Source organism: Fusarium fujikuroi, chromosome FFUJ_chr01 (assembly GCF_900079805.1).
Source record: "Fusarium fujikuroi IMI 58289 draft genome, chromosome FFUJ_chr01".
Classification (NCBI taxonomy): Eukaryota; Fungi; Ascomycota; class Sordariomycetes; order Hypocreales; family Nectriaceae; genus Fusarium; species Fusarium fujikuroi.
The window spans coordinates 1,812,355-2,041,595 of record NC_036622.1 but is presented as its reverse complement, the minus strand read 5'-3'; the positions used below and the strand labels follow the sequence as shown (position 1 = coordinate 2,041,595).

Sequence of the window (229,241 nt, the reverse complement as noted above, 5' to 3'; positions counted from 1 at the left end):
GTTCTCTATCTGAGCGTCATCTTTTATTAGTGAGCCTTACTGATCTATTTACATCAAGATTAGCAAGAGGAGAATGCTTATTACACTTTCCGGAATCGGCAGTGGCATCGTGTAACGGACGACGCTCCATGTGTGAAGGACGGGAACAACACCGACACCCCAATGTCTTGATAATCAGATTGTACCTAGGCTCAGTGGGCCTTGGTGTGTCCCTCCCTGTTGGGGGAGCGGCAGAATAGGGAGAATTGCATTGGGCTACCTTAGGCGGCTCGCTGGTTTGGCAATCCAGGGACCGCCACCGCCGCCGAAGCCAGGTCGGACAGGACTCGGTGAAGGATCGATGCCCGGGGGTGCCGGAGAAGCTGACAAAGAAGTCGGATTGTTTAGTTGGGGAAGCAGCATGCTTCGTCATGCTCACGGCACATAACTGTGTAATGGACAAGTCTGGGTGTCCTATCAACGGTTGCCATTGTGTCGATGCGGGCCTGGTCATGAATCACAAAATGACATGAGAGGGGAGGAAAGAGCTGATAGTTAAGAATGTTGGTAACGTATTGCTGAGACAAATAAACCCAGAGAGGTTGCTGGGTTGAAGTGTGTGGAAACACCATACGTCAAGTCCGCGACAGATCCAGTCAGACATTGAGTTGCGTAGCATGGCCCCGAAAGCACGGAAACGATTCGACCGCTTGCGCCTGAAGCAATTGGCCCGGGCGAGAAGAATTGATGGATTCAGTGTTAGTTTAAAAAGGACTCCATAAGTGTAAATAGGTAGGCAAAATTTAGGCAAAATAGCAGTGAATTAGTAGTTTGTGACAAGTCCGGAGATAGAATTGCCGCTGGGTACATCTGTGCTATGCCACGCGAGAAGAAATACAGCTTATCTACCTGGGTGTCTGAGTGATGCCCTCGCAAGGACATCGCATAGCAGTACACATTCATAACTATAACTAATTCAAAGTCTGGACTGGTTTGATCACCGGATCCAGCCAAGACTTTGTTAGGTGAATACCTCCATGACAAGTAACTCAGTGGACGGACCTACACTCTCTTCTACCAATCCACCCACTCTTTTTTTTTTAGGGACTTTCACTTCTGGATTTTAGGGAACCGACTGCATCATAGCCCCATCGCTCACGCAGGGATCCCACCTATCGATGGAGGTGGATGGATTTGGATTGTTACCTTAGCTCCCCCCAGCTGCTGTGCTCAGGTCTGCGGCGGGCATTGGACGCTCCCGTCGTCATAAAACCTTCCTGGCCAGGCCCCAAAACCTCGTCACCTTGTCCGTTTCCATTTCCATCTTCCAGATCTCTCTCATACTTCCTCCACTCTCCCATTTGTCTTGTACAGCTTATTCTCATTCCCTTCTGTGTTGTATCTCGTTCCCCAGCCCATACTTGAACCTCAACAATGGATCCGTAGGTGCTCCCCTCAACCATCAACTTCCCAAACACCCCCACCATGACTTTGCGCTCTAGCTGCGAGCTATCATGCTCGCGCTGAGTGTTTTGCGATACGATCGCGGCTCCTCACGCCTCAATGTCTGAACACCACAAGTGAAAAGAAAAACCTCTTTACTGATACAGTTTTCCCTCTAGATGCATGGAGCTCAAGCAGAACACGACAATCGTCGTGCTCGGCGCTTCTGGTGATCTGGCGAAAAAGAAGACGGTGGGGAGCTCCCCCAACTGCCCCTCACATACTGATGTGCTTGAGCTAACATGTTCGATTTTGCTGCATGATAGTACCCTGCGCTTTTCGGTCTTGTAAGTGACTAGTCCATTGGACAGAGCTCTCTTCTCTCGACTAACATGCCCTCAGTATCGAAATCAGTTCCTGCCCAAGGATGTCAAAATTGTCGGATATGCCCGCACCAAGATGGACCACGATGAATACATTCGACGCATCAAGTCATACATAAAGACACCCACAAAGGAGACTGAGCAGCAACTCGAGGAGTTCGCCGGGCTTTGCACCTACGTCTCGGGCCAGTACGACAAGGATGAGTCCTTCCAGGGTTTGGAGCAGCACCTCCAGGAGGTTGAGCAAGGCCGCCCCGAGAACCACCGTCTTTTCTACATGGCGCTGCCTCCCAGTGTCTTCACCATTGTTTCACAGCACCTGAAGAAGATTTGCTACCCCAAGAACGGTGTCGCGCGTGTGATTGTGAGTGAAAACACCCTCATCATGGTAAAGGTTGGCTAACCATCCCCGCAGGTCGAGAAGCCCTTCGGCAAGGACCTTGCCAGTTCCCGAGAGCTTCAAAAGTCACTCGAGCCTGATTGGAACGAGCAGGAGCTGTTCCGAATTGACCACTACCTTGGTAAGGAGATGGTCAAGAACATTCTGATTCTTAGATTTGGCAACTCTTTCCTCGGCGCCACGTGGAACCGACACCACATCGACAACGTCCAGATCACCTTCAAGGAGCCCTTTGGTACCGAGGGTCGCGGTGGCTACTTTGACGAGTTCGGTATCGTTCGTGATGTCATGCAGAACCATCTCCTCCAGGTCCTTACTCTTTTGGCTATGGAGAGGCCCATCTCTTTCAACGCCGAAGATATCCGTGATGAGAAGGTTCGCGTTCTCCGTGCCATCCCAGCCATTGAGCCCAAGAACGTCATCATCGGTCAGTACGGCAAGTCTCTTGACGGAAGTAAGCCCGCCTACCGTGAGGACGACACCGTTCCCAAGGACTCGAGATGCCCCACTTTCTGTGCACTCGTTGCTTACATCAAGAACGAGCGCTGGGATGGCGTACCTTTCATCATGAAAGCCGGAAAGGCTCTCAATGAGCAGAAGACCGAGATTCGAATCCAGTTCAAGGACGTCACATCGGGTATCTTTAAGGACATTCCCCGAAACGAGCTTGTTATGCGCATTCAGCCCAATGAGAGTGTCTATATCAAGATGAACTCTAAGCTGCCTGGTCTCAGCATGCAAACTGTTGTTACCGAGCTGGATCTCACCTATCGACGACGATTCTCCGACCTCAAAATCCCCGAGGCATACGAGTCGCTTGTCCTTGACTGCTTGAAGGGTGACCAGTCCAACTTTGTCCGTGACGACGAGCTCGACGCCAGCTGGCGCATCTTCACCCCTCTCCTCCACTACCTTGACGACAACAAGGAGATTATTCCCATGGAGTACCCTTACGGTATGGTTTTGATACGAGACTTGCTGAGTTTTACTTACATTGTTAATAGGTTCTCGTGGCCCTGCTGTTCTGGATGACTTCACCTCCTCTTACGGTTACAAGTTCAGTGACGCAGCTGGTTACCAGTGGCCAACAACCAATGCTGCTGCTCCTAACAAGTTGTAAGTTTAATAACTTGCATCCTGTAGGCTAGTCTGGGTGCGACAAAACACAGAAGCGGTTTGCTAATTCTTGTAGCTAATATCGCCTCCCCTACAATGAGAGAGTCACGACCGATTTCGGACTATGATATCCAAGCCTGGCGAGGCAACAAAACACCAATCAATGATTTACTCTATATTAAAAAACGATGGAAACTATTGTCGTAACTTTTGCGACATAATGATGGGCATTTGCTTCTGGGAACTTTTTAGATGCGTTCACATTGGGGGATTGGCTCATTGTTTACGAAACGCTCAATCAAATGAAAATTTCTATTTCAACCTTGAATTTACAATTCCTAGTTTGGATGGGAATGACTGCGTAGCCATAATACCAAGGCTCTTTATGCCCTGCGAACCTGCCTAACCAATACTCCGATAGGCTGTGGTATTGGGCCATCGACGCCACAGATGTTCAGAGATCAAAGGGTTGAAAGACATGGTAGGCTTACATAAAGACATCATGGATATTACGGAGGCGCATCAATGGCGATGTATGCCTCATCATCAATAGTTTTTCAAGATACGAAAAGACATACTGTATGTGCCAAATAGATTAAGCACAAAATCTACCTTGCTACTGAAACGCTCTTTATTTTAATCGATGGTGGTGAATTTAATGAATCCGTGCATAACATGATATGCAACCTTCACTTTGCCCCCAAAGTCTTTTTGTGCTGACTTGTACCTGGCCTATCACATGACTAGGCGTGTCAAGCGCTCGGCCAAATGAAGCAACAATCAAGACTCCTCCAAAAGTGAACAAACGATTCACCCGACGAAACGACACCTCTTACACAGACGATCCTTCACGAAAAGAAAAAACAAAATTAGATTTTAGGGCGCCAAACTCTATAACCTTATGTATGATTCGTGCGCGCACTTCCTCACATGACCTGGCAGGTCTTCATTCGTTACCCCCAGCGCCTCTGAAGACTTCTCGCCCTGATATCAACAACTACGACCAACCACCTACTCCTCCAGGATGAGCGATCCTGCCAGCGAAATAGTCCACATCACTCAGGGCTACATACCACTATCCAAGGTTCTTACGCGACTCGCGCAATCGACTCACAATGCGCTCCAGGATCAGATTGCCGCACTGGCAAAGATGCCTTTGCCTGCTGCCGCCATGAATGGAAACTCGACGGTACCGAACAGCGACGTCGAAGACGGTTCTGGCGAAAACATTGCCAAGAAGACATCAATACTGAACTTTGCTATGAGGGAGCATCGGAAATGGGTTAAAGCGCTTGTGATTACAGAATGGAGTCGAAAGGCCGACATGGTTAGCAAGCTTATCGACCTGAGATTTCACCTCCAAGGGCAAGAGGTCTTGTTCTCCGGGGCCCTGGATGTTATGGGCCACGTCAAAAGGGATTTGACGTTTGCGAGAATGCCAAGTCCTGATCTGAAAACAGCCCTCCAAGTACTGTCAACTGGAGAGGCCGCTTGGATGCCTGATGTAGGTTTTGCGCATCGCGAGACAACGGCGACCAAGCTGACTTTGCTACTAGCTCTCCTACATCGAGCCACCCCCCCTAACACGACAGGAACAAGTTCAATGGATCAGCGATCTCGATACTCAACTATCATTGCGACTTAACCTAGAAGATTTCGACAAGATCCCATATCACTTCAGAAACTACGAAATCGATTCCGGCCGAGTAACATTCAAAGTTGCGGGAGAATTCGAGGTTGATCTCACAATCGCAGACGAAGATTTCGAGAAACAGTTTTGGTTCATCGACTTCCGGTTCGCTTTTGAACCAGCAGCATCCTCGATTCCCGACGGTCTAAAGAATTACCTAGAGGGGCAGGTAAATGATATCCTCAGCAAAGACGGACTGTTAGGCTGTTATCAATTCCTACACGAACTGGTCCTCACACATAAGCTCAACGAGCTCAAGAGACAAGCAAGTCAACTTAGCAGAGGTTCATGGACGGGAACCCTCAAGGTCGAGCCACTCAATCGAGCGTTGGCAATTCAATATTGGACTTCGCGCACACAGCTTGGTAGTCCGAAGAGTTGGATCTTAGTCGCCGTGAATAGCGGCCGGAAGCCCAATGGCCAACCTGATCCCAAGTCCTCAAGTCACTTGGTGGCGAAATGGTATCGAGACAATAAGGAGGTGAAGGACACGAACATCTCTTTCGACGCGGACAATTTATCAGCCGAGACCCTTCTGAAGACGGTTATTGGCCGGCATGTTGAATTCCTTTTGGGCAGCATACACAGCAGATTGCAAGCCTTCCCTCGTTTCCAAAATCGAGATGCTGCTATGATTTTGAACATCTCTCACGATGATCCCGCGACTTCATTCTTAAGTGTGCAGGTCGGTTACAAAGATAGCGCATCCCTGCTTGTGGAGCCAACAACTGGTGTTTTCGCTGTCAAGCCTCATTCGAAGTTCACCATCCAACATGAACATTTATTAAATAACGGAAAGAATCCGGCGGATGACGGCGCAGCTTGCTTGGAGAATGTGAGATGTGGAGTCATGGAAGATGAGCTTATTCGCCGCGGAAGTACGACAGGCTGGACTACCAAGAAGAGTCCTTTGAGCAAGGATGAGTTGAGATCTTTGACCAATACCCGCGAATGGACCAAAACGATTTGGCTTCAGAGAACTGGCTGGGACCCAAACTGGTTCGTCATGGTCATGCTGAGTCCGAGCGGGGATGCGTGGTGGCTTGTTGATGTGTAAGTTGGGATAAAGTACCAATAGTTGTGTTTGCAATGCACTAACATGTTTGACAGCAGCCGAAACGCAAATGGACAGTCGAATCGCTTGTCATCGAAGCTTCCTCTCAATAAGGGCTATCCTCATCTTGAAGATGAGTTCTGGAACAACCTAACCCTGTTCGCGACTGGCATGATTGCTCAGGCAGTGGACCAACACGAGCTTTATCGGCACAACATCAGGTTCCTATTGAAAGACACAAGAAATTGGTCTCTTCCCCAGCAGGTCCGACTCCCGACCCTCGAAATCTCTCTCTCAGACATCTTCCCATCCATGGTCCCCAACACGGCGGAGAAGAATAATGCAAAGGCTGCAAATGAGTCCAGCACTGGTCCAGAGACCTCTAGGCTTGGACCAGTTGCGCCAACTGCATCCACATCGGGCATTTCAACCAGGCAACCATGGGCCGACAATATCGTCTCAATCAGGTTTAAGGGTGTTGAGCCTGTCGACAAAGAAGCCTCTGGTGCAGGTGGCCCCATCTCAGATGTTGTTTTCATGTGTGTTTCCGATGCTATCATCAAGGTCAGCAAACCCGCCAAGTTCGCCATGCTCAAGGGCCACATGGTTGGTCGCGATGTCTCTTGGAAAGCACGTACGGGCGAATTTTGCTTACGAATGCGCTCAAATATCGGACGCTCTATCTTGGAGAACCTGAAGGCTCGGGTCAAAGCCGTGGATCGGTTTGTCAGCTTCTTTGAATCATTGGATAAGGCGAGGGGCTTTATAAAGGCCGAGTCAGTGAGTTTGAAGGAGGTGACTTTCTCCTATGGGCCTCCAGCATCGCAGGCGGTCGAGAACGCCGAAGCCTCGCGTCTCTGGAGAGTGGCACTGGATCTCTCCAACAATGATATTGACATCCAGGTGCAGGAGACTAATCCTCACCTTCCAGTCACTGATTTGATGCAAAAGCTTGTCAATGGTGCTAATGGTATTGGGGCTCTTATGGACTGGCTCCCTGTGTCCCTACCAACCATGGAAGCTTTCAAGAAGATCAGGGAGGCATGGTCCGACATCGAAGCCCATCGCCATGGACGGTTCAAGTTTGTAATGAACTCAACGGATGAGATGTCATTTGAGTACCTCCTTGCCGGCACTGGCCCTGGAAACCAACAGGTACAGCGCAGCATCACATTCCTCGGCCAGATCAAGCAGCGTCGAGGTGAGCCGTGGTGGCATATCGAGCGGAAGATTCCCTCTAGCGGCTTGCCTTCTTCCAACGATGAATTTTCCGCAGCACTCAAGCCTGTTTGGGATGGGAAGGGGGATGACTGGCGTGGTCTTGTCACTGGAGCAGCAGGCCGACCCGAGAATGGCATCATTGGCCTTCTTCTAGCCATCGACGAAGCTATCCGGCCACTGGCTGGCTCGACTTTCCAAAACAACCCAGAGGTGGTCATCTTGGAGTAAAACAATCACACTGCACATATTATGACGAGCTTAATTTCCATCAACCATGGTGTTGGGCGGGCTTCTTTTTTATTATCATCATTAGACGAGCGGCGAACTGGAGGGTTTAAAACAAAGCGGATGAGTGTTTTTGCGATAGCTTAATGATACCTCTATATGAACACCGAATACCATTATATTGACTACGGTTCAAGCCAACAAAACTGCTGTTTGGGTAGATGATATTGTAAATGATTTGACGTGCTATTGCATCTCGCTTAACCTATATCTTTCTATTGCCCATCAAGTAATAACACAGCTTTTTGTCCCAATATGCATTCACCTTTCCGTTCTAAAACACCTCTGGCCTTGGCCCATCACCAAAGTATATACATGCACTATTCCCCGCTACTTAAAATGGCGTACAGGGATATGTGAAGTCGCAACGACAGAAAATTGCTGAATGTCGTTAAGATACTCCAAGCCCGTGGCTTCAAGACCCTCCTTTGCCGCCGTGGCAGCATCATAGCCGGCGCGCAGGCTAGCAATAGCACCAATGCGAGTGAAGGAACCACCAGCGACAGCAAGACGCCCGCCAAAGTTATGTGTTAACTCGGTGTGCGCAGCCCTCAGGCGATCTTGGTGGCCAACGTAGTGCTGAGGGATGCACTCTCTGGCAAAATTGGCTGTGGCATAAGCTGGAGCATCGCGCGGGATGCCGAGATGACGCTCGAGCAGATTGCGAGCTTGGAGAATGGCCTCTTCCTCAGTTGGGGGGGTAACATCAGGACGATCGTAGTAGTGGCCGCCCATGAGGACGAAGAGCTTGGTACCAGCAGGCTCATCCTTTGAGCGAGTCTGAACGTCAGAATCAAAAAAGACACCGAGAGCGTGCTCAGGGTTAAGCTCAGGGGCCACGGAGTTGGGGATGAGATAGCCGAAACCGGGAGGCTTCAAATTTTCTCGTGGGAACCAGATGTTGACAGTCATGACAGAGACGGAATGTGCTGTTGAGAGCGAAGGGAGTTTGTCTCCTGTGAGACGAGCAATATCTTGTGCAGATAGCGTTGAGATGACCTTATCGTATACCTTGGAGTTGTGCTCGGACTTGTTCTTGGCGTTGGAACTGGTAACCTGACATGTGCTGTTAGGAACGTCGACCAGGCCACAAGGGGAAGATATCTTACATGAACTTGCTGGTTAGTTTTATTGTGAACGACATCTTGCACGGCCTCGCCGGTTTTTATGGTGACATTCGGTTGCTCCCGTAGGGCAGTAGATAGAGCTTGCGGCAGCGACTCCATGCCCTTGTCACCAAAGTCCACCAGCGCACTCCTTGGCTCCAGGGCCATCTTCTGAATCTGCTTGTCCTGGCCTAGAGTTTCGAGGAGAGTCTGCTCAGCCACAGGCATAGGGCGCGCCGACAGGCCGGGGTTTGGCAGGTACCAGCCCCAATACACACGATCCAGAACACTGCGAGCGCTCAGTTTGTCGATATCACCGCCATAGATACCATGCATCATGGCTGAAGCCAAGGTACCTACGCCCTTTCGACTGTTGCTCACGGCGTAGAGCCATTCAGATACCGAGTAGTCCTTGGAAGGGAGAGTTCTCTTGCGCAAAGAGTTGATGCCCAGTCCAAGACTGGCACCGATGCTCTCAAGGTAGAGCGGCTCACGGAAGATATCAAAGATACTAACATTGGGAGGCATGGGAACGAGATGGTCTGGGTAGTAGATATATCGTGGCTGTTGCCTCGGGGAGTTGACAACGAGTCCAAGATCGAGAGCCTAGAGTGTGGCATGTTAACGGAGTGCGCTTTTGGTGCTGCAGCAAATGTTCTTACCAGATCGTAGAGAACAAGGTCATCGAAGCGAAATGTGTTGCCAGCTAGAGAAGACAACGACCGAGCACCGCGCTCAAAAGATACGGTACCGCTCTTCCCCTCAACATCGACGGGTACTCTATCTGTCTTGATCCATCCTCCCAATCTGTCACTCGATTCGTATAATGTAATCTTGGCCGTCGAGGGGAGTTTCTTTGCGAGGTAGTATGCCGCCGTGAGACCCGTCAATCCACCTCCCAAGACTGCGATATTCGCGTCCTTCGCCTGCGACACAAATGTCCGTCCATTGTTGAAGAACTGCGTGTAATTGCGCGCGACAATGGGTCGTCGCCGAGTCAGTGCCGAGCTTGTGCTGAGGCTCCGGATGGCATCAAGACGTCGGAGGGGCAGTGGGAGGTGAGGTTTCGCTGGTGAGCCCAGGAGAGCTACAGCCGTAGATTCTGCTCGACGGCGACTCATTGCTAGAGATCAATTGATCATGGCCGAGGTGCTGAGTATGTATGAGTGTATGTTACGAGAAAGAGGAAGATCGAAAGATGGTGGAGTGTTGAACCAAGGGTTCCGCGCCATAAGCCGGCATTCTTCCGTGTGCGTCATCATCAGGGCACCGCGGAGAAAGGACTACCTTACCTACCAATATCATAGGTACCTACATACTACAAGGCAGGTTGAGGTTAAGGTAATTCTAGATGTTTGAATCCATTTGCAAAATTCTTCTTTGGCGAAGCACGGGATTACAATATCACAAGTGGTTGGGAACAGTCATCGTAGTAGCCATGAAACCCGTCGTTTTCATTCTCCCCATCGCGCATACCGCTTTGAAGCATCATGATGCGCAATCTACTGGCCTCTTTTTGCTTCTTGGCCTCTATGTATAAGATAGTAAACAAGATGGCTTGGGCTGCTTCAAAATACAACCAAGTAATACCAAACCCCCAAACGCCCTTCCATGCTCTGCCACATCGGCCACAGACATTACAAAGTAACCGTAAAAGTACATGTCCTTCGTTCACAGCTTTTCTGTTCATCAAGGCCGCATATTTCCCGTCCCTGGGCTTCTAGGGACTTTGACCATGGGTATCGTGATCTCTTTTCGACCAATCTATCTCCCTTTTCCTCCTCTCATTCTCATTTAACCAATGACATCAGTCTCCTGCTTAACATCGGTTTCCTCCCCCTTGATGAGCTCTTCAGGAGCTTGGTCATCCACAAACTTTCTCTCACTGGGGTGCTCTGTGCTTTCACCAGCGGTCCAGACCTTGTCCTTAAAGCCACCTTGCTGACCTTCCTCGTGCGCAAAAGCGCAGCTCGGGTTGAGGCAAGGGTTGAACCTGCACTTGGTCTTGACGTGAGTGAATTTGCAGTCGGCATTTGTGCAGCCAGCGCCGTTTCGACAAAGAGGCATTGATGGGTGCTTGAAAGGGCACTGAGGATTTTGGCAGTTGGGGAAGAACTTGCAGTCTAGTTCGCTCTGGTGGGCTAGACGGGCCGCTGGTGAAGGATGCCGCGCGACGCATTTTCGGTTCTTGCACGCAGCTCCGAAACTACAGTTATCGTTTACATCGACCGATGTTCCCTGAGGGGCGGCGGGTGACTGGTGGGCAAACTTGCAGTCCTTGTTGGTACATCTCAAGTTGTACTTGCAAACCGTCTCGTCCGGGTTCAGTTGCTCACGTTTCTCACCGGACATGTCGACATCCTCGCCCTCGCCCTCGAAACCAGCATTATTGCCGCTCTGTCGGTCGTTGAAACCCTTGCGGTAGTTACCTCTGCCGGGGTGTTGCGTTCGGTCAAATAGAGACTTTCCTCCACGGCGTTGATGTCCATATGGACCCTGAAATCCACCACCACTCATGATCTGTTGCATTTGAAGCATCATCTGGCTCTGTTGTTCCAGAATAGCGGCGAACTCGGCCGAGTTAGGCTGGCCACCTTGCATCATCCACTGCGCCTGAGGACCGCCAGCAGCCATGTTAGCGAGACCAGCCTGAAGGTTAGCAGTGCGGTTATTGTGTCGCCCAATTCCACCCCGGCCTGTTCTGGGCCCATTTGGCGGTGTACGGCCATGAGTGTTGATACGTTCGCTTCCTGTTTGGCCTCTAACACGGTGAAGTGCAGAATCGCCAGCTCGGTCCATGGCTTTGTTCATCTGTCCGAACATGCGCTTATCACGTCCCCCGCGCTGGTTACCGTTTCGCATTGAGCGTGGGCCGGTAGGTCTAGTAGAAGTCAGTGATTTGGTGATACGAGGTAATATGATGGGGTTGGCATACGCATTCAATTCTGACACATCACCAGCATTCATGTCTGTATCCACATCGCCTTCTGTTGTCGCGTCTTGACTTGTACCAGGTGCTGCATTGCCCCCGCCGTTGAACTGAGCATTTAGAGCATCGATCTGTTCAAAGAGCCACTGAGAGAAGTTGCGAGTGCTGGGGTCGTCCGAGCCAAGGCCAAGTAGATCTCCCGAGAGTTCAGCGGCGATTTCGTCCTGAGACTTCCCGTTCACAAGCATGAGTATAATATACTCTGCTAGGGCGGAGTCATCGGCACCGCCAGTTCCCCATCCAACCTCGACGAGTTTGGGCTGGATGGCGGCATTGAGAGCCTCGGCCAGGGGCGTGTTGAGGCTGACTTCGACGGGCATGATGAATGAGTGCGCAGTCGTAGTCGGGGTGGGGTGAGTAGTTTAGGTGGTGAGGTTGAGGTGAGTTTTGGTGGCGGAAGAATTCGCCGTGAAGTTGGATCGGAGGCGAAGCTTTGAGTCAGGGACGCGTCTTTTGGAATAGGTAGAGTAAAATAAATCGCGTCGCGTGAGCTAGTTCCTGGTCGCAATGCAGTAAAGAGCGCAGACGTCGAGTCGCTAGATGAGGGGTGATCTGGTGATGTTGCGACGTCGTACGAATCAGCAATGGAGCGAGGTTTTGGTTGATTCAAGATAGAGATGAAGTTGGCAAAGGTCTGCTCAAGGGACGCAGAAGTCGTCAAGAATGGGTCCGGGCCAGTGGAGTCACGTGATGGGGCCGATCAGTCATTGTTCCGTGGTTCATGCAAGTGTGACTTTGTTCTCTTTGTAATAAATTTAGCACAACTGACAGCCTTCCAGTTGTCCATTCACTGATGAGCTGTCGCAGTGAACAGTGCTACTGTTTGGACTGTTGTCTATTGCTAAGCAAGCAAAGAGGCTCTTTCATTCACGAACAGGAAAAAAAAAAGATGATACGCTCACTATCTATCACGAACCAGAAGCTTCGGTGGCCAACGAATAAGAAGTACATGCGATTAGTCATGCCTTTGTGGCATTTGCAATAAAACTCTCTTTATTGTATTTTATAAACATCAACTGTTGGCTTTTACACGGAAATGTTGGTTGTTGTTCGGACGCTAGGATATACTTCTTTCTTCCCTCCTCCATGAAGACGAAGCTATTTATGGAATCATTATGAACATATCTCTTTGCTCAGTCATCTGAGAGTATCTAAAGATGACGTTTTGTTTCATTGTACTAGGTACCTAGGTACCTAGGTACTCAAGCTTGTTTCCTCGTAGACTGAGAACATGCCCTGGTATCCAATTCCTTGGATAGGTAACTAGGTAACTAGCGAGGTTTTGGGGCTAAAGAACGGTGCTGGCTAGCAGTTTAGATGTCGATGTCAACGTCAACGTCCATTACCACCCAAGGTTACATTTCTCCTCTTTCCAAGTTCATCAATTGCTTTGTTACATGTAGTTTTTGGATGTCTTGATTGATGTCAGGTGGTAGCTTTTGGAGCTTTCCCTGGGCGAGTCTACCAGTCTAGGAACTAACACAGCCTGCCAACCCCAAGGTTAGTAGGTAGTATGGAGGTAAATTGGAGGGGTTGGAGATGGCTGAGACATGGGACATGTCGCCACCCATATGTACCTACGACTCAAGGAAAGTATTTGAAGCCCGCCTACGGAGTACATACATAGTCGGTATACGGAGTACACGTAGTCAAGATATCGTCTGGTGTTATCAAGTATTGTTTCTAGCAATTTTTCTTACATAGTAATAGTAGCTTAGCAGCTTGCTACGTGAACGAGAATATACGACAGCAACAAGCTTACTGCATCGAGAGCCCCATCTAACCAGGAAGATGCAGAGCATCAATCATGCTAACTATGGGTCGTCAAAACCTGAGATTCCAGACCACAATCATCTCTCTGCAGACGCAGTGTGAGGAGCTGATGTAACATGAAGCTTGAGCTGCAGCAAAGAACCAGCCTCGTCCCCTCTCTACGAATCAAGCTGCCATAGTTCCCCTGGTGCTGAGGGGCTGTACCACTGCCGCTACTTGCTGACTGGTTCTCATCTATCTCACTACGTATCCTCATCCTGATCCTTTTCATTGTCGGGCTCAGCCCTGCTACTGTCGCAAATATAGCAACTGGCTGGCCATCGAGTCAATCATATGCGGGCATTATTGTCTCACCACTGCAAGCCCCTCAAGTGCCGTGTCCTAAGGCCCTAAGGTAGATAGTCGACTACCTTACGGCAGCTACTCTACTGACCGGAACTCGGCTGGGGGTTGCAACGCGTGTTGAAGATCCCACTTACCCAACCTTGCCTTTGACGTATTGAATCGAATCCTTGAAACCAATCCATCCATTCCTGTCTCCGACCGTTGGATACACCATCAGTTAACTTACTGGCTTCTTTTTTCTCTCTGGTGCAGCCAGCACAAAAGGCCACAGCCAAACCATCTGCAAACAGCAACCGCTGGAAATCTCGGGTGGTAGTGTAACGTAACGTTGCGCGCACTTCAAGGTTGTCTGTCATACCCTTCCTCACCTCTCCTCCCTGCAGCTCCAGCTCCAGCTACTGTACTGTAGGCCCTGGACGGATAGCAACATCGAGCTATCGGATTGGATTGGATTGGATTAGCAGTGCAGTTACCTGCAGCCGCATGTATATCGAAAACAAGCTCGACGCCATCCCATCGAATCAGCCTTTGTCGGGAGATAAATAATTCAACCCCGCCCAGCCAACCCAGCTCCAGCCAGGCTAGGGATCACCACTCACTACCTTTATACCAGACGAGGCGGAGCTGGGGGATCATCGCCAGTCTTATTAAACGGGGCCTGGCGCTTAAAATCCTCCGTACTATTCATATCCACCCAAAATCATACATCCCTTTCTTTATACGGTACATAAGCACTTGTCCTCTCACCCAATTCACATCTTTACTCTGTACCTCTCATTTCTCATCGTACAATTAAAAAAAAAAACATCGGCGATATGTGGTCCAAGGCCAAGGCTCTCCTGGCCATCGCCGCCTTCGCCCTCACTCCCGTCGACGCTATATGGCCAGTGCCCAAGAAGATCTCAACGGGAGACAAGGTGCTCTTCATCGATCAAAGCATCGATATCACCTACAATGGAGACTTTGTATGCTGGACACCCCCTGGTTCTGTTTTTGATTCCTGTAACCACTCCGCGCAACTTGATACTGAGACCTTGCTTGAAAAACAGATGCCCTACACTTACAACTACCAGCCTGATGCCGGTTCCAAGTTCAGCAGCAAGCAGATCGTTCAGGCCGGTGTGTCACGTGCTCTTCAGGCCATCTTCAACGACAACTTTGTGCCATGGAAGCTTCGTGAGCGCAACTCGGATTTTGAGCCGGATCTGCAGAAGAAGCAGTGGGTGAAGTCACTCAAGATTGTCCAAACCGAGGAGGATGACAAGAGCACTTTCAAACCTCTCGCTGGCGAGGTTGATGAGTCGTATTCGCTCACACTTTCTGAAAAGGGTGAGGCTTCTATCAAGGCCAAGTCGTCCACGGGTATTCTGCACGGACTCGAGACATTCTTGCAGCTCTTCTTCAAGCACAGCTCCGGCACTTCATGGTACACGCCGCACGCGCCTGTCACCATCCAGGATTCGCCCGAGTATCCCTATCGCGGTATTCTGCTTGACGTTGCCCGTAGTTTCTTCGAGGTTGAACACATTAAGCGCACCATCGATGCCATGTCCTGGAGCAAGCTGAATCGCCTTCACCTTCACATAACTGACTCGCAGTCTTGGCCTCTTGAAATTCCCGCTCTGCCCAAGCTGGCAGAGAAGGGAGCATACCGTAAAGGTCTCACCTACTCTCCCGAGGACTTGGCCGGAATTTACGAGTATGGTATCCACCGTGGAGTCGAGGTGATCATGGAGATTGACATGCCTGGCCACATTGGCGTGGTTGAGCTTGCGTACAAGGATCTCATTGTTGCATATAACGAGAAGCCATACCAGTGGTGGTGTAAGGAACCGCCCTGTGGTGCGTTCCGGATGAACAGTACTGACGTATATGACTTCCTCGACACCTTGTTTGAGGATCTCTTCCCTCGCATCTCACCATACAGCGCATATTTCCATGCTGGCGGCGATGAGCTCAACCACAACGACTCCATGCTCGACCCGGGTGTGCGCTCCAACAAGACTGAAGTTCTGGCACCTCTCTTGCAGAAGTTTGTCGATTACACTCACGGCAAGATTCGTGACGCTGGTTTGACTCCGTTTGTTTGGGAGGAGATGATTACTGAGTGGAATATGACACTCGGCAAGGATGTTGTGATTCAGTCGTGGCTCGGCAACGGCGCTGTCAAGGCCATGGCTGAGGCTGGTCACAAGGTCATTGACAGCGATTATAACTTCTGGGTGAGCGATAATTCAGTATCCTTGAAAACGTGACTTTTGCTGACTGATAACCGAAGTATCTTGATTGTGGTCGTGGACAATGGCTCAACTTTGATAATGGCGAAGCTTTCAAGACCTACTACCCGTTCAACGACTGGTGCGGCCCCACCAAGAGCTGGCGGCTCATCTACTCACACGACCCTCGTGCCGGTCTGTCTGAGGAGGCTGCCAAGCTTGTCCTTGGCGGTGAGGCGGCGGTATGGACAGAAACCATCGACAGCGTCAACCTTGACACTATTGTCTGGCCCCGCGCCGCTGTTATGGGCGAGGTTCTCTGGTCAGGCCGAACCGACGCCTCAGGTCAGAACAGATCGCAGTACGACGCTGCACCTCGACTGGCTGAGCTGCGCGAGCGCATGGTAGCTCGTGGTGTAAGTGCCTCGCCAATCCAGATGCCGTTCTGCACACAGGGCAATGCTACCGAGTGCGCACAGTTTGAAGGATAAGGAAGCGGGCGATGTCATTCATGACTTTCCTTGTATATAGTTTGACGAAACAACAATTAACAGAATCTTGCCGTACCCTCTTGCACTGAATCCTGAAACGGAGCCGGAAGGAATGCGGGGCCGAAGTATCGGCACGGTGGGCGGAGCATGCCGGCTGCGAAAGAAGGCTTTGTGGGGCATGAAACTGAAGATGAAGTCGAAGCGGAAGTCGAAGCGGACGCGATTGTTACTCCGCATGATCCGCTCTTGTTTTATCGGTTCACCGCGGGCGCCGTATGGGTTGCGTACTGACATCTCGAGGCATCTACGCTAAGTCTTGATCGTCACTAGAGCCGTAAAACCTCGGTATGTGAAGGAATCCGGGGATGAGTAGGGCAATAGATGATTGGCCGAGGAAAGACAACCAATGGTCTGGAGTGTACGGATACTCCGTACTGTATGATGGGTTAGCAATCGCATTCGTGAGCGTTCATTCGTTGGACCATTTCTCTTTGGCGGATGTGGATATGGGCTTGTGCTCTGTAGATCAGGTTGCCGAATCGGGTATCCTGATCGTTGAGTTCATCCCCGCCGGTGTTAGAACCGAGAACGGGTTTCCACTCCGACCTCGCGTTTTATTTAGCTTTTTAAGAACGAAAGTAAATCTTGAGATGAGATGAGAGCGGAGTTTGCGAAATCTGGGGAAGCTGCTATAAGTCATTATGCTTCTGGCCAACCTTGAATCTCATCGGTTTGGCTTGCGAGACCATTCACAGCCAAGACAAGGCTAATGGGTCAAGGAACAACAACACCAACGGATTGAAAAGCAACAACTAGGGGAATCCAGTACCGGTATTATCCCATCGCTGATTTGAAACATCAATTACCCCGCCATATCATGCAAAGCGAAAAACCCTCCTCCCCACCATACAGAGGTCATGCATATGAAAATCCCCTTTCCATCACTGACATCGCCTCGGTAGGAAGCCAGGTGTTTCGTTAATACCATACCGCTTCAAGAAAGAGATTGTAAAAGTGACGTCTTGTCTTGCATTTTGCCCATCATAAGTCCTCGGGCACGGAGACTCGGTTATCATGGCACTTCCGTTCCTCCAACAGTTGCTGTGCTACGAGACTAGCCTATCTAAGATGTAGAGCATGGGCAGGGAGTTATATTTATAAGCTTCTAGATCCGTAACTAACGGCGGTTGAGGCCAGTGGGTTCTGCATCATCTATCTAGTCTTCGTCCGTGCTCTTGATGCTCGGATAGATCCAACCACACATGACTAGAAGCGCTACCCACACTCTATAATTGCTTGAACCCCAGGATACTATTTCTGCCAGGCAAACTTTAGCTTGTTGAGTTTGACTTTCTACTACTTATAAACTGGTAGATCTCTTCAATCTTTCAGCATGGGTGTCGTAGAAGCTCTTCTGGAGCAAATCTCCGTCAAGACCACATTCATCGTCCTCTTCATCGCCTACGGAGTCTATTCTATCATCTGTCGCATTGACGAACACCGAAGAATCAGACGCCTCGGTCGCTATGGACCTCAACTGAAAACATATGCTCCTTGGAGTAAGTCGAATCCCACCCTTGCATGTTGAGTCCATTCACATTTACCCCTTCCAGGCCTTGATCTCGTCGTGAGATTCGTCAGATCTACAGTCAAGCACAACAACCTGGCATCCTGGAGAGATGGTATCTTTGGGCCCTTGAACTCATGGACGGCTGAGGCTCGCCTTCTTGGTGTTCGAACAATTTTCACCGCCGACCCAGCGAACCTCAAAGCCATATTGGCAACCCAGTTCGTCGACTACGGCAAAGGACAGCCATTCCACGCAGAATGGAAGGACTTTCTCGGTGATAGTATCTTCACTACTGATGGCCCTTCCTGGCATGCTAGTCGGCAGCTCATCAGGCCTCAATTTACAAGGGACCGTGTGAGTGACTTGCACTGCTTCGAGGCCCATATGCAGACTCTTTTCAAGGCCATTGCGAACCGAGGACCACTTCAAGGCGAGGGCCAACTTGTCGATATGAACAATACAGATGGAAAGGTCTTGGACATCAGTGATTTATTCTTCCGCTATACTCTCGACGTGGCTACTGAGTTTCTTCTCGGGTGGGATGTCAAGTCTCTCACGTGAGTAACCAACCAACAAGTAATATGATATGATATGGATCATTCACTGACATATACAACCCAGTACGCCAAAGCAAGAATTTGCAGAAGCCTTCAATGAAGTCCAGCACATTCAAAACATCATCGCTCGTGTCGGAAAACTTCGCCATATTATCCCCAAGTATCGTTTCTGGCGCGGTCTCAACACGGTCAACCACTTCATCAACTTCTACATTGAACGTGCACTCCGTCTAAGCCCCGAAGAGTTGGCTTCCAAGACGAAGGACGATCACAGCTATACGTTTCTGCATGCACTCGCTGGCTTTACACGGGACCGAACAGTCCTCCGTGATCAGATAATCGCTGTTCTGCTTGCGGGGCGAGATACCACTGCTGCGACGCTATCGTGGACTCTCTATGAACTTGGTAGATATCCTAATGCTGTGAGAAAGTTGCGCGCTGAGATCATTTCCACACTTGGAACTGAGCGCACGCCAACATACGAGGATCTCAAGAGTATGAGTTATCTCAAGGCTGTTCTCAACGAAACTCTTCGTCTATACCCGGCTGTTCCTTTCAACGTTCGTCTTGCTCTCAAGGACACGACCCTTCCTCGAGGCGGCGGTCCAGATGGTTCTGAGCCGCTCCCCGTTCTGAAGGACTCGCCAGTTGCATATTCCACCCTCGTCATGCAGAGACGTTCGGATCTGTATCCTCCTATCAGCGATACATTTGCTGATCCTCAGATCTTCAGCCCCGAGAGATGGGCCCACTGGCATCCCAAGCCCCATGATTACATCCCTTTCAACGCTGGTCCCAGAATCTGCATCGGTCAGCAGTTTGCTTTGACGGAGATGAGCTATGTTCTGGTTCGCCTGTTCCAGAAATTTGATCGTGTGGAGAGTCAGATGAAGGACGTTGATGGAGGCGAGCCGCTCCTCAAAGCAGACATTGTCTTGTCACCAGGCCAGGGAGTCAAGGTTGCATTCTGGGAAGCCCAGGATTAGTCTTTTGGTGCTATGTGAATAATGATGATTGCGTGGATGATGCACAAATTTGATATGCACGATATCGAGATGTTCGTACTTATAACTCTTTTCCCCCAAAACAGACTGGCTTATGTGTTCTTAACTGTCTTAATCTTCAAACTTGTCCCTGCTTCCAGCAACTGATTGCCAAGACAAAGTCTACTTCCTACCAAAGCTATCCCTCACAGCCTTCCCGAATCTTTCAATGGCCTTGTTCATATTCTCAGGCGTTGCAGATGCATACGTCGCTCTGAAGAAGAGTCCCGGTGGTGCCTTGTCCTTCTCAGTCAAGAACCACGAGCCCCGGGCGATAAGAACACCATTCTCGATACAGGAGTTGAAAATCTCTTCTTCGATATCGACGATGCTTCGCTTTCCTGCTTCAGGATGCTTTTTATGATCAATATTAATCCACATCTTGCAGAGTTAGTCGACGGTTTCCATATGGATCGGTGCGGTGCACTTACAAACATGCCAGCGACAGGGGGGGTCCAACTAGCAAGATCACTAGGTAGGTGATCTTCGCAAGCGGCCAGAAGAGCATTGCGCTTCTTTGTATACTCCAGTCGCAAATTCATCAGCCATCGTAAGTAACCCTCGTGTCCCCATGTCTCATCAAGCAACTTATACAGAATGACCTGGGAGAAGCCACTGGGGCCCTGGCTTGCGACTTCAGCGTGTCGGATATACCTCTCAACAATTTGTTCCGACGCTGTTATCCAGCCAAGACGGGAGCCTGGCACGAGAACCTTTGAGAAGGAGTCCATACGCATAACTCGTCCGTCAATATCGATGCTTAGAAGTGACGGAATGAGAGACGATACAAACTCCTCCACCGTCTCTGGTGGTGGCACTTCTGGCTGGTCGCGACCTGTGTAGGGTTGCATCTGGAGGAAGTAGTATGGTTCATCTTCGATGATGTATAGATCGTGCTTTTGTGCGACGGCATAGACGGCCTTTCGTCTCTCGGCTCCTTGTGTTGCGCCTGTGGGATTCTGTCCTGAAGGGACAGTATACAACACATGGGGCTTCCTCGAACCTCGTTCCTTAGCATCCCAGTTTGACAAGAGCTCATCCATAGCCTCGGGGACGAGGCCCTCTTCGTCGATCGCCACGCCAAATGCCTTCACACCAAGAGGACCAACTGTTTCCAGGGCGGTCGAGAAGCTGAAATCCTCAGTGAGTATTGAGTCGCCACGATCCTTGTCACAGAACATCCGTAGCGCCTCTTCTAATGCTCCAGTGCTGCCGATTGTCTGGCAAACTTTCCAGTCTGCATAGGGAGGGTTATACACAATCTCAGTGTGTTCAGTCAAGTATCTCATCATCTGCGGGGATCCCGTGGCTTGGCCGTAGTTGCAAGCGATGGACAAGTCATAAGTGCCTCCGCGATCTCTCACGTCATATTTTCCAATTGTTACAGTCTGACCCGATTCTTCAGTCTCTTTCTCGGAGAACTTTGGTGCGACGGGAACCTTGAAACCGAGTTCAGCGATAGGGAAAACTTCACTGGACGGCAGGCCACCGCCCAGTGAGATAAGGCCAGGTTTCTTCATGTAGCGAGCTGCTTGCTTGAGAGTGCATGGTTCTCGCACCCTACTCTCGTGGCTCAAATGGTCTGTAGACATATGTAAGCTATAATTATGAAATCCGAGGTGTTCTCTTAGCACTTACTATCCCATCGCTTGGACTTGGGTAGTCCAGTAGTCTATTATTGCAGTGAGTTTCAGAACAATTGTCACCCCAACTCCCAAACTCACCGGTCCCTTGAACATGTCACTATCTGAAGCAGCAGCAACTCCAGCCACGAGTTTTCCCGCTTTCAGCCGTCTCTCCTTCACGGCATCGATAGCGGAGAGCTGCTGAGAGGTATCATAATGCGCTGGACGGGCAGCCGGGGCAGCCTCGGCGCTTGACAGGCATCGCGATGTGGTATGAAGTGACCGACCATGTCGAACCAATGGCCCAAAACGCGATCCTCTCACAGCTGGGAGCATCATGGAGGTGTGTGAAGGTATGAGATGTTGTGCACCGTGTAAGTGGAGCAGACTGAGGGGTTCGTGGAGGGGCCAAGGAGGAAGGGGGGGTTTAAAGATTTAGCAAGATGTTGAAGATAGAAACTCGTTACTCGGAATTCATAAAGAACAGAGACAGGAGGTTGTCAAAATACAAAAGGGTGTCTTATTAATCACCTTCGGAGCCGGGAGATGCACCAAACGTCGCCGGTGCCGGGCTTCTCAGTCTCCGCCCGATCTTAGCCGGCTGTATCCCAGATACCCTACACCGGAGCTCCGGGCAAGGGAGCGGGGTTGTGTCATTGACGCCTCACGAGGTCAGAACTCTTTATTCAATTAGTTATCTATTACGTACGCTTGGTCTGTGTATTCCGCTGTGCTACGTTGCGCGTGACCATGGTCAAGGAGCGGTGGCCACTTGTTGCTTGAGCCGTCATACCAAATAATCGCTACGATATCGGCACTTGACCACGCCCTTTGAATTGTCACCTACGCCCAGTTGCCTAGTGTCATTCCTAGCGGGCTTATCTCACGCCTTCAATCATAACGAGATAGACTACCCCGGAATGATAAGAGAATGTATCCTCTTTGGGCCTATGGCCAAACAAACCCCCCCACGAACGATGCCGCAGCTCTGTCATTGCATAGAAAACGATAACGAAATCTTACATACCTAGGAAGAGTGGAAGAGTAGACCATCATCCAACAAAATTGCAGGAAACTCCAAAAGATTCAACCAAGGCTCAGAAATAGGTAGGTGTATCATATATCTAGTTCACCATTGTCGCAGGCTCTTATCTTTGTCTGGGCAACATAATCCCTAGTGGGCTTTACACAACCATAATGCAAAGGTTAACCCGAATGTTTAAGACTCCTCTCTGGGCAGTTAACATACCCTTTTCCATCACAATCTCAGACTCAGACTCAACTTATTCATTCAGTCGTGGCTGAATATGCAGGCATATAGCGCTTGCAACCATAGCCAAACATGTCGCCCAAGATACATGAACCAGCATGATATAGTCGAAGCCTGCACCAGTACATTTTCCTACCAGCATGCCGAATGATACGCAGGCTGCAAAGATGGGGGACATGTTAGGATCCCGAAGGCGTCGCCGATGAAGAAATGAAGCAACCGAACAACCGTAGATGATACAGGCTGTGAGCACTTGCCACTGAGAAAGCCTGATCAGCGATTCGGAGCGCGCTGTCTGCGGCCAGGTCTTACACCAACCAAGACGTCAGTTTCTATCTCCCGAAAGCAACATGTGCAGCAGATTCAAACTCCCCCATGAGATTGCCAAAGCAATAGCGTACTCAGTCAAACTCACCGTGTCTGGTAAATGAGCAGTTGAGCGCATTTGGTGCATGAACTCTGACATGACCCAAGCGCTTCCACCTGCTGGTAGAAGCTCAACCACATCGGCCACGAATGGGATAAGCGGCACATGGCGGACAGAGCCTTTTTCAGACGGTTGAGACTTTCCATTCGAATAAATAGTCATGAGAAGCGAAGAAGTCCCGCACGGAGGGAAGTGTGTTGCGAAGGTAGTCAATCAGTCTCGAGCCAAACAACTTTGCTCTCTTCTCCTGACGTTAAATCATTGGGTCCATGTAGTCTTATAAGTAGTCCTTCCCGGACCAAAGAGGATGCTGGGCATCATTACCTGGACAGCAACCCAATGAGCGGGCCTCAATCAACCTGGGTATAGTCGATATACCGATCTGCCATCCGGCAACGCGGAGAGGATTTCCATGCGTCGTTATGGCACAGCATGGGATGGACCAACATCACTCTTGACACAGCCATGATTCCCAAGACTTTCCTTGGTTTGATGCTTCCATGCCTAATGATCGTGCTGATGTTGGGTTGAAATGGTTGTAAGGCATACTCAGCTCAGAAGACGTGAAGACAACGTCAGCCAATCGTTTGAGCCTCATATGGTTCGCCCGCCCAACACTCAACCACAAACCGACTACTTTGCCTCGTACGTGGGCCAACTCAATAGGCTCGGATTACTTTATATGCGAGTAAAGCATAGAAGCGGCCAATTTGGGACAATTACAAATGAATGCCTCACATCTGAGACTTGATGCCGAGCCTATCATCCCAGGATGCAGCTTTCTTGAGGCGAACAGACGAACATGATTTGGCTGACTGCTGCATTAACCACTGGCATCCATTTTTTCGTACCGGTGGCGAGGATCCAACACTGGCTAGCTTCGGGCTTTGCGTTGGGCGTCCATGAATATAAGAACTTTGATACGGCCAGTCAAACCAACGGTATTGTTCCTTGGACTGATTTCATTGTCTGTCTCGAGTAAACGTTATCACTCCAATTTCAAAAGCAGTTTTGGGCTGCTCCCTCCCTCTCCTTTCAGCCCAATCCACCCATTGCCATGGACAACATGCCTAACATAGCAGGGAGTTTCATATGGCGAATTGTACGCCATGTCGCAATCATCTTACCCGCGGGGACTCTCCTTGGTGCTGGCGTTGCCTTGGGGTTACCTCCGCACTCTCACTTGGATGCTGCGTAAGTCCGAATGCGCTCGCCAAAGCTTTTATGCTGATGATGTCTAGAATCTTCTCATTGCTAGTCGTGTCTGCTGTGGTTTCCTTTCTCTTGCACGGACCGGCCTTTCAGCAGTAGGCGCCTTGGACTGGGGATTGGAAGAGAAGCTGACAACTGCGTCACAGAGCCCGTCTCGGCACTATCGCTGGTCTCGTTGCACTTAGCTGCATCATTTCTCAGTCACACTGCTTCACGCAACCCCCGAAGTCAAGAATCGAGATCATGGTCGGGCTTCGAGATTATATCCTGAAAATGGCCGTAGTCACATCCGTGATAGCCATGAGATTGACGGCGATGCCCAGAAACAGACAAGAAACTGCAGAGATAACGTTAATTGAGGAGGGAGGGCACATCTCACCCAAGGGTATTGAGCGACACAAATCTCTGCGCAATCTAAGCACAAAGCTGTCCCGGGACTTGGCTTCTACCGCAAGCCACGCAGGTCTACTGTCCAACATAGGCTCATTGGATTTCAAATTTATGTCTGGACCCAAATCCCATGATTCGGACTGCTCATCTGGTAAAGACTCGGACATTACACTGTCATCTGATATGCAAGGCGAGCCGACCCGGAACATGGATATCATTGAATGGACCACTGCCATAGGCTCTGGCACACTCGAAGCCAAAGGAGGCCCCTTCTCAACGCGGACAGTGCTGCAGAAGGATACGGCGTAACGAGTTGAGGCAGGAGAAGTTCATGTCAGCGGAACTCTGCCTGTTTTGACATTGCGAAGAAAACCGGAATTATAATACTTCAAGGACCATGGATATTGCCTCTCCCAGGACAGGACCTAGCCTGGAACAAGAACCACGAGGGCCCTCGCAAATAAAGGACCATTGACTTTTGAGCGTTGTGTTTGCTGGACCGATGTTTCACCACTTCAAAAGCGAGCGTCAATCTTTGTTTTCTTGATTCAACTTATTAAACCCCCTTCTGACCGTGGCTGGCTCAAGGATTTGTGCTTAGGTTAACCAAGGACTGCTTGGCACAGGATCGCTCGCCCAGGCGCTGAATGTACCCATGGACCATGGCCGTAAACTTTTCTTAAAGACGAGCCAGGTTTTCGGGACGATAGAGTCAGATACGATGCGTGTATTTTGTTCATTTGTGTCGTTGGCTCGATGAGTACTATAGATGTATACATATCCTTAGTAGATGATAGGACCTGTAGTAAGACAGTATGGGGAAAGGGAAGAAACGTTGCTATATTTGTTGCGGATTGGGCACCAGACGTTCGGTAATGAAGAGGATCTGATATTATTTTAATTATGCGCAGTGAGAGAAATGTTGTGATAGTGAACAGGTATATAAGTAGCAAGGCTTCATATCGTTCAGGGTGCCACCTTGACAGGAACGGTAGGACGGAAAGAGCAAGACACGGGCTTATATAAGCCGGAAACCACCAATCAAACTCCTTCATGACAACATCGCCAGGAGCTCATCCGCGACGACAGTGACAACCCACTATCATCTTCAATACGATCATACCTGAACAATATCACAAGTCAATGGCACGAGGGGCCATTCCTAGAGCCAGATAGCGCGCAGGGTCATGTTTGAGTCTCTGCTGCAGCGAACCCCTTCCAATCGAAGCGCTGGTCTCCCAAAAGCACCGCGCATCTGCAGCTGTTGGACCCTTAGCTGAGGAGCTAAGCTGCCGCCATGTATTGGCCCATTGGAACACCACGCATCCATGCTACCAGCAGCAGTCGAGCTCCGGCCTTTAAGCTTGTCGTTTCTCATGATGGTCTTACGAGTCCCTCCGATTCCAGTCTAACGCCATCGCCTGGTCCTTCAACTTCTCAACCTCAAGGCCATACCATTGATGACCTCGACTCTCAACCACCACCGACCCCAATAACACCAGGAATCCGACCTGTCGAGCACGATGACTATACATCAAGTAGGCCTCCGCAATCTTCTGAAAGTACCGAAACAGGAGGAATCCCTGTTAAAGACCCCATACTGGCGTTGCGAGTTTCACGTTCCGGCAATTTATTCGCTGTTATCACAACAACTTCCATTACAGTCTGGCAGACCAAAGTAAGACCTGCAAGACATTTTTGGCCCATTCGCCCTTCATGCTGACCGAAATAGCCTGCTGTTATTCTAGCTGTGGTTATTCGATCAGATTATTCCCTGGAAACGTACGGCAGAAATGTCGACCTGTTACTGAGACCTGACGCCGCTATCCTCGTTATACATACAGACCAGGGCTATCTCATCACTTACTCCTTGGCTACTGATTCCGACTCGCGCGTATACAAACCCCATTTTGCGAATTACAGCAATGTTCAGCGAAGGAGGCAGAGCCTTATCGGAAGCCTCACCGGCCTGCCACCAGAGCAAATATTATGGGGCGCTGGCGAAGGCCCAGGGGTTCGCGACCTCAGTGTTCGCTTTAGAATGGTGATTAAGGTCGATGCCGGAATTGAGAGCGCACTCGCTCTTGACGACGAGCTGATAGTTGCAACAAGGAAGCCTGCGGCTGTGCAATGTATCCGCTGGACACCGGACAGTACGGGCTCACAGACGAGAACCGAGATAATTAGTCGAATGGGATGGGTTGAGAAGAAGGCAACCATCGTTGAGATGACACATGATCGTCCAATGAATCTCATGACATGGATCACGAGCAGCGGACGAGCGTATGCGGTTCAGCGCTACAATCATCGAGCAGAGAGCAGCCAGGTCGATGACGGGGATGCTAAGCGACTTTTTAAAGGCCACTGTTTCCATGTTCCCCAAGGCGAACACGATCGCGCCACTGCGGCGGTTATAAATGCAAGGTTTTCTCTCATCGCCGTTGGTTGCTGCGATGGGACAGTACAGGTATACTCCGTCCGTGATTATGCAGGCAACATCCCTCATTCACATACTCATCAAGTCCCTGTATCAACGGCATCTTCGGGAGCATTCACTAGTCTGAGTTACTCACCCGATGGTTACTGCCTTTTTGCGGGTTTTCAGAAAGGCTGGTCTACCTGGAGTATGTTTGGCAAGATTGGAAGTCATAGTTTTGGATCTGAAGAGACAACCTCCCGCGCCAATGGCGAAGAATGGTTATCTGGAATTTCCGGGGCTACTTGGGTAGGGGGTGGCTCCGAGATCCTGATGACAGGACGCAAGCATGAAGCTATATGGTCCCTGGAGATGGCCAAGAATGCCGTTACTGGGTGTTACAACGAGGCAAATGTCTTCCGGACTGTGCTGCAGACTCCTTCCAGTGTGATGATCTACAGAGGTTATGATGTTCCAGATCTTACCAGCATTTCGGCAGAGCCATTCCTATGGCATACGGCGAAGGTCCCTCCCACATACCTCTTGAACCAATGGCCGATACGGCAGACTGTCATCTCTCCCGATGGTCGCTATGTAGCTGTGGCCGGCCGACGAGGACTTGCCCATTACAGCGTGAATAGCGGCCGCTGGAAGACTTTCGCCAACGAGGCTATGGAGAATGAGTTCCAGGTCAGAGGCGGCATGTGCTGGCATCAACACATTCTTGTTGCTGCAGTAGAAGCCAACAGAAGATTCGAGCTACGACTGTTTTCGCGCGAGACAGCACTCGATTCGGCCCAGATACTACATACTCAGACAATCCCAGCCCCTGTGGTCCTTGTGACCACTTCTGGCGAGGACTCGCTCCTTGTCTACACATACGAAAACTTACTGTACCATTTTATCTTTACCCCACATGGCGGCTCTATACGACTCATACAAGTAGGCCAGATTGCGTTTCACGGCATTGTCAGATCTCCAGCTCGAGTGAGGGGACTGAGCTGGATATTGCCCGACACGCAGTTAACAGATGGCGACCCATCTCAGGATGTTGCCGTTGCCTCGGTAATCTTTCTTGTCGACGGAAAGCTTGTACTACTCCGGCCATCCTTAAACGACGAGGGCCAGCTGAAATACGACATGCGTGTCATCGCACAAAATGTGGAGTACCACGCCAGTGTCCGGGATCAGCCATTGCGAAACGTGAACCGGCAGCTCGAAGACAACCCCTTACGGAACGGACCGCCAGCACTCAAAGACTCTCTCTGGGTATTTGACGGAATGGAGCTCAAGGCCTGGCCAGACATCAGTCAAGTTCTAGATGCGGCTGGAGACAATGGCAAGGAACCGCCGTCTCCAGTCTCTATTCCCGTTGACTTCTACCCCCTATCAGTCCTTTTGGAAAAGGGCATCGTATTGGGGGTAGAATCGGATCTTGTCCAGCGTCGCGATGTAAACTTCTCGTATTTTCATTTCGCTATCAGGGTATGTTTTCAAGCGTCTTATTGTAAGATGCCAGCTGACAATGACCAGACACATCTCATACTTCCAGACTTACTGCGGTTCTATCTAAGGCAAAGCAGATCAATTGAAGCCTCAAACCTGGCCCACCAGTACAAAGAGCTCGAGTATTTTGCGCATGGGCTTGAGATATTGTTACATCGTGTGTTAGATGAGGAAGTTGACACATCTCCGAAGCCCGTTGATGCCGTGCTACCTCGCGTTCTATCCCTGTTGTCCTCATTCAAGGAGTATCTTGATATTGTGCTGCAGTGCACACGCAAGACCGAAGTTCGGCAGTGGAAGACATTGTTTGCATACCTTCCGCAGGCACAAGAACTCTTTGAAGAGTCTTTACAAAGAGGTTCATTGAAGACAGCAGGTGGCTACTTAATTATATTACACACGTTGGACGAACTGGGGTCCTCGACCGAACAGTCGGTGCGACTTCTATCTCGCGCCATGAGGGAAGGCGATTGGGAATTATGTAAAGAACTTGCGCGGTTCTTGGCAGCTATGGATGAGACTGGTGAAACGTTGCAAGAAGCCATGAGGATGGTGGAGGTGTCACTTAAGCAAGAGTCGGGACAGGACAGTATCGGAAGTCGACTCCAGATTCCGTCTTCACGCGCAACAAATGGAGGAGGGAGTGGTTTGAACAGCGGCGATGAGGACGGGACCTCGGAATCAGATAGACGGTCTGGCAGCGATGGAGGTAGTGTCGCCTCGACGATCAGTGCCGTATAGAGAGTTCAAAAAGGGCCTGGATCGACTGTTCATGTTGGGATTATCTTTTGATAGCCATTGGAGTTTAAGGTTGGGAATGGTGGGCATACGGTCATAGGAGTACCATTGCTTTATTATCTTGGAAGAGTTCATAATCATTACGGCTAATTGACTGAAGTGAGTGATGCTGTAGTCGAACTATTTTTGTTCATGATGCGTGCCAATGTCATTTTAATTGCCAAGTGACTGATGATTTAAAACCAACTGGGCTTATTTCGACGCATCATCAAGTCGTGATGTTTCTATGGTGTCTATTAGATGAGGCTCAAATTCGGGACATGTACCCCGCCAGGTCACGTTACCCTATCGTCTGGTGGCCCATCCCCGTTCCAGCTCGACCGTAGACGGGGACGCAACACAGAGACAGGATGCAGAGACGGCTTTTGCAACCCCACCATCGAGAGGCCCGAACCAGAGCAAACCAGATCAAACCATAGACTACCAACGACCAGGCCAGGGATTAACGAAACACGATATTTACGATACCATAACGATAAGATCTCGACGATAATAAATCCTCCAACGCACCCTGATATTCACACTGCGCACCTGTCAACAGCCAAGCCAGCGACTTCACAAAGCAGGGGCATGGTCGCTCGTTGTTGAGCTACCTTGGTCAATAGCTTCTCTATATTTCTTTTGCGCCCAGCATGATGGATGACTACGTGAGCGAGTCGGATAGCGACTATACAAGTTATTGGCGAGACTGGGTGAGTGCCCCCGGCAATTGTCGAAACGTGGAGGCAACGCGCTCTTGTTATCGCTGGCGGCCATCGCTATGTTGTTGTTGAACGGATAGCGGCCAAACAGAGGCGTGGGGCCACGGGGTTATCTGGTTATCATCTTGGAGTTTCATAGGCTAATCACGGATCTTTGCAGTTCATCTCATCGAGGGGTAACGAGTACTTTTGCGAAATCGACGAGGACTACCTTACGGATAGGTTCAACTTGACAGGCCTTAACACTGAAGTCCAGTACTATCAGTATGCGCTGGATCTCGTCACTGATGTCTTCGATCTCGAGTGCGACGATGAGATGCGCGAGGCTATCGAGAAGTCTGCGAGGCACCTTTATGGTCTTGTGCACGCCCGTTACATCGTTACAACAAGAGGCCTAACAAAAATGGTGCGTGCATCTTGGCTAGATATCAGGTACCACTCTGCTGACATACAAGAAAAGCTTGACAAGTATAAGAAGGCTGAGTTTGGGAAATGCCCTCGTGTCATGTGCCATTCTCACCCCCTTCTCCCAATGGGTCTCTCTGATGTGCCCAACATGAAACCTGTTAAGCTCTACTGCGCTCGCTGCGAGGATATCTACAACCCCAAGTCCTCACGGCACGCTGCTATCGACGGCGCCTACTTCGGCACATCTTTCCACAACATCCTTTTCCAGGTGTATCCCGCCCTCATCCCAACCAAGAGCGTGGAACGCTACGTCCCTCGTGTGTACGGATTCAAAGTGCATGCTTCGGCTGCTTTGATTCGCTGGCAGAGCGCCAAGCGCGACGAAATGCGCCGGCGGCTTCGCAAGCTTGAGATCGACACTGGCTTCCGTGACGAAATGGAGGACGAAGAAGACGACGACGAGGAGCTTGAATTCGAAGGTATAGATGGTCGTATGGCTGTTGTAGAAGGCCTTTAGGGGCCTCTTGTCTCATTCCCTGAGAGCGCTAGGATAGGTACTGGTGATAGAATCAGAGTCATACCGACTGGCACCGAAGACGATCCACACGAATTTGCTCAAATGGACATGAACGATGGACATGAACGAAACGCCCCTGAAAATATTTATCGTATTCTAGCACTTATTTGGGGTTGTTGAGTGGACACGAATCTGCTTCTGCAAAGGCATTTGCCGTCTCTCGGAGGCAACAAGAGCAGTTCTATTGTTTCTGAGGCTGTTGGTCGGGTTCTGGATTGGCGTTTGGCGGCAAGTCATATGGACTGGGTTGGGCTGGTATAAACAACGAAGGTGTGTGAAAGGTTTTATTATTATTCTTGAATTATAGCTGTTCAACAAGAAGCGTCTTCTTTCCCCTTGTTAATGCATTTGGTCGTGAATCTTACTGATCGCCCGCTGGTCATAAACCCTTGCTCTGAAATGGCAAGCAATTATCTTGATGTCTCACTGAAAGTCACGTTGGCTGAGCTTGATATCAATCGATCGTTTCGTTGTTCGTGTCATGTCGTGTCAAAGAATCAAGTGGTCTATCTGCCCGCAAGCTGTTCGCTTTCCATTCATTACAAAGAAGAATCCAATCCTGACCAATATTCATAGGTGACTATACCATCCATCTGAATTACATACATATACACATGCCATCACCGCATGTCTTGCTATGAATCATAACCTTCCTTGAATTGTGACGTTCCGCCGTTCTAGACACGATTCTCAGCATGATGGGCGTCACCGTACCGATTTTCAGTGAACCGCTCATCAGGGAACCTGTTTTCTAATCGATCAGAATCATCCATCCTCTGTAGCTCCACGTCTTGGAAGTTTTGGCTGGGCCTAGGCTCTTGGTCTGTATTCTGGCGAACATTCCGTTGAGCGAGGGCAGATGTCATAGGTGGGTATGATGTATCTCCAGAATGGCCCACGTCGCGACGAGAAGAATATACGCCGAGCTCCTCGTCTGTACCAGCATAGCCTTGTCGTCCAACACCTGCCCAGAACGCACGTTCATCACTTCGGGGACCCCATGCCCAGCCTGCGCCAGCACGAATGGGCAAGTGATAATATCGAAACGCAAAAATTGCGGCAACCAGACCCATCAAGTATCCGAAGAGAATATCAAAACCGTGGTGGCGGCGGTCGTGCCAGCGCGAACCAGCAATGAAAATTGAGACACCAAAGGGGAGAAGGCCAAGAGCAAGGAGGTAAATCGGGGGCGCAGCAGCTTGGCGACGTAGAGATTGGACCTTGGCATTGTCTTGTCCTGCGCGTTCCTTTGTGGGAACAGAAGAAAATGATCCATCTGGGCCGCGGGCGCGCGAGGGCTCGTAGGGATCGACGACAGACCCGGTGTGGATTCGAGAAGGGAACGCCGCATGGCTGGCTGCTCCTGCTATGGCAGCAGCGGAGGGCATCACGAAGGGGATAGTGACTGCGAACTTGCTGGCCATGAAGAGCGAGGCGTAGATGAGGCCACCGGCGGCAGACGACGAGTGGCCGCTAGGGTATGAGCGGAAACCGTCGTCAATCTTGTACTTGTCCGTTTGTTGGCAGATATCGGCCGAGACAAGCTGTCCTGTCATGCTCTGCCACTTGAAACCACCAACGACATACTTGTCGATGTTTTTCCAATCGGGATCGCAGCGGGCAAGGAGATCCGGTCGAGGCTTGCCGAACAAATTCTTCATAGAGCTCGTGAAGAACCATGACAGTGTGAGAGATAGTACGAGGCCGAGGACACCAACATGAAGCTCCCAGAGCTTGCGCTGCCAGATAAGAGTCTTTGGGGTACCCTTAGGTACAGTCGGGCCAGGAACGAATATTAGGGAAACGACGGCGACAATGACGAAAGGAACGCCAATGGCGAGGATGAACAAGAGGTAAGCGGGGACGAGTTCATGTTCGGCAAATGGATATCTTTGAACGACGTTAGCATATTAGCCAATTATCGAGAAATGAAAACATCCTACGTACGAGATATTAGGGTCAACAAGTGAGAATGGTCGTTTTGCAGGCGCAACTCTATCGAGCCAACCTCCGATACCAACAAAGACAAAGCAGATAATCCAGTCGAAGAGGTAGGACAAGATCAGTCGGATGGGAAAGCGACGGCCTCGCAAACCACCAGATAATGTTCCTAAACCCGAGTCGCCCATCTTGTAATAGGAATGCATGTTCTACCAGGAGAGGGGAGAAGAAGATCGAGGGCCGAATCGGGGGGGGAGGGAAGGTATTTGAGGTTTGGGGCTTGTCGTCACACACTCAATTGAGCCCCCGTTTCCCGCTTCTGCGTGCACTTGAGAGCCAGACAGTTTACGCCTCCGTCTGCGTTGGGGTCTGGGGAGGGCGTGTGGGCTTGTAGAGAGAGGTGTGTGTATGAGAGAGAACGAAAAGAATGGTCAAGCGGCTAGTCCAAAGGAGGTGGGCTTAGGAGGAGCAGCAGCGGTTTTGGCATGCGACAATAAGTCTGGGGTTCCTCAATGACTTGGGCAAGAAATGAAGGGATAATGGTTATGGTTATGGGTGTGAAGCACCGGGGGATATTTCCAGTCGTCAAAGCAATCTCACTCGCCAGTCGCTTTTGTATCTTCGTTAATCGTTAATCTTGTGCTTAATATCGATGTCAGATGGAATTCTTCAGTTTGTTTGTGGCAGCGTTGGACTGATCTGCGGACGATTTTACCAGAAAATGGTCCTTCGGAAACTGATGTAAGAAATGGATGGGGCTGACGGCTTCGGTAATTGGAGGTTACGTGTACTGCGGCACTCCTAGCCTTAGGCCCTACTAATGTACCAGCTGGAGTCTGGGTAGGGGGCCCGGGATCTTCTTTGGGAATCATGTACCGCTTAGAGGCAAATGCTGCAAGGCTTATTTTCTACAGAGCCTTCCGATACTAGCTTAAATCATGAAAGTTCTTCACTTTGAGACTTTTTCGATGGTGTTTGAGCATGCGCGCGCCTGTTTTTTCTAAAGTACAGCTGCCGCTAGAACGAGGCTATGACGAACCCCCTGTAGCACCAGTGGCGCCTGGGAGCCTCATTGGGGAAATGCTCGCGTGGTCCCGCTTATGATCCATTTCTCTCCGGGGGTCTGTACGCGCATCGATGGCTATTTTTCAACTGACATCGGGGCACGAGGAGCCCGAGGATGGGATACATAAGTTTTGTTTAATTTTAGTTCTCAGTGTTTCGGCACCTGTCTGTATCCTTGTCAGATTTGGCATTCAGTGAACGCCGAATACCATCATGTGGTTCAAGTGGAATCTTCAAGCCGGCCTTTGTCTCCCTTCATTCAGGTAGATTGATGATATGGATTCTCGAGTGAGAACAGAGCAAGGAATCAGGCACTTCGGCAGGTGCTAATAGCTTCCACTGTGCTCGGTGTCTCATTTAGTTAACCATGCCTTCGTTACGGTTACGGCACTCCAGTAGACTAGTACTTAATACCATCGGACAATCGTCACCCCCTTAGCTCCATCGGGCATTTTGGAATGCATGTATGTACTTGGGTACTCCGTACGTGCTAGCCAATCCCTAGCACACAAAATATCCTAGTCAACCATCCCGTCCTTCTCTTTTTGCGGTCTTGTTTCCCTGAAAGTCATAACTCCATGACCTGGCTACCTAGCCTGGCTTCCCAGGCCTTGCCATGATCTGCGTTTTTCTCTTCCCGAACCTTCCTATCCAATCAAGTTTCGCGAATGAGAAATAACCTTAATTCTGTTACCCGCCTGCGACGTCAACGATATTTGTCCCAGTTTTATTAGTGAAGCGAACACAAAAAGGTCGATTAACAATTGTTGACTCTACAAGCTGCTGCTCAATTTCAAGCCTCCTTTCGGCTTGGTAAGTAGGTATCCAGTTCAATATAATTTAGTACTGCTGAACCTGTCAACAAGCCTTAGCTCTTGGCAGCAAAAGACTCGGATTACGGTTCGTGGCTTTGTGAGGCTGTGCAAAGTACCTAGGTACCTAGGTAGCCGTCTGCCCAGGCTTGCACGGACAGCTCCGTCCAAAAAATGGCATTTTAATCACTTCTCCGCATAGGCACAAGACGAACTCATTGGCTCTTCCGTAAACAAAACGGCTATTCGGAATCTTGTGTGTACAAGCTGAAGACTACTAGGTAAATACCTAGAGCAGATGATATACACTATACAGTATCACGGAACCAAGCAATTGCGTTCGGCTCAGTACATACTAGCTATCTCCACTCACTCAGCCTGTAACCCTTTTTTTTTTTTTTTCGGTTGTAGCCAAAGGACCCTTGCGCCTTGAAAGTTGAGACTGCTGTGAGTCGGTGAAACACTATACCCTTGTTGAAACTTGAATGGCCTTTTGTCTGGTCAGAGATTACAATAGCACACTCATTTTTCGATAGGTCCGGCTATATCGGCTGCTTTGAATAGGATCAGATCGTTTACCAGGATAGGATGTTTGACGGTCCATCACCAGGTTCTTGCATCAACCTGTCACCTATGCTTCACCACCGCCAGCGTTTACGGTCCGGTCCTAGGGATATCTATGATACAGGGCTGTGCTGGAGTATGCATGAAACCAGCTTGTAACAGTTCCACGTGCAATGTCAAATTGCCAAACATCCAATGATGGATTATATATGTTCCTACGTGGTTCTTTGATTAAGACGCCAATTGGGCCCTTATCTATAATGTCACATATGATACAATGCAGCGTCATAATATACAATGCACTGACTACCGACTTCTTTCTCAGCCTGGTATGTGCTTTTCATCCAACGCATCGACTCATCACTCCTTTCTCTTAATTGGCCTTGTCTCGGCGCTTTCCGTTGTTTCGAGGTCGAGGTACCACAACCCACTTGTTCCTGTTGTGCTTGCGTCGGGTCTTGTAACCACTCTTGGTCTGAAGATGGTGTTAGCATTGCTTCATATGCTTCGAGGCTCTTAGGTAGTCTTACAGGAACACCCCAAGGAGAGACAGGGTGACGATTACCCTTCGATTTACCTCTACCACCACCGTGAGGATGGTCGACTATGTAAACCATGTCAGCAGCAGTCCGGCTAAGATGCACCTATGTTCCTCACCTTTGTTCATGGCAACACCACGGACTGTAGGTCGAATGTTGAGCCACCGGCTTCGTCCAGCCTTGCCCAGCTGGCGGTAGTGGTGGTGAATGTTGCTAGCCACGCCAATGGTCGCACAAGCGTCCTTGCTAACTCGTCGAACTTCACCGCTCTGAAGTCTAACCTCAACGTACTTGCCAGTCATGACCCTAGTACCGTCGTCTTTCGTCTCCTCGTTCTTGTTGACAACCACAGCTGAGGTGCCAGCACTACGACAAAATACGGCGCCACGTCTAGCTGCGGATCCCACAGCAAAGACTGTGGTACCGACAGGAATCATGTGCATAGGTAGACAATTACCACGGAAGGCAGTCTTTGCAGCTAGAATACCGGGATCAATAATACCACCCATGCTGTCAAGTAGATCTTGAGGAATACCGGCACGGTAGCTGTGCACAATATCCCCAGACCTCAACCCGTCAGCGGCAAGAATGTAAGTGTGACGTCCGGTAGCCTTCTCAGTGACGAGAGCAATGTGCGCACTCCGTCCTGGGTCGTATTCAATGCGTTCCACCAGGTGAGGTCCTGGTCGGTTGCGGAGGAAGTCAACCGTTCTTATTCTTCTCTTCGCACCGCCACCTCGGTGTCGCACGGTGATCCTACCAGACACATTTCGGCCACCCTTTGCTTGGCCCTTCTTAGGGAATGTTAAGGGAAGGAAAGGTCGTCCTTTCCAGAGATGATCGTTGATAGGTCGCTTGAGATGTCTCACGCCAGGCGTTCGGGGTTTATAGACTCGCAAGATAGCAGATTGACTCTCGGGATTCTCAGCGAGTTCTTTCGGGCTGGCGGTGGTCTCGTTAGAACGTCTGATAGTTGCATATGTTCGTGGAAGCGATCGGCTCAGAGCCATGCGCAAAGCGCTCTGCCGCGCAGCAGCAAATTGGAGGCCGGACTGAAGCATTGTCGGTCTCGGGTGTTTCAAGTGTTGGAATTTTAGCAGTTGGTCTTCATCGGAGTCGGTTTGTGTGGTTGTATGGTTTGATATTAACTCAGAGGGGAAGGCAACGACTTTCCCCAGCGAGTCGCTAGAGGGCAGACCAGACGTGCTATCAATATTAAATGCTTCCTAGCAGCTCAAATAATCTCTAGCTAGTAGCAAGAGACGAATTGGCGAATCCAGGACCGTCAGAAACGAAGCCGACTATCGCATTACCGTGGTGTCGTTCGAGATGTTCAAATTTCATCGGATAATGAACAACTTTGTGCCGGAGGGACAATCTGAGCCACAGAAATCGCACCGCCACATGTAACCGCCACAAACGCCCTCACGTAGGTAGCTCCCACATGGCTCGTGCTTCGTGAACAACCTCAACCCGCGACGAGGTTGGGCCAATGAGGTTGAACTCGAAGGCGGTTGGCCGGCGGTTGCTAGGGCGGCAGTCCCATAAAAACACAGTCTTGAGCCGGAAGTAGTACGTAGCTTTTCCAAGGTTCCAGATTGACAGCAGCTTTCGCGACTTGACCTGGATGCAGGCGCGTTTTGTACTGATCTCATCCATCCCGCCCCTCCATACTAAATGTCAAGACCCGTCCACCGTCGCCCGATTAACTTGACCTGGCTCTCTCTCTTCTTTCGATATTCAACTTCGTAAATGCGCCTCTCGTCTCTACCGTCTCTTTTACCTTCATCCTTGTTCGACCATCGGGATATTGCCATTTATTCAGGGTTTTCGTTCATCCTACCATTGTCATTATCCTCCGCCGTCTGATATCGAGTATCTCTGGTGAACTGTCCAGCCCTACTCGACATTTTTCGCACCCGCTGCCTGCACCTCACGCCGCAGTATTCAATTCTTCGCGTGTTTTCCATACGTCCTGGGAAAATAGCCAAGCTATCGCATCACCCCTGCTCCTAACGAGCTCCAATCCTTTTCTTTCGAGTGGGACATCACGCTTGGGAGCCTGACGTACCTAGAGCAACGGAGAGCAACGCGACTTGGCTAGCCGCGTACGGGTACGTACCCACTTTGGTGGATCTCCACAACTCATCTTCCTTACCCGCTCGTCAAAACACTTCTATCGTCCTCACAACCACAACCGTTCTTGAACATAAACATCGTCTCCGCCCAACCTTGCCCATTGCTCCTGTCCTTTTACCTCTTGTTTACTTCCTCCGCCAACAACTTTCTATTCCGGGCTGGGTCACCCTCGACTAACATACAGCATCAGTCATCGCTCCATCTATCACGACTCACAACATTCCTTTCACGGTGTTTTCACCAGGCTTGACCCAAAGGTTGGTAGCTGAATTCCTATTCTGATTCGACTGTCTCGGCAACTCGAATGCTGTTTGTCTATATCCTTTCGTGATCTCAGCCATCTTTTCCTTTCATGTTTCTCATTCGACGCGTTGACTAACTGGACTGTTCCAGCACTACCCCCCTTGTCAATATTACACCGGTCAACAACTAGATAGCCAAGATGCCTCCAGTAAGTGCTCAGACGCGACCGAGAAGCTTGAGTTCCTCCTCCGATCAGCCATTCTAACTTGAGTAGCAGGCTCGGGCCACTCGTACGCGCCTCGCCGGCAACGAGAACGACGAGAACAGCGGCACGACGCGTCTTACAAGAGCCCAAGCTGCCGCTCTGAAGGTTGATGAGCTATCAATGCCTGCTAAGGCTGCCCTGCAAACAAAAAAGTCCACAGTCAACGGTACCGCCGCCAGTAACACGCGGAAACGCGCTGCATTGGGCGATGTCAGTAATGTAGGAAAGGTCGATGGTGTTGCTGGAAAGAAGGCCAAGGGATTGGTCTCTAAGGCTGCTCAGCCCACCGGTATTGAGAAAAAGACTGCGCGTCCTACCACAAGAACTGCTCTCGGCTCGAAGCCTACCAACTCCAAGACTCAGTCCGGTTCCGGCACCATAAACAAACGAAAGGTTGTAACAGATGCCGCCAACACCAAGATAAAAGCTCCCGTCAACGAAAATGAGCATCCTTCCAAAAAGCAGCATCTTATTCCTGAGGAGCGTGAACGATCAGAGACACCCGTCGAGGTAGAAGTCGAGAAGCCTGAGGTCTCTCTAGACAAGGCGGAGGTACAAGATGCACCTTTCGAGTACCCTCCTGGAGTCAAGGACTTGGACAGCGAGGATCTAGAAGATCCACTTATGGTTGCCGAGTATGCCAATGAGATCTTCGAGTACTTGCGCGATCTTGAGTGCAAGTCGATTCCCAATCCTCAATATATGTCTCATCAGGACGAGCTCGAATGGAAGACGCGCGGTATCTTGGTCGACTGGCTCGTTGAGGTCCATACCCGTTTCCATCTACTTCCCGAAACCCTCTTCCTCGCCGTCAATCTCATTGATCGCTTCCTATCAGAAAAAGTGGTTCAGCTTGACCGCCTCCAACTTGTGGGAATCACTGCCATGTTTATCGCTTCCAAGTACGAAGAGGTCCTCTCCCCTCACGTCGAGAACTTCAAGCGCATTGCCGACGATGGTTTTACCGAGGCCGAGATTCTCAGTGCCGAGCGATTTATTCTGAGCACTCTCAACTATGATCTCAGCTACCCCAACCCTATGAACTTCCTCCGTCGTGTCTCCAAGGCAGACAATTACGATATCCAATCTCGAACTATTGGAAAGTACCTGATGGAGATTGGCCTGCTGGACCATCGATTCATGGCCTACCGACCTAGTCACATTGCTGCCGGTGCCATGTATTTAGCGCGACTGATGCTTGACCGTGGCGAATGGGTACGTAAAATTCACATTTTTAACGTGTCAACTGCTAATGGATATGCAGGACGAGACTCTTTCTTACTACGCTGGTTACACTGAGGACGAGATCGAGCCTGTCGTTCATCTTATGGTCGACTACCTCGCTCGCCCTGTCACTCATGAAGCATTTTTCAAGAAGTATGCTAGCAAGAAGTTCTTGAAGGGTATGTAGCTCTCCTAGCGCGCAAAGAACAGTCAGCTGACAAATTACAAAGCTTCAATTCTTGCCCGCCAATGGGCAAAGAAGAATGCTGTTCTATTTGGCATCACCGATGTTCATCTGAGTCTTGATGAGCTATCATAGGCACTTTCAAGTCACAACTCTTTATGGCACATCTTATTCGATATTCTGAAGAACAGGATACTCGGCTAGCGGTTGGATTCAGCTACACCGCCGCCTTACGACGATAATAGATCACCGACACCCTTTGGTAAGCCTTCTGGGCCATCATGATACCACACATTCCACTGTCGATACCTGAGCGAGTATGCTTTCTTTGAAAAGCACTTGCCGTATTGGTCTGGGTTCATATTCTCACTGTCTGATGTTACGGACAGCATCTGCACTTTTTTGTTTGCGATTGTCTGGTTTTTGCACATTTCCCGAAGCATGCTTTTCGTCTTCATACATGGCGCATGGAGTCACTGGCGAAGGAAGTTAAGGGCTTGGTTCGGCTGGTCGGAGTTGGCTGTGCAGACGGCCTATTCATGGGGCACAGGACGGGGAGTAATGGAGGCTGTACGACATGGGCCACGGGGTGGCGGATGCAAGCTGAGCTTGACGTCTGGCGGTCTGGCGATGTTTCTCAATGACTGGAGTAGGAGAACTCGGTACGGCTCTTGCGCATCTCGGCTACCGTCGTGAAAAGGGCTTGTGATAGAAAATTGTACATATACCATGACCCGATTACGGAAAGAGCCCAGGAATGGCAGGAATGAAGTTTTACATTTCACGAATACATGGACCACAGTGGGTAAATGCGCGCCCGTGCTAGTTATTGGCCGCGTGCCTAGATTCAGACGGATAGACCTGGATGTTTACGCAGAACATGATTAATGTCTAAACGGTTGCCGTTGGTGACGGCTTCTATAAACACGGTTTTTAATGCACTAGCCTGGACTCGACTTTGACTGTTGGGTCGCGTCACGTCAGGCCCCCCAGAGGGGCAGAAACACGCTCTTTTGGGCCTGTGGCTTGTGTGATCCGCACTAACCTTGACGGGATGTTAGAACACCAATCACCATTAAACCTCATCCAGCACCAATCTTGAAAGACACTCCTACCTCCACTAACTGTAAATACAAGCCATTTAATCCACTTACCTAATCCAGGTGCTCAAGCTGTCGCATATATTGAACGGCAACAAAGCTACTGCCAATCGAGTGAGCATTGGACCTTACACAGCCAATAAGTTCGCACCTATCGATCGAATAGCATGGCGCCGGTCCTTCGAGCAAGACAGAGCTTATCAAAGGATAAGTTCTCTGGCTACTTTGGCAACCTCAGAAGTCAGCCCTACAACGACCCCAATAACTCGCGGGGCTCGAATCCCCATAGGTATGTGTTATCTGACCATGGGGCCTATCCTCTTATCCCTCTTGCTGATTTTGATGGTGAAGCTTGCGATGCATCGCTTGGAACCCCCTCGGAACTCTGGTAGCAACAGGGTCGTCAGAGAAAACCCTCAGAGTGTGTAAGTCAACCAAGCATGCGGGCCTGTAAGGCCATCGGAGCGAGGCTGAACGAGATAGGGAACCCTGAAAAACCTCACGTGAAGTTTTCAACGGAGCTCAAGGGCCACTCAGCATCTGTTGAGAAGGTCGCATTCAACCCAACAAAGGATGCAGAGCTTTGCAGTGTGAGCAGTGACGGCGTGGTCAAGTTCTGGGACGTGAGGACAAAAGCATGCTTTAACGAGGTCAAAGGACTTGGGGACGCTTTTACTCTTGTCTGGGCGCCCGATGGAGCCACGCTTCTCGTTGGGAACAAGGCAGATACCATCTTCGTTCTGTCGCCATCTCAGTCGACGCCTCTCAGCACGCATCAACAGTCCGTGCAGACCAACCAGATCGCATTCTGCTGGAGCGGTGAGAAGATCTTCGTCACGACAGCAGAAGGACGTATCCGAGTCTTGTCGTACCCTGGATTTCAACCCGTACTGCAGAGCAAACATGGAGAAGAGACGGACGAGTTTGAGCTCAATGGACATACTTCTTCGTGTCTGACTGCTGATCTACAGCCTACGGGGCGGTATCTGGCGACGGGAGGCTCAGATTCAATTATTGCATTGTGGGATACAACAGACTGGATTTGCCAGCGAACAATCACGAGGATGGTCGGGCCAGTGAAGAGCCTCAGTGCGTTCCTTTGCTATCGATTTATAGTGAATTAGCTAACTTTTTTGACTTCAGGCTTTACGTTTGATGGTAGTTTTGTTGTTGGTGGAAGCGATGAAGGTAAAAATTCCTCCCCTATGCTTTGAGATGCTTTGCTAATTTGTTTTTGTTTTGTTTTTTGGTAGGATCTGGCCTGGAAGTATCGCATGTCGAGACGGGAGAACATGTCCACACATTCAAGACAGCCGGTGCTTGTCCAGTAGTTGCTTGGGCTCCAACAAGGTATTGCCTTGCATATAGTGATTTGGGCATTTTGCGGATCGTGGGTGTCGATGTTGATAGGAAGTAAGATATATAATCCCCTAGCCACATTAAATATACAATGCGAGCGTTTATACCGGCCCTTGAAAGCCCTCACTTCTACAAGCGCAATTGGTATTCTATAGAGCATTTCGTCGTCAGCATGCAAGCCGGCATAGGCCAGCCCTACTTTTTATTATAAGCTCTTGATAGGTTTAGGTCGTGTGTAAGACGGGCTAAATAAGGACCGGCACATCCACGTATGGCTTCGCTTTGCGGAAAAGCTGGATGAGTCAAGGCAGATCTGGTCGATATAGACGAAGGGCATTTGAGATCATCGTGGTATAGAGATAGTATGATGGAGGCCTGGTCCTGCTGACGTGCTGCTCATGGGGGGCAGGCATTTACAATGGAAAATATCATTACTCAAAACGCTATGCAATAGCTCCAGTTTAAATAGCTTCCAGGTTGTACACCTAACTCAGTATGTTTACTGTGTGATACTTAGTAGGGGGTATCGCAAACAAAAAAATGTGCTGTACTTTACAATAAGGAAATATGCATGCCCGTGGGAGATAATAGACTTTGTGTATCATGGCTTCTGGTACTACAGTCAAGGCTTGATTCTTCAATCAAGGGAATAATTGGGAATTGATCATGGCTATTAGATGTTTAGGGTAATTGAAGTTCCCCGTAATGTTTGTAATGATTACTAGGTAGGTTTGAGTTAAATCTAAACATGAGTGGCTAAGTTGTCATAAACGGGTTGACCGAGATGCTGAGGAAATATTGTCGTTGCTGAATTGATCGTGCAATCAAGTGACTCTACTTTATGTTTTGCGATCTTATACAAGCACGAGTGTTGTTCTGGCTTTCTTATTGATAGGAAATATTGATATCATTCTTCTCAAGGTTGACGATGATATTTATTCAAGTCGGCCGCCCACCGACATAAATGGCTGCCACTAGAAGAGCGGAAACAAGCGAAGCGTGTGGCTGTGTTAACCTAGAGGACATACGATATCTGCAAGTAGTCGTGGATGTTGACGATATCAGTTCAAGAGATGTGGTAATATCTTATTGAGGACGAATGCAGTCATATCCAGTAATGCACTCGGGAGATTCCGTCGAAAACCCCCAGAATAATACTTAATGCTGATTTCCTTCACAATTAAGCTGTAGGAACAAACTGGGTGATAAGCTACCAAGGTAATTGCGGATTGCTACTGTACTACCTATGTAAGTCTGGATGCCATTATTAATTCTCATGCACGGGCAATGACCCCCAACCTTGCAAGGCCAGATTGACGGTATCTACAGTATAAAACGTGCTACAACTGTGCAGTACCTTTGAAAGCCAGCGACATCTTACAGCGCGCCAGGCAGCCAATGTGTATCGCGGCAAGCACCCCTCAAACATCAGCTCCCTGATAACCGTGGAGCCGTTGGCTGCCAACCATTAGAGAGTATAAGACTCTAGTAAGGTAGTAGGCTCTACTCGTTCCCCACCATCCATCCGAGTCCGACGACTCCCTCAAGGGTTCCCACCTGCCTCCATCTTTTAACTCCGTAACCTTATCTTACTCACGGTGGTGAGCTCGAATCCCATCGCTCCATGCTCCGTATCGCCGTTTCTTTGGTACAACACCAACACATTATCTTCCGGACTTTTATCAGCCTCGGTCTTCCCTCCTGATTCCCACTTCTGTTATTGCTTTCTTAAATATCCGGATCTCTCACCGGGAGGTGCGGACACCTACGACTGTGTCATTCCGCCCGTCCAGCATTTATTATCCCCGCCGCCGTCTTATCAATCGGTTTGCGACTTCAACCCTCCGATATCAACAAACACAGCCTCCCAGATAGTCCCTCATGCCGGACTCAAATGAGAAGGGAGCTGGCACCGCCGGCAACAAACGTCCACGAAGCGACGATGCCGATGGGGACGAAACAGCGCCTCAGCAGGAAATACCCGATAATGCGAGCGTTCCCAAGCCAAAACGGCTGGCATGTATGATATGTCGGAAGCGCAAGCTCAAATGCGATGGAGTCAGACCTAGCTGCAGTACCTGCTCCCGTCTTGGTCATACTTGCGCCTACGACGAACAGCGGAGGAAGAGTGGTCCTAAGCGTGGTTACGTCAAGGCTCTGGAGGAGCGACTGAGTGAGCCTCTTCCCGACATACTATCGACAATTGGATTTACTGACATGCTGCGCTTTTACAGAACAAGTCGAAACCTTGCTGAAAACCCAGGAGCCTCCGCAGAATATTCCAAAGAACATCAATGTCGCAATGTCCGGACCACCTCAAACAGCATCCCCTGCGAATCTTAATATCTCAAATGCGCCTATAAACCTTACCGGGGATCATAGTATGGACCAGCACTGGAACTTCACCGACAAATCGCCGCAGCAAGGTGCCATGGACGACTTCAATTTCAATGCCAGTCTAGATATGGGCATGAACAATGTTGGTGGTACTTTCACATGGGAAATGATTGGTCTGGGTCTCGAGGAGCCTCTACCTCCCCAAGAAACCATTGACGAACTTCACCAGATTTATTTCGAGAAGGTTCATCCGTCTATTCCCATGATTCACAAATACCGTTACCTCGCTGCCATGAATCTGTAGGTTGTTTCCTCACACTACTGGAAAAGTAAAATGTCTGACCAGTTATCAAAGCGCTCCGAACCAAAGACCACCAGTTTGTTTGCGATATGCCATGTGGACTCTCGCATGCACCATAACAGATAAATATGCAGATCTGAAAGACCTCTTCTACCGCAGAGCGCGAAAGTATGTCGAAGCGGATTACGTCAAGGGTTATGGAGAACACATGATCTCTATTGCTCACTGCCAGACACATACTCTGCTGGCCTCTTATGAAATGAAGATGATGTATTTTCCCCGGGCCTGGATCAACACTGGCTCTGCTATCCGCCTGGCTCAAATGTATGCACTCCCTGGGTGACGCTCGTTTCTCTACTGACCATTGTAGGACTGGCCTCCATAGACTAGATGGAACGGGCCTCGACGTCAAGCAATGCCTTGCACCACCGAAGGATTGGACAGAACGAGAGGAACGACGACGAACATTCTGGATGGCTTTCTGTCAAGACCGGTATGCTAGTATTGGCACGGGCTGGCCCATGACCATTGACGAACGCGACATCATGACCAATATCCCTGCTTCAGAAGATGCCTTCATCATGAGCAAACCTGAGCAGACACAGTCACTATCAGAATGCACCAGCCCCATGGGTGCAGGTAAGCTGTCGCCTTTTGGAGGTATCGTGCTTATGGCCTGCCTGTTTGGCAGAAATCTGGTACATTTGCACCGTCCTGATGCCGATGACCTTGACAACGATCTGAACGGTCCGTTCTGGAAACGTCACCGCCAGATGGACAATATCCTCCTTAACACATCCCTTTGTCTCCCTCCCCAACTCAAGCTTCCCACTGGCTTGTCAAATCCTAACATTGTCTTTACAAACATGAGTATCCATACCTCGACAATCTGTCTGCACCAAGCCGCCATCTTCAAAGCGGAGAAGAACAACTTGCCCGCGTCGGTCAGTGCCGAAAGCAAAGTTAGGTGCATCACAGCCGCCAACGAGATTGCCAGCATCATGCGCATGATTTCCCATATGGATCTCTCGACAGTAAGTGTTGCCGGCTATCATCCATTAGCGGAGATCCTAATATGCTATCAGGTAAACCCATTCATCTCCTTTTGCTTATACGTATCGGCGCGAGTATTTGTACAGTACCTTAAGAGTCGACCAGACGACAGCCAAACGGCAGACTCACTTCGCTTTTTGCTCTCTGCAATGAACGCGCTGAAACGCAGGAATCCATTGACTGAGTCGTTCCTCGTCCAGCTCGATGTCGACCTCGAAGCACTTGCACTGAGAATCCCCAAGCTGAAGACAGCTTTCCCACGCAACAACGATGGTGTATGTTGTCCCCGTGCCGTTTTCCTCGAATAGCACTAACGCCACAAAGCCTACCAATCCAGGAGCGCCCAGAGGTGCTAGGTGTGATAACCCAGAAGGAATGCAGGGCATAGCAGCATATCGTAATGAATGCAACTATATGCAACCCTCGAGAGGTGACGGAAACCAGCCGGATATTGTTGAGCCTAATCATAGCGTACCAGAGATCACGACTGCTGAAGAGAGCTTCGCTACGCAGGCTTGGATGTCGTCTGACCAACAATTACCCATTCTTACACCGAGCTCAGGGGCGACATTCGAAAAGACTGGATCTGGCAGTCGGACAATGTCTGGTTTTGGCGATGTTACAGGCGATAGCCAAGATGCTTCAGGATCGCCTGATGGGTTGACATCAAATCGACCTACACCAAATTCGAGCTCAGGATCTGACCAACGGAACCATCTGGCTCCTGGGCAGCTGAACGGATCCGGACACAACTCTTTCAACGCGAGCCCAATGTCGCCGAACCAGACTTTGATGAACCCGAGTGTTCTCGACGGGAGCACACAAGGATTCTTTTCAGACACAGCTGGATTTACGATGCCGACCAGCCTTGACCAAAGTGGGGGGTTTTCAATGCCTGATGGTTGGGGAGACATTCAAGGACAATCAGGGATACCACAAGTTGGCGAGGGTGTCTTACGGGCCTTGATGAATATGGGACCAATGGACGCCATGGATTTGGGAACATGGGAAACAAAGGATACCTGAACTCGGTGAACATGGAATTATTGCCGGCGGGATTGTTAGGCAAGCAACAACGCATCGAGAGCCTAGCCAGGATCCAACAATGATCATAAAACGAAAGAGGAGGAGGTGGACACCCCACGGAAGAATTGGCACCAAGGGCGTTTATACGGGACAAACATATCGGCGATCTTGTACACTATGGGTTGGGAGTCTCATGGATGACTTACCATGTATGTTTTGAGTAATTCTGAAGGATACCCGGGTTCTAATGACAATGAAACACCACTATCACGGCCATAATAGGTGCAGGGAAAGAGAAGAGCTGCGTTATTGGATACCGGCGTTGCGATGTTGACCATGGTCTCAAGGTGATCCTGCTGCGCGTAGTATCAACCAATTCAAGAGCCACGCCCGGTTAGCTCAATCGGTAGAGCGTGAGACTCTTACGAGTACGCGATCTCAAGGTTGCGGGTTCGACCCCCGCATCGGGCTGTTCCTATAATACGATTGCGAGCGATTTGCGAGGCTTTCATTTTTTTGTCGGGATTTTCAAAGGTTCTCTCTATCTTTTTTACGGCTTTCTTTTGTTTGTGGTATGGTCCGTGCAGTATTGGTAGGGCGTTTCCCTTGTTGCTTCTTTTGGCATGCAGCTGCAGCTCAATAACACCCTGCCCCTCTTTCAGACAATGACCTAGGCAACGTCTTAAAGCAGCAACAGAAACCGTCAGAAAGTGTCATCTAGAGAAATTGATCATTCCAACCGAGGGACGAATCTTACTGTGGAGTTTGTTTTTAGCATCGCCGTGGCTGTACCAGGACGGAGATCCACTCCCATGACAGCTCTGAACACCCCGCCTCCGGGCTCCGGCTCCGGCTCCGGGCCGGGGCTATCCGCAACGTTCTCAACTCCGGGTCTTCCACCGGATTATCGCGATGCGCTTGAGCTTGGTCTACAAGGATATGTGGCACCCGGTATCGAAGAGGCTTACCATATCCATGCTATACACAATAGCGCTACTATCGCGACACCAGCAGCCCTTGGTCAATTTGGTATACTTGCACCGATAGCAGTGTCGGTGCCTGTTGTGGAAACACCAGCCGATAGGATATTCAGTGTGCAGAACAATGCTCACACACAGGAGATTAGAAGATCAGGTGGCCACTTGAGCAGTAAGATTATTGTTGATCCCCCAGATCTGGAGATGTGGCGGAATAAGCTATTCAACGTGGACGAGACGATTGTTCTTACACATGAAGAGTGAAGAAGCCCTCCTTAACCTGTGATCGGAATTTGCAGTCCTTAACGGCTTTAGGTTCGAGACATATTTTCCTCATGTAGACAATGTCTACTCCCATCGTTCGACCCAGCGTTATAAGCGCAAGCCTTTCATCTCACACTACTGGGACTGTCGTATGAAAGGCCGCCCTCCGGGAACCCCCAAATCTGATGACCCTAACAAGAAGAAACGGAAGAGAAATGTTCGCCAGCGCGATTTATGTGATGTCAAGATAAAAATTACAGAGTACTTCCCGGGGGCTCGACTGGACCTTGATAACAGCAGTGGTCTTGACGCATGTCTGGCAGGGCAGCGATTGTGGACGATACAGAGAGTCAATGGCAATGGAGGTAATGGAAAGGGAGACGGTGTAGCTGGGCCACATAGGCATACGCTTGAGAGGAGTGACGAGATAAAGAAGAATAGTGTGCAGAGGTATTTGGCAAACAAAGGGGGCGCGAAATGGGACAAGGAGAAGGCCCAGGTAAGCCATATCCATGATGCCAATTCTGAAGAAAAGGAGTTTATAATACGGAGAATTCTTAAAAAGGCCCTTCTGAAAGCCACAGGAGCTGCACTACTCACAGCTAGAAAACACGCGAAGGAGAGCGAATTCAAGCTCTACGCAGTATGTTTCTGGTATGTCGAACTCATACTCAAATACACTCACATTCCCATACATACTAACCGCAAAAGCCCATTCTCTCAACGTATTTGGATCGCTCTGGAAGCAAAAGGCATGCCCTACCAGTACTGCGAAACAGATGCCTTCCGTCACCCAACCCAGCCCCTCCTGGCTAACCTTCATGGCGATGTGCCCGCCATAGTACATAGCGGCTGGTCATGTTCGAATAGTGCTGTCATACTAGAATATGTGAGTCTCGTCTCAAAGCTGCTGGTTTGTGATATTGATGAGATGCGCAGCTTGAAGATCTCGGTCAAGGAACACCGATGCTTCCGGTAGATTCAAGATTAAAAGCCAATTGCCGTTTCTGGATTGACCATGTAAGATACATCCCACTATCACCAGAATCAGAGGCAATACTGACGATATGGAGATCAACCGTCATATCGTCCCAAACTTCTTCAAACTCCTCCAACATCAAGACCCAGCTCTTGGAGATGAAGCAGGGATTAGTTTACAGGGCAGTATAGATACTCTTGTCAAAGCTGCAGACAAAAAGGTAGTTGATCCTGAGCTCTGGGTACATCGCCTGTGACCGACATACTGACTCTAATCTATCATAGGGTCCGTTTTTTCTCGGACGAAGCATGTCTCTGGTCGATATACATCTAGCACCTTTTGCTCTTCGATTCTCTAGAACCCTGGCCCCAGCGAGTATACCGTCTTCCCCACCTGGATCGCGCTGGGCGCGATGGCTGGATGCCATCGAGGGAGATAAGAGCGTGCGAGCCACAACAAGCAACCACATGCTATACAGTGAGACATTAGATGCCTTGATGGAACAATATGGGCGCCATCAAGTTGAAGCCCCTAACAATGCCTGAAGTTCTCGGTACGTTGGAAAGATTGGTACGAAATATCGACTGGAGCAGTAGACTGTACGTTTTCCGGACGTGGTCCGGTTGTGGTTAAGGGGTATCTATTTCATTATAAATATTCACATGGGAAAGCATAGCGCCCGGCGAGGGCGCTTAGACAGCAAAGGTGTGATAATTGCAGTTCGAAATGCCACGAGGCCTCTATATAGTACCATCTGGCACAGAAGGGTCGCTTCTCATGGATCCTCTCTTCCTCCTCTTGATAGCATCCCACTTCTCTTCTATCGTCACCAGCTCGCCCCCAAGTCGTGCTTTGACTCTTCCTTCACCAAGCTCCTCGAGCGTTTTGGACTCGAGATAACTCTTACCATCGTACTCGACGCGACGTTGGGAATCGGGTAGGTATGCCCAGGAGAAGAGGGCACCCACAGCAGCCACAGACCCAAATAGGAGAAAGATGAGTCCTTGTCTGTTCTCTGCTTGATATGACTGGTTTATTCCGTATACCACTAGAACAGCAACGAGACTGCCTAGCTTCCCTGCAGCAGCAGAGATTCCGTGGCACAGACAACGATAACAGGTGGGGAAGATTTCGGCTGGTATGATAAATGTTAATGTATTGGCACCTGGTAATCCATGGTTAGTTCTGAATATGCGGAACAGAGAGCGCGTCAACTTACCAAAGTTGAACATGAAGTGGCAGATGGCTACAAACACCACTGTGGCCGGAGCACCTTTTTGCTGATGGACGCCGTAGTAGACGCATCCAGTGATGACGAAGAACCCAGCGAGAACGAGGAAGGATGCTGTGAGCCACTGACGTCGTGGGATGCGGTTGGCAAATAAGACGAAACAAGCGCTGCCCGCAATGGATGCAAGCGAGACGGTCAAGAGATACTGCTTTGTCTGCTCGATAAGCACGTCGTAGATGGTGTTGCAGGGGTGCGTCGCGTCGGTCGACCAAACTGGAAGTCCATCGGTGGCCCAATCCGGTACTGTCGAATTCCCCCCGCGAAGCGATGATGTCCAACACTCGAGGGAGTCGTCAATCTTGGTCGGCGTGGTAGTCGCCCACATCGTCGACAGAGTGCCTCTATTATCGAGGCTCATGCCATAGAACGAGACGTCCAAGAAAAACCACGTTGCCGCCGTGCCCAGTAGATATGCCCAGTTCCCGTCGCGGATGAAGTAGTTGTGGAGGTCCTCCCTCGAAAACTGCACCGGCATCGGCTGCTGCGAGCTACTCGCAAGATGCATCCCATCTGCAAGGCCATTTGTGCGATACGAAGGTGCGACATGGTGGTTCCCATCGGGGGAGGTAGTCTGATATGTTGCTGGTGCTTGACCTCGAACAAATTGGTTCATCGGGAACGAGTTTTGTCCGCCAACACCGCCATTCATGGAGCGCCCGTTGACACCTCCGCTGGGGAATGCTTCTAGCCCAGCACCTTGCGGGGCACCGTAGATTCTTTGGGTATTCGCTAGAGCCATCCTCGGTTTGTTCCTGACCTCAAGGCTGTAAATACCACAGTCGAACAGGAAGAAGCGGAAGATGATGGCGAGCAGTGCAGGGACGGCACCTGACCCGATCACAATGCGCCAGACGCCGTCCAATGCCTTTTTGCATTCCTCTTCATGCAGTCTGTCGAGCCCGCAGCGCATTCCCTGGAGGTTATGGCTTCGCTCGAAGCCGAGGAGGACAAACAGACCGACCAACTGGGCCAGCGCTTGGCCGATGGGCTGCATCATGAAAACGGACGAGAGCATAGTAGCGCGAGATTGTGTACTGGACCATTCCGATGTGATGACGGCGCTGAGCGGATATTCAGCCCCTATTCCTATGGTGTTTGTTAGCATCCAAGTTGTGCCGTCTGTTGTGGTTGGAAGCCAGAAGAGGTTGCTCAGGAGGATTCACGCACCAATGCCCATGACAAAACGCCACCAAATGAACAGACCGAGGAAGGAAAGATCATTGTAGCCATGACTGCTAGTGGCGACTCCAATCGTGGAAACAATGACCAGGACGAGCTCAACGCCGTAGAGGCGAGTTCGGCCATAGCGATCCGCAAGGTAGCCAAAGAGGATCTGACCAACAACGGAGCCCAAGAGTGTAAAGAAGTTGATGAGTAGACCCGACCATTCCGGGCCATTGGGCCAGTATACAAATGCGATAGAAGCGAGGATCACATTTGTCGAGAAGAGATTATAGCTAGGTAGGCATTCACGAGTTAGGACGTCGTCGTAGAGAAGTGGCGAGGAGAAAGCTCACGAATCTGTTAAAAAGCCAGAGGCACAAACACCCCAGATGCGAAAGTTCCATGAGTTCAGGTCAAGCTCGTAGCGCAATTGTTGACGATCCTGTCATGTCAGAACCGTTGTCAGTCAACAACATCAAATCAAGATCATAGAGGTACAGGAGATAGAGAGAGAGAGGGAGGGAGGCTTAGTTATGTATGTGGCACATTGATGGCCACGCACTGACTTACCTGCGCATCCTGCGATGGCAGAGCAGAACTGTCCGAGCCCAAGAACCCGCGGTTTTGGCGCAAAGAATATCTCGAGAGAATAGACATGATTCGCGACGGGGATGAGCATCAGTTGCAAAAGTTCCAGTTCAGATCAGAGGGGGTGGGCTGAGGACCCGATGGGCGACGGGCAAATTACAAGACAATTACTGGGATTGCGGACAAGCAATGTCCAAAGAGGAAGAGGAGAGGATTGCAATTCTCATGGCCGTGCTTCCGTAGCATAGAATAGAATAGAGAAACAGAGTATAGTCAGAACCAGAGCAGGCCGCGAGCTATGAATGAATTGAATGAACGAACGAATGGGTGTGGGATGCCATCGAAAAACTGTGTGGCAGGCAGTCTAAACAAGGACTGTGTGCTGTGCCAAGCGCGCGCCGCAACGATGTATTAATTGCTTTGAGCTGACGGACCGGACCCTTAGGTTGGCCAAGGCACGCTTGGCTTCACTTGGCAGAGCCCTCTGAAGATTAACTTATTTATCCTTGTTAGAAGCGTGACCGGAGCCTGAGTACCGGCGTACCAACGCTCCAAGTGTTTCAGTACCTACTTACCTAGTAGTTATTGAGCTGAACAAAAACGTCTCCGAGGGACCAGTTTCGATAGGCCAGCGGTGCCAAGAAGACAATACCATGTACTATGTAAGCTAATTGTCTGGAGAAGGGCGTCGATCTTTGCTGAGCAGCAGAAACACAAATGACTTGCTTCATCAGCGACTGGTTTAGGGGTCCCTTGTCAGCCAGACTTGGTAGCCCGTGTGGGTATCCGAACAGAATTATCCGACTTGTGAAGAGCAGGCAATCAATCAGTCAATCAATGCCTTGATGAAGGACAGTTAACCCAATGGGGGGCAGCATCTCTCCCTGCCCGAGTCTGGAACCAATGTGGCTTGTAGACTTGCATTGAGTTGACCGTTCAAGACAACGGAACAAGGCATTGGCATCTGTGAAAGAGGCACGTGGTGTTGAAGCTTGGTCGGCAGGACGTGGGGGGGGGGGGGGGGCAATTTGATGTCGCGAAGAAGTTGTTCACATAATCATGTTTAATTGAATGTCAAGAAGAAGCAGTTCGGTACCGTCAGTCACTGTTGCTGTTGCTGATGCTGATGACAGATGCACTTCAAGGGAGACGGCGCTGTGTTCTAACTACCTACTATCTATACATTACCTTGCTTGACTTTACATACGGAGTACTCATGCTGTACCTTGACTAGTTAGTGCCTCGCTGAAATCAACCCGGGTCCGAGTGCTGCAACCCAATTCCATGGTTCAGGGAATGCAGGAGATCGACGTTGCGACCCTCAGCACAGAAGATCTAAGCCGTTATTGCACGAATCCATAGTCTTAACTGTCTTGATATGATTTATCTCAACTCAAAGAGTAAGTGAGGATATCTTTATATCGTGGGGAGCTGGCCATTTTCGGAACATAACAGGGCAAATGGTGATTCCCAAGTCGTTTGACTTGATGAGCATATCGGAAACTCGTATGCCAGCCGTTTTTTATTTCTAAACTTGCACCACGAAACGACTTTCGAAACCGACTGCAATTGAAGGATCACTGAGCGTGCCGAATGACACTTGGCTCTTCCACTCTTTACCAGGCCATCATCGAAGCATGTATCTCTATTACTGTGCAAAAAACCCCCAAGCGATGCCATCACGCCCAGAGTAACTACCTAAGAATATCCATCCATTGGATGGCTTCAACGCCAGTCGGGGTGATGGGGTATACAGTAGTAGCACGCGGCTCTGCCCGGCCAAGATGCGTCCGTATTCGTGATACCAACGAGACTCATAACTTTTTTCAATTGGCAAGTCATAAACATGCGACCAATTCCACATTCTGGTGACATCCATCCATCCATATCAAACAACACTGACGGGCCCAGACAATCGGAATTGCTAGCCGGAGCTTGGCCTAGCTCCAATGCCCACGACATGGACCCTAGCTTTCTTGGCCGTGTTAGCTAGCCCATAAGAATGTCCCATGGACCCCCGTGCGCCGTGCTCCCGCTGTTAGTGGACCACCAATGGAAGACAAGCTTCTGCCCATGTGGCGTCGACCCTTGGCTGTCGATTGCACAACGCAACGACATTCATTTTGCTCGGGCTTGGAGTTTCTGGGGACGGCTTCTGTCGACGCAGCTCCTCTATTGTTGCGTACCTAAGTGGCCAACAACTGACGGCCTTGCGACAGGCAGCGTGCAGCGTGCCTGTCTGTGTGTGGCTAGCCTTACCTGCCTAGGCACTAATGTACAGGTATCCGTCCTCCTGGCGAATTTGATGCGGGCCCAAACATTGTAGGCCCCTCATTGAGTCGACTATCCGTGGAAATTCACCGCACTCGTCTATCTACATTTTCTTCTTCTCACTCCCAGCACGATTTGCGATGGATGATGCTGGCCTGCAGCTGGTTCATGGGACGAACAACCAAAAAAAAAAAAACAAGACACACTTGCTTAGCTCTAAATCTTCTAGGAAGTCGCCTTGAACTTTGATTTCTCTCCTGTCCTATCTTGGGCTGGTCTCGTCTGGTCTGAGTCTGTCCTGCTTTGCCCTCTACATACATACTGCTGTTGCAACAGCTTTGGTGCGAGATCTCCATGTACGTGAGCTCCAACTTTACCTCATCCAAGGTTGGGATCTTCGGCTCCTGGCGCTCATCAAGCACACCATTCACTGTACACGTACGTACGGATAAAGATACAGATACATTACTGGAACTCGCAAGGTCTAGTTTCCTGCTGTCGTATCAGAGGGGCAGACGAATGCACCAGCGGCTTCCGGAGCTACCCTTGCCAATCTAGTGCTTGAAGTCTATCCCGACTGAGTGTACATACCTTGCTCGGTGCCTCCACGTTGTATCGCTGCCCTATTGTTGAGATTCTGCCTTTGCGCCGGCCCAGGCATTGGCGATATCAGGGCCTCGACAGCCAAGAGCCTGCCGAGCCGCCATTCCTCTGTCAACATAAGCTTCCACGCAGCAGAGCTGACCGTTCGTTGCCCAAGTTCAAGCCAGAGCGTGTCAACGGCGGCTTTAGGGCTGGTCACTGGGATCTTCGAGAAAGCGCCAGCAGAGACCACTCGCACCTCCTGCGCCGTTGTGACCGTGTCATGACATGTCCCCACCGCTCGGTCAGCCAGATCGCCCTCGACTGCTACCAGCGACAGCATGTCGTCCTCGGGCTCGTCCTTTACTTCCTCGTCGCTCGGTCGCCCGCCAACATACGGACGAACATACGTCAGTCCGGTTGATTCAACCTGGACTCCCACCTCCGGCATATCAACCATTTCTGCTCCGACCACCGAGGGGTCGGGAACTGGGACCTCGGTACTCGATTTGGGACCCCCGGGTTTCCAGGCAACAATGTGCGATTCTCCCGGCCTGTGGTTGATATGAGTAGCGTTTCATCTGGCTGACACTGGGATACATCTAGAATCCTTTTTCAAGATACTCCTGACGAACGAGTCGTTTACTTGGGGCCTTGGGAAGTGGTGGGTTCTGAGCAGCGCCGTGTTCTGTGGCAGGGTAGCTACCAGAGCGAATTGCTCGAACACTTCTGTATGTAGACTTGGGCTGCTGCTTTCCACATCCAACGTCAGCTAACTCAATTCACTCTCAGTGCCCTCCGACACACCCTGCGATATATATCCTCATACCCTCCACTCGCGCCATCGCCCGTACTATGACCCTTCGGACATGGAAAGATATCTCACGTTTCAGGAACCTCACCGGATTCGGTACACAACGGACGAGGGTGTTTGTATACATGACCAGTACGTCACGATCAGATACGAATTCACGACAGTCGAGAGCTCTATTCAATTTCAGGGAGATTTGCGCAGAAAGGACCTGGTTGATTTCTATGACGTCGACGTCGTTTGGACAAACGTCCATGGTCGCACAGATGGCTTCGGCAAGGTTAAGGGGATCGGTGCGATTCAGAGACTCAAGCTGTGGAGGGATCGATATACGACTTTCCACTCCCTCAGCGTGTGTGCGAATAAGACGGATGGCCAATACCGAGAGTATGATATTCACTCGTTCGACGGGGAACTGCGCGGGAGGGACGACCGCGCGAAACAGCTTCGACTCAATGCGTCTGGCAGGCGGCATACTTCGGGCGACGACCAGCACTCACACCGACGCTTTTCACTGCCGCATCGTATGCGATCTCGAACCAGAACGAATGATTCCTCCGAGCCAAGATCATTGCAGCAGCCGACTCTCGACATACGATATCTGGCCATCCAGTTCACTGAGCGTCAAGGTCAGGGAAAAAAAAAAGCCCAAAAAGAGGGCTCCCCTCGTAGGAGCAACGGCTGCCCTGGCCGGATCTCCAAATCTGTCTCCAGACATGTCAGCTAACAGTCAGACCAGCATACCGACGATTTATCGAGACCTGGCTTTATTGCCACAGTTCGGACCGTGAATTCAACGGCATCCCATTTCCACCAAACCATTTCGAATTGCCCTCGCCGCAGATTTTGCCGGGACATTCTCCCGATTTACCGGTGTCAGGATGGCCGAACCACATGCTCGAATCGGTGCCAGAACCCTCGGATGCGGCCGAAGCTACGCCTTGAAAAGGGCAATTCCGAGTCAGATGGCATATCAGTATCCTCGACCAGTTGCACCACTGAGACGAGCCACATGCTCGAGCTGCAGTGCGTGTCCAAGTGGGGTGACAGTAGTTGCAAGGTCTGACGTTGACAGCCCACACCCTTTCACCTGTCAGAAATGAAAGCGCTCATCAAACGCCGCCCAAAAAGGCGATAATCAGCAGCCGCCCGTAGGGGATTGGCCGGGACGTCAAACAGAGGTTATCAGGCTGTATACCTTATGTCGCTATCCGTGGGCAGACAACGGGGAAATGCTCAGGCCCCCCCCCCCCCACACCGTCTCTGAAGACCCCCCGCGGTGCCTGGATCGTACCATGGAGCTGTGTCGTCATTGAGATGCACAACCCGTCATGAATGGAAAGTTGATAAACTCAACTCAAGCTCCCTTCTCCCCTAGCATCCATCGCTCACTACTGCTGCCACTGCTCCCCCGTTCCTGATACACACTCAACACCAAAACATTGACCCCCTCAGCGTCGCGCCATCGGTCATGAAGGTCATTCTCGCCATCAATGCCGGCTCTAGCTCGGTCAAGATCTCAGTCTATATTGCAGATAAGAACGCAGAACCTCATCAAATCGCAGAGGCCTCAATCGGTGGATTGACTGCTCCGCCAGCAACGCTTGCTTATACGCGTCGCGGTGAGAAGGTGGTCAAGGCGAGAGAGGTTGCCGAAAGTGTCAAGAATCAAGAGGATGCTTTCGACCTTCTCCTCAAGACATTCATTGATGACGCTGAACTCAAGGAGATCTCTTCAAAGGAGGATATTGCCATCGCCAGCCATCGCATTGTTCATGGAGGGGACTATGATCGGTCGCAAGTCATTACCCAAGATGCCTATCACCACCTTGAAGAGCTCAGCGACCTAGCACCACTTCACAATGGTGTCGCCTTGAGCATCGTCGACACTTGCATCAGCGCGCTACCCAAGACCATCAACGTCGCCTGTTTCGACTCACAGTTCCATACAACTATCCCTCCACACATCTACACCTACCCCATCGACCCAAAGATCGCGAAAAGCAATCGCCTACGCAAGTACGGATTTCACGGAATCAGCTATGCATTCATCACAAGAGCCGTGGCACAGTATCTTGAAAAAGACGTCGACAGCTTAAACATGATCGCTTTGCACCTCGGTAGCGGTGCCAGCGCCTGCGCCATCAAGGGCGGCAAGAGTTGGGATACGAGTATGGGGCTTACACCTTTGGCGGGCCTTCCTGGAGCGACTCGAAGCGGCAGTGTTGATCCTAGGTAAGGCGCTCAATCCCTCAAAAACACCCTTAGCCCGGGGCCTAGGGCCCAGAACCCAGAACCATGCCCCACCGGATGCAGCGGAATGCTACTCTCATCAGATCATACATGAGATCCGGAACCGAGGGGTGGGATCAGGGTCTTCCTTTCTAAATTAAGGTTCTTGCATGCTGACCCTTGCCAACCTTTGCAGTCTTGTCTTCCACTATGCCTCCGATGTGGGGAAACTCTCCCCTGCATCCACCAAACATCTTCACATTTCAAGGGCTGAGGAGATCCTCAATAAGGAGAGCGGCTGGAAGTCCATGACGGGCACGACCAACTTTGGCGTAGTTGCCGAGTCAGACGAGCCCACCCACCGCCTGGCCTTCGAAATCTTTGTCGATCGCATTGCCGGCTTTGTCGGCTCTTACTTCGTAACCCTCGAGGGCCGTGTCGATGCTTTGGTTTTCGCTGGCGGCATTGGAGAGCACAGCGCTAAGCTTCGATCTGCCGTCGTCGAGAGGGTTGCCTGCTTAGGCTTTGCCCTCGATGATGCTAGTAATCAGGAACCTATCAAGGATGTGGTCCAGGAACTCGGCAAACGCGATGCCAGGCAGCGGGTGCTCGTCTGTCAGACAGACGAGCAGCTGGAGATGGCCAGATTATGTGCAGAAAAGGAGGATATATGGGAATAGGGAATCGCACGTGGTACGAGAACTATGATGCATGATGACAATTAGTTGCGTAACGACATCGAATGATTTGATGATCAAAGCATACACACATATATAAAAGAAATTAGATTTTTACTTGTCATGTGTAACGTGGTTATGTGTGTTTTGGAAATGTCTCAGGGTTGTCAGAAGAGTCCCATGTGACAAAACTCAGAAGCGCGTAAAATCAATCGAGTTACCTGCCGACCATCAGGTCATTGGTTACCAAGAGTATACCATAAACAAGTGTTACAAAGTGGATATCTGTTTGTCCCTTGGCAAAGCAGAGTCTCATGGGGTATTTATCTATATTAGCTTGAATAGGTACTGAGGCGACAAGCTCACAAGGTATGGCATTAATGAGCCCATAGATTTGATGTCGAATGGAAACAGCAAGTCATGGTTAATTATGCCGATGATAGGAAGAATTTGTGTTACACCATTGTAAATAGATGTATTCTATCCCTTCACGTTGGCTGATATCACAAAAATTCTTGGGGAGAAGAAGAGTATGAAATTTTGAAAATGGTATCAATTGTATACAGTTCGTGTGTTGAATCCAAAATGGAAAAGCACTACACATAAAACTGCCTCACTGCCGTCTAAATACAGCCGCAAGCGGCAGCGACCAAGTGTGTACTATGCCGCTGTCTCGTCTTCTTCCACCACCCATGCCCCTAGAGATGCCAGATACGGCCCTCGAATGGGCCTACCCCAGAAGTTCTTATAGTTGAACAAAAGTTGGAAACATCAAATCGTGAAAACCCCGCTAACGCCATGCGTTTTTTCGCCCTCGGGTTTGAAACTCCAAGAGGGCAACTCCTGTCGTCGTTTATCTAAACCGCGTGCCCTTTATGGGGAGAACCATCCGTGTAGCCAATCATATACTCGCGACACCGTCCAATCCCAGACACCTTTTGAATAAATGATAAATAAATAAAAAGTAAGAAAATAAAACAAACCCATCCAAACGGATAACGCCTTTGAATCCGGGTTACTCCTCGTGTGTTCATACAACGCCGTGATAGAGACAATCCATTGAACAGAATAAAAATGCACCAAAATGTCTGTGTGTGGGTCGGGGGAGTCATGAGGGGAGTAGGTTGTGCCCCAAAGATCAAGTCGCCAGGTGGAGTGATTTGTGTGTAGAGATAGGACTTGTCAGAGGATTAAGATTATCAATAAAGTAATGCCCGAGAAAAAAAAAATCTTTTTTAGAAGGAAGAGAATGCCAGGGGTGAGAGATCCAGCATTATTCACTTCAGACACCGGAACCCTCCTGGCATGCCACGGCCATAGCGAGAGCATCCAGACCGCTAGGTGTCCTGCCAGCAACAGGGCGGTTGAGAATGGGCAAGTTGCGGCCGCCCAAATCCCAAGATCCACTGTTGACACTGGGTGAGGCCAGTGGGGGCGTGGGAAGGGGATAAGGATCAGCGTCGCGTCGGCTCCTGGACGAGGATGTGCGGCTTGCGGAAGGGCGCCCGGATGTAGAGTTACGACGAGCGTCAGCTAGGGATGTCCTGTGACTGCGCTGGCTGGTAGAAGAGCGACTCTTATCCTTGAAGTGGGTTTCGAGATGTTGCTTCATATTGTCGGCGCGAGTGAACTTCTTCTGGCATCCTGCAAAGGTACATTGAACAGCCTTCTCTGCAGTGTGAATCTTTGAATGGCGCGAGGCATGACCTGAGGTGGTGAAGGTCTTTTCGCAACCATGAGTGTCGCGGTACCTGCAGGGATACCTCTTTCCGGGGCGCTCGGGCATAGGCGAGGATCGGGGCTGGCTGACCATCTCAGCGTCGTAGGAAGCTGAACGGGTGCTGTCGGCGTATTGGGCATGCTTCGCCTCCATGTTGTAGTCCTGAGAAATTGTGTACATGACCTGTTGTCGAGGGTAGTAGTCGACGTTGGGAGTCAGAGGAGAAAGAGGATCGTTGCTCATTTGAGAGTCATAAGAGTCGGAACGAAGAAGTTCGGGAGTGTTTGGCGAAGAAGAAGTACTGCCCGGGGTGGGGTATGATTGAGTGAAGGCATAGCTGGAGTGAGAGTGGAAGCTGAGAGGTGGTCGTTGCGTGGGCTGCTGTTGTTGTTGTTGGGAAGCAGATTCGTCGTTAAGGAGTGAAACTCGTCGACCAGCGGCGTTGATTGCGTGCATTGTCATTGCGACAGGAATTGGGAACAGCTCTTGGTAATGTTGACAGTGGCAGTGATATCAGTAGAACACAGCTACTGATCAGATCAGACTGGGCGACTTGATGCGCCTGGATATGGTTGCAGCTCCGAAGGGAAGCGAGGCGGACCCAAATAGCGGGATGGCTAGTCGCGGAGCTTGTCTGGACTCGAGGGGACCGAACGAAGGGATTGATGGCTCAAAATCGCCTCCGCTTTGTGAACACGAGACTGATGGGTTTCTCGTGGTCTGTTGCGTGCGTGTTCCTGAAAAATTACAGGGGTCCGGTAGTGGTAGCGAAGGGAACAAGGAGCTGATTGATTATGGCGGTGTCAGTTCTGCAGTCTTGGTAGTAAGGAAGCAGAGTAGTTGGACGTTTGGTATCAAGTTCATGTATGGCACAGAAGAATAAGAAAAGATCTGGCACAAGTGGTGATTGTTGTTGTTTAGATAATGGGGGTTGCCGAGGAATCCAGTATACAAGCCAGAGCCAGAGCCAAGGGGCAACGATAAAGCAGACGGAAAGGGTAACTGAACACACAACACAAGAACGGATGTTATATCCGTCAATGATCAGCCCAAGATTGGAAACGACTTTGTGAGAGGAGAGAGTCTCGTAGTAAGTAAATAAAAGTATGAGGAGTGAATAATACTAAACGAAGCAAGGCTGGAAATGATGGATGGCTGGAGCTTAAGTTTATAAGTAACCCGTTGGATTCACAAGGAGGAAAACAAGGGGAGTGGGAGAGAGTACGTACAGAACGGAGGGAAACAGAGCACACGCCTCTTGGTTGGGGGGGTACTACGGGCAGTATGAGCAAAGAAGGGAAAAGAAGGGAGAGAATTGGGGTGGGAATCAAGCATGGGATTTTTTGCGCAACCCCATCGATCGATGAGATCGAGAAAAATGTCGAGTCTGAATTGAGAGTTACGATGAATGGACGTAACTTGGATAGGTTGGCCTGGATGAGCCACACACACCCTAGAGCATGGGGTCCACCAGCAACAGACAGTGGTGTGCCGTTAACTCCTTTTTGTTTCTTCTCCCCTTCTCTCCTCTTCTGTTCAAAGTGTTCAACTTGATGGAGAAGAGAAGAGAGAGGGGAGGGGGAGGGGTGTGAGGAGCATTGTGGCACTGGCCTCTGAAAACGAGCCCTGGGCTGGCATGGGAAACTCTCCAAAGAGGCACCTGCCCTGAGAGTCATCAGTAAGCTCCCGCTCCCCCTCACCATTTGTCCTAAGGTAGGCCAGCCAGGGCTCGGCGGCCAGGCTGGTGCAACCGCTGAGACGGTTTTGGCCGGAGCTTACTGAGGGAAAAGTGGAGGTGGTGGTGATAGTGGTAGCATCCACTAGCCACCTCGGAGTGATGAAAAAATAAATGCACCTCACATGGACCGGATTGAGAATATAGTGGGTTATGCCTTGATTTTCCCCAGCTACCTACGCAGCCGACTTGACATTTCAAAGGATGTAAAGACAGAGGGAATTGCACTAGGTACTCGCAGGTTCGTCTCTCTCTCTGTTCGCTTGTAGGTTCTTTGTCAAAGAAGAAAATTCCATTCTCTTGATTTCTTCTCTTTGCTACGGCGCGATTTCGCGCTCTTGTTTTTGTCTTTTCCTTGGTACTTAAGTGGGAACACAGGCTGGTGTGGGGTGGCTTGCCAGGGACGAAGGGGCCTTTAATGGCCCTCCAGCTGCAACCACCGAGCTCTTGCCAGGGTCGATGAAGGATAACCGCCAAGGAACAGCAGGTGTGAGGAGACCAAGGGCTTGCTTTTGACCTTCTTTTAGCGCAAGCCATCTCTAGAGTCCCTTTTTACTGGGAACACTATCCCCCCAAATAGCTTTCGCTCAGAGAAGCAATTGTATGTACAACAGTAGTCCTTCACCTCGCCTCCAGCTTCCATGTAATGTCGATCATTCGCGACCATGGATACCGAACATTGTTGAATCTCACCTTGCTTTGCTTTGCTTTCTTGTCAGTCTTTTGCTGCAGGCGGTGACTTCCTTGCATGGCTTTCCACCCTCCTATCCCATTGCTACCACATAATACGCCCTGCCTTAATTGATACTGGACTCACCGGCGCCCACTCGGTCGGATGCTGCGTCAGGAAACATTTTCTATAGTAATCACAATGCACAGCGCAATACCTCTAAACTCAAAGATGTTGTTCTTTGATTCTGCACTCAGTCGAAACCCCGTCACTCGGCCGCATTGAGCTGGCCGCGGCGCGACACGCTGATATCACAATACGTACGTTAGTACCTAATGTTGACCACGGTACCATACCTAGGTATCTGCGCACCAAGTGCGGCCCTGCTGATGAGTTGACGACTACTACACCTATCCTACGGAACGGCACTCCGGGACTTGGACCCTGATTTCCAAACTGTAATCTCGATCCCTAGGCTTGGGGCGTCACCATGACGGATAGCCGGATCAGACGAGCTAGTGAGAGAGTGAGTACCTGGGACCCCGAGACACCGTACATCTTCTAATCGCACCATGGTGACGTCAACTTCACAACAGCAAGCCATTAGCTACAGGCCCAGACTTTCAGAGGGACGCTACAGTAATCGCTGAATCTCTGGGCAACTGAGCGACTCCAGCTCCAGGTAGCGGTAACCCTTGCTCATTCATTATCAGAGCTATTTCACGGTTACACAAAAGCAAAACGGACCCAAGCACAGTACATACTGTATGACGGACACTTTCCTATACAGCTCATGCAGGGCTCAATCCTGTCGCTTTCAGGAAACTGTCTGTACTCTAGAGGTCGGACCCTGCAAATCCCCAGCCAACCCAGGGGCTTGCATACCCAAGTTTTGCGCAAAACTATACGTTAAAAAGAAAACCGAGACACAGGCGTCGTGTATTGTGAGCTTGCACTTGAAAAGCCAGTCAGCTCGAGGTAAACTAAACAACCTGCTTACCTACCTACACAATGGAGCATACAGTACGGTGCTTCATGGACGGGAGCGATGGGGTTTCGGTCAACCTTTCCCCGCTCTTCAACCATGGTTATCCCTCTTCAACACCAACATGCTTATCTACGACAATTAGAAGGAGGGGGCAAGGGGAGGCAAGAAAACTTAGAACATTTATCCTACATGATAAAAACAACTGACCTATAGGCCTCCCAAGTTCACCCTAAGTTTCTTGAATATTTCCTCACCTTCCATAGCTTTCTTACGCCCTGAGGGGCTTATGCAAGGCATTAAGCAAAGTGAGGCGTCATGGTGACAGCGTCCGGTTGATGACATTAAAAACAGGCCCCAGAGGCCCTCTACAGAGTAGCAACTGGAAAGAAAAATAAAACTGTGGCGCTGACCCACTAATAAGACATCTGCTCCATTTGCTGCCCGCAACCAGCAGCGGGCTTTGGGGTGAGACGAGGGCGGGCCAGAGTGGATCATGCCGGGGCACGTTCCCCAGAGCTAGAGTGGCTAGCAATGGAGGGCTAGTAAGGCACAAACACCCCTAGATGCTACGCTGCGCTGCGCTGCCTGAGTTGCTTTCAGCACCTCAGCGTGTCTGGCTGTGGTCAGCTTCACAAGCAGGTAGAAAGTGGAGGCGGCGGGGGGCGGACGACAATCCCCTTGACGCTAACACCTCCAGGGTCGTCCAAGGGTCCCCCATCAGGACTGGGGATAGAAACTCCATCGACCAATAATCGGAAAAGATCGAGAAAATGGCGATCAAGGGAGTTTTACTGTGGCTCTAGGGTGGGGACCGACCCAATGCCAACATTTTCACTGTTTACCTACGCAGAGCAGCAACTTCTGGAGAGGTTCGGCCAATTAACCCATGACAAGTACCAGAGGGAACGAAAACTTCCCGACAGTCCTACAGCAATGGAAGCAAACTGAACCCGTTCTTCGTTGCCAAGGTTTTGCAGGTTTATAGGTGATTGAACCAAGCATGTAGCTTTGGTCTTAGAAGCCACATGGCAAACAACAGCATCATTTAAGATGCTATGTTCTGTAACTTGGCCATCAGGATGGCGTGCCGAGGAGTGAATTCTCTCGTCGAACCTCACCTCGTCTTGTTGTTTCTTGGCCAATCAACCTTGTGCGGATGCCCTCCGGTAGTCACCGTAGGAACTCTATCTTGTCGTTTCTCTTCCACAACAGTGCCAGAGTGAGTGCCTGCGATTTCGTTTGTTTGGGCGCGGACCCAACCCCGGGCGCCGAAGGGTGTCGCAATGGGGTTGACGAACCCTGTTGAAGACTCAAGACTTGACTTCCACTCAGCTCAGGTGGTTTCCCCATCTCGGCAAGATGGGGGTTTGTTGAAAGAGGAGCCATTGCAGCCAATGACACCCGACGACACTTGCTGATAACCTGATGAATGAGGAGGTTTCCCATATGATCCGTTGAAGCTGACTGGCTCAGTCCTGGCTGATTGGATTGACCCTGGCTTCTGACTCCTTACACTCCCTCTCTCTGAAATCGCCAGATTGACTTCCACTTTGCAGCTGTGTACTGCTGTCTGTCTGCCAGGGTGTCTTGACGCAAACGACGAACTTTATGTTCCGTGGTCCAATACGAGTAGGGTATATCTCCATTTCATCAGTACATACAACCTCGAGATCTCAAAACCAATCTCTGCCCCTCCGGTCGTTTTGCTCCGGATTGCCAATCACGCACATCGGGCGTGCTTCTTGAACCCTAATGAAGCCAGCATTCAGGGTCCCTCAACCACTAGCATCATAGGTTGACAGACGGATGCGTTTACAAGCAGACAATAACTTCCATCGCGCGCCCCATTGACGTCACAAATCCTAGCCGAGCTACCTTGGCCAAATGAATCCAGTGTCTCTCGGTCTCTCTCTACAAGTTGAAATAACTCTTATAAGGCTCAGCAAAGTCGATGAAAATGATGACAATATTCGATCCGATATTGTGGTTGATTGTACCTTTCGCTACAGCGACGTTCATCTTTCACGCTGTGGATGGACGGATGACATGGACACCAAGCCTTGACAGGGGCTTTTAGGGATCTGTCTAGGATAATGAGCTATCGCTTGTAAATGACAGGCCCCATTTGTGCATGCCATTTCTTCTCTCCAATTCTAATGACGCAACTGATCGGACCAGGCCGAGAGATCTTGGTCTGAGCAACCTACGAGCACGATCCTGATGAACTGCTGGCGGAACATTTGCAACGGGAGCACCTTCAACATCCAAAACGGGCCATGGGATGGAGACAGACCTCGCTTTAGGGTCGAACACTCACCTATCAAAAACCTCCGGGGAGTAGATACTAGGTAGGTAGCTGGGCCAAAGCCAGGCTCCGTTAAGCATCCAAGATTGCCGTTTCATAACGACCGGGGAATAATCTTGATTTCGGATTGCAAGGCCACAACAGAGTTTCAAAGCCGGCCTAATGAAGCAGTCGGAGATCGAAGTGCTTCCAGAATAATGACTAGACTGGCTCGAATCGGTTATGCACCGGCTGTGCTCGATCACAAAGACTAGGAAGGCATAAAAAGTACGCAGATGACCGCAGGGTTGACTGTGTCAGGCAAGTTCCTTGTAAAATAAAAACAGCAACAAGGGTCCTGTCTATCTGATCGGCGGGGCGAAAACGAATGGCGGCAGCATTGAGGCGCATCGGCTTCCACTGAGTGCGATCGAGCATCGAAGGGGATCGGGTCAACGACGCTCAATTGAGATCTGAAGTCAGGAGGGGGATCGGTCCCTTTTGAATTCTTATGCGGTGCCCTGCGGGGAGTGTGCATGGTCGGATGCCCTGGCAGGCCAGCCTCATCGGTCCCGTCCGCGTGGCTCTCGAGGGTCCCGCCGCCTCAGCGACCAAGGGGCTTGAGACCAAATATCAAGGGTTTTCAGGGAGTTAGGGAGGCGAGGGGAGGGGCGTGAAGACGTGGCGCCGGAGAAGAGGGCCCGTACTGTAGAGTACATACGAGGGGGATCAATCTAAACCCAGCGATCATCCATCATCTTCTACATACGTGTGGAATTGCCCAATGACAAGGTCTATCTTGCCTGCCTTGGGCAAGGCACGTCTCCCGGGCTTTAGATAGAGGTCTAGGTGAGGAGTGAAGCACACATGGCGAGCGGAGCACGCATCATCAGCAAACAATACTTAGTCTACCTGGTTAGTGTTGTGCTAAGATGACCTGGTGGTTTAGGGGACCTCGTCTGTGACACGCCGCTGAGCCATGATGCGATTCCGATACTTCTGCTCGGGACGCCTAGGACCACATTGACCAATGATGTAACCAGGTCGACGACACCCTCGTTCCTTTGGGGTAGATTGTCAGGCACAAGCGACAACCAGCCGTACGCCAAACCAGTCAGCCGGAGCCAAGCAGCTGTCCCAGACTCTCACCAGCCAGTGGGAGCGAGTCCGGCCACGACGGGGATTTGCTTGGTCGTTAGCGATCCTCGTCGTCTACCAACCTAAAGCAGGCTAATGAGGTAAAGTAAGGTAAAAAAAAAAGGCAAGACCTTCAAAGGCATTGCCGAAATCTCTCGGGTATCATTTTATTCTTCAATCTTCTCTGGGTCATGTCATGCAAGTGCGTGCCAGGCTATCACCGCCTTTCCTTTTGTATGGCATCAACTTCGATATGTTTCCACCACTTACATGCCAATCCACACAATGTTACATTCTCCTTAATGGGGCCTTTTACTATGTTGTAAAAAATTTTTTTTTTTTTAATCTTAGCAACTCGGTGGTGGTGCAGGTGGTTCTTATCCTCTGTCGGTGCGAAGGATTTATAGCTACCTATGTACTCTGTAAACTCGTTCACGATAGGTAGTAGAGTTTACTGACTGATCCTTGTATTTTCTCCACTCCGTGTTGCTTTTGATGTTGACATGGTGAAATGATGATGTATGTTTTCCATAATGTCTACAGATAGATAGATACATGAGATACTCAGGAAGCGACAGGATAATATGTCGCCATGCAATCATAATGTCTTCTCGCACGAAACGTCAATATCAACCGCGCAATGCAACTGTTTCTGTTCGTTGAGCATCTTCTCGGCTAACGTAAACCCACAACATGGCATGCGTTTACTCTCCTTTACAAGATAGTCTACCACTCTGACTTAACCCCCGCGCCTTTCTTCCTGATGTGCATGGTAGCGTCGCCTTTTCATATTGATAAAGCCCAGGCTGTTGTATATACACATCAACCTTCCTTGCGTCACCATGCCACATCGATGGTCGCTTGGAAACAAGGAAAGGAACACTCGATCAACCAAGCCGACGTTGAGGGTGCGCCATGCCAACTTTGCTCGTCTGTTCCAATGTATGGCATTGTAGCAGCTGGGGGAGCAATGGGTCGTAAGGAGAGCACTGAGACAAATTCCTCATATCTCGATACCCTGAAACAGATGTTTCTGGCGGTGTGCCGGTATCGTATCCTTGTCGAAACAAGAACAACCAAGATACAGTACTCCGTACTACGCATAAACTGCACTGTTACCCTGTAACTGTGGCTGTGGCAGCGACTTGGTAGGCAACCTGGAACTTGTTTTAAACCTCAGCCTGAACAGCGAAAAGACGGCCGCGCCATGTCAACGTACGTACGTACGCCCGGAATCTAGGAACATGACCCTAGTGTAACTACGAAAGAGAGCACAAAAGGCCTCTCGTGATGCGACGTGGAATCCTTTCAGTCAGAGAAAGGACCAATATGCTACGACCATGTTTCCCGTTTGACAGGTCACGTTGATGGTAACTTGGCTGATCACTGTCGATCGATCGAGATTTGTGATTCATATTTTTCCTTGGTCAGCCCGTTTTTGGACTAAACACCCTGGTGCCCGTGTCAGCTACCTAGACCAAGTACTGGCCTGTAGGGAGTATTGTACGGCAAACTTGAGTCTAACGACTTTACCTTAGTTTCGAGCTTTTATCCATGCTGGTTTCTCAACATTACGGTCTCGTGTTTAATCACATTCCGGATCAAGGACAGCATGTCGTAACCAGTCAGACCCATTCGATACCACCAGAGGTAGAGAGAGCTAATTACATATTTTGCCATGCTACTCCGCTCGTGGCATTCATAGATCCTCTCCCTGAAACGCCGTTTTCGCTAAAAACCTGCCCGAATGAAATGCCCGTCCGTTTCCTACCATACACTCCTCAACTTATTCCTCGCTGACCGTCGTAGTTGGTAGCACCATAGCAATTTCTGCGCGCGGGGTCGCTACAGGACCGGTTCCCCGAACCGCAAGCTGTTGTAATACATGATCATCATGATCACCATCGGCGATGATCACTATGATGCAAATGCTCGCTTTCCCATGACAACACTGAACTTTCCCATGACAACCCAGCCACACAGTGACCCCTAAAGTACCAAGTTGACGTGGTGTAGGAATGATGTTGAGGCCATAATTATTTTGATGCTGATGCACCCGTTTTGGTTGACCCTGTATCGACGCGTTTGGCTGCTGGGAGCGCCGGCACCTTGAAAACGCTTCCACTCGACGACCCTCCGACCTGTGTGAAGCTGCCGCCCTTGAACCAGCGGTCCTCCTCGGCCTTGCGCTTCTTGCTGAGCTCTGCCTGCATCTTGGGGTCAACAAGCTCCAGACCTTGGACGGGCGTGAATGACAAAGACGATGCTGTGCCGGTTGCTGAACCGATGGTGCTGCCAACTCCCGAGGCTCGTAAGCCGCGCCCTCGTAGATCAATGTTCGATGCTTGGCCAAAACCACCGATAGACGACGCAGCACCACCCACGGTGCTGTTTCCGCCCCAGCCCTTGCTTTTGGCACTGAGCTTTGCGCGTGTGCGCTGGTCGATCTGCGTACTGCGAATGCGGCCGTCGTTCGACTGACCAATCATTCCCATACCAACAGTCGACTCGCCAGTGCCGTATCCAACCTCCCTCTCCTCTTTGCCAAATGCCATACGGTTTTGCTGCTTGCGAAGATCAGTCATAGCGAGAGCCTCCTTAGCCTTGCGAGCGCGTCGTCCACCTCGCTTGCGGGATGGCTTATCGTCTGGCACAGGGAGCGCACGCTGTCCTTTGTTGGGAGGTGGCTCTGTCAGTTTCTCAAGACGCTCAAGACATGCTGACTTGAGCTCCTCTCCTGTGGATCCATCAGGACTGGAGTGTGTACGATCAACCCGGGCAGCCAGAACTAGCTTGGCCGACACGATTCTCAAGGCTTGTTTTTTCAAGTCGGTGGGAATGCCTCGGATCATCTCCGAGTTGTAAAGGTAGCCCTGCTGCCGAACACCTATGTTCGTAGCAAGCCCCGAGTGCTTCTTCTTGGATCCCCAAGAGGCGATGTTGCAAGCAGGCGTCTTGGAGAGACCTGTCAGGCCCCCTGCCGCGTTGAGGAGTTGGGCGGCCGTAAGAGAACCAACAAGGGCTGTCAGGTTTGGCGCAAAAATGTTCATGCGCGACTGCACGTACTCGGCGAGAGTCTGCTTGGCCTTGTTGAGGGCAATAACCATATCGCATGCCTTGTAAACGCGCTCAAGCTCTTCGGGTGTCATCTCGTGGCCCTTTGATGTGGTGGCCTCCACCGTCACTATCATGAGTGACGGCCCATCAAGGACGGACTTGAGTGTTATTCCAAGCGGGTTGTCAGTCGAAGTCTGCAGGGCCTTGATACTCTCCGAATCCAACGGACCATTTCCGATGATGGCAACGACCTTGGCATATTCGATTGGCGTCGTGACAAGTCGCTCGAGCTCGGGAAACCTCGTCGAGTAGTGGTCGCGAATGAACTTATGAACGAGGACAACCTCGCCATCGATCTGGGTCGAAAGGCTGTTGGACTGCGTCAGAAGATGATACTCGGGATGATCTTCGATGTTTCCGACGTTGGTATTCTGCGTCGCGGCTTGCGATCGGTAATGTGCGATTCTCTGTAGCGTCCGAGGCAATACGTCAGGGCTATCCGTCAAAAGAACAGATGTAAACGAATCGTCCATCAAGATGCGACCGTTGATGCGGCTCGGTTTGAAGGGGGCAGTACTAACCTCGAGAACTGGTTCAAGCGTTTGCATGAGGTTGGCAACGCTTCTAACATCCTTTACTCCTCCAAGCTGCATCTTCTCGACCTTTACTTTTGTTGCTTCGGAGTCTTCTCTGTCGTTCATTCCCTCATCCGAATCTTCATCGTCCCTCGTCTCCGCGTCGCCATCTAACTGCATGGCGTCACGGTTGCTGGTTGCCTCTTCATCCTTGATGAGGCCATCGTTGAGTTCTTCTTCGGCCTCATCGCCTGAGCTCCCAAAATCGTTGAGGAGATCGTCTGCGACAGTCGACATGGTGGCGTCGTGTGTAGGAAGGATGCTATGAATGAGCAAAGGTGATTGTCGCGAAATACGTAGGTTAGGTTGTGGAGTAGGTAATTTGTCTTGACTAGGTATAAATACTTTTACTTCTAGGCTGCGAGGCTACTGAGCGCCACACAAATAAAATGGGGCTCTCGATCAAATCGAATCATAATTGGCTGGCTTCCCACACACTTTTGCGCCTTGCTCTGTCGCGTCGCTGTTGACTTTCAACTGTATTTCAACACCTTAACTCTCCTTTTCATCTAAATCTTGTCACAGCAAAAATAATCACCATCATCAACTTGAGCCCTCAAAACTTGGTGATTGTACGATGGAGTCGTCCAGAGGGCCACCGAGGGTGAAGAACAAGGCCGCCGCGCCTGTTCAAATCAGCGCCGAACAGCTTTTAAGAGAAGCTGTTGACCGTCAAGAAGTCGGAGTGCAGGCCCCCACTCAACGATTTGCTGATTTGGAAGAGCTTCACGAGTTTCAAGGACGGAAGAGAAAAGAGTTCGAGGACTATGTGCGACGCAATCGACTCAACCTCAACAACTGGTTGCGATATGCTCAGTGGGAGTTGGAGCAGAAGGAATTTGCCCGCGCCCGGTCCGTCTTTGAGCGCGCACTCGACGCACACCCCAACAATGTTCAGCTATGGATTCGGTACATCGAGTCGGAGATGAAGGCGAGGAACATCAACCATGCGCGAAACCTCCTGGATCGTGCCGTCGCTCGCTTGCCGCGCGTTGACAAGCTCTGGTACAAATATGTCTACATGGAGGAGATGCTGGGCAACATTCCCGGAACGCGGCAAGTGTTTGATCGATGGATGCAATGGCAGCCAGATGAGGCGGCATGGAGCTCGTATATAAAGCTTGAGAAGCGGTACGGCGAATTCGAGCGAGCAAGAGAAATCTTTCGGACCTTTACTATGATTCACCCTGAGCCCCGGAATTGGATCAAGTGGGCCAAGTTTGAGGAGGAGTTCGGTACTAGCGACCAAGTGCGGGAAGTCTTTGGGGAGGCCGTGGAGGCATTGGGAGATGACTTTGTCGATGAGAAGTTGTTTATCGCCTATGCTCGTTTCGAAGCCAAGCTAAAAGAGTATGAGCGCGCTCGTGCGATATACAAGTATGCCCTGGACCGACTACCAAGATCGAGGTCAATGATTTTGCACAAGGCATACACAACATTCGAGAAACAATTTGGCGACAAGGACGGGGTGGAAGATGTTGTGCTATCCAAGAGGAGAGTATATTACGAGGAGCTTATCAAAGAGAACCCAAAGAACTACGACGCCTGGTTCGACTACGCAAAGCTCGAAGAGACTTCACAGGACTCTGACAGAATTCGAGATATATACGAGAGAGCTGTTGCTCAGGTTCCACCAACGATGGAGAAGCGGCACTGGAGGCGATACATCTATCTCTGGATCTTCTACGCTATATGGGAAGAGATGCAGGGACAGGATGTTGAACGGACACGGCAGATTTACAATACGTGCTTGGGTCTGATCCCACATAAGAGGTTCACGTTTGCTAAAATTTGGCTCATGGCGGCGCATTTCGAAATCAGACAGGGTGAACTTACCGCAGCGCGAAAGCTTCTTGGACGTGCGATTGGCATGTGCCCAAAGGACAAGATCTTCAACGGCTACGTTGACCTTGAACGCAAACTATTTGAGTTCGTGCGGTGTCGCACTCTGTATGAGAAGCACATCGAATATAACCCAGCAAATTGTCAGACATGGATCAAGTTTGCTGAACTTGAGCGTGGTCTGGATGATCTGGACCGTACACGCGCCATCTTCGAGCTTGCTGTCCAGCAGCAACAGCTTGACATGCCTGAGCTTCTATGGAAGGCGTACATCGATTTCGAGGAGGAAGAAGGTGAATACGAGCGGACGCGAGATCTCTACGAGCGCCTACTTGAAAAGACGGACCACGTCAAGGTCTGGATTAGTTACGCGCACTTTGAGATCAACATTCCAGAAGATGAGGAGGAGGAGGGTGATGAGGAACAGCCAGTCAGCGAAGAGGCCAAGGAGCGAGCACGCAAGGTATTCAAGCGAGCACACAGGAGTATGCGAGACCGAGATCTCAAGGAAGAGTGTGTTTCGCTACTCAACGCCTGGTTATCATTCGAGCGCACACACGGCTCAGTGGAGGACGTGGAGGCTGTGCAGAAACAAATGCCACGCAAGACGAAGCGCCGAAGAAAGCTCGACGACGACTCGTGGGAGGAATACATCGACTATGTCTTCCCTGCCGATGACAGGCAGGCTGCCGACGTGTCCAATCTCCTGGCCATGGCACAGAGCTGGAAACAACAGGCGGGTGGAGGTCTTGGTGCATGAGATTGAGCCTGAGTATGAGCATTTGGCCACCAAAGCTGGTCTATAGTGCTGTGTCCTATAGAGAGCAATGAGCATTTATCACGATATCAACTGTGGCGTCAGTTCTTGTATCCAATCGCAAGAATATGCACCACCACACAACAAAAGACTGCATGATGTTAGGGGCCAGAAGCCTCTTGTCCTTGCGTAAAAGCGATTAACTTGTCTCCTCTACTTCCATTTGGCTTCGGCTGCATACCTTGAAACTACATCGTGATCAAACGACGTCAGCTGTTTGGCCGAGCTGTCAGTGAAGTGGACACTTGATAAGTGACGTCATGGCTTGATGACGTTACAGAGCTGAGCCTCAGATCCGTTAGAAACAAGAATCTGCGTGGATAGAATCTGCACACTACTAAGGTAATTCGGCCAGGGTGTTCTGTAAGCATGGTGGGGTTTATTGGAGTATGCCCAGGATATCAAACGATGAGCGACAGGTACAGAGCAGTGATTTGGAAGACTGTAGTGAGATCAAGGGAGAACAACCCGTTTTCTACTTTTGTCCACGCCTAATTGTTGAAGCCGCTGTCATTCACATCACCTAGGTAGTCACAGCCGAACATCGTTTCATCAACACCAAAGACGTAACAGATTTTATTGTAAGCCAGAGTTGTTCATTATAGGTCATGATTCGTCAAGGTATTCTGGGGGCCGGTAAATCGACCCCCAAGAACCTCCCTCACCTGCTGTCCAGCATAACAAGCTATTCATCCAAATATCCAACATGGCAAAAGGAGAAGAAAATAAAATAAACACATCGTGCCATCCACATACATCTTTTCGTATGCCCATATCCCGTTGACTTTAGAGGCGTCTTGCCATCTTCACCCAAGCCCATTCCTGATTTCTTGTCGCACTTGGTCCAATCGCCGAGTCTTGATCTGCAAGACCCCCCGTCTTTCCAAAAAGCCGTTCTTCCCGAGACCGCCTACCCGTGTTCCCACCACTTCATCATCGTGCATGTAGTGATTTGTTAACACCACATTTGCTTCTCGATCCTTTCTTACCGCCCCTCTCTCTTCCCATCTCGTTGGGTCAACTCGTGCCACTCTCGCTTGCTTCCCCGTTTTCAGTCCTCTACTAGACCCTACCCCATTCATCAACTTTACCAGAAGAGAGCAGCTCATTGTTGGACAGATATGCACGTATGTGCCGTTGTGCCGAGATATAGTTTCGTTTTTGCTTCTGTGCCTGCAGGGATCGGGCCACTGGCTTAGTATCGGCGATGGTCTATTTTAATCACCGTCGTTAGTCTTCGTCTTGAACACACATGTGAAACAAACGTGGGGAGAGGTTGCGGGGAGAAAGCAAATCTGCTTCATCTATCTGATGCAGAGGAATTTCAGTAAAACGAACGCCAGCCACACCCACGCAGCGCAACAAGCCATATTCACACCGTTTCCTTCTCTTTCCAGTCTTTCCATTCCTTTCTTGGGGTTCTTCATTGCCATGTGTCCAAACGAAAAACCCTGTTTGATTGGCTCAAGTTTCTCATGAGCCAAATAAGTCGTCTCGTCATAAGTCATGATTTAAGATGTTTGGGGGGATAGGTGAGTAAGCGTGGATGCCGCCCAACACCCCGAGGGGCTCTTAGAAAGGAGATGGCAGACCGTTGGGGTTCCTCCTGTAAGTGTTTGTACCATACGGCTCTGCTGGGAAGGTGTTGCCTCTGTAAGGTTTGCCTCCGTAGTCTTGAGGGTCAAAGTATTCATACTCGATATCCGAGTCATACCCATCCCCTCGAGACGAAGGAGCCCAACTGTCTGCTCTTCTTCTACCGTCACCCATTGACTGTTGTCGCAAGCGCCTTTGCACTCGCTTCTCATGACGGTGAGCCTTCTCTTGTTGGAAAGTTTTGCACTCGTGTGTCAATTCTTTGGCTTCCTTCATCTCGGAAATGGCTCCCTTGATGCCCATAGCAGCAATACCGACTGATGCGGCGTCTTGCATGATGGCTTTGGTCTTGAGCTTTTTGGCTTCCATCTCACTCAACCGTCCTTCCTTGACTGCTTTATGCCGTGCGTTTCTCTTTTCCATGCTAGAATACACCTCGTGCGCTGCGTGTATAGTGGCCACTGCTGCTAAACCTGTGGTGATAAGTTGCTTACCTCTCATTTTCTTCGCCCGCTTCTCATCCTCATCAGAATCCCCTAGGTCTGATGACGAAGAGGAATAATCGGAACGCCCTCCTCGTCTTCTCTCTCGGGGCTTACTCTTGTATGATCTATCATCATCGTAATAATCTCGATTGCTGCCATATCGACGGTCATCGTACATATCGTCCGAGTATCGGCGGGAACGGCTGCCACCGCGGTCGCTAAAGTCATCTTGGTCGCGCCGGTGGTAGTCATCAGCGGCGGCAGCGCCAGCACCAGCACCAGCTCCAAGGCCTAGTTTGGCCAAGCCGTTGCGAGCTTTGTCAACAACACTACGGCTGCGGCTTCGCTGACGGCGCCTGTCTGGGGATGGACTGCACGAGGCACTTCGTCCCCTACGGCTCCTGGATCGCGATCGAGATCGATCAAGAACCTTCTTTGCACCCAGGGCACCCAGGCCAGCGGTCGCAAGAGCGGCAAGACCGCTTGCGCCTCCACTGCCACCACCCTGAGACTTGGAGCGGGCTCGCGAGCGAGAGCGGCTGCGGCCAGTCTTGCGATCCTCCTCAATATCATTTCTCGAACCACGAATTAGGCGGTTACCGACTAAGCCACCAATCACGGACTCGGCCAAGCCCAACTTTCCTCCCTTGTCATCAGTTGCGGTGTCGACAGCAGCAGCACCTGCAGCGGCGGTGAGAATGCGCTTCGTCTTTTCGCCCTTCCAGCCGCCAGGCTCCTTGGCAACACGAAAGGCCTCTGTGGCACCGGCAAGGAGGGAAGCCATAGCTGCCTTTTGAATCTTGTTGGCGCCGCTGCCACCACCAGCGTGAGAACGAGATCTTTCGCTGGAGGGACTACCTCCCCGGCGACTCCTGGTATCGTCTCCGCCGCCGCCAGTGAGACTCTTGACAGCAGCGCCGAGACCTGTGGCTGCGATAGCGCTCTCGAGGAAGTTCTTGTGTCCCTTCTTCTCCCTTGGACTTTCGTCCTCATCAGAGTAGTAATCACTATAATAACCGTCGCGGCCGCGTTGAAGAATCATGTTGGCCTTTTGATCCTTCTTGGCCTGCTGCTTGTTGTAGAATTGTGCACCCTGGTAGGCAGCCAAGGCACCGACTCCAGCAAGAGCTGCAGTTGACAGAGGATTGCGTTGGACTTCAGTGCGCTCCTCCTTGGCTTCGCGTCGATCGTACAGTTCCTTACCACCCGCCAAAAGGGCGGCACCGGCGACGGCAGCAATGATCTTCTCATTCTTGGACATTCCCTTCGGTTTGTGCTTGCGCTCGCGGTCGCGCTCCTCATCTTCGTAGTAAGGGCTGGAGTGACCTCGGTGGGAACGACGGTCATAGTCGCGATCGCGAGGGTCGTAGCCTCGGCGATACTCATATTCTTCCTCGTAGTAGTTTGGGCCGGCGGATCGGGCCCTGCGAATATCACGGGTACCAGGAGGGGGAAATTCCCGTCTGACCTCTTCTATCGATAGATCGCTGTCCTCGCGTCCGCGAGGAACGATCTCCCGATGAGTCTTTGAGTTAAAGGAATCTCGAGGGTCGAGATAGCGGGGGTCTTCTCGACGCTCCTCTCGCACATAGCGGCGAGAGTAATCCCGATCGTACGGGTCGTAGTTTGACATGAGGATTTTGTGCGGTTTATGTCGCTACTACGTTATGCAGTCGTGTATTGGTTGACGTTGTTTGTGGTTGAAAGTGGCTTTATAGTGATGATAAGCGATGATGTTAAAATACCGAGTTAACGGGTTCTGTCGATGTAAAGAGGAAAAGGACGAGGATGTGGCGGGAGGGATAAGTGAAAGGAAAGCGGCAAGAGGAACCTAGCCACAACCCAGCCAAGCAAAAACAGGGTCCTTTGATGCTGCAACAAGGGGGAGTAACGTGCTAGGTAGGTAAGGTAGGTAGTTGCGCGGTTAGTAGGTACCTACCTAAGATTAATGAAGTGGGTTACCGTGAGTCTTGTCGACAAGTATACATAGAGTGTTAATAGTGGGCAGCACTGAACCTGTTTGACGTTGGTTGGGTGGATGGGACTGTACGGGTTGGGATGGGCATCAATCAATACCTAGGACACGGAAGGCAGCAACAGAAACCATGCGTTCCCTGCTGACTTGTGATAGACCGTTGACGAGATTCATCAGAGACAGTTATGGTTAGACTACCTAATCTTAGGCTGTTCAGAAGCTTAGGCTTCATGTTAAGTTTTACTATAATGAGAAGACTGTTCTGCTTAACAACCAAGACTCTCCTCATAGCTTTCAACCGTACAAGCGGGGCGAAACAAACGACGTAATGAGGAGGGGTATACCTCAACTTGGACGCACAACGCTGACGCTATTCGACAGGGGTCGCGGCCTTGTAAGGCCCACTAGTGGCTCTTGGGCGCGCTGGGCACCGGCTGGGCGTCCACAGCACAGCCTGGCTTCGTTCTTCGGTTCGCCTTGCGCCACAGTTATCATGCAATTATTTCCACTTTGCAACATCTCAGCGCCCGGCAACACCGAGGACGAGACAATGTATATTCGGTTGAAAGAACAGCTCCGGAGGTAAAATCAAAGCCGGCTCTGCTCCGCTCCTTTGGGGAAGTCAATATTGATCTTTGACCAGGTCGGCGGGCGCGCCCCGTGTCTCCATCCGTGGGTCAAGCTTGTCGATTCGACGTAGGCATTGTTCAGAGTGAGGCTCTCTGCCAAACACTCCGACCTTGGTAATTGGCTCCTAAAACTAGGATATACCTTCCCCAGATCTCACTTCAAGCAGCGAAGATCGTCTCAATCTTTGTAAAGTGAGGCTCAGAAGTCGCTCCTCGAAGGGATACCCTAGGTTCGTGCTACCTCGGAAACCTGCATATTCGATGCGGTGCTTGTCCTCGAACCCATTTCGCCACTCTGGTGAGTTGTTCTTTTCTAGAAACTCTTGTCACCTTGTGAAACCTGAACTAACTAAACTCAACGGCTGAGCGTAGGACAAGCCGGGCGGGAGTTTAGGCCAACCAATCGCCGCTTTTCTTTCAGCCCATCCCGTGTCTCTGTCTCTGTTTAACTTTGACTTTTGACTTGACATGACACTTGAGACACAACATGTGACGCAACAGACGATACGAGGATGCCTGCTGATGAGAGTTCATGACCAGCTTAGCTGTGTCCTTGTTGCATCAGCCACAACACATCAACTGCCAATGGTGGCTTATCAAAGTTCATCACCAGATCCAGATTTCGCTGGTTGCCATGCCCACTGTTGAGGGCCTGTCTGTTACGAACGGCGTCCTTGTTACTGTATAAAAACCGTATTGGGCCCTGTAAACTCGACCTGATAGGCTGGGCCGCTTGAACACCACGCCTTTTGCATTTCAGATGACTCGCCATTTCGTACATAATATCAGATTAACCTGCCTGTGTTTCATATGCCTGTTTACCTATGTTACTACTGACGTAGTGACAGCTCACATTAGAAGTCAACAGGCGAGCTTCTTTCCTGTCATTTTGGAGATGCTGGATCACATTCGGATTCAGTGATCAAAGTAAAATATACCTACTATGTAGGAAACTGATGTGAAAGCGCTAGATCTTAAGTAAACCATATAACAGATTCCGTAGTAATGTCCTCGACGATAAACAGAGTTGAGTCTAAAATAACCTTATATGGATCAGAACCAAACCATTACATCCTTTTGTAATGGACCCAAAACTCCAGATGGCTGGAAGAAAACCCAGACATATACCACTTTTGGTCTCTCCATTACATATTATTGATAATATACAAGTTCCGCAGGTCCAAATCCCCTAGATTTTGTCATTTTCACGCATCCTCGGGACGCTTGGTCTGTGCTGGTTCATCCATATCACCTGTGTGCTGAGTCTCTTCAGCTTGAACACCATAGTCAGTAGGATCGGCTTCCTCGTCCATCTTCTCCATTTGACCAGGCTCGACAAGCGCATATTTGCTCTTTCTCCGGATACGAGCCCCGTACCAGAAAAAAACAAATGGGATCAGTGCCAGAAGAGTCGCAACTCCGCCGATGAGAGAACCTCCACCACCTACACCAAGAGCAGTGAACATCTGGGCCGTGAATAGAGGAGCGGCAGCACTGCCAGCCGATCGAGCAACTGTGTTGGCAGCTATGACGGAGGCAGCGTATTGGGCGTATGTGTCGGTCAGATAGTTGATTATGGCAACGTAGACGAGCATTAGAGCGGCAGAGAGGAAAGTGCCCGCAAGAGTCGGAACGATCCAAGGAACAGCGCTGTTATGTGTGAGTTACTTTTACTTGTGTAGAGAGATGGAAAGCTGAAGACTCACTTGTAGTTGGCCGACCATGCGAGCCAGAACATGGTGATAGGGAACGCAACACCTCCAAACATAGCCATGAGAAGCCGATCCTCGGGCAGCAGCGTCTTGCCAGCCGCATCCTTGCTTCGCCTCCGCTCACTGTCAACGAAGATGACGATGGCTCCCAAAACAGCCCCAACGACCTGGCCGAGGAGAGGGAGTTGCGAAACGCCAGCGTTCCAGCCCCTCATATCTCTGAATACAATAGGGTAGATGCTGAAGAGCATGAATTGAAGAGTGAATACGATACAAGTGTAGATAGAGCAGAGGAGAGAGATCAAGTCAAACATGAGGACCCAAGGTCGCGTGAGGGCCAGCTTGTAGACGTGGGCGAGTGAAGGCTTATCTTCTTCCCCCTCCATTATGACCTTTTCATAGCCAGCAATTCCAGATTTCCGGGCACGCTTTGCCTTTTTCGCCAGAATGGTCGGCGCGTGCGTCTCGGGGATTAAGAACATGAGAAGAACCGTCAAAGCTCCGAGCCATAAGACGGAGTACATACCCCATCGCCAGTTCTTCTTAAGCTGAACGAAACCGGACACCACCGGCCCGAGTGATGGGCCAACCCAGGAAGCCAAGCTGAAGATTCCCGTGGCGTTTCCTCGCTCAATAGGGTCCCAGAGGTCGACCAAAACGCCCGGGGTGGTGCTCAGCGGCGCAGAGATAAAGACACCAGCCAAGAATCGACCAACGAGTAGTGATCCAAAGTTTGTAGGGAAAGCGCAGAGAAAGTTGAAGGCCATGTAGGCAAGAAAAGTGATGTAAAAGATCCACCGACGACCATAGAACTCAGAAAGTGGCGCAAAGACAAAGGGCCCGGCGCAGAAGCCGAGCAAAAACATTGTAGTTGTCAAGCTCGCAGCAACCTCTGATATCCCAAACTCTTCCATGACAGAGTCGATGCTGCCAGAAAATATGCTTGAGGCAAAGTTTCCGTTCATTGCGAGAAATACTGCGACACAGGTAATGGCCCATCTTCTCTTGAGGGACCAGTTTCGCGGGTTCTCGAGATCGTCAGGCGAGAAGTCGACATAGCCTTCTTCATTGAGATAAGGAGCTTCATGTTTTATGGTGACAGTGTGAGGCTTGAATGTCATGTAGGAAAGGGCTCTGCCCACTTGAGCGGTCATCTTGTAGCTTTGACGCTCTCGTGAGTAGTTGGAAAGTGATGAGATTGGAGAATGTAGGTAGCCAAAGCGATATATGTCTGGGCCGGTAACCATGGGGAGCTTGGGCACATGCCGTATTTATAAGCTCTCGATCCCTACGCCTTCTTCAAGCATCATGATGAAATGTTTTGTTTTCCAACATACAATTTTCACCCTCAAGGAGAAGAATCTCCACCAAGGTGGCCTTGGTTGAGTTAAGTTGACGTCAAGTTCTCCAAGTGAAGGTATACCGACCACAAGCACCAAGCCTTCTTCCCCAGATCAACCGGAGGTCAGCTCCGAATCTGAATTTCAGACTCCAGGTCGCGGCTGGTTTTCCCATCTCTATCCCCCCCCCGGACCGATAATTGTATCAGAGCTGAGTGTCGCCCCCCTCAGCCTTTTAGTTTCCCCCAGACCCACAAGCAGTATATATCAGGCTCCTGAAATGACTGTAACTCGACGAGTTTTGCAGTTGAGGGGACGCGGAAAGTTTATGAACCACTCATAATGGCCATGCCATGACCATGCAGCAGTCCAAAGATGATTTCCCTGGCTATGATAACGTGGGGAGGCCGAACATTTCCAACATGGCATAGCGGTCCGAGAAAGCATTGAAATTCAACCTTGTACATATGTAGATCCCTTGTGTACCTAAGTCAATATCCTGGGCCGGCCCCACGTGGAACATGTCACAGCATTCGGGGTCAATGACGAATCAGGCGGCTTGTATCGAGATTTAGAGCTGAAATTGGAAGATTCTCTCTGTCTCTGCATGGGGACGAGGACGTATTTTGGTGGCTACAGGGTGAAGATTCTTCAGCCATCACTTCCCACGAACAAACAAGGGGGAAGAGTCTGTCTCATCATTGATTGGTACATAGGTTTCTCACTGTCAATGCGTTGGATGGCAATTTGTTTTCATTTTCCCCTCTCTTCCCGATCAGCTGTGGTCGGAGATTTTATTCCGCGCATGGCAAAGTCTCTATCGACGTCTTATTTGTTGCTTGACATTTAATCCAATGTCTTTGCCTTACCTCAGTGTCCAAAGCAAGGCACTCACTTACCAACTTAGACAATTTCCGCTTTCGAGGTGCTGTATCCCCATAAACTCATCGCGCAACAAGCTATAGGTACCTACTAAACTTGCTATTGCTGTCCCATTCGCTGCTCATGAAGCTGTCATGTTTTAAATTTTGCGACGCTTCCTTGATGTAATGGATGTAATGCTGCTATGGAGGCAATCTGCAGGTCTTGTTCAGCCATTTCCACTTTAGGTGTTTTCTAGGGACCCATGCTCCCGACCGGGTTTGGCATTTCTGCAAGGCACCGCTGCCGTGTTGTTGATGCCCGGTTGATCCATAGGCCGGTGTGTCCGGACGATAGCTTCATTCCCTTCTCTAGGTAGGTAGTCACGATATATTCCGTCTCCCTCAGCACGCCTTGGCCCTGACTCACCCCAATCTCGGTCACCGGGGCCGGGGTTCCATAATTGCGGCTCATCCTTGAAAATGTCCGTTTGTGACATCTTCCCCGAACTTCACGATGGCCTCACCTCGCCGACAACGAATGGTAATTTTGCTTCATTTCGATATCTTCCGTGTAGTGCTTTAGGATATACAGAAAGGAGATCAGCGCACAATGACTCGCCGGACCAGAATCTCCTTGTGGGCAACGACAGGGACTCTCCATCCCTAGTAACAAGGCTCTTCTCCACCTTGTAGAATCATCATGCCAAGTCGATCATGCCCTGGACAACATATTTTTCGTGACATACATCAGTCAACTGTATAGATCCGTCATGTGTCCTTTGTACGCCTGGCTTTATGTCCAAACAAAGGCAAGCGTGGATGAACAGGACACCGTCATTTCCAGGCCCGGCAGGACGTCATTTGGGTATGTACCTCTGAATAGTATCACTACCTACTTAGGTAGCTACCATATTATGCAGTGCCAGTCTGTATGGCTGGTAGCTGCCAGCAATTCATGTCGCTTTATTTCCTTCTTTCTTAACGATCGCTGGCTATTTGTTCAGTCTGGAGTTGTAGATGAAAATACATACCCTCGCTCTACTGCTATCATCACATCAGCTTGACAAGGCTGCCAATGGTGGAGTGTTAGACCAGCCGTTATCTGCAACGCTTTTCGATATATCTTCTCATGATCCAATAGTCCTCAATCGGGGCGCCCAGACCTCATACTCCATCACATTCAAGTCATAAGACACGATGCAGTTAATGGGGTTTGATGATTTTTTGTGGCTGGAGCTAGATTGAAATGTAATTACGGATCTTTGATATCAGATCCTCCCTCATGACAAAAGTGCCGCCCACCGAGGTGTGAGCCGTGCAATTTAGCTACCCTAAAGCTGATAGATAACCCCTCAACCCCGCCAACATGATGAACTGTCTTGTCATGACAGCCAATATGATCCTTATAAATGAATGAATGAAAGGACAAGGGCAGAGAAAACATCCATGCTAATGCAATCAGAACTCGCACACATTGCAATAAGCCATTGCGCTTCCTACAGGATGTAGTATTCCCATGGAAGCTCGCCTATGACCTACCATGCATTAGTAATTGGCAGAAATCGTGATAACCATCCACTTATGATGGGCAGCAGCAACACAACAGCATACAGTAGATTTTCAAGACTAGCAGGAGCCTGTTGTTTCTCGACATGATTTTTTCTTTCTTTTATAATGAAACTATTGTACAGCTTTTGAAACTGGAATAAAAAACTCCATATTTTTAGCAAAGCTTGGAGAGTCCCCTCTAACATCAGAATCCATGAGTAAAAACAGAACCAAGTCCAAATTGAAACCATCCTTGAACCCCTTTCATATGCAGTCGAGAAAAAAAAAGATGCTGCAGTTCAGCTAAATGTCACCGTACGCCCATATGCTTTTCCATCCATGCCTTTTCTTTCATCCGGTATGACGATGATAACCCTTTTAAATATGCCGTCGTAATCGACCACCCCCGTGAACATCCAGTGTGGCGGGTATAGCAATCATCCAGCAACACTTGCCGCTCACCTCTGTGACCTATCACTACAACTACCCAGCACCAGTCGCACCCCCTCGCATGTACTGTTGAGGTTCTGGCGCACTCCTTTCCAACCTGTAGTGTGCCTTCGCATTTCACAAAACCATCCTTGGAATACGCCCCAACAGAAACCAATACATCAGGCTATTAAACAACCTTCATTCCGAATTTTCCTCTCCAATGGTTACCGGCTTTTCATTATAGCCTCGTGCACCAGGGTGTCGTATCTCTGTGACTCATGTACGTCGTTCTCTTCCTTCAACCAGTTCTGATAGGAGAAGACCTTAGGCATAGACCTCTTGTCGCCCCGTGGTGCACTTATAGCAATATAACGTACAACGCAAGCTACTATCAAGCACTCGCCAACCGCCCGTTTGCTGTCTGGCCCAGAACAGTGGAGTGCTATATATGAACCCTTGGGTCATCCATACAGCTTGCTTCACTCAAGGCCTATGGACTAACGAGATTGCAATCTCAACACGTTTTGGCATGGTGAATATGAAGCTAGCTCCGGGCCACAGCATGAAAATCATAAACACTTATAAATCCGGGACGCGTCATTCGTATCGACCCAGACCGGGGAAGGGATAAAAAAGAAGAAGAAACAACTCTCCCATATACGCCACTTTGCAAGCATGATAATGATAGAGATCTCTGCCACAGCCGGTACTCCATATCACCGGGGAGGCTACGATTGCGTCGTGTAAGCCTCCCCACTATGCACACCGTTGGTAAGCGGCGCAGTTTGTTCAGCATGACCATTGGTCAAAGCTTCAACGCTGGTGACTTGGACTTCACCCCGAGGGCCAACAAGGGGAATTGTCCCGGAAGGTGAGAAGTCGGGAACAGCCGCAGAAAGCTGGGTGTTGCCATTTGGAACAACCCCGTTTGCGTCATGTGGTGCGAATTGTTGGAGAGCATGGCCATGAGGATAAGCATGTGCGCCATACGGCATAGCAGCGATGTCGTCAAATTGGCCACCAGGGAAATGGTAGTGTCTGTTCTTGAAAGTGACGCTTGAAGGGCCAGCATTGCGGGCCAGCTCATCTCGATTTTCCATTGAATAAACGAAATGCTCCCAATTGTGTCGCCGACGTAGTCGCTCACACTCATCGTCGCCAACCACGTAGTCGACTTCAGTCGAATCCTCACAAGCAGCACGAATGATGTTCATGTCCACAGTCAGCTGCTTGATGCGCGAGAACGCGCTAATGAAGTGGAGGGGGACGAATCCCTGGGAATCCATGCGCTGTCGAAGGTACTCGTCTTTGCAGAGGTTCTCGATGGAGAAATAATATTCAATTTGAGTCTTGATCGTGAGGACGAGCAAGTTGTCAAACGGAAGGGAGTGGAAAGGGACTGCACCCATGGGCGCTGCCATAGAGTAATCGTAGGGCGAATATTGAGCTTGCACAACAGGCATACGAGATCCGCCGTTCGGCACTGATACACGATGGAAGTTGTTAGCGCCATTGCGACCACGGCCTCGCTGAGAAGGAGGCGTAAACATGCCACCATGACCACCCTGTCGCAATGGGGGGCTATAACCTTGGGATCTGGCAGCGTTGGCGCCTTGGCCATGGAATCCGGATGCAGAAATAGCATGCTGAGACTGTGAATGGCCGTGATGAGCACCTCGTCCTCGGTAATTGCCTCGACCTCTCTCACTGCGGCCATCATGCCTATCTCGACTTTGGGAGATCTCCTATTCCAAAAGCAATCAGTATAAGTCTCATACAATAAATACACTTGCGCAATCTCAAGATAGCTGTGCTCCACAGGGGCATCATCGTATTACTCACCGAAGACTGGGCCGTCGTATCTTTGGCCTTCTCGGAGCCAGTGCTGGCAGGGGCCTTTTTCTGACTGTTAACACCATCCACTGCTCCGCGTTTGACGGCTGCCATTTGTGATGCGGCATTGTTGGTGTTGTCTTTAGGCTTGGTGTCGTTGGTCTTGTTGGCGGGCGCGGTAGAAGCGGTTTTATCCGCTACACCGTTGGCCATGCTTCGAGGAGCGGCATCTCGATTACCACGAGCACCACCCCGTGGCTTAGAGCTACGCATTTGAGGAAGCTGGGTTTCGAAGCTGACTGTGGGGACATAGTCCATAGCCACCCATTTCTGTCGGGGCTTTGACGCGCTGCCATCTTCTTGACTGTCCTTATCAGAGCGGTCTGATTTCTCGGGTGTCTTGTCTGCGCTCTTCTTCTTGCTGTCCTCCTTAATAGCCGTGATTGCAGTTTCAGGAGTTGGCCATGCTGTAGAATCCTCGACGGATGGGGGAGCCTCATTCTTACCATCCTTCTCATGTATCCGTGACCCCCGGGGGCCATTGCGTTCAGGCCGCGCAGTGCTGGCCGGCTTTTGCTGAGTCTTGATGCCATTTGTATATGGTGTTGTAGCAGATTCCTCAGTCTTCTTCTCATCCCGAGATGAAGTGCCATTCACTGTAGCTTCCGCAGGTGTGGGAGCAGGTTTGACAGACTTGGCCTGCTGGGCCTCCTTTCGCTTATGCCAGATGTTGACGATGGGGATAGGTGCTTCTGAGAGCTCGACCTTGGGGGCCTCAGTGACTGCCTCCTGCTCCTTTTCTGTCGTCTGATCACTGGGTTGCTTCTCAGAAGTCTTGCCCTTCTTATTTCGCCTAGCCTTTCGGGAGTCCTGCTCGTCTACACACCGGGCAGTAGTGTTTGATGACCCCGGTGTCTTCTCGTTTCGTCGCCACGGGCGCTCTAGCCTTCCAGAATCATCTTCGCGTCTCGAGTCTGTTCGTCTGCTTTGTGTCGACTCGGAGCGGGCATCGCTCTCGGATCCAGGTATACTCTCGAGGCCTTGCTTGTCAGAGAAGGCAGCGCGGTGCTCCGTGGTCTCAGGAGCTTCAGAGCTGGCGTGCTCAGTAGCAGCAATCGACTTCACGTCGGTTGCGGGAGCCGGAACATCATCATCGGCAATGGATGCCTGCGCGTCCTGGGGTGGAGCAGCAGTATCGGCGACAGCTGTAGGATTCGAAGCAGGGGCAGTGCCCTGACCCTTTGCAGCTTGTGCGTAGGAAAATGTCGACTGAGTGGCCATTTCGTTGGACTCAACGATGGCGGATGGACTCATTTTAGGTTGAGCCTCGTAGGACAGGCTTGCCGTCTTAAACTGGTAGGAAAGTTCCGAGCTGAAGGTGCCGAAATCACCTTGGTCGCAATAGAAGAAAAAATCAACGTATTGCTCAGGGACCGAAAACCCCAGGATGTCTCTCAACCCCTTCCACGCAAGGAGAGAGGCAAAGCACCTATGTGCGATACAGTGACTATCTGTGGACCTCTAAATAATGAGGGCGCAGGGATATGAGATTCTTGGACAACGAGTCGAAATTTGGGGATGCGTATCGAGTACGAGGGTGTAAAACCGAGTCAGGTGTCCGTTGAGCCGAGGTCTTCAGGCCAAAATGGACGACCAGTCAATCGGTTGGATTGTGGGCGAAAGCCGTGGCAGATGTTTCTGATGGAAAGAGGGAAGGATTTTACGATGTCGCAGAGGCGTTTATTGAATCGAAAAATGGTAGCCTAGCGACTAAGTTTCGACGAAGGGAGGCAACAGAGGGGGGAAAAAGTAAGATTGGTGCGAACAGTAGGTAATTTTGAGGCAGTAAACCCAAAAATGTTTATGCTACTGTCCTGCTTTGCCTGCTCTCGTAAATAGGAAACAAGAGCGTGTCGGACAAGAACGACGTGTCGATTGAGTGAACTCGTAGCCTAGAGTCAGATACCAGAAACAAATCAGATCCGAGGCCGGTGTATTCGCTTGTTACGTTGCTTCGTCGCGAGGGTATCGAGAGAAAACGCAGAAGGCCAGGCGGCGGGGTGGTTTTGGTTATGATTGATGGGTTTAGAAATGATTCTAGAGGATAGGTAGGGGACGAAGGACGAGGGAGGAGGGGGGGAAGGATGAGGTAAAGAGACGTAGTATTCGTAAACCAATACAAACTGATCTTCAACGGCAACTCTTTTCTAGGTAAATTGAGTAGGCGAGAAGTTGTGGTTTACAGAAAGAGGGCACACGGATACCAGGGAATGAGAAAAAGAAGGCCGGAGGTTATTTTTTGCGTTGTGTGAATAATAAATTTTTTTCCTGCACTTCTTCCCCTCTCTCTGATCCGCAGGCGAGCGGTACCACAGAAATATACCGCGACTAAGTGATTTAGAAGGTACCGCTGCGCCGAGCGGGAATCCTTGGACCTTGGGAGATACCTAGACTTGGGAACGGGTCGGGTTGGAAGGATGGAGGGACATTCTTTTCCGCTCTAGGAATTTAAATTATTTTTTCTTCCCATGCGAGACGCCCATGAACCTATAGAGCGACACTTATATTCGTTGTCATTTTTCCTCTCTTGTTTGATTTTGGCTCATTTATTTCTACGATACTGCATGTCCTCTACACTAATAGCAGTTTGATTGTCAAACATCGAATATGGCGCTGTAACATCCAATCGTATTCTTCTTCCATGACTCGCATGTTTGTCATTGACTGATGGAGACGCATAGTAGGACTTACATCACTGATGTGCCTAACTATAATCAGTGAATGCATTGTTTAAGTACCTACCCCAAGTCAGCGATGGAGTTCTGCCCATCCACCGAGTAACAATACCTTGAGGGCCGCTGTATCGCTGACTCGAGCCTTATTGATAAGAGCCCTGCAGCCGACGGCACTGAACACCATTGGATACCAAGCTGCTGCCTCGGGTTCATCTTTCAGTGGGATGCAGGGCAAGGCTTCTTTTTCTCGTTTGCGCTCCACTTTGGGTGCACCTCACTGCCAGAAGCCGCCGTCATCCATGGATAGACGTTATAGCACCCGAGACCCCGAAGAGGCCTGCAAACAAGGGCATGATAGATGCTACCTCTTCAGCCGGAGCCGGATGACCATGATAGGTGGAGTTGCGCGAATATAAATCGGCTTTTCTGAAGTACCTTTGTTTTACTGTACCCATGAGATCATTTACCTTTCGCTCTACGATGTTTGCTCTGTCGAGCGTGTTTTTGTTATCTTGTACCAGCTGCGTACACAGTGAGCTGGCCGTGCTATGGTTTCATTGAGTAGAACTTTGCAATTACCACAAGCACACCAGACATATCCATGTCTCTGCACGTCTCTTTGTCCGGGAAAGCCTGATCTGCGTGGGTAATCTGGAGGTCAGTTATTACATACATACACTCTCGGAGCTAGTAGGAGTCTTTGGGGGGTTTTTTTTTCTTTTTTTCTTTACAAAGGACAGTTGGCCGGGTCGAGTGTATGACATTTAATGAATCCCCCGGGGCTCGTGTAAGAAGAAGCCAGACTTTGTTTTAGATAAAAATATACAAAGTTGTAAATCAAGACGCTGAGTCTCGGTAACGGGCTAGAAATTACGCAACTTCTGGCTACACATCAGGTCACGTTCGATCCACGAGCACGCCAAGAAGCAAATCAGCAGGTTGTAAACTTGCAGAGCAACTATATGAGAATCTGCATACGTCTCGAAAGACCACATATGCAGATGTCTAGACAAAGGGCAGCAAGGCATCTAGTGGTCATGAATCTCAACGGTTTCGAAAAATCAGTACGCAGTTCAATACTAAATCGAGAGATACGAATTATAAATAGGTAGTTCGTGCACCGATTGTCTTTTCAACTTATACACACTTTACCTAGCTAGCCAGGTACCTAGGTAGTCTGGTGAATTCCCCCCCCCCCCGTTATAATTTTACTTTTAAATGTAAAAGCTTATTAAAGCATACGTCATTGCATTTGGAAAGCTGCCTACCTGATTAAGGTTGATTTCCTGTTGATTAAGAAGAACTTTTCTTCAGATCCAACACAGTTATATTCTAAACAACCATTCAGTTATGATTAGGTACTTACGTACCTAAGTACCTAGTACTTTTCCAACTCTGAGGTTTCCTTCAAACATCCAAGTGGCTGCAAAATCTTCCCAGATTTCATTACAAACCAATGCCACACATGTATATGGGTTTGCTCATTGGATACGGCACCTGATAACTTGCCCTTTTGGGCAACGATTACCTAATCATCAATCACAACATGGAAACTGCCTTACCTTACCGGTGTGAAATGCTCAGGTTGGTAGTCTGGGACTTGATTACATGGGAAAATAGAGATTAAGACCGTGTGAGGACACGAAGGGGCCTACTACGCCAAATGATGACCGTAGTACTTTGACTGAATGTATACCGTAGCAAGACTCGGACTGTATAATGACAATTTATACATATGTATTTGCTTTTATCCTAAATCGCCAGCTCTTCTCGTAAGACCATCCCACTGTTGCCTGAACCCATGGCGTTATGGTCAATTTGCTGCTAATATTACACAAGACAGACAGTTGTTGTACAGGAGGACTTGAAAACTTGGAGCCTGGGAACATCGTGAAACGTGTTGAGTACAAGAGTCCCGTATTGCATGTAGTCAACGGAATTTTCTAGCCAGTCATCCATGCTGTTGCTTGCCTTGCACCAAACGATGTGGCAAAGCGCAGTCCAGTAGATCCCATAGGGAAATAACTAATCAAATACCAGAGCAGACAGGCAAGCTGAACGAGAGCGGAGAATAAGGTAAGAATTGTGCTGTGAAGCTTTCGGTATGTTAGTAAAATCTTCAGCCCATCGCAAGCTAGACCTCACCTTTAAGGCAAACACTAGGGTTAACGTGATAGAGCCGAAATAAGCCGCAGTAAACGGCAGTCGAGGAGTCGAAAGAAGGTGATAAACGTAGTTCATGGGGCCCATTACCGCAGCGAAGGAGGCCAGGAACATTAGTGATCCAACCGACCATCTGCATAGCCCCACATTAGTTTCCAAAGGGGATTTTGAAATTCACCATGTCGAATCTACGACATCATATCATGGGGAAAACTAGTCACAATCAAGGCGGTCTCACAGTAGTGAGCCCGCGTGACATTGATTGACAAGTGATATAGGACGAAGAGGGCAGACTGAAAGGGCTGTGCATGGATTTCCGACTTACAATATGACAAACTTGCGTGGTCTCAGAGAGAGTACGGGGAATAGAGTGAAGCAGATGACGAAACATGCCACAGCAGCGAGGTTACAAGCACCAAAGATCAACAAGCGATCCCATCGGCTAACTGCCACTTGGGTTAGTGTCTTTTAACCACGAGGCATGTCATCCGCATCACATGCATAGTTCAAGGCATGGCTCAGATGCAATGCACATGTCCCGCTGCAGGGGTGCTGGGCGACGATAGGTAAAGAACATCCAGGGCTGACTCACGAACAAACCAGCCTTCCTCTTCTTCACGTCGACTGGGCGCAGGGAGAGGTGCACCGGAGCTCTCGGTGGTAGGTAGACGGACATAACCGCTGCCTCCTTGGAAGGGATTCAAACTCTGAAGTGAGGAGATTAACCCGCTCTGCTGAGAAGTATTTACTGGTTCATCACGGCGACTCCAGCCAAGGGAGTTTATCGAGTCTCTGAAGGAGGAAGAGGCCATAGCAACAGGGGACCAGAGGGGCGGAAACGTAAGGGACAGGTTCAGCGATCGCGGGACAGGGACGGAACGGCTAGGTCGATCTTGCGGCGCAGGTTCAGGTTCAGGATAAGATCCAGATTCGGGCTGGAGGTCGAGCTCGTACGTGTGATGGAGGGTGGGACGGAATTAACGGAAGACGGCGACAAAGGCGGTCTCGTATAAAACTAATAATATAACTTGGAACAGCAATATCCACTTCCTTGGAAAATCTGGCATCGGGGTTGATGTGGTCAGTCGACGAGTACCCATGATATAGAGGCAGAGCCTTGCTTAACAAGGCGGACAAAGCTGGCTGCCTACCGCGATCTGTCTCCTATAGAGCTAAGACCTGTCGTTGACGATGTTGCTTTACGCAAGGTGACAGTACCCTCGATAGACACGAAGGACTACGAGTCCTCTGGGGCTGAGGCTGGAGTGTTGGGGCCAAGGGGGGTTGCAGGCGACCGCGCGTACCGCTCGAAAATGGCGAAGGTGGTAGCGATAAGAGCAAAGGTAGATGCGTAACAAAAATCGGCCGGAGTATGTTGCGCGCCAAAGAAGAGAATGGGGACTGTGGTCTATCGGGGCGTTTGGGGAGGTGTGAAGTTGGTCGTTGATAGTGGAGGGCGGCACTAAGGTGGGAAGTTGATGGGTTGGGGTTGGGCGTGTGATTCTTTCCTTGGATTGGATCCCATCGATTCCTGTAATGCCGTCCTCTCAGAAGTATTTGCTGAGGTTAGGCAGCGCAGGAGATTATATGATTGGCTGTGTGAGAGTGGAAACGAGCTTGGGGGGTCTGGTGCCACCTGTGGCTCCCCCATCTTCCTTGCACGGGCCGCCTTTGATTGATGGAAGCCTCAAGCGGACACTTTTGGCGGGGACGGGAGGGATCATGCATGACACAGAAGCATATGGCCAGGGATGGGAAGGCTTCAGAGTCAGAGCTCAGAGCTTCTGTCTGGCTCTGCCGGAGCTGAGCTGAGCTTGGGTCCTTGCAGGACAGAGCTTGAGACGCACCTGGAGGTTTCAGATATCTTGAGGCTGATCATAGTTTTTGCCCATGCTAAAAAAGAGCCAACCGCATATCACACATCCACTGCTTCACAAACACAGCCAAGTTCTCTTTCAGTGCATGGCCTCAGAAGTTGAAACAAATCTACGTACGGGGAAAGGGTCCAGGCGGGAGAGGAGCGGGTGGACGGAGCGCTCCAGGTTTACTGCTACCACTTACCACTTGAGGAGCGGACCGTAGAGGGCCGGACACGATCCGTAAGGAAACTAATAAGACGAGATTTTGTAAGAGGAGCCTGACTGATACCATACCCTCCATAACAAATGAGCCCGTACCAAGTTTCTGCCGTACATGTAACAGCATTGAACGTGAGTGGAAAATACTGCTAGAAACCTATGGACTCTCATCTCGGTATACGAATGTCACCAGGCCGACAAGAGTCAAGTCTCCCCGAAACACTCCGCTCACTGATTCTCACGACAACCAGCCGCTTGAGATATTCTGCGACAATGATGGTGGGCTTCAAGCTGGGGCGCGTGGCCAGGGAGAGCGAAGAAGGATGGGAAAGTATCCAGCGCATGACCGAGCACAGAAGAAGAGGTTCGAGGGAGGGGAGTCGATTGCATGTAGCAATTCCCGATGAGTCCTTAAAGTCCCAGACAGTAGGTTGGGCTTGGTGTCTTAAATCCCGAGTCACGTTCAGCCTGGCGCCCACACACACAGAGTCGCATCCACACCCTCCCCTGTCTTTTCTATATTGCATCAACTCTCAGATAGAGACCGGACATAGCAGAAAATAGTGGCCACCATTACCGCCAACTTTCTGGATCTATAGCCAAGTCCAATTCCAGCTTCTATACAACTACATGGGGACCAGTGACCACGGCCTCCAGGTTTGGTCCGAAATACATCATGTCAGGTGGGCGAGAGAGGATAAGAGTTGTACATCTGACTTGACGGCTATGGCTAGTATTTTTTAACCTATTCCTGTGAGTATAAATTAGGGGACCATGGTGCCTTAGCCTCCGGTCAAGGATTGTTGATCTCATCTTGCAGCCGTGTTAGAAGGGACCTTACTCTTTAAACTGGCCTTTCCAGTTATCAACAAAATCTGGGACTTGATCGTACGGAGACGGACTTTGAAGGAGTAAGCACAGCCAGCCATAGGGGACGAAGAGAAGGACGAGCGAGAGTCCATGTCAAGAGCAAGGCTAAGAACAGAACAAGAAGAGAAATCCACTTGATCATTCGAAACGCAGCTATCCGTTGAGTCTATCTGATCGGCATCCATACCTACCACGTTCGTGAAAGTTACCACCACGAGAGACGGGAGACCCTTACATTGGTGCTTGGGCTTGTTCGTATCGGATCTTTATCGACTACTAACTCACTTACACCGACCAACTACAGAGTTACCCCCCCTTTGGATCATCAGCCACGACTAAGTGTCGTCTTGCACTGGACCCTTGACCGACTTTATTGTCATTTTGTACTTACACTTACGCCACCCTCTCTTCTAAGCCATCACCTGTCCTTCAGCTCTAGGACCCTCCGGCCTATATTGGAGGCGCCATAAATACAACAAGACGTCAGACCGCTTGCTCTTGAACGTCACCGTCAATCGAGAACGCTCATCTCGGCCCAAACTGGTCTTTTATGCACGGTATCCGATCCTGCCGCCGTGTTTGCGCCATCCGCCAACTTTAGCATCTCACACTTCACATATCTCGAAGCCTCGCTAACCTTGTCTGTGCGTTTGAATAAATTGGAACGCATCCCAAGACAAGCAGCAAAGCCTTTTTTCAAACCTTCAGTACTTCAATCGCGAGAGTTGCGACTGCGAGTCTTGCTCCTTGTCCTCAAACTTGAGCTTCAGCACGGCCTCACATCATCCCGAGGGCGGGTTTTAACATCTATCACATCACCGTACATTACGGACCTGAACCCTGCATTTCGACGCCCCGCTGCTACTCACATCCACATCTTTCCATTTCCCGATTTGGACAACCTCCTCGACCACAGCTCAAGCAACACCAGCAACACATCGAATACAATTCGGGTACTTTATCCTGCTTCGTCCGCTCGACTCGACTTACCATAGCATTACCTCTCAAGATATTATTGTATCGCCTACTCCAAGCCGCATTATCCGCCTCGGCTATCGTACCGCATCGCATCCATATAAATCGACTGTGCAAGCTCAATAACACGGCTACTTCCATGCCTTCTGCGCATTTGTGTGCCTCAACTATACTTGGTGAGTAGAATAATTCATTCTTCTTTTCAGTCCGGTTGCCTGGCATGCTGTACGTATGCTCTGGTCCCGTTGTTCTGCCCAGACAAACCCCTACCAACCACTTGGGCTTTCGTGGAAGGACGACGCATCATATCTACATCCTACCTACCAACCTACTAAGGTAGCCCCCCTCCCCGACAATCTTTGTCTCTTTGTTATACAAGCCGTTTGCTCAGCTTTTCAACTTGACAAGTTCCTCTTATTTGCCGTTTCCATAGCTATTACTATGTACCCACGATCTTGCCCGTTTCTTTCATTTACCTGCTGAATATCTTGTTTCCCTCCCTATATCCCGTCTCGACTGACGTGCGCCGATCGGCTACGAGGTACAAGTGACATACCGAAGCCGTGCCCCCGCCCCCTTCTTCTGATTCGGGTGCCACACACACATTACATTTCGCGCTCTCATCGCCCAAAACCAAGACCTCCATCATCCTTCTTCCTCTAGCTGCGACTCAGACAACCGTATTCCAGAACTACATTGCTGACTGGTTATCTCACCATTCCAAGAACAGCCACTCAAACCTTGAATCTGAATAAACACTCTTCACCGCCTAGCCCAACTAGGTTTATTCTTATCCCTTCCAAGTCTGCAGCTTCATTTACGACTCAGACTCAGACAAAGAACCCCTCAACTGCTTCCCCGACCGCCGTGTCCCCCGCGCCGACCATCCCACAGGAAAGCGTCTCCAGACTACTACTGCTAATAACGCTGGACTGGGGCTAGCACGGTACGTGCCAGACGATAGACTGGACCTTTTCGCCCGTGTGCTACAAAGTACTCCAGCCAAAGCGACCAAGCCCACTCTCTGCCCTTTTGGCTTGCGGAGTACCTGCGCCCCCAGGGAGCGCCCCCAGCGCTTTAACCCCTTGTAGGTACCTGGCCCTTACCATAGTGAACGGACGCCTGGAGGTCCTACACTCAGTGCCCACCATTTCAACCCTCCAACCCCGATCGTCTCCCTCCGACGCTCCGACTCACGACATTCATCTTTCCCACAATACCTTATCTGGCTTCAACTCCATCCGGGATACTCTTCGTTGCGGCGCTTGAATCATCACTTACCTGAGACTCGCTCTTCATTTATGGGCTGCAGATAGCGTGCACTCTGTACTCCCCAAATTCCAAATCCAGCTACAACACTCTCTGTCTGGTGAGTCAAAGGAATCCAAACCTCAACCCCCGGCCATCCGCCCGCCACTTCCCTCCTTGCTGTAACCTCCGCGGCGGTGGGCACCCCATATATGGATGCCCGCTTCCCATCGCCGAGCCGGTCTTCTTGACTTGACATTTCCCCCGCTTTGCATTCAGCTCCGTCCTGACTTTGCTGACTCGAGCCCTTAACAGGTCAGTTCAAGCTTGATCTTCGTAACTCAAACGTACCATCAGCCTTAGCCGAACTGGTGAACGCCCACAATATTCCGCCCACATCCCCCCTCTTGCTGGGGCAACAACATCCGACTCTTCAACCACGATACAATAACCTAACCTCTATCACCCCCGTCACAATGGCTCAACACGGCTTCAACCAATTTGGCAACGGCCACAGCGGTGCAAGTATCGACCCCAACGATCTTGCTATGTCAGGTGGTTATTCTCCTTCATTCAACAACTTCAACTCGAACTCTGGAAACGGTACAAACGGATTCACGAATAGCTCCGCTATGTTCGATGATGATGAGCTTTTGGATGGTCTGAATGCACCTCCTGTTACCCAGTCCGGAATCTCGGGTCAAGGCCAGGACTTTTCAGGACTGAGTATGGGTGGCTTCTCTCAGAATACATTCCCTCATCGTAACTCGGGTCTGCAAATCGACCAGTCACATATGAACGGGTACTCGAGTACCCCCGATGGAGATCCCATTCAAAGTCCATTCAATACTGGTTTCAACACCCAGTACCGACAAATGCAAGGCCACTCACTCGGAACGTCCTTGCATTCCCCATTATCCTACAACGAATCTCCATTGGCCGGCGCCATGAACGCCGATAGCAACGACCCAAATTTCCTCAACGCTAAAGCGAGAGCCAGAATGTCCCAGCAGATGCAGCGGAAGACATCCAATAGTCGTAGCCCTATGTCACCCATGACTCCCAAAACCGCTACACTTCATGGAATGACAATTGGATCGCAGGAGTCTCCCGGTTTCGGCGGTCAAGCCATGAAGTCAGCCAATGGGCAGTGGCTCAACACCCCTGCTGGAAGCATACCTGCATCTTACAACTCTGGGTACTCCTCTCCCATGCAGCCTGGCATGAATCAAATCAGTGAGGTTATGATGAAGGGTGGTACTTCGATGCCCGCGAAGCTTGGTGTCGCTTCAAACGCCGTTTCCTCTCAGGAAATGAAGAGGAAACGGCGCCGAGAGTCTCACAACCTTGTTGAACGTCGTCGACGAGATAACATCAACGAAAGGATCCAGGATCTCAGTCGACTCGTCCCCACTCACCGTCTGGAGGATGAGAAGATCCGAAAGCTTATCCAGAACGGGACACCTCTCTCTCCATCGTTGACTGGAATCGCCAGCCCTCAAGCAACGTCTGGCCTCGCCGGACCAGGAGCTCGAAGAGCCACTGGAAACACCGCAGGTAATATTACGACAGGCCTACCTATCGAGGACAAGGACAAGGGTCCCAATAAGGGCGATATCCTCAACGGCGCCGTCAGTTGGACGCGAGATCTCATGTGGATGCTCCACCTTAAACTTCAACAGCAGGAGGAGATGATGAACACTATCGCTGAACTGGGTGGGCACTTCCCCTTCGAGATGACAGAAGATGAGCGTCGGATGCAGACCGAGCTCATGGACGCCATAACAAAGAGTGAGAACGGTACTTTCTCCTACTCGCGAACAGCTGGATCTGGTCTGCGAGTGCCTCACCATACCGATTATCGGGGCGACTCTTTGTCAGGCGGAGGAGGCAGCCTCGATCCTGTTGCCATCAGCCCGGATGACAACCTCGACTTGAATGACACCAACCAATTTTGGCACGACCCGGATGACAATAACAGTGGCCACGCTTCAGTCAACTTCAAAGAAGAGGATGAATATGACATGGATCTTACGCAGTAACGTGAGCATTTATCTAGTCCACCTTATCCGGTCTTTTGGAGCATGTCTCCTCGAGCGCAGACCATAACTACAGTCGCTGGGTGTCCTCTATTGCTTCCTTCAGGTTTTGGCGTTTCCGGAATGTGGTACTGGCATCATTCTCATCATTGCATGTCACTATCCTCCTTGACCAAGCATTACTATGCAGGGCAGTTCAAGGGGCGTGATCTCTCGGTGTTTTGGCATTCTCTAGGTGTTGTCTTTTTTCGTTTCGTTTTGGGGTGCAGAAGGCTTGTGACTTGCCGCATTACATGGGGTAACAGGGGCATGTCCGAAATACTCCCTTGTGCTGAAGGTGTTGACACTTACTGGGTTTGCTTCTTATTTTTCTGCTTCGAAGGTAGGCTGGTTGTTGGTGTTGATTCTCTTCTTTTTTTTTCTTATTCATGTTACGATACCTTGGGTCACTTTATGCATTAAGTCTAGGGCAGTCAATGAATGGATGCAAGGTCAAATCTCGAATGTATCTGGTTTAGATATCTTCATTTCTCTCCACTCCTCCTTTCCTCCCTGCAGCCTAATACGCACGGTGCTTTTCGGTCCAAATTTTGGTAACGAGGCGAATGGAAGTAGATCCTTTAATGGGCTGGAGGAGTGCTCTGACTTATTGTACATGCTGCAGTTTTGCAGCTGTTTCGTTGCTTTTTATTGCCTAGATACCACAAGCGAGACACTTATCATTATAAATGCTTTTATCCATGACCACATCTCAACATCTGGACACGAAAACCAGGTAGCTTGCCGCAGGAATTTTAGCCAGCTGGGTCACCAATGACGGGTACAGAGCAAATACTCGCTCATAGCTGTCAGTGTATTCCATACCAGCTTCCGCTTCATGTCCTCTTGTAAAGCGATGCGTTCCAAGGCGCACCGGCCATCAAAATACTTGCACATAACCTGCCAACTGTTTGCTAGTTTTTCGTCGTTGAAACGGCGGGCGATAGCCGACAGGTAGCGTGATTCCTTGCCGGTGGCCTTCTTGGCATCGAGGATGATGTGAGGTGTCAAGCCTTGGAGATGCGGGTGGTCGTTTACAGAGGGATGTGCCGTTGCGACTGGAACAGGCTTACGAGCATGCGTTGTCGCCTTTTCAGCCGCGTCGCGCTGGGCTTTGGAGGCAATCCGCTCGAGACGGGCTTTCTCTGCGGCCTGCTCGGCAACGGTCGGGACGTGAGAGCCGTCAGTGCCGGAGTGACCTTCGGAAGACTCGGAGGTGCGTGGGGCCGAGGTAGACGTAGAGGCATCGTCTTTGGCCTCCTTTTCTTTGCTCTTATTCGCATCTGCATCCGCGGCGGCACGTAACTCTTCAGCTTCCATCTCGTACTCGACCTCGTACATGATTTCAGGCCAGACGACGACGTAGGCAAATGTACAGAGTTGGGTCACCCAACCGCGGCGCATAAGCCAGGAAAGCATAAGAAGATAGGTCGGGCGGTGGGCTTTGCTAGGCGAAAACTGCTTGTATGGACGAGGTGCTTGAGAGAGCTCGGCGAGAAAGTTTGGGAGTGGTGGAGCTAGAGGGAATGCTCTTTGCCATTCAAAGGTATCGAGCGGAAGGCGGGATAAGTCACTATTGGGGGATAATATATATTGATCCTTGGCGTGCAGAGGAGGGATAGCAATGGCACGACGCCAGAATATAAAATGCTGAGCATATTTTCGCACTTGACCTAGAGTCAAGATGTTGCTTTGACCAACTTGGTAGAATCTGTGGACATGTTGAGCTACGTGAAGGGCCGGGGTCAGAGGTAGTGAGTCACATACGATTGTGTTGGCTTTGACAGCCGTACAAATTCAACCATTGAGGCTGTAGTTGGGTCTGGATCAGCCTGGAGCTCGGCGATGATTTCTTTTCGTCATCAGTGAGTAGTAAAGCAAAGTTGCGATCAAGAAAGCCAGGCTCCTCGAGGGCATCTTGACTGATGAAGGTATTCGCGGTCGTGAGCCAAAGGCCGCGTTGGGTCCCCTCTTCGCCCTGAGGGAGGTCATCGATGTAGAAAGGAATAGGAATCTGAACCGAAGGGGTCAGAGAGCCAGCTGCAGTATCGAGATGCAGAGCGGCGATCTTGTTTTGAGACACTGCCTCATATATATCGTGCATGGCAGCGGCCAGTGATGAGCTCTGGAGTATTTCTTTCCAAAGAACACTCATTCGTTTCCCTGATCAATGTTTAATGGTAAGTAATTTGATAAGGTTTTGTGCAGAACATACGCTCCTCTCGCGCCTTATCTTTGGCGACAAGTATTCGTTTTGACTCTTTCCACACGAATTCGCTATGTTGCTGGCTGTATTTGAAGGCCTTGCTAACCTTCTTTATAATGTGGTCGTATATAGATTCAACAACATCCTTAACTTCGTTACTGCTAGGGTTAAGGATGAAGACGAGGTTAAACATGGTCATGGAACTACGTTTCTCGTCGTCCTTGTCCTTACCGTCTTCCTTCTTGCCGTCCTTTTCCTCTGCGTGTTGCTCAGGCGGCTTTCCTGCAGACGGTGGATCGACCTCATGAGGCGCTGGTTGTTCTTCATTGTAAGCAGAACGCTTATCGGCGCGGGATGCCTTCTTCGGCTTCTTCCATCTGCCATTTTCGGGGACATGGATAGGGTAAGATACACAATATAGCGGATCTAATGATAGTTGAAAAAGTTTCTTGTGATAGGGGCGGGCGGGAGTTAGAATGCCCGCAAGATCTCGAGCAGGGAAGCCTGCAACGCGTTCCCATGGAACAATCTGAGATCCAGATTCAGTAAAAGAGTGCTCGTCTGCATTGCGTCCCTGCTTAGGGAGAGGCACGTCGTCAGCAACATCCGAGAAGCTCTGCTGCGACAGCCGTTCAAGAAGAATATCCTCAAGCTCGGCACCTGTAGAAGAACTTGACTTGGAATGAGGTTCAATGTTTGCCGGGTAGTGGAACACAAATGCTGGGCCGTCGCGAGAGCGATTGACTACAAGAGCAACGGCGAGGAAATTGTCGCTAGTAACACTCGGCACAGCCATAGTGACGGGTTTCACATGATAAGACCGAGCTCAGGTAAAGAAGCTAATAGTTGTCACATGAAGTGGTAACGGTGTTGACCTGATGTAAGTCTTGAACGAGTAGTGCAGGCACTTATTTCAGATGTGGTTTGTCGCGATGGAGTTTGTCCGGTGAACTAACTACGCCTCAGGTGTTTGGGAGAGATGAGCCTCGTGAGCGCCACACTTTCGCAAACCTAGGTGCTACCTAGGTATAGAGGGGAGGGTCACGCACGGGCATCAGGGGACGAGCAGGCGAGGTACGAGGTGGGGGTTTCAAATGAGGCTCATGATAACCTAACCATAGGAGGACCTACCACCTTCCTTACCCTAAGGTGCCCTAGCCTGAGGTACGGGCAATTCATGTGGCGTCTGGCTTCTTTGTAGAAAGGCGGAAGTGAATGAACACTGGCATATATCCTTCGTTAATGATCGAGCTGTTTCTTTGTCACAGGCGTTACCCTGCGTAAAGTGATGACCAATGAGGCAGGCTCTTTTGGCTGGCACCGTAAGGGATCAAGCAACGTAAAAAATATCCACGATGTTTATTAGCGTATAATAATAGCCTGTCAATTTTGACGAGTCGGTGTGCAAAATAGGCAATTGACAATAAAGCAGGGGCCAAGAGAAAACTCGACGTTCTGGTTCCTCTCGACCGCCGTAGAGAGCAGTATCAATTTATCCAGACTCATAAAACGACAGTTGGACTGATTTGGATTGTGTAGTATTTCAATGAAGGAGGCAGTGTTATTTGCATATCAGTGGCGAGAAATCATTCTGGTTCCCGCACAAGACGGGGAAAAGAAGGAGCCAACTGCATTCTCAACACAATTTACTGCTCATTTCCCTTTCTATCTATCGGCCGGCTACATTATTGTTGGCCCTTTTCTTTCAAGCTGAAGCGCTATTTTGGTGGATAGTTGAATCGACTTCAGTACCACAGGGCACGGAGGACAACATAACCACCTGAACATGTGATCCCAGGCCAAAGTCTAATGCAGACGAATAATTTTTCTTTCCATCATACCTTATACTGCAATAGCGGTCGAGGCTCGTTTCTTGGACAGTCGTATTTTCTTGCAGCTTCCTTCAGCTAAAGGATTCAAGACCGTGTCCCGACATTTATCACGCACTACCTAGGTATCTACTAAGGTACCTATTCATACCATTTATAAATCCACACTGAATCCTTATATTCCTTCCATTGCATCCATGCATCTAGGCTTCACATTCACATCCACATCCACATCCACGTTACGAGTGACACGCGACAAATCCTTCCGTCGTATCTAAAAAAGTCCCAGGCTGCAGCGGAAAACGGCACTCCCTTCTCGTCCATAAGGTCTAGGCCATCTCTCTGACTGGCCCACGCCCACAAAAGCAACAGCCAGCACCAACACCGCTCCGTCCCGTCTGCCTTAGCTTTATTACTATTTCTACACGAGGTCCCTAACTTTTGCCGGCTTCCGTTCGACTGGAAGGGTAACAGGTCGTGTGCTTTCCCTCCCATTTTATTATTTACCCATATCGCCCTCTGCTTGCACCACCACCGTGCCCTACTCCTTTTCCCTCCGTCATCACCACTATCTCATATTCCGTCCTCGCCGACCCCTCCGCTCCCCGGCCGTCCCCCTCCTTGAGCCTCCGGTACCCCTTTCTCCACCGTCTTACGGTACGACCTGCCCACTGCCACCGTCGCCGGCGCCGCTTTATCCTGGACCGCCCCCGGATTTACGCCACTGAACCCCTAAAACAAATCTATCTGGCTTTGGGATTTCCCCCCCTTCAACCCTCAACCTGATCTTTTCAGCCTTGATATTCGGACTCGCTTGTTCGCAAACAACTCCGGCAACTCTCCCACTCACGTCTTGACATACCTCTCCTAATTTTTCTGGCCAGCCTATTTTTTGGACCTCGCCATCTCAATCTCCCCTCTCTCTCAACAGTCCTCCCCCTCAGCGCATACCCTCACCTCCTTATTTTTCACTCATCGCTGCACTCGCGTGACAATGACAACATCACCACCCAATCTCGATTTTGGCCATGTGCCCTTCTTGGACTTGGCCTACGACAACAATGAATCACAGGACTCTGCTCGAAAGCTCATTCTGACGCTCATGCCAGACTGGGCGAGCCAAGACTCAAACGTTGAATTTGTGCGTTTCACTGATGGCATCACCAATACTCTGCTAAAAGCCATCAACCACCGTCCTGGCATGTCCAAGCTTGATGTTGACAGGGATGCTATCCTACTCAGAGCCTACGGTCATGGAACTGCCGTTCTCATTGACCGTGAACGTGAGGCTGAGAACCATGAGCTGCTCATGAGATATGGTCTTGCTACTCAGTTGCTTGCCCGTTTCAAGAATGGCATGATGTACCGTTATATCCTGGGTAAACCTGCACGTGCCCAGGATCTTCGTGAACCTCTAATACTATCTGCCATCGCTCGTCGTCTTGCACACTGGCACGCAACTGTACCTTGCTTGCCAGACCCCAACCATAGTCGGGACGATAGGCATGTAAATGGCGAGACCAAACTCAATGGGCTTGCCAACGGTAACACCGGCACCAATGGTGATAGCCAGACCAAGGGGAATACCAACGGTATTCTGGACGAAAACAACAAGTCTCGCCAAGAACAAATTGATAATACAGCCCCTGGAAAAGCTCCGCCTAATATGTGGACTACCATGCAGAAATGGATCCTCGCCTTGCCCACAGATACGGACGCTCAGCGGCAGAGGCAAGCACTGCTGCAGGCAGAGTTGAAAGAGATGGTCCAAAAACTGAGCCAGCGGCCTGGCTTGGGCAAGAATGGGGTACGTTCATAACCACACAGTTACCTGATGGAAAATGTTAACCTATGTGCGTAGCTTGTATTTGCGCACTGCGACCTTCTGTGTGCCAACGTTATCATTCACGAAGACGATGAGGCGGCCCCTACCGTCGACTTCATCGATTACGAGTATGCTACACCATCGCCTGCGGCTTTTGACGTGGCCAACCACTTCGCAGAGTGGGCAGGGTATGACTGTGACTATTCGGCTGTACCCAGACAGGATCAACGACTTGCATTTGTGAGGGAGTACATCAAATCTTATTTTTCTTTAACCGGCGAGGAGGTCGATGAAGAGGACGAGGTTCGGAAACTCATGACCGAGGTTGATGCGTACCGAGGAGTGCCAGGATTTTATTGGGGTATCTGGTCCCAAATCCAGGCTGTCATTTCTAAGATTGACTTTGACTATGCTCAATATGCTGAACTGCGATTGAGTGAATACTGGGCATACAAGGGAGAGGAGGATGGCAGCCGAAAAGCTTCAGGCGACGAAATGCCGTTGAGGGAAAAGACTTGGTGGCGCACCGAGTAGCTGAATCCACAGACATTCACCTGAGCATGGCATGGCATGGCAATCGAAGCAGGGACTGGAGCAAGTGACATTATACTCTGTATTGATTGCAATCAGTAAGCGAGAGCGAGATTTCCTCTCTGGCTACTGTGGGCGGGGAAACGATTAAAAACGCGTCGGAAATGGGAACGGACACAACGAGCAACAGCTACAAGGAAGCCTTTTTTGCCCTTGTTTCTTTTTGGGATCCAGGTCTGGCTTCCCAGAACCGACGGCTCTGTCGTTTCCGTTCTTGGCTTTTCCTAGACCCCCTCTTCCCACGTTCCCTGGACACTCTACTACGTCCATGACGAACAGCCAACCACCCTCGTCCATTCCTAAGGCTGGGCGCGATGCCATTCTATTGATTTGAATTTCTTCGTCTTCTTTTCCTGTTTTATGTCATTGTTGCGTGTTCTTGCAATGTTATGACCATATAAAGAAAGCTCAACAGCGGATAGGATGGCATCAAGGGATAAAGCCATTCAACATGAGCGATAGCTACTACAACCAGAGGAGTAGACAGGTCATAAATGAGTTGTCTCTTCCGCATGCTTAGCTATTATAATTGAGCCTGCAGTAGATGGGTCCTTTTAATATAAATATGGACATTCTCACATACAATACCTCAGGGAGGACATGACCACATATCTATGTGAGAGAAAAACCAAGGTCCGTCAATGTGATGCCTTATACATACTCAGCATCAACATATGATTTCATCGTGCTCTTCCTCATTACCGAGACATTTCGGACTGGTCAATTTACTTGAATGTTATTCACTTGCGCCGACAAGAAAAGGCGGGCATTGTCCAACCACATGCAGCTACACTCCCATAGGCCAGAACCCGAGGGACAGGTGCATCACCAGAAGCAGCATCTTGCGTTCATCACACCCGCTTAGCCAACCGGGGAGATATCCCAAGATGGTTAGAAGAGGATGGCAGGCGGCTGTCTACAGTAGCTAAGTAGGTACATGTCTTGGTAGATTCAAGTAACAGCAGCAAGGTATGACTGGATGGTGTGGCGTATGGGACAAGCAGACCAGCAGACGCGGCTGGCATTGGAGATGAGAGATAAAGACGTGAACCATGAGACGCTTTGGAGCAAGGTAGGGTCCGACGACGTTGTGTCACATTAAGCCTGGGGCATTTGGATGTTTGCCGCTGAGCTGGGAACATGGTCTTGTAATACCTACCAGGCTACCTAGGGAGTGCAATAAAACTTAGGACCTCGATCAAAATGATAAAAATGCTCGGGCAAGTTAACGCTACGCTTAGGAGGATCTTTGATGAGTTTATTTTGGCATTCTTTGTTCAACTCCGAGGTTTTCTGAAACCCCCTGCGCGAGGCCAGGGTATCGTTTAGTGACTTTTGCAAACTTGCCTGGTGGGGGGACGTTTTCTGATTACTTTACCTACTAACCATATGGAGTACCCAGGTACATAGTTAGCATACGACATGTCTGGTTGCAGGTTTTCCTCGAAATTGAGGTCATCGAGATGAAGAACGAAATTAAATGTACACACTTGCTCCGTCGAGCGCCAGGACTGGGCTGGCTTCAAGAGCTTGATCATAATCCATGTTTGGCTAAGGTAGGCACAGCTGGGGGGGGAACAAGGCAAGGTGCGGTAATAAGATAAGGTGCTGCAGGTCTTTCTCCAGAAGCCCAGCTCGCAATTTAGGAATTAATTACCTCGATGGCCATGCCTCATGCTAAGGTAAATGTCGCATAAATTCAGACATGGGCTGTCTTTTTAGCCTCGAACACCAACGAGATGAAGGGTCGACCAGGGTTATTTCCAAAACTCGTGGCTTTGCAACGGATGGTTGAAGAAGCGGGGACGGTTGGGCGTTGCCCTGTGGCTTCTTTCCCTTTGCCCACCTTCCATTCTTTCCTTCATACAGGTAGGTAGGTAGGTACTTACCTTGGTCGGATAAAAACCAGGAAACTTAAGCAGAGAATTACAGGTAAGAGTGTCCCAGTTTTTGTCTAACTTAGGTAAGTGCCTACTGCCCCCCCTCAATTATTTCTCTTGTAAATAAATATTCATCCTTAAAACAAGGGGGGAAATAGAGAAGTACCTACCTATTCTAAACAGTTCAGCTTTTGCAATAGCCTCTAAAAGCTTGCATCAGGCATAACTTAGGTATCCAGCAACCTACTCAGTACCCAAACTTCTATTCCCTGATTTTCTTTTTCTTCCGCTCTGTCTAGCCCATGCCTTCTACTCACGTTCGATTGAATGTGCACTTGTGCTGCATGCGTGGCCGCTAAACACTAACATCCTTGCATCTGCCTAAGAACCGTTGATGTGGGCGGTCCAGGGTTCCAGAAGCCGCTTCTCCTATTGGTTCCTTCTCTGGTTTCAAAACTTTGAGTTCCAGTCGGGAAGGAGCATGGTCCATTTTGTCGCCATCCAGCATCCACATCTACATGGACTTTGACATCCACAATTTTCTTCCACACCCACAATCCCGTCCCGTCTTCCGTTGTCGGGTTGCCAGTGACACTGCACGCTCTTAGCTCATGTTCACAAGCTTACCGACTTTTATTATCAACCTAGGCACCTAGGTCAGTATTCTTCAACTTGGAGAAGAGTGCGGATAGCAACCAAAAATGCCCGAAGAGAAATGCCTACCTGCCCGCCAACCTATCACCAACTCAGGCACACAAGAGGAATGGATGACCAGGCCCCTCCAGTTCTGACTTCTGACAGTCTCCAAAAGAGCTTGGGCCAGGCCCAGGGTACCTGAGCTACCCAGCTTTTACCAGGCGACTACACATCACTATCTCCATCTCACTTGCCTCCTAGCTTCCTTCATTGCCATGGGATTGGGTAAATTGTCCCGGCTATACTAAACTTTACTACCCAGGATATGGTATTAGCATGACGCCTCAGCCATAGTCTCCAGACTCTCAGCTTCATAATGTCATCTCGGCAAAGACAGATAAAAACGCTTGATCAATGCTTCCCAAGGCCGCTCAAATTTCCGCTGATCTCGCAAGGTCGTAGTCGATCACTGATATGCAGGGAAGACCGTGTCTTTGGAGACAGATAAAGACGGACACGCTACCAATTTTCAGTACAGCAGCATAGTCCCATACAAACAGGTGCCTCCAACACAACACCTCCATTTGCAGTAGCGTCGACAACAGGGACGAATATGGGGTGATCTCCTCAGGTGCTGCTGGCCTTGCTTGTCAACATTCTTCCGTGCTTTCTCACTGCTTTCCCACTCTGGTTCTTCGGTCATCTCATTTCTGACTCTGAACCAGATTAGACTAGACAACCCCGAGGGTTTTGGTCGGAACTTTTAGGCGCATTCGCCACATCATCCTAGCAATCTCTCTTCCTCGGACAACCTCAAACTCAGCCAAGCCCGGCCGAGAGCAAAGCAGTGAGAGCTACCTTGGGTCCTGTGAATTGCTTAAGTAGCCTCACAACACATTCTCTTGTTCTTACAGTACCGCCAGGAAAATCACCAGCCCCACTGAATCTTCTCAGCCAAAAGAGTGAAACGTAATGGAGGGTCAAGCGCGTACTGAAGCTGTCCACGTTGCGGCGAGACATGGCGCTGCGATTCGAATGTGAAAAGAAACAATATCAAACAAAGACAGTGCCAACGCTAAGGATCGGCCAACATGCACATGCACCACCCACGATGACAAGCGTGGGCGCAAAGCCACAGCAACGGCTTAAGCTACGCCCACGTTGTCTCAGTGCCTGCAGCCTCTCTACTCTATCCTTAATAAACAATGGCTCTCGAGAAATGTAACAGTCGACACCAAAGCCAGCTGGCCAGATAGACATACTATGCTCAGCTCTTGACATTCTCGTCGATTGACGCTCCTCCCGCTCGATAACCGTTATACCTGGGAGGCTTGGCCACCTTCCATGACAGGGTTACGACCGAGAAGGGGCTACTACCCCGACAAGGCTACCATGGCAAGGTCACCGTGATGGAGCATGCGGACGAGGGGGCGAGCTGGGCCAGCAGGGCGAACGGGACGAACAGCTCGCGCAGGCAGGGTTGTGGTGCTGGAATCGCTCTCATGCCTGGACTCGTGGCTATTGCTAGGACCCGGTTGGTGGGTGGTTCCCCGCTGTCTGTCATTGGGATCATGGCCCTGGGATACCTCCAATGATACTGGCATGCCAATATTCGCACTGAGTTGTCCAGCACTTTAAAACTGGTCATATACTGTGCCAGCATGGGCTGAGAAGCACGGCCCTTTCTCACTCTGCCGCCCAGTCTTCAATTGAGAAGCTCTCCTGTAATCAACTGAGTTCGACAGCGAATACAAAGCGTTGTACCCTGCGGCGCCCTTGCAACCCGCGCTTTATACCTGGCTAACTGCGGGCTCCAGACGGATCCAGGCCCAGAGACCGCACCGCATCGTTGTCGGCACTATCTCCAAATCTGCCGTGACGGGGGAGCTATGCCCCACCTTGCTCACTCTTTGCCCTCACTCCCTCGCTGTGCCTCACACATGGCCGGGGCCTTGGGGTGTGAGGGCCCAGCACAATGCAATGTCGTGCGCTCGTGCCCTCTGATAAATCTTGGCTCGTTCATTCGTCTTGATTTCTAACATCTCCACGAGAGCCTCCGGATCGATTTTTGATATTGCCCGTCCGGGGGGGCTCATGCTCTCGTCTTGTTAATTTATTCCTTCTAATCCTCTCATTCTTTTGCTTCGGGCGACGGCTACCCACCTTCTGTTGTGTACCAACGACAAATGGCCACTGGCAGATGCGAACAGTAACCAGCCAGCCAACTTCCCAGAAAGGCGACCAGTCATGCTCAGCAGCTCAAGCCCATTCAACAGGAACTCATTGAAAAGTCGACTCTGGACGAGATGAGATGATCTGGTCCAGAGATGAGCCGGGATGACTACACTCCACGGGGCCTATCCGACCCGGAGTCCCATCTTGATCTTGCCGGCCAACGTCAGCGACCTCAGGTTGATACAGGCACTGGGTCGGAGGCAGTTGCACCGTCACCAAATCATCAAGGTCGACATGTTACTCTCAATGCCATTGTCGAGGTCGATATGCTGCGGCACAAACTTCGTGCCCTCGAAAATCTTGTCGAACGTTACGGTACGCTCTGTTCCGCTTTTGATCACTTTGGAGCGCTGTCACCAAGATTTTTGTCTTCCACAGTCTGTGGCGAATATACCGAGTCATATCTAATTCTCCCTTGTGTAGGCATCTCATCACACATACCCTCTCTTTCTGAAGCTGAAGAGGCCCGGGCTCTCCAGTACCGTTGTGAATGCCTCGAAGCTGCATGTATGCAACAGAGTAAGTGAAGAACCTCGTTGTGCACGGTCTATCTTGCAACCTCCTGTAGAGTATCTGATATGGGTAGAACTAACAGTATAGACATGGACGTTGCTCGCGCTTTAAAAGGCTCATCTCCATTTCCATCACCTCTAGAATATACATCATGGCTCGATCATCATCTTGCGCATCATGATCGAGTAACACACTCTTTCCCCTCAGCGGCTTCTTCTTCTATTACGAACTTCTCGAGGGCACCCTTTAAGTGTTGGGACGAGCAATGCATCTACTATGTCTATGGATTCTCGACGCATCTGGAACGGGACAACCACCTTCGACTGCACTTGACGAAGAATGCAGGTGAATCTGGATCATTTGTGCCAGCCCAGAGCTCTTCCAATGTTTCCGAAATACCAGAGACAGGCAGCGGTGCTCTGCCTCGGGACCGGTTGCCGCCTATTCAACCTCCAACCGCACTCGTAACGACTAATCTCCCTCCTCTACCATTCCCGACACCCTCAACCGCCTCAACTGCGACAACAAGAAGGGACCACAGTTCAAGCTTCTCTTTCTCGGACCCCAAAACTGCGCTGTCAAGAAGCGGCGAGGAAACCACATCTGACCCACAGCTGCCTCCTCTCAAAAGAGCTCGTGTCGGACATGATCGTCTGAAGTCAATAGGGGAGCTGAAGCTACTCCACAACAATGACCCGTGTCTTCGATGTCGAGCTTCGAACAGACCTGTAGGTCACACCATTATCCGCTGAGTGACCTTAAGTGCTTACCATTCTAGTGTGATGCAAACAACCCCTGTTCCCGATGTTCGGGGATGCCGTCATCCGAGTCCGAGGCACATTGGAGTATCTTGGGATGTTATCGTGGGTCAGTGACCTCTCTTGTTGATGTTTTACTTCAAGGTACCAGCCATTCTTTTTCCAGCTTTCCGCTTTAGCTAACCCTTGATAGGATCGTTCGCCTGGTCACAACCTCAAACACCACTAACACCCTCTTATCCTCGGCGAGGGAGCATCAACGATCAAATACTCGCCCAGAACCCCACTTTGTCGGCCGTAAAAAGGCCTGCCTGGAGGCTTGATTTTCAGGATACTTTTTGGTGGCAGGATGGAGAGCCTGGCCTTGACGAGCGCATTAACCAGCCTCTAGGTCCTGGGTACCACGATCAAGGGACAGCGCCACCTGTCCTGCAGCTCATTGCTTCTAGCCCAAGTTTCCGGGGTGCTGCCTTTGATCTTCTGGAGCTGTTGAGTGCCAGCGGCCAACTTTCGACGTCCCGGGAAGAGGAACAAACGACACATCCTTCTCTTTTTCGCGTGAAGCAACTCTTGCGCGAGATCATATTTTACGATACTTCTCAGCCGAGCCAGTTACTACGGAGCGAGGGCACCTATCTTCCGCGCACACCTGTCGATCGTCGCCCGTCTACCGAGCGCAATGTTTCCTTGAGGGAGTGCACACGACGTTACTTGATCTCTCTGGATTTCGCAGCTTCTATTTTACCTACTATGGGCCTGAGGCAATGGCTAGGGGTATTCATTTCAATCTGCATCTTTAGTGCTGTTAACACCATATTGGTTGACATTGCCTTGTCGTTTCAAGGAAGCGATCCATCACAGGCCAGCACAACACCCACAGAACGACCTGACCAAGTCATCCGAAGTGTCTACCAAGCTTTGGTCTCCATGTTCGCCGCTTCAAACGATCCTTTGTCAAATGTGTCTGAGCTCGAAGACCCCATCGCCCGTAACATTGCAAGAATCATCCGTCGAGATCAGTGGCCACCACGGCATTTATTCTCTAGCTTTGATTTTCTTATGAATCTCGGTATGGGGGAAATCCCTAATGCTGGTTTCAACGGCTTTGTTTTGCCCAGAAGGCAATCATTAGATTCAAGGGGCTCGAGGGGTTTCCCCACCGCACAACTAGAGAATACGGCAAGACAGCTTTATCTGAAGTCCACGCCATCCCTTACTCCAGCAGGTCCATCGTCACAATACATACCTTCTGGCTCGCGGTCGGATTTTCCTTTGCCCGGTCAGTTCTCATTGCCAGGTGATGTTGGAGGACGCACCCGCAGACATACGATAGGTGACGATGTGTCACCACGCCTAGAATCCAGGCGACTTTCGGGTGAACCAATCTCTCCATCCAGGCTAAAGCCACCTTCTCGTCGAACTTCTTTACGCCGCGTGTACTGCGACAAGTGTAATGAGCATCCAGATGGCTTCCGGGGTGACCACGAGTTACGCCGCCATATTGATGCCAAACATTCGGCGACGGTTAAGCGATGGGTTTGTAAAGAACCCAAGAACCAAATGCCTTCTGCCCCCCAACCAGTGATTCCACTGTCAAGATGCAAGGCATGCTTGGCACAAAAGCGCTATGGCGCATATTATAACGCTGCTGCACACCTCCGCCGCGCACACTTCCGACCTCATCGAGTGGGTAAAGCTAGTGGTGACTGGCCATCCATGAGTATTTTGAAGGACTGGATGCGAGAAGTGCGCCAATCGGTCGATCTTCCAGAAGAGCATATCTCCAGCGGTGAAGACGACATGGATGAGTATCCAACACCCGCTGACTACAGAGATCCGATACCACAACAAGTGCCCGCGATTCCTGATGCATTACCAGCAATTTCTGCCTTGGGTCCATTACTTTCGTCGAGTTCTATCGAACCATCAATACCAATCGAACGAGCAAGTCCGTCTCGAAGGCCTACCGAAAATCGTACCAGGTGCCCTCATCCGGATTGTGGTCGTGAGTTTCGTGACCTGGCTTCTCACATGCTTACACACCAAGAAGAGCGGCCTGAAAAATGCCCCATTGTAACATGCGAGTACCACACGAAAGGATTCGCGCGCAAGTACGATAAGAACCGCCACGCTCTTACTCATTATCGTGGAACGATGGTATGCCCATTCTGTCCAGGTGTTGGCAGCCCCTTCGAAAAAGTCTTCACTCGTGCCGACGTCTTCAAACGGCACCTTACTGCTGCCCATCAAGTTGACCAGACAGGCCACAGCAGCGGCCACCGGCTACCAGGGGGCGATGATCCTGTAGGCACAAAGGCAAGGTGCTCCATATGCAAGAACGGGTTTGGTACTGCGCAAGACTTCTATGAACATCTAGATGACTGTGTGCTTGGCGTAATTGTGCCAACTACAAATACATCAAGTCAGCCAACCCGGCTGCAAGGATCTCCCCCATGACACTTGACCGCAAAATGGGCTGTATAATTGACAGGACTACTACGATGTCCGATGAAAACTGAACGAACGAGACGGCTGGGATTATATTGAACGATAGGGGCAGTGAAGCGATTCTTTATTCTTCATCTACTACTACTTCTTCTTCTTTTTCCGCTCTTCCTTCTTCCCTTTTGTTATTTTTAGCATCATTAAGAGTATGTGCCTGGTGCACCGCAGGAATAAGTTTCGATTCTAGATACCACCAAGAGTTACGGCGGCACTGGTCGCATTTTTGTTTTACTATCAGCATATCCTTTGATCAGGCATTATATGTTTATATTTATATTTTAGTCTAGTGCACAACTTGGACTTGTAACTGGCCCACTATCGGTACATGTCTTATATGTCACAAAACCTCTTTGATCATTGGCCAGACAAGATATGCGATGCGTATCGTGAAAGCCCAAGTCCGGGCTGATATATAATTCATCTGACCCCTCTCCCTTTTCAACATGCATCATAATAATATCTCCCACGTGTATCAAAGTAACGCGAACTTTTAAATTTCGAGACCAGGAATGACAAACTAATGATATATTAAATAAACCTAGACGCCAAGATCATGCTATAAACCGCTGATTGCTACAGGATGAAATGTGTATGACGCAGTGATTCGCTACGAATACGACCATGCTTGGACATGATCACTTTGAATTAGAATCATCGGACGGCACAGCCGTCTTCTCATTAATTGGGTCAACCATGAGAGACTCGTCGCGACGACCAATGTGCTTGGGGCTAGAGCGCTTGAAGAATTCATGAATCTCTGGCGAGAACTCGCCGTCATCGGGCATGGCACCTTCAGTGTCCTTGGGACCGCGGCTGGCTTGGACAAGCTCCCATTCGGTACGCATATCCTGGACCTTGGCCCGCCAGTCAGCCTCGGGGTCGTAACTCTTGCCGAGGCCTCGGAATCGCTCCCACAGGGACAAATGAGTAGGGTTGACAGCAACACCGTGGTACTCACTCTCCTTGCCATCCCGAATATAGTACCAGCGGCGCTCCTGCTCCTTAAGATCAAGACCAGTAGTGTCAGGAAGGAATATCCATGTCAAAAGCATGCCAGCGAGACCGAACCATGGGACGACGTAGAATTTAGTCTGGTCATCAATGTAGTTGTAAAGGACGGAAGCGAGAAGAGCGCCGGATTTGCCAATGCAGGCGGAGAAGCCGTGGGCAGTAGCACGGATGGGCGTGGGGAATACCTCACCAGCCACGAGGAAGGTGACCGAGTTGGGACCGAACTGGTTAAAGAAGGACGAGATGAAGTACATGGCTTGGAAAGAATGAATCCCCGCAGGACTGGTGTAGTAGTCGAACTTGAAGGCGGGGATAATGAACATCAAGAAGCACATGAAGAAGCCCACTTGCTGCATCATCTTCCGACCGTACATCTTGTTGTCGATGAGAAGGGACGCGAGATAGTAGCCGGCCAGGGAGACGGTGATATTGACTAGGTTCCAGGTCCAAGTAGTGAAGATGGACTTGCTATCAGGAGAGATGACCTTGATGAATTGACCCTGGAAAAGCTTGTTGCCGTAGAAGAAGACATCGTTGCAGAACCAAGTACCAGCAGTAGCAAAGAGACGTCCACCGAAGTTGGTAAAGCAGTGGCGAAGAGCGTTCACGTCATAGCCAGTGACGTTGGAGCGCTTCTTTGCCTCAGCGAGCTGCTTACCAGCGCTGCGCATTCGGTAAGTACGATAGTAGAGTAGCCAGAGCGTACCGATGGCAGGGAATGCAAAGGACAGTCGGAAAGTATACTGGGCAGCTGACTTGCTGTAGGGAGGCGAACTCTTTCCGTTGTTGAAGATGGCGAGCAGAACAATGAGGATGACTTGGTTCACGAACTGGCCCCAGCCCTGCATGAGAAAAGCCGTGGTGACACGGCGACCACGGTGCAGACGATCTTCACGAGTCGAGATCCTTCCGCCGGAAGAAACACCTTCAAGAGAAGAAGTTGCTGTAATAGGGTACTCGCCACCGACGCCGAAACCGTAAAAGAAGAGAGACCAGGCATAACAGATAACCCAGCCTTGAAGGGTAAGACCCCACGAGGCAGTGAGCATGAGCAGACCGATAAACATGATGGCAGCATCCTGAATAAGGCCCCATCGGCGACCGACCCAATCTCCCATAACCTACGATCAGTCAGTATAATGAAATCTACTATATGCAATAATAAATAACAGAAGGAGCAGGGAGAACTTACACCAACAACAGCCTGGCCAACCATGATACCGATAATTTCAAGGTATGTTACAGAGGCAATCCAATTGTGAGAGCAGGTAGTGGGTTCTTTGCCCCAGCAATCAGGCCAAACGGCTTTGAAGAGAGGCTCAAGGTTACCAATAGAGAAAAGGACGTAACCCTCAAGACCAAGACCGGCGCCAGGAATGACAGCATGGCGGAAATACCACGAGAAAGGTGATAGAGGGTCCTCCTTGAACATAGACCAAGCAGTCTTGGCCTCCTCCTTGGCAGCCTCGTTGTCGACCTTTGAAACGAAGCGATAACGCTGAGCCAGTGGCAGATCAGCCCAGTAAACACCGTCCTCAGTGTAGGAGTCGTCTGGACGGGTTACATGGCTGAAGATGCGACGCTCATCAGCGGTAGCATATGCGATAGGCTCATCTGAGACATGCTCAGAATCGCTGTCTGGAGGACCGTGCGGGACAGGGATCTCGCCTGGGATTGTAGACTCATGATGATGGTGCCTGTGAACCATTTTGAGAGAAGGCGGTTGGAGCCTCGGGTTGAGATCCAAGTGTGATGGTGAAGGTGCTTAATTCAAGGGGATCCGGCAATTGTGTACGTGGGTTTGTTGTTATGGGGAGGCAGGAATAACTAGGTGGAAGAAGATGAATGTTCCATGCGCAAAGCGAAAATGCTAACCACCAACGGGAGAGAAAAGTTTATTGTTAGAGGCAAAGAAGAATTGCCGAGGGCCGCGTTAGATTGGGTAGGGGACAATTGAGGAATTCAGGACTTGGAATTGCCTTGCCTAGGTTGTCTTGGCTCTGGAAAGAAACGGGAATCCAACGGCTTCCAAGGCGCGAGGAAGGGCAGTATTTGAACTACATCACGACCGAGACAGTAGCAACAAGAGCTCGGATATTCAAGAAGAGTGTGACGAGCATCTTGAAGAAGCAGCAGCCAGTAAGAAGATGTAAATTAACCTCGTGGGAGAACGTGTGGAAGAAAGTCGATCTCTGGGGTCAAATTAGGAGGGTGTGTAGCATAGGATAGCTCCCGTGTCCCGTTCCTTGACCGAAAGCAACTGTCGCCGCCTCGTCCTCGCCTCAGGGACCAGAGCTTGAGCTTTGCGGCAATGTGCCGTACCGACGTATGCGTGGGAGCTGTCGAAACAGAGAGGAAAAGCGGGCTATAGGTTTAGCTCTAGAACTACTAATGTGAGAAACACCAGGGGGGTGGGTGACATGGCATTGGGTGGGCAATGCATGATGAGATCCGCCGACGGTTGGGTCATGTCCTTATCCATCAGAAGCCGAGAGATCCAGGCCAGATCCTGAGCCACCGACAGCCGATTGTTATAGATATGCGCATCCAATCCAATGTCATTGGCGTCTGAGAGCGCACAATGAGGCACGACAGCAGGGGATTGGGCATTGTCTATTCCAAAGTGAACATTGATGACGATGCTAGAAGCAATGACGTCGTTATTTACATAGACTAATGTGCCGTACCGATCAATGGATGAGGCTCACACAATGGAATCGAATCGACGGGAGGCTTGGAGAGAAGCACGTTTTCAACACCGAATCGTAACAGGCTGGAGGTTGCAACAGGGAACAAGAGGATTCGGACAAGGAAAAACCTGGGGTTCGCTCATCATCTCGAGAGGGCAGCCACGCACGCGAGCAAAAGCGCGCAAGAGACAGGCAGAGACCGCAAAACACCAGGAGCGACCCGGATAAAACGGCATCTACGAGACCCGCCTGACTTGTTTCGGCCGACGCCGTTGGCAGGGAACGAGGCCGATCGCTGCTGAAAAACTCGCATCATGGCATTCAAGAGTTGAGAGTCAGGGTCTTGACCCTCTAAAATCGAAAATTTAAATGGATCCTCTTGACCTTCCTCGGCCACTGAGCTTCTGTTGTTTCGATGCGCTCTGAATGTTCGCGTTCCGCACCACTCATTTCACGGCCCGTTTTCTTACTTCTGTGCCTTTTGGTTCAGTTGCCTCCCACCTTTGTATTTTATTTTTAATACATAGTTCTTTTTCCTTTCGGTGTCCTATTCCAAACACCGGGAGATAGTTTAATTCATGCCCATCAGTACATATCACGGATATTCGGCTCCCTGGTACCCTGGCTTGTTTTCCGCGTTGTCCCTTTGTCGTTTGTTTCCCTTTGATACATGTCGACCGATGCCAAGCCCTTTCTTTTCTGCTATTTCCATTTCCCGCCTCGGCGCTGTCGGGAGCCGCAGCTGCGCGTCTCGGCATTGGTGCTCTAAGCCTAATAGGGTAGATTCAGGAAAATTTCGCTGCATGAAAAACTGGAGAGAAGGTACAAAAGTACATCTGGTGGGTCCTCGTTTGACGACATCCACCTAATGCGGAAAGAGGTCGTGTGAGGAGGTCGTCGTGGTGGGATCGACTGGTCTCTCTGGCCTGCCCATGGCCTCGGTCAGTGCAGCCTTCCCACACACTCACGACTCAGCCCAGCTCAATTCACATGCTGAATCATGCCCTGACCGTGTTTAATCTTGTTGCTTTAAGGTAAAAGCTTAACAAAAGCTTAATTTTCTGCGTTGAAACCAAATTACGTCCCAACCCAACTTAGGTAACTACCTGACATAAACCTGTGTGGTTCCGTGCCAGGGCTACAATGTGTCTGCTCATGGTCTAGAATAGCCGGCAAAAAGACAAATGCCTCCATCGCTGCTAGCCAGACCCCGCTTCCACTCCGCAAGGTAGCCTGTTATCTTTTACGTACTGCATCTGTCGAGTCACTCCCTCAGCTCATCTTGACAACCTTTGTATGAATAAGTAACAGCCTAAGGTAGACAGGCAACCCGCCACGAGATGCACTAATACAAAGTCTGACACCAACTAGTCCACAATCTTATACCGAGAGCTTCTTGTCTGCATCTAGAAACTTGTCGCGTGTGTGACATTTCTCTTTCTCTACCTAGTTCATTTCTTGTATCGGTATTATGTTGCCGTCACCACTGGCCATTGAGCGATGACTTATTACAAGCATAGGCCGTCTATCCGTTACTGACGATGTAGCACTTACAACAACTACTAACCTACCGAAGATTTGTGACAGACAAGTGTCCCAGATGCTTGTCTACCTGGGTACCTTGTGCAAGCAACCACCCTCCTGCTGTGTAGGTACCCCTCTCAACTTCCCCATCCCTCCCCATTCTGTAATAACCATAACGAATATGCATACTGAGTTGGTGGATAGCACTTCCACAACCCCCTGCACAATTAAACCATTTACTTGATTGTCATTTGATGTCGAAGCTGCCTCAACAGATTATTCACTCATGACTACCGGCGCCGGGCTATAGTTCTGTTCCAGCTACTTTAGTCTTGCGGCCATGTTACGTTTTTTTTAGGAATTGCAACCCAATAAACCACGCCAATGGGTACAAGTCAGCATTGCGTGTGCAGTGTACTAATCTGAAATACTCGCTGTGGTATGTTGGGCTGGGAACAGTGCGTGTGCGTTTAATCAAATCAAATCAAATCATGCTAACAAGTGAATGGAGAAACAATTGGGCACCTAGTTATGATCAAATCCACAGTCAAGGCCTTTATATCTGCTATATTGCTTCAACACCACTCCAAAACCTTCACAGGCCCCACCTCTTTTATATTCGTAGCCGCGGCCGAAGTGTCCATGCGTCAGTAGCGGCATCCTGATTTTTTGTTGTTGTTTTTATCCCCTTCAGTCTTTTGTGGCCCACTTCTCATTCTCTGCATAGCTGCTATCCCCAAGAAAAACATGAGAACTATGGCGAAGTCGAGGGAAGCTCCAGTTGCTATATTGCGGGAACCCCTGGAGCATCTCACACAGATCAGTCAGTTCGCCTGTAAACCCTTCCTCCTAGATGCCGGGCTATCCACATGCATACGAAGCCTTCATCCGCAGTCCAAGTCGACTCACTTGTCATCGCTCAACGCCACGCTGCATTTCATAGATACAAAGGAAATTCCAACTTGAAGATACCGGGCGAAACATGCACAACATCTTCGTGGACCATGTCTACCCAGTAGTTCATTTCATGTCATGTACCGAGCCTGTATGGGAATTCTTATTTCCCAATTGGCCGTGGTGTCGCTTCCTCATCATCACCGCCATCGCCATCTCCTTTGGCAACTGTCAAAGGCCGAGGTGTTGCGTCTATACTGTCTGTTCCATCCTTGTCCTTATTGGGCGTGACACCTTCAGCCTTCAGTCCTGCGTCAGGAGGAGTACGTGCAGTAGCTTCCACAACCACTTCACCATCCAGAACTCCAGTCTCCATCTCCTTTGAAGGCGTGGTCACGACTTGCGTCACAGCTTCAGGCGTGCTTTCTGAGCCGACCGTCAAGCTATCGTGACTGTTGGCCCGCATCATTTCAATGCCGAGCTTCGAGCTGGGCAGACCGGCTTTGCTCAGTATCTGCTGGCTATTGCGGCCGTGGTGCTTTTCTCGACCACTTCCCAGTTCCTCGTCTTCGTCATCAGCTGATTCAGTGCCCTCCAAGGTTCTATGTTCAGGGCCTTCTCGTCGCCCTCTCAGCTTATCGTTGCTTCGTGGGCGGTGTTCCATCTGAGCCGGCGCGGATTGCTGAGCAATGAGAGAAGGAACTCCCTTTCTTGGGGGTTCAGAGGCATCGTTGTTGTCTGTGATGTTCAAGCCACCTTCGTCCCACTCGTTTGTTGGCTTGCGACTAACAACAACCGGCAACTCATCAGTCGTCACAGATTCCGAATCACCAAATAGTGATGATGTAATCGAGTCCTCACGGCTTGACATCATTGCATTTCCCAGTCGACTCGCAAAGATGGACGAGCCTGATGTCGGACTGTCTTCAAGTCGCGAGTTGGCTTTGCGGATTCCCATTGGGATCGGGCGTGGCATGCTTGATGATTGACCTGGTGACTCGGGCCGCCACTGACACAATCCGCGCAGAACTTCAGTAAGTTTTGACGAACTGATGGGCTTCTCGATTAATGAATCAAAGTAATGTGGTGCTTGAAGCTCCTTGAGGTAGGCTGTAATGGCCACAATCGGTGTGTGAGAATTGGCGTTCTTGGTCTCCCGAATCATTCGTGCCACATCAGCTCCATTGATTTGAGGAAGCTGATACTCGAGAAAAATGACGTCAAACTTGATTTCACTCATCGAATATCGAACAGCTTCAGACCCATTTGGTACGGATATAGTACGACATCTCAGCTTTTCAAGCAATTTCTCCATGACCATGCGAGATACCGGGTGATCTTCGCAAATCAGCACATCAAGAGGACGGAAAGTAGGGCCTCCGTCAAAGGCAATCTGCGAGAGCCGCCTTGAGCTCTGTCTGCGCCTCTGTACTCGGAGAAGGGCGTTATGCTTCTCGCCTTCGTTATCTGATGAGGATGGTGACATGTCAAAGACCTGGCTTCTCCGATTTCGATGATGGTGCATTATGTCGGAAGCAACGGGACTGCCGTCCTGAGATTGAGAGCCAACAGTAAGTGATCTCGAACGTCCGGCAGATGAATTGCTCGACTGCCGTGGGGTTGATATGGTCTTTTGGGGAGACAGTGACAGAGGAGGTGGCGCCGCACTGCGACTCTGGACTGGAGACGAGGCCGCGACCGTTGTGGCGGCCTTTTGCAGGCTTGGGGGTACTTTGGGTATCTCGAATGCCGAGCCTGGCTGCAGAGATGCGGCAGTTGATTGGTGAGATAGGCTGGAAGAGTTACTTGACGCCTTTCGTCGTCCATCGGCACCTTGGCCAGCGACAAATGAAACCAACAACGGTGATGATGGTTGGGAGGCTCGGTTGGGTGACGCACTTGTATGACCAAATCCAGATGGCGATTGTGCTCGATTTGTCACCTTGGCATTGGAGATAGTTCTGGAAACAGGGTTTGATAGGACAGGGCTGCCTTCGAGCGACGGCCCTGGTGATATGACATTGCTGGATGCCCCGGGGCTAACGGATGTTCCTTTACTTTGCGTGGCTAGCGCCTCGGCTCGCAACTTTTGGATCACGTCCTTGTTGGCCTTCTCCAACACAGGTAGGTTCTTGAATGAGAATGAACCGAAGTCGTCCATCGCCACCGGCTCGCTCAGACGTCTCGATTTCAGATCTCGGACATGTGGGGGAATATGCAGTGGCATCAATTTTCGGTTTATAGAGTTGACCTGAGACCGGACCCGCGAAAGAGCATCATGGGGCCGTTCAGCGTACTCAGAGCCAGCTGCGGAGGACTGAGGAGACGCCTGATCTTCCATCTCTTCCGCAAAAGACTGCAACACTGCCCCTCTGGCGTCGAAGTATTCTGTGTCCTCGGGATTCTCAGGCTGTGGGACAAATTGAGCTTCGTCCTCCAAAAGCGTTTCCCAATTGACATCCTGAAACCAAGGGTGATGGCGAATCTCTTCACCACCAGAGGCGAACTTGTCATCGCGGTTAGAGCCTAGACGCTGGTGAGGCTCCATGCACAGGAGCTTATTGATCAAATCTTTTGCCTCTTCGGAAATGGGCTCACATTCATTCTCGTCAGGCCACTGAATCTTCCTTGCCAAGATATTCTCGAAAACCTCTTCGGCCTCACCGGCATGAAACGGTGGGATACCATAAAGGAATTCAAACAAAATACAACCGACCGACCACCAATCGCTGGTTTCATCTTGTTTGTCACCCTTTATAGTTTCTGGGGCGAGGTAGTCAGGTGTTCCCACGAAACGTCTATTTGTATCCTGTGGGTTGAAAAGCGCCATTGGAGGTGGCATCATGTTGGATAGCGGTAGGGAGTTCCTGGCGTGGCTATCCATGCTCATTCTGGAACCAACACTCATGGGTAGATCGGGCGAACCTTGCGCAACTGCCTCCTCATCTAGGGGTGACCTGACGCTGTTGGATTGGGATGCTATCTCTGCATCATGCAAGGAAAAGTTGGTGACCATACGGGCAAGTGTCTCACTACCACCACTATCACTTCGGTGTGTGCCTGATACTCGACGGGTCTCTTGGCCAAGACTGAAATAAGAAGGTTGTGCCAAGCTTCCGACTTCGGGTGTCATCTGAGGCGTCTGACCAGGGGAATGGGTATGTCCGTGGAGATCAAGCGACGCTGATCTCGACGAAGCAATAGAGGCAGATCGTGCAAAGGGTCCTTGTTTGAGCAGGTCTGGCGTTCCATCAGAGTTTTCACTATTCAATGCTCGCTTTTGCCGGCCAACCAATCCCAAGCGAGACAAGCCAAAATCTGTGAGTTTAAGATGGCCTTTCTGATCAATGAGGAGGTTGTCTGGCTTTAAATCACGATGAATAATGCCTCGGCTGTGAAGATGCTCAACTCCAAGGACAACCTCACCAAGATACTTCTTCACCCATTCTTCGGGGAGACCACCAAGAACTTTGATTAGCGAAGCGCAATCCCCACCATTCAAATACTCCATCACCAGGTATAGGTAGTCCTTGCTCGAAAAGGTCCAGTAAAGCTTGGCAACAAAGTCGCTTTCCCCCTGCCACATCATAATAGCTCGTTCCGCTTTGACGTTGCCGACTTGGTTCTTGGCGACCATATCGGCTTTCTTGAGTACTTTGATTGCGAAGTACTCTCCTGTAGACTTCTTCTTTGATAAGTATACACTACCAAAGGCACCTTTACTGATAGGTTTGATAATCTCAAAATCTTTGATGGATGGCTGGGTTGGGCGAGGTTGTGGGGGTGCTTGATTTGCACCTAGGCGAGGCGATGGCGGAGGCTTCATGACGAAATCAGAAATGGCTGCTGAAGATTGCCTCCGGTGATGTCTGTGACTGTGTGTGGCAGGTGAACTAAAGTCACTGCCGGGAAGCATAGGCGACGCCTCTGGAGATACAACACCTTCTTGGGACATCGGAAATCCCCTTGCTTTAATGCGTAAAGGCGAAGACGGCTGTCCCGGTCTCGAGGGTGATTCCTGCCGGTGAGGGGAAGAAGTACCAGGTAAAATAAGACTCCTTCGGTGTCGCCTTCTCGTGCTCGCGGCGCGACGGAGGTCTCCAAATTCAGATATGGGGGATTCGGTCCTTGGTGCATTGCGAGACGCCACTGATGACGATCGAAAGCTGCCCTCGCTATCAAGGAATTCACCTTCTAGGTAGACCGAGTCTCTACGAGTATCTCGTGCCTGAACCCCAAGGCTACTCTGCCCGCCAAAATGAGATCTGGGCGTAGGACACTCTTTAGGACTGCTGGATCTGGTAGAGGCCACAAACGACATTGGTCTTGATCGATCTTTGTTTTCAGAAAGATTCATCTGGCGTAGGGCCGTGGCTAGCACAGATGGGCTGTTCAGGGGCTCCGTGAAGCTTTCGCTGCCACGCTGCAGAAGATGCTGAGGTTCAGAGACAAGAGGTTCTGGAGGTATATCGTCGTCCTCTCCAGTACCTTCATCACATGTGTCAAATTGTTCGTACTCGGAGTTGAGCCGTTCTTCTTCTGTCGAGTCGGTCAATTCGCCGTTCGCTATGCGAGCCGCCTTCCTCAGGGCCTCGTCGATACAGTCTTGGACAAGGCAAGCAAGTTCGATACGAATACGTTCAGCATACTCGATGATTTTCCTGTGACGAAAAACAGCGTCGACCTTGTTTCTGGCAACCTTCTCCGTGTCAGCGCACAACAGAGCCAATCCTTGTTCCTGCTCCAGAGTATTGGTGCTTGGTGATTGCCATTGCAGAACCTGTGATATTCGTGACTCAGATTGTGGGGATTGCGTTCTAAAATCGCCGCTTTGTTGGGTTGAGGACTCTTTTATCGCAGGTGTACTAATCTCAATAGCGGTATCGCAAAGATCCATGAGCAGTTCGACAATTCGAGCCTGAGGTCGTCGAATAGCGAACGAGCGTGCCCTAGTATGCCCAAGTCCTCCAGAACGTTCCCTCGATCGCGGTAATGAACTTCCAGGTGACGACTGAGTTGATGGCGGCGGCCCAATTGGCAAACCTTTATATTCGGCGACTGGGACAGGCGTCTGATCACCAGCAAGTGACCGGCTCTTGCGGGCCTCTAATGCGTCGAGCACCTTGACAATCGAATGTCGATGCTCAGTCAGGCTTTCCTGTGCCATTTGAACATCCATCTCAGCCCGATGTTCTTGCAAACACAAATCGGTGTGTTTCTCAAACCACCATCGAGGGATCTGGCGTTCGCAAATGCGGCAGAGGACCGGTGGCGGAGGCTCTTGTTGTTCGGGGTCATCAAGTCCGCTCTCAGCAAGTTGAGTCAGATAGCTCGCCAGAACTTCAGCACCTGAGCCTAACGAGTCCACGATTACGTTGGGAAGGTCGATCTTGATTTCTCGTGGAGCTATCCAGGGACGAATCATCCACATTGTCTAGACGAGATCAGTATCGCACAGAAAGCTAACATCGACGAATCTTACATGGCTCTCTCCACCCGAGACACTGTCGTATACCATAATGCCTTGGGCTTCAAGGTCTACAGCATGTGACTGCTCGTTCTCGGGGTCATTTTCGAGGTCGATAGGTAAAAGCTTCGAGAGGGGTCCAAGATTGACAGCGAATCGGACACGGTGGCTCCGAGAATCGTCTTTCTTCATGGATTCGACAACTTCAGTGAACACATGCTTGTTGTCGCTAACTATCAGGTCGGAGATAGGCAGTCCATTGACTGTCTCGAACTGGGTGCCTACAACATCAGTCCATGAGGGACTGACCCATTTAATTGTGCCATCGAGATTGAGGTCCACGATGGTATTGAGAGTCTGTTCAGCAGCTTCTCGAAGCTCCTCGCGCTCTTCCCGGATGTCCTGGCTCAAAGACCTCTCCATAGCAGTTGTTTGTTGTGCCCTTAGCGAGGCAACGGCCGGGGGTGCCAGGGTGGCGCCGGACGGGGATTCCATCTTATCTCAAAAGCGACTGATGTGCAAACCAGGAATAGATAGTGCAATGGATGTTTCGCAGATTTCATCGACCGTGGGATTTTGGGCCAGGGCCCAACGTCAGGATAGCTGGCAACTCCAGCAGAAGCACAAGTGGGGAGACTCGGGGTCTGGCAAGGGCGCCAGAACTACAGACCCGCGAGACTCGGAGACATGACTGAGAGTCGACAGCGAGGGTTCTCGGGCTGACGCAGTACAACTTCTAAGCATGAACCGGACAATGAGGTCGAGATCGAGTTGTAACCCTAACGCCTGGAAGTCAAAGGGGTGACTTTTTATAAGCGTGCGAGCGCCTTCAGGTGTAGCCGAGAACGGGGCCAACCGTGATCGTACCGTACCGTGATCGTGACCGTGGGTATCTGCTCAGACGATGCGAGGTGAGGTAAAAGGGAGTCGACTCGAATTGACAGCACAATCGATAGATCTGTTTTTGAAGTTGCCTAGTCTGTTCAGTCCTCGGGAGCTTGCTTGATACTGCAGCACGGGGTTTAAGAATCGCCTTAAGCCTCGAAGGGGAAGAAAGACAAAGTTTGGGCTCAGGTGAGCCATGGCTCCTTGGGCCATCGTGAAAGCGCGTTCCTTTCATGATACAATAAGCGGGGGAATGCGCTGCTGGACCAATCACCCCCCACCATCTCCCGGGAATCAAGCTCCTAGCCCTGTAAAGCTACAACATCTTGCGGGTATGGATTTTTTTAACAGCGCTTTACGGATACTGAGAGGGTCCTGATGCAAGCTATGGCCTCCACCCATAATATTCCACTGTGAATGTGCAGTGGGTGCCCGCTTTCCTTTCAATGGCTTTGCAATCCACTGCTTCTTGAAACCTTGTTGATAACAACTAAATGCCCCCTAATTCCATAGATTTCTCATTCGCTATGCTCGCCAAATCGGAAGCATGCAATACTAGGTAACTAGTTAAGGTAGTTACTCTAGTGATTTCCAATGACATTGACACCTACCTATGTATTGAAGTATTTCTGTCCATCAGAAGGATGACACGGTCCTGTGGGGTGGGTGTTTGATTTGTTTGGCGGGCGTTCTACACACTATCACCAGCCTTTGTTAGGTCGTCGGGCATTGTTTCATGCAATCCTAAGCCCGACCCTGGAAGTCCCCCCCTCCAGTTTCTTCCAGCAACGAAGGCTTTTGTCGCATTGATAAATGGGTGCAGTTGATGGGATGGACAGGCTACCTAAGACAGACTGAAAGGGGGGAGCATTGAGGTTCCTTCTTCCAGGCATCACACGTAAGGCAAGGCATTAGTCTGCTTGTGTCGATCAAGATTCCGTCCCCAAACTATCCTTCCATAAGTCCATTTGAGAGCCGAAGAGGGACTTCGTGTGCCATCAAATGGATAAAATATGGAAAAGTCTCTTTCATCAGGTGCCTCTTTGGGGCTGCAGCACGAACACCGCAGAGCGTAGGACTGATGATCTCCGCCTTCTGTGGCAGCATCACAAATCTTGTCCACCAATCGACAGCCCAATGGCGTCCAGTTGGTGCTGTCTTACCCGGGGGCGCAGACGCGACCGTCGGTGCAGATGCAGGCGTTGACGGAGGTAGATCTAAAGTAAGCATCCTGCCCAGGTGACGGGTTGCAAAGGGTTATCATTAAACAGGCCACTGGCCAACAACGGGCGTCGCGGAAACGGACCGGACATTTTGAAGCAGAAGCAAGTCCAGAGGCAGGCAACATTTTATCAAGACGCAATTCCTACGTCCCCCTCACGAGTCTGTCACATCTCCTTGCGGTCGTTCTGGCGCTGTGTTAGAAATTATTAGCTAATTAGTGTACCGCTATTTGCCATATGGATAGCTTCGCTTCTAGGGTTGCAGTATCGAGCCTGTGAATTCATAGCGGCATGGCAACCCATAATCTAAGATTGATGATGTTTTCTCCTCATACAACGTGCGATTGTTTGTTGTCTTGGTTAATTCTATAGTAGCTTTCCCTGTCTGCGCTCGAGGAACTGCATGCTCGTTTCCTCGATTAGTGTTGCAATGAGTTGGGAGGGTTGCAAGTGTAAGTTAGCTGCGCAGATACAGCAGCTTTGTCACAATTACATCGACCTGGGCTATGAATACGGGCATAGTGACGGAGAGTGCATGGTCAATATGATGATGCACCTACCTAGTGACTACTCATGCTGCTGTTGTGTGATGTTCGCATGTTTTCTGTATATTCCATGGGCCATCTTATTACTGCTCACCGCTGCCTCTTCTTTTCACACGGGCTGACCTCATCTCTTCTGCGCGAATGATCAACTCCACGTTCAACTGGGGCAATCAAGACTTACTTGGACGAGTATTTCTGGTTCACAATAGAAATGAGCTGATGCTGGTGCTGTTTCCCCTCCCACCCCAAGATTTTAGCTGCAATACCAGTCACCATCATCTTATGTCATGTTACCCATGTGGTGCCCCCGAGGGTTTACACAAGCCTCCAGCTTCACCTCCTGACCAAAATAGATGCGTAACCATGACCAATAACACCACTTATTTAATGCTTGAGCATCCAAGATTCAACGGTTGCAAATCACATTTCATACACCCACTTCAACTGCCGTATTTTTGCCAGCGATTCGTCTTTCAAGAATCTTCTGAGAGCATCGAGCTAGAATTCGAGAATAGAGGAATATGAAGCCACATATAACAGTCACCTTCAAGGTACATTAAGTAACTGTTTTTTTGAAGTCAGTGAACTGGAACTTTATTACATCCAGTTATTTAAGTATATAGGCAGTGACTTTATCGTGTGTGTCCAGTAGATAATGTCTATCTCACAAGGATGACGAGGGACGGATGAAAAATCGGCAGAGAACTACAGGATTTCAAAGCTGGTGAAACAGTGCAAAGCCAAAGTGCCCAGCGTCCGTTCTCTCTGCCATCTGGCTGTTGGAAGTCAAGCGAGACCTCGTTGTCTTATTCCTCGGAAAGGCCACCCTTTCCCCAAGACTCCTAGGTCTCTCAACTCTGATGAAAACCCTCAGAAACTAAGGGCTTGTACGCTGCATGGCAATTCCCTACCGTCTCTCAGCATGTTCCCTGATCTGGCCACTGCTCCAACTGAGGTCGGTGAAGTTTGTAAACTTCCAATCATTTATTAGCGTAATCATCGAGATTATATTGAAAAGTCAAAATGCCCCGGTAGCAATACGCGAGGTATAGCCAATTGGGGTCTCAGATAAGAAGATAACACGATAAGATGCTTATTTTCAACACAACACAATTAAGGCATCATATCGAGATTATATGTTAGATCCAGGCTAGATAGTTTATTGACAGGGTTTACGCAGATCCAATTGCCCATAAGCAAGCAACTCTCGAATGGTCCTAGATTATAACCTATAACTACTAGGTACCTACTTGTTGAAGTTATTGTAGTGAATACCTACCTACTAGTAATTTAGGGCTCTTTAAAATGATCAATGGTAGTGGGTACATCATTGGGTAATTGCAAATCAATGGAAGTTAAACTGACAACGGATACAAAAGCCATTCCGTTCACGGCTATGGGGTACCGAGTGCGGGGCAACGTCAATTCACAAGATGGAATGGGACGGAAATTTATGCTTCCACTGTCAATCAGACTCTCGACCTCTTAAATCGGACGCTTCAATGCCGCTTCAGAAGCCTGATCTAGTCCCAAAACTCCTAGTGACGCCACCCCTCTCTTTTTATTAGTTTGTTGACGATATGAAGAATCAATTAACATTCCTCGGTGTTAGGCCTTTATTAACCCAAGGTAACGGACCTATCCATCCCATTGTCGAAAGAACCTGCCTTTAAAGTGTAGTCGTCAATGCTGACACCTCGCAGTTTGAGGTATGTGCTTCATTGATCAGCTTACAGTGGGTACCCACCTTACCTGTACAAAGACGTTTTTGACTGGCCGTAACCTTCCAACTCAGTCGGCGAAGGAGCACCGTAAAAGGTACATTGAGTTTGTACCCAGGTAGAAATCATGGGTTGCTGCACATCTGCCCGCTTGGGCCCAATGCAGTGATTCAGTGGCGCCGACTCACACGGGACCCTGACTAATACGTTAACGACTTGTCAGGTTCTAGAATTCCCACGATCATCAATCTGACCAAGCAATAAACCTCTTTGCTCAAGTATCTCAAATCATTGCAGCGAGCTACCTACTAATTACGGGGCACTAATGTGGTGTGTCAATCGCCTCTCATTGATCAAATTCCTGTAAATTACAAAAAGGCATACCTACTAAGTCAGGTCGGCATTATACACAACTGGGGCGCCTCCGATCCCCAACTGTTCATGATACAGGAGCAAAACCACGACAATCCTTTCTACAAACAACAGTTTTATCCTGACGATTGCGTGTCCAACCCCATATGCTTCATGGTTCTTGGGGTGCAGGTGACTAGATAACGCCCGACTCCTACCTCTCATAGGCGACCAGTATGGCTGCCTTCAATGCCAATCTTGCTAGCGCGACAGAGCGTTCCTTTTCTTCGTCACTCTCGCCGGACCGAGTTGTCGCCAGCTCAGAAGATGACAATGCTGCGGCCTCCACCCTCGATCCCGATTTTTACAAGAGTCTCACCGATAAGAGGACGACGCGCGGTAAGCATTTCAGACGTGACTCCCCTGCCGTGTTGCTGCTCACGGGACTGATTGATGCTTTAGATGGAAACCCCCCCAAGAAGCGAGGGCCCAAGCCCAACAGCAAGCCTGCCTTGACCAGGCGGCAAGAGCTGAATCGTCAGGCACAGAGGTAATGTTGCGCAAGCTTGACGAATGCCTGTATCTAACATGTGTCCTTTGTCAGAACACATCGCGAAAGAAAGGAGCTCTACATCAAGGCACTGGAAGATGAAGTTCTTCGCCTTAAAGAGGTCTTCAGCAATGTTTCATTGGATAGGGAGAGATTGGCCGATGAGAACAATCGGCTGCGAGACACTTTGGCGCAGGCTGGGCTTCAATATAGCAGCCCGCATGTAGCAGGCAGCGCGACGAGCCGTGGTCCCGACTCGGCCAATACAAGTTCTCCGCCCTTGACCTCGCGATCGACAGCGCCATCGGTTGGCTCTCCATTGAACCTACCTGTGGCCGTCGATCAAGGCTCCACGACAGGCCAACCGCATGGAATGCCTCAGCCCTTTTATCGTGGAAATTCTGAGCTGGAACAGGCGGGCATTGACTTCGTTTTAACGTACGATAACTCCTACTCGAACAATCCCCAGTGATCCCTCTATGTGATATGACGCGAGTTGCATTGCGCCATGGGTGAGCTTTGGCAGGACATGTTGATGGTTAGATCAGCTAACAGATCGCGGGTACATATAGTCTCGAGAGGCCGTGCATGACGCATATTCAGTTCATGGTTGAGAGAGCATCTGAGCCTGAAGGCGAACCCTGTGGGCATGCACTTATGGCATCGTGCCCACCAGGCCCGGCTCCAGAAACAAGACCAGGTTTGCCCTTCGGGAAAACCCATATTCCATTGGATGGCGATACGAACCAGAAGACATGGGAAGTTCCAAAGGCAGACCTTGCCACTTTATTGGATTTAAGTAAGAGTATCGACCTCGATGGTGAGGTAACTCCTGTCATGTCATGGGGTATGCTCATGTCACACCCAAGGGCAAATGAGTTGGAGGTGGTTGACTTCCGAAAGCTGAGTGAAGAACTCATTCGAAAAGTGAGATGCTATGGGTAAGTTTTCTGCAACGTCACGCCAGCATATACTGACTTGGTTAAGCTTTGGTGCTGTAATGGAGGAATTTGAGGTGCGAGATGCTATCGACAACGTGTTCGGCGGTAAGGACACGATGATGTGTGAATAGGAGTTTGCTTTGTATTTTTCGAGTCAGGGGAGACGACAGCTGTTGTTTGTATGTTTCTATTTGCTGTTTTGACATCTTAATTTTTATGAGCATATCTCCAGCAACTGTCCCCACCTATTCTGGCTGTTATAAGTTACGAAATCTGTTGGAATCACATGTGTCTCGGTCTCTCCTGTCCCTCTTATTTGTCAATAATAAGAGGAGCATATTACTGTACAGGGCGCGCAACATCATGCATAAGTCAATTTTGACCTACAACCGTTCAAAATGATCTGCTCTACCTATTGAGTGAAGTTTATGTTTACCCTATGCCTGTTAAACGTGGCTGAGTGCCGTGGCTGAGGCACACAATCAGCACCGCGGGGCTTGAGTGTTTTTTTCAAGCCCCACTCCACCCCACCACAAATTCGTCGTGGATGTCCAAATTCTAGCATCGCTTGTGAACCGAAAGATTGATTGACGCATCCCCCGCTTCCGAAGCCAACACCAAGCTTCTTTGATTGATTTCGCCTATCGCGCATCCGAAAGCGCAAAGAAATCATCGATATTGTTCTTTCCAAAATGGCGGACTCTCTCGACTACGTCAAGATCTGCGAAAGCTGCCCCGCCGGTGACGGTTGGGGTCCTGCAGTCACCACTGAGACTACCCTCAACGGCGTTCCATATGCGCCTTTCTCCAAGGGCGATAAGCTGGGACGCATGGCCGACTGGACTGCCGAGGGCAAGGATAGAGAGCGAGGTGGACGAGCACAGTACAACAGGAATTTCCGAGGTAGGTCATATCGTGTTGTCGTGTTGTTCTATTCTCTGTCGAGATCATACTCGTCTTAAATAAGCTCTTGGCTGACCGCAATAATTCCTGCAGACCAACAAGTCTATGGCTCTAGCCACGCCATCACCTTTAATGCCCCTCCTGCCGAGGACGAATCAACATTCTCAGTCGTTAGTAACGTCCGAGACTCGACAAAGTCAAGATACGGCCGCGGGGCCGTCTTCACTCGTGGCCGTGGCCAACGTGGAGGCCAGGCCGGTGCCCGGGGCGGACGAACCCAGCTTCAGAGAGGCGGCGCCGGTGCCGCTGGTCGACAGGGCTACGACCGAGGTGGTCGATCCAATCCTGGTCGTGGCGGTCGCCGCTTTGGCTGGAAGGATTATGACAAGCCTGCTCGTAACCGAGACGCCAGTATCAATGTCAAGGCTGAGTGGAAGCTTCTTGAGGAGATCGACTTCAACCGCTTGGCTAAACTGAATCTCGACACCGACGAGGGCGAGGATATCGATGACTACGGTTTCCTCTACCACTATGACCGCTCTTATGACAAGCAGCCTGTCAAGGGTGCCGAGAAGAAGCTCACACCAATCGACCGTGCTGCCTACAACGTTACCACCTCATCCGATCCCGTAATCCAAGAGCTTGCCGAGAAGGACGAGGCAACTATCTTTGCCACGGATAGTATTTTGTCCATGCTCATGTGCTCTCCTCGATCCGTTTACCCCTGGGACATTGTCATTTCTCGACAGGGTAACAAGATCTTTTTGGACAAGCGCGATAATGCCGCTCTTGATATGGTGACGGTCAATGAGAATGCTGCCGATGCTCCTCTCGATGCTGCTGATGGTAGTAAGGACACCATCAACCAACCCAATGCCCTTGCCGAGGAGGCCACCTACATCAACCACAACTTCACTAACCAGGTCGTCATCGAGAGCGAGTCGTCGAAGGTCACTATGGCTCACGGCAATCCCTTCTACAACTCGTCTGAGGATACCGACCCTCCTGCCAGCAAGGCCTACAAGTACCGACGGTTCGACCTTTCCCTCAACGAGGAGGAGCCTGTCCACCTTGTCGTCCGAACAGAGGTCGACGCTGTTCAAAGGAACGCCATCAGCGGCGAGGACCAGCACGTCAGCATCCATGCTCTCAATGAGTTTGACAGCAAGGCTCAAGGCAGCGGCGGTGCACTTGACTGGCGAAGCAAGCTTGTTACACAGCGTGGTGCTGTTGTTGCTACCGAGATGAAGAACAATAGTTGCAAGCTCGCCCGCTGGACAGTGCAGAGCATCCTTGCCAGCGCAGACGTGATGAAGCTTGGGTGAGTTTGCTAGTTTAGTGATACTTGAATGTTTTGCTAATCGATCTGCAGTTTTGTTTCCCGTCTTACCCCCCGTTCCAATGACAAGCACGTCGTATTGGGCGTTATCGGCTGGAAGCCCCGCGATTTCGCTAACCAGATGAACCTCTCTCTCTCCAATGGTTGGGGTATTGTTCGCACTATCGCCGACATGTGTCTCAGCAGCGAGAGCCAAGATGCCAAGTTTGTCCTCGTCAAGGACCCGAACAAGTCTATCCTCCGTCTGTACGAGGTGCCTGCTGGCAGCTTCGACGACGATGATGATGAGGATTTTGAGGAGCCCCAGGGCGAGGAGGAGCAGTAGATCAAAGAGAACTAGACATGGCCATGTCACGTTGTGCATATTCGGTAGTTTCATGACGGTGGACAGGGCCACGGGATAAAAGGCATGAGATTTGCAGGAAGTCCCATGCTCTAATGATTTGAAGCAGTGGATGCAATCTCTATCAGGCTCTGGAAGGCCATTTTTGTATTTGACTGTGGTTGCAGTCTGGAACGAAAAGAACACGTGATTTTACTCGACATTTTGTTGTATCTTTCTGGGGTTTGTGACCTTGAATGAGATTTGTTCCTTGGTGTGAAGAACTCACAATCGATCGACTTATATATTAACAGTGTACCCAATATAAATACTGCAACGACAATTACTAGGTATGTTGCAGTATTTCAAAATTTCCTTTCCTTCCTGGGCCTCGTTTTACAGCCACATTTTGAAATTGTTGCTAATTGATTGCCAGGGTAGGACAAATGTATCTGCGAGAAATGTTAACCAAGATGCAAGCATTACCAGGTATGCCGGGACTTCTGTTGATTCATCAAACAGAGACCACTGGTAATTGGAAGTGGCTCAGAGGTCCAAGCGAATAAAAGTACAGCTGTCGGCACAGAACGTCGGTGGCCCGTCCTCGGTAAGGACGGCACGGGTAACCCGAGACCAGTGTTAAGCTGTGGTATACTTTCCACACCTCAGGAGGCAAAGGCTTCGTCATGATGGTAGCCATCTACGGAGTACAATTGATGAGAGACTGGCTGGTTTACCTACTAAGGTTACCGGGGGATGGCGGGTTGTGGCTGAAGAAGAAGTTTATGACACACATTTGTTCTTGGCTGAAAATGACATCAGTTGATCAATCTGAATCCTGAGATGCTCGGGCTCCAGTCTAGACTCAAGGCATGGAACCTAAGGGGGGGGGCAAGAAACCTCGGGACAGCCAGCCTAAGTAGGCGACAAAAGGATTCAGGTAACTTCAACTTAGGATACGTGTAGATTCAGAGAAACATAGACTGAGTATTTTTGGCACCTCGCCTCAAGATCAGAAGTTTTCTTACTCCGTACTCGCCAAGAGCAACGTCTCGTTCATGCCGCACTACCGATCAGACGGACCTCAGGTCCCCACAGCAGGCATTACGAGCCTCTAATTGGCTGATCAAGCTCTCTCATTGTTCCAGTCTCAAATGTTCTACATGATAGATGGCTGTTGCCGATGGCCAATTGAAGATCCGCTGCCCGTGACCTCGATACTTCTTACATGGCGGGCGCAATGGTTTAGTACTTCTCCTCCTCCACCCTCTCATCTCCATCATTTCTTTCCAAGCCGGCACCTCACCTGCGCTTCTTCTTCACACATCACCTATAGGCGGTCTATCGTACGCACCTCAATCGCAGCAACAACAGCTTCGTTTATCTGTACCATGTCTGCTCAAGATTACTACGGCGGCGGCGGTGGCGGCGGTTACCCTCAGCATCCCCAGCCTGTTCGTTACCCAAGCGATCAAAGAAAAGAAAAAAATATAAAAAACCTCGATCGCGATTGCTAATTATCTCGTTTCGTAGTCTTACGGTCCCCCCCAAGGTCAATACGGCCCTCCCCAAGGCCAGTATGGCCCTCCTCAGGGACAGTATGGTCCCCCTCAAGGGCAATATTACGGTCCACCCCAAGGCCAACCCCCCATGCAATATCAACAAGCGCCTCCTCAACAAAGTGGCGGCAAGCGCGGCGGTGGCGGCTGCTTGACAGCTTGTCTGGCGGCCATGTGCTGTTGCTGTGTTGCTGAAGAGGGATGCGAGTGCTGGTAAGTCAACTCTCGTGTAGTCATCGGCATTATCAACCATTGGAAGCTCTTGACTAGCACCAATTGAGCCCCGCGCGAGCACAAAACCAGACCGAAGTGAATACCTACTAATGTGTGTCACTTGATAGCATCGATTGTTGTGACTGCCTCTTTTAAGCGGCCTGCCTCAGCAAAACAAAGTACCGAGATACGATCCCCACGATACATATAACCAGCCCGCGCATGGCCCTATGAAAACTCCAAGAATCATGAGACCTCTTCACATAATTTGTAAAAGAAGTTACAAATACCCTGTCTCATGATTAACTAATATATTACGTTCTCTCACAGAGACGGTGGACGTGGCATTATCAGGACAAGTAAATCCCGTAACCGGACTGAACAGCCGACTGCGGTTCAATGTTCGAGCATACTGAATGATTGATGGGCGTAGCTCGTCGTTTCCACGTACACGGCAATAGCTATTGTATCATATACTCTTGATATAACCAATTGATATGCATATAGGATATTGAATCGTTTGTTTTGGAACTGTACGCGAGCTGACAGCGTTCTTTCATCTACGGTCAAGTTTTTCCCCACCCCATAGGCTTAATGCATTCCTTTCGCCTCATCATTGATAACAGAGCACGCCCAAAGATCACTGGTTGAGTTGCACGTAATTGGCAGGGAATAGACCGGCTTGTCCAGCATAGTGACCGAACCACCAATCTTCGTCAGGGAACTCCAAATTAGTAATTGTGGCATCTTCAGGGAAGCTCAATTCTGCAAATTGGATTTAGTGACTGCTTCTTAAGCGTTGTGTGTATCTTACCATTATCTTCTGCCGCCTCGTAATCGTAGAGGGCAACGGCCGTGTGGCCGGCCTCAGCAGCAGCAGCAGCCTGAGCTTGAGTCTCGGGCTCAGCAACAGGTGGTGGTGTAGGAGGTGCCGCCGCCGCAGTTGGTTGCTCTGAATCATCATCCCCCACCAGTTCAACGTAGTTACTGGGGAATAAGCCGCTCTCACCTCGTGAGTTAGTGCCCATCCACCAATCTTCATCCACCATGTCAATGTTAGTAACGATGTCGCCCTCGACCAGGTCGATTTCGTTGTCTTCAGCCTTCTCGTAGTCGTATTGGATCACGGCACGATAACCAACCTGAGACTCTTGAGCTGGCTGAGCTGCGGGTTCAGGAGCGTGCTGAGGCTCTGGCTCCGGACTGGGCTCACGCTCGAGGGCGCCGGCAGCAGCAGCAGCTCCGACCCCAACAGCAGCGCCTACGGCAATACCTGCAGGCGCACCGCCAGCAAAACGGGCGGTAGATGAAACCTCCTTATCGTCTGCGAGATCAGACTCTTTGGGTACATCAATCTGGTTAGGAGTAATAGGAGGTGGAGCTCGCTGCTCAGGCGGGGTGCCGACTTCTGGCACAGGTCCACGGCTGACTGGAACAGCAACGCGAGGGGGTGAGGGGGATCTCTCGCGCTCTGTAGCTGTTTGGTAAGCGGAGGGGTCTTCCCGTTCGTCATCCTGCTCATCTGCAGGTGCTGGCCGGCTGGGGAGTCCGGGAAGGGCAAAGCCTCCCGAAGGTCGACCGCTAGGAACAGGCGGCGGTGTAGTGTCGTCCTCTGCAGGGCGAGCAGCGGGAGGGGCAGGGGCCCCCGCGCTGATAGGGGCAGTGTCCTTGAACCGGTCTCGCAGAGCTGACACACCTGAAGGCGATGCTGGTGTATCCTCAGGTTGCTCGCCTGTGTTTTCCTGGCTAATCTGTCCAGGCACGCCGCGACCATAATCGCCAGTCTGCACTGGAGCCCAGCTCTTACCAGAGTAGCCACTCTTCCACTCGCTTCCGCTCTTCTGTGGTTGAACAGGGGAAGTGCTACCGACAGGAGCAGGGGCGGGAGTACTAGAGGTGTCCTCCCCCCTCTCCCTGGCCTTTCGCTCGGCCCATAGTTGGGCAGGAGTCTTTCCGCCTTGATCAGCAAATGTACGGCTTGCAGCACCAACAGGGGCAGACTTTGCAGGAGCGGGAGCTCCAAAGCCTAAGCCACCGGGTGTGGGAGCCTTTGTGCCCGAAAAGCCTCCTGCACCACCAAACTTGTTGGCGACCTTGGGTTTAGGAAGGGATGTTAGACGTTCTGACTGAGCTGGCTGAGAGAAAGCAGACATGCGTTCCGATACAGGTCGGGTCTCGTCCTCCTGAGGTTTCTCCGAGGCAACAGGCTTAGCCTGTGCCCGGATTGCAGCAATGTCAACCTTTCCAACGGGTTCGTAGGATCCCTTCACAGGAGTTGGCCTGTCATCCTGGTCCTTTTGAGCCTGAGCACGAATAGCTGCAATATCGACCTTGCCAATGGGTTGATAGCCTCCCTTCACTACGTCGCCTGGTGTGTCGTCGCGCTTGACGGGGGCGCTTCCGCTGGTAGTCGCTGTGGGTTGCTTGCTGAGATCAGCAATGTTGACCTTTGTAGGCTTGTAAGCAGATTCGACCTTTTCAATCTGAGTCCTTGTGACAGGAGGAGCATCAGCGCCCCACCCATCCTCGTCGACATTTTCCTCTCTTTTGGATCGAGCAGCGACGAGTGGGTTGGCACGGCTGGAGGCTGTCGGGGTGAAGACAGGTTTGGTCTTGACGGGAGGAGGTGCAGCAGAACGAGGACTGTCTGAGCTTCCCGCTGAGTACTTGGCGCCGGAAGCATCGGCCACCTTTTGCATGATGGCATCAATTTCGAGGTCGCTCTCGGAGCGAGCGGTAATCTGAACATGGTATCCGTGGAGGATCTTGGAAACCGCAGCAAGATGGCTGGTGAAGTAGCCCTTGGTTCGCTCAGGAACACCTCCTCCACACCATGCGATCAATATGTTTTTAGGAAGGCCACTGTTGGGATCCTTGACCTTGGCAAATGCGAATTGAATGCGCCCTTCACTAAAGTCCTCAATCAGATCGGCGAGGTCGCTTTCTGTATAAATATTAGCGGGCTGACGGGATGATAGACATCCCCTTGTGTGTAACATACCGCCTGTTCCTTGGACCTTGAGAATACTCTCCTTGGCTCCGCTGTCTTGGAAGGCATTCAAAAGAGGGGCCTGGACCGAGAAAAGGGCCCAGTGAGCATGAGTGGGAGACTCGGAAGATGGCGGGGCACCGTTAACAACACTGCTGTAACTACTCTTGATGGACGGGCCATTTATCGAGGTATTGAGAGATGCCATCTTGGGGATTCTTGAGATGTTAAAACGGAGTGAGGCAGACTTGAAGCTGAAGCGGAAGCTGACGAGCTAGGATGACGGAGGTTGGGGGTGACGTTGACACCGTTGCTGCGGCGGCGGCAGCTCCACACGGAGAGAGAAGATCAAAGTTGCGGAGGCGTAGTCAGGGGAAGGATTACCGTGATCAATTCTCCAGTACGTCTGGTATCGCACAGCGTCGAGATATTGCTGTGCGAGCTGTCTTTGGGAGAAGTTGAGGATGGAAACTGAACGTAGATCGGGGGACGGTGGAAACCTACCTTAGGAAACCATACAGTAAAAGGTCCCAGAAGTGGGTTTCTTGAAGTGTGGCTGATGATGTAGCTTCTTGCGTCGTCTGCATCAGTGAACTGAGGTAATGCTGGTAGCTTAAAGAATGCCCAACCTTGGGGCGGTCTAGCTGGTCTACAGTGGGCTGAGCGGGGTCAAGCTGCGCTGTTCATGCCTCTATGCGCTGTGTGCTCCGTTGTGCTGCTTTGATGAGCTGTTAACTGGTTATAGCGATGGGAGCTGTCAATGTCAGCATTACATATCAGAATGCATCTACCAAGGCTATATGCAAGTACACAGCTCCGGCAGCGGAGGGCTGATATTACCTAGGTAGGTACCTACTTACCTATCCACCAGACATGAAGTACAAGCCAAAGGAAATGACGCAAGGACAATTTTCTATTTGCACAATCTGTTGCCCCTCCTCTCTCCATACCACTGCCTCTCTGGGTTTGTGAAAACTGATAGACCCTGATTTTCTTTGATGATAGATAAGATGTGCAAGTAATTTATATACAAGCACGAATTTATGTGCTCTAAGCTTGAATGGAGTTATTAGTCGACGTAGAGTCGTATTCACAAACCCCAAGTACCGTGCTCTTACACAGAGAATTGTCTTTCCCTCTTTTTCTTTCGCCTTGCCTGTCATTGGATACCAGTATTTGTTCCCCGCCAAAGTCAACCTTTGCCCCCCAAATTCCGTGGAGATTAAATGAGTTGTGACTGACCGGCCTTGCCTTGAACCAATTTGACTCCGACTGCTCTTTCTCTCCCGTCTCTTATCAGATTGAAACCCTGACGCATCCATCTCACTACCACCAAAATGTCTACCATCACGGAAATTAACAGTATCCCCGAGTGGGAGCAGCTGCTCAGTTCTGTCCCTTCCACTACCCTCGTCGTCGCATCGTTTCATGCGCCGTGGGCCGCACCATGCGCGCAAATGGCCACCGTCTTGTCGACCCTCGCTTCCGAATATCCAGTCACCGAACCTCCTACCACAAAGTGGGTTTCCATCAACGCAGAGGACCTGAGTGACCTCAGCGAGACGTACGATGTCACTGCAGTCCCTTTCCTTGTTCTTTTGAGGAACGGCCAAGTTGTCGAGACTGTGAGTGGCAGTAGTGCCGTAAAGGTGCGCACGGCGATCGAGACACAGGCAAAGCAATCTGGTCAGAATTCAGAGGAAAGCGCACAGAACGGTATCGATACCAACGGTGCCGATGCCGAGGAGCAAGATCCCGAGAAAAAGAAGGAGGAACTTTTCAAGCGTCTTGGGGACCTCGTGAAGGCTGCACCCGTCATGCTCTTTATGAAAGGTACACCTAGCTCTCCTCAATGCGGCTTCTCCAGACAATTGGTTGGGCTACTGCGCGACAACTCGGTCAAGTATGGTTTCTTCAACATCCTCGCCGACGACGAAGTTAGACAGGGGCTCAAGGAATTTGCGGACTGGCCAACATACCCGCAGCTCTGGATTGATGGCGAGCTCGTTGGTGGACTGGATATTGTAAGCTGCATTCACATTTTCGCTTTGACTAAGGCTGACAAATCCATAGGTCAAGGAGGAAATGGCCAACGACGCCGAGTTCCTTACCAAGTACAGCGTCAGCGCTCCCACAGCTGTTTGATGCGAGAATACATACTCTACGAAACTCATGACGCATTTATGTTAAGAAGGCGTGACAATAGCCCGTCGCGTACTGCTGAATGTTGCACTGCCTGGCTGGCCCTGGTAAAACCCAACCGTTTGAGTGATAGTATCTGGCAATGCAATATCAAGCGTTCTGGCTAGTGGTTTATCGAGTGGCAAATTGAGGAGAGGAAACGAGGCCAAGAAGTCCTGAAGTCCCAGGGGGTTGAAAGCTAAGGCGCAGGGCCTTTATCCAAGAATATTGTGGCCATATAAAACAGCGCTGCTGAGCTCTTCTCAAACGTATCATGCAACTAACTAATGGCTCACCGAATGGTCAGGCTACATCATGTGTTGGGCTCCCGGATACTTCTAATTGGTCATATCAGCTTCTTCTGGGAGCTGGACAGGAATTGGTTCACAATATCTACAGGAGTAGTCGAGCATGGAGAGATATGTAAACATCACCATTTCTAGGCGATCATAGCTGCAGCTACATTGTAATTTGCCAAAGACGATGGAGTTACCGCTGGTTTCCAATGTTCGTTTTGTAACGTACTACAATGATCGGATCGACATAGTGTCTGTCCATAATAGTAGTGTAAGTCAGGGAACTGGCAATAGAAGGCCTTAGATACAGAGCGAAGAGTGTGGTGTGATGGAGTTTAATGACAAATATCGGTGATAAACATGGGCCGGCCCCGAAATCCGAGTATCCATACAGCAGATGTCGAATCCGATGAACGAGAATGACTCACAGGCTAGGCAAGTAAGATTTGCGACTTTGGCTCTTTTTAGCAGATTGTGGTTCGTTGGATTGAGATAGTTGCCGTAACGCCCGTCAAGTGATGTTACTGCACCTGGCTGACTTCAGCCATCATGTTGTAGAAGCTAATAATAAAAAAGAGGCCCAGGTAAACTATGCCAGTTGCAGAGAGCACTGGGATGGATGCCTCCTAACTAAGCACAGGAAAGACACGTGCAAGACAGCAGAGGTATCACAAAGGCTCTTTTAAAGCGAAGAACGAAGACAAGAATTAAATAAGGTACCCTTGTCTCTGTGAATGTAAAACAACCCCACCATCTTGCTGCATCTCGCATCGATGCTGGGACGCACACGCGTTCCTTGACCTGACTGCGGTGCCTAACTAGTTCGTTTGTTCCTCATTCCCAGGCTGCCGGGCGGTTTAATAAGGCTGATGCTGACGGGACATTCTGGAGACCAAAAATTGGATTCAGATCTAGCCCTTTTCCTTTCCACCCTTTTCAGAGATCTTCTCGTTTCTCTCCTTATTTGAAGCAAGGCACCGGAGGTACCGACACCTCCATGACCAGCCTCTATCACCTCATTGATCCTCTGTTTGGATATCCTGCGTCATCTGCCCTCACAGCCTCTGTTCCTCTGCTGACTGAGCTTACTGAGTAATTATCGACTCGACAAAAAAACAACCCGCCATTCTCCATCCATTTCTTTCTGTCTGGACTTGGAATCCATCTGTGACGTTCTATAGGTAGCTTGAGCTCAGGCGTCTTCTTTGGGCCGTCTCCTCGCTATCTTCGCCTCCCGTTGCCGTCTTCTTCCTCCCTGACGGGTTCGCGACCTCGCTATCGCTACGATCTCGGTCATCAACTATAGCGAGTGTCCTGCAAAGTCCTATTGCCTAGAATTGAGTCCCCCATCACACATTCCCAGCAGACCGCAACTTTGGGTGCCCCCGGCCCCCGATATCTCCACGGATTATCACCATCCGCCCTTTCACCTTCGCTGTATCACACTGTGCGGTGCCTCAAGTGGGAGGCTGTGCTGTACCGTGTCAATTCGCTGTTGCTGCAGGCCTAAGGGCGTACGGACGTGTCGGACTTGATCAACGCCACCTCTGGGTTCCTGGAGATCGTTTGGGGCGAAACGGTTCCATTGTCCTGCGCAACTGTGTTACGACATCGACATTGGCTTACCAGGCGGGTTGACTCGTAGAGCCGCATTTCCCGGTTGGTCAGACAAGTCTTCTGTTGACTAGGTTGCCGTAGCTGCGGCAGTATTCTGGAAGGGCGTTGTATTATTCATACCGAGCTCTTTTGGGTTCCGCCAACAGCTCAAGACTCAATATATTGATGGGGTTTCCACTGGCGCTGACCAACTCTTGTCTCATCATTCTCTACCAATATTAGAGTCGGATCCCTCATCTTATCTATTGAAACGCCCTGGTCGTTTCGTTCCCCTTGTCACAATGACCCCAACTCCTCCTTCGACAAACTCATCTCAGGGAGCCCGGTCTCCCGAGGAACAGTTCCGTGTTGTGAGGAAGAGGAATCGCGTGCCTCTAAGCTGCTATCCTTGTAGGACGCGCAAGTAGGTTACCCCTAGAGTAGTGCATCAATATTTACTAACATCGTCCGTAGGCTGTGAGTTCAAATGACACCTCTCAACTCCTCATCCTTACTAATATCCATCAGAAAATGTGACAGAAGTCATCCTTGCAGCAATTGTACGAAGCGCGAGGGTATGGGGACCACCTCATGCTCTTATGCCACGCCGGTTACACGCAAGAAGAATCAAAGTCAAGGAGACTCGAGTCCTGATGACATGCAGAATCGTATTGACCGTTTAGAAGGCTTAGTTTTATCCCTTATGCACGGAGGTGCTAATGTAGATGCTGCATCCGCCGCAGCCGCTGGAGCAGCGACAACACAATCCACCACGGACAGCGGATCTTCCGCCAAGGCTGGAAAAGGAGACGACAATGCAATGGCATATGATGAGGAGGAAAACAGTGACGAAGAGGAGGGACTGGCCACGTCTTTGGGTTTTCTTAAAGTGGACACAGACAAAGGCAAGTCGCTGTATGTTGGCCAGGAACATTGGCATACCCTCCTTGCCGATATATCTGAGGTGAAAAACTACTTCACGTCTCACAAAAAGGAGTTAGAAACAAGTTATGAGCGAGTCAAATCTTCAAAACCCATGGCTGCAAGAGAGGGGCCGACACTCCTGCTAGGAGCACTCCCAGCTTCCGAGATTGAAATAAGAGCAGAGCTTCCCCCCAAATCTGCTGTTCTGACGCTCTGCAGTCGATATTTCAACTCCATGGATAATGCTGTCAACATCATTCATGGACCAACATTTCAACAGCAGCTGAAAGACCACTGGCAAGATCCCAACAAGACACCCATTATGTGGCTTGGTATGCTCTACTCGGTTCTCTGCCTAGCAATGCTGAGTTACCATAAAGTGGGCGACGAACCTCCTGAGTGGAGAGGACGAACCCTTGAGCTTGCAAACGAATACCGTTTACGCACGGTGCAATGCCTGATCAAATCAGACTATACAAAACCTAACGAATATACGGTTGAGACTATGATACTCTATGTATTTGGAGAATATTCGTCTCGATGGGATGCTGACCTAGGATTGTGGTTAATCGTGTCTTTAATTGTTCGAATCGCGTATCGAATGGGTTACCACCGAGACGCTAAATGGTTTCCGTCAATTACACCATTTCAAGCGGTAAGCTGCACGCTGGTCTGCTGCTAATACGGGTTTGCTGATCATTGTTAGGAAATGAGACGGCGGACGTGGGCTCTCGTACGAATGTCGGACGTTATCTTCTCCCATCAGGTTTCTCTGCCCAGCATGATCTACGAAAATGATTGCGACACCCAATTGCCCAATAACATATTTGACGATGAGTTCAATCCCAGCGTCAAGGAGCTGCCCCCTTCTCGACCATCCACTGTCGCTACTCCCATCGCCTACATGATTGCCAAGTCAAGATTATGCTTTGAGTTGGGAAACATCCTCCAGGCTACAGGGCAAGTTGGCAAGCATGTGCCTTACGACGAGATTATTCGATTCGATGCCAAACTACGACAGATCATGCAAGAATTACCGCCGCATTTGAAGTTGACGACATTAGAAGGGTCCCATGATCCAGTGACTCTGATCATTGCCAGGTTCAATGTCGATATCTTATACCAGAAGATTCTATGCTTGCTTCACCGAAAATACCTTCCCAGGGCGAGGCAGAGCGCAAGATATGCACACTCTCGGAGGGCTGCAATTGAAGCATCATTGACCGCGCTCGATCATCTGGCAGTATTGTACCGAGAATCACAATCCAACGGGAGGCTGCGCTCAGTCAGTTGGTTTGTGAAGTCGATCGCTACCAAAGACTTTACGTTGCCTGCAATGCTGGTCATTCTTGATCTCCATTTTGACAACATTGCCGCGCAGTCTTCAGTTCCCCAAGACGATGAGGGTGCTTCAACTTGGAACGATGACCAACGATCCAAAATGATTGGCAGCTTAGAAACAGCGAGAGAAATTTGGAACACACTTGCAGATACCTCGATGGAAGCATTCAAGGCGGCCAAGGTCATCGATATCATGCTAGATAAGATCAAGGACCCTGCCTCGATCGGTCCAGAAATGCCGGGCGCTCCATCGCCAATGCCAGGCCTGACGCAAGGTGTTGGGACTGATGTTTCGCCGGCTATGGCGCCGGGTTTTGTCTCACCAAACAGCTTGCCCGATTTCAATGCGACGGCCAACCCCTTTTCGACGCCTAACCCGGCCGCCTTTATGGGCATGGACTTTGGCATGCCTGGGTCTGAAGGACTTGACTTTCAAACCGATGGATTCGCTGGGGCTGGTCCAGCTTCCCCTTTCTCCTCCATGTTCAGTAACCTGGGAGCCAACACTAATGCTGGGATGGATATGGGTGCGAACTTTGACTGGGTAAGAAGCGTTTCCGTCAAGAGATCACTTGTACCCGTTTCTAACTTGGAATAGAATGCCTTTGAAAACTATACGCAGATGGCCAACTGGGGAGCAGACCAGAGTTTTCAGATATACGGCGCTGGAGGAGACCAGTCATCCCCGGGACAGACCTCTTCGTTGGGTGGTCGTAGTGGAAGTACGTCACAAGCGCCAGGACAAGGAGGTGGCAGAGATGCGAATATGCAATGATGCTGCAGCAATATCAGAGAAAATAGTTGTTGATCTTGTGCTGTGATGTTATGATGGGCAACAAATGAAATGTAAAATCAAGCAACTCTACTTATTCAAATGCCCCAGTGATGGGGCCCCAAATTGGATTCTTTGAAGTCTCACAAAGGGTTAGGTTAGTACCTATTGGATGCTATTGATCACCAACTATTCCCATGCTTAATAATAAAAATTGGGCTCCCCTGGCCGACACTGTTATCGATAAGTTCAGATCTTTTGTCCTTGCTCTGAGATATTGCTTCCCAAATCAAGACAACTCTGAATTTACTTCACGCCGCATTACGAGCAACGTTTGGTTTGTACAGAAACGCAGGCGACTTTTGAGCGCCCGACCCATATTGCTTACACTTGAATTGCAACGCGATATCTTTCCCCATTGCTCCTTACCATTCACGCAGACAAGTGTTGACCATCCCTTTCACTCTACATGCTTGATGATCCGTCAAGCAAGTTGTTTCTTTTTGTGTCTCCCGTTCTTACTCATCACTGCTATTCAGTAGCGCGTCAGATGAGGGATGGTTATCCCGGAGAGTCAAAGGGCCGGCACCTCTGGTTTAGCCGTCACGGGAGCATCGACAACCAGTGGTAGAAGCGAGGCCGATGTGCACATGGCTGATGATCTGGGTTATGAACCCTCAGAAGCCTCTAGCCATGACCCTGCAGCGGCTCTGCTCGATGCCATCTCCCAGCCCTCGAAAAAAAGGCGACAGTCAATAGATTGCAAGGCTGTCCAGCAAACTAAGAAAGTTAAGCTTGATAAAGCCCATCTTCCAGGGTTGGCGGCTCAAAGTCTTGCGAAGGATCGAGCCAAGCAGCTTCCGGAACAGATATGGCAACATATCTTTACTCTAGTACCACCCAGAGACCTGGGTCGTTTGTTGACTGTCAACAAACTATTTCATGCCTTTCTTAGCCCCTTCTCCACTCATTCCCCAGTATGTTATAATGATATACCGTCAACCTTTCCTATACTGAAGCCAGATGCAATCTGGCAAGCTTCAAGAAGGCTGTTTTGGCCACGTATGCCTGCACCCCTAAAAGGGAAATTGGAGATTCAGATGTGGCGTCTCGTTTGTTCCGTGTCTTGCCAGCTTTGTGGTTTCCAGAGCCAGCAAAAGCTACCATCTTCGAACAACGAAGCTTGGTGTCGTGGTCCAGGTCCAAGTGACGTCTGTCCCATTTTCCCCTTTTGTGTCTTCGCTTGCGGAAATTGCCTGAAGAAAAAGGGCATCAAGGTAGGCGTTTCAGGATTCTCCCCGGATGCAATTCTAACGTCAGCAATAGGAACTAGATCTTCTCTTGTCTTCTTCATTTCCATCTGTTCTGCTCCCAGCTCTTCCTCTAGTGCTTGTGGATGCCGATATGCATGTTATACATCCCCGTGCCATACAAGCCGGGACTGTGCAGCCACACATCCAGGTTACCAAGCTCTTCTGGTCGGAGCATGTTGAACAAATCAAGCTGGAATTCCAAAAAGTCAAGGCACTTGGGTCTGCTGCTGCCGAAGAGTGGATAAAAGGTCTAGAGATCCGAGGAAAGCAGGCTCTAGCTGATGCCTCTCGTTGGGAAAAATGGGCTAGTACAGGTGGGATGGCTCAGTTTCAAGCACTAAAGACTGCTACCAAAGCAGAAGCTCCATCCTCATCTACGCCTCTGGCTCTTTCAGCTCCCCTTGGTAAGACCTCGCCAGATCCCGCTCAATCGATCGGCGAGCACCATCGCCAAGCACCTGTTGCAGATGACGGCCGTGGATCAAGAGTGCCATTGGAGGCTAATCCCCACCCCTTACGCACTCCAGTTCAGCAAAAACGAACGAAGGAGGAGGCAGCTCACCTTAAGGCTCAAAGACGGACCGACATTGAGAATCGAGCCTTGCTACTTGATCCTCCGTTGACTGCAAATGTTCTGGCTCATATTCCATCCTTTCAGGCAGCACTTCAACTCATCACGCCGCTTGATGATCACGCATGGGAACTCTTGAAGCCCCGTCTTCTCGCCCAGAGGGTAGAAGCGGAGCTGCGAGAGAAGCAAAGTTATAGCAACCCCCAAACACTTGAAGACAAGCTTCCGACAATGGAGGCTGATAAAAAGCCCTCTCGGGAACCAAGAGAAGTTACAGACCAGGAATGGGATGATATCCAGGGGCCTGTTCGAGCGCGCATATCGGAATATGCAGACGAAATCATCGAAGGATGGAACAACGGTGCCAAGGTTAAGAGAAAGAATTGTCCGCAATATGCCGCAGATGTGCTGCTTTACGTTCGTAAAAGGTTCTATGCCGAAGTTGCAAAGGACACTGCTGCCACAATCGCGGCAGGGAAGAAGCCGATTGTCGAGCCCCCAGAGGGGCCTTGGACTCAACGGTTGACACTGGAGAACATGAAGTGGGTCTTTGATGTCAAAATCAAACCCCGTACCGAACCCATGCGCAAGGAGTTGTTTCTTTGTAACAGCTGCCTCGGTGTGAATGGAGTCTTGAAGTTCTTTGGATTCGAGGGTGTACTTCAACACTATGCAGCCAAGCACACGGTGGCTCTCAGTCTGGGGAATGTTGTCGTGCATTGGAGAGCGGAGTGGCCAGAAGTGCCTCCTTTTAGTCCTGACCCTCTCGCCAAAGAGAAAGCCTATCATGACAACGAGCCACGCAACGCGCTCGCGTCAAACGCTCCAATTCAACCAAACCATTCTGTCTTCCAACCTGGTACACCAGCAGGATATCATCTGCCTGCTTACGGCGCAGAAGCACCGCCATTCTCGTTCTACAGTCCCAGGCCTCCAATTCCTCCTATATCTGCATATGGGCAAAATTCAGCCCCTACCTATGGCCCATCTTACTCGACAGCAACATATTACGACCCTGCAACATATTCTTCATACCCAGGACTGTTTTCCTCGGGAATGACACATAGCTCTCAAAGACAATTGAGCAGCTACACAAGACCTCCGGTTCCAGTTCCTAACCCTCCCGAGGGTGGATCATATCCGAACTACTACGACGGCAATAGCATCGCCTCAGTCAACAGCACACATCAACATCAACATGAAAATTTCGTCAGGAACACTCAGTCTGTCTGGTCAAGGGTTGGGCATCATAAGAAGATCCCACCTGCAGTTAGGGCTTACGTCGCCATTTACCATGCTAACAAATTGTTCGAGGAGTCGGAGGGCGAGACCCTACCATTGTCGCTGTTCATTGAAGCCACATCGAAAAATAAGAAATTACGCAGTCTGAGGGCTCTCAATGGAGTTTCTTGCAAGGTGTGCAACGACGACAACATCTTTCACGTACCTCAACTCGCCAGACATTTTGAGTCAGAGCATGTCGAAAAGCCCCGGAGTCAAGGACGAGCACATATGGATTGGCGAACAGAAATGATAAAAATGCCTGAAAACGAGCGAATGGCTGGACTGGGAATGAAGGCTCGGGGAGACTCTGTCTTGTACACTCTTGTTAAGGAGGCTCTTCCCTGGGCATTCGAACAAGCCTTCATTGACAAATATGCTTCGAAGCCTATGCAAACAAACCCCAATAATACCTTACCTCCGCAAGTGTCAGTGCAGACGCCAGCTCAGATCTTCACTGCTGTGCCAAACAATCGGTCAAGGGAGGAACACCAGCAAAGTGATATCAGGCATGTGGGAGAGCAAACGCAGCAGCTAGATCATGCGGATCTGGGAAGTCAGTCCTTGGCATCAAGTCGACTAGATCTGTGCTTTTCGTCACATATCGAGTCTGAGCCAGACATACCACATCTTCGTCCAGCAAGCGAGGTTTATGGTCGAAAGATGGTCGGGGCTAGGACACAGGGGAAACCTGCATCTCAAGTCGCTGATAGTGCTTCATCATTTGACAACTACTCGCCACCGTACTTGGAAAAGTTTCACGATCCACATAGCCGAAGGAAAAAGGTTGACGTCGGAGTCGAGACTGAGCAGGAAGTCGCCACCTATCAGGTTTCATATCCCACAGAGCCTCAGAACAAGGCTCATTGGCGCGAGGAGAAATCGTCTGATTACCGTGACGTCCGAGAACAGCGTTATTCGGGTCCAAAACCAGCTAGTTCACGTAACAGAAGCGCATCTGTTGGGGATCGGCCTCGAGACCAGCATCCGTTAGTGGCCACCTCGGCCGCTGCAGCACCTGGCTACGCGGAGGTCGAAACAAGAGGGCGTGAAGAACCTCATGTGGCCCATAATCACCACATGGTAGAAGAGGAAGAGGTCATCTACGTTGATGAATCCGGACGGGAGATTGGAAGAGGTCTCAGAGCCCGAAATACCCTACCACAGGAATCCAGATATGGCCCGGTCATTGCTGAAAGGTTTGGCGAGTATGCCCGACCTTCATCCTCGTGGTTCAACAACCACAGCCAATTCTATTCTAGAGAACCTAGCCCTCGGTCTCAGTATGCACCACAAGAACGCCGCTTCGATTCTCCAGCTGGTTCCGATCATTTCTATTATAATCGTCACAGTACTCGTCCTCCACTAGAGCGTTCAGATGCATACGAAGTCGTTGAGACTCATCATCCGGACGGCGACTACTTCATCAGGCGCCCTGTACGACAGGCTGGTAGGCCATACCATGCCTACGAGACCAGACAACCACGACCAGAACAGAGCACATATCCTCAACGAGGAATAGCTCAAGGCCCTTCGGGTTACAACTCGAGTCATGAAGCAGATCCTCATGTTCCAAGTCGACCTACTCTTATGACTAATTATAACGACATCCCACGACATCCTTCTTGTGCAGCAAGGGTGACGCCAGCGGACCATGGGAACCAGCGATGATTTACTCAAAGTACTTCTTTGTCGTAGCGGAGGAAACATGACACAAACTAATTAGTGCCGATTCGTGTATACATATCTATATAAGCAAACTGTAACATCGTGTGTAATGCCATTCTTCATTTGAAGACGGTCCTCTCCTAAAGCAGTTCAGAGAACGTATTCATCATTTGACAGATATCATAAAGTAGTACATTGTGTGTATTCTGCTAGGACGACGAGCCGAGTTTGGTTTGCTTTTTTTACATACATACATCCATACATACAAGCCCTCCTATTGTATTCCGATCCCGTCTTCTCGTTGAGCCATTATCAGAAACTAAAGCTGAGTCTGGCTGCAATTCCAATGCCAGTTGGTGATGTACAAGATAAGAGGGAAAACGATGATAACGAAAAGAACAAAATTACAACACTCTTTTCTTCTCTCGTTTCTCTCCTTTATTCTGCTTCTCCTGCTCTGCTCCATTGAGGAGCAGAGCAGTCAAGATTGGTTCAAGAGCCCGAGCCCTTGACCAAAAGCGATCGACGTTGTTTGGTGTTTCCAAGTTATGTCCCGCCTTTCTCCTTCGAGTCTATCCTTCCAACCGTATATGGCTGTTACTGGTCTTTCTTTTCTTAATTATTCTCAGGTTGAGCGGGACGCTGTCGCATGGTGACCATTTGCCAGAAACCCATAGACCAAGATCAGTGTTGAATCTACAACACCTCACCAATGATCTTAGCAGCCTCACGGTAGGTTTGAAGCAGGCGCTCGCACTTCTCACGCTCCTTCTTGACGCCATCATCCTCATAAAGGAGCTCCTCGAAGAGAGATTCCTTGTAGAGCTCGCTAACGAGGCGGTTCTGAACGACGTCCTTACAGTGATTAACGAGGAGGTGCATGACAGCTTTAGGGACCTGGTCGGCGATGGACTCGCGAACAATGTTGAAGTAGGAAGAGATAAGGGCTCGGATAAGCTCCGTCTCCATGGCCTCGCGATCTGTCATAGCTGGCTCCGCGGATTCACCCTGGTGGTGGGGGTTAGTTTCGTGTGAGAAGAGGAGACCGGGCACCTGTAGATCCTCGGAACTTACCATCTGGGATGCCAAGCCGTAGTTCTTCCCTGTTCTATCGTACAAGTCATCCTCGGGGGCCATTGTTGTCGCTGTAGATGGCCGGGCAAACTCCCTCTCCCGACGCACAATAGGGAAGCTAGTCTCCGAGTTTTGGCTGATATGTCGTCCGTTGGGCATATTGGGCATGGCGCCAGGGCTTGGAAGGGGACCGCCGATAGTCTGGCCATCCTTGCCAAAAAAGTAGTTCAAGAAGGAATCTCGGGCACCTCCGAGTCCCTGTTGGTTAAGTCGAGCAGGTGAAGCTGAACGAAGAGTGCCGTTTAAATGCGTCGCGTTCATGGTGGCAGCAAGGCTGGAGGTTCCGTTCTCGCGGACTGAAAGAGAAGGCGATATGCTTCGAGGAGGCTTCGTAGCCTTGGTTCTTCCTGACTTAGTCTTTTCAGGCTTATCAAGAGGGCCACTGACACCGTCCTCATTTTCAGGGCCATCACCGTCAGCCTCAAGCTCCTGCAGACGTCGCTTTTCCCGGCGCTCGCGCTCCTCCTGGATCAGCCTTTTCCTTTCTCGCTCCTGCTTTGCACTGACTACGTTACTCATGGCGGCGGCTGCGCCAAGAAAGTTAGGGTGATTAGTATTGATATAGGCGCGCTGGATAGAGATGAGTGATTCGACATATGACGAAGCAGGACCAAGACGCTCACGGAGCAAGTCTGAGACCGTCTCGATGAGCTTGGCCTGAAGTCGGGGGTATCGTGAAAGCTCAGTGGAGCCACAAGTGTGGCAAATCTTGATCAGCTCTTCATACACAAGTTCAACACAACGTTGACTAGGAATTTCCAGGAGCTTGATCTGAGGCTTGACCAGAAGATCGAAAGCCATTTCCGGCACAAAAAGACTGGGTCGGGGTCCAGTGGAGTTTCGAATAGCGGTCCGGATATCGAGGGCGGAGAGGTTGGATGTAGGGTCGATAGTGTCAAGTGCGCTGCCGAAGACAGAATTGAAAATGTAGTAAATACGAGCGCCGCCACATAACTCCTTGGTGGAAATCTCGGTCGAGGTACCGTCAATGGAAGAGATGAAAGAGTTGGCGAAGCGCGTCATTTGCTGAAGGATGAGAGAACCACGGTGCTCCTTTCCACTGAAATGCATGTCGCCATAACTGGCCAACTCCTGTTGCGTCTGCCCCATAAGAGTGTTGAGTCGAGCTTTGATGTCGGGCAAACGCTCCCGGATATGACCCATCAAAGTAGTGTTGAGGGTCTTGGCCAGGTAGTGAGTGCCACATCGAATGGAGATATTACGATAGGCAGGATGGTGCTTGAAAAAGTCAGCCTCGGCCTGGAGAGCATCCTCCATAGGCTTGTTTCCTTGAATATCCTGCTGCGATCGATTGACAACGCCGATGAAGCCAAGCTTCAGAGGATAGACGCGGCCTGAAAGAATATCTAGAGCGTTTGTGCCATGATCCATGAGGTCGACCTTTGTCAAGACACCAATAGTCCTTCGGCCAAGGGGGTCAACATGGCGGGCGAGTTTGAGGGCTTCCGAATTAACGATGTCGACGTTGGCGGGAGACACGGCGAGGATAATACTGTTAGGCTTGGCAATATATTCGGAAATGAGATTTCGAGTCTGCTTCTCAATATCGGTAGGCTGGTCGCCAATGGGGACCTATAGATTGACTATGGTCAGTAATATCCAGGGGTAAAATGAAGCTGAGGATCATGGAGATGGAAAGAACAGGAAACTCACCTTGGTTAGTCCCGGCAGATCCACCAGAGTCAAGTTAAGAACATGAGGAGAGTAGATCTTGAGGTTGATAGGTTGTCGGTTGATGCCCTTGTTGTTGCCGGCAACTCGGGATGTCTCGTTCTCAATCTCGCGCTTGACATCGCCAAAATCGTTGAACCTGCGGTTGGGTATGTGGTGGAACTCTGCCCACTCGGAACGACGAGCAGCGCCAGGGGATCGATAAGGATCGCTTGCAGGGTCGGGAGCGTTTTCATCTTCGGTAACGTTGATGAGTTGAAGGATCAGGGGACGACGAGTGCAGATGCCGGCCCCGCGCGGTAAAAAATCTCGGCCGACGATATTCTCAAGGACAGAAGATTTGCCTGCAGATTGGGAACCGACAACAACCTAAGCAACGGTCAGTCAGTGCTAGAGTAGCCAATTCAGGCAGCAAAAACCGCATACGATCTGAGGGAGATCCAAAGAGTCACTGCCAATGGTATTGAAAACCAAGTCTTGCAGCTTATTGACCGTGGTGAGCAGATCCTCGCCAAGAGCAGCCATGATGATAAGAGTCCGATTTTGTGACGAGCGAGTTTGAGATATACCGATGACGGAAACAACAGGACAGGACTGAACCGGACTGAACAGTAGAGTCAAGCGAAGCGTCCGTCACGAAACCCAAGAGAAACACAAGGACACGGAGGATTTTTCGAATAATGCGCGCGTTGTCGCTAAATTCAAAATCCGTCGTCAGTTCCGGGAGTTCATGCGGTTCGGTCTGGGAGGCTCAGGCTCAGGCTGAGGATGGCTTTGCTTTGCTTTGCTTTGCTTCGCTTTGCGCAGTGGAGTCGAGAGCACTTTTGGGGTGATTCACGTGTATTTGCATAACGTCCAGCCAACCCCAGGCCAAGGTAATGTGTGTATGGATACCTAGCACCTCTTTTTTAGGCCTTGTAATACCTGGCTCTAGGCCGCTTTACTGGCTCCACCGAAGGTTTCTCGGCTGTGAGGTGCCTCCCCTATACCTACCAAGGTACCTTACTGACCGCTTTCACACCCACCTGGTTTACTCAGGAGTTGCGTTGCAGAGACCTTGCCACGTCACCAGCCACATCTGACAGGATGTTCTTATCCACCACTAGGTGCTTTAACGAGGTTCGCCACAAGGCCTGACTTTTCTACTGTGCTAAAGGAAACATGAAGATAGCAATAGATGCACTAGAAATCAGCCAGAAGACCAGTACAGACACGGAATCATGAGTACTTTCGGTAGCCCCGGTCCTTTGCCAACTACCAAGCCAACACCGTGAGTTTGGCATCGTCTACTGAAGAACAATTCGCTAAACAGTTGTGTCCTTCTGAGCAGACCACAGCGTGGAAGCTTCCCTCTAGATCATGATGGTGAGTGGGCTACAAGCCAACACATTCAATGGAACAATTTTGACCAAAGCAACTGTAGGCGAGTGCAAGACTTACATGGCAAAGTACCTTTCATGTATGAAAAAGGTGCGAGGTCTAAATGACGAAGAATGCCGCGACCTTGCAAAGGCGTATCTATCGTGCAGAATGGACAGGTGAGCCTATAATGCTTTGACTTATGACGCATACACGTAGTCAAATATCTCGGAACAAAGCGGGCTAATAGCAACGGGTATTTTAGAAACTTGATGGCCAGGGACGAATTCAAGAACCTTGGTTTCACAGAATCTCCACCTCCTTCTGCTGTAAAAGCGACGCTAGAGGGCGATAAGGGAGCCAAGGGTTAAAAGAAGAGACTGCCTGCTACTGGTGCTTGATACGTTTTCTCCCAAATACCTACCTAGGTATGTAAGTATGGGAATCGACAATTCGAGGAGTTGAGTCTCGTACACGCTGCCTTATAGTTGCCTAGGTACCTATGTTGAGGTTAATACGGGCTCTAATTCCTTACTAAGATAGGTAGCATTCGAGCAAATGAGAGCAATACACATCTAACCTCCAGTCCCCGCTTCAACTACTGTATCATAAGAACCTAGCAGATGGCGGTGGACGATTATCCACCATAGAAATTTATAGGAACTGCCATATACTGACTCCCTGCACGTTGCAATCCTTCCAACAACAAATATCAACGAGGTCATAAGTTTTCGTATATCTGCCTCATACTTGGACAGAGGCTTTTGTTGCTGGTGGTGATGCTCTGACGCAACCAAACCAGCCGTTTAACACCACGTTGCCTGGTCAACCCCAGCCAGCTCGATTTGCGACCACCATTAAAACTATCGACTACCTACTAACTACTTCATACCTACCTACCTATCTACCTACTACCTATCCTTCATCACTCTCTATACCTTGCCAAGAACCCTCCGTATTCGCCGTCCTGGTCACCTCCTTAACCCTTTCTCTACCGGACACAATACTTCCTCCATACCGCAGAAATTATCTTTCCCTCATCGTCTGGCAAAGATGCCAGGCACAGCAAGGACGATGGAGCCGAAGCGCAAGGTGACTCCTCCGTCACCTTCTTACATGACAGACGAGCAGTTCGGTATGACACACGGAATTGAGTATGGCCATGAAAGTCCTTGACTAATATCTCCCTCTACTGAATAGCCTCCTACCTCGCAGGTCTTCGGTCAAACAGAGTCGCCAGGCCTGGAGGTGCAAGACCTCAACCAGCCGGTGCCCGTCCAGTTCCTAGCCGCTCAAGTTTGCACCGCCATAGTACGGGCCGATTCACGCCTGATCTTGCTTCTCCTGCCGAGAGCGCACCGCCTACTCTCGACCGTAAGGACTCGAAAAGTCCTAGCGTTACTGGCGGCAGTCTTGCCTCTAGATACTCTACCATCAGCAGAAAAAGCCCAGATTACTATCCAACTTCAGCTGCAAACCCTTTGAGGCCATCGGATGTTGTTCCCTCAGCCACATACATGGAACGAGGTCAAAGATGGATGGAGAAAGAAGAGGCAAGCTCATTACGCGATGCCATGGAGGAGATGGACATAAGGAAGAGTACAAAATCGCCTGTTCAGGAGACTCCTGAGGATGATACTCGTCTATACAATGCTGCTCTCGATGAAGCTGCCGAGCTTGTCTGGCAACATCAACATGGCACGCCGTCTCCCCGTCCCGACGGACCCTACCGCTATAAGCCACATCTCAGAAAGAATAGCTACGCCCATGCTCGTACTGCTAGTGTCGGCGGTACGCGATCATGCTCAGGCAGTTCTTCGGATGGTGAAGGCGTCGAACGTGAAAGCAGACCCGACTTGGAGCAGAGGCAGCCAAGCATACAGCCAGATCACAAAAACAAGACATATGGCACTATTGGTCGTTCAGGCAAGGCTCCAGAGCAGAGACGCCAGGGAAGTCTGAAAAGAAACATTAGCGGGGAAGTAGGTCGTCCCTTTTCTGGAGATCAGATTTGGGAAGAGCCTGAAGTCTCAACTTCTAATAGCATGAGCTTTTCTGGTCGTGCATCACCCGAGAAGCTTGGCAACCGAGATCAGGCAGCTACAAACCGAGTGCGCTTCGAACCTCCACGGGAAGAAGAAAAGACCAAGCCCCTTGAGCGAGTTGAAATACACCGCAATCCTCCCACACGCTCTCGCAATCCTCTCTATACAAGAAACCGCTCCAACGACAGCTCCGTCTCTATTGATGACAAGGTAGAGAGAAAGAACGGCATGGAAGTTCGGAGTCAGGACATTCGCGCGGCCACGAGCATGCGCTTGAAAGATCGCAGCCCAAACCTCCCGGAACCCACAGCCGTCAGTGACAGTCCGGGACGGCCCATTGTAAGCTTCGACGCCAACTGGAAAGCCCCGGACGAGTCCACTGATACCACCCCAGACCGGTCGCTTCCGGCAACCCCCAGCAGATCCTCCTCCTCCTTCGCCCAGCCGGAGAAACCCATGGCGGTACCTGGTATCGTTGTGGCGGAGGAAAGTTCGCCGATGCCCAGGGCGCCAACGGGAACGAAAATCCCGTTGATCTGCATAGACGAGACATCCCATAACCCTAGAGGCTCCGTACCTTCGATCAACGTCCCCGATATTGCTATCAATGAGGCTCCGGGTAAGGGAGGCAGCATTCCTGCAATCATAGCTCCTGACGACAAAACGAATTCAACCTCCCGTCCGCTTCCTGATCCCATTGCCAGGGGAGCACCCCGTTCTGCACAAAAGCCTCGTGGCCATTGGTCCCCAGCCCCTGGCAGCAATAGGCGAGCTGTCACGATTTGCCATGAATGTGGCATGCCCATCGAAGGGCGTTTTGTGGCCCTAGCGGGAAGCAATGAACGGTTCCATCCGCAGTGTTTCAGCTGCTATACTTGTGGTACTAACCTACAGGCGATGGAAATTAGCCATGAGCCTGATCATCTTCGTCAGGAGCGGCTTGATCGCATCAGACGTCGCGCTGCTGGTGAGATACTCGAAGAGGAGCAGGGCAAAACGATGGCCGAAGACGGAGATGAGCGTCTACGATTCTTTTGTCACCTCGATTGGCATGAGCTGTTTGCGCCGCGTTGCAAGCACTGCCAGACCCCTATTCTCGGGGAACACATAGTAGCTCTTGGAGCTCATTGGCACTATGGTCACTTCTTCTGTGCCGAATGTGGTGACCCATTCGAACATGGCATGACACACATTGAGAAGGATGGTTATGCGTGGTGCATCAACTGCCAGACGAAACGCACCGAACGACGAGCTCCGAAGTGCAGGAAATGCCGTACAGCTGTCATCGGACAGTATATCCAAGCGCTAGGCGGAGAGTGGCATGAGCATTGCTTCCGATGCGCCGAGTGCCAGGGCGGTTTCGACGATGGCCAAATCTTCACTAAACATGTGCCTGAAGGCACTATCGTGCTCTGCACTGGATGCCGAGCTATGGAACTCAAAGCGTAATGATGATGATGTGTGTGATTTCGGCGTGCGTGTTTTGATTTCTGCATGCGTTTCTTTCCTGGTTGGTCTGTTTCCCTTCAGGTTTGCCGGTCAGCATATGATTTGTTTTGTGCTTTTGATTTGGTCTTCTTGAGTGTTTCCAGGGGAGCGGCGCTCGAAGCGCTCAACTTGGTCATGTAGATTGTCTCATTGGAACATCTTGGCCATAAGGCAACATAGACACGGCGCGAACTGTGAGTCTGTGATTTCAACTCTAAAAGGCCAACACAAACTTCGGTTCCGTCTACTTCATACATATCAAGTTGTTCCCCCCACATCTGTGTGATCCTGACTCATTGTTATTCTGTAAACGTCACCTTAAGAGCAAGATTAGGCAGGCCTATTCTCTATGGGGCCAACACACAGGTCTTTCGTACCACTGCTGCGGAAGATAAAAGAAAACCATACAGTTTACCACACGGGTCACAGCGGGAATCGAGGGGCATTGGGTTGATTGGGTAGTGTTTTGTCTGTCGTAAATCATTCGTCGACTTGTTGTTTCAGTCTTCCTCTCGTCTGATGTACGCAAAGCCAAAAGTACAACCAGGTTCAATCGAAATCCAGTTCAAGAATATCATTCTTGTGTGTTCATCTCTTTTGGGATCTTCCTCCTGGTAATTATTCCTCGGAATTCTCCCTCTCTATTACTGTGCATATCCGCCAACCTGCTCCTGGTGGACCTCGAGGGTATCGCCATCCTGCATCTCGAGCTGTGTGATGTAACTTGTCAGCATGTGTAATCTCCCCGGGGAGTTTTCAGTAGCGTGCAATTTAAACATAGATATCAAACATCCGTGCCTACAATAGGGAAGCGAAAACGTACCGCATCGGGTGTATCAGTGGGTTGGACTCGCGTGCCGTCGAAAAGAAATCGCACGGAGCTGGTCGCCTTTCCCTGGCGCTCGCAAAAGGCTCCCATAAGCTTCTCAAGCTTTGTAGTGCGCTTGATCTTGAAGAAGACCTCGTTGTTGTTGTCGGTAACCTTGATGTTGAGGTGCTCGGAGTTGGCGGGTGCCTGCTCGCCAGGAGTCCCGTTTTCGTTCTCGTTGGACATTTTGAATTGGTCTGGATGGAATCTATGCACTTAATACGAAACAACGTCAGCGCGTGGCTCGAGGTGAAGTGCAGGAGTGAAAGTGTGGCGAGATATCGCAATAATCATAGTGTTACCTTAGCACGATGGTCGTTAATGGCAAGTTTGGCAAGTGGGGGTGATGATCGAGTTATGCGCGTTTGGCTGACGAGAGGTAGAGCGGCGAGCTACGAGCGTGTTAAAGAAGAGGTGAAGATCGGGCGGCCAGAGTGTGGGTGCGAGGAGAAAATTATTGAACAGATCAGTTGTTGGCGGGAGGTATAAAAGACTATGGTGGGTGATGAACCTACTAAGATAGACAAAATAGAAGGCAATCAGCCTTAGACTTAGCTGCTGAGGTCAGTTGCCTCTCGCTCGGGCTTCGTTCAGCACTCATTTGAACATCAAGCGGGCGAAAAGCCCCCGCCAACTTCAAGCGTGTAGGTGGGGCCAAGAGACAAACGACTGTCTTTAATTGGCTATCTACAGCTTTGATCAAACCCTCTGTGCTCGGCCTACCCTATACCAAAGATATTAAATCAATCAGTTGCCAGAAGCTGCTTAGTATATTTATACTTATTTAACTATTAAATATTTATATATATTTTCTTACTTACTTTATAAAAAGCATTAAGTTAGGTATTTATAAAAGCACTTATATTTATTATATAGGAATATATTTCTCTTCTATAAGTAGGCTAGGTAAGGTAGGCTAAGTTAACTAGCAACATGACATCAGTCTTGTCTATTTGATCTATATATATCTCTTATCTTCTTTTATTACAGACTAATGTTTATTTATCATTATTACACAAGAGGCAAGATATCTACATACACATCTATGTCATTACAGTCTGCATTCCTGTTTGATATTGACTGGGTGATATATTGATCCGCAAATCTACCACGCTGCAAATCATTATATTCAACACGACTATGGTTCGTTTCGCGATAAACGACAGAGTGAAACGCTCAGGAAAAGCTAATGGACAACCATAGGCTCCGAAAGATGATGTTGAGGCGAAGCCTGCCTGTCACCCACGTGCAGTAAGTTCCAAAGTCAATGATATTAAGTGACCGTTGTGATCTGACACACATGCAGTGTGCAATTCAAAGTATGCACTCCAGACACGAGAATACAAGATGGAGAGAAAATACTGACCCAAATACAACAAGACTGTCTTACCAGCAATGGCTACAACGAGGCCAAGTGCCAAACTGCAATCAAGCGACTTTACGAATGCTGTGAAGCATTTTACGAACGCTACGGCGAAGAAGCGTCTACTGTGAGCTGTCCGAAGCCCAATCTTCTCAAGCTCAAGATAAAGCAACTCCGGGAGGAAGCTAAATGATATGTAACGCTCGTCTTTGATGTGTCCGCCGGTTTGGGAAACGCTGGCAACTTGAATGATGAGCGCCGAATCTCTTCTAGGCGATCGTTGAGCACGCAAGAGGCCTCATAGACCTGAACAAGCATTGAAGGCCTGTTCCGAGACTCTAATACGAATGCCGATGACATTATGATAGAGAAGGAAAAAAAAAAAACGAATTTGCTGTTTGGTGGAGACGTACTTGAATCAGAACAGTGTTAAGTGCGAATACCCCCATTTATAAACTGTACGATACGCGCGCGTGCAATCGCGGCTGTTTTCCTTTCAGCGCAAAAGTCTGAGCTTGCTTAAAAGGTAGGTAGTGCCTTGGTAGGTACCTAACAAAATAACAGTACGTACCTCTTAGGTAGCTCCAACCTTCCAGCGCGCCAGTGCTACTGCAACCAAAACAATTCTTTGATTCTTCTGCCTGAGTATCAAACCTACATAAGCATCGTCGGCAAACTTCACGAGCATAATCCTTCCTTGACGCTCACAAAAGCGATACACGCGACAAAATACCTACCTCCATACTGGGCATGCTTACGGCATTGATAGATCTTTACGTTTGACCTGTCGGCCGAAACCTGCCGAAAAGGGTTGTTTGCTCTCGTGCTGTGTACTAAACCATACACTCGACTTGACAATCCCCAAGACAGGCCAACCTGAGTCACTGAAATGGCACCTGTCGAGGCTGAGAAATTTCTATCTTACGAAGCCGGGCCCGAGGTCGAAGAGTTCGCCAACGCGCTCGATGACTGTCTCTCCCCTCCCCTCTCAAACGAAGAACGACGAGAACGAATTATAGACCTACCAAGAAAATACTATGAGAATGCCCTTCGACGCCTAGCACAGGTCCGACCGCGCATGACGCGCAATGGACAAGACGATGTCGATATGGATGCAGACGACGATGGTACTAATAGCAACCCTGCCTCTGCAGAGCTTGTCAAACGTCTCGAGAGGGAAGCGCAGACATGGGATCTATTGCGCAGGCTCCTTCCACTAAGATATGCTAGTTCTGATGACGGGCAGAGCGCTTCCAAAACCGAACAGAGCTCCGTGGATTCAGGAGACCTGTTTAAGAGTTTCCTTGCTAGTGATTCATCGGCGCGAGAACGTCAAGCAGTCATACAATGGCTCCAGAGCAATGCTTCTTCGGGACCGGATGTCAACGAGCTTGCGCATGAACTCCAGCAAAATGCCGACCGTGGAGATATCATCGCTCACGGCTGGCTTCATACTCGCTCCTCAATCAAGCTTCGGAAGGGCGTAACAGCTTGGCCCCATCTACTGGATCGCCAGTCACCAGCTATTGCAACCTCATTTCATACCTCAGATGGCTCACCTCTGGTGACACAACTGGACCCAGACGCTGCGACTCGCCAGGGACGAAAGCTTGAACCGCAAGATGAGTATTTCGAGCGTGCCATTTGGTTGGGTTGCTGGGAACACCTCCGCCGAGGATCAAGTTTGGAGTCTATTCGTGAATGGTGCCAAGAACGAACCGAAATGTGGCGGGCTATTTCGACCTCTGCGATACTTCTTTCGGCCGACGACAGCCAGGGAGTGACCGACACTAAACCAGCATCACTTGCTCTGTGGCGACGAATGTGCTTCAGCTTGTCTCGATCTGGTGGTTGTGATGACTACGAGCGTGCGGTATATGGTGTTCTGTCAGGAGACATCCCGAGCGTCGAGAAAGTTGCCCTGAACTGGGATGATTTTCTTTTCGCGAACTACAATGCATTGCTACGCACACAGCTTGACAACTACATACTTGGACAATGCCCAGCCGACGTTGCTTCAAACCTCACACAATCCTTTCCTTCATTTGACGCCATTCAATTTCACGGTGAGCCAAGTACAGTTGACATGCGCCTAATCCGAGCTCTGGAAGCCAACCCTCAGATCAAAGACGAAGCGAACGAACCCAATAAGGCGTTGCAGGCATCACTAATTTCCAAGGAAATTGGCCAACATCTTTATCAGCAGGGCTTCATCATTTCTTCTGGCGCAAATCACAACGAGTCAGCACTCTACAGATCAGAGCCTAGTAAGCTTGAGGTAAACAAGGAGAGGTTCTTTCAGTCTACGCAGCACTACGGCCTGCGGATCGTCGCACATATCTATCTCCTCATCAACCTCTTGGATAAGCTGAACTCGAAGGACGATTCTCTCGCCCCTGCCTATTCCCCCCCTGAAATGAGACGTTCCCAACAGAACCTCATTGCCGGGTACGCGAATTATCTTCGCCTTGCCGAGTTTCATGAGTTAATACCTCTTTACTGTTCGATTTTGGAACCCCCTCGGTCATATGAGGTGCTTAGCTACAACCTCATTCCCGAAAATGAGGCGAGCCGACGTTTACTACAACTGAGACTTATTAGGAAAGCCGGCATCGACGTGCTGGAGTTTGTCAAGACTCAGGCATGGCTTCTGTTCGATGATCTGGGTCCGGCGCAGCATGGATGTCCTGCCAAGGAAGGGTTTAGCATCATTGAGCCTGGCCCACCTACTTCACGCAGCGGTCGTCCTGTGAGGCCCGATTTCTTTGGTGATGATGAAAGATTCGTTGATCAGGCACATGAGAACCTCATCCGATCACTAGAGTGGCTGGTACTGGTGCAAGAAACATGGCCCAACGTGTTGTCTATGGGAACCAAGATCTACAAATTCTTTTTGCGTGAGTTATTTTGCTGTAAGTAATCGGTCGAAAACTGACAACGCCGTAGGCAACATGCACCTCAGCGCTGCTCGTCAGCTGATGAAGCGAGTTCCATTTTCAGAGGTCCTTCATGCAGCTACGGAAGAAAACGGTGATGAGATAGAGTTATACGAAGACATTCCCGAGTTTTGGGCCAGGCAACTTGATCGGAGAGGTATTCGGGACGTGACACCGCAACAAGCACTTTCAGATGCCCGAAATTTCCGCGAGCTGGAGAATCTAGTGCGAGCCCTGGATAGCTTGGAGACAGTCGCGTCGCTAGCCGAGCTTACAAATGAGTACGCCAAAATAGAAAACCCTGGAGCAGGCACGGCCAACATATTAACGACAGACAGGGACCAAAAGAAAAACCGAGAGTTCTGGAATGCTATTGGTGATGAAGTCAAGAACACAAAAGAAAACATGCAGCCTCTTCTCAAGAACTGGCTCCTGGTGGGCATCGAGGGTAAGTGAGCCCCCATCACCAGGCCATCTCAGTGCTGACACACAAATTAGAAGGTGATCAAGAACTACAAGATCTCCGTCAAGCCTATCTACCCGAAACAGTTCTAGCATACGTTGGCACGCTGCACTTTGCTGGCACTGGCTTGTCTCGAGACAACCTCCTGGAATGTATGGAGCTTGCTTCCATCGTTGCAGAGCGCGATTCGGATCTGTCGGTTGCATTCTTAGAAGCTGGAAGAATGAAGGAGCTGGTGGAAGTATTTGCTGCTAGCAGTAAGGCATTAGCCATCAGCACTGGCGAAAAGAGAACCGCGAGCACTGGCAGCAAGAAGCTGCGAGAGATGGGTTGGTCCCGGGATCTGTGGTCTGTCAGGCCATGAAAGATTTCAAGTACGCATGGATCTATCATTCTCAGTTGGTGAAGACGGGCATGAATTGTAAAACAATAGGGGTGTTGGTCGGAATCAGTACATGAGAGGAATCGAGTCAATGAAGAAACATGCTAGATCTCAATAAGTTAATCGAGGCAATGAGAATAGAAAGCCCAGATGATAAGACGACGTATTTGGCTTGTAATATTCCACTTTCTTTACTCTGTAATGTTCTGATTATTCTGAGATTGATAAATACCTGAAACGTAGGGACTAGACCTATGACATAATCTGTCAGAAGCTCCCCACTTTAGACCTGCGTCCTCCAACTCCAATTCAACGGGAATGGAAGTTTACCTACCTATCTTACCTACCTAAGGTAACTAACTCCTTATCGCATTTACTCCTAACCAAGGTACTTCCCAATTGCAAAGAGCACAGCGGAGTGATACCTGCAATGGCAAGCTTCGCAGCTGAAATGCAGGGCGCAACTCCTCCTGTTCTTCCCCCCAAGCCTGGCAGCCATGAGACGAGTCGCATTGCGACACCGACCTCATCAGGCGTGCCTCCACCATCCGAAGGCCGCATCCCTTCCAACACTATAAACCACGCACCAGCATCAATTCCCGACCCAGGCGAGCAATGGCTTCCTCAGATTCTACAGGACAAGTCGTATGTGATAACCCAATCGCAAGAGTGCACTACTAAATTCTGTGGCAAGAAAACAAGACCTGGCTGAACTGCTTGGTAACCCAACTCTCCTCAACGCATTAACGCACTCTCCTGAATCCATTCACCCTTCCCTGCTTGTGTCGCATCAAGCTCTATCCGCCGCCCTCAACGAAAACATCGACCTAGCTGGCCAACTCACGGACATGGAAGCTCGGCTATCCCATCAGCGCGCATCGACACAGGCACAACTTCTCTCAACACACACACTCGAGCGACAATGGCGCCAGAAGCAGTCTGACATGGATCACGCACTGGCGCCTTTCTCACCAGCAGCGTTATACCAGCAGCTGGGACAGGGCGTCCAGGAGCAGGCATCGGTGTGCGAGGCTATGGAGGAGAGTTTCCTCGACGGAGAGGGAGAAGGGGTATCGGCGACGGAGAGGGAGGTTACTGACTGGGTGCGTAAATACAGAGAGGCTAAAGTCCAGTACTATTTGAGACAAGAGCGGAAAGAGAGATGGGACGAGGGACGTGTCGGTGGATGGAGATGAAGAGTTGACATTGTATTTTTGAACTTTCAGGTATTCGATCTTACCTGGTATAGATCACCAGCGCTTACGAATCAAGACACAGAATCATACGCTGAACATTTTCTTCAGCCCTGTAGACGATTACCCCAGATCCGTCTCCTTTGAGCTTATACATCGATTTATAGCACGGCAAACTGTTACATGCGATATAGCTGGGACGGATATGCTGTTGAATGCTTCCCACTATAACCAACGCTCGCTTATCCAACACGGGTATCTATGTTACTGACTTTGAAAGCCGTACAAACTTGCTGATCCTCTTCAATGGCGCTATGAGTATCAAAAGAAGAAAAAAGACAAAAAAAAAAGTTCGCATCTCACGGTCATAGCGCGCTGAAAAGACTCTTCTTCATATCTGGGCTGCGTGGACTCATGGGCAGAGCAAACAGCTCATCGTCGTCATCTCGCCGTAGAGGTCTGGCAGGGGCTGAGGCAGCTGTAGTAATGTCGCCATGTAATGCAGCATTGAGCGATATGGGCCCTGTAGATGCGTTGCTGGCCATGGCCTCATGGGACGACACAGCGATATCACGCCCTCTGGGTTGAAACGGATGAGATTGGCTAATGGGGCTCATAAAGGTGTTTGCTTTTGAGAGAAGTCAGCTTGTGCACAAGGACTGGAGCGATGAATCTCAAATACCTGTCGTGCTCGGTGTTAAATCAGCAGGTGATGTGGCCAGCTTGAGACCTTTGAGCTTGTCCCCCAAGCGGCCTGTAGGTGAACGAGTGGCTACAGGACGAGGCATGGAATCACTGGGAAGTTGCGGCGCGTTGATAAATGTGTCGAGAATCCATTGCCTCTCAGCGAGGGCCATCTCAACACCCACTCCCTCAGAATTATTGCGAAGCTCGTCGGCTACTTCCCGATCTATGGCTGCCAGGCGCTGGCGAGCCCATAGCGTGTGCAGAACTCCCCGATTGCCGGGATCAGCGGCAAGGCCTGGTGGGAAGATGGCCGGAAGCGGTTTGAGGGTCAAACTGGGTGAGCCAGGAGGCGTGATAGTGATCGTCGAGGGGACCGTAGCATCAGCGGGGAGCAGGAAGAATACACGGCGACGACGTTGACGAGATGAAGACGCAGGAGCAGTGCCTGCACCGGAGTCTGGCTCAAGATCAGCAGCAGGGAGGTTAGTAGACTTCCCCGGCCACGACACCTGCCAACATGTTCTGTTGATGCTGTCCACCGGAGCAGAAGCCGGAGCCGGCTCCGTTGCGGAGATGCGATCGGCAGCCGGAGCGGATTGTTCACCGGGGGTGTCGGCAGGACAATTGGCAGATGCAGCGGGGCCCGGAACGGCATCGGGATACCACTCCACCATCAGAACCTTTGTGCCAGCATCGCTGAACTCGAAGCGGGCTAGGTGCTGAGCCTCCACAGAAGGGACGATAGGGGCTTCACCGACAACGGCAGATGCAGATGGGGTTCTAGGCCGAGAAGAGCCCGAAAACGGGCCAGTCGTCATGGCTTAGGGCTACTTGCTCGTTATAGGGAAAGCGAGAAGGTAACAGAGAAGAATTGATATTAAGTTCCAGGATGAACGCTGCTGAACAGCGGCTCTGAATTCGAGCGGAAGAGTATGGAGATGGAGACGGAGACGTGGATTGGGATGGGGGTTGAGAAGGCGGAGACGGGGTCGAAATCTGGGCACTTTCGATACTAGCCCGATAGCTTTGTTTCGACTTCGTTCTAGGTAGGCTCGCTATGTGCGCTGTTTCTCTCTCAGCAACTGTTACTGGCTTCGGCTGGGTAACTGCTGTCTTCTCGGCGACTTGGGCCTTTGCGTTTTTCAGGGTCCCGCTCCTTCTCGGACCGAGCGAGACGAGGCTATTTCGGTGAATAAGGTATCAGAGAATTTAGCCAGGTAAGGTACTGGGTATATTGGTTTAGTGAGGTATGGGAAGGAGGCACCGGACACATTCCGCAATGCAGCCGGAACTGTGTCGGGTGCTATGTCAAAATGAGTTGACTCTGAACGTCTCTGATGAGGGTAGGCGACGAGTCAGAGGGGAGGAGAAGGCGGTGGCGGTAGGTAGTGGCGGGGGAGTTTCCAGTTTCAGGACATTGACAGAAGACGGAACATTAGGTAGGTTGGGTTGAACACGAGATGAGATGGAACATGACATGACATGGTTGTCAGCTTCTAGTTTTTGAGCGTTTATTACATTACCTATTAGAGAGGAGAAGTTTGAGGGGGGAAAGAAGTGGACTGAACGCGGGATGGGACGGAATGGATTGGGGAAATGCTATGGACGCGTCTACCTTCCTCCCTTTAACATTTAGGTAGGCAGTAAGGTAATGTAAGGTAGGTACTAAGTGATAGCCATACATAAGGTAGGTAGGTAGTATTATCTACAGCACTGTAATAGCGGCCGATTGCACGGAAAGGGAAGCTGTAGCAGAGACGATCCAATCATTCCGATGAAGTACTTGATAAGAACATGTTTATTGGAAATGGAAGCAAGAAAGAACACGCAGAGAAGCGCCATCTATAGGTATCTACCTTGGGTACCTTCCAAGGTACCTAAGATAGGTACCGCACCTTCCAGCTTATGGAACTCCTCAACAACCTTACCTTAGGGTGCTAGCCAAGGTAGTAGAGTTTTCCTTTATCACCTTGACCCTGGGAGTGATTCGCAGCGTCTAAGAGCTGGGGGAGTAGAAAAAAAAAACATGGAGATTGGCTTTTACCCAGCCTCAAACTAAAGTCAGTCTCGCATTTTCGACTCCCAACTCAAGATACCGTCTACAACAGGCTATCGAGTATTCTAGTAGGTTGGTACATTAATGTGTACTGACTGAGGCAGTGCTGACTGCCTGGGCCTGTTCCCTTGTCTAGGTAGGCTCCCCTGGTTGTGCTTTGACTTAGTCCCTTAGGTACTTGCTAGGCTGGGCTGGACTCTATCGGTATATCGGGACGAAAGCCATTCTTATCGGCCGATTGCGTGACAGAAATTGAGACCAGAGTGATGTAGAGTCATAAACATATCTATGTCGTCAATAATCACAGCATCTACTGTACAGCCTGAGAATCAAGCTTTATTAGCATGTGCTGCTGATCTCCATTAGAGACTCTGAGTAGGTGCCTTTGTAAATATGAGATAGGCGATCTTAAGCTAGTATCCCTTGACTCTAAAGTATTTTGTGCACATTACGTACCTTATATTTAAATCCTTTTTTATTCTAATTTTTCTTTCAAACAAAATCTCGAGTTAACGTAAAGTTATATTGGAAGAGAAGTGTCCTGGGATGCCGGTCGAGTAGAGGAAACGTTACAGGATCTCATGCCAATGCGGCGTCGCCCCAAAAACAAGGCTCTTCTACCATATTGACGTCTCTGTCTATTCCACGAACTGCCGTAGGCTCTAGCTATATAACTCTACTCCGAGTCATTTTACTAGCAGCATAGGTATTGATCCCCTACAATGTCTTGCTTTTCTTTGAAGTCACCAGCCAACCAGAACCCAGCTGATTCTCAAGATCGGCGTCAACGAGACACTGGATGTCGAGCTTGTAACGGATGGGGCCAGTCCTTCTGCCCAGAACCACCGCAGTAAGGCCGCGACTAATAGGAACACCCCCCCTCAAATAGGTTGTGTGTCTCGGGTCCGTTCAGCTGGTCCTCGCATCCACAACCATATTCAGACAACCCCAATTATCTAACTCTCCATTACTCGTGAGATTACTGAGATTCAAATCTAGGATTTGGACGTCGTGTAAGTGATTAAACCGTGTCGATAACCTCACTGATAAGATATATGACAATAAATGCCGTTCGTATGATCTTCATTGGCACGTAAAAGCTCACTCATGACAATAGCTCAATGGCTTTCAACTGACTTGACCGGAAGTCTCCACGTGGAGAAATGAATCACACATTCACTGACTCCATCATCATCAATAGCCATATATGTCTTTTGCATCTATCAAGCGAACCCTTCAGGCCACGCGATTCGCACGGGAAAAGCACTCGCCCGTTCGGTCTCGAGTTCTTCCATAAAACTCATATCACTGGGCCCTTTATTAACTAGGTACCGTACATATGCAGCTCTCGGTCGGAGAGAGGGTCCTCGGCTTGACTCTGTTACAGACGAATCCACGCAATTCCGGGGGCAGATATAGTTTTATGGTCCAAGATTTTCGGTGCCATTGCTCTCGTTCTGGGGATCAAATGAGGTGAGGTGAGGTAACTGTAGTCCCCTGGGGTGGTGTTCTCCATGAAATCGTAAAACCATTCTAGGTCTCGTGAGTCGATATCTCCTCACCTAGTGCATCTCACACAAAAGTTGTTAATGACAAGCCAGCAGAAGGAGTTTGCATAAGCTTTGAAGATAGCTCAAACAGCACACTACGGAAAACCTAAGACAAGGGCTTCGATCTCAGATTTGAGATGTAAATACATTAGCTAGGACGATCCATCATTACCGTCACCACTGTGTAACTTCAGGATAGTTATTTGGTATCTTATCCAGCTCATTGGAGGTTTCGACCGTCCATCTGAAAGTTTCAGTTACTGGACCCCCTCCTCCTTAGCTGGCACTTTGATAAGTAGGTTCTGGATGCCATCCAATTCGCTCCGACCCGGGCAGTCTCATTGCTTGATTATTTGACGGAATGTTAATAAAGATAACGCTATGTACATATGTAACAGAAGACCAGGAAGGATAAAAAACAAGATGGTAAACGCAGTCCGAAAAAGTCTCCTGAAGCCTGCAAGTCCCAGTCGATTTGGCCGGCTAAATGCAATCCCTGAAGAATAGACCGAGATATCAACGGGTGGCGGATCCGGTGAAGACCCGGAGAAAAGCCAGTTTTAAGGAACCTACCTACTAACCTAGGTTGTTAGTAGAAGGGCCAAGACAAACCTAGGCACCAAATGAGAGCGCTCAAACCCAAGCCTCAAAAAGAAAAAAAAGAAAAAGAAAAAGAAAAAGAAAAAGAGAGAGGGAGTTCCATGGGAGGAGAACAATCTTACCAGGGGTAATTTTGTAAGCTGCCATCTCTGTTTCTCAACGGATCTTTTAGGCCAAGCAATAAGGTATTTCCCGTGCTGCTGGCCAGTTGATGGGATTGCGAGTAGCTTTTAGCTAAAACTCAAAAACAGCCAAAACAGGGCGCTGTAACGTTGTTTTGATAGACCTTCGGGAACAATCAACGGGAAAGCCATAACTATACGCAACACATCTGAACCGCAATGAACCACACAGGAGGCACATGTCCCAGACGCTGCATGGCATGGAACGGATGGGAAGATAGAGTAGGGCCGGCCAATTGGGCCGAGTCGGGAATTTCATTGACGATCATAGGGGATCAGGCAAGTAACCTCACACTGTGCGTCACTCGCAAAAGTAAGGATAAGCACTCGTAGAAGCACCTCCCGCATACCGTGCACCAACTGTCCACTGCTGTGCACCGGCGTTTTTCTGGAGCGTTGGGGTGGAGGGCAGATGCATCAACAACGTCAGCTGGTCGCTAAAAGTACCTGAGGACCACAGGCAATCCAGGGCCAGAGGAATGCTAATGCTAATGGAAACTGCTGTTGTTTAGGTTGTGGGGAGATTTGCGCAAGGCAGTGGAGAGCTTTCCACGGGCTCCATCGTCATTCTGGGTCTGGGGCTTTTCTTCTCTGCTGCCCAGATTTCCTCTCCAGGAAGTCTAAAGCACCGGGGAGATTCGCTCACGCGGTTTCTCCAGACTGGAGTACACCCACGCGCTATGGTAAAAAAGGGGCCCCAATGTGCCCCCACAGCTGCCATGGAGTGTCCTCTCCACAGTTTGGCCGGCCAAACGCCGCTTGAGGCGAACCAAACGCTTGCTTTTTTGGCACCTTGGGCGGCCATGAGGTGCGCTAGATGTCACAATTGTCACTGTGATGTGCTGTATTGACCTAAACTGATGAGCCGTCAATCAAAAGAACACCCCACCATATTAAACGGTCGGTCCGTTCCCCCTCACCAGTCAATTACATTTTCAATGGGATGGTCTCGTGCTGGCCAAATTCTTCATTTCGTTCTATGGTGTCTTTGGGGGTGATACTCTTTCTTTTCATATCAGTCCAGCCGATCGGTACACTCTTGGTGATGGGATGTACCTTATCAGTCAATCATCTAAACCTTCCCAAACCAATCTAGGAGAACCCACGTAATTCCCAGAACTGGAAGTATCCAGATATTTGGGACATTCACACCAAACCCAGCTTTTCTTTTTGAATAGTCGCCTGGACATGAGAAAACATAGTGCAGTTCTTAACACGAACCACTAGGTCTTTGGCTTGAAAGCTTCGTTTTCATCTAGTAAACATCTATCATATGCAGTGGTCACTCTTGCCATTCATCCCAATTCAAGATCGCACCTGTCTCTACAGTGAGAATCATTATCGTCCCGTCTGTGGAGTCACGGCCCATTTAAATTCACACCTCTTGCTGCGAAAGGGAAAAATAAAACGCTCCACCTCACACCCCCTCCACGTCGTTCCATTCTCCCCCGGATTTGTACCGTATGTACCCAAGTATCCTCGTACCTGGAAGTCCCCTTCCTTCTACAGCCCAGCTAGTAGTCATCACTACGCTCTCTCGCTCTTTCCTTGTACCATTTACCCTTCCCACTTTCCCGTTTATCCCGCGCAGTTCATTCTGTCCAAACCAACACGAAACACCACAAACTCGCCTTTCACGATATCGATCGACTGCTTGCCCTTCGTTTTTCTTATTATCAGACTTTTCTTTTGACGTCTGGCCATCGAACTCGATTTACCTGTGCCCCCGGATCTCCGGTCCGTAGTTTTCGGCGTTCCCGATCCCTCCGTCTCGCCAAATCGCTCTTACTCTCGCCATGTCGAGTATATTCTCATTCAGTGCGCAATAGAGACGGACGTCTGTAGCCATTTAGGCCTGCTCAGCAAAGGCGGAACCGTCCTTTCTAAACACGTCGCGGCCCTCGCGGCCTCTCGTCGATAGCGTAGAACGTCGAACGTCGAACGTCACTCGTTTTCTCTTCGACGCCCATCACAATGGCTCATCATCAAGCGCGGACGGTGGCTATGGATCCGCCACATATCACTGAATTTGCTTCCGAGCGTTACTTCGAAAAGTTAAGCCAGCTCAATGCACACCAACATCAGCACCAACATCCTCCGACTCGAGACAATCTTGATGCCTCCACGTCGCCCTCGAGATTTATTCTTCCTCTACGAGAAACGAAAACCGCCGATGTTGAACCTTTAAGGCCTCTTGACCAGAAGCGTGATAAGTCAAGGTTTTTCGGCCTTCGCTCAAAGGTTTCGATCCTCCACTCTAAATCGAACGTATCGTCTGGCCATGCGCCTCGAGTTTCTGTTGAGACGCCGCAAAAAAGGTAATGCTCTTTTGGCATAGTATTCATTCTTTCACTTTGCTGACCAGTGAGATTAGTGCTAGCTTTGATCAGCTCTTCTTAGGACTTCCCAACGAATTACAGATTCAAATCATTTCTGCCCTCCCACTAACCGACGTCTTGAACCTCCGACTTGCCTCCAGATCGTGGCATACTCTCGTCACTTTCAACGAAAACACTATCGCTCGATATCATCTTGAACATCATATTCCCGTTTACGCCTCCCGCCTCTACCCCATCACAGACCCGAGCGAGATCAACTTCCAACATCTATGCGGGATATGGCATCGATTACACGTCGCTGCCAAGCTAGCCTTTCTAATGTGTGAATGGATCACAAAAGATATCTTTCTTCGCCAAACTGAAGCTCAACGACTTGCATTTGCACCTCAGAACGAGCGCATGCGACGACGCCTAATACCTCTTCTATTTACCATATTTCACTTCTTCGAGACGTACCGGAAATTGTACCTAAAGCGTATGGCTGAGAACGGAGGAAAAGGATTGAGACGGGAACCTTATACTTTGAACCCCATTGAAGCCGAAATCATGAGCATGTACGACGACCAAACCTTATTAAGGGTTCACGAAGTCTTTCCCCTTGTAATATCATCCTTCTGTCGGAGACTCCGACCACCGACATATGTTGGTAGAGTCGAGCGATCACTTCGTGGCTATATTCGAGAGAAACCGTCCGACGATATGCATGTTGCCATTTTGTGCATTGGTGGACTCCGACAAGTCGAAAGGTTATGGGAAATCAAGGGCTACAACAGCAGGCGTGGTGCTGTCGACACATGGTTTAATGCTCTCACGAAAGAGGCGCCACCTACTGAACAGTCAACTTCGAAACCGAAACGAGGTCTTTTTGGACGCAAAAAATCCACCAGTGAAGCTCGATCGTCTGCTACTGGATTGAATAAGGTCCGGAGTTCTGGCTCAATAGATGGGAATATGGATTGGGAGACCAATCTTGTCTTCAATACGAGTTTATCTGCTGGGGCTCCCATGTCACCTCTGACCTTGCAACAGGCTCAGGCATTACTCAGCGACCTTCCCGTACTGCAACAAATATGGCTCACAACAGCCGAAGCCTTGATTCTTCAGCGTCGGGTTGTCGAGCGTCCACAGGATATCAAACGCAACCAACAAGTCATGCTGGATTTGATCAGTGAAGATGGACTGGTAGAAGAGGACGAATGGTGGTACGGCCGCAGCATTCCCGATTCTGTGCGGCCTCCCGTTGGTGTCACTGATGACGATACGGATTAAACGGCATCGGTTTCACTATATCTTAAGCATTCTTCGTTTGTTATGTTGCTGTTGGCGAGCGTGTTGAGAAGTTATACTATTACTTCTGCTTGTCGTTTTACCTAGGTACATGCATGTGTCAAAGGAACGGGGTTTTGAGCATTTAAACGGCGTTTTTTTATTGGTTGCGGAGAAAAGGGCTACTGCGTTGCCGAAGGTGGTACTGGATGGGAGCACTGGCTATACATATTGATACCGATTGTCTATACGACATTATATTTTCTTTTATACTTCACTACTTTCTTCTCAACCTGAGACCGGAGCCATGTGTCTCGAAGCCTCAAATGGCTCTCGTTTCTCAACATAATGAAATGGACTTCCCCATCCCACTGTGCACTGGCCTCAGAGCGTCAAGTTGGCGCGGCTTTTTATTCATTTAGATAGCAGTGTATTTATCATCCAAGAAGCCTCTACTTTGATAGGAGGCGGGAAGGTTATTACTGAACATGCCAGAAAGAGAAACGATACGATGATCTAAGCATCAGATAAACCACCAACCTGTTTAGCTCGGTTTTGCTTTCCGTGTGATCTTGCCTATAAGTGGTATACAATCCACGAACACAAACACAAATATAACGACTTAGCCAAACCGGAAACACAACCTTTCCTCCAATGATGCCTCCGGTATTTCAAGATTTAGTTTTCTTTGCTTAATATCCACACAAGTGATACTCACCTTACGCTCGCCCTCCTGTGCAAACATTTCGATGGCCGTGTCATGATGTGTAGGACGTGTATACTTGAGCCGTCCTGCCACCCAAGAGTAGAAGAGGTCCAACCACATGGAACCAGTCGACTTGCGCCCTCTGCTCCTTGATATCTTTTGATATTCTCACACTCTCTTCATAGTGTAAAATACTTGGCTACGTATGTAAATTTCGACGAGTGTATTGCCAAAGCATGGATCGCTTCTGAGTTGATTCGCTGTGCCAGAGTTGCTGTGATGGTACGTTTGGACGTAGCTCTACCTCTCAAAGCTGGGAACTCAAGACATGTCTGCTACAGGTGCTGATGCAGTTTTAGGAGGCTTAGAGGGTGTTTCGTCCATACTTGCAATTTGTGCTGGCTTTTCCACGCGGTGATGCGACTCAAAATGGTCCATGGTTGCCAAGGGTGTTGTCCCAGTTGAACCACGGAGGCCTTGTTGCCTGTGTCGAGAAACTAGGGGTCGGCTGTCAAGCCTTTGACCTTGCTGATGAGAGCTTGAGCTTGCTGTCTGGGGAAAGCCTGCAGCGGAATGGCCTAATTGATCCGACAACTGTCGTTGCTGTCGTTGGTACAGATCCACTACGGTTACTTTTGGGAGAACATCCTCCGGAGCCACGAGGTCACAGCTACGTGACTGAGTATGCGTTGGAGAAGATAGACTCGTTGGTCGGATCGACTGTTCGGATCTCAAATCCTGTGGCGAATGATGCTTGCGTTGAACGTGGACGCCTTGATCTGCTTGGGTCTGATAAAACTCATCAAATTGTTTGAGCCCTTGATCTTGCTGGGACAAATGAGATAGGCTGTGTGACACTTGCTGGCTCAAACTATCCTCGATTTCGATTGCCTGTACCCCTGAGGCGAATGTGCCCGATATAGAAGATGAATGTCCGGTAGTGGCACTTGAACGAAAGCCTAAAGCCTCTGGATCGGCTGATTGCGAATATCTTTCGCTAGTGCCGAGGTGTCCTGGATTTGTCTCCTGAGACACACGAAGACGCTTGACTTGTTTCTCGTGAGGTGGATTGGTAACTAATTTCGCGGTCCCGGGGGATATTTGGGGGGTGTAGATCACTTGAGTGTTGGTACAAGGACCCTGTTGTGAATTCTTTCTCTTTTTTGAAGAAACTAGGTCAGCGTCCTGGCGGTGTCTGGGTGGCCCCTGAGGTCCCTGTATGATAACAGAACTGCCAGCGGCTGTTCGTGTTCTGTTCTCTTCCGTGCAACCAGGCGAGTCAGTTGCGCCACCTTGCATTGGTTTGGCCGTTTCTTCAGCAGGATCGGGCAACTCTGGGAGAGAAAAGGTGTTTCGAAGAGCACTGGCTGTCTCAGTTATATAGCTTGAACAGGGCGTGGATATTAGGGAGTTATACATGTTTTTCCTCGTGGTTGGCTCATGAGATTGAGGCCTTGACTCCCCAAGATGAGAGTCTGGCGAGTTGAATGAGGAAGAAGCAGGCTTGGCAGGCAGTAGCCTAGGCTTGTTCCTTGATCCTTTAGGCCGACCACGAGGCCTGCCTGTACTCTTCGTGCGTCTTGACGCTGTAACCGAAGAATTTGGCACGACAAGTGTAGATTCGCTAGTTGATTCGGCGGATGTCATCGATGGGCCTGAGATGCTTCTTTGGTCTTCCCCTGAAACATTTATCAATCTCGGGGTAATTGAGGGAGCGGCTGCTATAGAAATCTGGCCCTTCTTAACACGGGGAAGTAGCTTACTCGAGCTTTGGTTTTTAGAAGCGTATGGTAGAGGCATATCTAAGCGTGGATTATTTGCAACAGACTCTGGTGGTGCATTCGAGCATTCGACAAGTGTCGAACGCTGCGTACCATCCGTTTCATTGGGCCTCATAGCCAGGGGAACGAAGGCAGTACGCTTAAGATGTAAATCTGCGTCTACTATCCTTTTCGTACTCCCCTTTGGCCTACCTCGTGGTCTCCCTGTTGAGGGTTTCGATGGCCTTTTGGTAGCGCTGTTTTCAGCAAAGTTTGGAGGGAAGATTTCCGAAATCCACGCAATGAGGAGATCGCCAGAGCTTTTCTTCGAGCCACTCTCAGAGGACTCCCCGTCAGGAGATGGGAGCCGTCGAGTGACACCGCCCAAGCGAGTAAGGGCACTGCAAAGCGTTTCTACGACTGTGCTTGGGTGCAGCTTTCGTAAGAGTTCAAGAAGTCGATATTGCTCTGCTCTGACCTCTTCCGGTTGAAGAGTTGTTGTCAACAGCTTCGTAATGGTAGGCTGTTCTCTGTTAGCCTCCTGTGTGGGATCTACTGGCGTGGCAATTTCGTTCGATGGGTTCATGCTGACGTCCCGTGCCGAGTTCGCATCTACAAATGGAGCGTTCTCTTGTTCATGGTTGAACCCGGGTGCGACGTCTCCCTTAGTTGATTCTGCTAGAATTTCTGTTTCAAAGTTTTCCATACTACCTGCTTCCGTCAATGGATTCTCTACAAGTCTTGTGCTGGCTTGTGCAAGTCCCCTCTCTGCTCGCCGCTCTTCATATGGCATAACAGTTCCGAGGGGTGGAGACTGAGCAACTGGCCCGTGAATGCCTGCAGTTACTGAAGGGTGATTTGAGAGAGTGTGTGGAGGATTCCGAGCAGCCGCTGTATGTGGTGGCCGCGGCCTCCTTGGATAGCGATAACCTTGAGCACTTGCAAGTTTGGCAGCAGCAGCAGTTCGTTCACTTGTAAGCTTGGCCGCAAGGTCGCGCTCCGTTATTTGCGGCTTCTGTATGTGCATATGCATAACACTGAAATTACCTTGCTTCATGTTCGTCCTGCCCTTAAGCTTGCTTGGCACCGCGGTCCTGATACGACCATCGCGATAAGGGTTGAGGCTAGCAGCCAGCACTTTATCCTCTTGCGGTGGACCAGGGCTAGATGAAACAGTTGTTCCATGATCTGGAGCATGGAATGGCTTCATCTGGAGATCAAATAAGGCATTGCCTACTTGCCAATCTGACCTGGTGGCTCTTCGTCCAGGTGTCACGGCGTCTGTCGACGCTGTACTGGACGAGGCACCTGGGCTTGGACCTAAGGCATGAGCAGTGTCGGGAGTGAGAGTAGTCGAATCGAGCACAATGGCTTGTCGAGGCGCTGTGCATTGCCTGTGAGCCTATGCATTCACTACATCCGACGAATTGTTTCAAACAACACGTACGTCCTTCTGAGACCATGACGTCTGGATGAGGCTGGGTCATAATAAGCTATTGACCTCAGTAGCGATCTTACAGTGAACTTTTCGGGCAAAAGTCATCTGTGCAGGGCTCATGCGACTTCGATGATGCGCAAGTCGATGGTTCTTATATCGAGGTTTGTGGTGCTGTCGCAGCTCGAATTCCGTGTTAGTGCCTGGATTCACTTGCCCTGGTTTGCGTTGTGCTTGTAGGTAGTCTACAGCCCCGTGATCAAAGGTCGTCCAGTAGGTAGTGGGGTCCTCCATGGATAGCAGATGCGGCGGCAGTTACACTCAATAATTCGCGACCACATTGTCGTCGTCTTAAGCTAGACCCAGGTACTCTTTAGTGCGATATACGCTGGTTGCTGTTGATAGCGACCTTCGGGTCTTATACATAAGTGATGCAATGTATTAACTACGTACCTAGGTAATGATCGTGAAGGTAGGCATTACCTAGTATCAAGTTAGTACTATGTACCTTAGTACCTAGTAGTAGTGTATCAGAGACATACTTCCAATTCGATGGGGGTATGAGAATATCGAGGCGGGCAGCCACAGGCAGTCGTCATACCTAACCTCACCAGCCACAGATCCACAACTGACTCCCAAAGGGCAACTGCTACGGAGTAAGATATTCATGGAAGCTCACACTGCCTTGTATTAGGTAGTGTAGTGCTAGCAACTCCAGCAACACTCTCGCCCTATAAACGCAACGTAACGCGATACGATCCAACCTCGCCCTCGACCTTCGCCCTTGTTCTATCCGATTTAACAGCAAGCCTTCAACGGAGAGCCATTTATCGATCGATGAACCCGTGAGCTTGACTTGCGATTAAAGCCATAGCTTTCGCCCTGTGGAGCTGCCCGCGTTCTTTGCTGGTGTCACACTCATCAAACCGACAGCCTACCTTGCAGATATTCTCGACATAATTCATACATCGAACATCTTGTAGCTCGAGCTTGCTATAATGTCGACGAAATACGCATTCCTATCTTTGCCCCAGGGCGTTTTTGACTCGAGCGATCGCGATGATGCCATATCATCATTGCGCGGGACCATCTCTTCCGACAATGGGTCCGTTCTGCCTTTCAACATCCCCGATTTCAAGATCGGCACTCTGGATGCCCTGGTGCAACAGGCGGATGAGCTTACCAAGCTCGAGGCGTCATGCCAGGCTGTTGTGTCCAAGGTCGCCGATTCTCTGAAGAATGTGCTTGAGGGTGACGAAGATCGTATCGCCCAGTATAAGATGGTCAACGACAGTCAGTCGCGTACACTTGTTTTGAGACCGGATAGTCGCTAATCACTCACACCAGAACCCACTGATCAATACGTGAGCACTTTCAGCTGGAACAAAATCCGATATCGAGCCGACAAGTCCCTTGCAGAGCTTATTAGCACTTTGCAAAAGGCGCGTTCATCCACCAACCGCAGTCCTAAGCTCCAACTAACATGCCATCAGGAATTAGCTAACGTTGACACCGACGTTAAGACAAAGTTCAATCAGTATAACTCTGTCAAGACAAATCTTGCGGCTCTGCAGCGCCGCCAAACGTGAGTATTTCCCGCTGATCAAAATACCATCCTCAGATCATTGACCGTCTCAATCAGCGGCAACCTTTCTACCAAGTCCTTGACCCCCATTGTCGACCCGAAACTTCTTGTGCAGGATTCTGAGTACATTGAGACACACCTCATTGTTGTTCCTGGCAATGCAAAGAAGGATTTCATTAAGGAGTATGAGACAATATCACCCATGGTTGTGCCTCGCTCGGCTATCGAGGTGGCCAAGGACGACGAGTTTGTTCTCTTTGCTGTGGCGACATTTAAGAAGCATAGCGCCGAATTCCTCGCCAAGTGCCGAGAACAGAAGTGGACGCCCCGTCAGTACAAGTACGTTGAAGGCGGTCGACAAGAAGAGCAAAGGGAGCTCGATCGAGTCACCAATGAAGAGCGCAAGGTTTGCGGCGAGGCTCTGCGTATGGGACGCACGGGATGGAGTGAAAGTGTCATGATCTGGATACATGTTATGACATTAAGGGTCTTTGTTGAGGCAGTTCTTCGTTATGGCCTGCCTCTAGATTACGTATCGGTCCTAGTCAAGGTGAGCCTATCGCATGCGTCCAAATTCACATCACTGATCACATTCACAGACTACATCCAAGCTGGCGCCCAAGGTCAAGGCTGCTCTGGACTCAAACTACTCGTTCCTTGGCGGCAATGCCTTTGGACGGGACAAGCGAGGCAAGATTACCAAGGACGACGCTGCGCTGAGCTCGGAGATGGCAGCCGCTGGTTTCCAGACTGGCGAGGGACATGAATACACGGCATACGTATATTACGAGATCGAGTTTCCTTAGCGATTGTTGCTGCTGAAAGGTTGGCGAATGGAAGACAAGCCGAGAAAGAAGAACGATAGAACAAGTCGCCTGCATGCAAGAAACGCCTATATTCTACTCTATCATTATGCCTCTGAGTGACGACGGCCGGTGTCACATGGCAGTAATATCCGATCTATCTCTTTTAAGTGCGAAACACAATCTTGAATTTTGAGCCTATTTCTTGTTGAGATAGCCCTTCTCATTGAGCCACTGAACAATCTGAGCAACACACTCCTCAACTGAGTTCTCGTGAGTCTTGATAGTGATCTCGGCGTTCTCAGGCTCCTCGTACGGAGCGGAAATGCCGGTGAAATCCTTGATCTCACCAGCGCGAGCCTTCTTGTAAAGACCCTTGGGATCACGCTGCTCGGCAACTTCGAGGGGCACATCAACGTAGACTTCGACGAAGGGGATTGGCTCTTCGCCACCCTGTGTGGCCTGCTCGTGTAGATCACGGGCGACCTTGCGATCTGCTCGGTAGGGAGAGATAAAAGAGGTAATGGCGATGGTCGACGAGTCAGCGAAGAGCTTGGCGACTTCGGAGATACGGCGGATGTTCTCGTTTCGGTCAGCCTCGGAGAAGCCAAGGTCCTTGTTCAGACCGAAGCGGACATTGTCGCCGTCGAGGCGATAGGCAGCGACGCCGAGGTGAAGGAGATGCTGCTCAAGCGCAGTGGCGACAGTGGACTTGCCAGAAGCAGAGAGACCGGTCAGCCAGATGGTGAGACCGCGCTGGCCACGCGTCTCGTTACGCTCCTTGCGCGATAAGGAAGGGTGCCAGGTGATGTTGCTGTGAAGCGCGTCATTAGTTAGCGATACGATACCTGTGGTGTTGAGGTGGGATGGAGGTGTAGCGAAGTATGGATGGCGGGGTAATGGATTTGGAGACTGGGAGAGAAGATTCAGAAGCCATGTAGGCACAGTGAGGGCAAGCAGTATACGAGATGAGCGGTTTGTTTTTGACTTACGTAGCCATTGTGCAAGCAAGATATGTTGAGATGGGTACTAGACAGTGAAGAAAGGAAGGGGGAAAAAAGAGCATTCAATGGGTGGAGGGTGAGAATGACAGGCAAGTAATGTACATATTAGGTAGAGTACCAATCGACTTGAACCTAAGTACTAACCTAATAATAGTGATTTCTGACGCCAATTGCGACCTCACGACCTAGATGATAAAAATTTTATACCATCTTTCTAGCTATACGCCTACATGATTCGCTATAGGAGCTTCCCTCAGTGATGTAGTGATTGCCCGCAACTTGCCCTCACGATGTCGTGATCGGGCCATCGGGCGGCAGAAGCCACTGCTACAGACTCCCCGGAGATCCACCTTTATAAAACTACAATCAGCCTATGAGAACTCATATTGAGGATGGCGACATCAGAGGCCTTTTCCCGTCCCATACAAGCCCTTTCGTTAAGTGGCCGGCGCGGACCCAGCGACTCCACGGCGTCTGTCCGATGCGCCGGAAGTCGGCCCCGCAAGAAGGGGAAAAGAGAAAGAAAAAAGAACCCAAACTTTCAACGGAAGATGTTATGTTACTTCTATGTATAATACATGGCAGAGAAGTCGATAGGCCGCGTTCTATCGAGTTTCCTAAAGGAAACGCTCTATGTGTAATTAGAATGTGCTCTTGTTAAATGCTCTGCCGTCCATCATTTCACCTGCTGACTGTGAAGTTCCTCATTCGTCTACCACAACACAACCCGTATAAAATGCACCTGTCACTCCCGTCGCTTGCTCAAAGAAAAGTTGTCATAACACGTGTCATCTAGTCGTTTAACCGATTTTGGGCATCATCTATAAGGCGCATTAGAACGTCACCAGAATATTTGTATCGCACGATGTATGACTTACCGCAGCATACTTGGGCGAGATGAATAGTGCTTGCGCTTCGGCCACTATTGTCGGCTTCTCGCCAGGCTCGGCCAGTAATTCAATATGGCCCCTAACCCAGGCCTTGCGGCCTTCCACCTTGTATGTCTCAGCTCGAAGAACCAGAAAGCTTCCCGCCGGTGTGGGTTTGCGATAGTCTACATTGAGGTTTGCTGTAACTGCAATGTTATGGGGCAGCGCACCGAAGGAGCAACGTCCAAGACCCTCATCCAGCATAGTCGCCAGAAAACCACCATGTACAATGCCAGGGTGGCCGCACAGGTCGTCACCGACATATGCTATAGACACAAGCTGTTTGCCCTTGGGCGCCATCCAGGCGTATGGTGGTACTGGCATTTTCCCCTCGCCGATGAGCGCTCCTCCTGTCAGGCTCCGACTTCGGTACGAGCCGGGCATTTTCATGTGCGGCCGCGATTCGGTGAGTTCGGGGTTGGCGCGGAGCTCTGCAACGAGCGGGTGCTTGTTGATCGTCTCTTCCACCATCTTCGCCTCCTCGTGGTTTGCGACGAATCGCCGCAGGCTCTCTTCGTCCGAGTGAAAGCCCATGCCGTTCGAATGCATCGTGTACCATGTTCCAAAACCGCCGGCGGTACTTGCGCCTACGCCAGCGAGCAACATACCTGCTGCTCTCTTGAAAGCACCACCAGCGGCTGCTGTGGCCGCTATAAGTTAGATTTGTCAGTATATCTTGCGGGTATAAGTGCTTTGAGGGGCGCAGACACACCTCCAGTCGCATGACTGCGGGACTGCGTAGGACGAGCAAACTGTTTGCAAGCTTGCGCTGCAAGACGTCCATTGTGACCGACTTGTTTAGAAAACATAGCGGATTTGTTGTTTTAGAGAGTGAACTCTGTTAACGAAACAAAGGCGAAATTAAAGACAAAAAACCCATCAAGAAAGAAAAAAATAGAGCTTGGGAAATGCGCCGCCTCGGCTTTTGATTTAGATTTAAGGTTGTCTTCATTATCGGCGTTTCCGCTTTGCCTCGGATAGGAGGGTTGGCCTCGGCGTTTATGCACTTAAACGGTAGCTAACGTTGTTTCCGGGTACCCACCTAACGTGGAACAGTGGAACAGTGGAAAGCTGTTGTGAGATAGCTGTTAACATCCCCCTGTCAGATTAGGAGAATGAAATGTATCAGATTGGGAGAATAAAATGATCGCTTATATTTAGGTAAAACCTCAGCAAGATGCCAGAAGTTAAGGGATTTAGATATAGAATTTCCCCTCTTCTAAAAGAAAGAAGATATATAAGCTTTTAAATAATTAAGAGTTTTATTTATAAGAAAAACTACTATAAGTATAATTAAGAAAGAAAGCCTAATACTTACTAAAAATATTTAAAATAATAATTAATTAAATAATTAGGCTTAAATTTAGTAATAAATAGATTAACTAGTATAAGGCCCTAAAGGTTAAATTAAAGAATAAAGATCTATAGGCCTATATTAACCTAATAGTATTTAATAAGCCTACCCTTAAGGTAGTTATATCTATACCTTTTAATATATTAGCAGTAAGACAGTAAAGCATTATAGCTATTTAAGCAATAATTACTATAAAAGTATTATCTTCTTTAATATAAAAAATAGCTATATAAAAAGTTAATCCTTTAGTTATTAAATTAAATAGAAATTATATTAAATATAAAATATAGACTTAATAAATACTATATCTTATAGAGAAAGATTACTAAATAGTTACTATAATAAAGGTAATATATAAAATATATCTAAAGAACTATAAGGACTTAAAGAAAAAGATATCTATTATTTAAGATTAAATATTAAATATAGTAAATAAAAGGATTATAAAGTATTATTTTTTAAAAAATAATATTTTAATAAAATAGGTTTAGTCTCTTTATAATAAATTCTCTTTAATATAAATAAAGTAGAAGTAAAAGGCTTATTAAGTATATAGAGAAGTTTTAGTAAAACCTATATATTATAAATATATAACCTATAAAGAAGTAAGTAACTGGCTTAAGTAATAAAGAACCTTAATTAATAAAGCCTAAAATATAGACCTATAAGAGGCTAAAGAGGCAGATTAGTAGTTTCTTAATTTTATTATAGCTTTAAGGTTAACCCTACTAAAGTTATAGGTAAATGCCTATAGTATTACCTAAATAAATTATATTTAATTTAATACTCTATTTATTAATATAGTAGTAACAGATATTTAGCTAGTATTAGTATTATAGCTAGATATATAAAGAGCTAAAGTAAGCTATAAAGCCTTTTTAATTAAATAAGGGAAAAAGGCTAGAAAAAACTAAAATACCTTAAAGAAGCCTAAATAAAAAAAGTAAAAAGAAAAGAAATATCCTTACTAAAGACCTAATAAAGATAAGGCAAAAAGATATAAAGTATATAAATTAAGGTATACCCTATTAAACTGCTTTTATACTTTCTTTAAAAAGGCCTATATTAGATTTAAACCAGTATAGGCTCTTATTAATTAGGCATAAAGAAGGATAAAAGAAAATAAAAAAAGTATAGCTAATTAAATTAAAAAGCTAAAACTAAAAGGATTAGCCTAACTATATCTAATTAGCTTTACTTAATTAAATGCAGGCCTAATAGTAGCTAACTGTTATCCCTTAAATAAAAGTATATTATTAGATTTAGGAGTAACTATATATATATTTAGGGATATAAAGTAAATAAAGAACCTTAAGGTAGTAGCCTTTAGGGACTTCTTTTAGTTAAAAGTAATATAAATTTTAATAGAAAGATATAGTAAAGTATAAATTAAATTTAAGTTAAATAATAATATATTAAGAATACTATAACTCTATAATATAGCCTTATATATTATATTAGCTATAAACTTAATATTATTTATTAAGCTAAGAAAATAAGGAATTTAATAAAATATAAGCCTAAAAAATAATTATTTATAGTATTTAAATAGAAGTAAATTTAATAAGATCTTAAAGATTAAAGGGTAATAAGTACTTAAATATAAGTATTCTCTTTAAGACCTAGAACTAATATAAGCTAGACTAGCAGTAAATATACTTCCTATCCCTTTAAAATAATATATATATATAATATAAACTAAAAGAAAGCTATTAAGAGGTAATACCTTAATATAGCACTTAAGGTTAGGCCACTTAAGGCCAGAGGCTCTTTAATATCTAACTATATCTATAAAAGGAGTATAAATAAAGTTAGAGATTCTAATAGGAATATAGTAAATAACTACAGTTAACTATAATATATATAGAGTAATAAAAGCTTACTAATTAATATATTATATTCCTTAAGAGTTAGTTTAAATTATAAGTCTAGAAGATTAAATAGCTATAAATTTCTACTTTATATTATTAAAATATATAGGCTATAGTTTAATATAAATATTTATAGATAGAGTATTAGGGTTTACCTAGAACTATTATATAATTAATTAAATAACTTTTACTATTTTTTTAGTGCTAAAAGGCTTCTTAAATATAATAGAAATATAGTACTTTAAGAAAATAAAGGTAATTAAATATAATAATAAGATTATAATAATCTACCTATAAGTATATATTAAAATAGTTTAGTAAGAAATATAATATAAACTATTTACTTTAAATATATAGGCTTAAAATAGTAGTATAAAAAGAGTAACTGCAATTATTATTTAAAAAAGCAGGGCAATAAAGGTAGGTATAAAAATTTTAAAATACCTCTAGCCTAAATTAATAAAAGCAGCTACCTATCTTTATAACTGTATACTATTAATTTAAAGACAGTATAAATTACTATATAAGATATTCTACTTAAAGTATATAGCTAAGCAGTTAGTAAAACCAGACCTATTATACCTTAAAGTATATAAATATAAAGTATTTATATTAATAAAGGATATATAACTATAATGTAATAGATTATATTATTAAACCTCTAGAAGGTAAATTAAATACCTAATAAGATATATATTAAGTAATTTCTATAGGATCTAGAACCTATTAAATAAAGAGGTATTCTTAATGTAGGATATTACCTTTAATAAATATTAATACTTTAATAGAAATATAGTAACCCTTTAAGATAACCTATAGGCCAAAGACCTAACAGTAATAGAGAAATAAATTAAAGAATTAATTTTACTTTAATAAACTTAGCTTAATTTATAGTAAATATATTTAGTAAATAAAGAACTAAATAAAATTACTAATAAAAATATAGAATTTATAAGCCTTAAAGCTAATAACTTAATAAAAATAAATAAGGAATTAAAACTATATATTTAATTTAGATTTAAGTTATTATTAATACCTCTAGAATTACCTTTATTAGGTTTCTTTTATATAATAAAAAATAACCTAAAGGTAAAGAGAGGTAATAAGCCAGTAAGTAAAACCCTTACTAAAATATAAATAAGAAATTATATTTTATTTAATATAGCGTTCCTAGTAGGAATACTATAGTATAAAATATATATAGGTACCTAATAGAAGACCTAAAGTTATAAAAGTTAAGAGAGTCTAGCTAGCTTTAAAAACTTACTAAAAAGAGGGAGCTTACTTTAGCCTCTAAACCAATTTAATGCAAGAAAGTAGGAGGCCTAAAGAGATAGAATAAGCTCTATACTAAATAAGGAAAAGGGGCCTTATATTAGTATATATTAAAAGCTCCTAAAGAGGCTCCTTAGCTTATATATTAATATAAAGAGTTATCTATATTAAGATATAATTTAAAAGGTAAAAGAAGCTTATTTAAAGAGCTATAAACTCTCTTAATTATAGATAGAAGTAGCTAAGATTATAATAAAGGGTTACTAAATACTTAAATATTATTAGGTATATATTTATAAGTTAGATAAATATAGAAAATTCCTAAAAATTAAGGTAAGATTAATAATTTAGAGAGATTAATAGGTAAAGAATAGCTAAGATATATATATAGCTATATTAGCTAGAATATCTTTTAGGGTTTTAATAGTAATTATAATTAGATTTAATTATAAGATGCTTTAGTATAATATAGTTAATATATTTATATAATTAATATTAAATAAAGATATATATATAGAAATGCTAATAGGTTACTAAAAACTTAGTGTAGTCTTTAAGCTATAAAAGGCATTATATAGACTCTAAAGGTTACCTCTTTTATAGTAAAAATACTTTAAGAAAGGTCTATTATATATAGGATTTTATTAAGTACTTAGTAAGGACTGTTATTAGGTTTAAGGCAATATAGTATTTTTCTTTTATATAAATAATTATATCCTTTACTATTTAAAAGAATAAGAAGAAAAGGTAAAAGATTTAATAAAGAAGTTATAAAAGATATATTATATTAAAGGAGGCAAGACCCTATAATAGTTTTTAGGTATTAAGGTTATAAGGGATAAACTAAACTATTACTTATAGCTCTCTTAAGCTATATATATTAATAAAATATAATAATTACTTCTAGATCCTTTATTAAAATATAAAGTAATTATCTTAATAGTATAAGAAGAGTTATTACTATATACTAAATTATTAAGCTTAAAAAGTATAAATAGTTATTAATAAAAAGTAGGTACTATTATATATATTATAGTAATAACTTACCTAAATATTACCTTTATAGCTAGTTAATTAATAAGATTTAACTAAAACCTAAAACTATAATATTATAAAGCAGTAAATAGAGCATTATAGTATCTTACCTAAATTAAAGATTTAGCCCTTTAATTTAAAAGTAATAATAACTCTTTAGTTAATAGGTTACTAATAGCCTTAAATATAAGCTTTATTAATAATTTAGTAAACTATTAAAGCTTATAGGCCTTTACTATATAACTATTTAAAGGAGTAATAAGCTAGTAAGTAAATAAGTAAGATATTATAACTATATTTACTATTAAGGCGGAATTACTTACCTTATTATAAGTAGCTAAAGAGGCTATCTTTATAAGCCGGCTTATATCCTTATTATAAGTTAATTTAGAAGATAAGATCTTTTAGTAAGGCCTTATTAAGCTACTAAAGGTAACTATTTAATATAATAACTTATAAACTATTTAATTAGTTAAGGAGAAATTAGTTAAGCTATATATAAAGCTATAATATATATAGATTTATAACTATTAGCTAAAATAAAAAGTAGTAAATAGGATAGTAGATATAATATATACCCTATTAACTTAGCTAATAGCTAATAGCCTAATTAAAAACCTTATTAATAAGAAATTTTAAAATTTTCTTAAGTAATTAGGGCTTATTAAGATTATAGCAATTAAATAGTAAATAGAAATTATTTTAAATTAAGTTATATAATAAAATAAATACCTAAAAGATTTAATTTAAATTTATTATCTTTAAAAAACCACTAAAATACAGAAGGGGTAAAGCCCTAATAAACGCTTATATAACTAATACTAATTATATAATAAAGACTAAATAACTAAAAACCCTTAGCTAAATTACTTAAAGGTATAAAGAGGCTTAGTAGTGCCTTAATAATAAATAAAAGTAAACTAGCTAAAATAACTAATAAAAATAATACTAATAAAAGTAACTAGAATATTAAAAATAGGGTTATTTAAATACTTATTAAGTAGAGTATAAAGAGCTGGCTTAGCTTTAAATGTAAATAGAAGTTTATTATAGGTCCCCTTGCCCTTAATAGAGATATTCTTATAGGTATTTAGGCAAAAGATTGCTAAATAAAGGCAGGTTATAGCAGAGATATTATAGGCATAAAAAGGCATTATAGAGGCAACTTAAATAGATATTTCCTTAAGAGTAAGTTTAATATTACCCTAAAAACAGGTTAGCTAAAAAGTTAAAAAAGCCTTAATAAAAAATATATAGAAATAAGGCATTAAAGTGCCTAAAGGTCCTAAAGGGATATAATATCTTAAGATTAAATTATAGCAGCTAAAGTGCTATTACTACTAAAGGCAGGGTTATATATATAGTTAGTAATTACTTATTAAGCTATACTATAAGACTTAATTACAGTATAGGCCTACTAGACCTAAATAAGATTAAATTCTTTATTAATAAAATAATCCTAAAGGTATTTAATTACTAAATAATAAGCCTAAATTGTATTAAAGTACTTATAAGAAACTAGCAAAATATTAGCAAAGACCTAATAATTAAGGTAAAGAAATATATATAGAGCTGCATTTCTTTTAGTTATTAGTATAAAAAATATAACACTTTAGTAAGGGGCTAGTACAGTATTAAAGAGAGAGATTATAGTAAATATTATAGATATAATAAAAATATAAGATCTTATTAAGGGACTAATTAATTAGCTAAACCTTTAGATTATAGATAAACTTTTAGAGAATATTTATATAAAAGTTAATATAGAATATAATAATAAAATTATTAAAAATTATAACTAAAGAATTTTAAAGATAAATAAATAAGATATTAATAAAAGCTTACTAAAAACTAATAATTTTAATAAAGTAAAAAAATATAAATACTAAAATTTAGTTATTAAAATAATATAAATATAGACTACCCTATAATAGTCTATTAATATCTTATTAAAGTAATATAATATAATACTTAAATCTTTAAGACTAATATATTACTATTAGAATTATTATATATTAAAGAGAGGTATTAAATTAAAAGAATAAAATAATTGCTTATATTTAGGTAAAACCTTAGTAAAATGCCAGAAGTTAAGGGATTTAGATATAGAATTTCCCCTCTTCTAAAAGAAGGAAGATATATAAGCTTTTAAATAAAATAATTATATTAGATTAGGAGAATGAAATAATTGCTTATATCTAGGTAAAACCTTAGTAAGATGCCAGAAGTTAAGGGATTTAGATATAGAATTTCCCCTCTTCTAGAAGAAGGATAATATATAAGCTTTCTAATAATTAAGAGTCTTATTTATAAGAAAAACTACTATAAGTATAACCGAAAAGGAAAGCCTAATACTTACTAAAGATATTTAAAATAATAACTAATTAAATAATTAGGCTTAAATCTAGTAATAAGTAAATTAGCTAATATAAGGCCCTAAAGGTTAAATTAAAGAATAAAGATCTATAGGCCTATATTAACCTAATAGCATCTAATAAGCCTATCCTTAAGGTAGTTATACCTATACCTCTTAATATATTAGCAGTAGGATAGTAAAGCGCTATAGCTGCCAGAATGGCAATTACTATAAAAGTATTATCTTTATTAATATAAGAGATAGCTATATAAGAAGTTAATCCCTCTATTATTTAACTAGATAGAAACTATACTAAATATAAAATATAGACTTAATAAATACTATATCTTATAGAGAAAGATTACTAAATAGTTACTATAATAAAGGCAATATATAAGATATATCTAAAGAACTATAAGGACTTAAAGAGAAGGATATCTATTATTTAAGATTAAGTATTAAATATAGTAAATAAAGGGATTATAAAGTACTATTTTTTAAAAGATAATATTTTAGTAAAATAGATTTAGTCTCTTTATAATAAATTCTCTTTAATATAAATAAAGTAAAAGTAAGAGGCTTATTAAGTATATAGAAAAGTCTTAATAAAACCTATATACTATAGATATATAACCTATAAAGGAGTAAATAATTAGCTTAAGTAATAGAGGACCTTAATTAATAAAGCCTAAAATATAGGCCTATAAGAGGCTAAAGAGGTAAATTAGTAATTTCTTAATTTTATTATAGCTTTAAGGTTAACCCTACTAGAATTATAGGTAAATGCCTATAGTATTACCTAAATAAATTATATTCAGTTTAATACTTTATCTATTAGCATAATAGCAGTAAATATTTAGCTAGTACTAGCATTATAGCTAGATATATAAAGAGCTAAAGTAAGCTATAAAGCCTTCCTAGTTAAATAAGGGAAAGAGGCTAGAGAAGACTAAAATACCCTAAAGAAGCCTAGGCAAAAGGAGTAAAAAGGAAAGAAGTATCCTTACTAAGGATTTAATAAAGATAAGGCAGGAAAATATAAAGCATATAGATTAAGGTATATCTTATTAAACTGCTTTTATACTTTCCCTAAAAAGGCCTATATTAGGTTTAAACCAGTATAGGCTTTTACTAACTAAATATAAAAAAGGATAAAAGAAAATAAAAAAGGTATAGCTAATTAAATTAAAAAGCTAAAACTAAAAGGATTAGCCTAACTATATTTAGTTAGCTCTATTTAGCTAAATATAGGCCTAATAGTAGCTAACTATTACCTTTTAAATAAAAGTATATTATTAAATTTAGGAGTAATTATATATATATTTAAAGATATAAAGTAAATAAAAAACCTTAAGGCAGTAGCCCTTAAGGACTTCTTTTAGTTAAAAGTAATATAAATCTTAATAGAGAGATATAGTAAAATATAAATTAAACTTAAGTTAAGTAATAATATACTAAAAATACTATAACTCTATAATATAGCCTTATATACTATATTAGCTATAAACCTAATATTATTTATTAAACTAAAAAAATAAGGAATTTAGTAAGATATAAGTCTAGAAAATAATTATCTATAGCATTTAAATAGAAGTAAACTTAATAAAGTCTTAGAGATTAAAAGGTAATAAATGCTTAAATATAAGCATTCTCTTTAAGACTTAAAATTAATATAAGCTAGACTAGCAGTAAATATACTTTCTATCCCTCTAAAATGGTATATATATATAATATAAACTAAAAGAAAGCCATTAAGAGGTAATACCTTAATATAGTACCTAAAGTTAGGCCACTTAGGGCTAGAGGCTTTTTAATGCCTAGCCATATCTATAAGAAGAGTATAGATAAAGTTAAAGATTCTAATAGAAATATAGTAAATAACTATAGTTAACTATAATATATATAAAGTGGTAAAAGCTTACTAATTAATATACTATACTTCTTAAGAGTTAGTTTAAGTTATAAATTTAAGAGATTAAATAGCTATAGACTTCTACCTTATATTACTAGAATATATAGGCTATAATTTAATATAGATATTTATAGATAGAGTATTAGGGTTTACCTAAGACTATTATATAACTAATTAAATAACCCTTACTATCCTTTTAGCGCTAAAAGGCTTTTTAAATATAATAAAAGTATAGTACTTTAAGAAAGTAAAGGTAATTAAATATAATAATAAGATTATAATAATCTATCTATAAGTATATATTAAGATAATTTAGTAAGAAATATAATATAAACTATTTACTTTAAATATATAGGCTTAAAATAGTAATATAAAAAGAGTAGCTATAGTTATTATTTAGAAAAGTAGGGCAATAAAGGCAGGTATAAAAATTCTAAAATACCTCTAACTTAAATTAATAAAGGTAGCTACCTATCTTTATAACTATATACTATTAGTTTAGAGATAGTATAAATTACTATATAAAATATTCTATTTAAAGTATATAGCTAAATAGTTAGTAAAACCAGACCTATTATACCTTAAAGTATATAGATATAAAGTATTTATACTAATAAAGGATATATAACTATAATATAATAGATTATATTATTAAACCCCTAAAGGATAGATTAAATACCTAATAGGATATATATTAAGTAATTTCTATAGGATTTAGAACCTATTAAATAAGGAAGTATTTTTAATATAGGATATTACCTTTAATAAATATTAATGCTTTAATAGAAATATGGCAACCCTTTAAGATAATTTATAGGCTAAAGACCTAGTGGCGATAGAGAAATAAATTAAGGAATTAATCTTACTTTAATAAACTTAGCCTAATCTATAGTAAAGGCATTTAATAAATAAAGAACTAAATAAAATTATTAATAAAAATATAAAATTTATAAGCCTTAAAGCTAATAATTTAGTGAAGATAGATAAGGAATTAGAACTATATATTTAGTTTAGATTTAAGCTATTATTAATATCTCTAGAATTACCTCTATTAGGTTTTTTCTATATAATAAAAGATAACCTAAAGGTAAAGAGAGGTAGTAAGCCAGTAAGTAAAACCCTTACTAAGATATAAATAAGAAATTATATTTTATTTAATATAGTATTTCTAATAGGGATACTGCAATATAAAATATATATAGATATCTAATAGAAGACTTAAGGTTATAAGAGTTAAGAGAGTCTAGCTAGCTTTAAGAACTTGCTAGAGAGAGGGAGCTTACCTTAGCCTCTAAACTAATTTAATATAGGAAAGTAAGAGGCCTAAAGGGATAGGATAAGCTCTATACTAGGCAAGGAAAAAAGGCCTTATATTAGTATATATTAAAAGCTCCTAAAGAGGCTCCCTAGCTTATATATTAATATAAAGAGTTATTTATACTAAAATGCAATCTAAAAGGCAGAAGAAGCTTATTTAAAGAGCTATAAACTCTCTTAATTATAAATAGAAGTAGCCAAGACTACAGTAAAGGGTTACTAAATACTTAGATATTACTAGATATATATCTATAAGTTAAATAAATATAAAAGATTCCTAAAAATTAAGGCAAGATTAGTAGTTTAGAAAGACTAATAGGTAAAGGATAGCCAAGATATATATATAGCTATACTGGCCAGAATATCTTTTAGGGTTTTAATAGCAATTATAACCAGATTTAACTATAAGATATTTTAGTATAATGTAGTTAATATATTTATATAATTAATATTAAATAAAGATATATATATAGAAATGCTAATAGGTTATTAAAAATCTAATGTGGTCTTTAAGCTATAAAAGGCATTATATAGACTCTAAAGGTTACCTCTTTTATAATAAAAATACTTTAAGAAAGGTCTATTATATATAGGATTTTACTAAGTACTTAGTAAAGACTGTTATTAAGTCTAAGGCAATATAGTATTTTTCTTCTATATAGATAACTGTATTTTCTGCTACCTAAAGGAATAAGAAGAAAAGGCAAAAGATCTAATAAAGAAGTTATAAGAGATATATTATATTAAAGGAGGCAAGACCTTATAATAGTTCTTAGGCATTAAGGTTATAAGAGATAGACTAAACCATTACCTATAGCTCTCTTAAGCTATATATATTAATAAAATATAATAATTATTTCTAGACCTCCTATTAAAATATAAAGTAATTATCTTAATAGTATAAAAAGAGTTATTACTATATATTAAATTATTAAGCTTAAAAAGTATAAATAGTTATTAATAGAAAGTAGGTATTATTATATATACTGCAGTAATAACTTGCCTAGATATTGCCTTTATAGCTAGCCAATTAGTAAGATTTAACTAAAACCTAAGACTATAATATTATAAAGCGGCAGATAGAGTACTATAGTATTTTACCTAAACTAAAGACTTAACCCTTTAATTTAGAAGTAATAATAACTCTTTAGTTAATAGGTTATTAATAGCCTTAAATATAAGCTTTATTAATAACTTAGTAAACTATTAAAGCTTATAGGCCTTTATTATATAACTATTTAGAAAAGTAATAAGCTAGTAAGTAAATAAGTAAGATACTATAACTATATCTACTATTAAGGCAGAATTACTTGCCCTATTATAAGTAGCTAAAGAGGCTATCTTTATAAGCCAGCTTATATCCTTATTATAAGTCAATCTAGAAGATAAGATCCTTTAGTAAGGCCCTGTTAAGCCACTAAAGGTAACTATTTAATATAATAACTTATAAACTATTTAACTAGTTAAGGAGGAATTAATTAAGCTATATATAAAGCTATAATATATATAGATTTATAACTATTAGCTAAAATAAGAAGTAATAAATAGGATAGTAGATATAATATATACCCTATTAATTTAGCTAATAGCTAATAGCCTAATTAAAAACCTTATTAATAAGAAATTCTAAAATTTTCTTAAGTAACTAAAGCTCGCCAAAATTATAGCAATTAAATAGCAAATAGAAATTATTTTAGATTAAGTTATATAATAAAATAGATACTTAAAAGATTTAGTTTAGATTTATTACCCCTAAAAAACTATTAAAATATAGAAGGGGTAAAGCCCTAATAAACGCTTATATAACTAACGCTAACTATATAATAAAGACTAGAAAACTAAAAACCCCTAGCTAAATTACTTAAGGATATAAAGAGGCTTAGTAGTATCTTAGTAATAGGTAGAAATAGACTGGCTAGAATAACTAATAGAAGTAATGCTAATAAAAGCAACTAAAATATTAAGAATAAGGTTATCTAAATACTTATTAAGTAAAGTATAAAAAGCTAGCTTAGCTTTAAATATAGATAGGAGTTTATTACAGGTCCCCTTACCCTTAATAGGGATATCCTTATAGGTATTTAGGCAAAAGATTGCTAAATAAAGGTAAGTTATAGTAGAAATATTATAGGCATAGAGGGGCATTATAAAGATAACTTAAGTAGATACTTCCTTAGAAGTAAGTTTAATACTACCTTAAAAATAGGTTAACTAAGAAGTTAGAAAAGCCTTAATAAAAAATATATAGAAATAAGGCACTAAAATGCCTAAAGGTCCTAAAGGGATATAATATCTTAAGACTGAATTATAGCAGCTAGAGTGCTATTACTATTAGAGGCAGGGTTATATATACAGTTAGTAACTACTTACTAAGTTACACTATAAGACTTAATTATAATATAGGCCTGCTAGACCTAAATAGGATTAAGTTCTTTATTAGTAAAACAATCCTAAAGGCACTTAATTGCCAGATAGTAAGCCTAAACTGTACTAAAATACTTATAAAAAACCAGTAAAATATTAATAAAGACCTAATAATTAAGGTAAAGAAATATATATAAAGCTATATTTCTTTTAGTTATTAATATAAAAAATATAATACTTTAGTAAGAGGCCAGTATAGTATTAAAGAGAGAGATTATAATAAATATTATAAATATAGTAAAAATATAAGATCTTACTAAAGGATTAATTAATTAATTAAATCTCTAGATTATAGATAAACTTTTAGAGAATATTTATATAGAAGTTAATATAAAATATAATAATAAAACTATTAGAAATTATAACTAAAGAATTTTAAAGATAAGTAAATAAGATATTAATAAAAGCTTACTAAAAACTAATAATTTTAGTAGGGCAGAAAAATATAAATATTAAAATCTAATTACTAAAATAATATAAGTATAGACTACTTTATAATAGTCTATTAATATCTTACTAAAGTAATATAATATAATACTTAAATCTTTAAGACTAGTATATTACTATTAAAATTATTATATACTAAAGAGAGGTATTAGATTAAGAGAATAAAATAATTGCTTATATTTAGGTAAAACCTTAGCAAGATGCTAAAAGTTAAGGGATTTAGATATAGAATTTCCCCTCTTCTAGAAGAAGGACAATACACAAGCTTTCTAACAGATTGCTTATATTTAGGTAAAACCTCAATAAGATGCTAGAAGTTAAGGGATTTAAATATAGAATTTCCCCTCTTCTAGAAGAAAGATAATATATAAGCTTTTTAATAATTAAGAGTCTTATTTATAAGAAAAACTACTATAAATATAACTAAAAAGGAAAGCCTAATACTTACTAAAGATATTTAGAATAATAACTAATTAAATAATTAGGCTTAAATTTAGTAATAAGTAAATTAGCTAGTATAAGGCCCTAAAGGTTAAATTAAAGAATAAGGATCTATAGGCCTATATTAACCTAATGGCATTTAATAAGCCTACCCTTAAGGTAGTTATATTTATACCTCTTAATATATTAGCAGTAAGACAGTAAAGCGCTATAGCTGCTAAAGCAGTAATTACTATAAAAGTATTATCTTTATTAATATAAAAGATAGCTATATAGGAAGTTAATCTCTTTATTATTAAATTAAATAGAAACTATATTAAATATAAAATATAGACTTAATAAATACTATATCTTATAAAGAAAGATTACTAAATAGTTATTATAATAAAGGCAATATATAAGACATATTTAAAGAACTATAAGGACTTAAAGAGAAAGATATCTATTATTTAAGATTAAGTATTAAATATAGTAAATAAAGGGATTATAAGGTACTATTTTTTAGAAGATAATACTTTAGTAAAATAGATTTAGTCTTTTTATAATAAGTTCTCCTTAATATAAATAAAGTAAAAGTAAAAGGCTTATTAAGTATATAGAGAAGTCTTAATAAAATCTATATACTATAAATATATAACCTATAAAGGAGTAAGTAACTGGCTTAAGTAATAGAGAACTTTAATTAATAAAGCCTAAAATATAGGCCTATAAGAGGCTAAAGAGGTAGATTAGTGGTTTCCTAATTTTATTATAGCTTTAAGGTTAACCTTACTAGAGTTATAGGTAAATACCTATAATATTACCTAAATAAATTATATTTAGTTTAATACTCTATCTATTAATATAGTAGTAGTAGATATTTAGCTAATATTAGCATTATAGCTAGATATATAGAGAGCTAAAATAAGCTATAAAGCCTTTCTAGTTAAATAAGGGGAAGAGGCTAGAGAAAATTAAAATACCTTAAAGAAGCCTAAATAAAAGAAGCAAAAAGGAAAGAAGTATTCTTACTAAAGACCTAATAAAGATAAGGCAGAAAGATATAAAGTATATAGATTAAGGCATACCTTATTAAACTGCTTTTATACTTTCTTTAAGAAGGCCTATATTAGGTTTAAACTAGTATAGGCTCTTATTAATTAGGTATAAAAAAGGATAAAAGAAAATAAGAAAGGTATAGTTAATTAAATTAAGAAGCTAAAATTAAAAGAATTAGCCTAACTATTATTAGATTGGGAGAATAAAATAATTACTTATATTTAGGTAAAACCTTAGCAAGATACCAGAAGTTAAGGGATTTAAATATAGAATTTCCCCTCTTCTAGAAGAAGGAATATATATAAGCTTTTAAATAATTAAGAGTCTTATTTATAAGAAAAACTACTATAAGTATAACTAAAAAGGAAAGCCTAATACTTACTAAAGACATTTAAAATAATAACTAATTAAATAATTAGGCTTAAATTTAATAATAAGTAAATTAGCTAGTATAAGGCCCTAAAGGTTAAATTAAAGAATAAGGATTTATAGGCCTATATTAACCTAATAGCATCTAATAAGCCTACCCTTAAGGTAGTTATACCTATACCCCCTAATATATTAACAGTAGGATAGTAAAGCGCTATAGCCGCCTAAGTGATAACTACTATAAAAGTATTATCTTTCTTAATATAAAAGATAGCTATATAAAAAGTCAATCCTCTAGTTATTAAACTAAATAGAAATTATATTAAATATAAAATATAAACTTAATAAATACTATATCTTATAGAGAAAGATTACTAAATAGTTACTATAATAAAGGCAATATATAAAATATATCTAAAGAACTATAAGGACTTAAAGAGAAGGATATCTATTATTTAAAATTAGGTGCTAAATATAGTAAATAAAGAAATTATAAGGTACTATTTTTTAAAAGATAATACTTTAGTAGAATAGGTTTAGTCTCTCTATAATAAGTTCTCCTTAATATAAATAGAGTAAAAGCAGGAGGCTTGCTAAGTATATAAAGAAGTCTTAGTAAAACCTATATACTGTAAATATATAATCTATAAAGGAGTAAGTAACTGGCTTAAGTAATAGAGAACCTTAATTAATAAAGCCTAAAATATAGGCCTATAAGAGGCTAAAGAGGTAAATTAATAGTTTCCTAATTTTATTATAGCTTTAAGGTTAACCCTACTAAAATCATAAGTAAATGCCTATAGTATTACCTAAATAAATTATATTTAGTTTAATATTCTATTTATTAGTATAATAATAGTAAATATTTAGCTAGTATTAGTATTATAGCTAGATATATAGAGAGCTAAAGTAAATTATAGAGCCTTTTTAGTTAAATAAGAGGAAGAGGCTAGAAAAGATTAAAATACCTTAAGGAAGCCTAGGTAAAAAGAGCAAAAAGGAAAGAAATATCCTCGCTAAAGACCTGGCAAAAATAAGGCAAGAAGATATAAAGTATATAGATTAAGGCATACCCTATTAAACTGCTTTTATACTTTCCTTAAAAAGGCCTATATTAGGTTTAAATCAGTATAGGCTTTAGCTAACTAGGCATAAAAAAGGATAGAAAAAAATAAGGAAGGTATAGCTAATTAAGTTAAAAAGCTAAAATTAAAAGGATTAGCCTAATTATATTTAGTTAGCTCTGTTTAGTTAAATGTAGGCCTAATAGTAGCTAATTATTACCCCTTAAATAAAAGTATATTATTAAATTTAGAAGTAACTATATATATATTTAGGGATATAAAGTAAATAAAGAACTTTAAGGCAGTAGCCCTTAGGGACTTCTTTTAGTTAAAAGTAATATAAATCTTAATAAAAAGATATAATAAAGTGTAAATTAAACTTAAGTTAAGTAATAATATATTAAGAATACTGTAACTCTATAATATAGCCTTATATATTATATTAGCTATAAACTTAATATTATTTATTAAGTTAAGAAAATAAGGAATTTAATAGAATATAAGCCTAAGAAATAATTATTTATAGTATTTAAATAGAAGTAAATTTAATAAGGTTTTAAAGATTAAAAAGCAATAAATACTTAAATATAAGTATTTTCTTTAAGACCTAGAATTAATATAAGCTAAATTAGCAGTAAATATATTTCCTATCTCTCTAAAATGGCATATATATATAATATAGATTAAGAGAAAGCCATTAAGAGGTAATACCTTAATATAGCACTTAAAGTTAGGCCATTTAGGGCTAAAGGCTTTTTAATATTTAGCTATATCTATAAAAGGAATATAAATAAAGTTAGAGATTTTAATAGAAATATAGTAAATAATTACAGTTAACTGTAATATATATAAAGTGGCAAAAGCTTACTAATTAGTATACTATACTCCTTAAGAGTTAATTTAAGTTATAAGTCTAGGAAATTAAATAGCTATAAACTTCTACCTTATATTATTAAGATATATAGGCTATAGTTTAATATAAATATTTATAGATAGAGTATTAGGGTTTACTTAAAACTATTATATAATTAATTAAATAACCCCTACTATCTTTTTAGCGCTAAAAGGCTTCTTAAATATAATAGAAGTATAGTACTTTAAGAAAGTAAAGGTAATTAAATATAATAATAAGATTATAATAACCTACTTATAAGTATATACTAAGATAGTTTAGTAAGGAATATAATATAAACTATTTACTTTAAATATATAGGCTTAAAATAGTAATATAAAAAGAGTAACTATAGTTATTATTTAGAAAAGTAGGGCAATAAAGGTAGGTATAAAAATTCTAGAATACCTCTAGCCTAAATTAATAAAGGCAGTTATCTATCTCTATAACTATATGCTATTAGTTTAAAGATAGTATAAGTTACTATATAAGATATTTTACTTAAAGTATATAGCTAAGCAGTTAGTAAAACCAGACCTATTATACCTTAAAGTATATAGATATAAAGTATTTATATTAATAAAGGATATATAACTATAATGTAATAGATTATATTATTAAACCCCTAAAGGGTAGATTAAATACCTAATAGGATATATATTAAGTAATTTCTATAGAATTTAAAACCTATTAAATAAGGAGGTATTCTTAATATAGGATATTACCTTTAATAAATATTAGTACTTTAATAGAAATATAGCGACCCTTTAAGATAACCTATAGGCTAAAGATCTAGCAGTAATAGAGAAATAAATTAAGGAATTAATCTTATTTTAATAAACTTAGCCTAATCTATAGTAAATATATTTAGTAAATAAAGAATTAAATAAAATTACTAATAAAAATATAGAATTTATAAGCCCTAAAGCTAATAACTTAGCAAAGATAGGCAAGGAATTAGAACTATATATCTAGTTTAGATTTAAGCTATTATTAATACCTCTAGAATTACCTCTATTAGGTTTCTTTTATATAATAGAAAATAACCTAAAGGTAAAGAGAGGTAATAAGTCAGTAAGTAAAACCTTTATTAAGATATAAATAAGAAATTATATTTTATTTAATGCAGTATTCTTAATAGAGATACTATAATATAAAATATATATAAATACCTAATAGAAGACTTAAGGTTATAAGAGTTAAGAAAGTCTAGCTAACTTTAAGAACTTATTAAAAAGAGAGAGCTTATTTTAGCCTTTAAATTAATTTAGTATAGGAAAGTAAGAGGCCTAAAGGGATAGGATAAGCTCTATATTAGGCAAGGAAAAAAGGCCTTATATTAATATATATTAAAAGCTCCTAAAGAGGCTCTCTAGTTTATATATTAATATAAAGAGTTATTTATATTAGGATATAATTTAAAAGGCAGAAGAAGCTTATTTAAAGAGCTATAAACTCTCTTAATTATAGATAGAAGTAGCTAAAACTATAGTAAAGGGTTACTAAATACTTAAATATTACTAGATATATATCTATAAGTTAAATAAATATAAAAGATTCTTAAAAATTAAGGTAAGATTAGTAATCTAGGGAGACTAATAGGTAAAGGATAGCTAAGATATATATATAGCTATACTGGCCAGAATATCTTTTAAGATTTTAATAGTAATTATAACTAGATTTAACTATAAGATACTTTAGTATAATGCAGTTAATATATTTATATAATTAATATTAAATAAAGATATATATATAGAAATGCTAATAGGTTACTAAAAACCCGGTATAGTCCTTAAGCTATAAAAGGCATTATATAGATTTTAAAGGTTACCTCTCTTATAGTAAAAACACTTTAAGAAAGGTCTATTATATATAGAATTTCGCTAAGTATTTAGTAAGGACTGTTATTAGGTCTAAGGCAATATAGTATTTTTCTTCTATATAGATAACTATATCTTTTACTACCTAAAGGAATAAGAAAAAAAGGTAAAAGATTTAATAAAGAAGTTATAAAAGATATATTATATTAAAGAAGGCAAGATCCTATAATAGTTTTTAGGTATTAAGGTTATAAGGGACAGACTGAACTATTACCTATAGCTCTCTTAAGCTATATATATTAATAAAATGCAATAATTACTTCTAGATCTCTTACTAAAATATAAAGCAGTTATCTTAATAATATAAAAAGAGTTATTACTATATATTAAATTATTAAGCCTAAAAAGTATAAATAGTTACTAATAGAAAGTAGGTACTATTATATATACTGTAGTAATAACTTGCCTAAATATTGCCTTTATAGCTAGTTAATTAGTAAGATTTAATTAAAACCTAAAACTATAATATTATAAAGTAATAGATAGAGCACTATAGTATCTTACCTAAACTAAAGACTTAGCCCTTTAATTTAGAAGTAATAATAACTCTTTAGTTAATAGGTTATTAGTAGCCTTAAATATAAGCTTTACTAATAACTTAATAAACTGTTAAAGCTTATAGGCCTTTACTATATAACTATTTAAAAGAGTAATAAACTAATAAGTAAATAAATAAGATACTATAACTATATTTACTATTAAGGCAGAATTACTTGCCTTATTATAAGTAGCCAAAAAGGCTATCTTTATAAGCTGGCTTATATCCTTATTATAAGTTAATTTAAAAGATAAGATCCCTTAATAAGGCCTTATTAAGCCATTAAAAGTAACTATTTAATGCAATAACTTATAAACTATTTAACTAATTAAGGAGGAATTAATTAAGCTATATATAAAGCTATAATATATATAGATCTATAACTATTAGTTAAAATAAGAAGTAGTAAATAAGACAGTAAATATAATATATACCCTATTAACTTAATTAATAGCTAATAGCCTAACTAAAAACCTTACTAATAAAAAATTCTAAAATTTTCTTAAGTAATTAAGGCTTATTAAAATTATAGCAATTAAATAGTAAATAGAAATTATTTTAAATTAGGTTATATAATAAAATAAATACCTAAAAGATTTAATTTAAATTTATTACCCCTAAAAAACCACTAAAATATAGAAAAGGTAAAGCCTTAATAAATACTTATATAACTAATATTAACTATATAATAAAGACTAAAAAACTAAAAACCCCTAGCTAAATTACTTAAAGGTATAAGAAGGCTTAGCAGCACCTTAATAATAGGCAGAAGTAAACTGGCTAAAATAACTAATAGAAATAATGCCAGTAAAAGCAACTAAAATATTAAAAATAGGGTTATTTAAATACTTATTAAGTAAAGTATAAAAAGCCAGCTTAGCTTTAAATATAAATAGGAGTTTATTATAAGTCCCCTTACCTTTAATAGAGACATTCTTATAGGTATTTAGGCAAAGGATTGCTAAATAAAAGTAGATTATAGTAGAGATATTATAAATATAGAGAGGCATTATAGAGATAACTTAAGTAAATACTTCCTTAAAAGTAAGTTTAATATTACCTTAAAAATAGATTAGCTAAAAAGTTAAAAAAGCCTTAATAAAAAATATATAGAAATAAGGCATTAAAGTGCCTAAAGGTCCTAAAGAGATATAATATCTTAAGACTAAATTATAGTAGCTAAAGTGCTGCTATTACTAAAGGCAGGGTTATATATATAGTTAATAATTACTTACTAAACTATACTATAAGACTTAATTATAGTATAGGCCTACTAGACCTAAATAGGATTAAGTTTTTTATTAATAAAATAATCCTAAAGGCACTTAATTATTAAGTAGTAAGCCTAAACTGTATTAAAGTATTTATAAAGAACTAGCAAAATATTAGTAAAGACCTAATAATTAAGGTAAAGAAATATATATAGAGCTATATTTCTTTTAGTTATTAATATAGAAAATATAATACTTTAATAAGGGGCTAGTATAATATTAAAGAGAGAGATTATAGTAAATATTATAAATATAGTAAAAATATAAAATCTTACTAAAGGACTAATTAATTAATTAAACCTTTAGATTATAAATAAACTTTTAAAGAATATTTATATAGAAGTTAATATAGAATATAGTAATAAAATTATTAGAAATTATAACTAAAGAATTTTAAAGATAAGTAAATAAGATATTAATAAAAGCTTACTAAAAACTAATAATTTTAATAAGGCAGAAAAATATAAATATTAAAATTTAATTACTAAAATAATATAAATATAGACTACTTTATAACAGTCTATTAATATCTTATTAAAGTAATATAATATAATACTTAAATTTTTAAAATTAATATATTACTATTAAAATTATTATATACTAAAGAGGGGTATTAGATTAAGAAAATAAAATAATTACTTATATTTAGATAAAACCTTAGCAAGATACTAAAAGTTAAGGGATTTAAATATAGAATTTCCCCTCTTCTAAAAGAAGGAATATATACAAGCTTTTAAATAACTATATCCAGTTAGCTCCGCTTAGCTAAGTGCAGGCCTAATAGTAGCTAATTATTACCCTTTAAATAAAAGTATATTATTAGATTTAGGAGTAACTATATATATATTTAAAGATATAAAGTAAATAAAGAACCTTAAGGCAATAGCCCTTAAAGACTTCTTTTAGTTAAGAGTAATATAGGTCTTAATAGAGAGATATAGTAAAGTATAAATTAAACTTAAGTTAAGTAATAGTATACTAAAAATACTATAACTCTATAATATAGCCTTATATACTATATTAGCTATAAACCTAATATTATTTACTAAGCTAAAAAAATAAGGAATTTAATAGGATATAAGCCTAAAAAACAATTATTTATAGCATTTAAATAAAAGTAAACTTAATAAGGTCTTAAAGATTAAAAGGCAATAAGTACTTAAATATAAGCATTCTCCCTAAGACCTAAAACTAATATAAGCTAGACTAGCAGTAAATATACTTCCTATCCCTCTAAAATAGCATATATATATAATATAGACTAAAAAAAAAGCTATTAAGAGGTAATACCTTAATATAGCACTTAAGGTTAGGCCACTTAAGGCCAGAAGCTCTTTAATACCTAGCCATATCTATAAGAGGAGTATAAATAAAGTTAAAAATTCTAATAGAAATATAGTAAATAACTATAGTTAACTGTAATATATATAAAGTAGCAAAAGCTTACTAACTAATATACTATACTTCTTAAGAGTTAGTTTAAATTATAAGTCTAGGAAATTAAATAACTATAAACTTCTACCTTATATTACTAAAATATATAGGCTATAGTTTAGTATAGATATTTATAGATAGAGTATTAAGGTTTACCTAAGACTATTATATAACTAATTAGATAACCCCTACTATTCTCTTAGCACTAAAAGGCTTTTTAAATATAATAAAAATATAATACTTTAAGAAAGTAAAGGTAATTAAATATAATAATAAGATTATAATAATCTATCTATAAATATATATTAAAATAATTTAGTAAGAAATATAATATAAACTATCTGCTCTAAATATATAGGCTTAAAATAGTAATATAAAAAGAGTAACTATAATTATTATCTAGAAAAGTAGGGCAATAAGGGTAGGTATAAAAATTCTAAAATACCTCTAGCCTAAATTAATAAAGGCAGCTACCTATCTCTATAACTATATACTATTAGTTTAGAGATAGTATAAATTACTATATAAAATATTCCACTTAAAGTATATAGCTAAGTAGTTAGTAAAACCAGACCTATTATACCTTAAAGTATATAGATATAAAGCGTTTATATTAATAAAGGATATATAACTATAATATAATAGATTATATTATTAAACCCCTAAAGGATAGATTAAATATTTAATAGGATATATATTAAATAATTCTTATAGAATCTAAAACCTATTAAATAAGAAGGTATTCTTAATGTAAGATATTACCTTTAATAAATATTAGTACTTTAATAGAAATATAGTAACCCTTTAAGATAACCTATAGGCTAAAGACCTAGTAGTAATAGAGAAATAAATTAAGGAATTAATCTTATTTTAGTAAACTTAGCCTAATTTATAATAAAGACATCTAGTAAATAAAAAACTAAATAAAATTATTAATAAAAATATAGAATTTATAAGCCCTAAAGCCAATAACTTAATAAAGATAGGTAAGAAATTAAAACTATATATTTAGTTTAAATTTAAGTTATTATTAATACCTCTAAAATTACCTTTATTAGGTTTTTTCTATATAATAGAAAATAACCTAAAGGTAAAAAGAGGTAATAAGCCAATAAGTAAAACCCTTACTAAAATATAAGTAAGAAATTATATTCTATTTAATATAGCATTTTTAATAGGGATATTATAATATAAAATATATATAAATACCTAATAAAAGACCTAAAGTCACAAGAGTTAAGAGAGTCTAGCTAGCTTTAAGAACTTACTAAAAAGAGGGAGCTTACTTTAGCCTCTAAATTAATCTAGTATAGGAAAGCAGGAGGCCTAAAGGGATAGAATAAACTCTATACTAAATAAGGAAAAAGGGCCTTATATTAATATATATTAAAAGCTCTTAAAGAGGCTCCTTAGCTTATATATTAATATAAAGAGTTATCTATACTAAAATACAATCTAAAAGGCAGAAAAAGCTTATTTAAAGAGCTATAAACTCTCTTAATTATAGATAGAAATAGCTAAAATTATAGTAAAGGGTTACTAAATACTTAAATATTATTAAATATATATTTATAAGTTAAATAAATATAGAAAATTCCTAAAAATTAAGGTAAGATTAGTAGTTTAGGGAGACTAATAGGTAAAGAATAGCTAAAATATATATATAGCTATACTGGCTAGAATATCTTTTAGGGTTTTAATAGCAATTATAACTAGATTTAACTATAAGATACTCTAGTATAATATAGTTAATATATTTATATAATTAATATTAAATAAAGATATATATATAAAAATGCTAATAGGTTATTAAAAACCTAGTATAATCCTTAAGCTATAAAAGGCATTATATAGACTTTAAAGGTTACCTCTCTTATAGTAAAAACACTTTAAGAAAGGTCTATTATATATAGGATTTTACTAAATACTTAATAAAGACTATTATTAGGTTAAAGGCAATATAGTATTTTTTTTCTATATAAATAACTATATCCTTTATTACCTAAAGAAATAAAAAGAAAAGGCAAAAGATTTAATAAAAAAGTTATAAGAGATATATTATATTAAAGAAGGCAAGACCCTATAATGGTTTTTAGGCATTAAAGTTATAAGGGACAGACTAAACCATTACCTATAGCTCTCCTAAGCTATATATATTAATAAAATGCAATAATTACTTCTAGACTTCCTACTAAAATATAAAGCAGTTATCTTAATAGCATAAGAAGAGTTATTATTATATACTAAATTATTAAGCCTAAAAAGTATAAATAGTTACTAATAGAAAGTAAGTACTATTATATATACTGCAGTAATAACTTGCCTAAATATTGCCTTTATAGCTAGCCAATTAATAAGATTTAATTAAAACCTAGAATTATAATATTATAAAGTAATAAATAGAGCACTATAGTATCTTACTTAAATTAAAGATTTAGCCTTTTAATTTAAAAGTAATAATAACTCTTTAGTTAATAGGTTATTAATAGCCTTAAATATAAGCTTTATTAATAACTTAATAGACCATTAAAGCTTATAGGCCTTTACTATATAACTATTTAGAGGAATAATAAGCTAATAAGTAAATAAGTAAGATACTATAACTATATTTACTATTAAGGCAGAATTACTTGCCTTATTATAAGTAGCTAAAAAGGCTATCTTTATAAGCTAGCTTATATCTTTATTATAAGTTAATTTAAAAGATAAGATTTCTTAGTAAGGCCCCGCTAAGCTACTAAAGGTAACTATTTAATGCAATAACTTATAAACTATTTAACTAGTTAAGGAGGAATTAGTTAAGCTATGCATAAAGCTATAATATATATAGATCTATAACTATTAGCTAAAATAAGAAGTAATAAATAGGATAGTAAATATAATATATACCCTATTAACTTAATTAATAGCTAATAGTTTAATTAAAAACCTTATTAATAAGAAATTTTAAAATTTTCTTAAGTAACTAAAGCTTACTAAAATTATAGTAATTAAATAGCAGATAGAAATTATTTTAAATTAAGTTATATAATAAAATAAATACTTAAAAGATTTAATTTAAATTTATTACCTTTAAAAAACTACTAAAGTATAGAAAGGGTAAAGCCTTAATAAATACTTATATAACTAATACTAATTATATAATAAAAACTAAAAAACTAAAAACCCTTAACTAAATTACTTAAAGGTATAGAAAGGCTTAGTAGTGCCTTAATAATAGGCAGGAGTAAACTGGCTAAAATAACTAATAGAAGTAATACCAGTAAAAGTAATTAAAACATTAAAAATAGGGTTATTTAAATACTTATTAAGTAAAGTATAAAAAGCTAGCTTAACTTTAAATATAGATAGGAGTTTATTATAAGTCCCTTTACCCTTAATAGAGATATCCTTATAGGTATTTAGGTAAAGGATTGCTAAATAAAAGCAGATTGCAGTAAAGATATTATAGGCATAAAGAGATATTATAAAAATAACCTAAATAAATACTTCCTTAAGAGTAAGTTTAATATTACCTTAAAAATAGATTAGCTAAAAAGTTAAAAAAGCCTTAATAAAAAATATATAGAAATAAGGCACTAAAGTGCCTAAAGGTCCTAAAAGGATATAATATCTTAAGACTAAATTATAGCAGCTAAAGTGTTATTACTACTAAAAGCAGAATTATATATATAATTAATAACTACTTATTAAACTGTACTATAAGACTTAATTGCAGTATAGGCCTACTAGACTTAAATAGGATTAAGTTCTTTATTAATAAAACGATCCTAAAGGCACTTAATTGCCAGATAGTAAGCCTAAATTATACTAAAGTACTTATAAAAAACCGGCAAAATATTAATAAAGACCTAGCAATTAAGGTAAAGAAATATATATAAAGCTATATTTCTTTTAGTTATTAATATAAAAAATATAATATTTTAATAAAAGGCCAGTATAATATTAAAGAGAGAGATTATAGTAAATATTATAAATACAGTAAAAATATAAAAGCTTACTAAAAGATTAATAATTTTAATAAGGTAAAAAAATATAAATACTAAAATCTAATTACTAAAATAATATAAGTATAGACCATTTTATAATAGTCTACTAATATCTTACTAAAGTAATATAATATAATACTTAAATCTTTAAGATTAGTATATTACTATTAGAATTATTATATATTAAAAAGAGATATTAGATTAGGAGAATAAAATAATTACTTATATTTAGGTAAAACCTTAGTAAGATGCTAGAAGTTAAGGGATTTAAATATAGAATTTCCTCTCTTCTAGAAGAAAGACAATACACAAGCTTTCTAACACCCCCACCCAAAGACCGGCCACCCCCACAGACTGGCCACCTTATACTAATAGATAAGAAAAATAAAAGATTTTATAATAAAGGTTCTATAAGCTTATATAAGCTAAAAGCTTTTTATTATATATTTACTAATATATATATTTTAAAAACAATTTATTTATATAATATACCTTTTTTAAATCTATTTATAAGTTTATATAAAATTAATATAGTAATTAAGAAAATAAGTTTTTAAGAATTCTTATAATTAATTAAATAAAAATACTATTATAATAAGCTCTTTATTATATAATAGCTATAAAATCTTAAAAAAATCTTAAATTGTTTTATTATAATATATATTTTTTATTAATTTTAATTTTAATTTAAAAGTTTAATAGTATTAAATTTTAAAGTTTTTTAAAAATTAAATATTAAATTCTAAAAATTAAATATAAAGCTATTATTAATTAAATTAATTTTATTATAAAGTTAAAATTACTATAATAATAATATTTATTATTTATATAACTTATTTACTATATAAACCTTTATTTTTATATAATTTTAATATAAAAATATTTAAATATTATAGTAAATAGGTAATAGCTAGATAGGCATAATAGTATTATATTAACTAAAGCTTAAGGAAGCAGGATTTCTATTTAAGGGGTTTTTATAATAGACTTAAGGGGATCCTAAGATTATATAATAAGAGGCTAGTTAGCCTTATTATTAAGGTATTATTATAATTATCCTTCCTTTCTTAAGTAGCTATCCTTAATTAGGTATAATTATAATAGAGTTATAAAGTTATTAATATCTCTCTATTTTATAGCTACCTTTTATTAGCTTTTTATAGTAAAGTTAAATATTATAATAATAAAAGGTTATATTTATAGCATTCTCCCTATATAAACTATTAAACTGTTCTTTATAGCCTTATTAAAATACCTTTAAAAATATATATATATATTAAGCCTATAAATTATAAGCTATACCTTTAATTCTTTAGGCTTTTATAGGCTTTTATTTCTACCTTATCTATAGATATTTAATTCTCTCTTTAATTTAAGCTTCTTTCTTTTTTCTTCTTTTTTTTATTTTATATAACCTTATTAGCTTATATACCTCTTATTCTTACTTCTTATCTATAGCCTATACCTCTTTTATTTTAGTTTTTAGTTAACCTTTTATTTTTTAACTTTACCTTAATTTTTCTATATTTCTTACTATAATATCTAATAGTAAGTATATTTATTTTCTATTTCTTATAGCCTTTAGTTCTAAGCTATAAGTCTTTTATTATCCTTCTAGCTTTACTATATTTAAAAATATATATATTTATTATATTTATAAATACTATAATTAATTAATAGCTACTTTTATAGACCTTAAGGTTATATAGAATCTATATTATTTTTATAATATTAAGTATATTTTTATTAACCTTAATGCCTTATACTATAAGAAGTATAATAAATATAAATATAGTTATTACTTATATATTTCTTTTTTATTGCCTTTTATTATTAATTTAATTAACTTCCTTATAGTCTTATAGCTATAATTAAGGGAGACTAAATAGATATCTACTATACCCTTAACTTTATTTATAAAGCTATCCTTTTTATAAATAAAAAAAACTATTTTAAACTCTATTATAATATCTATATAGAACTTATTTATACCTTTTATTAGTTATTAAAAGCCTTTCTATACTTAAAGACTATTTATATTACTAACTTTTACTTTATTAATATTAAAAAGCTATCTATAAGTTCTTTTTTTTATCTTTTTTATTATATTAACTAATAAAGTTATAATATAAAAAGCTATCCTTTTATATATTTAAGCTATTATAATTTATTACTATATTTATACTAAAATATATCTATCTCCTTAAAATAATATTAATAAAAAGGTCTAAACTATATTTAAGAATTTATAAATTCTATACTTAAAGGAAAATAATAAAGGATATATAGCTTAATAGGCTACTATTAATACTTTTTACTATTTTATATATTTAGGTCTTATTAATAACCTCTATAATAACTTTAATATTATTACTTAAATCCTTACTTTTAGCTTTATATTAAGTTTAAATCTTTATTAATATCTTTAGGTATTTATTATACTTACCTCTTTAATTTCTATTAAAGTAAAGGCTATAACTTTACCTTTTCCTTATTATTCTCTCTTTATATAGCCTTTTATTATATTTAGTTCTGCCTTACCTATAGAGAGTTCTTAACCTTTTATTATAGTAATTATATATCCTTTTTTAACCTTTTAAAAGTATAGTTAACCTCTTTTTAATAACTTTAGCTCCTAAAGTATACTACTTAAATATTTTAATAGTTTATATAAGGCTTATACTGCAGAGAAAGATAAGTTAGCTTAAAGAATAGCTTTTTAGTATTATAGTTATTACAGTCTTATTTAGTAGTTTTAGGTTAAAATAAAAGGAGATTTACCTATAGTTTATAGTTACTTATTTTTTCTTAATAGCATTTTTATAGTTTAAGCCTTTTAGCTTTAATTATAGCTTTTTTCTTAAATATTCTCTCTTTTTTAAGGTTATTTTTACTTATAACTTTAATTTCTTACCCTTTTGCTTTATTTAAGACTTTTTTTATATAGTAATAATTTATAAGGTATTCTCTATATTTACAGTAATAACCTATTAATTATATTTAGCTAGTTATTTTTTCTATTTTATAAGGTAATATAATTCTTTATATATTTCCTTTTTATTTTTAATTTATTTAATTTCCTATTAATTATCCTCTTCCTTAAAGTTTAATATTAATAAAGAATTATTATCCTTTTAGTTATATACTTAATATACTTTAAGGAGGCTTATATAAAAGATATTATATATTCTTATATATTAATTTAATAAAGCTAGGCAATATACTTATAATTTAATATATTTAATAATCCTAAATAGGCTAATAAATCTTAAAGCTAGCTTCTTTTTCTCTTTTTTAAGCTTTAAGTTTTTAGTTAAAAGTATAATTAATTATTTTTATTTAAAGTTTATTTCTTAATGCTTTAAGTTAAAGTATTTAGCCTGCCTTTTAGTTATATTTTATTAATATATTATAAGCTTATTTTATAGTTTTTATAGCTTTTAGATTTTATATTTAACTTTTAAGATTCCCCTCTTTAAGTTAATATCTTTAGCAGTAATATAGAATTTTAGGTTAAAATCTATAAAGGCCCTATTTAAGGTTATATTTATTATAATACTAACCCTTAAATTATAAGTAAATTAGGCTATTTATAAAAGTTTTAGCTAGATATTTTAATTATCTTTAATAAAGTAATATAAATAATATTTAAGAACTTAATTTATTCTCTCTATCTATCTATTAATTTAGAGGTAAAAAGCTATTAATAGTCTTTACTTAATTTTTAAGTAATAATATAATTCTAACTAAAATATATTTATAAATATAAAGCCTTTATTAGAGATAATACCTTTTAGGGCTTTAAACTATAGTTTAATCTCCTTATAGAAGAGTTTAGCCAGTTTAAATATAGTAATTTTAATAGAAATAGATAGAAATTATATAAATTTTATAAATCTATTAACTATTATTAAGATTATATTAACTTATTAATCTTTAAAGAGTATTAATAGTAGTTTTATAATAAAATCTATTAAGACTTCTTTAAAGGGATATAATAGAATTAATAGGCTTTTAAGCTTTCTATAAGGTTAATATCTCTTAAATACTATCCTTTAGTAAATATAGTATATAGATATATACTATTTTATATTAATTTTTAAGCCTTTTTAATAAAGTTTTTTTTAAATTAGCTTTTAAGTTCTTTTAATACTAAAATGCCTTATTAAAGGGTTATTATAGTATAATCTTAATATCTCCTTTTTAAGGTTAGGTTTTAGTAATATATAAAGCCTGTCTTTAAAATAAAGAAAGTTATTTTTTACTTTTTACTCTTAAGATCCTTCTCTATAATTTACCTTAAATATTTTATCCTTTTAGCTAAATATTATTTTATTTCTTAATTATATTAATTTAATTATCTTAATTAAGGGCTTTAATATATTATCTTCTAGAGGTTTTTTTTAATATAAGGATTAATTTACTATCTTATTAGAAATTACTATAAATAATCTTAATATCTCTTAAGATTATATATTTAAATTAGGTTTCTAGCCTATAATATCTGCATTACTTAATAGTAAGGCTAGATTATTTTTAATACCTAAAGATATTTTATTTACCTTTAACTTACTTAAGATTTAAGGCAGACTTATTCCCTCTATAAGCCTCTTATTTAACCTCTTTTTTAACTTTTAACCTCTTATTATTACTTATACTTTAGCTATTTTATCTTTTAGGGATTTAATTAAATCTAGCTTTTAATATTTCTCTCCTTTAACTTCTAGAGGTCTTAAAGAGATATTAGTAGGATTTATAAATCCCTTTTTATATTTAATTATAAAGTTATAGGTTATTAAATATAAATACTATTATATTTATCTTTTATTTAGTTTAATATTCTTTATAAATAATTAAAGATTTTAGTAATTATTTAGGATCTCTATCTATTTTAAGGAGCCTTTAAGGTAATACTGCTAATACTTAAATAACTCTATAATTACTATTATCTTTTAATTAGAGATACTATATTTTCTTTTAGGGTTATTAAACTTTTATAATTAAAAGGCAATTAAATAATATCTCTATTTATTATTTAATTAAAAGAGGATTTCTACTATAATATAATTTAATATATCTATTTTAATATAAATATATTTTTTAAGATTAAAGTATTATAGAATTAAGGCCTTTTTAAATTTAGCAATAAGGGCCTAAAATAACTATCTTTTTTAATTATTTAACCTTATACTCTTTAGTTTCTTTTTATTTTAGCTTTCTTTTATAAAGGCTATAAAAGAAGCAGTAACCTTAAAGTATTTATAAATAAACTGCCTATAGAAGTTATAGAATTCTAGAAATACCTAAATTTCTCTATAGGTAATAGGTTTAGGCTATTTAAGGATAGTATAAATCTTTACTAAATCTATCTTAATACCTTTTATAATTAAAATAAAGCTAAAAAACTTTATTTTATTTTAATAAAAAAAGCACTTTAAGGGTTTTATATATAATTTAGTATTTTTTATCTATTTTAGAATTTATTTAAGGTACTTAATATACTTTTTTCTTATCTTTAAAAATATTAAGATATTATCTAAATAGATAATATAGATTATATCTATAAGACCCTAAAGGGCCTAATAGATATAATATTAAAATATAGTAGGTATATTAGCTAATTTAAATAGCATTACTATATACTTAAAGTAACTGTAATAGGTTTAAAAGGCAGTCTTTTATTTATCCTTTTTTTAAATATAAATTTAATAATATATATCTTTAATATTAATCTTAAAAAAGTACTTTACTTTTTAAATATAATCTATAATTTCTAAAATTAAAGGTAAAAGGTAATAATTCTTAATAGTAATAGTATTTAAACTATAGTAATCTATATAAAAATAGAGACCTTTATTCTTCTTAAAGATAAAAAGGATAGAGAATTTAGCTAGGCTTTTAAATAAATAAATTTATTTAGTTTTTAAGTTTTTCTAAATATACTCTTAAAGTTCCTTAAGTTCTACCTATAAAAGGAGGTAAATAGGGCTATATAGAGGCTCCTTTTCTTTAATTAGGTTAATAATATAATCTATCTTCTTAAAGTTAGGTATTTCTATTACCTTATTATAGCTAAAGACCTTAATATAAGCTTTTAGTTTATAGGGGATACCTTTAAGTTAGTTAGGTTTTTAGGGTTCTTTACTAAAAAGTAAGTAAGGTTCCTTAATAATAGTAATAGTAAAGATCTTAACTTTATTATAGGTTTTCTTTAAAAACTGGCAAGATTTAAGAAGTTTAAGGCCTTTATAGTATCCCTTAAATTACTATTTCTTTATCTTAAAGTCTGCTATAATTTAGAAATCTTTTAAAATAATAATAAAAAGAAGTATTAATTTATTTTAATCCTATTTATTAATACTTATTAGGCTTTATATAGTTTTATATATTTATTTTTAGTAATCTATTAAGGTTAAGGTTATTTCCTAGCATTCTATAGTTTTTAATTAGGTATTATCTGCTTTTTAAAGGGAGATATTAATATCTTTTAATTATTAAAATCCCTAAGATTTTATAAAGGTTTTACTAATAGTATCTATTTCTATATTATAATTAAGGTAAGCCTATACTTTAATAGTCTTACAGCCTTAAGCCTCTATTATAGTTAAGATCCTTCTTTTAAAGTAGGTTTAAAGTCTATTTTAATTATAAATTAAAGTTATCTTAAAGGTATTAATTAAAAATTAATCTATATTTTTAGTTATATTTAGTTTTTTAATCTTTTTATTTAATTTATCCTTTTAGGTTTAAGGCAATTTCTTAAATAGTAACCTTTTTTATAATAATTATAGTATTTTATAAAATTTAAATCTTTTTCTTTTTTTTTTAAATTAATAATAAAAAAGTAATTTTAGTTATTTTTTTAAAGTTATTAATATAAATATAATTAAGGCAGTTTTTAAAGTTAATAAGGTTTTTTCTTAAGTAATAGAGAATCTAATAGGTTTTTTATATATTTATTCTTTTAGTTTAAAGTATCTTAAAGTTATTATACTAATTAAATAAGTTCTTCTCTAGTTTTAAGGAAATTAATACCTTCCTAAAAGGCTATAATATCCTAAAGAATAGGTAAAAGTTTAATATAATATTAATAAACTCTTATAGCTATATTAAGCTTATAAAGGAGATAATCTTTAATAAAAATAAAATACTTATAGAAGTCTTAAGGGAATTAACTAGGTTATTATTAGGCATTTTTTAGTTATATAGTTATAAATATTTAGTAATTCTTTCTATTTTCTATAAAGGTAAGGAACTATTCTTTAAATACTTTCTAATCTCTCTTTAAGTTTTCTCTTCTTTTTTCTATTTATTTATTTAAATAACCTAACTATATAAGCCTTATATTTAGTACTATATTATTATAGGTAAATAAGATATAGCTTTTATTAATATAGTATCATTTTTAGGCTTCCTTAAAGCTTTAATCTATATTATCTAACTATTTATCTTATTTTTAAAAGGTAATTAAATATTTAAAAGTAATAATATTTTTAGCTTTTATTTCTTTATTATTACTAAAAGTAAAGCTATTTCTTACTTATTATTACCTTATTAAGGTATTATTACTTATTTATAGTAAGTCTTTAGTATTAAAGTTAAGTAATTATATAAATAATCTATTTCTTTTTTAGGTTTTAGGGAGGTTTTATAATCTATCTCTATTCTCCTTAAGGTATTATTTTAATTTATTTTATTATTATTAAAGAGTAAGCTTTTTTTCTAGTTATTTAATTCTAACTTTTAAGGCATTAATATATATAATATAGATAATATAACTGGCTATATAGGTTATTATTTAGAAGGATTCTCTATTACTATTTTAAATAGAGTTACTGCTAATTTCTAGAGGATTTATTAATAGCTTATTAGGTTTTATATTAATTGCAGTAGTTCTTTATAGGTTTACTATTATACCTAAATAGCTTAAGTAAAAGCTTTAGAATTATTATAGTAAATAGATAATAGCTAAATAGGCATAATAGTATTATATTAACTAAAGTTTAAGGAAGTAGGATTTCTATTTAAGGGGTTTTTATAATAGACTTAAGGGGGTCCTGAGATTATATAGTAGGAGGCCAGTTAGCCTTATTACCAGGGCGTTATTATATTAAAATATATATTATATAAGCTAATTAAATAATATTACTTTATAAAAATATAAATTAAATTATTTTAAGTTTTTATATATATAAAATTAAGAATTAGGTTTTTTAAGTATTTTTTTAGATTTTATATAGAAGATTTTAGAATGTTAAGGAATTCTTAATAAATACTAATAATTCTTTAACAGTATAAGCTTAACTTATTTTAAAAACTCTTTAATTTTATATAATTAAAATAGAATTATATAGTATTTTTTTTCTTTATAATATAGCTAATAATACATATAATACTATTTTTAGTATAATTTTATTATTAATATATAGGCTTATTTAAGAGCTTTAAAGTTTAAGGAAAGTAGTGGGAAAAGGTGGCCAGTCTATAGGGGTGGCCGGTCTTTAGGTGGGGGACGTTAGTCTGCTGAAATGCGCCAAGTTGGCACGACCCTGATAATCACGGGAAGATGCCCAACTGCCAGCCATTTGCCGGGACCCCTAGCACCTGTGACGTGAGTCTCATCCAACCAGAATAGCCCGACGAGCTTGTGAGACATGATTTGTAGGAGACGATCAAAGGCCGCTGACGACATGCGTGCTTGCTTGTGCGTTTTATTCCTTGTACATGTATCCGTAACCTGGCCAGATACTCTTCTCTTGATACCTACCGTAGCCAGTATTTAATGTCTGTGCATTTCCGTTTATCGTTGTGATCGAGCTCCTCACTCACTATCCATTTCCAAATCACTTAGAACTCACGACGCACCTTGCTTACAATGGTGAGACTGCCGGGCTTGGTTGGCAAACTTGATATTAACTCTTTGACCCAGGCGACCGCTGAAACTGTCGATCTGGGCCCTGTTCACCCTCCCAAGGAGGACTCCATTACAGCCTTTGAACAGATCCTCCCTGAGCTCAAGAAGACTCTTGTTCATCTCCGTCACGACTACAATAGTGAGTCGATATGAGCCTACCTCTGATTGAATCTAAAGCTAACGCCCCCCTTCTTAGAGCACGAACCAGAGTACTTTGCAGCAGCTGTAAGTTCAGTCGAATATTTCTCGGTTTACCGTGGCTTAGAATATATAGGAACACCTCTCGGACCAAGACCTTGTCGGTTTCAGCGCTGACGACTTCGAAGCTGTTCGTGTCGCTACATCAGCCTACGGTATTCATTTGTTCGGCAAGCTTCGCATTCCCGCTTTGCCTGACCCTTCAGGCCCATCTTATATTCACTTCCGTGTCTTCATTGGCGGTGGTGGTGAGCCTCCCAAGCTCCATAGCATTCACACCGAGGAGCGCGAGGATTCAAGTGGCGGAAAGACCTACAGAGCAATTTTCACCAAGAATGACGAGCTTGAGTGGTTTGATACCTGATTGAGATAAACAACGAGAGATGTATTTTATGTGGCATATTGTCTCACGTGCCTGTGTGCGTAGGTATTTTCATATGTGCCTTTTTGACTCCTGCACCAACATATGTATTGTACCGCCAAAATATTAAAACATGGGTTCAGCTTCATCATGTCCTCACAACTGACAAGCTCTCCTAAATATCCTCCTCTCCGGCCAAGAGCTCGGCATAATCGTCCACCGAGGCGAACATGGGAAGATCCTTGAGCTTTCTGCGTTTTGACTTCGGCTTCTCGCTTGCTGCCTCTTTGACCTCGAATCCCTCCTCATCCTCGCTTATCAAAGCACCACCCATCTCCTCATCGGACCCCTCGATATCCACACTCATGTCGTCGTCGTCATCCTCGCCCAGCTCGCCATCCAAGGACAATGCTTGCAAGTCATCGTCCGATGCCATTTCTGAGTCGTCGAGGTCGAAGCCCACATCAGAGCCGTCGTCATCAGGGTCAACGCCAGGTTGTGTAGACACCAGTGCCTTCCAAACTTCGTCTTCTTGCTCGTCGTCAGATTCAACGTTTCCTGCAGCATTCTTCTTAGTCTCCTTGCCCTCCTTGTCAATCTGCTGGAAGTACTGGTGGAAGAAGATGTCCTCCGCAGGAACGTCTTCCGCTTTCTTCTTCCAGAATGCGGATGAGTTGACAGACGGCACGGCACCTCCAGCTCCACGGCTGCCGAGCCAGATGTCGTCAACGTCCTTGGTAGCCCGTAGAGGCTGCATGATGGAAACGCCCTTGGCTGAATCAGTGACCTTCGCGTTTCGGTAGACGAATTTGTCCAAGAAGCGAATGAGTGAATGACTATCAAGGTCCGGCTTCAATGACTTCTTATTGCGCTCCAATATCGACATCGCATAGACTGTAACCGACGGATGGTAGTGGCACTGAAGAGGAATCTGAAAATAGTCAGTATGGTGGCACTGAGTTGAGACAACAAACTGCAACATACCATCTCCCACAAGCAGCTACGGTTGGCGTTGCTGTACTCGGGATCTCTCTTCCGACCATCGTATCGTTGCTTCTCATTTGCGGGCTCATCGTCAAAGATGGACTCCTCAGGCTCTTCCAATAAAGTCGAAAGATCAGGGAAACTCTCACGTAGGTGCCCGACAAGATAGAGAAGTCCACATGTAAATGAGGGTTGATGAAGACCAGAAATCTGGAGCATACGCTTGGCAAAGGCCTTGACTCGGCGACTATCAACATCGTTTTTGAGCGCGCGCAGGAGAAGGTTCAAGTAAAGTGCCTGCTTTGAGGAGTTCACCAGTCGAGGATCAAGTAGGGACTCGTACAAGGTCCTGTAAAATCTGTCGTTTGCAAGACTTCTTGACGAAGATATTTGTTGGATCAAGAGAAGTGCCTGGATTCCAGTGTTGAAGTTGCCTGAATGAGCAATCTTGAAGAGTGTGTCTAGGTGAGATTCCATGCTGTTGTAGCGTCAGCGTTACGTGTACGACAAGATATTCTGAAAGAAACAGAAGCACACATACATAGCATCGTTGCCAACCATGAATGGAGCTGCGCGGTTGACTCCAGTCAAGATGGCAGATACAAGCTTATCAGCAGCCTCAGTCTCAGGCTCAGAAGCGGAGGGCTTTGCTGGCTTACCGCCTCGCGGCCTTTGAGGTCGTCGTCCAGTATTCCGTTTAACGTCACCTTTCTTATCGTCATCTTTGCCTGGCTTCGAGTCCGTTGGCGCAGTGATGCCTAGACTTCCAATCTTCAAAATGATAGTGAAAAGGTCAAAGTAAATTCGCATCAGGGCCTCGGCTAAGGAAGGCTCCTTGTTGCTAAGTATTGTCTGGTTCAGGGTGTTGATGGCATAATACTTTGATCGGTGGTCCTGAGATGGATGCAGGAGGATATCCTGTTCGATGGTCCGGACAATGATAGGTTTCATTCCAGGATGTGAATTCTGCAGCTGGAGAATGAGGTACGACGCCCGAGAAGAGATTTTACGATCTCGGTCACCCAACTTGTTGACAAGCAATCTGAGGAGGTTGGATTCTTGCTCAGGCTTCTCCTTTAGGAGACCATAGACAAAATCGAGTGCTCGGGTACGTGAATACTCAATCTCGTCTGAGCACCAGGATTCGAGCAGTTGAATGAGTCGAAAGTAAGTCGCCTTAAGCCAATCCTCGTATATCCAAGCAATCAAGTGTGCGGGCGTGATCTTACCAGGCAACGCGTTTCCAGGGGCCCAAGGCTTTCCAGGATTTCGCTGCAAAGTACCAACAAGCCCTGGCTGATCGTGGAAAGCTCGGAGACGGCGGTCAGCAGGGAGCAATGTGCCGGGGCCAAGCAAATCAACCAGCGCGCCAATGGCACCAAGGGCTTGTCCTCGACTTTTCTTGGAGGCCAGGCTCATAAGAGCGTCAAAAGCCCTGATGTTGTGAACCGGAGACTCTTGAACGGCAAGAGTGAGAGCAGACACCTTATCGCTAAGTGTACCTGAAGTCATGATTGTTGACAAGAACTTGTGAGATGATTGAGCAAAGACGCTAGTTCTGTATTTTGTTGCGTCCTCCTCCAGAAGTGCCTGAGCGTGCTGTTTCAGAGCATCCAGAGCAGCTCTGGGCGGAGTTGGCTCATCAGTAGTCGGTGCAGGAAGTTTGCGTAGCTCAGAATCATGCCAGTCTGCTCGAGGCTCGAAGGCCTGTCTTACTGTTAGCGGTCAGAAAACCCACCCTAGAAATCGTTCAACCTACCATATTGCTTTTCTTTTGGGTGGGTTCCTTGGGTGCCACGGCCTGTTCTTCTTCACTGTCGTCGTCATCAACCCCCTCAACTTCGTTATCTTCAGCATCGTCGTCGTCCTCTTCCTCTTCCTCTTGATCACTGGCTTCGCTCATCTCAACTTCTGCAAATCCAAGTTGTTTGGAGAAAGCGGCCAGCTCATCCTTAAGGCTCTTGTCGACAGCTCTAGAATCCTTGGGGCCCTGAGTGTACTCTTCGTCGTCAGAATCAACATCTTGAATAAGCGCCAGGTCGCTCTCGTCGCCACCAAGGGCCTTGATCTCTTCTAATAGAGTCTTTTCGTCGATTTTCCCGCTCTTCTCACCAGGTGAGCCCTCGGAATTCCGCTGTCTCTTTTGATGTTGTTCGCCGTTAGACTTGGTTGGAGGTTGCTTTCGTTTGCCAAGCTGTTTGTCGATTGTAGACGTCAGATTATCCAGTGCACTATTGTCGAAGTTTGGGCCCTTGGAAGAGCTGCGAGGGCCTTTGCCTTTCGGTTTCTTAGAAGGCTTCGCCATGTTGTCAAAGCCGATTTGCTGATTGAAACTCTCAGATGGAAACTCTCGAATAGAAATGGATCTCAAGAGACCTCCAACTTTTTTTTTTTTTTGGGTCATGACATTTTCCCGAGTGCACCACCTCCACCTTCCGGGCGCCTAGCGCGCCTACGGGCGCTAATGCAGGATGACTAACATGATAGCAATTAGACGGAGGGTCTTCCGATTGTTGAATTACTCAAAAGAGGACCTGATCTCATACAAGTGGTATGTGTTGAAACCTCTTGTCGTCTCGGTTTTTAAAGTCATGATTGGAAAAAGAATTGCTTGTTTAGGTGGTCCTCTTATCCAAAGGGGCTCATGGGGTATCCAGCTGCGCGCCTTGTCAGTCACAAGTCTAGCAAAAGCCGACTCGCAACGGTCTACCCTGTCGACAATATGGGTGCCAACTGGGGGTATAACTGCTAATGAAGATGAGTGTGGGTTAACTATGTTCCCATTGAATCTCTTATGAGCTAATCAAATTTCAGTTGGTCACGGAAAACTCGTTCGCGGTGGTTTCCTCCGCCAGGTCGGTCGCTTAGCCCGAGTGGCCAAATGATGACGTGGGTGTTAATGCATCAGCAGGCTCACTCTGGTATTTTTCAGCTTCTTCCTCTAGGTCTCCGTGTTCAGGACAAGATAGAAAAGTTGATTGATAAACATATGCACTCAGTTGGTCAGTACGATGCCAGCAACTTAGCACATGTCATTAAAACGTTATCCACAGGCGCATCAAGGTTATCTCTGTCAACTATTTCATCAGAAGAACTGTGGCGAAAGAGTGATCGTCTTGAATCTGTTGCACCGGAGGTAAGAGCCTGAAGTTTTGATGAAAGCGGTATGGGCTGACTCGTTCAGCTTTTTCGACTCAAAGATCGTAAAGATACTCCGCTGATATTGTCGCCCACGCATGAGGAGGAAATCACCATACTTGTCGCCGGAATCGTCAATTCATACAAGGACCTCCCTATTCGACTTTACCAGATCAGTTCGCATTTCTATCTTCAACATTGATGCTAAACCTACTGACATTTCCCAGCCCGAAAATACCGCGATGAGCGTCGCCCTCGCCACGGTCTTCTGCGCTCACGGGAGTTCCTCATGAAGGATCTCTACACTTTCGACCTCACAACACTTGAGGCTGTGGAGACATATCGTCAGGTGTCTGCAGCATACCGCGCCTTCTTTGATGAGCTAAAACTCCCATATCTTGTGGCCGAGGCAAGCTCTGGTGATATGGGCGGTGACTTGAGCCATGAATATCACTTGCCAAGTTCTGTCGGAGAAGATACCGTGGTAAATTGTGACTCTTGTGGATATACTGCTAACGACGAAGTCGCTGCTCTCCGACCCCGCTTTCCGTCATATGATGGTTCGGAGAGCCCTCCGGCGTCTCACTTTCGTGTTTGGCGAGGTATCTCCAAGGACCGAAAAACCTTGATCAATGCTTGGTATCCTAGACCATCAGGGACCTCTGCAGAAAGTGGTCTCAATCTTCATGCCGTCAAATCAGCTGTCCCTGAGCTGGACGCCACCATTGAGGATCCTTTGCCACTTTGGGGAGTATCATTGGAGAGCGGAACGACAAAAGTCATCAATGTTGTTGATGGAAGACTTGAACCGGTGTTTGAAAGGGTTCGCGATCAGCTACCGTTGTTACCCAAAGATCTTCAACCATGCCAAGTTGAGTATTCAACAATTGGCAGTACAGCCTCTGGTGGCGGGCTGAATTTGGCACGTATCACTGATGGCGATGCCTGCCCTCGATGTGAAGATGGCGCATTAAAAATCCATCGTGCTTTAGAGTGCGGCCACACATTCCAACTTGGAACTCGATATTCAGTACCACTCGATGCCTGTGTCACTTTACCACGCTCGGGGATTCCGGCGACAGCTGCGGAAGAGGGGCTGGTCCCAGGGAGTCGTATTCCTCTTCAAATGGGCTGTCATGGCGTTGGCGTTTCAAGAATCTTTGGTGCTGTTGCTGAGATTCTCGCGGACGAGCAAGGACTAAATTGGCCCCGAGCCATTGCGCCGTTTGAGGTTGCGATCATACCTACACCAGACTTAGCCGAAGACTCTCTGAGAATTTACGACTTGCTTGCCGCTGGCGACAATTCGCGTAATAGCTTGGATGTTGTTCTCGATGATCGCCAGCGATCATTTGTCTGGAAGATGAAAGATGCCGATATAGTAGGGTTTCCTGTCTTGGTTATCCTGGGAAGATCTTACAAAGAGGATGGAACTTGCGAGGTTCAATGCAGACGACTTTCGATCAAGGAAACTGTAAAGCCTGACGCTCTGCCAACATTCATCTCGAACTTATTAGATCAGCTGTGAGGGATGGACTGGGTTAGTATCACATGACTATTGCATTCAAGACGAATGTACAATAAGCAAAGCACAGTTCCTAGCAACACAGATCGACAAAATCAAACACGTTCAGAGAGCAAATAATCAACTAAAATGTTGCATCTGGGGCCAACACAAGATAAGGCCACTAATCAAATCAGTACCTACCTGCCTAAGGTCATAATGCAACTACCTACCTAGTACTACCTTACTAACTTAGGTGCCTCACTAGCAAGGAGGTGTCCAGGCAAAATCAATGGCAGTGCTTATAGCACCCCCGTTAGTAGAATTCAACAACCCCACGTCATTTTATTACTCAAGCGAGACCCTGGAGGGGCATTCAAGGCACCTAGAAGTAATTCACGACAACTACTACCTGTCCGCCGCCACTTCAGTATACACCAAAAAGATGGCTGGAAGACAAGAAACCAGTAAATCTACTCAGTGATTCATTCTGAATATCCATTTGCTGACGCCACTTGCGCTATAGTCAACCTCGATACGCTAGAGCCCCAGCAGCTTGCCCAAGTCAAGAAGCAGCTTGATGAAGAGCTCGAGCACTTGACGACGTCGTTCGCACAACTCCATGCCGCCCAGAACAAGTTTAAAGACTGCCTCCAATGCGTTAAAAGCCGTGCTGCCGCTCCCGAAGGTATATAATCCACCTGCTTAGCCGCTTCCTACTCAGCGCACAGTCTCGCTTTCTGAGCAGTCTCTGACATGCTCCAGGTTCCAACTCTGTACTGGTTCCTCTCACCAACTCACTCTACGTTCGTGGTGAACTCACAGATGCCGATACTGTGTTGGTGGATGTAGGCACTGGATTCTTGGTTGAAAAGGTATTTGTGATCCTGGCAAGCTCGGAACTGTTCACTGATTGACCACCCATGCAGAAACTCAAGTCGGCCGAAAAGTTCTACGAGAGCAAGGTTGAGGAGCTGGGAAATAACCTGAAAGATCTCGAGGTCATTGTCCAACGGAAGCAGACAAATGCACGAACGATTGAAGAAGGTATGCTTTTCTCGGGCACGCAGCCTCTACTAGGAACAAGGCTAACATGACCCCTAACAGTTTTGAGGCAAAAGATCATGGCTGGCCAAGGGCAAGCGGATCAACAGGCGTGAAAGGAATAATAGAAAGCTTCTCATTATTCTAGGTACGATTAAGACTAGCCAGACGCCATTTCAGTAGGTGTCATCCGGTGATCCCCCAAGCGGCACAGCATCGCATTTGCGTACCTGCTATGGCGAGGCAGTATCAGCATGCACTCTGTTCAGGAGGGCTTGGACCTCCATAATGGTCCGCAAGAAGCATCCGAGCCTCGACTGGAGATCATCGCCCTCCTCCCAAACATTCTCGAGCCCTTCCCCCCAGTCCTTTCGGCCACCACTGGAGTAGTTCAGACTTTCTTCCCAGTGGGGGGCGTATAATTCAACCCCCCAAGTAACATTTTGCTCTCCAATCGTGCGAGGCCCCTTTAGAAGCTCGGTGATGTTGATCTTGAGGACATAGGGAGATTCTTTGAATGGAATTATTGCCCAAGATCTTACCTGAATTTCAGTGAATTGCTCATCGGGGATCGAAAGTTTACTTATGTCGACATTTGGCAAAGGGAGAATGGTGCCCTCATCAGGGTTGAAGACAACCAATATTCTCTTTGCAAGGTCCTTAAACTCTGTTGGAACGTCCACTTTGTCCCACGCATCCATTCGAATGTTCCAATCGTGTTCCCTGTAAGTGCAAGACATGAGTAAGGGGGATTTTTCCATCGAATAATTGACGTACATGTCAGGAGCAGCAGTCGTCCAACTCCAACGTGCCCGGGTCTCTGGCCTCGTAGCGCGGACCATTGCTAGCTGCATAAGTTGAGGATTGTAATCGGCCTCGGTCTTGATTTGCAGACCATTGGCCACTACAACCACTTCACAGCCTCGCCTCATGTCCTTCATGTTCTTGCAGATGCCTGCCTCTGGACGTGAGATATACTGCAAGAGATGCTCCGCCTCGTGAGCGTCTTCAAGTCTATTGCGTGTCAGATATAGTGATCCGATTTGAGTATGTTGCCCCGCTCACCTGGTTACAATAGAGGCTCCTCCACGACTGGGATACATGTTCATAAGTGTGGTGAATTGGTCGAATGCGATCTCATCTTCAGTACCTTTCGGTCTCTTGGCAATGATAACGTGCCCGAAACTGACTCGCAAGCCCATGGTCTTGTTGAGTGCCATGAGGCCTTCTGCTGAAGATGCCAGGTCCGACGCCAGTCTTGGCAAATGTTCATCCATTGAAGAAGCGTTACTGATAGGATTCGGGTTTTTAGAAGAAAAGGATGGGCGTGCTCCAAGCTTCAACTGAATCATGTCAGTGACGGCTGCTTTAGTTGGCCTCTGTACGAGAAAGCGCGCGGGAAAACTGTCGTTAGATAAACGCATATCCCGAATTCTCCAGTTGACAGCTCCAAACGCCCGCTGAAGGCGATAGATGGAATCGCAGTGAATTCCAAGAATGTTTGGCACATCCCGCGTGATATAGACACGGTACTTTCTGCGTATATCGTCGAGTGCCGCTGGTTCATCCAATGCAACAGGTAGCAAGTGTTGCCCTGGAAGTACAAGGCTCGCCTTCAAGTCCCGTCAGATGCTGTCACAGAAACTTAGAAGTGAGTTCGAGAGGATCCTTACCTGTACTAGATATTTTCCCGGTGGTGGACGGCCAAGGTGTTCAGCATCCTCGGCTTGCCGGATCTTGTCTTCTCTACCTTGGTAAATGTTTTTCGCTGTCTTCAACCTCTCATTTTTCGTCGACGCAAACTTGAGCGCCTTTGAGACAGAAGTTGGAGGCATGAGGTCACCTCTACCCGAAGCGACTCCTCCCCTGCCCTGATACATAAGGTCGCGCGGCACCTTTACTCGAGGGAGGAGGGAGAAGAATGAGCTGGTGACGAGCAGACAATATTTATCTTGATTCAAGATTCAGGCCGGAGCTATTGAAAGAACTGATAAGGACAAAGAATTCTTGTGTTGGGGGGAGTCGAAAAGGCGGAAGGGAAGCAGAAGAGGTGCATTGGAAACAGCCCAGTGAATCACTGCCGGGCAGCTGCTTAGGCAGGCAGGTCCTTCGGGATGAAGCAAACAATTTTATCCCACATCCATTGTGAGTGCAAAGCTGATGCTGCCCACCTCATTGAAAAAGCATGATTGCTCTTTCCCGTTTGCTATCCTGCATACTGAATGGCACTTCAGCTTTCAGCTCACAGGTGTTTGCCCACCTTACGTCGTAGGTAGTGGTATATATATAGGATACATCAAGTTTAATTAATGTACCTTAGTTGAGGAGATGCATACCTGTATGTACCTACCTTACATACGTACCTTAGTAGTCTAAAGCTTCTCTTTAATTCCCCGAGGTGTCTGAGTTAGTATAGGTTATAGATAAGGCAACCAAGAATAGCCTTATATATATATATCTACCAAAGTTAGAATAAATTATTTATCTAAAAAACACTATCAATTATTTATATAAAAGGGCAACTTTAAAGTTCTAGTAGTATTATCAAGGTGGAAGAGTAAGATATAGATTACATCTCTCTATGTATAGTAACTCTTTTCAAACTTATCCATTATGAGGTACGATTTTGTTGCCGTAAATGCACGACCATGTAAAGGCACAGTATCAATACGCATCATAGGGTGCCTGGTAGGGAGATTCCCCACTAGTCCACTAAATGCTCAAGATACCTACCTATCTATACTCCGTAGCAGACTACAGCACCCCGATATATGCATAGCCCATAGCAACCAAGTATTTGTTCCTTACTTCAGTCGCGTCTCCTGGACGCGTGAACCGCCGTGGCAGCACATGGCACCGGATAACGACAAAATAATGGCCCCCATCAACTCAGAAGAAAATACAAAACGTCAACTGTCCAAAATTCCCCAAGATCTATCTGAGGATGAGCTTGCAGACGTAGAACCATCATGGCAATGGATCTACAACTCTACCCTAACGACCGAACGAGGTGATGGAACACAGAGCGACAGAAAACGAAGAAAAGTGACAGGCGACAGGATTTTCGGGGCAAGGATTGGCCAATTTGAATGCAGAATTGGAGACGCTGTCATGCTCAAAGCCGATGGCTCTAATGAGGCCTGGATCGCCTTGATCTGCGAATTTGTTGAAGACGATGGCGAGGGAGAGAAAGCAGCGAACTTTATGTGGTTTTCGAGTGAAAAGGAGATCAGAAGTAGGGATAAGAAACGATCCGATTACTACCCAGTCAGCCCTGAAACTTCTTGACGCTGTTGGATGTAGACTAATCAAAAGTTATAGAATGAACTCTATATCTCTCCATCATGGGATATCAACCCCCTGGCATCAATCAACGGCAAAGCTAAGATCATGTCTCAAGATGGTTTTCTTGCGAGATACCCCCAGGGTAAGGTTCCTCGAAATGATCCAGACTTCGGTAAGGTCTTTGTCTGTCGACGAGGCTGCAATACCCGCACTGCTACATATACAGACGAGTTTATATGGGAGGAAATATATGGGGGTGAGCATGATTTGTTTGCCTTGATGGATAGGGTCAAGACTGGTACAAAAGTCACACGACGTCGCCGAAAGGCTCGGAGTCCATCACCTTCTGATGATACTTATCATCCAGCTCAAATCCCGCAGACGCCAACCAAAACAGGACGGGGATCAGTAGCTGCTACGCCAACTTCACGAAGGAGCCAAGCCACACCAGGCTCTCGTGTCAAAAGGTTTGCGATGAAAGCCCCTCTCCCTGGCGTTAGTTATTAACAATTACTTATAGGAGTGCAAGCAAGAGACTTGAGTTTACGCCTTTGGCCACACGCAAACTGTCGCCCAGTCAAGTTGAATCTTCACCTTTCCAGATAGCAC

At 45.7% G+C, this 229,241-nt stretch overlaps 58 protein-coding genes; 34 read left to right on the top strand and 24 right to left on the bottom strand.

Moving 5' to 3' along the window:
• Nucleotides 1-1,605: 1,605 nt before the first annotated feature.
• FFUJ_01475 (probable ZWF1-glucose-6-phosphate dehydrogenase) lies at nucleotides 1,606-3,325 on the top strand (the record flags this gene model as incomplete). XM_023578295.1 has 5 exons in its annotated part: nucleotides 1,606-1,674; nucleotides 1,749-1,769; nucleotides 1,825-2,169; nucleotides 2,221-3,160; nucleotides 3,210-3,325. The coding sequence occupies 5 exons, from the start codon at nucleotides 1,606-1,608 to the stop codon at nucleotides 3,323-3,325; spliced, it is 1,491 nt and encodes a 496-aa protein (XP_023424097.1).
• A 1,020-nt stretch (nucleotides 3,326-4,345) lies between these two features.
• Nucleotides 4,346-7,514, top strand: FFUJ_01476 (related to RNA polymerase II mediator complex protein pmc1; the record flags this gene model as incomplete). XM_023578284.1 has 3 exons in its annotated part: nucleotides 4,346-4,825; nucleotides 4,878-6,064; nucleotides 6,122-7,514. The coding sequence occupies 3 exons, from the start codon at nucleotides 4,346-4,348 to the stop codon at nucleotides 7,512-7,514; spliced, it is 3,060 nt and encodes a 1,019-aa protein (XP_023424096.1).
• Nucleotides 7,515-7,901: 387 nt separating this feature from the next.
• On the bottom strand, nucleotides 7,902-9,798 carry FFUJ_01477 (related to HEM14-protoporphyrinogen oxidase, mitochondrial; the record flags this gene model as incomplete). XM_023578273.1 has 3 exons in its annotated part: nucleotides 7,902-8,627; nucleotides 8,681-9,283; nucleotides 9,340-9,798. 3 exons carry the CDS (start codon nucleotides 9,796-9,798, stop codon nucleotides 7,902-7,904), a joined length of 1,788 nt encoding a protein of 595 aa, XP_023424095.1.
• Nucleotides 9,799-10,471: 673 nt separating this feature from the next.
• On the bottom strand, nucleotides 10,472-11,986 carry FFUJ_01478 (related to nuclear poly(A)-binding protein; the record flags this gene model as incomplete). Its single annotated transcript, XM_023578262.1, has 1 exon — nucleotides 10,472-11,986. One exon carries the CDS (start codon nucleotides 11,984-11,986, stop codon nucleotides 10,472-10,474), a length of 1,515 nt encoding a protein of 504 aa, XP_023424094.1.
• Nucleotides 11,987-14,599: 2,613 nt separating this feature from the next.
• Nucleotides 14,600-16,491, top strand: FFUJ_01479 (related to beta-hexosaminidase precursor; the record flags this gene model as incomplete). XM_023578251.1 has 2 exons in its annotated part: nucleotides 14,600-16,006; nucleotides 16,063-16,491. The coding sequence occupies 2 exons, from the start codon at nucleotides 14,600-14,602 to the stop codon at nucleotides 16,489-16,491; spliced, it is 1,836 nt and encodes a 611-aa protein (XP_023424093.1).
• A 1,393-nt stretch (nucleotides 16,492-17,884) lies between these two features.
• On the top strand, nucleotides 17,885-19,604 carry FFUJ_01480 (related to n-alkane-inducible cytochrome P450; the record flags this gene model as incomplete). XM_023578240.1 has 3 exons in its annotated part: nucleotides 17,885-18,050; nucleotides 18,105-18,618; nucleotides 18,683-19,604. 3 exons carry the CDS (start codon nucleotides 17,885-17,887, stop codon nucleotides 19,602-19,604), a joined length of 1,602 nt encoding a protein of 533 aa, XP_023424092.1.
• Nucleotides 19,605-19,784: 180 nt separating this feature from the next.
• FFUJ_01481 (related to ARO8-aromatic amino acid aminotransferase I) lies at nucleotides 19,785-21,622 on the bottom strand (the record flags this gene model as incomplete). XM_023578229.1 has 4 exons in its annotated part: nucleotides 19,785-20,042; nucleotides 20,093-21,243; nucleotides 21,300-21,333; nucleotides 21,386-21,622. The coding sequence occupies 4 exons, from the start codon at nucleotides 21,620-21,622 to the stop codon at nucleotides 19,785-19,787; spliced, it is 1,680 nt and encodes a 559-aa protein (XP_023424091.1).
• Nucleotides 21,623-24,049: 2,427 nt separating this feature from the next.
• On the top strand, nucleotides 24,050-24,894 carry FFUJ_01482 (uncharacterized protein; the record flags this gene model as incomplete). XM_023578217.1 has 3 exons in its annotated part: nucleotides 24,050-24,177; nucleotides 24,225-24,290; nucleotides 24,342-24,894. 3 exons carry the CDS (start codon nucleotides 24,050-24,052, stop codon nucleotides 24,892-24,894), a joined length of 747 nt encoding a protein of 248 aa, XP_023424090.1.
• Nucleotides 24,895-25,882: 988 nt separating this feature from the next.
• Nucleotides 25,883-29,248, top strand: FFUJ_01483 (uncharacterized protein; the record flags this gene model as incomplete). XM_023578206.1 has 3 exons in its annotated part: nucleotides 25,883-26,263; nucleotides 26,318-28,486; nucleotides 28,535-29,248. 3 exons carry the CDS (start codon nucleotides 25,883-25,885, stop codon nucleotides 29,246-29,248), a joined length of 3,264 nt encoding a protein of 1,087 aa, XP_023424089.1.
• Nucleotides 29,249-29,940: 692 nt separating this feature from the next.
• Nucleotides 29,941-30,931, top strand: FFUJ_01484 (Ckb-2 casein kinase II subunit beta-2; the record flags this gene model as incomplete). XM_023578195.1 has 3 exons in its annotated part: nucleotides 29,941-29,997; nucleotides 30,167-30,412; nucleotides 30,467-30,931. The coding sequence occupies 3 exons, from the start codon at nucleotides 29,941-29,943 to the stop codon at nucleotides 30,929-30,931; spliced, it is 768 nt and encodes a 255-aa protein (XP_023424088.1).
• A 737-nt stretch (nucleotides 30,932-31,668) lies between these two features.
• On the bottom strand, nucleotides 31,669-33,120 carry FFUJ_01485 (related to diacylglycerol pyrophosphate phosphatase; the record flags this gene model as incomplete). XM_023578184.1 has 2 exons in its annotated part: nucleotides 31,669-32,881; nucleotides 32,939-33,120. 2 exons carry the CDS (start codon nucleotides 33,118-33,120, stop codon nucleotides 31,669-31,671), a joined length of 1,395 nt encoding a protein of 464 aa, XP_023424087.1.
• A 2,626-nt stretch (nucleotides 33,121-35,746) lies between these two features.
• Nucleotides 35,747-36,973, bottom strand: FFUJ_01486 (probable mitochondrial ribosomal protein L2 of the large subunit; the record flags this gene model as incomplete). XM_023578173.1 has 3 exons in its annotated part: nucleotides 35,747-35,848; nucleotides 35,904-35,977; nucleotides 36,031-36,973. 3 exons carry the CDS (start codon nucleotides 36,971-36,973, stop codon nucleotides 35,747-35,749), a joined length of 1,119 nt encoding a protein of 372 aa, XP_023424086.1.
• Nucleotides 36,974-38,493: 1,520 nt separating this feature from the next.
• FFUJ_01487 (probable G2/mitotic-specific cyclin B) lies at nucleotides 38,494-40,102 on the top strand (the record flags this gene model as incomplete). XM_023578162.1 has 4 exons in its annotated part: nucleotides 38,494-38,502; nucleotides 38,569-39,774; nucleotides 39,824-39,962; nucleotides 40,014-40,102. The coding sequence occupies 4 exons, from the start codon at nucleotides 38,494-38,496 to the stop codon at nucleotides 40,100-40,102; spliced, it is 1,443 nt and encodes a 480-aa protein (XP_023425485.1).
• Nucleotides 40,103-41,234: 1,132 nt separating this feature from the next.
• FFUJ_01488 (related to AAC-rich mRNA clone AAC3 protein) lies at nucleotides 41,235-42,484 on the top strand (the record flags this gene model as incomplete). XM_023578151.1 has 5 exons in its annotated part: nucleotides 41,235-41,356; nucleotides 41,419-41,492; nucleotides 41,551-42,156; nucleotides 42,211-42,255; nucleotides 42,321-42,484. The coding sequence occupies 5 exons, from the start codon at nucleotides 41,235-41,237 to the stop codon at nucleotides 42,482-42,484; spliced, it is 1,011 nt and encodes a 336-aa protein (XP_023424085.1).
• Nucleotides 42,485-44,307: 1,823 nt separating this feature from the next.
• Nucleotides 44,308-47,143, top strand: FFUJ_01489 (related to Zn(II)2Cys6 transcriptional activator; the record flags this gene model as incomplete). XM_023578140.1 has 6 exons in its annotated part: nucleotides 44,308-44,599; nucleotides 44,661-45,063; nucleotides 45,110-45,388; nucleotides 45,435-46,098; nucleotides 46,150-46,392; nucleotides 46,442-47,143. The coding sequence occupies 6 exons, from the start codon at nucleotides 44,308-44,310 to the stop codon at nucleotides 47,141-47,143; spliced, it is 2,583 nt and encodes an 860-aa protein (XP_023424084.1).
• An 812-nt stretch (nucleotides 47,144-47,955) lies between these two features.
• On the top strand, nucleotides 47,956-49,908 carry FFUJ_01490 (related to glutathione transferase omega 1; the record flags this gene model as incomplete). XM_023578129.1 has 6 exons in its annotated part: nucleotides 47,956-48,380; nucleotides 48,436-49,038; nucleotides 49,096-49,273; nucleotides 49,324-49,404; nucleotides 49,458-49,604; nucleotides 49,648-49,908. 6 exons carry the CDS (start codon nucleotides 47,956-47,958, stop codon nucleotides 49,906-49,908), a joined length of 1,695 nt encoding a protein of 564 aa, XP_023424083.1.
• Nucleotides 49,909-50,103: 195 nt separating this feature from the next.
• On the bottom strand, nucleotides 50,104-52,475 carry FFUJ_01491 (related to high-affinity phosphate permease, phosphate-repressible; the record flags this gene model as incomplete). XM_023578118.1 has 5 exons in its annotated part: nucleotides 50,104-50,528; nucleotides 50,583-51,740; nucleotides 51,822-52,111; nucleotides 52,172-52,260; nucleotides 52,389-52,475. 5 exons carry the CDS (start codon nucleotides 52,473-52,475, stop codon nucleotides 50,104-50,106), a joined length of 2,049 nt encoding a protein of 682 aa, XP_023424082.1.
• Nucleotides 52,476-55,600: 3,125 nt separating this feature from the next.
• Nucleotides 55,601-57,015, top strand: FFUJ_01492 (uncharacterized protein; the record flags this gene model as incomplete). XM_023578105.1 has 4 exons in its annotated part: nucleotides 55,601-55,797; nucleotides 55,866-55,990; nucleotides 56,052-56,699; nucleotides 56,810-57,015. The coding sequence occupies 4 exons, from the start codon at nucleotides 55,601-55,603 to the stop codon at nucleotides 57,013-57,015; spliced, it is 1,176 nt and encodes a 391-aa protein (XP_023424081.1).
• A 526-nt stretch (nucleotides 57,016-57,541) lies between these two features.
• Nucleotides 57,542-58,982, top strand: FFUJ_01493 (related to acetate kinase; the record flags this gene model as incomplete). XM_023578094.1 has 2 exons in its annotated part: nucleotides 57,542-58,305; nucleotides 58,499-58,982. The coding sequence occupies 2 exons, from the start codon at nucleotides 57,542-57,544 to the stop codon at nucleotides 58,980-58,982; spliced, it is 1,248 nt and encodes a 415-aa protein (XP_023424080.1).
• A 1,279-nt stretch (nucleotides 58,983-60,261) lies between these two features.
• FFUJ_01494 (related to transcriptional repressor) lies at nucleotides 60,262-61,161 on the bottom strand (the record flags this gene model as incomplete). The annotated part of the gene is made up of 1 exon (XM_023578083.1): nucleotides 60,262-61,161. One exon carries the CDS (start codon nucleotides 61,159-61,161, stop codon nucleotides 60,262-60,264), a length of 900 nt encoding a protein of 299 aa, XP_023424079.1.
• Nucleotides 61,162-69,549: 8,388 nt separating this feature from the next.
• On the bottom strand, nucleotides 69,550-71,442 carry FFUJ_01495 (related to U4/U6 snRNP-associated 61 kDa protein; the record flags this gene model as incomplete). Its single annotated transcript, XM_023578072.1, has 1 exon — nucleotides 69,550-71,442. The coding sequence occupies one exon, from the start codon at nucleotides 71,440-71,442 to the stop codon at nucleotides 69,550-69,552; it is 1,893 nt and encodes a 630-aa protein (XP_023424078.1).
• Nucleotides 71,443-71,782: 340 nt separating this feature from the next.
• On the top strand, nucleotides 71,783-73,807 carry FFUJ_01496 (probable crooked neck protein CGI-201 (short form); the record flags this gene model as incomplete). Its single annotated transcript, XM_023578061.1, has 1 exon — nucleotides 71,783-73,807. The coding sequence occupies one exon, from the start codon at nucleotides 71,783-71,785 to the stop codon at nucleotides 73,805-73,807; it is 2,025 nt and encodes a 674-aa protein (XP_023424077.1).
• Nucleotides 73,808-75,436: 1,629 nt separating this feature from the next.
• FFUJ_01497 (uncharacterized protein) lies at nucleotides 75,437-77,578 on the bottom strand (the record flags this gene model as incomplete). The annotated part of the gene is made up of 1 exon (XM_023578050.1): nucleotides 75,437-77,578. One exon carries the CDS (start codon nucleotides 77,576-77,578, stop codon nucleotides 75,437-75,439), a length of 2,142 nt encoding a protein of 713 aa, XP_023424076.1.
• A 2,176-nt stretch (nucleotides 77,579-79,754) lies between these two features.
• On the bottom strand, nucleotides 79,755-81,508 carry FFUJ_01498 (related to mfs-multidrug-resistance transporter; the record flags this gene model as incomplete). XM_023578039.1 has 2 exons in its annotated part: nucleotides 79,755-80,199; nucleotides 80,256-81,508. The coding sequence occupies 2 exons, from the start codon at nucleotides 81,506-81,508 to the stop codon at nucleotides 79,755-79,757; spliced, it is 1,698 nt and encodes a 565-aa protein (XP_023424075.1).
• Nucleotides 81,509-85,172: 3,664 nt separating this feature from the next.
• Nucleotides 85,173-87,591, bottom strand: FFUJ_01499 (uncharacterized protein; the record flags this gene model as incomplete). XM_023578028.1 has 2 exons in its annotated part: nucleotides 85,173-86,189; nucleotides 86,287-87,591. 2 exons carry the CDS (start codon nucleotides 87,589-87,591, stop codon nucleotides 85,173-85,175), a joined length of 2,322 nt encoding a protein of 773 aa, XP_023424074.1.
• Nucleotides 87,592-90,955: 3,364 nt separating this feature from the next.
• Nucleotides 90,956-91,987, bottom strand: FFUJ_01500 (related to SFT2-suppressor of sed5 ts mutants; the record flags this gene model as incomplete). XM_023578017.1 has 4 exons in its annotated part: nucleotides 90,956-91,108; nucleotides 91,158-91,308; nucleotides 91,501-91,621; nucleotides 91,768-91,987. The coding sequence occupies 4 exons, from the start codon at nucleotides 91,985-91,987 to the stop codon at nucleotides 90,956-90,958; spliced, it is 645 nt and encodes a 214-aa protein (XP_023424073.1).
• Nucleotides 91,988-96,822: 4,835 nt separating this feature from the next.
• Nucleotides 96,823-98,388, top strand: FFUJ_01501 (related to GATA transcription factor; the record flags this gene model as incomplete). Its single annotated transcript, XM_023578006.1, has 1 exon — nucleotides 96,823-98,388. The coding sequence occupies one exon, from the start codon at nucleotides 96,823-96,825 to the stop codon at nucleotides 98,386-98,388; it is 1,566 nt and encodes a 521-aa protein (XP_023424072.1).
• An 804-nt stretch (nucleotides 98,389-99,192) lies between these two features.
• Nucleotides 99,193-101,426, bottom strand: FFUJ_01502 (related to RMD11 protein required for sporulation and meiotic nuclear division; the record flags this gene model as incomplete). XM_023577994.1 has 3 exons in its annotated part: nucleotides 99,193-100,135; nucleotides 100,218-100,587; nucleotides 100,640-101,426. 3 exons carry the CDS (start codon nucleotides 101,424-101,426, stop codon nucleotides 99,193-99,195), a joined length of 2,100 nt encoding a protein of 699 aa, XP_023425484.1.
• A 2,027-nt stretch (nucleotides 101,427-103,453) lies between these two features.
• Nucleotides 103,454-104,818, top strand: FFUJ_01503 (related to ethanolamine kinase; the record flags this gene model as incomplete). XM_023577983.1 has 2 exons in its annotated part: nucleotides 103,454-104,266; nucleotides 104,321-104,818. The coding sequence occupies 2 exons, from the start codon at nucleotides 103,454-103,456 to the stop codon at nucleotides 104,816-104,818; spliced, it is 1,311 nt and encodes a 436-aa protein (XP_023424071.1).
• Nucleotides 104,819-109,718: 4,900 nt separating this feature from the next.
• On the top strand, nucleotides 109,719-113,354 carry FFUJ_01504 (uncharacterized protein; the record flags this gene model as incomplete). XM_023577972.1 has 5 exons in its annotated part: nucleotides 109,719-110,145; nucleotides 110,227-110,867; nucleotides 110,918-111,041; nucleotides 111,091-111,716; nucleotides 111,759-113,354. 5 exons carry the CDS (start codon nucleotides 109,719-109,721, stop codon nucleotides 113,352-113,354), a joined length of 3,414 nt encoding a protein of 1,137 aa, XP_023424070.1.
• Nucleotides 113,355-114,037: 683 nt separating this feature from the next.
• On the bottom strand, nucleotides 114,038-116,121 carry FFUJ_01505 (related to inorganic phosphate permease; the record flags this gene model as incomplete). XM_023577961.1 has 2 exons in its annotated part: nucleotides 114,038-115,534; nucleotides 115,606-116,121. 2 exons carry the CDS (start codon nucleotides 116,119-116,121, stop codon nucleotides 114,038-114,040), a joined length of 2,013 nt encoding a protein of 670 aa, XP_023424069.1.
• Nucleotides 116,122-119,684: 3,563 nt separating this feature from the next.
• Nucleotides 119,685-125,483, bottom strand: FFUJ_01506 (RIM15-like protein kinase; the record flags this gene model as incomplete). XM_023577950.1 has 2 exons in its annotated part: nucleotides 119,685-124,955; nucleotides 125,004-125,483. The coding sequence occupies 2 exons, from the start codon at nucleotides 125,481-125,483 to the stop codon at nucleotides 119,685-119,687; spliced, it is 5,751 nt and encodes a 1,916-aa protein (XP_023424068.1).
• A 4,466-nt stretch (nucleotides 125,484-129,949) lies between these two features.
• Nucleotides 129,950-131,335, top strand: FFUJ_01507 (related to AP-1-like transcription factor; the record flags this gene model as incomplete). XM_023577939.1 has 5 exons in its annotated part: nucleotides 129,950-130,112; nucleotides 130,176-130,263; nucleotides 130,318-130,701; nucleotides 130,836-131,204; nucleotides 131,251-131,335. 5 exons carry the CDS (start codon nucleotides 129,950-129,952, stop codon nucleotides 131,333-131,335), a joined length of 1,089 nt encoding a protein of 362 aa, XP_023425446.1.
• Nucleotides 131,336-131,896: 561 nt separating this feature from the next.
• FFUJ_01508 (putative eukaryotic translation initiation factor 3 subunit 7) lies at nucleotides 131,897-133,771 on the top strand (the record flags this gene model as incomplete). XM_023577928.1 has 3 exons in its annotated part: nucleotides 131,897-132,107; nucleotides 132,201-133,428; nucleotides 133,480-133,771. 3 exons carry the CDS (start codon nucleotides 131,897-131,899, stop codon nucleotides 133,769-133,771), a joined length of 1,731 nt encoding a protein of 576 aa, XP_023424067.1.
• A 1,388-nt stretch (nucleotides 133,772-135,159) lies between these two features.
• On the top strand, nucleotides 135,160-135,544 carry FFUJ_01509 (uncharacterized protein; the record flags this gene model as incomplete). XM_023577917.1 has 2 exons in its annotated part: nucleotides 135,160-135,222; nucleotides 135,302-135,544. 2 exons carry the CDS (start codon nucleotides 135,160-135,162, stop codon nucleotides 135,542-135,544), a joined length of 306 nt encoding a protein of 101 aa, XP_023424066.1.
• Nucleotides 135,545-136,180: 636 nt separating this feature from the next.
• FFUJ_01510 (related to ABP1-actin-binding protein) lies at nucleotides 136,181-138,737 on the bottom strand (the record flags this gene model as incomplete). XM_023577906.1 has 3 exons in its annotated part: nucleotides 136,181-136,305; nucleotides 136,355-138,484; nucleotides 138,542-138,737. The coding sequence occupies 3 exons, from the start codon at nucleotides 138,735-138,737 to the stop codon at nucleotides 136,181-136,183; spliced, it is 2,451 nt and encodes an 816-aa protein (XP_023424065.1).
• A 1,129-nt stretch (nucleotides 138,738-139,866) lies between these two features.
• On the top strand, nucleotides 139,867-140,674 carry FFUJ_01511 (probable glutaredoxin; the record flags this gene model as incomplete). XM_023577895.1 has 2 exons in its annotated part: nucleotides 139,867-140,553; nucleotides 140,603-140,674. 2 exons carry the CDS (start codon nucleotides 139,867-139,869, stop codon nucleotides 140,672-140,674), a joined length of 759 nt encoding a protein of 252 aa, XP_023424064.1.
• A 2,230-nt stretch (nucleotides 140,675-142,904) lies between these two features.
• On the top strand, nucleotides 142,905-145,642 carry FFUJ_01512 (related to transcription activator protein acu-15; the record flags this gene model as incomplete). XM_023577883.1 has 4 exons in its annotated part: nucleotides 142,905-143,026; nucleotides 143,158-144,181; nucleotides 144,233-145,411; nucleotides 145,490-145,642. The coding sequence occupies 4 exons, from the start codon at nucleotides 142,905-142,907 to the stop codon at nucleotides 145,640-145,642; spliced, it is 2,478 nt and encodes an 825-aa protein (XP_023424063.1).
• Nucleotides 145,643-146,196: 554 nt separating this feature from the next.
• Nucleotides 146,197-150,475, top strand: FFUJ_01513 (uncharacterized protein; the record flags this gene model as incomplete). XM_023577872.1 has 2 exons in its annotated part: nucleotides 146,197-146,916; nucleotides 146,966-150,475. 2 exons carry the CDS (start codon nucleotides 146,197-146,199, stop codon nucleotides 150,473-150,475), a joined length of 4,230 nt encoding a protein of 1,409 aa, XP_023424062.1.
• Nucleotides 150,476-151,168: 693 nt separating this feature from the next.
• On the bottom strand, nucleotides 151,169-153,823 carry FFUJ_01514 (probable dynamin-related GTPase DNM1; the record flags this gene model as incomplete). XM_023577861.1 has 3 exons in its annotated part: nucleotides 151,169-153,199; nucleotides 153,281-153,667; nucleotides 153,725-153,823. The coding sequence occupies 3 exons, from the start codon at nucleotides 153,821-153,823 to the stop codon at nucleotides 151,169-151,171; spliced, it is 2,517 nt and encodes an 838-aa protein (XP_023424061.1).
• A 695-nt stretch (nucleotides 153,824-154,518) lies between these two features.
• Nucleotides 154,519-155,028, top strand: FFUJ_01515 (related to COX19-required for expression of mitochondrial cytochrome oxidase; the record flags this gene model as incomplete). XM_023577850.1 has 4 exons in its annotated part: nucleotides 154,519-154,568; nucleotides 154,611-154,663; nucleotides 154,722-154,836; nucleotides 154,923-155,028. The coding sequence occupies 4 exons, from the start codon at nucleotides 154,519-154,521 to the stop codon at nucleotides 155,026-155,028; spliced, it is 324 nt and encodes a 107-aa protein (XP_023424060.1).
• A 682-nt stretch (nucleotides 155,029-155,710) lies between these two features.
• FFUJ_01516 (related to hydrogen peroxide-inducible protein hic-5) lies at nucleotides 155,711-158,151 on the top strand (the record flags this gene model as incomplete). XM_023577839.1 has 2 exons in its annotated part: nucleotides 155,711-155,792; nucleotides 155,858-158,151. 2 exons carry the CDS (start codon nucleotides 155,711-155,713, stop codon nucleotides 158,149-158,151), a joined length of 2,376 nt encoding a protein of 791 aa, XP_023424059.1.
• Nucleotides 158,152-158,834: 683 nt separating this feature from the next.
• Nucleotides 158,835-159,244, bottom strand: FFUJ_01517 (related to ubiquitin-like protein modifier; the record flags this gene model as incomplete). XM_023577828.1 has 2 exons in its annotated part: nucleotides 158,835-158,900; nucleotides 159,014-159,244. 2 exons carry the CDS (start codon nucleotides 159,242-159,244, stop codon nucleotides 158,835-158,837), a joined length of 297 nt encoding a protein of 98 aa, XP_023424058.1.
• Nucleotides 159,245-160,271: 1,027 nt separating this feature from the next.
• FFUJ_01518 (related to Cx9C motif-containing protein 4, mitochondrial) lies at nucleotides 160,272-160,614 on the top strand (the record flags this gene model as incomplete). XM_023577817.1 has 2 exons in its annotated part: nucleotides 160,272-160,309; nucleotides 160,365-160,614. 2 exons carry the CDS (start codon nucleotides 160,272-160,274, stop codon nucleotides 160,612-160,614), a joined length of 288 nt encoding a protein of 95 aa, XP_023424057.1.
• A 696-nt stretch (nucleotides 160,615-161,310) lies between these two features.
• FFUJ_01519 (related to nuclear pore protein) lies at nucleotides 161,311-164,184 on the top strand (the record flags this gene model as incomplete). XM_023577806.1 has 3 exons in its annotated part: nucleotides 161,311-163,318; nucleotides 163,368-163,805; nucleotides 163,856-164,184. 3 exons carry the CDS (start codon nucleotides 161,311-161,313, stop codon nucleotides 164,182-164,184), a joined length of 2,775 nt encoding a protein of 924 aa, XP_023424056.1.
• A 448-nt stretch (nucleotides 164,185-164,632) lies between these two features.
• FFUJ_01520 (uncharacterized protein) lies at nucleotides 164,633-165,398 on the top strand (the record flags this gene model as incomplete). XM_023577795.1 has 2 exons in its annotated part: nucleotides 164,633-164,847; nucleotides 164,897-165,398. The coding sequence occupies 2 exons, from the start codon at nucleotides 164,633-164,635 to the stop codon at nucleotides 165,396-165,398; spliced, it is 717 nt and encodes a 238-aa protein (XP_023424055.1).
• A 362-nt stretch (nucleotides 165,399-165,760) lies between these two features.
• On the bottom strand, nucleotides 165,761-166,900 carry FFUJ_01521 (uncharacterized protein; the record flags this gene model as incomplete). XM_023577784.1 has 2 exons in its annotated part: nucleotides 165,761-166,023; nucleotides 166,078-166,900. 2 exons carry the CDS (start codon nucleotides 166,898-166,900, stop codon nucleotides 165,761-165,763), a joined length of 1,086 nt encoding a protein of 361 aa, XP_023424054.1.
• A 5,544-nt stretch (nucleotides 166,901-172,444) lies between these two features.
• Nucleotides 172,445-174,078, top strand: FFUJ_01522 (probable F-box protein involved in pathogenicity; the record flags this gene model as incomplete). XM_023577772.1 has 2 exons in its annotated part: nucleotides 172,445-172,788; nucleotides 172,845-174,078. 2 exons carry the CDS (start codon nucleotides 172,445-172,447, stop codon nucleotides 174,076-174,078), a joined length of 1,578 nt encoding a protein of 525 aa, XP_023424053.1.
• A 1,024-nt stretch (nucleotides 174,079-175,102) lies between these two features.
• Nucleotides 175,103-178,004, bottom strand: FFUJ_01523 (uncharacterized protein; the record flags this gene model as incomplete). XM_023577761.1 has 2 exons in its annotated part: nucleotides 175,103-177,924; nucleotides 177,989-178,004. 2 exons carry the CDS (start codon nucleotides 178,002-178,004, stop codon nucleotides 175,103-175,105), a joined length of 2,838 nt encoding a protein of 945 aa, XP_023425483.1.
• Nucleotides 178,005-178,974: 970 nt separating this feature from the next.
• Nucleotides 178,975-180,367, top strand: FFUJ_01524 (H(+)-transporting V1 sector ATPase subunit C family protein; the record flags this gene model as incomplete). XM_023577750.1 has 4 exons in its annotated part: nucleotides 178,975-179,269; nucleotides 179,324-179,561; nucleotides 179,619-180,111; nucleotides 180,161-180,367. 4 exons carry the CDS (start codon nucleotides 178,975-178,977, stop codon nucleotides 180,365-180,367), a joined length of 1,233 nt encoding a protein of 410 aa, XP_023424052.1.
• Nucleotides 180,368-180,562: 195 nt separating this feature from the next.
• On the bottom strand, nucleotides 180,563-181,364 carry FFUJ_01525 (probable MET14-ATP adenosine-5`-phosphosulfate 3`-phosphotransferase; the record flags this gene model as incomplete). XM_023577739.1 has 2 exons in its annotated part: nucleotides 180,563-181,178; nucleotides 181,357-181,364. 2 exons carry the CDS (start codon nucleotides 181,362-181,364, stop codon nucleotides 180,563-180,565), a joined length of 624 nt encoding a protein of 207 aa, XP_023425554.1.
• Nucleotides 181,365-182,168: 804 nt separating this feature from the next.
• Nucleotides 182,169-183,081, bottom strand: FFUJ_01526 (related to thioesterase family protein; the record flags this gene model as incomplete). XM_023577728.1 has 3 exons in its annotated part: nucleotides 182,169-182,189; nucleotides 182,247-182,947; nucleotides 183,006-183,081. 3 exons carry the CDS (start codon nucleotides 183,079-183,081, stop codon nucleotides 182,169-182,171), a joined length of 798 nt encoding a protein of 265 aa, XP_023424051.1.
• Nucleotides 183,082-209,452: 26,371 nt separating this feature from the next.
• Nucleotides 209,453-218,680, top strand: FFUJ_01527 (uncharacterized protein; the record flags this gene model as incomplete). XM_023577717.1 has 4 exons in its annotated part: nucleotides 209,453-209,461; nucleotides 218,134-218,257; nucleotides 218,315-218,343; nucleotides 218,393-218,680. The coding sequence occupies 4 exons, from the start codon at nucleotides 209,453-209,455 to the stop codon at nucleotides 218,678-218,680; spliced, it is 450 nt and encodes a 149-aa protein (XP_023425606.1).
• Nucleotides 218,681-218,852: 172 nt separating this feature from the next.
• FFUJ_01528 (related to MAK21-protein required for 60S ribosomal subunit biogenesis) lies at nucleotides 218,853-221,966 on the bottom strand (the record flags this gene model as incomplete). XM_023577706.1 has 4 exons in its annotated part: nucleotides 218,853-219,608; nucleotides 219,662-220,139; nucleotides 220,203-221,368; nucleotides 221,421-221,966. 4 exons carry the CDS (start codon nucleotides 221,964-221,966, stop codon nucleotides 218,853-218,855), a joined length of 2,946 nt encoding a protein of 981 aa, XP_023424050.1.
• Nucleotides 221,967-222,252: 286 nt separating this feature from the next.
• On the top strand, nucleotides 222,253-224,327 carry FFUJ_01529 (prolyl-tRNA synthetase family protein; the record flags this gene model as incomplete). XM_023577695.1 has 5 exons in its annotated part: nucleotides 222,253-222,424; nucleotides 222,476-222,516; nucleotides 222,573-222,797; nucleotides 222,846-222,975; nucleotides 223,027-224,327. 5 exons carry the CDS (start codon nucleotides 222,253-222,255, stop codon nucleotides 224,325-224,327), a joined length of 1,869 nt encoding a protein of 622 aa, XP_023424049.1.
• A 421-nt stretch (nucleotides 224,328-224,748) lies between these two features.
• On the top strand, nucleotides 224,749-225,463 carry FFUJ_01530 (probable prefoldin subunit 5; the record flags this gene model as incomplete). XM_023577684.1 has 5 exons in its annotated part: nucleotides 224,749-224,770; nucleotides 224,830-224,991; nucleotides 225,069-225,178; nucleotides 225,233-225,350; nucleotides 225,411-225,463. The coding sequence occupies 5 exons, from the start codon at nucleotides 224,749-224,751 to the stop codon at nucleotides 225,461-225,463; spliced, it is 465 nt and encodes a 154-aa protein (XP_023424048.1).
• A 117-nt stretch (nucleotides 225,464-225,580) lies between these two features.
• Nucleotides 225,581-227,182, bottom strand: FFUJ_01531 (uncharacterized protein; the record flags this gene model as incomplete). XM_023577673.1 has 4 exons in its annotated part: nucleotides 225,581-226,070; nucleotides 226,125-226,361; nucleotides 226,413-226,960; nucleotides 227,021-227,182. 4 exons carry the CDS (start codon nucleotides 227,180-227,182, stop codon nucleotides 225,581-225,583), a joined length of 1,437 nt encoding a protein of 478 aa, XP_023424047.1.
• A 1,039-nt stretch (nucleotides 227,183-228,221) lies between these two features.
• Nucleotides 228,222-229,241, top strand: part of FFUJ_01532 (related to origin recognition protein Orc1p) — a gene marked incomplete at both ends in the record, with an annotated part of 2,321 nt that continues 1,301 nt past the window's right edge. The window contains 4 exons of the mRNA XM_023577661.1: nucleotides 228,222-228,614; nucleotides 228,669-228,862; nucleotides 228,920-229,099; nucleotides 229,153-229,241. The exon at nucleotides 229,153-229,241 is cut by the window's right edge and continues 540 nt beyond it. Coding sequence (XP_023424046.1) covers nucleotides 228,222-228,614; nucleotides 228,669-228,862; nucleotides 228,920-229,099; nucleotides 229,153-229,241 — 856 coding nt within the window.